Genomic DNA, 262,966 nt, shown 5'->3' with positions numbered 1-262,966 from the left:
TTTTTTTATCTACGGGGCAGTATATTTGGGGAGGGGGGTGGTTTTGATTGTTTTTTAAATTTTATACCTAATTTGTTTTGCAGAGTTTTGGTTTTGTTTCCGAACAATCAAAAAAAAAGAGTTCAAGTCAGCTAGCGTGTAGATGGTATTTACAAAGTCTGGATGGTCTAGACCAAAGTGTGTAACAAGGGTGCTTGCATGTTCTTTCATTCCATCATTGCTTCTTTTATGAAACTGACTTGTTCACTGTTAGTGAACTATGCAGACTGCTGTAGATAGACTGTATCCAAAGCAATGCTTTTTGTAATTAAACCCTTTCAGAACAGTATGTAGCAGGAAAGTCTTTTTTTTTTTCTTTCAAAAAACAGAAAAGTAGCAGCAGCAGCAACTTGCAACCTTTCCCCCCCCAAACTTCAATCCCTCGAGTACCAAATGTGCAGTGCCCATTGCTATTGTTAAGCAAGGCATTCTGACATCATGTAGAAATGAATAATCACTGCAACAGCCTTGTACAGAGATATGCCTTTGTAATATACATCACATCAGTTACTGGGTTGACCTTGAAATGCTCATTTTGTACTCAGTGGGTCTTTTGTTTTAATCCTCCCTCACCCCAATCTCCCTGCACCCCTCACTTGGAGGGGTACATAAACCTAAGTGTGCCTTTGCTTTCCACCCTTGATATACACTGGTACATGCAACAAATTCAGACTCTCATTTGTTGTAAAGTTGTAAAATATTGTGATGTCACTGACTTTCCTTCATCTCCACATCCCCCTAACATCTGATTCACAACTTAATGTATGTTGTAAAAAAAACAAAACAAAAAAAACAAACTAAAAACCCAGAAAGAACGGGGAAAAAAAGAAAAGGAAAGGAAAAAAGCTCTTGATTGCATAAGGTAATAAAACTAGACTGTTCTACCTTAGTCTGTGTGTCCTGTTCTTTTGTTTTGGTGATGATTTCTCTCCCCCCTTAAAGCTCTAACCTGAGACGTGATGCTGATTGTTTAAAGAAGCTTACAATAAGAGAGGGAATTGTAGGTTATTTTCTGCTCTTATGGAAGATGAACTTGACTTTAGCATGAGACACTGGTAATTAAAAATTGAATTACATATTTGCTCTCCCTCTATTCATATTCCGCATTTTCTTTTTATGGGCTTGTTCATCAAATATTTATGGCAGACTTGATAGTTTAAGAGATCAAAGCTGGGATTTTATCATGCGTGGTCCACCAAAAATAGATCATTATACAGATGGTACTTCAGTTCCTTTTTTATGTATTAGTAAATATGAGGGGGGTGGGTCACAAGTTTCGCATGGCAGGCATAAAACTATTAAATTTCCTGGGCATGATTTACAGGATGTTATCATATTCAATTTTAATTTTTCAAGAAAATACAACTAAACAGTTAAAGACTAAAGGAGTTTATTTATCCATTCCTGGATGTTATTAAAAATTACCTGCATACTCTATATTGTCTAACAGAATTCCATAAATGTGGACCACTTTAAAAAAAAAGCTATTAAACTTTCAAATAAACGTTATTTTAACAGTTTTATAATATGAGTTTAAAGCTAATGGAAGTGAGGGCTACACTGTAATAATCGATGTTAGTCATCGTGCAGGCCATGCGCACGCTTTCCTAAATAGCTCTTGGAATGTAACTGACTCCTGACCTGCAACACTGTCTAGATAGATCCCCATATACCCATCTGTCCCCATTACTAGCTCTCACATCTAGCACACGTCAGTTAATCCTCACAACATCCCAGTAAGGTAGGGAACTACCGTTGTTCTGGGCCAAGGTGTTCGAAGCACCGCAGGCCAGCAGAGGTACTCTGGAAAACGAGACCCACATTCAGACGCAGCTAAGCAGCGAGTTATTGGCTTTATTGAAGGTTAGTGACACACCCGCAACGGGGACTCCAAGCATTGCTGTCACGTAGGCGGAGAACCCAGCACACCGGAGCTTTGCCTGGGACGGAGTCCGACGCAGGGGTGACCAGCGAGCCATAATAAGCATTACACAGAAACAGCTCATGAATATATAATTAGGTACTTTCCTAAAGGAGCTTTTTGCTACCTGGCAAAGGGCCATGCAGGGCAGATGGAACCGGCCTAAAGCTGGTTATAGCTGGTTTCCCATGTCCTACAGTGACCGGACGGCCTCGAGAAAGCGGAAGTTCCCTAGCTAGGCCGTAACAAAGTCTTCTGCAGTCCCTTACAACCGTTAACCCCCCGCTCTCCCCCTCCCCACACACACACCCATTTTACATATGGGGCATGGGCCTATAGCTTAAAGATCTGATCCACTGTCCACTGAAATCAATGGGAACATTCTCATTGGCTTCAGTGGGTTTTGAATCATCCTTTAAATGACTTGCCCAAGTTCACACAGGAAGTCTGTGGCGGAGCCATGAACTCAAGTCTCTTGACCCTCTGTCTAGTGCCTCACCCACAAAACTATCCTTGCCTTTTTCTGTCAGACCTAGGGTTTTCCTGAACAGAATTTGCAAATCATACTGAATTTTAGATGGGGCATGGATGCACACTTACTGATGATAAAGGTGAGTCCACTACATTTGCATTTGCTCCAACCCTGACTCTGATTCCACCAGAGGTTGCTTTCCCTCACTGGGAGCTGAGGGCACTCAGCACCTCTCAAGAAGTGTTCAACATCTTGCATGATCAGCTCCTAGAAGTTTCATAAAAATCACAGAGCATAGAAATGGAAAAGGTCTATAAGGGAGGGTACAAAGTATCCATCTCCTGCTAATGCATGAATATTCTCTCGTGCTATGTTTTCTCCAGCCTGGTCTTAAATGTGCCAAATAATGGAGCATCTGCCAGTTCCCTTGAGAAATTAGTCAACAAGCTAAAAGATCTCACTATCAAGAACTTTTCCCTGATATTTAGTCTAAGGCTTCCCATTCATTCTATTATTCCTGGTTATTGTTCATATTAAATAATTCCTCCCCTTAGTGTTTTCCCATTCAGCTACAGCAGCTTTAAACTGTAATCACATTCTGTCCTACCCTCACTAGTTGCTGCTTAGCTAGGTTAGACATATTTAACTCTTTTCTCATCCTCAGTTGTTCCAGCCCCCAACCTACTCTGTTGTTTTCTCAACTGCCTCCAGTTGTGAATAGCTTTCCAGCAATGAGACAACACCCAAAACTGAACGCAAAATTCTAGGTAAGGTTGCATTACTGCATATAGGGAGGGACTGTTGTCTAGCTAGGTACTTATACTGTGCTCTTCCCAACACTACCTGTGTGCCCTTACTTCCTAGTTCCATGACATGGCACATTGGTATACACAATCCGAAATGGCATTTACCTTTCTTGCTGCTGTAACACATTCAAACTCATGTCTAATTTGCTGTCCACTGTCACTCTTAAGTCTCTTTCAACATTACTATTTTCCATGTTTCTACTTCCCATTTGACTAATCGCATTTGGATTGTTTTCTTCAGACATTAGCATGTATTCCACTTAAATAATTCTATGCTAGCCCTAGCCCCATTAGCCTTTGGAACAGAATGAGAGGAAGACTGAGCATTTTCTGTCCTGGTTTGCTTCAGAATACTGTTTCATACAGAACCTTTCTGCAAGTGAAAATTAGATTTAAGGGGATAAAAAGTGGAGGCCAGCTGGAAAGCCTTGTGCTGCCATGTAAGAATTCTTTTGCTGAGTTCTTAGACTGCTGAGTACCTGACAACAGAGAACACTTCAGACCCTGGTAGATCTAAGAGTAGGACTGAAGGACTTTTTTGGGAACCCCACCCAGCTGTTTTCAGCAGAAGGACGGTCATTGCAAACCACGGTCATGATGCAGAGGGTGCAAAAGCAGAGATCCTCTGTGGAGGACCCTTGGGGGATCTGTAAATAATCTGCCTGCATGACAAAGCATCTCTCTCTGGGATAAGGTGCAAGCCTCAAAGCCACTCTTCCTCCCAATCACCTTCTTCAAGGCAGTCTCTACAGAAGAATTAATAGTCTGTAGAGGCAGTCATCCATCCTGCTAATGTGCTGCAGTAATGGCCTAGTAGAGAAGAAATAAATGAGAAAGAAAAATGTGCATCATGAAATGAGGCATTTTTCATTTGCTGTTTTAAAAAAATTGAAGGTATCATTAAAAAAAATTAGTTATTGGGTACCATATTGCAGAAATTACTCGGATCTGGATGGGTCAGGAAAAAACAATGGCACTTTTGAGCAGTTTAATCAATTTAATGACACAGTATTCATTGTTAATACTGTTACTCATGATGACCTCATTTAGCATGTTGTTATGATGTGTGAAAGCTCATTGCAAATTAGCATTAATTTGCATAAATATTTTGCACAAAATGAAAGATACTCTGCTAAATGAATCCAAAAAGTGGATTTTGTAGATTAAATCCTTGTTCACTGGCTCCATTTAGGCAATTTTTACCTAGTGGTTAGCACTTACTGTGATGGGTTTCCCAGGGTGGAGCCTGGACCTGAGGTACTGCTGAGCCCTCTGTCTTACCAACCTGGGCTCCCTCTCACACTGTGATGCTGTGGCAAGCTGCAAACCCCTCCAGGTACTGCACTTGTACAGGCAGGGACACATCCAACTGAGTTACATTAATGCTTTTGTCAGCAACTCATGAACCAACAATAGAGAAGCTCCAGCCAATTCCCTACAGCTCCCCAGGACCCCGGAGCTGTACTGCCTTGCCCTGGTCAAAAGCCTGACCAGTGTAAGTTTATTACCCAGTCCACCCCTCCCTCAGTGTGGAGAGGACATGCACTGGCTCTTGTTCAGGAGTAGATTTCCCAAGTACTTCAAGCAAAACTCACTGTTTTAGGTAAAATATAAAACAGATTTATTAACTACAGAAAGATACATTTTAAAAGATTATAAGCAGTAAGTGTACAGCTCAAAGTTGGTCACCTAAGAAATAAAAGTAGAATCACAATCTGAGTTCTATAAACTAGAAAGGATTTGAATCAAGTAGTATCTCACCCTGGTGGTACAGTTCATACACAGGCTGGGATTCCTCTTTTCAGCGTGGGAGCACCTTCCCAGTTCAAAATCTTTGCTCTCCAGATGTGTTTTCAGGTGTTGAGTTGTGAGGGGAGTGAGGACAAATGATGATGTCACTTCCCCTCCTTTATAGGTTCTTCAGCTTCCTGGAAAGATCTTTTGCTATGATGTGAATCAAGCAGTGTCCATTGTCTGTGTGCTCCCTCTGAGAAGTCTTCATTATATACAGATTCTGTGATAGTCCTTGTTAGCGTGGAGTCCCCTTAATGGTCCATCAGTGATGTCTGACTTCTCCATTGTTGTACCTGAAAGGCTGCTGTGGATGTTTCCGACTTCACAACACATTTCAGTAACATGCACACAGAAAAACTTCATAACTGCACATACAATGATAGCCCATACAATTTAACAGGATATCAATGGTAAACAGGTCAAGACTTTTAAAATGATACCTCACAAGCCATACTTTGTACAAAACATATTATAATCATATCACCATGGCAAATATGGGGGTGCCAGGGTGTTGCTCTGGTGTAGAGAGAGTGTCACACTCACCTAAGCTGCTCCACTAAAATCAATGGAACTACTTTCATGAGCAAGTGCTTGTTAGAGAGCTTATTCCTTCACTCTCCCACTTCCCTGGTCCTTCTCGCATGAACAGAGAGCAACAATACCCGAAGTCCGAAGGTGCAAACAATTCGATGTTTATTGGGGTGAACTTCCAGCAAGCATAAATACAAGTTCCTTTTTCTTTATTTTCGAATCCCAACTTACTTCCTGTTTGCCCCTAATTTATATAGTAATATTCTTAGCTATACCTTAACCAATCATTCTACTGAAATTTAACTAACCAATCCTAACATATTGTAACATGATTAGCTAACCAATTATATCCCACCACAATAATTAAATTACACCCAGCAAAATTAATTATACAGCAGACAGAAACAATCACAGAACCAGACAGAGATTATACAGACAAACAATAGCAAAGTGGGAACTATAATGACAAAACAATACAGAAGTGAGGATTTCACATCCCAGCTATTGATAAGTGAGTTCTTGCCAGACAGGATGCTATCAAACTAAGTTTCCTTTTACATTTTCTAGGCACTTCCCTTTCTCTGGAGGTGATAGGAATACAATCCTGTCATGATAGTGCCTAACAGCCCAATAGCACCTTATTTCAGTGTGACTAGTTTGGAATGTGAGGATGTGACCGGTCGCTTCCCAGCTTCTGGCTGCCTCTGCTGCTTAGCCAAAGGCCTTAGCCTAAGAACAGGGCCTCAGACTGTCACAGTAAGAGAAGGACCTTACACTGGCAGACAGTGATTTTGATTCTTTCTTTTATACCTCTAACTAGCCAAGTGATAAGAATACACCTAAATTCTTAAAGTACAGGCCTTTACAGACAGGCCTGAATATCTATATCCTAACAGTGCTCACCATCGTGAGGGGTTGCACTACCAGATACAGTATGTTCAATTCGTACAAAGGAGCCTAACCTCACAACGCAGACGGAGAAAAAACATTTCTATCTGAGAAGATCCAGGCTTTGTACCATCTCGAACTCTAAAATCCATGAAACGTTAAAAGCCACATTCACTCCCGCTGTGGGCCTAGGTCCTCTAACACGAGCAAGTCCACCAGGGCTGTCATCTCTTCTCTATTGCCAAAAGGGAGCCAACACAGCTTGAAGTTGGGTGGTTCTGGCCAGGCAAAGGGCTTAGCTAAGCTGGCCTGGAAATGCAACCATTCAGTTTTTGTCTATACTCATATTTTTGTTCAACAAAGTGAACGAAATTCCAGTGCGCGGCCTAAATAGACCCTGAACTACAGAAGCCGCGCAGCACGGATGGTGCAAGCAGAGCAGCCACACCAAGGAGCTTCTGCACCACTGACAGCTTTACCATTGACTTCAGTGGACACAGGGTTAAGCACCTCCTGAGCTCAGAGTGTCAGAGAGGAACGTTGTGCCAGCTCCGGATAGCGTGGTGTGGAACTTAAAGGGCAGGTCAGAAGGAACAATGGCCACAATCGCTGGGTATCACCACATGCAAAGGAACAGTAGCTGCTATTTCATCTCTGTAGCCTGTCCGTGGGTTGGGGTGGATTCTACCCCCACAAATCCTGCTTTATTCACCCCACAAAACCCATTTACTCTGGCTTTTAGTAGGGAGGAGCAAATTTCACGCAGTGGGAACCAGATCAGTCTTCCTATAGTGTGCCAAAAGGCAAAATGCAATAGGAAACTGACTTGAAAAGCAGCAGATAAACAATAGCTATCTATCTACTAACACGTATTTCGCAGAAGTATGATACTCCTCCAACCAACAAGTGTCAAAAGAACAAACTGTGTTGTGTAACAATCATGTGCTTCATGCTGATGAGTAGGTCTGCTAATGAGTCTCTTAGGAGTTTTTCTTTTTCTTTTTTTAAAGAATGAAGTTAATTCTATTTCCCAAACAAAAACTAAGACCATCATCACATGCCTTGAACAGAAAAAGGACAATGTGTTAGACTTATCTATAGGAATAGAAACAGGTAAATAGTCATCCATCCTTCTGACTTTGTAATTTAAACAGTGTAAGTCTGTAGGGAAGGGCTATAATTGGAGTTAAAGTACGTGAGGTGAAAATTGCTAGGTGACAGTGCCATCTGCATCTCCTTTTAATTAGGCAAGTTTATTATCTGTATTTAAAACTTTCTGTTATTCAAGTCTTTGGCTTTTTCTAACGACCAGTTCTAAAGGGATTGTCACATGTCTAGGTAGGTGAGAGTACTGATCAGCAAAGGAGAGCTATCCTTCAAAATGGTCTGGCTAACAGTTAACTTGTCTGGGAGTAAGGACAGAAATATGCCTCACCAAGATCATTGTCACATCTGCTTCGTGTTTCATGGCAAACTCTATTCAGCATAACAGCACCACTGTTAATTCAGTTAGATCAGGGTTTTCCTTTGCTGGCCATGATGCATTTGGAAGTTCCACAACTGTGTGCATAATGTGGCTAGCAGTCCATTGCACAGAATAATAGCATCGTAAGTAATAGAATAATAAAATATTGTCAGAGATCATCAGAAATGTAGCTGAACTCTGGACTACAAGAAGAAAAAAAATCACAATGAGCGTGATGGGAAATTGTAACAATTATATATGACAGAATATGGGACTAGAACAGATCCATTAGGTCACATCTAAGCAAAGGCCAATCTATCTGCAGCAGTAAGTCATCAAATTGCTCAGAACTGACAGTCTATAAAATGGAAATTCTACAGCTGGCTTTAAACTAACTTTAAAATTAAAACAACAAAAAAATTAAAACTATGAACCTCAGAAATGTAGGATCCCCGGACCCTACATCCTTCAGGGTCAGAGAACCCTGCAAGCTCGTCACTATTCAGCATTACTGGTGAAATTCATGCCGGTGCAGCGAGCCTACAGATACCTGTGGACAATACCACTTTAAACCAGAAGGGACAGATCCTCGTCTGGTGTAAATTGTCATAGTTCCTTTGACTGCAAAGAAGCTGGGAAAATTTACACCAGCTGAGGATCTGACCGTTAATGCAAGCTTCCTGCACTGGAGGGAAGCTCATCCTGCTGTAATAGACGTCACAAACAACTCAAGTCAGAAGAATATTCTTTCGTTCCTACCTTCTGAACCCTTTATCGCAGATGGGAACCCATAAATCAGCACATGCATCGCTCCTTGAAATAAAAACAGTGAGTAAAACCCAATGTCTATGGAAATCTTGTTCAAGCTTCTTGAATGCTCAGCAAGAAATAAATGTGTATTTCTCTCTCAAACAATAGTCTAGCATGGACATGCTGATAAGAACCCCTAGAAATAATTTCATGGTTTTTTAATGCTGCCCTGGTGCACAGAAAAGACTTATCTATAAAAACAAAACAACAACAAAAAACAGACACACACAACAAAGATTTTATTTCAGAGACTCTTCAGAAATAATGGCATAATCTTATCAATTTTCAACAAATAGAATCTAGTGCATGTAAGCTTCTGATAAAGGTATCACCTTCACTCGTGCCACAAACTGCAGATTAAGCTTTTTCTAATGCTGTGTAAATTGCTTGTGAAGCAACCTTTTATGAGATGTGATGGTTCAAACAATTTTGCAAAGGGGACAAAGAATTTGTTTTACACTGAACTGGTTTCCTAGGAAACACTGAAAAATGTAATACAATATCTCTTTGCCGTAGTTCAAGGACCAGCATGTGTGTGTCTCTCTCACTCTCTGTTTTTGTTTGTTTGTTTGTTTGTTTTGGGGCTTTTGTAGTATATAATATCTGCCTATAACTTTCTCTTCAGACCTATAACTTTCTCTTCACAAGGACAGAACAAGTTTTGTAATACTGCAGCACTGAATCTGAAGGACATCCTTCTCCCTGATAAGCATGTGCCTGTTCTGAATAGAAAAGAAAAACTTTGAGCCACTCCAAGACTTCTTCATTTTTAGCAGTTTGGATCCACAATCAGGAAAGCCAGGGACTGAAAGCTCTTAGAGCAAAATTTCAGCCTTAGAATGATCCTCACGGCTGACCTTGGTTATTTTGCCATCTGTATGGGCTCAGTGCTACACCACAAGTCAATGGAAGGTAAGGGCTCTCTCTATAAGTAGGGTGTGCAAACAGCAAGTGCGAAAGATCAGGAGAGAGGGTGAGGGGTAATAGGAGCCTATATAAGAAAAAGCCCCAAATATGAGGACTGGCCCTATAAAATCAGGACATCTGGTCACCCTATCTATAAGTACTGACTGCCCGATGTCAATTAGAGACCTAGTCATGTACTGTAAGGAGATCAGAACATTGTTCTATATTCTGATCTGAGGGAAGAACTTTGCCCTTCTCCTATGTACAATTAATGAGACCCAAGAAAACATAAGTTATAATTCAGAAAAAGTCTGCTATGCCTCTAACCAAATAAGTACTTGACCGAGTCTATCTGAGTGCATGTTTCTTTTAAGATTATTATTAATGCATTTGAATAATTATATATTTTCAGTAGTTAACAGCAATACAGGAGTATTAGGTGCATTATCGAAATTAATGCTAAAAGACTTTAAATACATCAACATGTCTCTCACCATGCCAGGGCCCATATATGGGTTAAAGACCTAGAACTCGATTCACAGATATGCTCTGCCTCCTTAGTTTGACTCCACTGATGCTAAACCCCTGTAAATACAGGGTAAGTGGCCACTTAAACTGGTTTTATGGTTGCTTTACACTGCTGTGTTGGCACAAAGCAGCTGGAGTATACTGGTGATGCTATCCCCAGTAAACTGAAGGATATGAAAAATAACAATGCGGCATCCATTTTGTTAGTAAAAATGATGGCTGTCAATTAATTGCAGTTAACTCAAGCAATTAAAACAAAACAAATTGACTAGATTTAAAAAATAGTTCCGATTAATCACAGTTTTAATCACACCATTAAACAATAATAAAATACCAATTTAAATCTATTATAAATATTTTTGAATTTTTTTCTACATTTTCAAATATATTGATTTCAGTTATAACACAGTATACAAAGTGTACAGTGCTCATTTGATATTATTTTTATTACAAATGTTTGCACTGTAAAAAAAGGTAAACAAAAGAAATAGCATTTTTCAATTCACCTCATACAAGTACTGTAGTGCAATCTCTTTATCGTGAAAGTGTAATTTACAAACATAGAATTTTTTTTCACGTAAGTGCACTCAAAAAGAAAAGAATGTAAAACTTTAGAACATACAAGTCCGCTCAGTCCTACTTCTTGTGCAGCCAATCGCTAAGACAAAGAAGTTTGTTTATATTTACAGGAGATAATGCTTCCTGCTTCCTATTTACAAGGACACCTGAAAGTGAGAACAGGGGGTCACATGGCTCTGTTGCAGTCAATGTTGCAAAGTATTTTCATGCCAGATACGCGAAAAGTTCATATGCCCATTCATGTTTTGACTTGTAGATTGCACTCTCATCTTTTTTTTACAGTACAAATATTTGTAATCAAAAATAATAATATAGAGTGAGCACTGTACACTTTGTATTCTGTGTTATAACTGAAATCAATGTATTTGAAAATGTAGAAAAATATCCACAAATATTTATAATAAATTTAAATTGGTATTTTTATTGTTTAAATGTGCAATTAAAACTGTGATGAAACATGTCTATTTTTTAATCTTGCAATTAATTGTTATTATTTGTTTAATCGTTTGACAGCCCTAGTAAAAAATATTTCACATAACCTCAATTTGATTAATAGATTATAAGGCTAGTAGGGACCATTTGTTGTCTTCTAGTTTTACATCCTGTATAACACAGGCCACAGGACTTCCCTGAATTCCTGTTTGAACTAGTGTGTGTCTTTTAGAAAACCATCCAATCTTGATTTTTAAAGTTCCAGTGATGGAGTATCCACCACAACTCTGGGTAAATTATTCCAACTTGGCAAATCTGACAATCCATCATTTCTGATTTAGGGAGTCCTATGATGGTAGCAAGCTGTAAAGTTCATTATAATTAATATGAATCAGATGCATTCACTAGCGTGATACAAACCGAACATACAACTGCAAATGGAATTAAAATAATTAAAATAACCTGCTGGTATCAGAAAAAAACACAAAATTAAGTCCTCAAATCTTAGCCCTTATTTATATCTGTGCAAAACTCATTGAAAAGCCAAAAGACTATGGACCAAGTTTTGCTTTCACATGTAAATACTCTGGAGTAACTACTGAATTCCAGGGAGTGAACTGGAGTAAGCGCACAGTAAATGAGAGCAGCATTTGGCCCAAAGTGTCCAGTTAACCTGGAAGAAATGGAAAGAATTGCTGCTGGCAGCACAGTTAGGCTGCAATCCTGCAAAATATTTAAGAACATTTAATTTTAAGCATGACTTCAATTGACTTCAATAAGACTGATCCATTCTTAAAGTTAGGCAAAAACTTTGATGCTTTTCTGAACTGGGGCCATAATGAACAGAAATAGCAAAACTAAGAACAGTGCTGTCCTCTTTATAAACCATTTTACAGCAGATTGCTCAGTAACAGTAGTCATCGCTAAAGCAAACAAACATCAAGGAATTATCTGACAGCATTAAACATGCAGAAAACAACTCTGTGCCAAAGAAGGAAAACTACTTATCTCTAAAAAAGATTCAGGCACTCAATCCTGCAGCCTTTGCTCACATAAGTAGTCTCATTAATTTTATATGGGAATATTAATTACTGTACATTACAACTACCGGATAGAGAAATAGGGTTGGGCCCAAATGGCAAAATCCTACTTATCTTACAGGTAAAATTATGGATTTTTAAAATGGTCAGTGCTTCAAATCAACCTGTAATCAGAAAAACAAGTTGGGTCCTTTCTGGCTTAATGCATCAAAAATAACGATTCTGCGCCTGGAATTGGGTTAACGATGCTGATGATATGTGAATCTAGTTTGTTCTTCCTTTTCTGTATTAGTTCTGCTGTGCTAATAGGAACAAGACGTATTAGACATATTTAAATCATTAATGTCAGGAAATAAATACGCACAACAACCAAGTGCTACTATTACACAGTCATCTTTTCAGAGTAAAAACTTTGAGTTCCATAGTATTTAGTATATTTCACTGGATTCCAGGAAAATTAAACAGATCTGGTATTAATCATTCACATTTATATCCCCACAAACTCAGTCTTTATTGTAATTTTTATATCTAAATATCTTGGAACTATATTGAATTTGTATTTAGTTTTTTAAAAAGAACATTAAAAGTACATTGCTGATGGAAATAAAAATATGTCAACAATGTTAAATCTGATTTTAAGATGAGGAATTATCTTTAGATCTCTGTAATGATGAGGAGTTGGTAGAAATGCAGATCGGGAGAGTGACACCTGAGTTGCCGCTTGCACTGCTTTCTAAATTCAAATACGATCCATTTACATGTTTTATATTAGCATTTCCAGAAGCAGATCTTGACCATAAACACACTTTTTGCAGGATCTTCTCTACTATTCAAAACCAGAGTGCAAAATGCATTAGGTTGAATAACAGAGCACTAAGTAGTCTCTTGGGTATTTCCTTTTAAACAAACATGACATTTAACATAACTAATGCAACTCAATAGATTCTTCGTTCATCTTTATTTTTTTACCTTTCAATACAAATCAAGAATATACAGCAGTCTATCCAAGGATTAAACCACCAGATTTTAAAATGACGTGAGGGATGGCACACATCTTAATCCCTATGGTAAATGGTTTAAAAAAACATATTTAGAGTCTATGATTAATTTACATTTAGGTAAATATATGGCAAATAAGAGAAAGAATAAACAGTGACAGTTTATCAAATTAATGAGCAGGAGGTCCCCCAAACCACAACTATTTTACTATTACATCATAAATAATTTAAATCTGCAGGGTAGTGTGTTGTAAGTTCTCTACTATAGTTGGCATTCTACCATACCCATAAGAACCCTACCTCTCGCTGTAAGAACCCTACCCATAGGAACCCTAACCCTAGCTCCAAGTACCTAACCCATAGGAACCCTAACCCAAGGGTGGGGACCATTGCCCAAAGGAACCCTAACTCTAGCTTCAAATACCATACCCACAGGAACCATCAACCTAGCTCCAAGTACCCTACCCGTAGGAACCCGAAGACTAGGCTGGAAGCCCTACCCACAGGAACACCAATCCTAGCTCCCAGTACACTTCCCATAAGAACTCTAACCCTAGAGCTGGAAGTCTTCCTACAGGAACCCTAACTCTAGCTCTAAGTACCCTACCCATAGGAACTCTAACCATAGGAGAGAGAGCCCTTCCCAGAGGAAACCTAACCCTAGATCCAAGTGCCCTAACTGTAATAACCATAAACCTAACTCCAAGTACATTATCCATAAGAACCCTGTCCCTAGGCTGGAAGCCCTATCCACATGAACACCAACCCTAGCTCCAAGTACTCTACCCTAACCCAAGCTCCAAATACGCTACCCATGAGAACCTGAACTCTAGTTCCAAGTGCCCTAATCATATGAACCCTAACTGTAGCTCAGGGAGTCCTACCCATAGGAACCCTAAACCTAGCCCCGAGAGCCTACCCATAGGAACCCTGGTATCATCGGACTCAAGCGCTAGCAAGCTATGGGGCGGTGTGAGGCAGACTGCTACAGCTGAAGTGTCAAAGGAAGGCTGTGGTTAGCAGAGACATCAGGTTCAGATGACCTGCTGTCTCCTGCCAGAGACAATGTGATTGTGATGAGGTGGGTCCTGATGGTTTGGTCTTAAACTGCGTCTCCCAGATGTGCTTCTCTCTAGCTCCAAGCACACTACCCATACGAACCGTAACCATAGCTCAGGGCGCCCGATCCATAGAAACCCTAACCCTAGGTCCAGGTGCCCTACCCATAGGAACCCTAACGGTAGATTGGAGTCCCATACCTATAGGAACCCTAACCCTATCTCAGAGGACCCTGCCCACAGGAAACTTCATCCTACCTTTGAAAGACCTACCCATATGAACACTAATCCTAGATCTGCGAGCACTAACTACAGGACCACTAAACCTAGATCCAGGAGCACTAACTATAGGAACCATAACCCTATATCACAGAGCCATACACACAAGAACCCTAATCCTATCTCAGAGTGCCCTATCGATTAGAACACTCACCCTATCTTGGAGCACTCTACCCATAGAAACCCTAACCCTAGCTCCAAGTGCCCTACTTGTAGGAACCCTAACCCTATCTCCAAGTGCTCTACCCATAGCAAACCTAACCCTAGCTCTGGAAGCCCTATCCATAGACACCATAACTCTAGCTGCAAGTGCCCTGCCCACAGGAACCCTAAACCTAGGGCAGGGAGCTCTACCCACAGGAAACCTAACCCTAGCTCCAGAAGCTCTATTAAGAGGCACCCTAACTCTAGCTCCAAGTGCCCTGCCCACAGGAACCCTAACCCTAGGGCAAGGAGCCCTACCCATAGGAACCATAACCCCAGCTCCAAGTGTAGGGACAGGATTTTATAATTGTACTATAAGAATAGAGGTATTAATGTATGTCTTGATTTTATTTTACCAGCCACCTTTTTTGAATAGCAGAAAGGAATGACCCTTTGTGACATTGGTAGGAATGCATTTAACAGACTGCTAGTGTCTGTACTGATGTTAAGGCAGGAACAGACCAGAACAATTTTTATGACTGATTATGGTTACTTTTTTGTTTTAGGATAAATTATAATGTCTACTATGGTTTTTTATATGTATTACAAATTAGGCACTTTAGTTAAATATACATTTTTTTGTTTTAAGGGTTAGTGAGTAAAAGACAGGCTTGTGTATTGTGTTTATGTTAAATTAAAGGAACATTAAAGGCCTGAGCCACAATGTAAACTGTTTTGACCACAAGATTTATTTTGTTTGTTTGTTTGTTTTTTATAACAAAATAGCAAATAAAAGCTGTAGTAAAAAAATTAAAAAATTAAAAAAGACAGTGCTCCTCGGAAGCAACAGCAGGGGTAAGGTGCACAAAACAAAAAGAAGCAATGTTAGCCTTAAGATGGCTCTGTGTAATCAGACTGTCACTTTAATAAAGGTACGTGAAAACTCTGTAAGCACAAAAAGAAATAGTTACACCTTATGTAAAAATTAATATAAATAATGTTATAGAAGTTAAACTATGGTAGGAATGTGCATTTTCCCCAAAACATGTGCAGTGTATATGGTAAAAGAAATGTGCAAACATACCATGCTACTTAATTAAAATGCTATTAGGGCTCCAAAGGGAGCCACAGTAGGTTGGGTTTTCTTTTGCAGATTGCTGTGTGTTTTAAAAGCAGGAGTTAAAAGTAATGAGAACTCTGGTAAAAGTTAATTGTGTCCCCTTTAAGACAGAGGCTCTAAGCTGCTGATGGCGTTGAATCCAAAAGCAAGCCAGGAAGCAGTGTGTGTTAATGCAAATTACCTAACTGATAAACAAAGCAGCACAAAAAAGCTGCAGATAAAGGACATACCTGGTCAGCAAACAAATTGTCTAAATAAAAGGCAGAGTATAACAAAATACCTTTAATAAATTTAATGTTAATAAGTACCCCTGTAACAATGCATAGTTATGATTTTTTTAAAAATCCTTTAAGGTCACATGGTAATGATGCTTCTCAGCTATTACCTGTAAATAAACTTAAAGCTTAACACAGCAGGAAAAACATTATAAACTTGGTCTGCTGTATAGGAAGGGAAACTGAGGTACCCCCACCTCATGGATTTAATAACTAAACAGTGGGATAATTTCCCCATAACCCTTAAAAGGTAGAAGCCATTAAAACCTGGCCGGCCTATAGAACAAAACACAGGAAAGTGTGGGGGTATAATTTAACAGATTTCTCTGTTTTGCCCGCAATCAGCAAGGGTATTTGTATACACTATATATATATATATATATATTTATTTTTAAGCAATAATCTGCCACCCCAAAAGGGGTAGAAACATGTTCTTTTGTCTTTCAGAAAAATAAAAAAAAGCTAATACCAGCTAAAAAAGCAACCAAAATTCCATGAATCTACTGTCACAATAAAAATTGTGTTTTGTGTTCTATGTTTTGTCTTGTCAATGTTTTGGGTAATATCAGAAAACACTAAGGTTTAAATACACTTGCTAAAGCAAAGAAAAATATAACTGTTTGATACTTATCAGTACAAATAGATGCAGTATGTTTCTAGCATAGAAAGGCCAGACCTTTTAATTGGGGAAATTGTTAAAAATCACACACCAAAAGGCTCTGGAAGCAAAAATATGGAAAGTTAGCCCACTCCCCATATTGCACATGGGATCCTTCTGGCTACTCTGGACCTCGAGCCAGTGGGCTAGGGAGAGGGGGAAGCTATTGGACACCAAAGGCTGCACCGAGTGGGCTCCTCAAAGGTGGGTGTGCTTGTCCTTGCCTGCTGCTCCAGAGCTCTGTAGTAAAAACATTTCAGTAAAATCATGTATGTAAAATAAATAATAAGACCAAAGAACTGTATAATGGGCTATGTGTATGTGTTAATTCTTAAAAAAAGTGTTTTAAAAAAATTAAAGTGTTAGCAACCCACCAGTAAATAAATATAAATGTAATGTAAGTACTGTGTTTACCAATAATCAGCTTACTGTAAGCACTGATTTAGCTAAGTTCTTTATCAATCTTTAGCATTGAATGACAAAAAGTTGTCAATCACCTGTTAAAAGGTAAAAAGGCAACACAGTTCCTAAAAACAAACAAAGAGGCAATGTGGAAAACTAAAATATTCATATTATACATGCAAAACTAAAAACATCTTAAAAATTCCCACTGCCAAAAAAAAAAATAACAGCTTACCTTGGGTATAATGTTTTTACAGGCTGGTCTCCCACTTCCAAAGGTATATTGTCAATTATGCTTCATCCATTGTTAATTGTGTTGGTATTATCCTGCATTTGCTTAATTAAAATGTTATGTATGTGTTGCTAAATAAAAAAAATGTTTGTTAAATTACAACCACAAGCTCAAATTGCCTCTCAATATGTGGCTATAAAACAATTATATAAGATATGACCCACTCAAGAATTGTTCTTGAGGGGTCAAAGGGGGGAATATGCAGGGACAGGATTTTATAATCGTACTATAAGAACAGAGGTACTAATATAGGTCTTGATTTCATTTTACCAGCCACCCTTTTTGAATAGCAGAAAGCAATGACTCTCTCGGACACTGGTAGGAATGCATCTAACAGACTGCCAGTGTCTGTACTGATATTAAGGCAGGGACATACCAGAACAATCCTTATGACTTGGTCACTCTTTTGTTTTAGAATAAGTTATAATGTCTACTATGGTTTCCTATATGTATTACAAATTAGGCACTCTAGTTAAATATACATTTCTTTGTTTTAAGGTTTAGTGAGTAAAAGACAGGATCTTGTATCGTGTCTATGTTAATTAAATTAAAGGAATGTTAAAGGCCTGAGCCACAATGTAAACTGTTTTGACCATAAGATTTAGTGAAGTTTAATTTATAATGTATTCTGCTGAATATAAAATACTGCTGGCTTCTCTGTGAGAGATTGCTTGTGTGAATGAGGAATGCATGCATCAGGAAAAGAATAAAAGATAACGATGGGAAGCCCGACAATAACCATCAAATAATAACAGCAGAAAACCCCAAGATTAACACCACTTAAGGACTAATAATTACAGGATGACATTGCAAAGTGCATGGACTCAAATGGAAATTTACACCTATAAAGATGGGGTGTTTTGCCATGGAACTCTGGGTTCAGTCCTGCAAAACCTCGGAGAATCGGATTGCGACCAACAGAACCCAGCTCCTCACTCATGTTCAATCTAACTGGCTATTGGATTGACTTGAGCTACAACAAACTGGTAACTATAAAAACATCAACTTGCAAAACTGTCTGCATGATGTGTATATGTGTGTAACTAAAAAGCATGTGCTAACTGTTGTATTTTCAATAAATATGGCGTATTTGCCTTCTCTCTTATAAAAGATCCCGTGTGCTTTGTATATCATAATACAAGTGCCTTACCTATAGGAACCATAACCCTACCTCCTTGCACTCTCCCCATAGAAAGCCTAACCCTAGCTCCGTGCCCCATGCCCACGGGAAGCTCAACCCTAACTCTGAGTGCCCTGCCCATAGAAGCCCCAACCCTTGCTCCGGGAGCCCTACCCATAGAAACCCTAACCCTAGCTCCAAGTGCCCTACCCATAGGAACCCTAACCCTAGCTCCAAAAGCCCTACCTATAGGATCCCTAACCCTAGCTCCAAGTAGCCTAACAATAGGAACCCTAATCCAAGGGCGGGGAGCCCTAGTCATAGGAACCCTAACCCTAGCTCCAGAAACCCTACCCATAGGAACCCAAACCCTAGCTATGGGAGCACTAGGAGCTAGGGTTTGGGTTCCAGTGGTAGGGCTTTCAGCCCTAGAATTAGGGATCCTATGGGTAAGATGCCCACAGTGAGGGCTAGGGTTCATATGTATAGGGCACCTGGAGCTAGGATTAGGGTTCCTATGGATAGGGTGCCTGGAGGTAGGGTTGGGGTTCCTGTGGACAAGGCTCCTGGAGCAGGGGTTGGGGCTGCTATGGGCAGGGCTCCTGGAGATATGGTTGGGGTTCCTAAGGGCAGGACTCCCCAAGCTGGGTTTGGAGTCTTATGAGCAGAGTGCCCATAGCTAGGGTTAGGGTTCCTATATGTAGTGTGCTATGAGCTAGGGTTAGGATTCCTAGGGGTAGGGTGCTCGGAGTTAGGGTTAGAGTACCTATGGGTAAGACTCCTGGAGCTAGGGTTTACAGTTCCAATGGGTAGAGCTGTTGGAGCTAGGGCTAGGGTTCCTATGAGTAGAGTGCACCAAAATAGGGTGAGTGTTCCAGTGGGTAGGGCACTCTGAGATAGGATTAGGGTTCCTATGGGTAGAGAGCTCGCAACTTATAGGGTTCCTATAAGTAGGACACTGGGGGCTAGGGTTAGGGTGCCTATGTGTAGGGCTCCTGGAGCTCAGGTAAGGGTTTCTATGGGAGGGGAGCCCAGAGCTGGGGTTAGGGTTCCTATAGGTAGGGTGCTCCAAGCTAGAGTTATGGTTCCTATGGGTAGAGCTCTTGGGTTACGGTTCCTATGGGTAGGCGTTCCAAGTAAGGGTTAGGGTTCCCATGGGTAGGGGTCCCAGAGCTAGGGTTACATTTTGTATGGGTAGGGCACTTGGAGCTCGGGATAGGGTTGCTATGTATAGGACTTCGTGACCCAGGGTTATGGTTTCTAAGGGTAGAGTACTGAGATATACAGTTAGGGATGCAATGGGTACAAGTTCCAGATCCAGGATTAGGTTTCCAATAAGTAGTGTACTAGGAGCTAGGGTTTGGGTTTCTATGAGTAGGGTACTTGGAATTGGTTTAGGGTTCCTATGTTTAGGGTAACTGAAGGTAAACTCAGAGTTACAATGGGAACTTATGCAGCTAATTAAAGTTCTCTCCTATATTACAAGCACAACATTCACTGCCATAAAAATAAAAATAATTATAGACTCCACTCAGGCAAAACAGAGAAATCTGCAGATGGAGCTCAGACTATTTCCCCACCTGCTTGTGGACTTGACATACTGCAGTCAGAGAAATGCTGCAGCAGAGTTCCAAAAAGTGCAGCTTTCTCCCAATTCCACTCACATCCACTGGGACCAGGACTGGGCATGAGTCAGGTATAATTGGTCTTCAGTGAACTAAGTCTTTTATCACAGTCATCAGATCTAGTGATGATACGTTATTGTCTTGATTTAGCTTCTATTTATACATTAATCAAGGGGTTTATATTAATTTATTTTTAAGTATTGTGTGTTTCCATTAGTGTTCATCTCAGGGGTGGAGAAAGGCTATTAAATACAATTATTATTACTAGTGCCACCTCATTTCCAATTCTCTTCTGTACTTGCTTGCTTGCTCCCAGCTAAAGAGTTCAGGAAGAGGGTCCTTCACATTGGAACTTGTCAGATAAAGAGTCAGACAGCTGGTGGCAATATATTCATTTTGCACATTGCTTTCTTTTCTCGTTACTTTAGATTTAAGCAGCAGGTAGTACCTGGCTTAACTGTGTCCTGTTGACCCTGAGAGAGACAGCTCCTGAATACCAGAACATCATGGATAGTCTTAAGTAGGGTCAAAATATTTTCTTCACTCCCTTCATTCTAGCTTCTCTTTATCCCTCTATTGTAATCCCCTGTTCTTTCCCTTCCCATTCAGCAGACCTGCTATGCTAAAAAGGAGAAGAAGAAAAGCTGTAGCATGCTTGATTACAGCATATCCCAGCCCTCATCCAAGTCCACCCTACTTCCCTTGCTCATCCATGGTCAAGAACCTGAGCCTTGCACTACCTTCCCCAGTCAGAAGGGCAAGTGTACTGAAGGTAATTCCAAAGCATAGTCTTCTGCTCCACATCATTTTATTATTAATTCTTATTAATATTTCTACAGAGTCCAAATCTGCTCCATGCATTACAGGGAAAGAAAAGATGAGATTCCTCCCAAAGATGTTACTTGCCTAAATAACACAAGTAAAGCAGCAAGACAATAGGAGAAGGGGTAAGAGAAAGGAGAACATGAGGTTATATAGTAAGAATATGTATGTGTTCCTTTGCTTCCCTCGGTATGTGCAACCCATGCTTGCTCTCTGATGACCCTCTAGTTTTACTCTACATGTACAGATTTAAGAGTCTGCTACAACAGTATTGTGAAATTTAGCTCAGGCAGCAGACATTCATGCTTGTAGATTTAGAGGTGCTGGATTCAATCCCTGCTGGCGGCAACCCATCAAAAGGCATCATACTATATATACTTTGGCACTATATATAGATAGATATATATACACACACACACACACACCCTTTATATATCTATTACTTACAGAAGCTATGTTGAAAGGACATTAAAGTTGCAAAGTCTATCACTCAAAAGTTAAGAGAGGTCAGAATGAAAGTTGCCCATGCAACTTTAATTCAGCCCCCTTGTGCTTTATGATACAGTCCTTAATTACATGATAACATACTCTTTTCCCCACAAGATCCCTGCAACACTCAGTGCATCGGATGGATGACGTTCACTGGATGGGCAGCGATTTCATACTTTTTTACCCTCATCATTCAGTTTGTGGCTCCATTACTTATATAACACATATCATCCAAACCTTCCACTAAATAAGACATTTTGCAAGTGGGTTTCATGGTTATTAGTTGACAGCAGAGGAATGTTGTGACTCAGGAATCCTGGGTTCAATTCAAGATTCTGGAGAGGCGTGTGCTCTAGTCCTTACAGACTCCTGCCCCTAGCCAGATGCCATCTGCCCTGTCCTCTACTGTCCTTCCTGCTTTTATCCACCTCTGCTACTATCCTGGAACACACATCTGCCCTTGTCACTCCTGTCCCAGCCTGAGCACCATGCCTGACTCTGTTCCTGCCTTTTGCTCCTTACATTCCAACATTCTAGTCCAGCCGATTCCTCCTTCTTACCAACACTACCTGGGTGCCAGCAGGGAAAGCACTGGAAGCACATGAAAAAAGTCTCTGTGTTCCCAGACCAACCGTCTCCAGCTGTCAGGAAAAGCAATTTCAGAAAAAGGCCAGATAAGTTTCAGGCTGGAAAAATGCTCAGTGAGCTCTGTGGGTGGTGGAACATGTTCAGTGTGTATAGCACAGGGTTTTGTGGGCATGATGCACAAGGACTCCTTGGAGAATTTACCTCTACTGAGCATGTGCAAACAGTGATTTTCAGAAGATTATATTGCAGCCAAATTTGGGTGGATTTTCACAGGGACAGCCAAAGGCACCTCCCTGATAGCAAGGTGATCCTCCTGCCAGGTATCAAAATAAGGAAGCACTAGAGATTCTCAATGATGGAGTTGTACGAATTTTTTAAGTGGCAAATGAACCTGTTTCCTGACTTTGTTCACAGAAAAGCCCAATCCATTTTTGCTGAAACTTTCAAAAAAAATTGAGACTGAGGTAAATACCTGGCATAGGTAATTTCAGTCCCAACACAATAAAGTTTGTCTAAATTATAAGTACTTGTAAATAGGTTCTTATAATGGAAATGTTAAACAACCTTACCTATCGCTGTAGCTGTACAGACACGTTACCATCTTATCATAGAATATCAGGGTTGGAAGGGACCTCAGGAGCTCATCTAGTCCAACCCCCTGCTCAAAACAGGACCAATCCCCAACTAAATCATCCCAACCAGGGCTTTGTCAAGCCTGACCTTCCATCAATCCAAGTGATACAATCACAGTCAGAAAGCTACCATTCACCAATAGCTATTACAGAGTGGCATCTGACATACCCCAGTTTCCCCCTGTATTTAAAACAGGACATAACTGAAATGTCTCAATTGCCACTCTGCGGTAAACATTAGCAAACCATGCTTTTTTTAAATGATGAGGACTCCAAGCATTCTGATTTGCTGCTCTGTGTGTGTGGAATGATTTTTCCTCTTTCATTTCATGTCTGTGTTTTCAACCTTGCTAGTTAACACATGGTGAAAGATGTACAGAGATTGCTTTTATCCTTCTAGGAAGCAAAGAATGGTGTAAAGCAGCCTCAGGATTGTACAAATGGGCATTAGGATTTGCTTTTTAAATCATGAGTCCACACACATAGCAGGGTGGATTTTGCAGGGCAACATGATGAACTGCTATTGTAGCTGCCATCAGTTAAAGCACATTTTTATAGGGTACAAAGGCACTGAGTGAACGAATTTGACAGCTATGTGCTGCATACGCTGCTTTCCAGTGATCTTTGTAAGCATCAGCCTTCAACCTCATCCCTCTGTATTGGTTTATGTTATATTGAAGCATAAATCCGTACACTATATAGTTGGAACAAATGTTGGCTTCAATTAAAGAAGCCACTTTTTAAAATATATTTTAGACAATGGGCTCTTTAAAACAAATTGAAATTTCAGAGAGAACTGAGGATATAGTGGCTGTGATATTTGCAACTATCACTTGCTTTATATTTGAGGAATAAAGAGGTCACTGAAAATGCTACTTACTCGTAACATATAAAATAAAATATTTGCAGATTAAACTAATCACAAAAGTAAAGGTTCCATATTTCTGCCTTACAAAGAGATTAAAAAAACAACCTGTTGGCAGAACAGCCAACAGCATGGCAGAAACCAACTGTGTCTATGAGGTTTAGGGCCCTTAGCAACTTTCATGAATAGTGTAAATCTGTCAGGTATTTTGGTAAAGTACACAGTGTTTTTCCGTCCAAATCTGCAGGATGGTTTCTGGGAAGAGGTGTTGCCTTGCATAGAATGGGAGAGTGAAAATCAGGATTCTTGGGTTCTATTCCAGTCACTCTTTGGTGTTAGGCAAATTACTTTAGCTCTGTGTACCTCTGTTTCCTCATCTTAAAATGGGGAAATCTTAAAGTCTCTACCTAATAGAGTTGTTCTGAGGCTTAATTCATTAATGCTTGTGAAATACTTCAAGAGCCTTCAGTGGAAGGCATTATAGAAATACAAAGTAGCTTTATTATTAATAATAATGTATTCACATCTCTAAAGTGCTTTAAGAACTATGGATAAAAGTGCTATAGGAGTGCAAAGTATTAATTATTAACAATAGTTCTTTCAATTTTGTGTGTTTACTCGACCTTCATTTTATCCATTGATACCAGATCTTAATACAAGATGCATGGAAGGCCACGAACAAATTTGCATTGGCTTATTATTTTGTCTATCTTGTTCATGGAGGTGATTGTATGGAAAACCTCTATAGGAAAACATACCTAATTCTGCAAGCTGCAGTGTAGGAGCTTTTCAGCTCCTATGAAAACTCCAGTTCTTTAAGGAAAGTTGCAAACATCAAAGTCATCTGAAAGATCAAAAATGGGGGGGGAAGAGTTGATTTGCATAGTTAAAACACTTGCAGCTTCACTCCTTTGGAATGCCCTTGCACATAAATGGAAAGTGAGGAAATTAAAGATTAAAGTGGGCATTAGGTCACATAAAAAACCAGGCCAGACCAAACAATAAAGAGGGCTGTGGTGGGGTCCAGGCAAGTCTGTTGCTGCTGATGGGCATTTTAAATGTATATCAACAAGCTGTTAGTCTAAGATCTAAAAATTTGGTACAAACTAATTAATTCCATCATCTAGCTATGACAGGCCTGGCAATGACAGATCTAGAGAACACTTTAATGGAGTGTGATACATAAGCACAGATATACCAGACAATCAAACTTGTGGCATGTTTCTGGTACAATGATCAACAGGGAAGTTGTTAACAACGCTGGCAACTATGCTTCAAATTTAAGATAAACGGGAAAGGTTCGTACTTTTTAGTTCTATTCTTTCATGTTGTCTGCAGGTTTCCATAGGGGTTATTTCCAGACATTCTTCAGATTCATTTAAAAATAGCTTCTATCTATTCTGCCTGCAAAGATACCCTATTAATTATAAAATGATGCAGTGTTGTCTTGCTAACCCTGTCCACAAATGAGCATAATATATTTTGTGTCCACACCTCATTACAACATGCTAAGAGCAATGCCACAGAACAATATTCAAACGCTGACCTGACAGCAGACCTGACCATGGCTCTCATCGATTGTTATTGTTTGTATTACAGTAGCATCCACCAGGATCAGGACCCCAAAAGGGCGAGAGAGAGGAAACAGAAATGAAGTGACTTGCCAAGGTCTCACCTCAAGTCAATGGCCAAACTGAGAATTGAACCCACATCATCCAGTCTAGTGCCCTATCCGCTAGACCATGCTGCCATTCCACTTGTAACAGTTTAGTGATTTGACCTTGTTGCAGACCAGCACTGTCTGTTAATGCTAAGCCAACTTTGAATATTAACGTAGTTCATTGGTAACCAAAACCCACTGGTAGCTTTTAGCTACTAGTTAGACAACACTCCAAGGTTATCTTGCAAAAAGGAGGGTTAGACATTTTATTTTAAATGAAAGCTTTGAAACTGCAGAACCCAAGAACAAGCCAATGGAAATCTGTGGGAAGACTTTGGGAATTCATGACTTTTCTGCCACCCCATGTGCCTACTGTGCCAGGCCATGGCCTTTTAAAGATTGTCTGATTTACAGAAGGGATAGCTATTAACAAGAAACTCTCATTTAAAAGAGAAAATAGGGCCCTACTCTTCTCAGGGCATTCAGAAACAAACAAAAAAACAGAAGCACCATTGAACATGAACTCCCAGTTATTGATTCAGGCTATGGCAAGTCTACAGGTAGGAAATAGAGAGCAGCAGTAAAGATTCAGCTCCAAATCAGGTGTGGGGGAGCAGGAGAGAAGAGGAGCACTAAACCCAGTGAGTCAATGCTATCTCTCAGCCTCTACCCAGCAGGATTGCCTCAGCATCAGTTACAGCTCTGCTGCATGGTTGATATAGAAAAGAGGCAGCTGGAAATGCCAACACTAGGCAGATACAGCTCAGCAACTTAAGTAAGCAGTTGAACTTGGCTTCCAGGAAGATAGTGTTCTGATAATTTTCTAAAGATCTGTAGATACTGCTAATAATTCAATATACATTTTAAAATTTGCATTGCACATCCAATTGTGCTCCGTGTTGTTTGGTGCCCGTCACTTTCCCCTTACGCATGTAATGCACTTCTTTACACCTCTTGTTTAAGCTACACATAATAAATGTTCTATACTTATTGCCATCCATCTCCTGTAAAGCCCACAGCAGGATATGTTGAACTTACAAAACAGAACAATGAGCATCCAGCTAAAAGGGCTAAGAGAACATAAAAAGTTACTGTCGCAAGGGAGCAAAATTATTCATGTTATCCTCTTTCCAAAACAAACAACTCCCTCTCCCCCCCCCCAAAAAAAAGCCTACACAACAACAAACTAGAGGCATCAGTTAGAAGTGATTCTAGACAGCTTTAATGTACAGGTTAACCTTGGCCTTAGATTTTTCACATAAACATAAGTTAATAAACTACATTGTTACATGAACACTTTCTTTTTCTACATCAGTCACTTATGCCTTCTTCCGCAGAATATTAACATTACATGTCTCTGAAATGAGACAAGTGTGACATCCTTGAAGGAAGCACTAAGATATACTGCCAAACATCAGGCACACACTAAAACTTAGATCATTAAAAGAATCCATGAGGGGAACAGAATTCAAATAGGGTAGGGGAAGTGCTGTGTGAGTAGTGACAGTAAAGGAATCCAAAAGAATGAGTAATATGGGTCCCTATACCAGTTACTGTTAATGACAAACTTCTTCTTTGAAATCCTATTGCATCTATTGTGCATACCGAAGCAAACTGTCATTCTCAGCCCTTTCTCAAAAGAGAAAAAAATTGTTCTCACTTGTTTTCAAACTGACAGTATTTTAATTTATCATTAACATCTTGTAATTGTGTAAAACCATAATAAACTGGCAATAAACATGATTGTAGGGATCCATATGTTGGATTGCTCATTATACCCAACTAAATAATACCTAAAATATTTTAAAACTATGATGGATCACTTTTTCAGGCTTACCTACAAGACCACAGTCCGCTTTGTAATCCAGATTCAATCATTCTGCTTTCTCAAGTGCATTTCACACATAAAAAGGCTATTATTTGTCTTTTCTCTTTTCAAATGATTGTGTTGTTTATAACAGGAGGAACAAGGGGAATATTATTAATTAATTATATTTTTTAAAATTGAGATTGCAGTAACCCTTAAAGGCCACAGCCAGGATAGACTCCATAGTGCTAGGCAGGGTATAAATATGACAGCATTTAAAAGAAAAAAGTCGGATGATACACATACAATCAGCATATTGGGCCAATTACCTTGAGACCAGTTGGTGTTTGCCGGGGTAAAGATTAAATAAAAATCAAGTAAGGCTCACAGGAATTATTCCATTTTCTTGACAGATTGACAAATCCTTTCAGATCGTCTAGAAAAAAGGATCTGGAAGTAAACATAAAGGATTGAAAATTTCTTGAGATCGGACAGCAGAGGAAGATTTCTTTATACCTCTTATACTCTATGCAGAATTGCAGAGAGTGCTTGTCCTGCACTGCCTAACTTTTTTGTTCATTGGTTTGAGCCAACCTACCAAATGACTGTCTGATGACAGAGGCCATCAGGGGCCACCTGAACACCATGAATTAGTTCACTTTGGTATCCTGGCATGTTATGGAACCAGTTGTCCTTGACATTGGAAATCAGATTAATTTAGGGTTTGAGTGTTTGGAATTTTAAGGGTGAGGGGAAAATAACTGGAAGCTCCCAAGCACTAGCTGCTCTTCCCCCATTAAATAGTGGGTACGGATCAGGATAACCAGTGACATCATAGTGTCTCATAGAATAGCAAGAGTTCATGCTAAAATGATGCCTTTCACAGAATACAAGATCTGGAGACAGCAGTAAATGGGGATGCCAGTGCGCAGCAGGCAATTCGACTGATAAGCAAAGAACCCACAAGGTCATGTAAAAGGGTGCAAAGTCTCTTTAACCATGCAAAGCCTTTCTGGAAAAATTCCTATTACAGAAGCAACTATTCTCTGTTTAGAATAGCTATATCTGTACTTAATTATTCTGGAAGCAAGCTCTCTGCACTAGGGCAATGCTGTTAATGGATGTTGTACTCACTGTGCTTTTCCCTTTCGCCCTTACATTTCCAGGGATTGGGAAGAGAGACAGAGGACACAAGAATCTGCATCTGTACTCCCCGAAATGAAAACCTGGGGAGTATTCAATGCAAAAAGAATTAATTGTTGGCCTGCTTTCTTGTAAACTGATCTCTGATTTAGAGACAGACTTCTTCCCTGCCACACCCAGCCTGTACTAGAACAAAGGAATAAAGCAGTCACTGGAAGCAAGTACCTTTGTGTCTGGGGGGGAGTGGGGAAATATATCCAATCATTCCTGAGCTATAAACATTACAAAACCCCACAGTTCCGAATACCTCATCTTCTAAGATGACCCTCCTGTAGTTTCCACTGTAAGACTGCAAATCAGGTGAGGTAAATGAAGGGGAAACAACAATAACAGCTATAGATATGAAGTAAGCAAATACTTTATCTTGTTTTGAGGCAACCTCCATCCTACTGAAAAGACTAAACTGAGGATAGGCTGTTGAGGAAATGTCCAGAACACAAGCAGCTGCAGTGCTCAAAGCCAAATGCAACTAATTATCCCTGGCACAACTCAGCATTTCCGTGGCACTCCCATCCCATCAGAGACTGAAAGGACAATGGATCAAAGAGAATCCATTGGTTTTGCTGTAGTCAAACAAGTTATTGGGCTCAATGCAGGGGTGACTGGATTAAATTCTCAGGCTTGTGTTATATAGGACATCAGACCAGATGATCTAATGGTCTCTTCTGGGCTTAAAATCAATGCATCTCTGAGGCCTTCCACACACAATCTCAAAGATTATTTAGAAGATGGAGGACTAGGTGGCTCCAGACTAGAGCTGGAAGAAAACATTTGGTCTAAAAATATTTTTTCAATGAAAAATACCTTTTCAATAGGATTAGACATTTTTCAATTTTTTTTCCCAAAACATTTCAAAAACTTTTCTTTCATTTCAATGGGGAAATAACACTTTTTCTCAGTGGAAAAAAGATGGAAACATTTTTAAAAGGTGTTTTCTCTCTCCAAATGAAACTTTTCAAAATACTTGAAAAATCATCAAAAAACAAATTTTCACAAAAGTTTTTGAATAAAATTAAAAACTTTATTTCCTTCAGAATTTCAGTGAAACACCTTTTTTTGACCAGCTCTCTACTCCAGGCAAGTACCTTGAATGATTACATAACCCACATTTGTTAGACTAAAAGCTATGCAGTAAAGAGATGCTCATCTTTTTTGTAAACCAACTACCCCATTCAATATTAAAGACTACAGAAAAAATGCAAGTGTCTTGTCAAAAACAGCATGTGGCTGCCTTAATTTTTTCAAATGGATTTGACATAACCTCAAGTAGCCTGAATTCATACGCAAACCAAATGTGGTGTACGTATCCATAATCTAGATATTCTGATTCTTGCCTTTCTCCAGCCAGAATATGTAGGGTATAGATATAGACATACCTGCAAAACTTTGCTTAAGTGGAAGTGACAAAAAACTGTCTTCTACTAACTATTCTGACTTATTTCTCTTCCCTCTGCAATTAACACAGATTTGAAAATAAAGAAAGCCTAAATTTGTCTCAGAGGCATAAAATGGTTAAGTTGAAGGCATCTCCTCACTGCTTCAGCAGTAAGCTTGCAAATTCTCCCTCCCTATAGCACTTGAGTATTTCTACTCAATTTTTCCATGGTTGGGATGCAGTATTCATCTTTCAGGGAGATCTGTCCTCTGAAGAGATTGGGGAGAAGGATGTTAAATAGCAGACCTCTCTGAATGAGACGGTGATGTGCTGGTTAAAAAAGGAAGTCTTTGGGGAAAAAAGGTTTCTAGTCTAAGGTATATCAGGTTTTTTCTGCCTCCTCAAGGATGTCCTTCTCTTTCTCACTCGGCATCGAGATACCTTCACCGATTTCTGATATTATCCAACCACACAATGTAGAATGATGTGCTTTGACTGCTGGTAAGTCATGCAGCTTGGCAAGGGCTCAGTGACACCATGTGGTTCTGATTCTCTGTGGCCTAAAGGAAAAAGCTGCTAACTAGAAAAGATTCTTCTGGAGCATAGGATGCTTTATAAAGATTAAAGAATACATTTACATGCCTCATTGAGTCTCAGTCTCTCTTCAAATCTCATCTGAAAACATATCTTTTTTTTTTGTCTTCAGCTATGCCTCTTCATTTCCCACTCCCTCTGATATTATTATTTCACCCTGCAGCTGTATTATTCAACTGTAGAGAAATATGAGATGCCGTTTGAATGAAAGAAGCTATACACAATAAAGTCATATTGTATATATTACTCTAAGACATTATTTTAAAAATGATCATGTAATATGTGCATCAAATTGTACTGTATAGTTTCTTACTTGAAATTACTTTTAGTCCTTGTGGTCTTGGTCTCTGAAGCTACGGTAGAAGACATCGGGTTGAAGAGCATTTCTGGAGGTGGTACAAAAGGATGCAGTTAGGCCAGAGTACAATGAGCACTGAACTCCGACTTCAGGTAAGAATGGTAATGGGTAGTTTCTGGATTTTACAGTGTGAATACAACCACAGGGCAAGATTCTGCCACACTTGTTCCTACTGAGCAGTAGTTAACTCCCAACTATTCAAGCAGTAAGGTACCACTCAGTGTGACTAAGAGTGGCAGAATCAGGCCCACTGTGGCTATATCAAACAAATATTAAGGCGAACAAGCACATTTTTATCAGAGAAGAGCTGTGCAGTTTTGCACGTGCTCTACATTTTTCCTTGTATCACAATATGTATGCACTGAGTTCATGTTACACATGAACAGTAAATCTAAAATTTATAAGAAAGATATGATTAAAATACTCATATAAACATAACTGAACACTATGGGCCAGATTCTGGCACCCTTACAGTACTTTACTCCATGAGTAGCCCTTTGATTTCAAGTCTGTCCATCTTAGGTAATTCTATAACCTCCGTCACTAATATCTGGGTAGCTCACAATCTTCACAACAGAGTTGTGAGGCAGGGTGGTTCTATTATCCCCATTTTACCCAGATGGGCAACAGAGGCCTGGAGAGACTAAACTTGGTGCCTGAGGCCACACAGAAGGCTGGGGCAGAGCAGGAAATCCCAAATCCCAAGCTAGCAAGTAACCATGAGATGATCTGCCATGTCCACTCAAACACCCTCCAAAGTCTATGGGGCTATTCATGAAGTAGGGTATTATTCATCATGAGTAAAAGTGGCAGAAACTGGCCCTACATGATTACTACTACACAGGGGTCAGATCTTCAGTTGTTGTAAATCCACTGACTTCAGTGGAGCTATGTCAGTTTAAACAAGCTGAGGATCTGGGCCATATGTCTATAAAGTATCTATTCCATATGCTTCCCATAGCACTTGTAACAAAACACTTGGAAATGTATTGTAGGAAACAAATCCGCATTGGGAGCAAGTTCAATTAGATTACCCAAGAGTTCTGTCTGTCTTTGTGATGACTACTGTCTCTCATAAATGCAGTAATATATACCAGTAAGTCCTTTTTGCATACCTGTGCATTTCTCTGAAGAACAGAAATATTTTGCAATTAACTTTTATTGCCACTATTTCCATGTTATTCAGTTACATTAGGCATCTTAATTACTTATTTACAATGTGTTAGTGATGCCATGCCGTGTACTCGGCTTATTCAAGGACTGATGGCAGCGGGGCTTTCTTATACATTTGTTTTCTTTTCAGCATCTGTCTTCATTGGGCCTGTCCTACAAAACCCTTATTCAGCAAAGTTTTTAAGCATCTGGGTAACTTTAAGCACCTTGCTTAATTGGGGCCTAAATGAGGCTGTAACATTTGGTCACTTTCTGCACTAATCACCCTTTCTGTATTTTCCTGCCAAAGGTTTTCTCCTCTTGGAAGCAGAGGAAACAGTATGTGGTCTTTCATTGACCCCCGCTGGTGTGGCTATCCTAACAGCAGATATGAAAGCAACAGCAAGTCACCCAGCAGCACTATCATCAGCAGCAGAGAAAGATGCTGACATGGCTGTATTAACAGCAAGAGGTTGAGGGAGAATCTCCACAAGGAATCCTTATTTATGGTACAATGTTTATAAAGCAAACAGATTCTGGTGCCATCATGCCTTGGGACCACAATTGAACAGGACTGAACACTTGTTCATCTTACCCATCTGGAGTGACACCTGTACTTAGGACTTTCCCTGCGTTACTTAATACACTATACCCTTCATATTTCTTTCGGAACCAGTATTGTCAGTTTATACAATCAGATGAATAATTGTGTGTATACCTTGGCCTCATAGATTTAGCAAACATTGGGTTAGGTGATGCAAACCAAATATTGTATTAGGATATATTAATTTAAGGTCAAATGATCAGACTCTCTCTCTTACCAAAATACAGGCCTGTCCCGACTCCCACTTACTGCAATGGGAGTTTTGCCATTGATTTCAATGAGGACAGAATTGATCCCTAAGATCCTAGTCTTGCAAGTGGATCCACAGAGCAGGCCCTGTTTCTCATTGAGCTGCTCAGGTGTGTAGTGAACTGCATGGAAATTGGAGGAAGGAGCACAGATTGCCGAGGGAATCATTTAGAGAAGGCAAGAGCAGCTCAATTTCTATGTACATGGCTGCAGAATGACAGCTGCAGTTCTAGCATCTCTGTAAACCTCAGAATACTACCAGTTTAGTTTTACAAGCATGGAGACCACTCATGTTATTACCCAGCAAGGTAAGAGAGTGTGATTAAGAGGCAAACATAGCGGCACCTAGAAGCAGAGCAAACAGGTAGCATGGAGGGACTCAAACCAAGAGGAATGCTGGATTTCCAGACCAAAAAAACCCATTGCATAAGAATGGAAGTAGAAGCAAGGACTATATCTATAAACAGAGTTGAGCATGGGGGATAAAGATGTGAAAATGAAGGTAAAGCTTTTCCATTATTGCATTGGGTGTGTGGGAGAAGACAAGTAATGAGTGAGACTCTATTGTCAGGAATAAGACCCAAAATACTTCCACAGCTGCTAAAGGTATCTGATGACTACTGTGATCACAGACACACTGAGACACTAGCGAGATACTGGTTTTTACCTGGAACTGAGACGCAGAAAAGGAAATAGATACGTTACAGAATTGAGAACTCTGGCATCCATATGTAATTTTGTAGACATTACAGATTCCCTAATTAGAGACAGGACCATTTGTGGCTACATGACTCCAGTTTACAGAGAGACTGTTGACAGAAGCAGATCTAATCTGAGAGAAATGACTCCAAATATCAAGGGCATCTGGACTGTCCAGGGAAAGGAGCAAAACAACAACAACCTCTAGTGCAAAACAAATACATGGGCTCAACCTAAAGTAACCCAGGAAGTAGGACAGAAACAGGCCAACACAGAATGCAGAATGGAAAGCAACGGAAAAGGGAGAAAGAAAAATGCCCCCTGGGCAACTGGGCAAGGAGTCTGGGAGACAGAATCTCTTCATGTCCCAATGCTGCACCTACGACAGGAAGAAAAAAGCAGCCATACCTGCAGAGACTGAGAATGTACAGACTTACAAGGAAGAGGAGGAGAGCAGCAGTGTGACTTCAGCAGATCCAAAGACTCTCAATATATGAACACTATAGAAGAAGGCCTGCTAGCTATTCAAATGCCATATTTGTAACTATGATATTAGTTTCATGACCAATTTGATTTCAACTGGATTATAGAGTCAGCTGTCATGGTATCACAGCAACACTGATAAACAGCAATATTCAATTGAAGAAATGTGACCAGGTGCTGGTGACGTACAGTAAAACCATCCTGCGGCCAGTGGGCAAATGCAGGCTGCTGATCAGAAACCCACAAAACAAAAGACATTCTCACTAGGAGTTGATAATAGCAGACACACTGGAGTCCCACTCCCTGCTAGGAAGCAGGGCAGAGTAAACCATGGATTCGATCATAGCGCAGAACCAGCATATTTTCAATGTGGGAGAGGAGGAAGAACAGACACCTTGGCCCTGACCAGCATTCTAACAGAATATAAAGACATATTTTAAGCGATGGACACCTATAGGGCAAACCAAATGTAAAAACAGACCCCGCCCCCCCCAACATCTGTGACAATATTGAAACATGGGTACCCTTAGCCCTGGGGGAGCTGTTAAAGAAGGAACTGGCAAGCCTGCAAAGAAGAGGCATCATTACACAAGTGGAAACTAGCACAGAGTGGATCAGCAGACTCGTAATTGTGAGAAAACCTTTGGGTAAACTGAGGATATGCATTGATCCAAAACCACCGCACAGAGCATTGACAAGAAGTCGCTACCCTTTACCAATGGTTGAGGACATACTACATGATTTATCCAGAGAAAAACCGTTCACTGTTTGGGATGTCAAGAATGGATTTCGGCATGTTGAGCTTGATGAGCAATCCAGCCTCCTGGCAAACTCTGTGATAGGCGCCAATTCTGAGGGTGCTCCAGGGTTGGAGCATCCATGGAAAAAAAATTAATGGGTGCTTAGCACCCACCAGCAGCCAGCTCCTCCCGCTCCCCCCAGCGCCTCCTGCCCACCAGCAGCCCTACCAATCAACTCCTCCTTCTCCCTCCCAGCACCTTCTGCCCACCACAATCAGCTGTTCCATGGCAGGAGGCGCTGGGGGAGGGGGTGCTCTCGGGGGAGGGGTGGAAAGATGTGGGGCGGAGACTTGGGGGAAGGGAAGGGGTGGAGTGGAGTGGGGGCAGGAAGAGGAGGGGTGGGGGTGGGGTGGAAGCAGGGCCTGAGGTGGGGGGGGATTGAGCACTCCTAGAGCAAGGAGGAAGCCAGCGCCTGTGATCTGTGCCACACTTTTTGGCAGGTTCCACTGGATACAAATGCCTATAGGCATCAGCCTGGCTCCAAAGGTGTTCCAGTGTAAACCGAACCAGGTGCTCCCAAACAGACATTGACATTGTAGCTGATGACGTTCTAGTGTAGGGGTAGGAGAGATCAAGGAAGAGGCAATTCAGGGCCAGGATACCAAGCTGTGACAACTCCTAAACAGGAGCCAGCTATGGAATATTATTAGGCGGAATGCAACAAGCTGAAGCTGAGGAGAACTGAGGATCCCTACATCGGACATCTGACTTCTGAGAGATGTCGCATAGACCCTGAGAAATTGAGAGCCATTAAGGAAATGCCCAGACAAAACGATGTGAAGGGAATCCACAGTTGTATAAGGAAGAATGGCCAACTCTCTTTCCAGATTCTGAAAACACCAGTCAGAAGCCTGTGAACCCTTGCGACAGTTAGCTCTCAATGACACAGTATGGGAATGGTCAGAGACCCAAAAACAGGTATTTGGAAAAGAGTAAAGAAAATCATAAGTGAGGCACCAGACTTAAAATACTACAGCGTGATGCCTCAGGAAGAGGTCTCGGAGGAACATTCACGCAAAGCCAGCATCCCACAGCAATGGTTACTCGGGGTCTGACAGACACAGACAGGGGATAGGCACAGTCAGGGCTATTGGCTGTGCTCTTTGGAAAGGACGGATTCCATCAGTTCACCTCCGGGCAGGAGATGGATGTACAGTCAGATCACAAGCAATTACAAAGCATCATGAAGGAGTTGCTGCTGAGTGTACACAAGTGACTAAAATACCAGCGATTCGGATTCCTGTGCTACGATCTGAGGGAAAGGCTCAGGATCTGCTAAGGAAAATCACTATTGATGGCAGATACACTGAATAGTGCATATATTCCAGAGTATAACACAGATGGCTCTGTAGGACAGGAGACAGGCTCTGGGAGGGAGTTTGGGTGCCGGGTGCAGGCTCTGGGCTGGGGCAGGAGGTGGGAATGGAGGAGGGGGATGAGGGGTGCAAGCTCTGGGAGGGAGTTTGGGGGTGAGAGGAGGTGCAGGGGGTGGGGGTGCAGGAGGAAATTTGGGAGGCAAAAGGTGTGTGTAGGGAGGGGTGTGGGTGCAGGCTCTGGAAGTGGGTGCTTACCTGGGGCACCCCCTCTGGCAGCAGCTCCTAGGCAGGCAGGCCAGGAGGTCTCCACACGCTGCTGTCCCCAGGCACCGCCCCTGCAGCTTCCCATAGGCCGCAGGGGCGTTCAGGGCAGGGGCAGCGTGCAGCGGCACAGCCCCTCTCCCCTCCTGTACTGGCTGCCAGGACGTGCCGGCAGCCACGTGGAACAAGCACGCAGGAAGCCGCTCAGCCCCGCTGCACTGCCGAGTGGCGGCGGGAGCACCCAGGCTGTTTTGAATTGCCAGGTAGTGGCAGACGGGGCCAGGGGACACACAGAAGGGGCAGTCGGGAAACTTTTCTGGAGCCAGGCCCCCGGTCCAGGAATATTCCTGGTGCCCCGGCACCACGGTCCCATAGAACTTGTCACCCATGCATGGCAACCCCAGCAAACTCCCAGTCCTAGATGTTTCCCCCCAGAAATGCGTGTCTTGTACTGCCCTGCACTCTTCTTGACAATATAAGCTCATATAAAGTCCATCACTTATTAAAAGAAAATATGCACAAATCTTGTTCTCCCAAATGGATTTTCCCAAACACACTGGTTTAGATAAAACAACTAAACAAGTTTATTAACTACAAAAAGATAGATTTTAAGTGCCTACAAGTAATGAGGCATATGTTCGTCAGAATTAGTTACAAGAAAATAAAAGGTAAAACACAACTAACACAAAGGAAAGGTTTCTCTCTCTCTCTCCACATGTTCCAGCATTGGCTAAACCTCTTTCAGTCAGGATCTCTCCCCTTGTCCAATGTTGCTTCCTTTGTTCTTCAGGGGGCTGATGATGCCATGGGTAGAAAGCAAGAGAGAGATGATTTGGGGGCATCTGCCCTCTCCTCTTATAGCCCTTTATTGTGCACAAGAACCATCTCCAGCTGATGTTCAGGAGACAAAGTCTGTGTGGTCAGGAATCTTAAGCTACTACTTTGTCAAAATGTAGATTTTTTTTGCTCACACCCTCTCTCCTGCCTCTTAATCAGCTGATGGTCCATTTCATAGAATCATAGAATATCAGGGTTGGAAGGGACCTCAGGAGGTCATCTAGTCCAACCCCCCGCTCAAAGCAGGACCAATCCCCCATTTTTGCCCCAGATCCCTAAATGGCCCCCTCAAGGATTGAACTCACAGCCCTGGGTTTAGCAGGCCAATGCTCAAACCACTGAGCTATCCCTCCCCCCCTTGATCTAGTTAACACCAGACTGAGGCATTGTCTCTGGGGAACTTGTTTGTGACAGCCCTTGAGAACATGTTGGAACATGTTTTGGCAATATTATACTGTGGAATCTTATATCTTTACACATAATGTTGCTAAACATATTTTACCAGGACAATAATGGTCAGCAGATTATGAGTTTTCAAATGATACCTTACATCGGGGGTGGGCAAACTTTTTGGCCCGAGGGCCACATCAGGGTTGTGAAACTTTATGGAGGGCCAGGTAGGGAAGGCTGTCTCCCCCCAAACAGCCTAGACCCTGCCCCCTATCCGCCCCCTCCCATTTCCTGCCCCCTGACTGCCCTCCTCAGGACCCCCGACCTATCCAACTCCCCCTCCACATGCTCCTTGTCCCCTCACTGCCCCCTCCCAGGACCCCTGCCCCAAAACACCCCCCCAGGACCCCACCCCCTATCCAACCCCCCTGCTCCCTGTCCCCTGACTGCCCCGACCCTATCCACACCCCAGCCCCTAACCGCCCCCCAGGACTCCACCCTCTATTCAACCCCCCTACTCCCTGACCGCCCCCCCAAACCTCCACCCCATCCAACCACCCCCTGCTCCCTGTCCCTGACTGCCCCCGGGACCTCTTGCCCCTTATCCAATCCCTCTCCGCCCCCTTACCACGCCGCTCAGAGCCGCAGGAGCTCACAGCCATGCCGCTGCCCTGCCCAGCAGGAGCAGTGGGCCAGAGTGCCAGCGGCACACCATGCTGAGGCTGCGGAGGAGGGGAACAGCAGGGGAGGAGCCAGGGGCTAGCCTCCCCGGCCAGGAGCTCAGGGGCCGGGCAGGACAGTCCTGTGGGCTGGATGTGGCCCGCTGGCCATAGTTTGCCCACCTCTGCCTTACATAGTATGCTTGGTACAAAATTTAACATAGTCTTGTAGAAGTGGTGAACACAAGAGTGCAGACTGTCACACCTTCCCAGGCACTAGCCCAGCATGGGTCTGATGGCTTGGAGAACCATGAAGGGAGAGCCTGCTGCAGCCCAGCAGAGGAATGACAGACATAACACAGAAGTAGTTGACAGAACACCAAGATAAGCAGGCAGCCTATTAGAAAAAGAGCTAAGAAGCCAAGGCTACTACACAGGTGTGCCAGTCTGGGTCTAAACACAGAATAACCACACAAAGCGATAGCAAACAGTAACCGTCCAAGCTGCAGTGGGACATAGGACATATGAGGTAGCTACAGACTCAGGTCAGCGGTAGAAATGACACCAAAGAACAGTGGAGAAGCAGCAGACAGCCGGCATACCCAGACAGACAGGGCCAAGGAGCAGGAGGACATAGAAAGAGCTTCAACTATCAGCTGGCCAGATACGGGAAAGTCAGAAGAAATGAGGTACATGAGCAACGCAGAGGCCCACCCAATTGAATGAAGACAGCAACAAGGTGGAAGAAAGTCCCCCACAACAGCAATAACACAAACAAAAACTGGAAGGCCATGAGGCCTGACAAGCTGCAATGGCATGGTGGTAAACACTGGCCCTAATGCCGGCTATGTACTAGTAACCTCCGGCCCCAGCAAGTCAGCAAACGCTTGCACAAAAGGCAACAACAACAAAACTGTTAAAAGGAAAGATATAGCAACCTGCATGAAACTTGAAGGTTGTTGGCGAGAAGAGTTTGGAGGGCTATATGCACATAGCTAGAATGCTAGCTGCAGTTGTGTCATCTCTTTACATATTTTTCTGAATAAAAAGCCAGTTTAGTTTTACAAATATGAAATCCTTTAACATTATTTGCCTAGCACACAATACATGGAACACAGGGCACTGAGCTTTTTGTGATGTGTGTGTTAAGTTCTCTAAAACAACTATATGTGCTGAAGGGAAAAACGGGTAAAGCAAGGACTCTGAGGTTAACACCTACGCAGAGCTGGAGATGTGAAGACATTCTGGAAACATTAGTACTAAATTTAACATGAAACTACTATTATTTCATTATGCAGTTTTACACAGTGACAAGGTTTTGATTGGTGAAAGAACTAATTTGAGATTTATTAAAATCTTGTGTACACAGTAAAACCCTACCAAATTAAGACCTGCCAAAAGAATAACACATTAAAATGAGGAAACACCCACCCGCTTTGCAGCTAGGTATGCCAAGCTGCACGTAAGCATAAAGCAAAACCTTTTAAAATCCCATATACTGTAGATGCTGAAAATAAATCCATGCAAGTGAACATAATTGCATGCCCCAACAGTAAAATATAACTATCAGCTTAGTTATAAAAATAAATATCAATTGAGCTTTAATTTATACTGATGCCACAGAAAATTCTAATTTGACAAATGCCTGCTACAGGATTACAATGTACTTAAAAGGTCTCTAATTTAATATGCACTGGAGAGGTGTGGAAAATTCAGAGCAAACTGACATGTTCGATTTATTCTTCAAAGATCTCTGGAGCTCTGTCAACTTATCACAATTAATTCCAAAAGGAAAAAGAGCTTAATAGTGTTTGTGTGGTTGAAGAACTGGTTGATATCTCTGACTAGAGAATGTTTAAGATAAATGTTTGAGGTATTTTAGTTTCATTTCTTTATTGTGACAGAGCAGCAGAGCTCACCACCACAAGATGACTATTCTATGTTTTATTTTTTAAACCATCACCAAATTGAAGAAGCTATTACAAAGATTTTTCTCTTCCTCACTGTAAATTGTGGCAGCCTTAGGAAACCAGGAGTTTTTCCTCCAGGAGCTTTGGGCTTAGTTTCTCCACCACACCAGCAGGCTCAAACACTCAGATTCTGAACCACTCATGCTGCACAAAACACTCTTGGATTTTGAAAAATGTAGACAAAATATGTAGGTAGTAAGTAGCCTTCTCGTTTTATTATTCAGTGTCAGCCTTATCGCTACCAGAAATTGGGGCAGATCTCAGAAATCTTGGCCAGGTGGGAATCGGGGTTGGTAGCAATAGGGATATCCAAATAGAGGAACTGGCCCAAAGAAGTTGCACATATTTGTATTTTACAAATTGCCTGCATCCTTTGGGGTAGAAAACATACTGGATGTGTAACATAAAGCAGTCAGTAGCTTTAATTTGCCTGACTGGCACTCAGACAGGAAATCACTGCAGACCTCACTGACCTTGGCAATATTACAGGGATTTCTTTTTTAAACAGGAATGAACCGTTCCTGAACAATTTCTCCAATATATTCAATCTAAACAGGCCTTTCTTTCATATTAGCCGAGCAGGTCTTCTCTGCCCACTCGTTTTGCTTCAAGAGAAACTTCCCTTGCAATCTCTACATTGTGGTCATAGCAGAGAAAGTTTCTCAGTTCATTAATATTTGTTTGGGTTCATCTTAGAATAGCTTGGGGGGCAGAGATGAAGTATAGGAGCTTGATCTTGCCTTTGTTAACACTCCAGGATCACAAAGGCACCTGTGCAGAGGTTTGCTATTGATTTACCTTCATCCTCTCACACAAAAATCCATATTATAATTTTGTCATGCAGATGAAAAGGAGACTGTGCTCTTTGAGAAATCAAAGGTGGCAGGCTCTACCCAACTGAACTACACTGAGAAATTTCTAGCCCTCCACCTCTCCCATAAGTGCAAATTATTCCAATACATTATGCACTGTCGGGGCTGCTTCTTGATGACAGAACAACAAACAACATGATTCCAGATGGCTAGATGGTGTGATGGGCTAGCCCTCTGCGTGCCTGTGTCCACAGAGAGGCAAGACTGTTTTTTAAGCAATTATCTGCATTATAAGGCCTTGAGGAGGGGCCACTCCCCTAGGCGCCATTCCTGAGGCAAGCGTAATGAGTCCAGTTCTGCTTTAAAACTTTTATGTTGTTGTAACTACAATCAGAAATAGACCCAATGACTCTAGTAATGTTGCAGCAGCACAGACCACAGTGATTCCTGTCACACACTTCTACAAATGCACTCCCCACATCTCAGCCCACCTGTGAAAATTTGCACACGTTCCATTTACTGCCATTTACAGTTGGTATTACCACTATTCCAGATTTACGAGCACAAAGCAGTGGGTTAATCTTTCCTTTAGTTAAATGGATACCAGTAAATAAAATAAAAATAAATATGACTAAGTACTTAGGATGATAATTTTTGTTACTAGCTGTATTTGTTGCTAAGTAAGCTGATTTTAGTGCTCCAGAAAGAGCACTAGAACTGAATTCTCTCTGCTCAGAACAAGTACCACTGAGTTTGGCAGAACAATTTCCTCATCTTGTTTTTCCAGTATTTCCAAAATCATGCTTTCTAGGGACCACATGCAGAGGAAAAGAATCCAGCAATTCCCCCCTCAGCGCTCATTCAGTCTTTGGCCTCTCCTGAAATTGCCAAACATGATGATATTGTTTGGGATGTGGTCACCTGGGTCAACTTGGGTGTGAGCTAAGTCCACCAACTCATTTCATTTAAATGGTAATGATGGCTGGTCGCTACTGACCTAAGCTGAAATGAAACCAACGGCACATCGCTTGATACCATCCATTCACATTATCAGCCATAAAGATACCGTCAGTCTCTGCAGTTGCGAAATGTTTGGAACACATCGGAAAGCTGCCTTTTGTAATGATATTGTTCACCGATTTCTAAGACCCCTCAATCTATCCCCCAAAATCTGTTATGGAAACATCCTGACAACATCTCAGACTAAACATGAACCTGCATTTATCTATCCGACATCATCACAACATGAAACTAACTATGCTGCCAACAGGTCATGAATTTGTATGGTGTCAGTGTGATTCTACTAAGCCTCTGAATGTACAACTTTGTAGTTAAGAAGACACTTCACATAAAAGGAAACATTTACTATGGAAGGGAATTCTGAAATCAGCGAATGCAGGTTAAATTAGCGAGAGTCACAGAAAACGTATTGGGCCAAACGTATCCCTGTTATAACTCAGAATTACACCAGGAATGCCTACGGCCCCCTAGATAGAAATGGACCAAGAGCCAGGGTAGCTGAGAAAGGAGACAGAGACAAAACTAGGAAAATACACACACAAATGTGGACTAATCGAGAAAGAAGTTGAGCTATAGTCCAGACGTGCTTTTCAGAGTACCAAGAGCACTCCAGTGTAGTTCTAGTCCTCTCACAATGAAAAGTACTATCTAAAGAGAAAAAATAAATAACTATATAAAGGTTGTATTTCGTGCCAAAACCTTATCAGCAATGAGGTCTAATGTTCCAATGCGTACTTGTAAGTTTAAGATCAGCTTAACCTGATATGCAGATCACTTCACTGTAGAGTTATCTCACTAAATATTATCAGTGATTTGGGGGATTTATATTATTGCCTAAACCTATGTAAACACCATCTAGATCAAGGAATAATAATCTTAACCCTTTTTCTACCCGAAAGATTGTGTTGTATTTTTATATTGGATCAGAAAAATGCAAAGTTCCAGGGCGAAAAAGGCATTCAGTTTTCTTTTAATTCATAGACAATGATTTACTTATTACACATTTCTAAAGGGCTTAGTCCTGACAGGTCCAATGGGAGTGGCTAGTGCTTAGTACTTCTCAAGACTCAGACATTTTGTGTATTATATACACATAAGTAGTGACTATTTTGCAGTAAATAATTATGTTAACTAACATTATTACTATTCTTATTCAACTTTGAGGCAAGTCAGGGTAAATCATACTTGAAGATAAAACCAAATTCCTTCCTGGTATGATTCCATTGCAAAGAGGCAATCATGGAAGCCAAGGGATGACAGCAGACTTTTTTTAATCTATTCTTGTGATGTCAAACCAAAATGAGGATACAGGACTCCTGTATTTTCATTCCTGGGCTCCTGCACACTTCCAACTGTAATAAATTTGTGACACATCAGAATGCAGGTAAGAAACTGCACTCGATTTCCTGGCCCCAGTCACGTGACCTGGGTCAGGGTTACAAAGAACAATACCCATGTCACATGACAGGGAATTCCACATATTCCAGTGGCTACTCACTTTTTAATGTGGCCACACCTCTGCAGCATTCAGTGGGATGAACTTGAGCTATAATATTTTCAGACTCTCAGTTTTCCTAAATGTAAAAGGACATGAAGGCTTAAAAAACAACAAAATTCCAAAATTTGTCTGCAAGGTTCCAGAAGAAGAAAAACTTCTACAGCTGTTATTTAAACATGTAATTAGTGCTTTTAACTAAATGGGAGACAATCAGTAACAGAGCCATGAAGTTGTAACAATTTGAATGAGATAGATTTTTGAATTTTTTTTAAAAGTCTCTTGGAAGCAGTAGAATATATACTGAGACCCTTCATCACTGAGATCCAGGCTATAATATAATGAAGCACACAGGAAAGGAGAAGACGTGGGATGGTGCATGGTGTTTCATAAAAAAAAAAGTAGAGAAGGAGATCAGAGGGACATCTGTCCTCTGGGAAAACGGTAGCAGATCTACAAGCTCCTGGACCCTCTCTGCCTACAAGGTATCAACATAAAACTAAATTATATTTACAAAAATTAAGGAAATACTACCTAAAAACTTCAGACCAGATCCTTTGCACTGCTCTCTCTTTTATGTCATATGGCATAAATGGGTCGACAGTTGACCTCAATACATAGAACCTCCTTGCAGAGGGAAATCTCTGGGTGGTGTGAAGATGGCGTAGCCAGCTGTACACCACCAATTCCCCAGCACAGGCAGAATTATGGGGGAGCCTGTAAAGGGCACAGCAGAAGCATGCCATGTTCCAGTATATTGGGCCAGCAGGCTGCTCTAATTCATGCAAGGATCAGACTGGATCCTGGTTGCCCCCTCATCTCTTTGACTTTGTTTTTCTTCTTCAATATCATCCTCTCTCTCTCTCTCTCTCTCTCGTGTACACACCCTCCAATCCAACTGCACACAACCTCCAATCCAACTATTCCACCAACATGCTGGCAAGGAAGAAGGAACGATATACTGTTATTGTATATGTTTTGAAATACTTGGGAAATGCTAAGATAATATGGTGATGGAGTTCATATAAGATATAACTAGATGGAGAGACAGAAAGAGAGATTACTTTGAAATAGGTTTTTCTATGAAGTAAGCTCAAGGGTGTCCACAACTACAGAAATATTGAAACTTCTACAAGTATTGTTTTTCTTTCATAAATATGTGTATTAATTTTGATATATAAATACACAAGGCTCTCAAACATGCCCAGACAAGACATAAATATTTAAATACAGATAGATCTCATGAACACAGATGTAGATACCCAAGGACAGTCTATTCTCCCTGACATGGGTGTAAATCAGGAGTAACTCCACTGAAATCAATGGAACTACATTGGTGTAAAACTGACATGAGATCAGAATATGGCCCAGAAGTTTTGTTTAATTTTTTTAAATTTTCATCTATTTTTTTCTAGAAATAATTCTCTATCACCCCAGCATTTCCTAGAAAAAACACTGGCATTTTAAATGGAAAGCTTGAAGAATTTTACCATTAGGTATCAGGCTTTTCCTGTCATTCTCTGGACTTGCGGATGATTTTAGCATTCTCCTGGTATTACCTGCAGAAATACTTTGATAATACACTTTTGTGCTAGAAGACTGACAGTTCCCTGGAAATGCCTTCACCAGAAACATTTAGACACACAAAAAAATAAATATACAACAAAAAAGGAGGAAACATGATGTTCTAATTGATCTGCAGTGAGTGATCTCCCAGCAAAGACTGCAAGTTTTGAAGCTGCCTAAAGTCAAATATGGCACATCATATTGTAGACCTATCTTTGAAAGGAGTTGGGTGCTTTAATAGATCAAAAAAAATGTTATCAAGTAGCCCCAGGAAAAAAATGTAAAATCTCCATTGAGTATTCCACATTATGTATAAAATCTAGTTATAAAATAAAATATGTTTAAAAATACCCACTAGAGGCAACCTAAATAATTCAGATTTGGAAGGATGACAATTGCAGAATTTTAAAGAGATGTAAGAGGATGCTGGAAGGAGAGAGCCCTTTGGATGCTTGACTTTTTTAAAGAGGTATGGTACTGAAACTTGCAATAGGTCAGAAAGGTGCGTTAGTGGATTGGGCACTGGACTGGGACTCAGGAGACCTGGCTTCAAACCACAGCTCAGCTATGGTCTTCATGTGCGCGCTACAGCAAGTTAATTATCTAACCTGTGACTCAGTTCCCTACTCTCAGGGATGTTTTGGGGATACTAGTGTGTTGGGGCCCATGGAAGTACATAGACAGAGGATCACCACCTCTTTGGCTACCACCCCCAAGAAGGCTGGACTTGCTAATGGAGGCTTTGCAATTTGTTTGCAGGATGGTTCTGGATTTTGAAAAGAAAAATTGCATTTAAGATTAACTTGATACAAATGGTCAGTCTGGAGTGGGAAGGCAAAATAATTGGAGGAAAAAGCAGAAACCTCCAGGGATGGGGCAGAAGCAGCTGCTGCCCAGCAGTAGCAAAGTCAGTTTAATCCCAGTGGTGTCTTTTTAAAATCAAATTGGTCTCCTGGTAGTTGGTAGCTTGATCCCATTTAGTCCACATAAATATCAAACTATTTTGTTTCTAAACAGACAAGTGAAAACTATTATGCAAATCCTTCTTATTCTAATGCACCGGCAAATTATCAAATTACAGTGATAGGAGTCGATGCTAATTAATCAATGTGATAGTTCAATTTAAAACATAAAAATACCAAGCTGACAATAGTTTTTGGTCTCCTAGTCAACCAGACTCAATTATAGCGTATTCCCTTCCCGCAGAAAACCCCTCTGGAGGGAGAGGATGTACTCTACTGCTGGAGCAAGGGCAAGTGGTAGCAGTGACCTCGCTCCAACTGACTGAAAACCAGCTGTGTGAGCACCACATTTTTCTATTCTTCAAAGCCTGCTCCCAATTAGCATACTGAGCAGAGCAGGTCCCTCTTTGAGACTTCTGCCATGTCTGGGGATTCCTTATTGGGTCTGGGAGAGAAAAGCTGCACCATCATGGTGCCCTTGCTCTCATTTCCTGATGCAATTAAATTAGCTTGATGGACCATAGTAAGGCTAATGCAATGTCACAAACTAGCTCTCACAAAGAACACCATATCCAGCAGTTGCCTCAGAAAGGTATACAATGAGTATTCATATGCATGAATATAGGGACGGCCGTGCTGAATTAACAGAACGTAAGATCATATTCTATATTTCTAACAAGGAACTCCTTTCTGGATTCTAACACCATAGGTCAAAACTGGACAGTCTCTACATAAAAGAATAAATGGACACAAATCAGATGTCAAGAATTATAACATTCATAAACCAGTCAGAGAACACTTCAATATCTCTGGTCACGCGATTACAGACATGAAAGTTGCGATATTACAACAGAAAAACTTCAAAACCAGACTCCAGCGAGAGACTGTTGAATTGGAATTCATTTGCAAATTGGATACAATTAACTTAGGCTTGAACAGAGACTGGGAGTGGCTAAGTCATTATGCAAGGTAACCTATTTCCCCTTGTTTTTTCCTCCTCTTGCCCCCCCCCCCAGACGTTCTTGTTAAACCCTGGATTTGTGCTGGAAATGGCCCACCTTGATTATCATACACATTGTAAGGAGAGTGATCACTTTAGATAAGCTATTACCAGCAGGAGAGTGGGGTGGGAGGAGAGTAAACCTTTTGTAGTGGTAAACACCCATTTTTTCATGGTTTGTGTGTATAAAAAGATCTTCTGTACTTTCCGCAGTATGCATCCGATGAAGTGAGCTGTAGCTCACGAAAGCTTATGCTCAAATAAATTTGTTAGTCTCTAAGGTGCCACAAGTACTCCTTTTCTTTTTGCGTCTGTATTCTGAAACCTAACACCATAAGAAATGTCAAGTCCTATCATTTTACACCAGTGCGAAAATCCTAGCACCGTAAAACCTGGGCTTTTGAAGCTTTAAGGAAAAGTCTGTTGGCATTTGATCCTTTCCCCTTCTTTTCTGTGCAGCAGCAGAGACAGTAAAGACAACAACAAAAATCCACGGAAAATGCCTGATCATGATCAGTTAAAATACAGTGGAAGCAACACTAGGCTCGGATACAGCAATTTCTGTCGGACACAATTTTGCTTTTGATCTCTGAATGCAATTAACTGCCAGCTATACAGACATCTGTGGAGGAGGAAAAAAAAAATCATAAGCAACTTTGGAAGTGAGACGGTTGGCTCTTCAATTCTTTATTTAAAAATCATACTTGCTTTAACAGAAATATGCTACCTGTTTACACCTGGCTTCAGTTTGGCAACCAGGTGGAGCTGATGCCACTTTTTGTTTAGTTTGGATCACACTGCATGGGGACAGCAGCTCAACAAGGGTTGAAAAAGTTCATAATTTCTATTACATTTAAACCCACTACTTTTCTGCGTTGACCTTAAAGGGAAGCTGCTAGGATAAAATGAATATATTGTAATAACAAAAATGCTTATTTATGACACAAATTACATGACAAATTATTAAAAGAACATAATTGTAAAAAAGTCTAATTTACATGTATGGTCATCGTTCACTTTTGCACTTTACTTGGCTTGGATGATGAAACTACAGAAAACTGGCCAGTTTCCCACAGACTAGGACAATGTTATGATGTTTGGGTTCACAGAACTGCTGAGGAATGTTTATATTTCAATTTAAATGTTTAAAATTTTGTAATGAAAATATTTTTATTCATTTGGGCTACATTCTACCACTCTTAATCCCATTGAGTGGTACCTTATTCTGAGAGCAGTCTCATATTATCAATGGAATAATACAGAATACTAGCTTTTGCAGTAAATCTTTCTCAACAGGAGTATGTCAGGCAGAATCTGGCCCATAAAATTTTATGAAACCTTTTATTGTTAATATTATTTATTAGTAGTATTGTGGTAGCACTTTGGATTCCCAGTCATGGACTGAGACCCCACTGTTTGTTGTGTAAGGCAACATAGATGTTGGACTTATACTTTTTTGACAGAGTTCCTTTTAATTGAAAAGAGGCCATAAAAATATGAAATTCATATCTGCAGAAGAAAAGAGGAAACGTCAACACACACACAACCAAGGCTTCTTAACAGAATTCTGCAAAACAGAATTGTCATCCACCAATCAACTTTACTGACTAATGCTACACAGGGAAAGTGATGATAATATTTGTATCTTTAAAATGTACTCAAGTATTTTGCTAAGTTTATTATGAAAATTTCCAAATAGGAAGAATATTTTTAATTAAAAACTCTATGAACCAAATTTAAATGGTAATTGTTTTGAAAGCACCATGAACAAGAATAACATTATCAGAGATATGTACTAAATTTAACTGGTAATTTAGTCCACAACCACAGTATATAGCCACTAGCCACATAAAATATTTGTCCCTAAGATGAATGAAGTTAGGAATAGTACCTTTCTTTGTGTTAAACACTCATTCAATCCCGGAAGCTACTCAGTAACAGAAAGAGTTACCAAACACAATGTGACACCTCCCTAGTCAAGCACAGTTTCAGTAAAGCTTTCTTTTCTGCAAAGAGTGTAGAGAAGATTTATGTGATGTTGCTTATGCAAATTCATAACTAATGCATCAATATTTTGAGACAAAAACATTAAAAGATGGTGCAGTGTAAAAGAGAGATCACCCTTGCATCATGTTTTCTATGAAATAAGCAATAAAGGTATATTCCTAACATTTGCTTACAATTCTACCTTGAGCCTATAAAAATGAGAACTTGTAGATAAGGAGCTGTACTTGTACTCCACTGAAAATGAAGAGCTGTTGAAGCAATGGCAGTGAAAGGGGGAGATGGTTCATAAGTGTAATAATTAATCTCTAGCATTGTACAAGATCTGGATTGCATACTCAATTAAATACGCAAACGAGGAGAACAAAATCTAAACATAAAATCATGTCCTGACACTTTCCCAAAATCTCATTCCCTATTCCTTAAAAAGAGTTTTGAATTGTGTTTTAGGGTGATTTTTTTCATTAAAAAGCTGACATCTTTGGCAGAAATTTAATGGTCAGGGGGTGGGTCGAAAAGGAAGAGTTTTCGTTCCCCATCAGCCTGCTTCTCTTTTTTCTTCTATGCTTTACTTGGATCAGCGGGTAAAGGAAGGAATCCTAATGATAAGGAACACTCTTTCAGTCCCAGTGTGAAAGAATGTAACAGGGAAATTAATTGGGATTCTGCTTTTAGCTGAAATATATCACTGTATATTCATCAGCATTGGGCATGACAGCACATAGGGAACATCACTTATGTAGATGTGGTTTGTATAATAAAATATCAACCCGTGTCTGCAAAATAAAGTATTTCCTTGAAGGTTCATCTGTCAAACTTCTTTGGCACCCAGAGGTGGGGGGAGAGAATATAACAACACTGCAATAGCACCGCTTCATGTGGAAAGATAATAAAATTATGGCACATTGAATGGTGACAGACAGTTCGGATTCTTTTTAGCACTTCACTGAAGTATACTTCGAGAATCTTAATTATTTCCATTTTTCTTCTCTCTGGTTTTCCATCTATTATTTGAATAAATATCTATATTTTTGAATATTTTACTTATATATATGTTCATTCCTTACTCATCGTACTTCCATCTAGTTACTAAGTGACAAGGCATGCTGTTGCTATGTTTCCTTTCTATTAATTTGATGCTGTCATTCTCTGCACACTGCAGAAAGCCCCAAAGTAACCATTAGAGAAAATATTAGCTTTATTTCAAGCACCAGATTTTCCCCACTTTTTTGTTATCATGTGACCCTTATTACTATAACAAATTTGTGGTCCCCTAGGAACTTTATTGTTGCTATTATGCTGCAAGCCATGGCTTCTCAGAGTTTCATGGTGACAAAGGGAATGGAATACAGAACCACCTGTTCAGAAACTACAGCCCCCTGTCACTTGAGCTAAGGGAGACTCTTTTAGTTATTAGCTGTATAGGGACTATGAACTATAGTATAGCAGTTCTGACTCCATCCGGAAGAGGATGGTAGTACATGTGTACACACAGCTCAAGACCAGTTCATGAGAATATTTTAGAATTCAAGTATTTGGATGATTGAATCATAATCCTTAGTTTATAGTCGCCATCTCAGTTTATACTCACAAGCAGAGCTTAGATGAGACCATTTTGATAATTTAATCTGACCTCCTACATAACACACATCATAGAATTTCACACAGTAATTCCTGATCAAATCCATCTGGGCATTAGTATGCAACATTTACATCAATAATGCACTGTAACTTGCATACAGTATAAGACATTACAAAATATGGCTGCATATTCCTTAAAGTTTATTCTGAAACAATCATTGATTTCATTTAACTGTACAGATACACTCATACCTCTCTCGTATATATTAATCACACTCCATATTAATGACAAGCAACATTTTATTTTAAAGAAAAGAAACATGGTGAGTTATAGAACTGCAATTAGAATAGGGTGACCAGACAGCAAATGTGAAAAACCAAGATTGGGGGTGAGGGGTAATAGGAGCCTTTATAAGAGAAAGACCCAAAAATCGAGACTGTCCCTATAAAATTGGGACATCTGGTAACCCTAAGTTAGAAAAAGGCCAGATTCAGCAAATATGCACATTTGCTTGCACTCCTGCTGCAATTTAAACATTGATGATTTTTTTTAAAAGGTGCTTTAAGGGGTTAGCCCTTGTCAGACAAGATTTTGGTTCAAGCCAAAAGTTAGTTGATAAAAACTTCAGATCTTGCTTTCCTAAGCTCCCTCTCCTGTATTTTTGTAAGCTCTGGTAGCAATTGGTACCAGTACTTTGATAACTACATCTCCTTCTTTGCACCCCTCATCCTCTCCCCCCGTCATGAGCCACTGTGAGAGTTCTTTCGTGATCTAATTGCTCTAGCTTAGCATGGATAGCAATTAATTTTAACAGGAAAAATTGTGAGCCAAAATTCACTGGTACAGACATAGAGAATTTCCAGTGAGGAAACAACAAATTCGCCTTGCTTCCTTTGAAGTCCAATTCCTGGCATGTTTTTAAAATGAATATCCCTCCTGCTGCGTGGATAGTCAGTTTGAAATTTGAAATGAAGTGATGTCAAGCTGCTCTGTGGAAAATAAGTGGTAAATTTGCCTCAGCTTCCCTTCAAGAGGCATTTATTTTTGGTCTGAGTACTGTGCAGTTATTTTAAATAGACCAGTGAACCATCAGTAACAGTAAAGATTTTGTTTTTTCTATAGACATGACAGATAGACAGAAACTAATATTGCATCTTTAACTGTGCAGCCATGACAGATTCCTTTCAATTGTTTCTCAGGCTAAAGTACATTTCCCAGTATGGGGTTATTTACTCTCAGATGCATCCTCTGCTTTACTTACTCATCTCTGGGGGAAGACGCTGTACAGAGAGCACAACGGGCACTGCTCCAAATAAGGGTACTAATTATTGGCCATGGTAAAGCAGTCATTTTACAGAGTTTTTAGTGAAGGAGGAGAAGGGTAATGAGCTATTTCTCAGCTGGGATCTTTTGTTACTTTTTTTGTCCACGTGTTTGTGGCATACAGTTTGCATTTATCTATCAGGCCTTTTACACTTTGCTTATCGTGGCAGTATCTGAGCACCTAAAGAGGATGATTAAAGACAGAAGTAAAGAATGGTAGATGCAGGTGTGATAGAGACAGATCAAAATTATCTTCAAAAAGAAGTCATCAGCCTTTAGATAGATGCATTTGCATGTGACATAGTTAATAAAATCCCCTCCAGTGAATGTTACTCCACATTATAAAATGTGACAGTTCAAAATGCCATCATATTTGTCATCAGCATTAATGTTTATACTGGTTTAAAATATATGTATTTTAGATCAATGAAAGTAACTAATTTCAGTGTTTAGCTTCTATTTGTAGTTTAAAATAATTCTCTTTGGGTAACAGAAAATAAGTGATTTATAGTGCATCACGGATAAATTTCCAAGTATCTGGATAATCTTGGAGTTACCAGTTTTCAGAAAGGTTGACTATTCCCACATCTTTGATAGAGCCACCGGCTAGGACCATTGCCCCAACCAGCAAAGTGTATTCATAGGCAAAACACTCCAACTCCAGCTGGTTCTAGATTGAGGGTAAAGTCTCCATAACCACAGTGCAGTAGCTTAGAAAACCCATTGACGTCACTAGCAACTGGTGTAGTTGTGTGTGGAGCAGGGCTGATTGATCACAGTTTGGCTAGAACCTGAGCTTAGCCTACTATTTGATGTGGCAGGACTAATAACCCTACTATACACCATATGCTGCCACCCTAACCCACACTGAGTAGTACCTTACTTCTTGAGGAGGACCACTGAAATGAATTGAACTGTTCAAGGAGACAGGTACTAAACATGTGAAGGGATGGCAGAATCTGATAAAATGTGCTGTTTGTCTAAAGAGGATATAGTGTTTATAGTAACAAGAAACCAAGATAGCAGCATGTGCTAAGACTTTCATAGTAATAGCTACATTGGCTTCTTACATTACTGGATATATATTGTAGACAGAATGTATTGGAGTAAGGGACAGGGGCTGACTCCTGGATCTTGCCATATCCTTTATGACCCAGGTGTATGCCAGTTACTACTCACAAAGAGCATACAGCCCCTTTGTGTGGTCCCTATGGCACAAAGGGGTCACAAAGCTGCCCTAACTGGACAGATAAGCGTGTCCCTGGTGTGTACAAATTCCTATTTGATATAGAGCAGGTGTAGGACCTACCACCAGCATAGGGATTGTGTTGGGAGTGGGCCATGAAGGGGGAAGTATTGTATGAGAGAGTTGCTGTGCTCCAGTGATCTCTAGCTGACATAAAAGTCACCTGAAGGCCATTAACTGACCGCTATCAGTTCAAGTGCAAGGCTGGCATATAACCACATTTTTCCTCTCCTTCCCTGACAGCTTGTACACACACAAGGATTGAGCCCTAGATGCTTTGGATTAACAGGTGGTGAATGTGCTGTATCCGAAAAAACATTAAATAGCAGCCAGATTCCTTAGCAGATGTCTTCTTTTTGTTCTATCATTAACTATTCCATTAGTACTATAGCAAAAATCAAGGACATAACCAGACAGTTGTTAAACCTGGGGGAGGAAGTATGGGTCCTTTCCTCTAAATATTTAGCAGCTACTAGGTGGTGCGAAATTGAAGTGCAGCTCTACTCTGAAAATTGACTGCAGAAATGACACCTTCTCACATAACAACTCTGCTCCCTCTGTGTATTCAGTCACGGTTGCTGACTTTAATGACTAAAATACATTTTTACTGCTTTTACTTGTTAGCCCCGAGGAACCAACACAGCCCAGAGAACTGGATTCTATGCCTTCTTAGACACCAACAGAATTGCTTACTAACTTCCAAAGTTGAAAACAATGAATTTCACATGTGCCACTGAGGGCATAATTTGCATTGCAGAACCTTAAGTAACTGGGTGATAAAACAAGAAAATGAAAAGCCCAGCTTAACATTCAGATCCCAGGTAATCAATGAGACACAAGAAACATGGAACCTTACAATGCCATTTTTCCATACAGAGTACAACACACTGTAATGCTTTTATGAAGTTTAAAGATGGTTTATAATACTGATAACCCCAAAACTGGTACCAGGGTTTTGTGTGGCAGAGCATACTCTGTAATGTCCAAAACCGATTCTCAAATCATCCTCCACAAAGATTCTTGAACATGTGGACCCATGGTTGCTATATATGAAAAAAGTCCACAGTTCAATTGCACCGCTATAGAATCTTTCTATCTGCATGAGTGGTCAGGATATATATCATTTTCAGGACCACAGTTCCCCATATAGTGGCATTGGCTCAGCGACGATGCAGAGGGAAGAGTGCCTGCCACCTACTGAATCACGAACATCACTTTCCACAGTACCCAAGTTTTCTTTGGAGGTTTTTCATTCAAGTACTGACTCGACCAGTTCATGGTTAGCTTATGACATTTAACACAACGGCTCTAGGTGGGATGGCTATTGGGGTACTGAGCTCAGAGGGAGAATGAGAGAAGCTTGAATGCTTAACTAATAAGGATTGGGCAAAAGAGAGAAATTCCAGGAAAGTGAGCTATAACACCGTCACTATTGAGTGACTGGTTTGTTCAGTATAGATATTTAGATTCTACAGTATAATCACCAAAGAGCTTAAAGATCATCACTTTCTATTGGGCAAAGAAACACTGATGTGATGACAGAAACAATGAGACACATAGAGCATAGTATAGTTAATTACGAAGGCTGCAACTTTATTTTAAACTATTACACAACTGGAGTAACAACTACAAACTACCTAGCAGGGTTGTTCCTGTGTGGACCTCAACTGTCACTAATGGCCACAGGTATTATAAACTTGAGGATGGGTATGAAGACCGTGTCCTCTTGGAACCTCAGGTTGGCACTGGGCCCCTAACTTGAAGTCAGGTTCCCTACCCACTCCCTTCCTCTACACAGGAGAGATGAGATAAGGGGAGATATAAAATGCCTGAGACATAGACACACCTCCAGTCACCATGCACTGCTGTTGTGCTCAGGACCAAAGCCCAGGCAGCCCACCAAGTTACAGGGACCAGTTTTAACCTACCAATCACACTGGAACCTGGCAAAGTTGTAATATAATTAATGCCAATCAACATGGGTTTATGGAAACTAGATCCCTTCAAACTAATCTGATATATTTTTGGATTAGATTATAAATTTGGTTGATAACTGTGTTGATGTAATATACTTAGACTTCTCCAAGGCAATCAACTTGGTACCGCATGACATTTTGATTAACAAACTAAAAAGATGCAAAATTAACAGGGCACACATTAAATGCATTAAAAGCTGGGTAATGCTGGGACTCTAAATCTAATTGTAAACAGGAAATCATCATCGAATGGGTATGTTTCTAGTAAGGACCTATAGGGATTGATTCTTGGCCCTACACTATTTAACTTGTTTATCAGTGACCTGGAAGAAAACATAAAATCATCACTGATAAAGTTTGCAGATGATACAAAAATTGGGGGAGTGGTAAATAATGAATAGGACAGGAGACTGTTACAGAGCAATCTGGATTGCTTGGTAAAATGAGCACAAAATAACAATATGTGTTTTAATCTGGCCAAATATGAGTTTATACATCTGGGAACAAAGAATGTAGGCCATAATTACAATAAGGGGGAATCCTTATTCCTGTCCTGGGAATCACTGACTCTGGAAAACAATTGAGGATCGTGGTGGATTATCACCTGAACATGAGCTCCTGGTGCAGCACTGTGGCCAAGGCAGCTTATATGGATCTTTGGGTATAGAATAGAAGAATATCAGTAGGAGTAACGAGGTTATATTACTTCTGTATTTGTTACTGGTGTGACCGCTGCTGGAATATTGTGTCCAGTTCTGGCATCCAGAATACGAGAAGGATGTTGATAAATTGGAGAAGGTTCAGAGAAGAGCCATGAAAATGATTAAAGGATTAAAAAACATGCCTTATAGTGACTGAGCTACTTGAGTCAATCTATTTAGCTTAATAAAGAGAAAGTTAAAGGGTGACTTGATAACAGTCAGTACCTACTTGGGGAACAAACATTTAATAATGGGTTTTTCAATGTCGTGGAGAAAGGTATGACATGATCCAATGGCTGGAAGTTTAAACTAGACAAATTCAGGCTGGGAATAAGGTTTAAATTTTTAATAGTGAGAGTAATTACCCATTGGAATAACTTATTAAGGATTCTTATTAATAACTTATTAAGGATTAAGGTGGATTCTCAATCACTAACCATTTTTAAATCAAGATGGGTTGTTTTTCTAAAAGATCTGCTCTAGGAATTATTTTGGGGAAGTTCTATGGTCTGTGTTACACAGGAAGTCAGATTAGATTATCAGAATTGTCCCTAATGACCTTGGAATCTATGACTCTATGAAAGTTTTGATGGTTGTAATTGAACTAGAACTCTAGGATGCCAGATGGAAGATGGAAACAATTTTGCCCTATGGAAAGAATCCTTCCAGACTGCAACACTGGTAATGAACCTAGCCCCTGGCATCACCAAAGATCCAGCAAATTAGATTAAGGATGGGAAGGACTGGCTGAAAGGGCTACTTGCCTCAGCAGTATACAGTAGCAACCTCTCTCGTCCCCTGCTTCTCCAGGCAGTCCCATTACCACTCCCCAATGGCATTTGCGGTGGGAGAGACAGGCTCCAGTGCCTGGCTGCAGCATGTGACATCCTTCCTTCCCCCCGCCCCCAAAAACCCCGTGCCTGTACTGCAACACAAGGAAGGGGAGGAGGAGAGGAAATAGAAAGAAGCAGCCTCCCCCCAGCAAGTTGGGGGGTGGGAGAGGAGCACGTGGAGCACTGCCCTAATTGCTCCTGGTTGAGATTTTATTCCTCCCCACTACTCCCCAGTGGTGTCTCCACTACTCCTGGCTCCAGCTGCTAGTGAGATGAGCATTTTTTCCCTTGGTAGGATTCTTTGTTTCCCAGAGAGCTTAGATACTAGGCTGATGGAGGAGGGGGGTCATGTGTAGAGACAGTGCTCAAGACCCCACATCATGCTACCCTCTTTAAGCTTAAAATCAGCCAGCACCCTTCAAAGCCAGACACTGCTGCTCCTTAAGCAGGTGGAATGAACCACAGTTCAGCAATGTTAAACTACCTCCTTTCTCCAAAGCCTACATGACCCATCAACAGATTCCAGACCCAGCGGAAAAAAGGAGAAAGGGATTGAAAAGTAACCCTGTGTTTCACATGTGCTAATGCAAGTAACAAACTGTGCTAAGGCAGAAAAGCAATTATTGTATATGTTTCAGAATAAATGAGAAGCCATTGTGAATTATGAAACTCATGAGGGCTAGTGACTTTAAATCAGAGTTGTTCTTCCTTTTCAAGGCACCATTGATTCAATTACAAGCATTTAAATGAAAATTCCACAAGAACTCAGTTATTCACTGGAAAGGAGAGTATCACAAGCATGAAATTTCCCAGATGTTGATAAAAACCATCATTTTCCACAAGGAAAACATGATCCTTAGGACCAGTCCCTGTGTACTCAGCTTTATGCCACTCAGCTGTAAAAAGGAGATTTTAATGGCGATTTGGGCCAGATTCTCAGCCAGTATAAATCAATTTCAGTGGAATGATACTAAGGATCTGCCCCTTTAATTTTAGGGATTTTTTTCAATTGTCAGTTGCCAAAAAAGCAGCAAAAGGATTCTTGATGCATATCCACTTCTGTGACTAACTTTTCCAAAACTGTCCAAATTTTCCAGAGACTACCACTGTTACTTTATTGCTTAAGCAAGTTATACTTCTTTGGACAGGATTCCTATGTTGAATTTATACCTTCTTTTCATGTATCCTTAATAGAATCATAACTAGAGAGCTTTACATCCTGTGCATCTTGCCTTATGGCAAACTGTAAATGAAAGTGGCACAAAGAATAGGCCTCATGTCTCAACTCAGGGGAAAAATATGTGCCTGCCTACGTTAAAAAAAAAATAAAAAGCATTGTTAAGTCTGGAACAGGAAGAAAATATCTTTTAACATCTGATATGTACCGACTTATAAGAGTTGATCTATTCTCTTTGCCTAGTTCCTAAACTGGTAAATTATATAAAGAAAGCATCCAGATCAAAATCCCAAAGGGAAATCTTATCTTGTTTAAGACGTAATGAATTCATTCTTCAGAGACCATGAAGACTAGGAGTCTTTTAAGCTCTGTGATGTCAGCTGAATAATTACCTAACCAAATGTGTGTGTAGGTGAACTCCCTATGATTTAGTTTCTTTCCTGTTATGAAATATAAGGTTGCTAACCTCTTGAGCAAAACATAGTGAAGCCAGGGAACATCAGGTTTGTATAAACATGGTTTTCCACTTGTATCCTTCCTTTAAGTATTATTGATATTTGATAAAACAACTTAGAAATAATGCTGCTCTATAACACAGCTTTCTCTCCCAGTTGTATTTACAGACTAGTGGAGTGTTAAAAAAATAAAATGAAACACTTTGCCAATACATTATGTGCTAAATACACTATTTACGAAAAACCTTATGCTGAAGCAAACTGACATATTCTTTTAAAGTAAAGACATAGGCAGAAATTATTTGGGTCAAATTAAACAAGGGGATTTTTAAGAAGCAAATCAACTACATTTACTTTAATTTTGTAAACAATTTAAATTAGAGTGTTAGTTGAGTTGTAAAGTAATTATGTTCTTAGTTTGATTACTCAATGTTTTCAAGAATTTAAAATGTTTTAAATTTAGGAAATAAAATCTGGCAGTGTGCTCCAGTGGGTAGGGTTCTGGATTAATAATTAGTCCATTAACTTGCTCTGCAACCATGGACAAAGCCTATAATTTCACTTCTACCTCACTTCCTTCTGAAAATGTAGGTAAACTGCAAAATGGAGTTCATTGTGCTTACCCACTTTCATAAAGTGCTTTGAGATTTTCTGATAAAGTGATCTGTAAAAGTGATTATTTTATTATTATTAATTATTATTATTATTATATGAACATTGAAATTCCAGTCATTGATTTCAAAAATAGCAGGTGGGACTGTCTCCTTGATTTCAAGAGAGTTAAAATGACCAACCAAGACACTTGGATTTGAACTATCAGAAATGATCTTCCATGGCCAAAGGAGCAATAGACAGAAGCACTACAAAGGTGGTATTCTCAGATCCAATGGAAAAGATGAGACACAAGTAGCTTATGTGGCCAATCAGCATATAGTCTAAGCATATAAGTTTGATCCAATGCCAACTGAAATCTATGGAATGACACCCACTGACTCCAGTGGGCATTGGATTGGGACTTGTAAGAGGACGCAATAAGGCCGAGTGAAATTGCAGATATAGTTCCTTCTAGGCTGTCTGTCAAAAAGTTCCAGATTTCACAACCTAGGCTATTCTTTCTCCTTGACTTGAAAGCATTCCTAGTCTAAGACTATAAGGATTCATGACAAACACATCTGTGTGAAAAGGAGTACTTGTGGCACCTTGGAGACTAACCAATTTATTTGAGCATAAGCTTTCGTGAGCTACAGCTCACTTCATCGGATGCATACAGCAGGAGAGTGGGATGGGGGGAGAGAAAACCTTTTGTAGTGGTAAACACCCATTTTTTCATGGTTTGTGTGTATAAAAAGATCTTCTGTACTTTCCACAGTATGCATCCGATGAAGTGAGCTGTAGCTCACGAAAGCTTATGCTCACATAAATTTGTTAGTCTCTAAGGTGCCACAAGTACTCCTTTTATTTTTGCGAATACAGACTAACATGGCTGTTACTCTGACATCTGTATGAAGTTGGGGAAATCAGTGCTGGAGGAGGAGGAGGGTCTGTGAACAAATAGAGAGACTCAACAAAAAGCAACAGGAGCACGTAGGAACATTTGCAGGATCCCACAAACACCCGCCACATTTTTATGTACTGCGTGTATTTTAGATGAGTGGTAAGATAAGCATTTAGATAAGATGTTAGGAAAGTTTCTTAACAGTATATGTAATGTGATAACAGACTGCCTACTATGGCAATTGAGGCTGTATCATTACATGTTCAAAAATGGGCCTGATAGACATCTAGAGGGATCTGGGTGGGTGGTGGAAAATTGTGTGTGATGCAACAGGTGGAACTGAATAATATGAGCTTTTCTTCCTACCCCTTTCATTTGTGAATTGTGATGTCTCTTTAGTTACCTTAAACAAGGAGTGGGCAAACTTTTTGGCCTGAGGGCCACATCAGGATTCCGAAATTGTATGGAGGGCCGAGTATGGAAGGTTGTGCCTCCCCAAACAGCCTGGCCCCCGCCCCCTATCCGCACCTCCCCCCACTTCCTGCCCCCTGACTGCCCCCTCAGAATCCCCAACCCAACCAATCCCCTCTGCTCCTTGTCTCCTGACTCCCCCCTCCCAGGACCCCCACCCCTAACTGCCTCCCCCAAAACCCCACCTCCCTGCTCCCTGACTGCCCCGACCCCTATCCACACCCCCGTCCCCTGACAGGCCCCTCCAGGACTCCCATGCCTATCTAACCCCCACTTTTACTGGTCCTCTGACTCCCCTCCCCCCCCGCCCCAAACCTCTACCTCATCCAACATCTCCCTGTCCCCTGACTGCCCTAGGGGACCCCCCTGCCCCTTATCCAACCCCCCCGCTCCCCACCCCCTTACCATGCCACTCAGAGCAGCAGGACTGGCAACCGCGCCGCCCAACTGGAATCAGCCACGCCGCCATACTGCCGGGCACGAGCCCACAGCCTTGCCACCCATAGCGCTGGTGGCACGGCGAGCTGAGGCTGCGGGGGAGGGAGGACAGCAGAGGAGGGGCCGGGGGCTAGCCTCCCCGGCCAGGAGGTCAAGGGGCGGGCAGGGTGGTTCTGCAAGCCGGATGTGGCCCGCGGGCCATAGTTTGCCCACCTCTGCCTTAAATTATAGTCTAGATATCTCCCTTCCTTGTGTTCTGCCTTCCCCTTTTCTCCCTCTTTTCACTGCTCCACATTCTCCCAATGCATTTTCTCTCTTTTTTATTCTACTCTACATTCCAGATGGCAGCAAAATAAAACTGCCCAAAACTGTGATCCCTGACGCTGCTGTAAACATTGCTTAATAGTTTACTGTTCTAATTCAGCTTTACTTCATTGCCGCAAATCACCAAAAGGACAAATTTAACAAACTAGAATTGCAAACCATCAAGGCGCTGTCTGCTAGAACTTCATAGGTCAGGATTCTAGTCAACTTCACTGCTGCTCTTCCAAAATAAATATGGGAGGCACTGATACAAAATTATTGTGTCACATTTGTTCATTTTCTTGTCTGGTGCTGCCTGTTGTGTATTAACATGAGGCCTGATATCTATAATTTTAGAAAGCACCAAAGTTTCCTGTCATTCTCACTGCAGAAGAGAGAAAAGAACAGCACACACTTCAGCATTCTTAATATGCTAGATCTGTCGACAGGATCCAAGGAAGACTTTAAACATTTTTTTTTATAGTAAATCAAGAAGTTTTGTCAAAATTCTGACTAGGCCCCAGTTCAGGAAGGTATTTAAGCATTTGCCTAATTTTAAATATATGAGTAATCCCACTCAAGTCAGTTGGGCTATTCACATACGTATATTTAGGCACTTGTTTTAACTACTTTGCTGAAAGTGGCCCTAAAAGCTTATTGATTTTCTAAACCTTCTTCTTAAGACTGCTTACTCTCTACAACAATTATACTAACGTATAATTAACAACTGTCCCCCCAGTACTTACATGATGCAGAAGCACAATTAAAAAGTACAGGAAGAAACAAAGATAGAACAAATGGAGAAAAATAAATGCTACCAGGGCCTAGATTCTGACAGTCTCACATTGAAGGACACCTTATAGCGTGAGTAGCCCTACTGACTTCATTTGTGAAATAAGCAGTGGTGAGCTGGAGTCAGTTCGCACCGGTTCACGCAAATCGGGTGTTAACTTTTGAAGCCGGTTTAGAACTGGTTGTTAAAGGAGTGGGCAAACTCCGGCCTGCGAGCCACATCTGGCCCATGGAACGGTCCTGTCCAGCCCGTCTGAGCTCTCGGCGAGGGAGACTCCCCCGAGAATCCCTTTTTAATTTTTACTCACCCAGCGGTGCTCCGGGTCTTCGGTGGCACTTCAGCGGCAGGTCCTTCACTCGCTCTGGGTCTTCGGCGGCGGGTCCTTCAGTGCTGCCAAAGACCCGGAGTAACTGAAGGACCCGCCGCTGAAGTGCCACCAAAGACCCGGAGCGACTGAAAGAACCAGTTCTTCAGCTTTTGGCAGCTCATCACTGGGAATAAGGTACTATTTTGGTGGAAGTAGGGATATCAGAATTTGGCCCTTAATGAGCAAAGAAAACACAACGAAGAAGGCAAAGAAAAAAACAAAGCACTAAGCAGACAAAGAACATTTGGCACAACCCATGCTCCAGAGTCCACCTGCAACATATTTAGAAGGGACCTATAGAAAAATAGCTTGGCTAATTTGCTGGGTTTCTTGTAACCTTGTCAACCTGAGAACACATTCCCTGTATTGAACTTTATGCAGCCTTTGTGCATGGTACACTAAGAGGAGCAACTCAGTACAGCAAAAATAACAGCCAAATAAATAAACATGCTTAATGGTTTAGTGTACGGGGGAAAACATTTCACCTATGTCTATTTTGAAGTGGTGCATTTTTGACTCCTCATATTCGTGACAGAACAGTTCAGTGGAAATATATCATTCTCTTCTATCCCTGCTGGACATTTTGCAGTGAATGCATGAGCATCATCTACTGCAACACCGGATACCAAGAATCCCAGTCACAAAGAAAGCCAACACTAGAAAGAGAAAAGAATTTAGGGTTCAATAGCATTTTATATAGGGATTTACAACCCCCTAGAGTAGAGAATAAAACTTGTGTTTCCTCAGATATTCTGTGCTTATAAATTTCTTTAGATCTTACCATTAGCCTCATCTGTGACCCTGTGCAACCAATTAACAGCAGAGTGTTAACGCCTAGGCCGACAAGGCCTAGGGCTAGGGCGGCAAATTTATAATAGCAGTCAGAGGCTGCTTCCCCCGGTGCCGGTTCATGCCCTCCGACCCCGGCCCCGCCCCAACTCCACCCCTTCCCCAGCCCCCATTCCCCGCCCCCTCCCTGCCCCTATTGGTCCCCTTCCCAGCCCTGCCTCCTCTCCTGAGCGCGCCGTGTTCCCCCCTTCCCCCCTCCTTCGCAAAACTGTTTCGCTCACAAGCACTCGCAGGGAGCGGGAAGAAACAGGACCCGGCGGCGCACTCAGGGGAGGAGGCGGAGGCACAGGCAGAGCGGAGGTGAGCTGGGGGGGGGCAGCAATTATTTCTGGGCCTAGGGGCGGCAAAATCATTAATCCGCCACTGCCAATTAATACACTGGTGAAAAATCAAGAGTAACTACACTGAAGTCAATGTAAAAGCATTCTGAGATCAGAATTAGGTCCTTGGTTTTCAATCAGTTGTATAGTATTATATGGTGCTTATGGCTTTGTGAAGAGGACTGCTGTCTTCAAGCACCACAATAAATTCAATTGTGAAGGGATGGGCTAGCCCCTGAGGCCCCATGCTGGAGGCATTGCGGCTCTGCTGCAACCCACCCCAGAAAAGGGCAGTGGAGAGGATCTTCCAAACTCCCTATAGCGGTTGCATGGGACACAGCCACTGAGGAAAGAGGCTGCAGGGAGCAGCCAATCAGGTCCCAGCAGTCTTGTATAAAAGGACCTGCAGGGCTAGAGTGAGTTCAGTCTGCTGGCAGGGACCAGGTGAACAAGAGGTGTTACTGGTTGGGTGCAGAGGCGAAAGCGGCTGGATAGATCAGTTGCTGGCAGATACAGGGGAAGCCTGAGAATAGCTCCTGCTGGGACTCAACTAAGACAGGGTATGGGGAAGTGGCCCATGGAAACACAGAGCAGCAATTACTAAAGGGACGCAGCATGAGGCTGCTATACTTAAAAGAAGCAGGGTGGTACCTGGTTCCCACAATGGCTGGTGCTGGTAGGGGAAGTGTCTACATGCTAAGGAAGGGAATTAGAACTGTGACACCCCAGGGAAGAGGGCCGCACTTCTGGGACTCACTCAGCGGGGAGCTGTGGTTAGCAAACTGAGTTCAAGAAGAGTGGCTCAGCAGGAAGGCTGGGGTCACTGAGGACTCAAGTACAGAGAGTCACCAGGGAAGAAGCCTTCGGGGTGCTGCTCAATACCAGAATAGGAACTTTGCAATCTAGATGGACTGGTTAATGACTGAGTCCAGGGAGGACTACAGAAAGATACACCAACTGACAAGCGTAATGGCTGACTGGGGCACTGTGAGTGAAGAAAAAACTGCAGGCACACATGCACCCAACCTGGGGGTGCTCGCGTGAAGTGAGTGCACCCGGTTATACCAATACACTCAATTCATCGTAGATATTGGGCAAATTAATCCCTATAGTATCTCCCCTGACTTCAGAGGAAACGCACCAAGCAGAAATCTGGCTTATTAAATTGGATTTGAACTCAAGTCAGCGAGGGGAAGAGGATAATCTTTTAGGAGTATCCATTAATGTATCTAGTGAAATATATAGTATTCCAGTTTTTTCCCATCTGATTTTATAAATGATTTGAATAATAGAAACAAATCTAAAAGCTGGGTCTTATAAATTGTTCATCTGAATACAAAAGATGTGGATCAGCAGAAAAGCATATGAAAGTTTGGCTTCAGCCTCCCTTTTGTTTTTTCCACCATAATTTTTTTTTCCAGTTAAGAATGATGCTTAATGTAGTCCAGAATCTGATTTGGAAAGAAACAGGATGGAATGAATCTGCCATCTGGTAATTCTGGTATCGCCAGGCCAATTTGAGTCCAATAAAGAACTCTAACCACAAAGCAACTTTAAGATCTTTATGTTCTATGAGCGAAAAAACAGTTAAAATAGAATCAAAAGTGTTTTTATAGAACAGTGTGTACGTATAGCATCAAAATGAACATAGAAGTGTAGTTAATTCAAACAAAAGAGTAACATCCTTCTTGGTTAAACTCTCAGTCTGCACTGCAAGTTTGAAGGGCATGTCCATGGGAGCTAGAATAGTTCTTCTAAAACTACTGATTTATAAACTAATAAACTTGAATAAATGACAATCAAATCTGCAAATTAGCTTATTAGGATAAACCCAAACGTCTTTTAACATTACCATCCATCCAGGAGTAATGCTAAACAAGCTGTGCCATTTCCCTTCATGGCCAAGGTAGTTCTACTCCATCTTACTACTGGCATAAGCAAAAGAGATGAATGCTCTTTCTCCCGTGGGTGTCAGGTTCAGACTGCTGGACAAAGCTGAATGATGGAACATGTACAGATGATGCATGTCACTAATAAAAGTTATTGCAAGAATCAGCCCCATTGTTTGACTGAATTCAACATAATTTACAAGACATATGCTTCTGCATTACTTCACTCAAGTTCAACACCCACCTCAGAGGAATACTGGCTATAGACAGAGTAGAGTTAAGAGTCAAGTAAGAATGGGAAGAAATTAAGCTACTATTCTCCTATTAAAGATAAGCATAAATACATTAGAGAACAAACTATAAAGAGCTTGGGCTAAATGTACAGTGACTAACTAGAAACAGCAACATGGAATCCTTTATTTCCAAAAGCTACATCCCTAAATCTTGGAGGTTTACCTTATAATGCTTTATAGAAGTATGAATATTAAAATAGATAACTGACTTTCAGATTCCCTCTGTAAAAGAGCTTGCTCTGTTTGCCCAGGAGGCTGAAACTGAACTAGTAGTGTGTGCTTTGATCACATCTGGTGGAGATTTGCAGGCTTCAGATATGCAGCTTTTTAAGTCAACTAGTTAGTGTGGTTTTAAACATTTTCTTAACCTTGTATCTAGTGTGGAGATGTACAAACAGAGCTTGTGAAAGTCTGAAATCTAGTTCTTTTTAGGTAAATTATTAATGCTCTCCGCAGGGCCTTCTGACACTAAATCTATGCCATAGCTTTTCTTTGCTATGTTTAGGTTCTGGACAGAATTATACCATTATGACTTGATCTATGAAAAACAGAATTCACCTTGAGAGTGAACTCTGAAGCAGTTCTTCATACTACACTATCCTGATGAATGCTGAAGAACTGAATTTCAATGGTCACAGCTCTTACTTTTGATATTTTCCTTCACGAAGTTCTAACTTGACTGAAATGAAATATAAGGAATTCTTTCATCATTTATGTTGTAATAGCACCCAGAGGCCCATAACTGGATGTGGACTTCATTGAACCAGGCACTGTACAAATGATCCCTGCCCACAAAAATATAGTTTGAGAAGACAAGTGCCATATGAAAGGTGTAAGGAAACAGATACAATCAAGCAAAAAAATACACACTAGAAATTATTTTTGGGAAGTTCTGTGGCCTGCGTTACACAGGAGGTCAGACTAGATTATCACAATGGTTCCGTCTGGCCTTGGAATCTATGAAGCATATACAATTTTTATATACACTTGTATTTTTATTATTTTAAATAGACAGAGTGCAGCAGGATTAGAAATTTTACCATTACATTGCTTAGTGGACAGAGAACCGTGGCCACGGGGAGCTGCGGGGGGCCATGCCTATGGATGGTCAGCATCAGCAAAATATCTCGTGGCCTGCAATCAGATTACCCTGATGGGTCACATGCGGCCCATGGGCCACAGGTTGTCCATCACTGGTGTAGATCCTATAAGATGGTCCTCCAAGAGTTAAGTAAATTGATGGTCAACAGGACTATTGTTACATAGAAAGAGTAGGTATAAATACAGGTTAAAGGGGAGGGTTGTTGCAAAGGTGGTGTAAAACTCAGCTTTGCATTCCTTCAAACATATTGATTCCTTGGGAATGGCCAGTCTCCAAACTTAGGTTACAGCAGGGCTGCTAAAGGGCCCAAAGAACTGAAAGCTGAGCTGGGGATAAGACATAGCAAAAGGCTTTCCTGACTCTGCCTCCTTTCCTTTAGCCATGCCCCCTCTGGTAAAAGTGAAGTGATGGTGGTGTAGGAGCCTTTACGCTGCCTATATGCCATTGCAGGATCCCACTACACCAGCTGATCCTCCCAAGGCTGGCTACACTTTGCTTTATAGCAGAATCCATTGAGAGGATGGCTAACATCAGCCACACTGCATCCCAAGATCTGACCCAAAGAGCATATATGATGGTGAGAAGTGGTATAAAGCTTTTTATCAGCATGAGCTTTGGGCAATTGCATTATTCACAAATGGAGAAGCCCTGAATGACTTATGTTGGTTATCCCAAGCAAATGTTACTCCATACTATCCTGAATTCTGTGTGTCACAGAGTCCACTCACCGTTAGGGCACCTCCTTCTGGCTACTCTGGGGATTAGCTCCTTCCATGGGCTGAGCGCTCCTCTAGCAGTCTCTCCACCCGTCATCCTCTCTCGCGCTGCAGCCCCTCTTGCTCCAGGAGCAGCAGCTTCCTCTTCAAGGCATGGACCTCCAGCCAGGTCACTATGGTCTTCTGCTCCTGGAGTATCAAAGTCTTTCGAGGAAAACTGCCCAAGGAAGTTCACTTTTCATGGCCTGGTCTGTACCACTTCACCATTGGCTGGTAGGGGAACCGGGCCTACTCTCTACTCCAGGTTCCCGCTCATTGGTCCTCTTTTCAGCAGCCAAGGTCTGCACTATCTCATGCCTTGCTGCTTTTCCCCAGAGCTTTTCCTCCCAATTTGCCAGCTCAAGTTCCCTCATTCCAGGGAGTAACTGTAGGGTACTTGCCTCTATACCTCCAAATACACCTTCCTTTCCCAGGAAGGGTCTGCAGCCCTCAGCCTCTCTCAGTTCCTGGACTTTACACAGCCCCTCCAGTTTCTGTCCAGCTGAGCCTCATCTAATTAATACTTGCTCCCTGGCTTCTCATCCTTCAGGTGCAGCCTGGGAAGTTAATTGCCCCCCCCCCCCCAGCCACCTTAATCCCTTCAGGCCTTGTGTGGGGTGGATATGCTATATATTTTACAGGAAAAAAACCCTAATTTGGAAATGTTCTAGAGTATTTTAAAAAAGTATTGATGTTTTGTTTTTCCGATGACTGAAAAGCCAGGCTAATTTTGAATGATGATTTCAACTAGCCTCAGTGAGAGAAAATTACTAACAAAATTTGTAAACCTCTAAAAGTAATCTAAAACGGCTTTACTATCCAGGATAATGTTGCAGTTTTAAGGTCCAATATCTTTCAATCTACCATGGCTAAAACAAATTACTTACACTCTTACAAGCAGGGGATTCCAGTCTATCAAGATTATTAGACTTTGTTCAGCACTGTTGTTGTATATTCCATCACCTTACAATCACTTCATCTGTCAATTTAATGGTATAAGGTTTCTGTTTTTAACACTGATGTTTCAACAAATATATGTCCACCACATCATTGTCTGAATATCCCTTCCCTATGAAGCTCTGCCTTTCAGCATTTAAGCCCCCCTTGTTAGGCTAATTGTATCTGACTAGCATAATGATCACTAGAGAAATAGATCCTTTTATATTGCTAAGTTCAATGAAACAACTGGGGATTTCAGTCTCAACTAGTTCACATACTGTACCAACAGTCTTCATGGTAATTTTGTAGCGATTACTCTCATATTGCAGATCTACTTTTTTTTAAGAGTCAGAGAAATTAATGGCATTGAAGGAAAGGCTCTGTAGCAAGTAGCAAGTGTATTTGGGGCTATTGCTGTTCGATTTCATGCTCTACTATAGAAATGAAGCAGTTCATGTGTGTGCAAATGCAAACAGGTTTATTTTGCTAATAGAGATTATCCACTCGGAAACCTGTTGATTTATCTGCTAAACCAGATAGTGAAGTGGTCATTTACTTAAATGGCTCCACAGAACAAAGAGCAAGCATTGCTCAATGTACTAGTCTCTGTCTGAAAGCAATAAAGTTAGCGGGTGTACTGTTTTATTGCTTTAAGACTGAGAATGGTGCTGTGAATAGAGAATAGAATTGTTCCACTTTGCCTATGTTGTGGCAAAGGCATTTGAAAGGCATTTTGATATATTAATATAGCTACTCTGAGGGCACCCAACTCTAGGAAACATTTTTTTCCTTCTGCTGCTATCCTCTGATAAGGGTTTTTCCTTGATCTGATAGGGGACCTGAGTGTCTCATCCATTTGAATTGATATAATACCTTCACTTTGGATCCTGACAATGTCAATAAAAAAGATCCCTAAAGAATTTAGTTTTCTGTCCAACCAATTGTTTTTCTGTTGCCATTTTAGAGATTACCAAACACCTGCTGACACAGGAAGTCTCTTCTTGGTGCTATCTGCACCTAGTTGTCCACCAGATAACTTTACAGTGTTTGCAGGGGTAAATTTGGTCCAAATAAAAATCTCTATTCCAAGGGGAAAAAAACAGTTAAAACTAGAACTAAGGTTGTACAGACTTGACTTAAAGGGGTGGGGAACCTTACTTGAACACGCAAAATTAAAAAAAATAAAAAAGACCAAAAAACCCCAGAACCAAGAACATCTGAACACTAGGATATGAAAAACTGAGATCTGCATCCAAAGTACATCCAGACCCTCCTTCACATGAGTAAGTTATTTACTTTATAGTAATTGGAGGTTCTTTGAGGTGTGTGGTCCCTGTCTATATTCCACTGCGGGTGAGCATGTGCTCATGCACCCTGACTTTGAGAAATTTTTCAAGCAGGACACATTAATTCACATGTGCACCCTTGTTCCCCTCATGCCTCAACCTGAGAATATAAAGGAAGGAGTGGACCAAGTGCCCCTCTAGTTCCTTCTCTACTGTGAATCTAGGAATGAGCTGAAGCAGAGGGGAAGGAGAGTGGGTAATGAAATACAGATAGGGACCACATATCTTGAAGAACCTCCAGTTACTATAAGGTAAGTAACTTATTCCTCTTCTTTGAGTGCTGGTCCCTAAGTGTATTCCACTGTGGGTAACTGATGAGCAGTACTAAGTAGGCAAGGCTGAAGGTGGCAGAGCTGTTCCAAAGGATGCGTCAGCGGTGGAGTCCTGGACTACAGCATAATGTCTGGTGAACATGCAGTTGAAATGTCACATAGCTGCTGAGAAAATGTCAAGTGGAGATACTTTCTGAAGAGATGCTACATGGCTTGCACTCATGTAGAATGAGCCCTTATCTCATGAATAGGGCCCTACCAAATTCACAGCCATGAAAAATGTCATGGACTGTGAAATCTGGTCTCACGGGGGAGACTAGTGTTTCTCAAATTGAGGGACCTGACCCAAATGGGAGTTGCAGGGGGGGTTGCAAGGTTATTTTAGCGGGGTTGCGGTATTGCCACCCTTACTTCCGCGCTGCCTGGGCGGCCGGAGAGCAGCAGCAGTTGGCCGGATGCCCAGCTCTGAAGGCAGCCCCCTGCCTGCAGCAGCACAGAAGTAAGAGTGGCAATACCGTACCATGCCACTCTTACTTCTGTGTTGCTGCCTTCAGAGCCGGGCAGCCAGAGAGTGGTGGCTGCTGACTGAGGGCCCAGCTCTGAAGGCAGCAGTGCAGAAGTAAGGGTGGCAGTACCATACTATACCACCCTTACTTCTGCGCTGCTGCTGGCGGCAGCTCTGCCTTCAGAGCTGGGCTCCCGGCCAGCAGCCGCCGCTCTCCGGCTGCCCAGCTCTGAAGGCAGCGCCGCCCCCGGCAGCAGCAGTGCGCAGAAGTAAGGGTGGCAGTAGTGCAACCCTCCCTACAATAACCTTGCGACTCTCACGACTCCTTTTTGGTCAGGACCCCTGCAATTACAAAAACACCATGACATTTCAGATTTCCAATAGCTGAAATCATGACATTTATGATTTTTAAAATCCTATGGCCGTGAAACTGACCAAAATGGACCGTGAATTTGGTAGGGCCCTACACATGAAGGGGAAGATGATGTGACAGCTGGTAGCAGAGTATGATACAACAGAGATCCATTGAGAGAGCTTCTGGGAAGATATACCTTGATCTTGGAGTCATTTTGCTATGGCAAGAAACTGTCTAGGTGATTTTTTTAATTGTTTTTGTCCTTTGTAGGTAAAGGACCAAGGCTCATTACACATCGAGGGAATAAACTCTTCTCTCTGCCTCAGATGCATGTGGTTTCAGAAAAAAACCCAGGTAACTGGATTGACTGGTTTAAGTGGAACTCTGAAAGTACCTTGAGGTGAACGTCAGATGTAGTCATAATGAGACTTTGTCCTTATGGAATATAGTTAAGGGTACGATTCTGTCATGCAGGTCACAGATTCCCCATCAGAGCAGTGGCAGGGCTGGAGCAGCTGCAAGCCCTGGCAGCACTCCATTTGTCCCCCATTTCTAGTAAAAGGGGCTTCCGTGACTTTTTGTTCATTGCCTGAGAGCTGACCATGACTTTTACTAAAAATAACCATAACAAAATCTTAGCCTTAAATATAGTGTACAGTGGATCTGACATTAGGGCTCACCTACCCTGGCTAAGGTGATGATCACAAGGATCACCACTTTCACTGATAGGTGATCTATGGGTCACACGGCTAGCAGTTCAAAGGGAGGCTTAGTGACTGCTGAAAGTACAAGGTTCAAGTTCCAGTGAGGGGCAGGTTTCTTAACTGTCAGGAAGATTCTGATTAGGCCTTTCAAGAATCTGTTCGTCGATGCATGAGTGAAAATTGAGTAACCATCTGATGGTGGGTGGCAAGCACTGATGGCTGCCAGGTGGACTCTCATAGAGCTGAAGGAGAGCCCAGTTGTTTTGAGAGCAATAAGATAGTCCAAAATAAGGGGACTATCTGCTGATACAGGAGATACTTGTTTCAAGTATGTCCAGATGGAAAAATGCTTCCACTTGGCTGAATAGCATTTCCTAGGGGACTTTTTTATGGTTTTATTAATATGGTTTGTATGGCTTCAAAGAAGGAATGTTCTAGGGTTGACACCCATCCAAAAACTAAGCCATGAGATGGAGTGCTTCGGAGTTGGGTGTTTGATCCTGTCCTTCTCCTGGATCAAGATATCAGGAAAGGACTGGATGCCGATCTGAGGATGAGGTAACATCAGGAGGAGATTTGGGAACCAAAACTGTCTGGGCCAAGTGGGGGCAATGAGGATGACTCATGCCAGCCTGTTGAATTTTCCATAGGATTTGAGGTAGGAGCATTAAGTAATGACAGTATAGCTCAGATGTCCTGACCCGAGGAGAAAGAGAGCATCACCCTGAGCACATAGACGTAGTGCTCCACTGGAACCATACATGTTGCATTTGCTGTTTGTTTGAGAGGCGAACTGATCCCAGGTGGGAATACACCATTGAAGAAAGATACTGTTCTCTATCAAATTGTGCAGATTCCACTCGTGATATATGGCGAAATGCCTGCTGAGGGTGTCTGCCAACACATTCTGCATTCCCGGAAGGTAAGCTGCTGACAGGATGATTCAACTCCTGATACACCAATTCCATAGGGTGACTGCTTTTATGTACAGGAACGGCTCTCACCCCTTTTTTGGTTTATGTAAAAGATAGTTATATTGTGTGACCATTATGAAGACATAATGGAACCTGATAATTGCAGAAAGGAATTGCGAGCTTCTCTGACTGCCTGAACTTCCAGAAGATTGATGTGCAGCCTGGCTTCTGGGCATCCAAGTGCCAGGTGCTGTATGGCTGTGTATATGCTCCCGAAGCCCAGGAAGGAGGCATGTGCCTTGTCCAGTGAGGGGGACAGGAAGGGAATGCCCATGCATACTTAGTGGAGATATTCCACCACATTAGCAATTACATTACTCTGGAAGGAATTGTTACTGTGGTATTCATGCTGTGTTTGGTTGGCAAACACACTTTTTGCAGCCACCCCTGTAGGCAACGTACGTGGAGCCTGGTGAATGGAGTAATATACGTGCATGAAGCCATGTGTCCCAGAATGGAAAGACAAGTTTCTGGCTGATGCTTGAGGATTGCACTTAGCCTGGTCTATCAAGTTGGTCATGGCCTGAAACCTATCCACTGGTAGAAAAGTTCTTGCCGTGACTGAGTCCAAGGTCGGCCCTATGAAATCTGTGGTCTTTGTCAGAGTGAGGATAGACTTTTCCACGTTTACACTGATCCTAGAGAGGATAGGAGCTGAAGCATTAATGAGGTCAACACGTTGGCCTCTCAACATATCCTGGCAACTAGAAGGTGCTACTACCAGAAGACTTTGGTACAGTTCCAAGGGCTCTGGCAAGGCTGAATGGAAGCACCCTATATAGGAAGTGGTCAGGGCCCACCATGAATCTGAGAAAGTGCCTGTGGATGGGGTGAATGCCCACATGGAAATATGCATACTTTATATCCAGAGCTGCAAACCAAATGTCCTTTTCCAAGGATGGGATTATGGATGCCAATGTGACCATGTGAAATTTCAGTTTGTGAATAAAGCGGTTGAGATTGTGCAGACTGAGAATGGGTCTCCAACTCCCCTTCTTTTGGGGGTACAAGGAAGTATGTTGCATAAAAGCCTTTTTCCTGATGTTGGAGAGGTATCTGCTCTATTGTTCCTCGCTGGAGAAAGGACTCCACTTCCTGCCTGAAAAAGCCCCTGTGAGAATGGTCTCTGAAGAGGGTCATTGGAGGAGGAAGGGAAGTAAACTCTATCTCATAGCTAGATTGGATGATGTCCAATACTCACTTGTCCACTGTAACAGCACTCCAGTTGTGGAAGAAGAGTGCTAAACAAAAGATTCACAGAAGGATATGTCGTGGCATCATTGATAGATTGCGGATAATGATAATGACTTCTTTGCATCTGAAGCTCTTTGGATGAAAAACACTATATTAGAATCATAGAATCAGAATATCAGGGTTGGAAGGGACCCCTGAAGGTCATCTAGTCCAACCCCCTGCTCGAAGCAGGACCAATTCCCAGTTAAATCATCCCAGCCAGGGCTTTGTCAAGCCTGACCTTAAAAACCTCTAAGGAAGGAGATTCTACCAACACATTCCAGTGTTTCACCACCTTCTTAGTGAAAAAGTTTTTCCTAATATCCAATCTAAACCTCCCCCACTGCAACTTGAGACCATTACTCCTCGTTCTGTCATCTGCTACCATTGAGAACAGTCTAGAGCCATCCTCTTTGGAACCCCCTTTCAGGTAGTTGAAAGCAGCTATCAAATCCCCCCTCATTCTTCTCTTCTGCAGGCTAAACAATCCCAGCTCCCTCAGCCTCTCCTCATAAGTCATGTGTTCTAGACCCCTAATCATTTTTGTTGCCCTTCGCTGGACTCTCTCCAATTTATCCACATCCTTCTTGTAGTGTGGGGCCCAAAACTGGACACAGTACTCCAGATGAGGCCTCACCAATGTCGAATAGAGGGGAACGATCACGTCCCTCGATCTGCTCGCTATGCCCCTACTTATACATCCCAAAATGCCATTGGCCTTCTTGGCAACAAGGGCACACTGCTGACTCATATCCAGCTTCTCGTCCACTGTCACCCCTAGGTCCTTTTCCGCAGAACTGCTGCCTAGCCATTCGGTCCCTAGTCTGTAGCGGTGCATTGGATTCTTCCGTCCTAAGTGCAGGACCCTGCACTTATCCTTATTGAACCTCATCAGATTTCTTTTAGCCCAATCCTCCAATTTGTCTAGGTCCTTCTGTATCCTATCCCTCCCCTCCAGCGTATCTACCACTCCTCCCAGTTTAGTATCATCCGCAAATTTGCTGAGAGTGCAATCCACACCATCCTCCAGATCATTTATGAAGATATTGAACAAAACCAGCCCCAGGACCGACCCTTTGGGCACTCCACTTGATACCGGCTGCCAACTAGACATGGAGCCATTGATCACTACCTGTTGAGCCCGACAATCTAGCCAGCTTTCTACCCACCTTATAGTGCATTCATCCAGCCCATACTTCCTTAACTTGCTGACAAGAATACTATTAGATCTATATAGTAGTATTACTGTAAATTAATGGCAAGTTTAGCCAGTAGACTACAAAAGTGATGTACTACGGCTTGCTGATTTCTTACTGCTCCAACTGTTTTGCATTCTGACAGTTAACACGATAATGTACATGAAGTAAAAAGCTTCAAAACAATGGCAAACAGAGCTCAAGACTCAACATGGTTGAAAGTCTTTGTATTACAAAAACATAAACAACAGAATATCAAGAGACTAATGGTCCAACATTCAGAGGTGCAGAGCACCCACAAATCCCTGGAGAAAATCAAGCCATTCAAAATGTTAATTATAACTTTTTTTTGTTTAAAATATTAAACAATTCTCTGGATAACAAACCCAAGTTTGCATTAGAAAAGGTTATTTAGCAGCTTTATATACTACTATCAGTAGCTTGGCAGTAGTCTCAGTATAAATATTCTGGTTCAATTTTGTACATTTATTATAACATGGAATAGTTTGCACCATATGACTCAACACATTTTGTACCCTTATAATTTGCTGCTGAGGGAAACTGTATCAATATCGCATACTCAGCAACTAGAATTTATGTGTATCTTTGTTCTGATCATGAACCATACCTTAGCAGGAAATTAAAATTTATCATGTAATAAGACCAAATTCATGCTTACAAAAATATCAATAAAAATCCTGTTATAAAAAAATGTCTCTTCAGAGGATTTAACTTGACCGTGTTGCATTAATCGCTTCTGAAGTATAGAAATGACTCAATTATTTTTCAGTATATGCAAACCTTGTGTTTACTTTTTCAGTTCCACAAGAAAGTCTGGGTCAGCACCACTGGCTATCATAAATCCCCATATTGCTGTGAGGTAAACATTTTATTCTCTTTATTTAATCCAACATCACCCATTAACTATTTACTTATTATGATAATCTGGTTAAATTAAGGGGAGCTTTTAAGCACTATGTTTTCAACATTATATTTGTCTAGACAACTTTGCTCATATTAATCCTTAAAAAGAGGAAGAATGAGTTTATAAAATAGTACCATGTTACTTGGGGTAACCCAGACCCATTACTTTTCAGCCAGATAACTGAGAATTACTGTAAACCAATATGTAGATAAATGGACCACATTCACTGCTAACAAACAAAAAGAAAAAAATTCTTATGTGATCAAGGAACCAGTAACAAATTGGTTTCTTAATAGATGTGGTCTTCTAATATAGGTGGAGCAGAAATGTTACTATTTTTGTGGATACTTTGGCAATGTTCTCACAAGCTAGGTTTCCAAATAAGGTCAGTCTCTTGAACAGGTTTCACTGTATTATTGTTTCCTTGTCTTGTTAGTTTATTTATTCTTTCCTTTTTCTAGGCCTGCATGTAAGATCAGGCAGGAATGACTCTGGGCAACATAGGTATGAATAATGCATGTGTAGACATCTGAATCCATTTAGAAAATAATTTTTCCTTGGCTTGTGACCTTTCTTGAGCCCTTCGAAATAAATAAATACTTACCAACACAGAACCCCCGTTTCATTAATATACAATAAACATTTAAGGAAACTTTGGACATCAATTTTCAGTATTATTAGCAGAAAAAGAACAAAAGGCAGCATAATCTCCTGATCCTGATGAAAACTAATGGGACAAGTGAGTCCAAAGAAGGAAGCATAACAAAATGTTAAACTTTTTCATTCTGTGAACCTTCACATGAAGAATGGGAAGATTTATCTATGCTTACTTGACAATAAGGTCCAAAGACACCTTACAATGGGTATGCCAGCCAGCTTGCACGCCGAACCAGACATATGGGGAAATGCCCCAACTTCTGAAGTTCCCTTCAGTGAGATAACCTCTAGAGACAGGTTGATTCAGATCTACTTTTCTAAACTGTAGTTTGTATTAAGAGAAGAAGCCAATTTCTACAATTACAGAGCATGGTAAATTCCATAGAAAAGACAATAAACCCAAATCCTTGCATGTTAATTTCCATCCCTATTCTGGATGATCCATTTTCTCTAGTGTGGGTCAGATCTGCAGACCTTATTACCTGAATAAAGGACATTCTCAGGTAAACACAGAAAATTTAACCTATTCTTCATGCTAAAGTCAACAGATCTGTTATGATGGGATTTTTATGGGAGCATATGGGATTCCACCTCCAGGGTGGAATCGTTCTTTAAATGTGGACATCCAAAATGGGATAGATTATATAAAATATCTTATCAGTCTTCCCCTGGGCACTAAGGTGTGGCAAAGACTTCTGTCAAAATGGCATTAGCTAAGATTGAATGATCAATATGCAGAATTTGGTGAATCTATGTATTGATAGCCTACCAAATCTCAATACAGGAAACATGACTCCCTGCCTTGAGATAGCCATCAGTTCCAAGGACTGGATTTTGATACTTAACCCAGGAAGGAATATTTCTTGAATTTATTAGGGAATGAATGTTATGACAGTTGTAAAGCCTACCTGTCTGAATTAAAAGTACAATATGGATTGTATTAAGGAAGCTTGCAACTTCAAATAAAGTACTCATCTGATTGGAGATAGCAGCCAGGAGGTCTACTCTAATGGACAGGAAGTGTAATAACACCCCTGCAAGCATTCAATCTGGGTATTAGTGTAGGGAGCAGAATGAGATTCCAAGGTCATGCTCCATGACCTACAGGGCTGGATTAAAGCTGATCACATAAGGAATAATTTAGTGCTTCCTTTTTTTTGGACATGCTGAAGGCATTTATAACACAGACACCTGATCTCTTTGCTTGGAGACTCATACATTCACATTAAGGCCCTCTTGGAGGAACTCAAGGCTATGTTTCACTGGTTTAACATTGCAATTAAACTGTGGACTTTGCACCAGCCAGTAGAATCCAGGTGCTGGAAATGGCCCAACTCGATTATCATACACATTGTAAGGAGAGTGATCACTTTAGATAAGCTATTACCGGCAGGAGAGTGGGGTGGGGGAGAGAGAAAACCTTTTGTAGTGGTAAACACCCATTTTTTCATGGTTTGTGTGTATAAAAAGATCTTCTGTACTTTCCACAGTATGCATCCGATGAAGTGAGCTGTAGCTCACAAAAGCTTATGCTCACATAAATTGGTTAGTCTCTAAGGTGCCACAAGTACTCCTTTTCTTTTTGCAAATACAGACTAACACGGTTGTTACTCTGAAACTTGGATATATGTTTCATATATGTTCTGGATCACTGAAACATTCCTATGTATGAGATCAGAGTTTCCAACAGGTTCCAATAAGAATGGGATTTTTGGTTCTGTGACACTTGTTTTGCATTTTCATTTTCTTTTACTATTTTTCTGGGATGAGATAATATTTTCATTTTCTGATAATATTTTTCTTGCATCTGATAGTATTCATCCTCAGTTCTGGCCTTCCTTGGCATTACCAGTCTGTGTTTATCATGAATCCAAGGTACTCCTGGAACTGTATCACTCTGTATGTTTCCTTCAGCTTTCTCTGCATACAGAACCCTGAACAGAAAAATGGTCTGGGAAGAGCTGAGATGAATTTCCTTCTTCTCTAAAGCAATATTATTGTTACCATGATAGTGATCAAAATAGGGGCAAATGGATGGGATTTTTTTTTTCAAATGTCAGAACAGTCTGAGGATGGTAAAATGGGAATGCTTTGAAGACAAGCCTCTTTCAGGAACTTATTTAGGTGCTTCAGACAGGGCCCTGCTCCATTTGTCCCCAGTTCTCTGAGGCTAGAAATAGGATGGGGAGCATGTTGTAGAAGCTCTGATCTGTTGGGAATGGGAGAAAGCTGTTCTTCTATTTCACAGCTCCATAGGGAACCCCCTATGGACAATGGCACGTGGCCTTATTTGATCACAGCTACAGGTAGCCCTTTTAGTTCCAAATTCAAAGTGCCTGGCACCAATCAGGGTCTAATTCCAGATCGGGCTGGTTGGGAAACCCACAGATAGCTCTGAGGCAACAAAAGGCAGCTACTGATCCTGCACTTATTCTAGCTAGCACTTGTATGGACGTATTGTCTCCTGTTGTATTTCACAGACTGCTTCAGCTTGCCCCATAACCTGTATTGCTTTCTATACAATCTGGCAGAAGCCAGGAATGTAAGTCAACTTTTCTGATGACTGAATAGTGTCAGTTGTCCATAAAGTTTCCCACTGTATCACTAAGATAGCTGGGAACTGATTTGTCTGAGCATCGGATCCCAAAGACCAAAGCCCCATATACGTGCATGAAACAGATTTGAATACTATTCCTTTATTTCACTCTCTCCCAGGGAGAAGCCATTAGGCCGTATGATTTTCAGACTGCGAAGGACCATACTTGCAATATTGCTCATCCATGTTAGTATTGCTTGTGAAAGCATGCAGGGACACTGAGGATGTCATATAACAACTCATATTGGATTGCGTGTTTATTTTTTTGGTCTGATGCCATCTGCGAGTTTTCATGTCCAGAGGAGGGCACTGAGACTATGCCTGCCTGGAGTTGCCCGTGTGAGAAGGCTACTCTTTCAGGTAAAAATGTCCCCTAGTTATAAATGCTGAGGCCCTTATTACCAGGCAAAAAAATAGTTGTTTATCTTCGGTAGTGATACGACGTTAAATTTTGACTGGTGCACACTGAGAACTTATTGGCCTTATAGAACGGAGACTGGCAGGAAGGGAAAGTAGAAAAAAAATGGCAAGCCAAGAGGCTCCTTGCAGCCTGCTGGAGTCAAAACTGATTATGAGGCAAATGGAAGTGCTAGCAAACAATGCACTCAGTTGCAGCAGAGACATTAATTTTGTTTTAAGATTCAGTTAGATACAACTGAGGATATTATGTCAGATTAAGACAGGTCAATCTACCAATTTAATTTTGGTGTTTTATGTCAATCTTGAAGTTCAACAGTTTTGCTTTCTGCTCCATGAAAAACAATATTGATTCAATATGCTTCAAGTGTACAATCTTTTTCTTTATTGCGCCTGCCCAGTGGGATCACTGCATTGATGGTATCACACTATACTGCAAGTGTGATGGTATGTTATTAGCAATTAAAATATTCCTTCAGTAGATATGTTTGACCAAAGACACTGGGCCTATTGGTTGTAATCTCTTTGATGCCCTTTACTCACTCTTTCTTCTGTGTAGGCTGCCGTCCTCAAAACCTTTCCTCTAATCTTACAGCCACTGAAGAGCTCACTTCTCTAGTTTGAAATTTTGGAACTGACAACATCCTTCCTAAAAACAAAGTGAGTTGTTGATCTGTTATATAATATATGCCACAAATTAGGCATAAGGGGACCCAAATCCCAGATATTCAAAGTATGTTTTTGGTGATACTTAAAACTCATGTCATCCCCAAACTGAGATCTCAAGAGAACTCCTACCAAATGCTGCACTGGGTGTTAACCAGGCCCACTGGAGGATTTGGAAGTGAAAGTGCAAAGCCTTGTTCACAGAGTCGTTTAGCTGAAAAAAGGCATGATAACATCTTAAATTTCTATTTCTTTTCACCTCCTATTAGCCCACCTTTCCTATTATTAAGATAAAGTATTGAGAGCGCATATTTGTTTTCTGCAGTGACAGGCAAGAAGACTACATCTAGCCCTCTAACAGGATCAAGTGCTCCTGGACTTGAGTTCATCCCACAATAATGTGAAAATATTATTAACTTGGATTATGAATATCTTTACTTACATTAATAAAAACAGATAATATTAGGAAGGATCAATGAATGGCTTTCAGGAATCTGGTCACATGACTAGTTCAGTGTTCTTGATAATCTACTCTCAGTACTTCATCCTTCCTTTTTATACTCAGTGATTATTATTACTTCTTATCTGTACTACTGCAGTGCCTAGGAGCCCTAGTTAATCTCAATGTCAAGAGCAAACATTCAAAGCAGTGACATCATCAAGAACAAAAAGAAACCAAAAACAAATATAAATGCAATTAAATCAAATTAAATGACCCAAAATAAGACAGCCCACTTTTTTCATTTTTTATTTATGTATTTTGGCTAATTTGCAATCAACATTAGCCACTGTATGTGAGGGGAGGGAAGGTAGGAATTCAAAAGGATGGAGACAATTCTGTCTATTTTTTTTACTACTTCTACTAATGTTACTCCTTAAGTTTTATAATTCTTATAACAACTTTGATACAGATTTTATTCCTGCCCCTCACTAGCATGTGAATTGCCATCAGCCATGTAATGAATCAAACAAACAACACAGGTAATAAAGCATAAAAGAACTATAAACCAGCAGTATGATATTACATTTTTTCCTCAAGTAACACTGTTCTTAACAAATTCTGTTGGTTCAGAAAACAAGAGAAAGTCAATTAGAAGCTCAGAACTTTTAACAATGATCTCCCTTGGCTAATGTTACTGGTCTAAGAGGAGATAAGCCATATAATTTACAGGAAGCAACCCATTGAATTCATCAGCGAACACAGCTTCGCAATCTATCTTCAATTCAAAATAATGAGGTGGCAGGAGTGCGATGGAGAAACAAGTCTTCAAAAACATCACGTAAGGGAATCCAGCTGTGCTTGTATAGTCTCCAGCTATTTAAAGGAACAACAACAACAACAAAAGAATTCACATAAAATGTTGTGTAGAAACATGCAAACAGACAAGAAATAACTGCATCTGCAACTATGGATATTAAATCTATTCACATGGCAATACAAAATTCCTACTCATGAATATTTGTTTTTACATGAAGCTATTAGAATTCATTGCTGCAGTTTAAATATTCAAATTTTAAAGAAACAGTTGTCTAAGTACTTCCTTTTTTGCATGCACAGCTGTTTTACTGTGAATTTCCAATGCGTAATAACAAAGTAAAAAAATAAGAGTTTATTTTGACTGGATTATGAGCATAGCATTTTGGGCTGAAGACAACACACACTCGAAGACACTCCTTCCAGATTGCTCCTCACTGTCAGTCCTCAGCGCCTCTTCTATATTTAATAGCAAGATACATTTAAGAATCTGTATGAACCACTGTATGAAATTTATTCTAACATTGACTGCAATCACGACTTTTGAAAATGTTTTATATGCAAACTAACAAATTCAATGGTTTAATAAAATTATTTCCATTTTTGTTCTAGTTTCATCAGATTGTATTCATATAGGCAAATGATTCCTGCTGAGGAGCACAAGGTGTTTACAAAGAAAGTTAAGTGGAAGCATCTCTGTAATACAGGGAAACAGCGGTGCAGGAGTATTTAACATGAGATTTATCAGTGTGAAATAGAAGTTATTAAATTATATTAGGAAATGGTAACTGTAAAAGCTAGACCTTGTTATAGAACTCAAACAGCTCCTGATGACTGAATTCCACAAACACTTTCTCCAGGTTCTATGAAGAAAAAAGAAAAAGGAGGGAATTAGTGTGTTCAGTGAATTTCTCTTTTATTTTTTTACTCTTCATTTATAACAGAATGTTAATTTGTCATTGACTTTTGGGTTCAAGTTTAGGTGGAATGTACAATACCTGCACCAGCAACTCTAATTGTTTCCAGAGATCACAATGTCCCTAATAAATACACATTCCATTTTAGCAAAGAACTTAGGCCTACAATTACCTCTGTTCTTCTGGAGGTGATTCCACAAACCACAATAAAATATATGCTAGGAAGAGAATGATTTCATTATCTATTTTTTTTAAATCGCAGATAAAATAGAAGTTTATATTTCACTTTTCTCAGCAGTCCATTTGAGACCTAGTAAATGCCGTTATGCAGAGACACTGGAGGCAGTATATTTGATTGAACTTACACATCCATTAATGCAATACACCAGCACAGAGCTAATACCTCCATCATTAATCTAACAGTTATGATCTTAACATGCTGAGATTGCTATCGTCATTTACGCACAGTCTCAGCCAAAGTTAACAACACAAAAGCTTCAAAGTAGTGCTTAAAACCCAAAATAACCCAATTGATAGAAACTACTGTGGATAAAACAGATGGCAGATAATAGCCCTCTGCACGCATATGCTTATGTGGGTTGGGAAGGGGGTTAAATAAAAAATTCTATCCTGCTTTACTTGCTTACACAAAACAGGTAATTTAATGCTTGTCACTGATTTCAGTTATATTACTGATCTGGCAAATGTGTTCCCACTTCATATAATGTTATTTTGGTGTTTCAAAGAAAAACGGCAGGAGACTGTATGAAGAAATAACAAATTTGACTGCACAGTATTATTAACTATTTGCATTACCGCTGCATCCACGGGTACTAATCAGGATTAGACTCCCAATGTGCTAAGGGATGTACAACCATGAAGTAAGAGTAAGAAGTTGCTGCCCTGAAGCGTTTACATCTAGATTTAAACATGGGGGGAGGGTGTGTGTGCGTGCTTGCACTTCTTAAAAAAAACAGAGATATTAATGCATCTCAATACATCACTAAGTTTCTCCTGCTACCACTGTTTACATTGAAGAGAGCCATAATAAAGAGGGAAATATAAAAAGGAGGAAAAATGAGTTCATTTGTCTTTCCACAGGCTCTATAGCTTTTTATGTTTCTGTTATTTTTCCACATCTATTTTTCTTAGTTTACCGTGTCACTTTATTATTTTCTTGTCACTGAATCTATAATCATTACTCCATATATTATATGTCAGTGTTTGACTTTCCAGGACTTGTACATTTCTTCATGATAACAACGGCATTTTCAAAAAAGCCTCCAAAGGCTCTGTATACAAACTGTGTCTACGGTCTTGTCAATACACAAAATTTGCACCAATTCAACAAAATTAAGTTTAGAAACTGATCTAGTTAAAATGGTGCCAACTCCTTGTGTGTACTCTCTTTAATTTGTTTACAAGTGCCTTATAACAGTGTATCTTAAGTTAGTAAGGAAATTTTGCATTTACCAAGGACTATGAGGCCAGATTTTGTTCTGAATTACAATGGTGTCAATCTGGAATTGACTCAATTTACACTGGCCCAATTATGTCCCAGAAGTAGCTGGAGAACTGAGTACTCAAGGTAAGTAATGCCTAATAAGAAAAGGAGTACTTGTGGCACCTTAGAGACTAACAAATTTATTTGAGCATAAGCTTTCGTGAGCTACAGCTCACTTCATCTCACGAAAACTTATGCTCAGATAAATTTGTTAATCTCTAAGGTGCCACAAGTACTCCTTTTCTTTTTGCGAATACAGATTAACATGGCTGCTACTCTGAAACCTGTCATAATGCCTAATAGTTACTCCTAAAATGAGATATTAAAAGCCATAGAATTACTGGGGCCAGCCTGTTGCTCAAATGCTGTCTCCTCTTCTCCATAGAGAGGGCTTCTTTCCAACAATTTCAGGAAGGTTACAAAGACCCAGAAATGGACCAGTAATTTGTATGAGAGACAAGTCTTCCGCCTGTGAGAGGGAACAAGGCAATTCTGGGAACGGGATGGTGAATCAAAAAATCAAAGAAACAGTGGTTCTTTTTGCCATGATTCCAGCTGATCCTCTCTCCAGAGAACATAATACATTGACAGGAAAGTAAAAGTGTTTGTAAGAAATTCTATCAGCTAAGAAACCAAAAGAAAGCAAACAAGTGGTTTCTGCAGAAGAGAAAAAGAAAAGAAACCCCACACAGTACGAAATGGATCCGTCATTCAAGACTTCAGGTTTGGCATTTGCAGTTTCAGTGCTTTAAAAAAAAAAGAATGTAACATAGAAACTCTGAAAAGTAAAGGAGCAAAGTAAAAGAAAGATATTATATTACTTACAGTTTATTAGTCATATTAAATACAGTTTGGGTCAGCTTGTGTAAGTATCAATGAAGATTTGGCAACTTCCGCTACTGCTCATAAATAACCAAGTTATGGGCAGCTTCACACACAAAAGTTACACTGAAAATATTTTCTTTCAGTGGACGAGGAGCTGGATATGAGTCAAAAGTGTGCCCTTGTTGCCAAAAAGGCCAATGGCATTTTGGGATGTATAAATAGGGGCATTGCCAGCAGATCAAGGGACGTGATCGTTCCCCTCTATTCGACATTGGTGAGGCCTCATCTGGAGTAGTGTGTCCAGTTTTGGGCCCCACACTACGAGAAGGATGTGGAAAAACTGGAGAGACTCCAGCGGAGGGCAACAAAAATGATTAGGGGACTGGAACATATGACTTATGAGGAGAGGGTGAGGGAACTGGGATTGTTTAGTCTACAGAAGAGAAGAATGAGGGGGGATTTGATAGCTGCTTTCAACTACCTGAAAGGGGGTTCCAAAGAGGATGGATCTAGACTGTTCTCAGTGGTAGCTGATGACAGAACAAGGAGTAATGGTCTCCAGTTGCAGTGGGGGAGGTTTAGGTTGGATATTAGAAAAAACTTTTTCACTAGGAGGGTGGTGAAACACTGGAATGCGTTACCTAGGGAGGTGGTGGAATCTCCTTCCTTAGATATTTTTAAGGTCAGGCTTGACAAAGCCCTGGCTGGGATGATTTAGTTGGGGATTGGTCCTGCTTTGAGCAGGGGGTTGGACTAGATGACCTCCTGAGGTCCCTTCCAACCCTGATATTCTATGATTCTATGAATCTTCCTTACTTCTGCACTGCTGTTGGCAGTGGCGCTCCCTTCTGAGCTGGGCGCCTGGCCATCAGCCACCCTCTCCGGCCACCCAGTTCTGAAGGCAGCGCAGCCATCAGCAGCAGTGCAAAAGGAAGGGTGCCAATACCTGACTAAATATTATGAAATGAGTGAATTAACATAGTTAGCCACCTAATATTACTGAATATATATTTAACTGGTTAATTTTAACCCTAATGCTATTTTGCCTTTCTTCATACATCTCCATGAAATCTAGTTTCATCCTCACTTTCCTCCCATGCCAATAATGTACCAGTTTGAGAACTACTGGACAATTTAAATAAGTCTAATAGATTAGGACTGATTCCCCCACTTTAATTTCCCCATTATTCTCTACTCTCATTTTTATAGCAACTAAATTCTCCCCAGTTTCTGACATGGGTTTTTTTGCACTGGTTTTGTTACAGAATAAAATTCTATTATTGGGAACATAATTCATCTTTATCAGTTCACAACATATGCTGGCTGGTGCTCATCAGTTCTGAAAGTGACCAACTACCTATTACTGCACCGTGTCACTCAACTCATAAAATCATTCACAAAAAAATTAACAGGTGAATGGGCAATGTTATATCCCTACCTGTACAGCAATCACCACATAATTCATACCAGGCTGCAAAAGAGCAGGGCCATGTAGAGCACATTACCTACTCTATCTCACTATTAAAATGGTCTTTCAAAGCCTCCCTGAGCTGTAGAGCTCCACTTTGAGCTCTGCTAACAGCCCTTGTATCTGGCTGTTCAAATTTAGCAGACATCTGCTTCATCTCTGACCTCCACTCCAGTAGAAATGTTTCCCCCTTTGCTTCACAGATATTATGTAGGACACAGCAGGCAGCTATAACCATTAGGATAGTTCTCATTGAGGTCCAATCTTGTGAGTAAACAATTCCAGCATCCCTTCAAATGACCAAAGGCGCATTCAGCTGTCATTCTGCACCTGCTGAGCCAGTAGCTGAAGCATTCCTTATCCTCTTAAGGTGGCTGATGTACGGCTTCATGAGCCAGGGAGCAAGGAGTAGGCTGGATCACCCAGGATCACTACTGGCATTTCAGCATTGCCAATGGTAATCTGCGGGTTGGGAAAGAAATTCTCTGCTTGCAACTTTCTTAACAGTTCTATGTTCTTAAAGATGTGAGCGTCACGCACATCCCCTGACTAGCCCACACTGATGTCCGTGAAGTGTCCCCAGAGATCTACCGGTATTTGCATAACCTTAGAAAAGCAGCCCTTTCTGTTGATGTACTCTGAGGTAAGGTGGTCTGGTGCCAAAAGAGGGGTATGTGCATCATCTATCGCTCCCCTGCAGCTCAGGAACCTCATTACTGCAAATCCATCCACTACATCCTGCACGTCGATGAGAGTCCACAGGTGATTAATGCTCTTGTGCACTTGCATGACAGTGGTCCCCACAGTAATTTCCCAACTCCAAACTGATTCCCAACTAGCCATCAGCAATCTGGTGTTGCACATTTCCACAGTGAGATCACCACTTTTTTCTCCTGTGTCAGTACGGCTCTCATTTGGTGTGCCTCTGCTGGAGGACTGGGGTGAGCTTGGCACACAGATCCAGGAATATGGCCTTGCACACCTGACAGTTCTGCAGCCACTGCTCATCATTCCAAACCTACATTACGATGCAATCCCACCAGTCAGTGCTTGTCTCTCAGGCCCAGAAGACGCACTCCACCAACTGTAGCTGCTCAGTGAACACCACCAATAATCTTGAATTGGTTCTCGCTATGTCTCATAGCGATCTGTCCTCCAAGGAATCATGTTCCCTGTGGCTCTTCTTGCAGCTCTGCAAATACTATAGGATTATGCACCCAATGATTGCAATGCTAATGACATGGAGCTGTGCAGGCTCCATGCTTCTGCTGGAGATAGTGGACAGCAAGGAGGGCCACGCGGATTTGTGGGTATGAAAATTATGGGATACAGATGACATTACAGGATGGAGACAGTTGCGAACTGGGAAGTTGACTCCATCCTCCCAGTCACCTCTGTGCAATTTGTTTCGGCTCTATCACGCACTGCCAAAACTTCCCAAAAGACAGTGCACTGGATGGTAACGAGTTGCACACTGGGATAACTGCTCATGGTGCACTGCACTGTGCATTGATACAAGCACTCCCACTGAGTATGCACATCAACAACACAAGGAGCCAAGTATGCACAAACAACATATTAACTGCAGGAGCTGTATGCCAGTGTTACTTCAGTCGACACAAGTTTCTTGTGTAGATATGGCTTTGGCCAATTAATGCTAAGTACTTCAAAGCAAACAGATGGAGAGACAGGTTGGCTTATATTTATAAATCACTGATGACAATAATGCTTTATGTATGTAGTGTAGATGTAGCTGTGTTGGTCCCAGGATATTAGAGAGACAAGGTGGGTGAGATAATATCTTTATTGCTTCAGGTGGTCCAATAAAAATATATTACCTCACCCACACTGTCACTCTAATATACTGGGGCCAACACAGCTACAACAATGGGGGAATATATCAAATTTTGCCATCTGAAATGGAAGCTCCACAACATGAAGAAAAAGGAAGCGTAACGTAAGAGCAACATCATCTTCCTGAGCAACTGCAAGAAACAAATCATCCTCCTCATAGGTCTCACCATCTATAACCTTCTGATCAGTGCATACAACTCCAAATATGATGAACAGCTCTGCAGAAGAACTTAAAAACAAACAAACAAACGCTAAGGAACCACTTACTGCCCCTCATATACTCCAGAAGGGAACACCTCAAACAAAATAATCATCACATGCACCCACACACTGGAAGAAAAAAAAAAATCAGGAAACTTACTTAGAAATCATGCAAGAAATCCAAACCAACAACAGAAACTAGTCCAATAAAAATACTACCTCACCCACCATGTCTCTGTAATAATGCTGTGTAGCTTTTAATTCATGTAAAACATTCAGTATATTCAGTGCAATTTGCTAAGAGCAACTAAGTAGAGCCAACACAAACCCAATATATTCTTCACAGTCCCAGATTTTAATGCTACCTTGAGCCAATTTGAAATTATGCATATTTAATATATGATTTTTTCCACAGCTACTTTTCAAGCTCCAGTTTACTCCTAATAAGTTCTATTAAAATCTTTAATACATTGAAAGGGTTAGGATAACCAAATCAAGAAATTTAGGGCCAAATTCAGATGCAATTTTAAATAAGTCAACATTGGTGCTCAGTAATCTTCACCTCCCTTTGGACCTCTCAGCATATGTGTTGCACCAACTCAGAGTTGGACCACTACTTTGGACTCACACCCTCTTAACATATAGCTTATGCCCCTCACCCTTTTCATATTGTCAATGAAATTGGCCCACTGAGTCTAGGTGAGTTTAAGTTCATGCACCTCATATTCTGGGAGTACACAGAAGAGAACTGCAGCATAGCAAGAAAAGCAGGAGGGCATACGGATGTGTAAGTTAAAGTAGACCAATCTCTAAGAGGGTAAGTGACACCCACTAAGACTCACTTATATTCAGACATCAGAAAGTGGGTGGAAGTAGGTTAAACGGAGTGAACTGAGCATAATGGAGTCCAAATTGAATGCAAAAGTTTATAATTAACCCAACCTTACACCTCACCACAAAATCTGATAGTTACTCTTCAGTCTTTTCCCAATCTTGTATGTCCTTGTGATACCAAATAACCATTTTCTTAGAAAAATCCATAACTTTCATTGCCCAAGCCACTTGTATTAATACTGTACCCAGACTCTTAAGGTCCTAATATGTGATCATTTTAAAACAGAATCTGGAAAGTGAAATGGGAAGAACATTTTTCAGTCTAAAATAACTCATTTCTCTCATATCTATTTTTATGTTTAGTTTGTAAGTATATAAAATTCCTGTGTTTTAAGGTATGTTCCCATTTGGGCAATTTTATCGTTAATGAAGTAGAATTCTCTATAGTCTTTAAAAAGATGTCAGAGTCAGCTGAAACACAATGGTGTTTTTGTTCCACTCTGCAATGCACTAGTAGGGCTTTCTATCCACCTGTAAGAGTTGCTTTCTCTTTAACATGTCTACTTTGAAACGATGACTTCTGTGTTTATGAAGAGTTCGATTTTTGATAGCTTTTATTTTGAAAATTAAAAATTGAATAGATGCTCAGCTATCATAGTGACAAACGGTATGAATATCTACAGACTGATGAAGTTAACAGGGCACTACGGGCAGGATAGGTCACTCTTCACATTGCGATAAGTATTCTGATGTAAAATCCTAGTGCAGACAAGGCACTGTAGGCTTTATTTCAATGTAGCTAGCTGAGGTAAACCCCAGGTGAGGGACACAGTGTTGTCCTCAAATAGTTATACCGAGGTACAAATTATCTGTCCCTTGTCTTCACTAGGAATTTGCCTTGAGAGAACTATCTCAAAGTAAAAACACACCTTTTTGCAGTGGAGATATAGCCTAGATTAGAAGATGAAGAAATCAAGCGTTTTCAGGTTTGTGAAAAAATACATCTATTGTAATCTACATGAATTTTGTAAAAAAAGTGTTGAACAACAAACAAATAAGCTGTTCAATGAATTACTAACTGTATGAGTTAATACATGAAATATTTTGAACTGAAACAGCTTTAGTAGCAGGTAAAGTGTCTTGCTGCATGCCTTTCCCTCCCCCTGCCAGCTGCTGGAAAGAAGTCCACCGAAGGCTTACTGTGATAGTCAAGTAGGGCTTCTTTCCATGCCAGCTCCCTAGCCCATCCTTCATGTTCTTCCCTTTTTTGAACAATATGTACTGTACAAATTGGTTATTGAGTCCCTGCCAGTTGCAATACAGCATTCACTAAATGTAATATGAAGTGTGCGCGTGTGCAGAGATGTCACTATAATTTCAAGCCTCAACAGAGGACAGCTTAGCTGTGGCTGCCAAATGTAATATATAAGAGAGGTCTTCGAAAATCATTAGTATCACTTTCTCATATTACTTTTCACCATTTCATCGTACTCCACTGATTAAGCTAAGGAACTGTGACAGGGTGTATCAGGCCCTTTGAGGCCCCCTGCTGGAGACCTTGCAGTCCTGCCACACCCCACTCCGGTTCCCCACACTTAAAACACCTTACCCCGGGACATCAGTCTTCTTGGCCCCAGGCTGTCTTATCAGTCCTTTTCACCACCATTGGCGCCTCTGGCATCTGAGCGCACACATCCTTTGTGACCCAAACCTCCCCAGGTGTCTCAGTGCTCTGCACATGCCAGTAATCCCCCTTATCTTTGTTACTCCAGGAGCAAACTGAACTTGCATGCCCCCCTTGTCCACAATACCTGCATCCGCTTAGCGGGCTTCTCTGACCCCTTTCCCTTTGGCATCCGCAACAGCCAGGTTTATTTGGATGCTGTTGTGGCTGCTGGGCTCCCTGCCAAGTCTGAGAGTGATGATGCTGGAGTTATTGTTGCTGCTGCAGCTGAAGTACCTCCAAGAGTACATCCTGCTGTTGTTGGGGAGCCACCTGGGCCTCTTGTTGCCCTTGTGCTAGTATCCACTGGGTTTCAGCCCAGCTGTGCTTATTAACTCCTCCATTGTCCCCTTGTTTTCAGGGGCTGGTCCGAAAAGATCCAACTTCTGGTACCAAGTTGTGGCAGGGGCCACTCGTCTCTCGTGAGGACCTCTGGTCAGTCAGGTGTGAACCTACTTCTCTCTTGCTCCCACCCCCCCGTCGGCTATTAACCTCGTCAGGTGGATTTTCAGCGGCACAGCCTTCTGGCCAAGTCACATACAGTCTATATGCATGAACGCAAAAATCCCACCCAGGGTAAAAGGCCTGTTCCTGTGTCCTTGGTAATGTCGTCAACCCTGTCTCTGAGCTCAGTTCTTAAAAGTCCACCAGGGCCTACCAGTGATGAGCTGCCAAAAGCTGAAGAACCGGTTCCTTCAGTTGCTTCGGGTCTTCGGCAGCACTGAAGGACCGCGCCACTGGGTGAATAAAAATTAAAAAGGGATTCTCAGGGGAGCCTCCCCAGCCAAGAGTTCAGGCGGGCCGGACAGGACAGTCCCGTGGGCTGGAGTTTGCCTACCCCTTTAACAACCAGTTCTAAACCAGCTTCAAAATTTAACAACTAGTTAGTGTGAACCAGTACGAATCGGCTCCAGCTCACCACTAGGCCTATCACAGTGCCCTTGTCAGTATCTGTATCTGCAGCCCTGTCTCTGGGCTCAGTTCTCAGCCCCTTCTGGGCTCTCTCTAAGTCCATTCCTGCCCTGTGATAGAGCAGTGCCCACAGGGCTTCTTCCCTGGAAATTCTTTATCCTCAGTGGTTCTCACTGACCCAGCCCTCCAGGCAGGTCACCTCTCACATTCAGTCCCCTTCCAGGGGTAACAAAGTTCAACAAATTGTTGGCCCTCTAGTGTCTTCAGCCAAGTCTTTGAGCCCTTTAAATTCTATCCCCTTTCTTGAGCTTTTAAACAATACCTGTCCCCTTCTTGGGACTTGGCCACTCTGCCAGCGGGGGAACCAGGGCCCGGCCCACTACTCCAGGTCCCAACCCAGAGACCCTATAAATAACAGCCCCGTGTGCTTCCTTTAACTCCATTGCTGCTATTCCCTGGGCTACTTCCCACATCAGCCCTGAGATAAGGGTGAAGAGGAAAGGGCTAAGTTCTCTGTCTGTTCCCTGCCTGAGCAGGGTCTCTCCCAGGCCTCCTCACCTGGAGAGTCTCACAGCCTTCCTATCCTTCTTTATCCTTCTGGTCCCAGCCAGCAACTGATCTGCTCAGGCCCTGTGGCTCCTTTTAACTAAGCCTTTGGGCTCGGATTGTCTGCTTCACTGCAGCCTTTCAAGGCAGGCCCAGAGGCAGGCCTTCACTACTCCTTTTCCTGGGGCAGGACCACGAGGCCTCCAGGAGCCTGGTACACCATCTCGCAGGAACCAATAATAATTCTCCTGCATTATCCGTTAATTTATTCTGCAAATTATATCTTATTCCTATTGCTGCAGTAAATTCTCTTAAGGCTCATCTACCTGGTTACAGATTTAAAACAGCTGTATTCCTCTTCCTGGCAAAATGTACTGTATCACATACAGCTAAAGGGTCCCCGGGGAGGGATGCACACCTTTATCACTCCAAACTGCTCACACTCCATGTAGACGAAGACAATAAGAATGTAAACGTCTCTTCTTCCTTCTTCAATCAGGATCTCTCTACTTCAGCCACTAAAGCATTTTATTCATAGATAAAAATTAACTTTTTATGTTCTTTCAGACTATGGCAGTACATATTTTGCACAATAATTAAGTTATTTGCAATGCACAGGGAAAAGGCCGTTACGAATGTAAGTGTATGTTTAATTTCTTTCCATCATGTGCTGTCATGCCAGTCTTCAAAAATCAAGGAAATCAATATGTATACCCAAATGAGTGTTAATTTCACAATTCAGTTACAATTTACACTTCGGATTACTACAGCTAATTGGAATTCCTCTTCCTGTAAAACATGGGGAAACTACATACTTTACTTATCTTTCTGAAGCAGAGATTCACTAAAGCTGGCATAGGGATGTTAAATTACATCTGTGCACTGGAAAGGAAAAGCTGTTATCATACTGGCTAGAAGAGGGCAGTTTTAAAACCTGTCTACAGTAGTTTCCTAGGAATTGTGCTGCTGAAAGATGCCAAGGGGATTCTCTGAAACATGGCTTTCATGGTCATAGCCTCTCCCCAACTAACACTGTATATTTTTTAGGCTTTGATGGCCCCCTACATTTTCTTGAGTTTTGGCAACTTTCTGTCATCTTACTCCAGTCAGTTTTCTGTTCCTGGTGCCTTTGAGTCTAGGACTGGCAGAAGCCAGCATAAATGCCAGGGTGAATTTAGCCTAATATCTGGAATCTGAAAATTCATAGCACATTAAGCTATTAATTATTAAACGACAAATATTACAGCTTGCAGAAGTGTCATGAAAGACAGAGATGTGGAGGTTCATTTCCCAAGAACCATAAAACAGGATGGCAGAGATATGATGTCGATCCAGTGGCCAAAACTCCCTATCAAAGGGAGTGTAAGGGGCTCCGCTGGTTCTTCAGCTACCTAGTAGGGAGAATTCTGCTCCTACAGAATCTCACAAAGAATCTCTCTGAAAAGCCGGCTTAGAGCTGACCTGGTTAACAATGTATTACAAATACTTTCGTTGCTGGTGTGTACAAATCAGATATGAGCCTGACCCCATCCCTGAACTTTGAGGAAGCTCAGATCATGATCCAAACATTGTGGCTGCAAATCTATCTGACTGCACTAAAAGTCAAACTTTTAGGAAGGAAATCTGGATCTGATCAGAACGTGGTGGGTTGGGTCTCTTTCTAGCACATCTGCTTTGGCAGTAGTTTTATATGGGACAGCCATCCAAATAAATGGAACATCAGGACATGTCTGAAAACTACAGCAGACTTAGATGAATGGAGAAAGTTTAGATCTTTTGTGGCATTAATATTAAGAGTCCCTCAGGTTCAACAAGATATTGATATTGTGTATTACATCACAGCACAGAGGCCAGCTTTCTTTGCAACCAGAAGAGCTTGAAAGATATTTTTAGTAATAGATTAGATTTTGCAGACTACAATAATATCCGTGGGGAAATTGTCTATTCTTGCAGCTTTGACAAGCTGTAAAGTGGCATAATTGTATAATTTTATTGGGTATCCTGTACAGTGTATGGTAACATATACAAGCTGCAAGTTATTTACCTTTTTGTATTTTTATTGTTTCTTTATGAAAACAATAAAAATATTAACCATAAAAATGGCAACAGTGACATGACATGGTGATCATTTAAAAACTAGTTATTTTGTTTAGCAAAACTATACTTGAGCATAAGGTATCCTTCTGGCTACTTTGAAATACCTGGAGTTGAAATAGGAAGTTTTAAAGACAATTGGAACAACTAGAGCTGAGCACTGGAGAACTACAAAGAATCGGGAAGAAGACTCTTCACCCCTCAGTATGCCAAGTGACAAAGGAGGCTATTCTGCAGATTTATGCCAGCCTGGTAACTAGAGAAATATTTGCAGATTTAGGTCTCATTTCTACAAGCTCTGTTGTGTGCAAGCAGAGCCCTGAAGTCAATGGAGCTTTGTACCGGGCACAAGAATCCACCTGCACAGGATGTTTGCAGGATTGGGGCCCGAGGGTCCATATTTAATGGAGGGAAAGGATCAGAGGATTCATGTTGTGCTGTTCTTGCCACCTTCTGTGCATTTCTATACATCCTCTGGAATGTGCGTCTGCACTGCCTCATGTAGGCGGCACACATTCTCTCTATGTGGCTTCCCTATGTATTTCCCCCTCCCTTTGTGTAGCGAAATTATGCTTGGGCTTGTGCCAGAAAAGTGAGTAGGATTTTCCCCATGGCAGAATGAATTTGGAAAGCTTGGAAAAGAAGGGATGGGACCAAAAAACCCACTTCAGTTTCATGGATGTTTCTGCCTACTCATTGAGTGACACGGTCAAAAGCCCATTCAGCAGAAACCAACTGGAAATATTTAGAGAAATAAACGTTTGGTATCTTTATTTGTAACAAAGCAGCATATTACTGTAGTATATTCTTGTAAATACCAGATATCCTGCGAAGCCTAATATAAGGACCTAACATCTCATGTCCATGGACATTTTATAATTGATTAATATGATATAGGTTCAGTCCCATAATACTTGAACTAGACAGAGTGAGGAAATATGGAAAATATTCCAAGTGTTGTATTGTTTTCTCACACAAAGAAAAAATAATCACACAGTTCATGGGGAATCTTACTATTAACACAGAAGATAAATAAAGATACGTAGCTAATATCTACCTGGGAGAGAAAAAAATTTTTTTGGCTAATGCAGGCAATTTGGGAAATTAACTTTTAAAAATGACATTACATAGTCAATCTTGTCCCTGTCCTTATAGGAAGATTAACATTTTCAAATGAAAAAAGTTTAAGAAACATATTTATATGTCAGGCTTGTATTTTTAATGGAAAAATAAGGGTTTATGAGGTCATTTTGCAAAAATCTATTTCATCTTTATGGGAGAGGAGGAAATGTGGTACCAGCTTTATGGAATTACGAGGCTGCTCAGCTTCACTTTGTTACATCTTGGATATAGGGAGATACTAAATTGCTTCTCTGCCTGAAGTGGCTCAACCAATATTGAATCCATGTAATTTGTTTAACGTTTTGTCTACACTGATTATTAAAAAAGTGTAATGAATAAGTCAGTCGCTAATATTACTTCTGTAACCTGGCAAGAAGTTAGAAACTTAAAAAAAAACCAATATAACAAATGTCCCCATTATGGATTCAATAATAATTCTAGGTTTCTAGAGATTTTTAAAGGTCCTTTTTTATTTATGGGAGAAGAGAAGTAAAGGTATTAATGTACTTTTCCATTCAAAAGGAAAATATAAAATTATACCAAGTATATTTAAATGTTTACTTTTAAAACATTATTTAAGTGCTATAATTGGAAAGGAATTAATAGAATTTAGACATTTGGAAGGGAAACATTAATACTAAGAAAGGGTATGAAATACATATATAGGTTGTTTTTATTTACAGGTCATGTAGCACTAAAAGAGTGACAGATGAGTTGAACATAGAATTAGATTTGGATTATTCTACAGATGACAAGAATACAATATTTTGGCAGGTTAGAACTGTGTCAGTTAATACCAAAAATGGTTTTATACAACTTCCAACAATGAATCTATTTAACGCCAAAATTATTACATTTTTTCCCATTTCAAGTAAACAATATATAATGTAAAGTGATGGGATAGAAGAAGGAACAGAAGGGGAAGTTATCAGAATGTTGGTAATATTACGAATTTCTATCCTGAAATGACTAACTGTACACATAACATGCTGCATGTGCAGTGCCTATTTTTATGTATATTATGGTTGTTTTTTACTTTTTTGTCCTTGTTAAACAAACATTAGAAGAAACTTTGTTACTGGTTAATAGACAATAAGGTAAAGAATGAAAGAGCGTATGACTGGCTTCAGAATGGTTAGCAGGACTGAAGTCAAGCTTTCCTTTAGGAAGATACAGTTATCATGAATCAAATTTTCTGAAAGGACATTTGTGTCTACTTCTGCAGGATTCTATTGTGTCACCCCTTTTGTTCAATTAGCACATACATCTTCTAGGTAAGATAGTGAGACGTTTTGGCCTGAAGCATCACCAATCCACAAAATGACACTTAGATCTACATTTCCTTTTTAATGAGATGAGATTCTGCGGTTCTGTGTTTTCCAGTGCCTGACAGAAGTAGGGAAATAAATGACATCAAACTGATTAAATTCAATTCAGACAAGATAGATTAGGAACCAGAGATTGAAAGCATTGCCTGAACATCTGTAATTTTACCTCCTCATTTATCATGCCACTTTCTTCTACTGCAAAGACATTGTCAAGGCAAGTCATCCTGGTATTGTGCCACTCAGAGATCAGCCCTATATCATCAAATTGTCCCCATCCCCGACCCTCATCTTCTCCCCACCTCCAGCAACAACATAGCAAATGTAGATAACCTGGAGCAGTATCATGATCAGAATTCTGATACATTATAATTGATATAATGTATCATTAGTCAATGTAAGACTCCCCAGTTTACTGGACCATTTCTGTTCTTTAATAGATCAAAACTTTATGACTCCATAGCAGATTGCTCAACTGACTTAATTGGGAATGGGAACGTTCATTCCCTCTGAAACACCTGGCATTGGTCACTGTCAGAAGACAGGATACTGGGCTAAATGGACCTTTGGTCTGATCCAGCATGGCCGTTCTTATGACCACTGTTCCCTCTAAGCTGTGTGCGTACATACAGATCCTAAACCCTGCGCACAGTGCGAAACACCATGCACACAAAAATTTGCATAGAAGCACAACAATTTGCACAGAAGAAATTTTTTGCGCACACGGCCTGTCAAAAATTAGAGGGAACATTGCTTATGACAAATAAAAAGATTGTTATTGAACAGGTAACACTGCAAATTCACACTAGGATCTAAAACCTATGCTTAGTAGAGTGAGGAGGAAAACCATTTTTCCTATCCTGCAAAATTTTTCAGTATTTCAAAATTTTTCTCATTCTGTATTAGTATGAAATGGAGACCCTTTGAAATTTTCCATGAAAAACAAGAGAGACACCCACCCCAAAATGGCCCAGTGAGAACGGCAGAGCAGGGACTGGGTCTCCCAGATAAGTGCCCTGACGAATGGGCTACAGAGTCAGTCTCTCTTCCTCCCTCCTGGTTTTGACCAGAAATTCCATCCTGGACTTGAGAAACCTGTCCTGAGGAAAACTGGTATTTTCCCCTGAAAAAAGCATAGCTTTTTGACAATTCAATGTATTTCAACAAAAAAAGTTTAATTGGAAAATTTCCAACCAGCTCTAATGCTGAGCTTTCACTGGCTCACATATCACCAACAGTTTTATGATATTGGAACTTAATTTTTTGCACATGCACAAGTCAGAAATATTCCAGCTCATTCGCCTATAGCCACACGAGCTCTGAGTTTTAGAAGGGTGAAAATTTACAAGAAGATGGGACTGAGTACCCACAAGCAAAAGATCTGTTGGATAAGAAGATGCCATTTCTAGTCACTTATGACTATAACGACATTTCGGAGCACCAGTCATCATGACCGCATGGCACACACTTGAAAGTGAAGTTATGCTGCTGGATTTAGTTTCATCTTAGTGTACTGACCTGCTTTAAAGTGTTTATAGATTAACTGAAAGAACTGTTTACAGACTGGTATATGATAATGTTACCAGGCAAACAACTGACTGAAGAGCTGGAGACAAAAACTGAAACTGATCTGCAAATCACTTTGCTGAAAGCCATTACATACCAAGAGGCTCCTTGGAACATTTCACCTCCCCGAAGCAATACCATGCAGAAAGGGTATTTTGACATTAACAATATTTACTAGAAAACGTAGGTAAAATGTGGAAATGCAGCATCATAGCATCTCCTTAACACTTTCCTTTATACTGCTGCACATTTTACTGAAAATATCTAGAGAGAGAAAAAGTGCTAGTGGTCCATGATGTAAAGTTACAGTATTTAACAATATGTTATTGTTAATCTGCCAAAGTCAATGAAACTTTTAAAGGAGAGAATAATCCTGTATTTGTCTGTGTGCCTCAGGTTCATGGTTGCCCAACGCATTTACCTCTCCAGTGAACACCTACAGAGCAGACAATGTTAAGCATTTTTTAAAATGAAAAATGACCACAGAGTAAATCCTACCACCTTCACTATAACCAGTAAGGGCCTAAGATGGCAGCACAATTGGGGTGGTTCCACTGCATGGAGGGTAAGAGGAGTCGACGTTCAGTTAGCCTGCACCCACATTGTGCCATGGAGTGAACAGGGATATTATGGAAGATGATAGGGCTGATAAGATGATTGATCCACAACTATCAATATCCACTAGGCATTCATCCTGGACCTGACAGAGGAACACAAAAGGAGAAGAGGCTGAGTAGTGCCTGAAGAACAGTTCTGCCATTGTCCCACAACCTAGGAGCTGGGAAAGATGTGCATTCCTTCCCTACTGACCCCTGTCAAATTCACACTGCACAGCTCAGTTATTTGGTCTGTGACCTGTGATAGAGTTTTGGCCCTGTGTAAATTATGTCTTTGGTAATGCAGGTAATATGAGTTGGGAGTCTCAGTCCAGTTCCAGTAAAGAGGTATAAACAATATCAAAGGCACAATCAAAGTTAGCATATTTTGGTAGTCTACATGTAAAGATCAAGATATGAATCAGCACAGAGAATGAACTACCCTCTCACTCCTAGAGATAATCATTCCAGAGTCCTGGACAGAGATAGGAGTACTGCTGTTCCATTCACTGTGCCTGTTCTGTTAATATTGTGCAAAGTCCTTTAGACCTATCGATCCATAAACTACCATAAGGTAAAATCCTCCATAGCCACATGCTCCCACCACAACATGGGAGTGGGGGATACTAAGCACAGTAGAACTGCAGTGGTTCTACTTTACAGGAAAGAGAGGTTGCAGGCACACCTTAGAGTACGCTCGGAGCAGCTCTCCCCACAGTAACACGAGGGTGGGAATGTGGGCAAGACAGAAAGTAGGGTGTAGCCAGTAAACATAGTGGAGAGGGAGACAGTCTGTGGCTATGAAATAGAAGGGGAAAAGATTTTCTCCCACAACCCCAGAGAGAATCCCTATGTAAAGCCAGGTTACTCAGGCTCTGTGCATGGCGCAAAGCCTTGGGCCCAAGTGCTACATTAATCAAGTATACATGAGGAAAAAAGTTGAGATTTAAAAAAAAAGAATACTTTTGGAATGGTAAAAGCCATTCTGCTCTCTGAGTCAGATAATTCCATTGAATGCCTTCCACTAAAAGACTTGTAGGAATGCATAGTTTTCTCAAAATGTCAGATTTTCTTCCAAATACAGCTACATTTCAGCCAACTACAATGAATTTGTACTTATTTGTACATTCTGAGTGATTTCATTTGTTTGTTTTTCTATAGGTCAGCCTATTTATCCAATTTCAGAAACTAATGTCCTCTATACTCTTATGATGTGCTTGGAAAACCTAATATCCATAGTAAAAACCCTTGTAAAATGTTGTGGTGAAATACCTGGGGCACATTTGCAGCATCCATTATTTAAGCTACTGTATCCTGGCCTTTTAAACTCTTGTTTAAATTGAAGTTGTTTTTTAGACATTCTTATAGGAAACAGGTATTTCAAATAAACAAACTGCTCTTTAAATGGCTAGTAAGTGGTTTGTTTTTTATAACAAAAAAACCCTCCTGGGTAGATACCATTCATGCCAGAGTTTAGCTCAGAGCAAGTTTATTATGGCCAAGCTTTTAGTCCCTGGAGGGGGGAAAAAAAGGGTTTATAATGCAAGTGTTGACAGCATCTTAGTTGCAGTAGAATAAAAGGTCCATGGCAATAAATGAAATGGTAGTTTATAAAAAAAGATGCAGTTGAGCTGACACACTGAAGAATTCACCAAATACTTATTACCTCTGAGAATAGGCTGGCTTTATAGTATATTACAGTGTAATACTTTCTTAACCACTTCCCAGCCACAGTTGATATATTCCATTTTTCCCCCTTGAAACACAAAATGTATTCCAATGTTTTCTTGTTGCTTTTTAATTTCCTTTTTAGCCACAATAATAAAGGTAAAATTTTAAAAACTTCTGTTGCTGAAAAATCTGAAGAGAATTTAAAAGTATTAACTTGTCCTGGATGAGCAGATAATGCCTTCACTGCGTTTTATATTATTTTAGTTTATAAAGAGTAGAGTCGGTTTGTGAAAAGGCAGGGAGGGGCACTAACCACTAGGCTATTAGGATAATTTGTTTTAACCAAAGATGGATATAAGAGAGCCCATGCATGTGAGCTTGTTTAAGTTTTTATATATTATATCAGAGCTAGTTTTATACTCCCATAGAAAGAAAGTGTGAATCTCACTGAAGACAAATTTTCTTACACTTTCACACATTCCTCCCCTCAAAAAACCAAGTAACATTTACAGAATGTAAATGGTATTACAAAAAATTGAAGCCTGAAATCTCATTTGAAAAGGTATTCATTTTTCAAAAATCCAATTAACAAGAAGGTTTTAAACAAATCCATCTGTCCATTCCAACAGACAATTAATTTCTTTGCCCAGATTAGCAATTCCTCTTCATGGACACAGAAGGACTGACACTTAATTCACTCTGTACCATCCTGCTATGGGCAAGACGTAGAGGAGTTCTTTTGTAAACCCTATTAAAATGTATGAGAATTTTTTTTATTTTGGAAAATTTAATTTTTTTTAATTCATAACCCTTAAGTGTCATGGCACTTTATAAACCAACATGCATTCCAAACAAAATAGGTCAGTACCAGACAGCATACATTAATAGTAATCAGGCTATTAGCATGGAATCAGAATGCAGGTCTGAACATGCTTGCAAAGCTAGCTGATTGACAATCTGAATGTTCTTTACATGCCAAACTCCTGCCTTCAGACTTTTCCACACTAACTGTTGGTATATCTTTACATAGTGTGTCATGATAAAGCAAATAAATGACATTACTCTACACACACACACTCTTTTTTGTCATTGACGAGGAGGGAGAATTTCTGGCAGTCAAACAAACAAAGATGAGAAGGGCAGGGAGTCCATAAAATGTTGAAATGCCAGCTGGAATTACTTGCATCTTAGAAGATTTTAAAGACATTTTAAAACAAACATATTTTGCAAAAAATGTATGCTTGCTTTGTACAACTCTGGAACCCTATGGGAGAACAACCTGTCAATGGCAAGTCTGTTACAATAACAACAAAATCAAAGGGTTCCAAACACTTATGTATTTCTAATTAAACACACATGGAAAACACAGAGCTGCCAGAAAGGGTTGTAAAGAGGTTATGCTGGACCCTGCTGCTGACACAGAAAGCCTCCAGAGTTGAAGAGCCTCTCCATTCACCTCCTTTTTGAGGTGAAGAGCAGCTGGAGCTGCCAGAAAGGATTGTCTTTGACATTTCAGTAATCAGTAACTTCAGCACCATCTGACTCAGTTTGCTTTTGTTTTCATAAACATAGGGTTGCCACCTGTCCAGATTTCCCCAGGATCATCCCTTTTCTGAGGTAGGTTTCAGAGGGTAGCCGTGTTAGTCTGTAGCAGCAAAAACAATGAGGAGTACTTGTGGCACCTTAGAGACTAACAAATTTATCTGGGCATAAGCTTTCGTGGGCTAAAACCCACTTCATCAGATGCATGAAGATGCATCAGATGCAAACCACTTCATGCATCTGATGAAGTGGGTTTTAGCCCACGAAAGCTTATGCCCAAATAAATGTGTTAGTCTCTAAGGTGCCAAAAGTACTCCTCATTGTTTTTGCTGAGGTAGCCATCACAGAAATATGTAAGGGTGCTCAGTACACACAGCCAGTTGTCCAGTTTTGTGGGCACAGGATCATCCCGGATGTCCCAGGTTTTTGTACTTCTGAGGTGGCAACCATATATAAACATGCCCTCTGACACTGGACCAGAATTTACTGTGAACAGAAAAAGCACATTAGGTCAGTCATGGTGGTGCTGACTGTCTGGGACACCTAGGTGAGGAGTTATACTTTGAGGAAAACACTAAAACAAAATATAATTAATAAGAAATATACCTTGCATATTTTGTATATTTGATGCTTATTATTTGCTTTGTCTTTTTAGATTGCAACCTTCTCAGGATGAGTTCCTATCTTTCTATGTGCTTGTACGGAACCTAGCACAATGGTACGCAAAAACTGACTGGGTAGGACCACAGTACAAACGAATACATCACAAGTGATAAGAGCTTTCAGCAGTATGAAATTTGGTTTCTATTCCCATCTGATGGGCTACCCCAGAGCCAGGAATCCCAGGCTGCTGAGATGCTTGGAACTCTCTAGGCTTCCAGGTTCCTGTCTGCCAGTCAACCCACCAGGTAGCCTGCCACAGAGCTGAGAGCCAGGAAGCCCAGGCTCCCTTGTTAGCCCATCAGGTGGGCTGCTGAAGAGCAGAGTGAGCGAGCAGAGAAAAAACCAAGTAAGCTTCCATCGGAATCCTATATGGTTTCTATCAGAATTTTGTTAAAATTGACATGGTCCTGCGGAATGTTTTGATTTTGACAAATAGGTAAATTCTGACAAAATGAAAAGGAGTACTTGTGGCACCTTAGAGACTAACCAATTTATTTGAGCATAAGCTTTTGTGAGCTATAGCTCACTTCATCGGATGCATTCAGTGGAAAATACAGTGGGGAGATTTATATACATAGAGAACATGAAACAATGGGAGGAGAGTAATCACTTAAGATGAGCTAATACCAGCAGGAGAGCGGGGACAGAATGCCACTAGCCATTACCTTCAGCCCCCAACTAAAACCTCTCCAACGCATCATCAAGGATCTACAACCTATCCTGAAGGACAACCCGTCACTCTCAGAGATCTTGGGAGACAGGCCAGTCCTTGCTTACAGACAGCCCCCCGACCTGAAGCAAATACTCACTGTGACGAAGTGGGACGGTTCTTAATGTTTCCTCTGAATAGTGTGGGGGTGCCTCAGTTTCCCCTAGGCAGTTCTTAAGTATCTAGGTGGTGGGGTAAGGGTGTATGATCATTGCAGAGCCCTAGAGGGCCGGTGTGTGCAGGAGTCTGGACACAGAGAATGGCCGACACCCTGTTTCCTGGCAACTGATGGCCTGGGCCCTTCCCTTTTGCGAGGTGAGAGCTAAAGGGTTGGAGAACAAAGGAATCAGGTGACCACCTGGCCCGGGAAAGGAACAAAGCCCAGAGGAGGAGGGGCTGGAGGGAGTTTCAGTTTGGGGCTGGCTGGGACAGGGAGTGAAGTGCAGACGTGGTTGTCTGGCTCACTGCCCCCCAAAATGGACCCAGCTGAGGGGTCCCGTTCTCTGCACCTGCAAGCTCTGTTTTAGACCATGTTCCTGTCGTCTAATAAACCTTCTGTTTTACTGGCTGGCTGAGAGTCCCGTCTGACTGCGGAGTTGGGGTGCAGGACCCTCTGGCTTCCCCAGGAGCCCCACCTGAGTGGACTCACTGGGGGGAAGCGCACGGAGGGGCAGAGGATGCTGAATGCTCCGAGGTCAGACCCAGGAAGGTGGGAGCTGTGTGAGCTGTGTGTCCTGAAGACAGGCTGCTCACAGAAAGGCGACTACCCCAGAGTCCTGACTGGCTTCATGGGGAGCAGTTCCAGAGCATCGCCCAGGGACTCCGTGACACTCACCAGCAACCACATACCACACAACAGAACCACTAACCCAGGAACCTATCCTTGCAACAAAGCCCGTTGCCAACTGTGTCCACATATCTATTCAGGGGACACCATCATAGGGCCTAATCACATCAGCCACACTATCAGAGGCTTGCTCACCTGCACATCTACCAATGTTATATATGCCATCATGTGCCAGCAATGCCCCTCTGCCATGTACATTGGTCAAACTGGACAGTCTCTATGTAAAAGAATAAATGGACACAAATCAGACATCAAGAACTATAACGTTCATAAACCAATCAGAGAACACTTCAATCTCTCTGGTCACTCGATAATAGACCTAAAAGTCGCAATATTACAACAAAAAGACTTCAAAAACAGACTCCAATGAGAGACTACTGAATTGGAATTAATTTGCAAACCGGATACAATTAACTTAGACTTGAATAGAGACTGGGAGTGGATGGGTCATTACACAGAGTAAAACTATTTCCCCATGTTTATTTCTCCCCTCCCCCCCGCGCCCCACTGTTCTCAGAGGTTCTTGTCAACTACTGGAAATGGCCCACCTTGATTATCACTACAAAAGGTTTTCTTTCCCTTCCCCCGCCTCCTCCCGCCCCGCGCTCTCCTGCTGGTATTAGCTCATCTTAAGTGATCACTCTCCTTACAGTGTGTATAAAAACACCCATTGTTTCATGTTCTCTGTGTATATAAATCTCCCCACTGTATTTTCCACTGAATGCATCCGATGAAGTGAGCTGTAGCTCACGAAAGGTTATGCTCAAATAAATTTGTTAGTCTCTAAGGTGCCACAAGTACTCCTTTTCTTTTTGCGAATAGCGACTAACATGGCTGCTACTCTGAAATCTGACAAAATTGTTTGCCACAATTTTTCTGACCAGCTCGGATAATAATGCAAAAACTGAGGACCAGCAAAGCAGGAAAAGAACATATAAAAACAAAACCAATTATGGTCAAGTGAAATGAAAACATGTCTTCCTCAATTGTGTGACTCATATGGGTATAGTCAGTGCACTTGTGACAGAGGTCCTTGGTGCCTAAACTTCAAATTGCCTTCAATTCTATCATGCCAGTAAGAATTTCCCTTTGAAGCATAGTAGAGGTAGATTTCTGTGCTAGAAAACTACCTGCCTTCTTTCTCTCAGAATCTGACAGTGCTCATGTTTATGGTATATTCAGTATTCCTGACTGGTTATAGGTTGGATAGCTGCTGCAGCTCCTGACTGCTTCCTATCTGCAAAGAGATGCAGGGATACTGAATCCATATAATCCTTCCCCTTATGTTCACTCAACCCTCAGTTCAGATCTATTTGGAGCCAGGATGGAGACCTGCCTCCATGGCACACACAAGGGACAACAACAACAACAGCATTGGTGACAGATTCCACTCCCCCATCCTTCACTAAGCTCAGTGCCCAAGATCATCTAATTAGGGAGGTTGGGGTGGGGAAGGGAATTTCATCCTGGAGTAAAATCAGAGCTATGAAAAACATTAATAACAAAACCAAAAATGAAGTCCTCAGTGACATTTGGTAATGTTCATGAACTTGGCCTAAGAGATTAAGGAAAATCGGGGGCGTTTTGAATGAGCATGCCTTCTTTTACAGACTAGTATCCTTCTAGTCTGGGCCCAGCAATCACTCACACCCCTGTGGTTACTGTCCTTTGTTCCAGTTTCTTTCAGGTATCCTGTGGGGGTGGAGAGGCTCTCTCTTGAGCCAGCTGAAAACAAAATTGAGGAGTCTCCCAGGGGCTTAAATGGACTTTCTCTTGTGGATGGAGACTCCCTCCTCTCTCCTATTCAGAATCCAGCTCCAAGATGGATTTTTGGAGTCACACGGGCAAGTCACAAGGCCATGCATGACTGAGTTGCTTACCAGCCAGGCCACATTCCCGGGAAAGCTCAGACATGGATTGGCATCTCCAAGTTCATTGTTAGCTTAAGTGTTTCTTGACTGGGCACTTACTGAGAATAGTCTTTTCTCAGGAAGCTGACCAACTGCTTCACTGAGGCCACTTAAAATTAAACAAGTACATAGCCAATATTCATAACTTCGAATACAAAAATGATACATGCATACAAATAGGATGAATATATCCAGTAGATCATAACCTTTGCAGATATATGTTATATGGCATATCTAGCATAAAACATATTCCAGTTGTGTCATATTTACTTTCATAAGTATATTTCCATAAAGCATATGGGGTGCAACGTCACACCCACTGCAAACTGAAACACTTAGTCCTATACAGATGAACTTAATGTCTTATCTGTAGCATTTTTGTTCAAGCTTGTTGTCTCCACTTATCTGTTTATATTTAAGTATTCCAACTGTTTTGTATTTAGAGTGAGTTGGTATCATTGTTTCAGTTCCTGGGCATTTCCTCTACTGAAACAGGGTGGTCGGTTTTCAGAAGGCATCAACAAAGACCCCATTTTAAAAAATTAAAACCACAACACATCAAACACACTTAATTGCGTGTCTGTTACTGAACTAGTAAAATAATATGGTTGGGAATATTTTCTTTGTTGTTATTGAAGTCTTTAGTTTATTTAGTCAAGGTTAAACACTCTCTCCCCGTTGTTGGATTTAGGGATATAGGAATAGGCAGAGAAAAACACAGTCATTGTGGAACAAAGAACTAGGACAGGAAAAAAAGATGAATAGACAAAGTTTTCTTGAAGATACATTTATTTATCCAGACCTGCCATGTTCAAGATATTTAATATGAAGAGGACAAAAAGATTAAGTAGGAGGAGTATATTATACCAAGGAGCTTGTTTCTTCGAAGTTCATGTCTCTTTCTTTTGAGGACAGAATTAATTTCAGCTGGAGAAAATTTAACATAGAAATCTAAACAGATTTGTAAAATGTCTTTGTAACTTTCTTCCATTTCTCTGTGATTCTGAAATTGTTGATCTCCTGGGTATTTGTGTAATACCTTAGTTTTGATAAAAGCTACTTACTGGCATACCGGGTTACTTTAAAACTTGGTGTGATTTTAATACAGTCATGTTACTAATCCCAATAAGTTTTTTTTCTGCCTGAAACTGCCAAACAGTTCCAGTGTCAGGTTCAGAGGAAGATGTTAGAACACTATTAAAAGGGTTATACTGAACTTTATTTGCTCTGACTTAGAACAGATATATTTTACAATGTAATAGTAAGGAATTTTCTCTATCCTAATTCCCAGTTACCACTCAAACCATCTTGCCTGCTAGCGCAGCTTCTCTCCACCTTCTCTTCTGCATCTCTTTACTGCTGAAATCAATTTCCCCTCTATATGTAAGAGTAATAATTTGAAAGAGAATTTTACTTCCTTTCATAAAGTAGCGAACACTTGGTTGAGCAACAGGTGAATCTGGATTAGGGGAAAGACATGTTTAAAAATATTTTCCCTATGGTATGAATATCATTAATCATTATTATCATTAATATATAATAATTAAAATCACCAACTAGTTCTGTATAAGACAAGGAAATCCAGTCCCTGCCTTTAGGTGTTTGTAACCTAAATAAGTTAGCACTGGTGGCTAAACCAGAGAAAAAACATTTTTTTTGCAATATTTACAGAAGGAAAATATTTTGGTTCTTTTCATGCTGATTTTTCATGAAGAAAGGAAGTTTTCATAGTCAAAATGTGTTTTCCCCACTGAAAAATTACAACATTTCATTGCTTGCATTTGAAAATCTCAAAGCACTTTAAAAGCAATAAATTAACTGAGCCTATCAACAACTGGTGAGATATGTTAGTGTTATTCTACCCATTTAGTAAAATGGAGCACAAAAGAGTTTATGTATCCAATCCTGTTCCCAGTGAAGTTAAGGTGAATTTTCTAATTAAATAAAATGGCAGAAGGAATTGGCCTAATTGACATGGCTAGGGATCAGAGTTTCAGACAGTGACAGACCAGGTAATAGAATTTACTCAAAGTTCCCTGTGCTAGCCTTCTCTATGCAAAATCCCAATGCAAGAATGGAGGCCCAAAGAAAATGTTTTTTGGGGTTTTTTTAAATGTACTGGTTTTGTCCCCAATTTCCTAGTAATTTAGTAGGGTGCCCTGTAGCATCTTTCCAGCCAGGGGTCTCCTTGGAGCCTGCTACAAGCAGCTACAATAGACTTTATTGAAACAAATGTTTCAAAATATGCTTCAGAAGGTTTATACATCTCTAGTTAATAGTACACTACATTAATGTCCAAAGGGTTAGAATCCGGACAAGCCTGGTAATGACTGAAAATGGCTGCCATCTGTTCAATGGCTTATGTTAAATGAGTGGGTGATTTCAGTCTATTTCCAAACTGTCAGGTATACACACCTGAAAAACAACACTATAACAAATGGCACTCTCTGTTGGTAGTCTCAGTTATGACCAAGGACTGAACTGGAATGGAGGCTGAAAAAACCTTCTTGTCCCAAAACTGAGTATCTCAGAATAGTCTTCTGTAAATGTAGAATTGTAATCTAAATAGATCCTGTCCATCTCACATTTTAAAGCAGGTTTTTTAAAACAAAACTTTTTTTTTTAATACCTGCGGAATGCTGAGAAAAAAATGGAATAGCAGTTGAAATAAGTTTCTAGTATTGCTTAAAGGTAGATGTTGACTTATCATAATAATTTAGTCTTGGCTAATCATTACAATGTCAGTATATTGCTAAGTGTCAGGAAGAGAGTTATATCCTCTCACCTAGGCATTTAAATGAAGGGGGGAGAAGAAAAAAAAAAGGCAACCTGAGGTACAATGCTTTCCCTTGTGAGTTTTCCTCTATCAACCCTGAAAGTACAGATTCTGTAAGATAGAGCGATTTTCTCTGTTCTAAAAGACAGTGATTTTAACATGGTATTAATAAGTCCAAAGTAATAAGTATTTATAAAAAGTAGGGTGCTATAGATTATCTGCTATTACTGACAACCAGTTTGTGATCAAATTTACTTCACTGCTATGCATAGTGGTTTTGCCCGCCCTCCCCCCCCTTTTTCACAAGACCTTACCATTTGCCAGATTTTTAGCTCAGTGCAATTTAAGGACAATTGGATAGTCTATTTACATTTCATACTCTTAGTTTGAATTTAATGGCAGGCTCAGAAAAAAAAAACAGTATTTAACCACACACACTAATTATGTAAACCCAGATTTACTCTTCCACTGCACCTCTTTCCCTCTCCTAAGAGATATGATGCATATTATTTAAAACATCCAGAAATGTTAATCTAATTAAGAACAGAGAAGTTTTCTTTGTCTTTAATACAGTGCTTACAGCTTGCAGTATGTGACTGTGTTGATAGCAACTGAGTTGTAATGTTAATAAAGCAGGTCCACAAAACTTTTTTGTAATGAGTTTTTGTGGAAATTAATATTGTCACAGGCAATACTCATATTATGTCCCATATGTGAATAAACAGAAATACCATGATAATGTTCCATTTGTGGTCTTTCCATCATCAATATGCTGATAATATTCTAAGAAAGTGCAGTCTCATGAGATCTTGTGTCACAAAATAATGTCTGATATTTAAGTCTGATTTTTGCTCAACAGTAGCAGACTGTGTGGCTGGGAGAGAAAGGAGAAGAAAGAGCATGGAATATAGACACTACACAGAGAAAAAGAGTTAAAGGATATAAAAATCTATATAGAATGGGAAATCAATACATGATACTGAGCTTTCAGAGTCAAAAATTATACTTATCCAATTACTAAATTTAGAAAAAAAATCTGTATATTAATATTGGCCTTCCTGATTGTGCCTATCTGCACTGTTTTAAAATTCTATCAAATGGCTGCATAGTATTAGCTAGAGACCTTATTGTATCCCATTAGATTCAACTGCAGCAACTCTAGTTATAGGTTGCAGAGACATGAATGGAATAGTTGCCAATGTGAAGAAAAATTTCTAGAAAAGAGAGACCTTCATAAACCTATTAATAAACAAAACAAAGACTTTGCTGAACATACTCATGGCTTAGACCCTGTGTACGCAAGTAGTTTAATATTAGGTAACTCGTTCTGAAAATTTACTGGCATTTGTTTAGTGCAGAACTGCCTGAAGTTGGACGGTTTATGATATTATAGCTTTCTGCAGAGTTCAAGCATAATACTTTTTTCTGAGACTTCATCCCAATAAAAGCACTGAACATACAGCAATTGGTACTGATAGCAGACCATCTCTTTCTAGGAAAATTTAGCACTCTCTGCAAAGTAGAAGTATGTGGTCTTACTGCTGCACTGCATTCTGCTGCAGAATTCCATTGTAATAACTATTTAAAATATTTTATCTAGTTTATCTCCAGATCCCATATACACAGAGGGAGACATATAACCTTTGTACAGCTATTGTGTAAAGCAGAAGTTGTGCAGAGAACCCTAGCATGAGCCCTTTGCACTTAGGTGCATTCTACCCATATTGGATAAAGGCCTGATCCTGCAAAATATTGACCACACTATATGTAATACTATCTGATTGGTATAAACTTGTACGTGTAGCTTACATATTCAAGATGCACTGTGTATAACAACAGGATGAAAGATATAAAGGTCTAAATTATCACATGTGATTAGTGATCTGCAGTGCCCAACTTCATAGATTCCAAGGCCAAAAGTGACTATTGTGGTTGTACAGTCTGATCTCTTGTATAACAGGCCACAGAACTTCCCGAAAATAATTCCTAGAGCAGATTTTTTAGAAAACATTCAATCTTCATTTTAAAATTGTAAACAATGGAAAATCCACCATGAGCCTTGTACGTTGTTCCAATGGTTAATTACTCTGACCATTGAAAATGTATGCCTTATTTCCGGTCTGAATTTGTCTAGCTTCAACTTCCAGCCATTGGATTGTGTTATATGTTTCTCTGCTAGATTGACGGGCCCATTATTAAATATTTGTTCCCCATGTATGTACTTCTAGCCTATAACCAAGTCACCCTTTAACCTTCTCTTTGGTCAGATAGATTTTGAGTTCTGTGTCTATCACTATAGGGCGTGTTTTCTAATCCTTTAAGCATTCTCATGGCTCTTCTCTGAACCCTCTCCAATTTATCAGCATTCTTCTTGAATTGTGGGCACCAGAACTGGACACAGTATTCCAGCAGCAGTCACACCAATGCCAGATATAGAGGTAAAATAACTTCTCTACTTCTCCTCAAGATTCCCCTGTTCATGTACCCCAGAATCACATTAGCTCTGTCAAGGTTCCTCCTCCACTCTGAACTCTAGGGTACAGATGTGGGGACCTGCATGAAAAACCTCCTAAGCTTATCTTTACCAGCTTAGGTCAAAACTTTCCAAAGGTACAAAATATTACACCCGTTGTCCTTGGACTGGCCGCTACCACCACCAAACTAATACTGGTTACTGGGGAAGAGCTGTTTGGACGCGTCCTTCCCCCCAAAATACTTCCCAAAACCTTGCACCCCACTTCCTGGACAAGGTTTGGTAAAAAGCCTCACCAATTTGCCTAGGTGACTACAGACCCAGACCCTTGGATCTTAAGAACAATGAACAATCCTCCCAACACTTGCACCCCCCCTTTCCTGGGAAATGTTGGAATAAAAGCCTCACCAATTTGCATAGGTGACCACAGACCCAAACCCTTGGATCTGAGAACAATGAAAAAGCATTCAGTTTTTTGCAAGAAGACTTTTAATAAAAAATAGAGGTAAATAGAAATAAAGAAATCCCCCCTGTAAAATCAGGATGGTAGATATCTTACAGGGTAATTAGATTCAAAAACATAGAGAACCCCTCTAGGCAAAACCTTAAGTTACAAAAAAGATACACAGACAGAAATAGTTATTCTATTCAGCACAATTCTTTTCTCAGACATTTAAAGAAATCTTAATCTAACACATACCTAGCTAGATTACTTACTAAAAGTTCTAAGGCTCCATTCCTGGTCTATCCCTGGCAGAAACCAGCATACAGACAGACCCAGACCCTTTGTTTCTCTCCCTCCTCCCAGCTTTTGAAAGTATCTTGTCTCCTCATTGGTCATTTTGGTCAGGTGCCAGTGAGGTTACCTTTAGCTTCTTAACCCTTTACAGGTGAGAGGAGCTTTCCCCTGGCCAGGAGGGATTTCAAAGGGGTTTACCCTTAGAATCATAGAATCATAGAATATCAGGGTTGGAAGGGACCCCTGAAGGTCATCTAGTCCAATCCCCTGCTCAAAGCAGGACCAATTCCCAGTTAAATCATCCCAGCCAGGGCTTTGTCAAGCCTGACCTTAAAAACCTCTAAGGAAGGAGATTCTACCACCTCCCTAGGTAACGCATTCCAGTGTTTCACCACCCTCTTAGTGAAAAAGTTTTTCCTAATATCCAATCTAAACCTTCCCCACTGCAACTTGAGACCATTACTCCTCGTTCTGTCATCTGCTACCATTGAGAACAGTCTAGAGCCATCCTCTTTGGAACCCCCTTTCAGGTAGTTGAAAGCAGCTATCAAATCCCCCCTCATTCTTCTCTTCTGCAGGCTAAACAATCCCAGCTCCCTCAGCCTCTCCTCATAACTCATGTGTTCCAGTCCCCTAATCATTTTTGTTGCCCTTCGCTGGACTCTCTCCAATTTATCCACATCCTTCTTGAAGTGTGGGGCCCAAAACTGGACACAGTACTCCAGATGAGGCCTCACCCTTCCCTTTATATTTATGACAAGCTCTTTTGGCCAAAGCATCAGACTCATGTTCAGCTGATTAACCACCATGACCCCAAAATCTTTTTTCAGAGCCATTGCTTCCCAGTACCAAACCTCCCACCCTATAAGCATGGCCTGCCTTCTTTGTTCCTAGATGTATACATTTACATTTAGGCATATTACAATACATATTGTTTGTGTGCACCCAATTTACCAAGTGATCGAATCACTCTGAATTAGTGACCTGTCCTATTCATTAGTAACCACTTCCATAATTTTTTGTCATCTACAAACTGTATCAGTGATTTGAGACACTTTAAATTAGCCTGGTTTTCTGAAGATGCCTTGTTCAGCATTTTCTAAAAATCAGATTCCTTTAGGGTATCTCAAGTTGGCAGCCAAAGGCAGAAGAACTCAAAGTCCCTAGTTACTTTTGAAACTTAGGCCATGATACCATCGTACAGCAATATCTACAAGAGTGCCACACAAGTTACATTTCTCCAACACTGTAGACATAATTAACATAACCAAGAACTTTGTTTAGGGACAGTGAAGGTCACAAAGTCACAACGTATCAACACTAAAAACAAGATCAGAACTTAAAGAAAGAGTTTCCTACATTCCCTTGTGTTTTCTCATTGCCTACAATGCTATCAATAACACTCTCATGTTGCTCTTCTCTGCACTTTCTCCAATTTGTCCACATTTTTCCTAAAATGTGGCACCCAGAACTGCCAATCTTATCTGGACTGTATTGTCTCTCTACTTTAGAGTATGTCTCCCTTTAGGTATAGTACAAACACACTGACAGCACTCAGTAAAAAAACAATACTTTTTAGGTCATTCAGAAATGGTAGTTAATCTCTTAATTGATTAAGTAATTTTAGAGGGATATCAAAGCTAATTCTGATTTCTAAAAAAACAAATGGATTTTAAAAGCTAGCATGTGATGACGTCCAGTTGCAGGTTAGAAGAGAGAAGGAAGGGAGTAATAAACAAATCAGTGACAGTGCTTTTTGTAGATTTCCTGTGGGAAATACATTTGCATGGTCATGTCCTGATGTCTGAGTGCAAGGATGTGGCAAAATTCACATTATAATTAAATATATCAAGAAGGATGTACACTATGTAAAAATGTAACACAATAAAAACATTCAGATAATTAAGATTTACTTTTCTGTTCCTGGTGCACTGTTCACATAAAGAGTATAATCAAATATTAACCTAATAAGGCAACACACGAAGCTAAGCCTAGCAGTTTAATGAAGCCACAGCATAGGATTCAGCCAAAAATGTTTTTAAAAGGAATGAAAAAGAGGGAGATTGTTCTAACCACAATGGCTTAGAGCCCTTTTGAATATGACATACCAAGTCCTCAGCCATCACCAAAAGACAGTGAAATTTGCAAGAGAAGATGAAATGTCTAATTATTCAGCTTTGACTAAAATTGATTACAAAAGATATAAAGTAGAAACAGAGTTCAATTCTGAGAACATGGATTCTCTAATAATGTGGAAGAGAAAGCACCCCTGCAGTAAATTCTTATTTTTCACACAGGACTTCAAAATTATCAACATATGACCACAATTTAAAGCTGCATGAACTCTTGAGGAGGTCTCAAAATAACCAAACAATAATTACCTCCTGCTTTGATATTGCAGTTCTACTGAAAGGTTTACAAAATATAATAGATGATAAAGCTGGTATTAGTAAGCTTGTACATTGACTGGACATTTAAAGAAGTGTGAGGTACAGTATCCAAAAATTAATTCCAACTCTGCTAGGCCCTTATTCACTGTTTGCATACATTTATTTAAAACTCAAATATGTATTACATACTGCAGTGAATTACACAGTATTATAACCAAACATTTACAGAAATGTGGGAGACCAGAGGATACGATCCTGCTTTCCTCACTTCCAGTCCCCAGGTTTTACCACTATACCGTCCTTCCCGCTTTGAATGTAGAATCTACTTTACAGCAGCTCAATAAATACTCACATTAGGATCTAAGGATCCCAAGCTTAGTTTTCAACGCTGATGGAATCTTCAAAAGGGGGATTAGTAAACTTTCATTCGACCTTTACAAACCCATGGTTGATTATCTTTGGGACAAGCAGTTAATATCTGAAAGAGAATTCAAAGTAGCCACTGACAAAAATTCAATCAAGAGTGGAAAATGATAGTGGTTAGATTGTGACTAGCCCTGCACCTCTATATTTTTAAATATCCATTTTAAATATGTCTCTAATGACACCACCTATGATTAAAAGCACAAGCACAAATAATGCTTTAGACCTGAACTATCCACCACCATAGAAGAATAGGTCTTGGGGGCACACCATGACCCAAACTGAAAAGAGGTACAAGTCAAGTTGCTTGATGACATAAGTAAAAATTTTGGAGTCCAATATAAATTTGGATTACAATTTGAATAGACTAGGGGGAAAATGCACAAACTGACAACTTCCAAGTTCCTACTCTCCAAAAGGAAGAGTCATAAAACTTCTTACAAGGTTTTAACCCCTCTCACAGGAATGCAACACTAACTCTAGATTCTTTTCTGAATATTTTGCTTCAAAGTTTACTTTTAATTACCTCAGCTATTACGGACCACACCAGAATATCATGGATACATAAACTCAACAATGGTGGCTTTTTGCCCCTCCACTTCCTTTTCCCCCTAACCTACCCATACAATTAGGGATGGGCTGGAGGGGCGGGGACGACGACTTCCATGGCTGACATGGTCACCCATCTGCAGAACTGGGCAGAATGGGGAGGAAGCTGAAAAATTCCACTCTGGTATTCCAGAAATGGAATTTTTTCAATCTTTCCCTCCCATGACAAATTTTGACTTTTTGATCTTTCATCCCAATTCAGGGTGATTTTTTTTCCTCAAAAATTTGAAATGTTTCATGGGAGGGAAAGACTGTTTTCTGCTCCACTTACAAAGATGAACCCCCCAAAAAACAAGGAACAACATACTTGCTAATATGTCTCTAGTGACACTTCTTGTTTCTCCACTAACAGCAACACACTGGCGTTACTCCTAGCAAAATCAAACTGCAATGTAACTTTTTAAGCGCATGGATAGCTGCATCTCTCTCTCAACACTTTAGCTGTCTGCTCCTCCTACAGCTAACATCTTTGCTTTTCCTGGGTTCTACAACTACTCTCAGTGGTGCACTTCTGCACCTTAATTGCCTTCCCATGGAATCAACATAGGCCTCAAAACCTAATCTCACAGATTACTTTCATGGCAACCTCTAGGCCAAAGAATATTAGCAAATCACTCAATCTATAAACCCACTGTCTCATATTGAGTCATATAATTGGGATGACAAACTCATATTCCCAAACTACTGACAGGCCCTTCCAGGAGCTCATCCAAGTGATTCTCTCCTGCATTCAACATAAATGGATACATCCCCCCAAAACTCATCGTCTCCTGCCATCTGTGTCACCCAATATTTGAACTGCTATGGGTCATACTCTCTCACTTTGGCTGATGACTAGGATCTCTCAGGAAGTGGAAGCAGACTCCTACACTAGTCAGCTGCTTTGGTTGGGCAATGTCAGGGCAGGATAATGCATTCTGAAACCCTCTTGCCCCTCCATTACAGTCACGCTAGGTGTGGTACAGCTAAACACTATTTGTATTTTCGTAGAATCTAGTCATGAATCACGACCCCAGTGTGCTAGGCACTGCACAAAAACAGAACAAAAAGAGGGTTCCTGACTCAAAGAGCTTATTAAGTGGAAAAAATAAAAACATTAAGGGAACAAGACCTGAACCAGCTTTTCCCACACCACAGTAAGATCCTCAGTCCAGGACTTTGCTTTCCTCCATGCTTTCCCTGTTATGCCTGAACAAGGACTAGCTCCAATCACAGTCCTTGCACTTCCCAATGCAGGGGAGATGTAATCTAGAGGCTTTTGCTGCAAAGGCAATATAAACACCCTAACATGAGTTAAGATGAATAGTTATTTTATTCATTTCAATAGGGAAATATTAAGTGGATGAAAGTATGGTAAAGTGTGAAATATTAAGTGGACAAAAGTATGGTAAAGTGTTCCCTCCTTCCAATTTTCTTTGTGCTAAAATCCATTCAGCATGACAGATTTAGAGATTTTCCTCTTTCTACCTGGATCTGAAATCCTATCTATGCAACATTCTAAGTTCACAGTTTCATTATTGTGACATCACCAAAGAGAACCTACTGTTCAATCAAAACGTGGCTTTGAACAATCAGTTTTCAGATCAGAACCACATTCACACTGTTGTTAACACACATTTGAAGCAGCAAAATGCAAATGGACTTATGTAATAAGGTATATGTCAAGAGACAATGTAAATAGAAATTCTGAACCATTCTGCATAAAATATTTAGCAACAGTTCTGGATTAAAAAATAACAATAAATGAACATGACCTATTAAACAAATGACTCATTTAGATATCCTATTTCATAGGACAGTTCATAAACAGAAAAAAGCATTAATGGTACAAGCATTACATCCTATGGTAACAACAGTATACTGTAAATGGCTACAAACACTAGTAAAATCCTTATCTGAGCACAACCAGTAAATCAGCAAAGGTGTAGTGGCTTCTTAAGTAAAATAAGCTTTGAAATGAAGTAAAGATACACAGTGCTGAAATGGATGAAGCTGAAGAGGTGTCCATTAATGGTGCATTTAAATAAGCCATTTAGCAGAAATCTGCACTCATCTGTAAATAATGCATCAGATTTAGGAAAGCAGCCTCAAAAGTGTGAGTTGCCTAAAAGCTAAACTGAATATTTTGGTAGTGGTAAAACCCAAAGGTCCAAATCTGACTTTAATCTCTCCCCACCATTCAGTCCACATACCTCAAGTCCATAACACTAGATCAGTGCATAGGGGTATTTCTCTCTTTTGAGCAAAACAGAAATAGTACAAGTGGTAAAGTATAATGTAGACTTCATACAGTATTCTGCCATATATACAATCTCCACCAGTGACCAATGCACACTACATATTAGAATTCAGAGCAAACAGACAGCAGCTCCCATAATGCAGCCTTCACATACTGAACCCGCAGAACTCTTGAGGGCTGAAACCTATGTGTCTTCTCTGCTGCTACCAATTTACACTCTTGGGAAACTGGAATAGGGCACATTTGGGAATCTTCAATTGCCAAGATGAGAAGAATCAATCCTAATCCCACTCAAAGGGGGGAAAAAAATCCTTTTCCAGCAGTACTGAAATAGAATTTTTCAGTTTCCTGGCTGCCTGCCTTTAAGGCTCTTCTCAATTTCATGTAGTGAAAGAGAAATTGACAAAAATGCCTTCCAGGAGGGCAGCAGGGGAACCATTATTTATATTTTTCCAATGGAAAATGGAATTTTTTTTTTTTTTTTGGCAAAATTGCAGTTTTCCCACAGAAAATTTTGATTTTTCCCAATAGGGCATTTTCCATGGGAAAATCATTCCTATGAAAAATTCCGAACTACCTCTATTTATAATACTAATTGTGCCTTGAGAGTCCACCAATATATAGGGCTGGGATACAGTAAAACGAGAAGTGGACAACGAAATAGGTTAAAGATACCAAGTTAAAGAACACTAAACACTGCCCTTAACACGTCTGAATGATTTCACGTGACCACAGTACAACATAAGATCTTGTGAGGAATGTACCACATCCTATAAGGAACATGTCTTATACTGTTGAGAACAAATAGTCTGGGATTTCCCTTTCATTATTTTGAAAAAAACAACTATTTATTAAAGAGAAATAAAGCAAATGGAGAAGAAACCAGTAGTCCAGATAATGAAAAAAAATTGGCTCACATGCGGCCAAAACTGTTCAGAACAGTTTGTCTTGTGAAACTTGATCCTTGTAATAGTGCTGAAGTTGGTGAGACTCAGGCAGTGCTTGTACTCGAAAGAATCAATGATAGCTGTCCCCATTTTTCAGATCAACTGCAGCCTAACCGGTATAACGCTTTGTCTGGTCAGAAAGGAAACAGGGCAAGACAGTCTCAGTAAAAGCGTCTGAGCTAATCCCAAGGCAAGACAGAAACAGTCTGAAAACAGTTCATGCTCAAATGGTTTACATGTGGCTTGCGCCTGGCCAGACAAGCGTAATAATTTTAAAAGTATGTGTTTAAAATTATGTTCTCAAGCATATCCACATTATTAGAATCAAAGAATATTTTCAGGCACCATTTTTAAAAACCTGGTTTAAATAAATTCTAATACTATTTATATGTCAGTTTAGAATGGACAACATAACAAGGGAGAATGTTCAAAACACCAGAATCATCTCATGTCACAGTGTCTCTCCACTGCTGGTATTAAAATGCTGTATTTAAAAAAAGAGTGTGAAGACCAAAAAAGGAAATAGAAATTAATACAATCTGAAGTATTGGGTACATAGATCATGAGTTAATTCCATTAAAAATGTGAACAGAATTGTGTCAAAATGAAGTATAACACTGAATGCAGACTTCCTTCGTCATCCTTGTTAAGTGAATTAAACTCTCTTTCATATTTTCACTTGAGGCTTGAGCATCAATTAAAAGTGTCTAAACCAGGTCAGAAAAAAAATTTCTGCGGCTGTTTCATATTTCTTTTTCTGAAATTTCTCAGGTGAAGGGAGGACATTAAAGGAAAAAAACATATCTATTAAACAAAATTTTCAGAATTTCATTAGCTGAGAAACCGTGTATATTTCTTAAAAGTAAACATAATAAAGAAGATTATTTCTGGGTCAGAGGACAGATATTCCAGCACACAGTTGAAGAAAGGATATTTAAAATTCACCATTAGATCAATTCTTGTAAATAGGTCTGACTAAGAATACTGGAACAAAGAGATAATAGCAATATCATGGCTCTATTCTCATATTATAACCTAGCAAAATAATGTAGATAAAGTAACAGATTATGAAAAGTTTGCCCTTCACAGTTTTCTCAGAAGAGGGTTCAATCATGTAAGAAAAAGAAAACAGAGAAAGTATGTTTCAACCTCAGGGAAGTATGCAGAGCATGAATTAGGCTATTTCTACACTAGAGACCTTACAACGGCACAGCTGTACCAATGCAGCTATGCTGCAGTAAGATCTCTTGTGTAGCTGCTCTGAGCAATCCCGTCGACACAGTGCTGTGCACACTACCACTTATGCTGGTGAAATTTATGTCACTCAGAGGTGTGTTTTTTCACACCCGAGCGACATAAGTGGTAATGTAGACATGGCCTAAGTGTCCAAACTTCACCCCTTTCCTGGGGTTTGGCTTTACTGATCACTGACAAATCCTAACAGAAACCTCAACCTAAATTTTCTTCCTGAGGTTGGTTCCCCTTAGGCCAGGGGTTTCCAAACTTGGTTCGTGGCTTGTTCAGGGAACAGCGAACTGCAGCCACTGGGAGCTGCGAGCTCAGATAAACAAAGTGTCTCACGGCCTGCCAGGGGCTTACCCTGAACAAGCTGCAAACCAAGTTTGGGAACCCCTGGCTTAGGCTATGTCTACACTGGCACTTTCATTGCTAAAACTTTTGTTGCTCAGGCATGTGAAAAAACACCCCTCTGAACAAGGAAAGTTTTAGCGACAATGTGGACAGCGCTTTGTCTGGGGGGATCCATGCTCCCAGAGACGAAGCTACCACCCCTCTTTGGGGGTGGTTTTATTTCGTCACCAGGAGAGTTCTCTCCCGGTGATAAAGAGCAGCCACACAGCACACCTTACAACAGCGTGGCTGCAGGTGTTACTGAAGACAAATTATTTCTCCAGATATTGAGCCTAATGTGTATTAAATGCTCCATCACTTTGTTAACACAGAGTCAAGGTTTTCCAGTAGTGTCTCGTGCTCTTCCAGAATGTGGAGACTAGCAAAACTTCCTGGTTTTCAGAGACTTAAATGAAGAGTTAAGGCTCGCACCACCTCAGCAACACAACACTCTGCCCCAAGGGAGCTGGCAATAGTGACTGGAAATGATTCAGTAATGAAAGTACAAAGATTAAACTCTCAACCGAAGTGGTGGATTCTCCAACTCTTGATGTCTTCAAATCCAACTGCATGCTTTTCTGGAAGATGTTTAAGTCAAAAATAAGTCATTAGGTTCAATAAAGGAGTAACCGGATGGATAACAGAGGCCAGAGAGGTTAGACTAGATGATCTAAATGGTCTCTTCTCACCTTAAAAGTTATGAATCTATAATAAGCAGATATGAGGAAGGACTATGAGAACTTGCTTTTAGTGCTATGTGCTCGTGATATGTTCCACAGATCTCAATTCCAGAATTTATCTGCATGCACTCTGGCTGCATTCACTGTGCCAGGTATACCTGCATTGAACAGTGACAGGATTACTTGGAGTAGCTTGGCAGAGTTGTGAATGTGATATGAAAAGTATTGCATGTGTACCTTGAGGGATCAAGTATGGCTCATTTTCAGCACTGAATTTTGTAGATTGTTTCAACGGAAGAGCATAAGTGTGCCTTCTTGCCATGGGGACTGACGGCATACATAACAGTAATCTCTTGGATTTAGGGTACGTGTACACAGCAATGGGGAAGGTGTTTCCCAGCACAGCTGGACAGACACATGCTAGCTCTGTTAGATCTAGAAGGCTAAAAATATCAGTATGGCCACCACGGCCTGGGTATGGCTTGGGCTAGCTGCCCAAGTACAAACCCACCCAATACCATGGGCTGGCACCCAAGCCACAGTAGCCACACTGCTATTTTTAACATGCTAGCTTGGGCAGTGCTGGCACATCTGTCTGTTTGCACCGGTAAGCACCCTCCCAGCTGTTGTGTAGGTGTACCTGTGTAAGGAAGGTCAGCCAAAAAAGTGAGTGGTTCTGGTTGAAAATGGGATGTAGATAGGATGCTGTCTTATTCAGGGCATCATAAAGAATCCACAGGTCAAAGATAAATGAGTGTGTTGTATTGTGGGGGGGGGGGGTAGTGATTGGTTATTTTTTGCAAGTCTAGGGTGGTTGGTGTGGAGCAGGCTCAGTGTTTGAGTGTAAGCCTCGAAGTGGTACAAAGTTTGAGTGGTAGCTATACCTGAACTAAAGCAGAGTTTTGCTCACATTAGGGGGGCTCTCTATCAGGAATCCCTGATCAAGTGAACCTGCAACTTACTTGCCTTTGATCATACTTAGTTCCATTGTGCAGGAAACATGAGTGCACAATTCAGTTTTTTATCTTCTCCCTATCTAGTCATTGCTAACTTCTTTGATAATACTTCTAAAGTAAAATCAGAGTGCGCGTGCATATTATAGGGCACTCTACAATATCACTCTTAACCCAGAAATGTTGGTTTTAGGCAAAATTTTCAACAGGAACAGAATGCAGGCAGAGAGCAAGGAATACTCACAAGGCACATGCCAAGGACACTATGCAGAGCAATAGTATAGTTAGAAATAATTATAGGGCCCTCTAAATTAGCTGTGCTATTCAAGGCTACTTTCCTACCAGTGTAAAACCTTTATCCCACTGATGGAAAAATAGCAGCTTGCCCAACAATCACTCTCACATAGTTGAGTGTACTTTGATATACAGGAACGGCAGAGTTATGAACACCTCAGGAATGGAGGTTGTTTGTAACTCTGAACCGTTCGTAACTCTGAACAAAACATTTTGGTTGTTCTTTCAAAAGTTTACAACTGAACATTGACTTAATACAGTTTTAAAACTTTACTTTGCAGAAGAAAATGCTGCTTTTATCCATCTTAATTTGAATGAAACTAGGACAGAAACAAGAAAAGGAGTACTTGTGGAACCTTAGAGACTAACAAATTTATGTGAGCATAAGCTTTCATGAGCTCACTTCATCGGATGCATGCAGTGGAAAATACAGTGGGGAGATTTATATACACAGAGAACATGAAATAATGGGTGTTTTTATACACACCGTAAGGAGAGTGATCAGGTAAGGTGAGCTATTACCAGTAGGAGAGCGGGGGGGGGGGGAGAGATGGGGGAGAGGAGGGAACCTTTTGTAGTGATAATCAAGGTGGGCCATTTCAAGCAATTAACAAGAATGTCTGAGGAACAGTGTGTGTGGGGGGAGAAATAAACATGGGGAAATAGTTTTACTTTGTGTAATGACACATCCACTCCCAGTCTTTATTCAAGCCTAAGTTAATTGTATCCAGTTTGCAAATTAATTCCAATTCAGCAGTCGCTCGTTGGAGTCTGTTTTTGAAGTTTTTTTGGTGAAGAATTGCAACTTTTAGGTCTGTAATCGAGTGACCAAAGAGACTGAAGTGTTCTCCGACTGGTTTTTGAATGTTATAATTCTTGATGTCTGATTTGTGTCCATTTATTCTTTTACGTAGAGACTGTCCAGTTTGACCAATGTACATGGCAGAGGGGCATTGCTGGCACATGATGGCATATATCACATTGGTAGATGTGCATGCAGGTGAACGAGCCTCTGACAGTGTGGCTGATGTGATTAGGCCCTATGATGGTGTCCCCTGAATAGATATGTGGACACAGTTGGCAACAGGCTTTGTTGCAAGGATAGGTTCCTGGGTTAGTGGTTTTGTTGTGTGGTGTGTGGTTGCTGGTGAGTATTTGCTTCAGGTCGGGGGGCTGTCTGTAAGCAAGGACTGGCCTGTTCCCTTACCTTGTCATATTTTTTTAAAATACTGTATTGTATTTGCTTTATTATTATTATTTTGTCTCTGCTGCTACCTGATTATGGTTCAAAATGAGGTGCGTGGTTGACTGGTCAGTTTGTAACTCTGGTGTTCGTAACTGTGAGGTTCTTCTGTAGTTCCATTTCAAAGCGAGGTAAATCAAAGTGCACTAGAGAACTTTCGGTGCAAGGTAGCAGGATCCACATGGACACTTTGCGCACAGCAGGCTAGTGTGGGGTGGATTTGCATTCCATCTTGCTGGGAACTAAATGTATGTGTAGACAAACCCTTAGAATAGTTGATCTTTAGACAGAAAGTGATGCTCAACCTTACCTATAGCCGAGCTGGTGTTCTCCTATATGAATTATTGCAATGTGGTATAGACAAGTAGATTAGATCACTTGAAGACAAATACAAGAAATACATTCTTTGTTTCATAATTCACATTACTGTTAGGTCTCATCACATCTGACTTTGCACCTATCATATGATCAACCCACTTAGGGTTGAGGGAGAGAGATTAAAGATTTTTTGCTGCTGCTTTACCTCCAGAATGGAGAGTACTTACATTCTAATAATACCAGCAGAAACAATGTGACTCACACCAAATGGCAGAATGAGTCGCAAACAATTTATTGCATCAAGCTAATCTTGCTCAATTTTAACAAATAATCCAACTAAGGTTAAAAACCAAAAGACAAAAAAAATCTAAAACTAACTCAGCTACTGTGTGAGGATATTATATTCTTCCTGTTTTGTATGGATTTATAATGTTTGGAAATCAATATGACTCAAGTAATAAACAAGTACTGAAAATAGTAACACCCAATGGCTCAGCAGGATGCAGCATCCTTGAACTTTCTATAGAGCCTCACATGAAAGGATTTTTCCTGTAAAATTTGGCACTTCTGTACAAACTACTACTTTAGTACTGTTTCCATAAAATATTTATACTTACCATTATAAAATGACATTGGGAAATCCTGCACTCCAGTTGGTCTATACAAGCAATACTGCCCTGGCAATTAAAACTACAGGAAGGGACTTAATTTTTGTTTACTGAATCATATTTTTTAGCGAATGTCACTGAGCTTCCACCAGTTATATAGTACCTATTTATTAGTGAAAAACACAGATTGGTCTAAAGATGTATTACAATGCATTTTTTTAAAATGTAATTACATTCTCCACTTCCCTTTAACTTTCATACAATTTTAGGAGATTTTCTACTCCAGTCATGTTTCTCTTCCACCTTACTGCTTCTCTTATTCTCCAGATCTATCTCAATATATAACATCTATCTCCAACCCACCTTTCTTTACTGTCCTACCTGCAATCCTCTGAAACCTCTACCATCTCTCAATGTCCTGTGATCTTTAGAAGGCTTAGCCCAGTCCCTTACTTCACTGACACTCATGGTAAGGGCTTGGGAGCTGCAGTGTGAGCAGAGGTTAGTGACTAGTCACTGGGGGTCCCCCCCAAATATGCAGAGGCAGGAACTGTCTTGCATGCATGATATTCTGCTCCTCCACACTGCTCTACCAGCCCTGCCATATTTCTAGTCAGTACTGCTCCAGCAGGTTTCCTGCTGCAATTAGTGAAGTCCTTTTTCAGCTGGTCAGTAAAAGCCACAGAGTGAACTCCACTTTATGCTGAACAAAGCAGGCATTAACGCATGCATTTTCCACACTGAAATTTCCATGCTAGGCAGGAGATGCTCCTGTTAAGAGTGTCTGGCTCTCTCTTCCACTTTTATTTTGTCCCCTGAAACCCACCTGGAGCTCCTCTCTCACAGAGCATCTGTGGAGGGACATCCATGGGCTCCAGAAGAGGATTGAACCATACACATCATTCCTTCTACCCAGGTAGATTCCCCTACACTGGTATAAAGAGTGGATGATCTGCAACCATTCTCCTTTTTTGCCTCCAGAATCAACAGGACGTATTTTTCAGCAATATATTTTAGTGAACTTTATCCACTGCTCTGGTTCTGGTTCCTATGATATTACAAAACACAGCTGTGTAAGGGAATCCACCAGATTCTCAATTCAGCTTTACACTTAATTTAAATAAAATGAAACTTCTCACTATGGGCACTGGGTGGCCTAAGCTTGCTGAGAAGCAGAAGCAGCTAGTGTCAGAGGTCAGGGGCACCTAACATCAGCCATCAGAAACAAAAGTAGCTTAATCAAATGATGCTTTATTTGTAGTCACTTAGCCAGATTCTCAGCTGTCATAAAATGTTTTAGCTCCATTGACTTCAATGAAGTTATGATGATTTACATTTGACCGTTAATTGTTTTAACCTCATTTATAGTTTTCTAATGCCTTCTTAATGGGTGAAGCTACTTTAAGTGGTATCAGAATACTTTTTATTACAAATATTTTCACCATTTTCTTTCCTTTTAAATAACTGTCCTACATTTGTGTCCCGCTTTTTCCCCCCAGTAAGAGAAGGCACATGTCCTGAGACCGTGCTACTGTATAGCAGCTGCAGCACTCTCAGGATTAACAAACAGACCCCAACCATGGCAATATCTCACCATGTCACAGTTCCTGGTGTGTGTGTATGCTGATCACTGAACTAGAATTCTTGTAACACTACTGTTTGACATTTTCACCTGTGCAGTACTGCCAACACCACTGACTGTACATGTTTTCTTAACACAGAAAATAGCCTCCTTTGTCTGTTCTTCAAGGAAATAGCTTTAGTCATATCTTATTAATAGTTCTGTTTTCATTAGACTGGTCTTCTGATATATTTTAAGTGGATCTTTTACATTCTAATCTGTTTATAATTCTAAAACAAATTCATCTGTATCACTCATTCATTCATAAGTTTCAGTGGGAAAATCAGTGTCTTGTGGATCTTATGAGCCAACACACTCCCACAGCTTAAAGGGCAGGAGGTTTGTTGTGTATAAAAACTTAACTTTAAGGTAAACTTTGAAGGCACAGGGTGTACTATTAGTGTTTTCTAGAAGATTTCTCTGAAATATGCCATAAGTGCTATGCAAGGGTTCTATAGACATAATTTCTGTTTCAGCAATGCCATTATGAAGAAGCCACAACAACCCTTGACAATGTATCACTGTGTAACAATACAGTTAGTAAATCGCTTTTGTCATTTACAAATACAGATCTTTTTAACATTGTCAATTGTTTAGACGAACAATTTGGCTGATCTTAAATTGCTCTGAAGTTTATGAATTTAGCTATTCAAATCTCTCTCAGGTATAAAAATAATACTATAGTAAGTACCAACATATGGCATGAAGAAACAAATTTTTTAAAAAAATAAATACATAATTCTTCCCTAGAAGTGATCAATGAGTTACTTAACTCTTGGGTGTTTAATGAAGGGACTACAGAAGACTAAAATTGTTTAACAGTAAACTTAAATTCTCAGACAAATTTCCAGTCAAAAGCAGAACACTGTACCTTTTGTTCCAGATGGCCCTGATTCAACAAAACATTCAGACACATGCTTAACTTTAAACATGTGAATAGTCCCCACTGAAGTCAATGAGACTACTCTCATGCTTAAAATTAAGCTCGTTCTTAACCACAGCACAAGTATATAAAAACATTTTTATTGCATTTTTTGATTAACAGACTTTTTGCATTCATCATGCCAATGTGTGCAGAAAAATTACTAAAATTGTTAACCAAATGTATAACCATGAAAAAACTTTAGTTGTAAACATACTAATTTATTGTTATCATTGATTAATTACAATAGGGTTTTTTTTTAATAAAAACGTTTAAATTTTCCATCACTACCCTAAAACATGAACTGGAAGAAACTATAATTTCATTATCTGATTTGTCAACTAGTAAGCCTGAATGCTAAGTTAGAGTTGCAATAACCTCAGTGGGAGTTGTTGGACTGCACCTTTAAAAAGCAAATTCTGACTTTAGCTGGTGATGAGAAAAAACACACACAGTATTGCTTTTTTGTGGTCGAGGGGGAAAATTAGAGGTTTGCTCACATCCAGAAGCAAAATAAAACTTAGTTTTTCCATGCATCTCTCTTTAAAACCAGGCTTCAGAGCACTTACACATGGCATTGAACAATGTTCCTGAAATTTATGAACTATTTTAAGTCTAGTGAATCAGTGCATGTAAGCTACATATCCAGTATCTGTATATCATCCAATTCTCCCCCACTGGGAATTATGCCATTTACACAGAAAAGCTGGACTAGTTCCTATACATCCGCTATTGAATAAGCTACTGTAAACTTTGAGAACTAAAAAAAATAAGAGTTTCAACAAAATGGCAAAGCTTCACAAGAACGAAACCACAGGAGTAGCAGCTGTCATAATAAAACTGAACATGAAATCCCTTAGCGGTCTGTTTCCGAGGAGAATTACAAGCTTTCAAGTGTCCAATGTTTGGATAGTAATCTCATGGATCCTATTACACACTTCCAATTACTCCCTTTCCTTTACTTTGTCTGAAAGTTTCACTATTTATTTTATTTATTTGCATACATTTGGCCATGTAGTAGCTGGTAACAAAATAATCGGTAACCAGTAAATGGAAGATGGAAGTTAAATTTGTTGTACATCATTTGTACACATCATATATGATGAGCACTGTATGCTATTCTATATTACAATCAAAGGAGGACAAATAAATATTATGAGATATATCAATTACTGATAAATGGATAACACTATTATACCTTTTCTTTCAGCGTGTCTCTCTGGCTAAATTAATGTAGAATGCTGAATTTCTAATCAAAATTACTGGTTTCAGAGCTACGCTCAAGCCTCCAAAAGATCTCTCCTATGATGAAGTTCCATATGAGGTGTTCCTTACAACTTTAAGACACTGCAATATACCACATTTGTATTTCAGAACAAAAATAAAATGGCCAAAATTTCACTCTTTTGCTAGCATTAGTGATGTGATGCAATCCTTTTCTCTTGTTTTCCAAATTGACTGTTGGCATGTATATATATATATAAAAAAAGTAACTATAGAACTGTAACATTACTAGCAATAAAATCATAACAAGTCTCAAAGTTTGATAATGTGGTTTACTGTTTTAGATGTTGGCACACAGGAAACCAGTCATCTCAACGAGTAATGAATTACAGTTTGAATTCCAAAAATTAAAATACATATAAATATATGTGTATGTACAATCACAGACATTGCCCCCTCCTTTAAGAAACTCCCTCCTAAAATATAAATAAATTATATGAGGGAGTTTCTTAAAGGAGGGGGCAATGTCTGAGTGTGTACACACACACGCACACACACAATGGAGCGGAAAAACAACCAGGTGGCCAACCCACAATTCTTTGTGTGTGTTTCATCTACCGCTTCACACTAGGAGGCTTTCATGGCCCCAAATGAATGAGCATGAATGTTCAAGGGAAAAAACAGCTTTTCCCTTTTATAGTTTCTGAAAACTACCAGTTTAGCCATGTAATAACTAAAGACTTACCAGCCTTTTTAAAATTTATGATAAATAAGTTAGAGCCCAACAGAGTTAGAGATTTTCTGAATTGGGTACTGTATTCAATGTTGATTTTTAGAGCTTTCCTCCCATCAAGAGTATATCAGAGGTGAGTGAGACGTTTGTTTGGTTTCCTTAAATTTATTTATTTTAAAAGGTGTTTTTGCACAAAAAAGGATCTTGTAACCAAATTATTTTTGGACTAAAGACTGCATTAGCTCTTAGAACATCTTTGCCTTCATGAGAAGCTCAGTACTGCTGTTCCTCAGTAAAACACTCCAAAACCTCCAAAAACACTCCTTTCCAAAGTGATTGCAACCAAAATGACAATCTTTAAAGATAGAAAATCTAACGGCACTTCTGACAAGAGATCAAAAGAATGCTTAACCAGGGTGTTTACAACAAGATTTAGATCCCTAGAGGGACTTCTCCTCATTTGTGAAGAGCTGAGAAGCACAGCTATAAGAAATCATATGTCTGGACAAGAGGGCAATCCAAAACCTGCTTGCTATCTCTAGCGAGCTGGAAATAGTTACCACTTGGATATTACAGTTTGAGGTTTTAGGCCTGTATTAAGACTTTACTGTAAGAACTCCAAAAAAGGACAGGCTTTGCACTTGTCTTGAATGGATCCATCCGTACTAATGCCTTACATATTGGCATGGCCCTGAATATGTCCTTTTTGTGGAATACTTGCTCAAAGTTAAAGGTACAACAAACACATCTGAATAACTTATTTTAATTGGTACTTCTTCAGGATTCTGTAGTTATATTATTTACTCTGGTCCTGGGTGTGGATTGTGGTCCTTGAGAAAAGAGTCTTCTTGTAAAGGTGGCATAACCAACTAGTGCTACCTGAATTGGGTTCAAGAAACAGGATTTCTTTGGACAACGAGGGGCCTACTTTTGCCCTTTTTTTAAAAAAAAAAAGATGTCCTGGAGAACATTATGAACAGAAAAAGACAGTCATGCTTTTTGCCAGGGAAGAACGTAGCCATGATCATGCCCTGACTATTAATTTCTTTATCTGGAATACGACTTCAGTATCTTTGTGGATCTTGGATGCAAAAGGTCTGTTAAAGAGCAGCAACACAGGGTCTGTTTCCCCATTTGAAGACCTTGAGAGGTGTGTACTCCTCTCTCCTGGATTTATCCTTTGCCTGCTTAACCAGCTGGTATGGTGTTTATAATCTATTTACATGTAGTGCTTGAGAATACAGATTTCTCTTTCTCTCTCTCCCCCCTTCCCTTTCCTATCCCTTCTCCCTTCACCCAAGAAAAGAGAAGTTTAAATGCTAATAACAGGATTGATGATCTGGTACCTTCTCTTGATGAAAAAAAGATGTTGTTAGATGTAAGTACATCTTGGCTGATCAGAATTGGGATTAAAAGTCTTAGGGCATAACTGATTACTCTGAGTTTGATCCAACTGATACTGTTCTGGACGTCTGTTCCTCCATTAACCTTGGATGAAACTGTTCCCTGAATTAGCTTCCCTGCACTTGAAGGTGACATCAATTTGCTCCATCAACCCTCTTCAATTTTTATATACTCTGGCCCTCTAAGTACCCCTTTGCAACACGACAAGGAAGGACACAGATGATGGGTCCTGTGGACTCAAGAAATCAGGAAGCTTCTAGAGTGGATTCATATGGAACCTCACTCAATAGTATATTGGTGTAATGGACCAACTGTCACAGGTTGACTGTCCTCTTTAAGGAGAGACAGAGCCAGCCCTACCTGTATCAAAATTGATTTGCTGCCTCCCAGCCTGAGGTGGCAAGATTAAGAAGGGTTAGGTGATAGTTTAATGGACAGCTGGGCCTTATAAAAAGGCTGAGAGAGATAGGTAACCACGGGGAGTGGGCAGGCTTCTGTGGAAGGCCCTGAGCCAGGGTCTGCAGAAAGCAGTGTATTCCAAGGGAAACATGGGGACTCAGTTCTCTATAACAGAGTGGAGAGACTTAAAGGGAGAGCAGAAGGTAGGCTCAGGGGAGGCTCAAGTGGGGTAAAAAGTGCTGATTCCCAGAATTCTTCCCTGGAGTCCCTCTCACAGTCTCAGCCCCTCTGGGCAACCTTTCACTCTCTCTGCTCTGGGATAGAGTGCTGACTCCCAGGCTATTTTCCTAGAGTCCTCTTTACCCTACTTCAGGGCTTTCCACCCTATTATAGTATTAAAGTCTGGTCTTTTGTTATCCCAAAAGGGAATTGAGCCACATGAATCTGCGAGAGACACAAAACCTGGGTGAGGGGAAACTGAGGTTGGGAGAGCCTGCAGTGCCAAGATCAGCCAGCCGGGGCGCTATCGTGCAGCCCACTCTGCAACACCATTGTTCTAATCTGAGACATCAGAGCGCTCATAGCTGTGCCTGAATAACAAATTATATTGTGCCTTTCAGCCACCAGCTTCTGAATCCTCTCTTGATAGAAATACTTCTGTGGAGGTTGATAGCTATGATAACTCTTGTAAATAATATCAAATGTGTGGAATCATTTGGCTCCTGGTAGTGTTGACAAATCCATGTTATTTCAGAATACAACCTGGGCTGTTATGTGGCCTTTTGCAGGGAGGGTACTCTGTAGAACAGGTCATTTTAGAGTGAGTATACATGAATTCTTTTCTGTCCAAGGAAAACAATGTGTTAACTAGTATGTTGAGAAGCACTCAGAAAGGCAGGTGGGCCAAAAAGTAAGTCAACATACTACAAATGTTTTCTGTTGCATGCGAAGATGAGATGTCTCCTATGGGAGGTTCATGTTATGATGTGCAGATAGATATTCTTCAAATTGATTGACAGAGGGGGGAAAATAATTTTCCTTTAGAAATGGTTGCTAAAGTGGAATTTAGGGTTTCCATCCTGAACCATGGCTTCCAGAGGATTCAATTTAAGAAGCTGAGGTTAGGCACCCTCTGTCTTTGGAATGATTTGTGCTCTAAAAAGAAGATGGAGTAAATTTCTAAGCCTTCTTGTTGCCTGGGAGATCAATTACTGCAGTTTTAAGATGATATATTGCAGTCTTCATACTCTGAAGTTTCAGCTGATTGGAAGAAGAATAGGACATCATTAACCTTGGTTTAGGGGTTACATTTAACCCTAGGGATCTCTCTGCCTCAGATTCATTTAGGCTGGATCTCTCTGCCTCAGATTCATTTTTCTAATGTAGTAGTGATCCCACACTTCAACATCTTCTGCCACTTGTCCTCTATTCAAGGAACTACACTATGTAGTCAGACTGTAGTCATGTGTGCTTGAAGAATGAAGAAGGTTTTTCTGCAGTATCCCTTCTGTCTCTCATGTCCCTTGGTGTGTTTAATCATCTAACGGATGTCCCTCATATAATTAAAAAGAAAAGTGGTTCTACAGAACCACTAACCCAGGAACCTATCCTTGCAACAAAGCCCGTTGCCAACTGTGTCCACATATCTATTCAGGGGACACCATCATAGGGCCTAATCACATCAGCCACACTATCAGAGGCTCGTTCACCTGCACATCTACCAATGTGATATATGCCATCATGTGCCAGCAATGCCCCTCTACCATGTACATTGGTCAAACTGGACAGTCTCTACGTAAAAGAATAAATGGACACAAATCAGACATCAAGAATTATAACATTCATAAACCAATCAGAGAACACTTCTGTCAAGGTTCCTCCCCCACTCTGAACTCTAGGGTACAGATGTGGGGACCTGCATGAAAAACCTCCTAAGCTTATCTTTACCAGCTTAGGTCAAAACTTCCCCAAGGTAACAAATATTACCCCCGTTATCCTTGGAATGGCCGCTACCACCACCAAACTAATACTGGTTACTGGGGAAGAGCTGTTTGGACGCGTCCTTCCCCCCAAAATACTTCCCAAAACCTTGCACCCCACTTCCTGGACAAGGTTTGGTAAAAAGCCTCACCAATTTGCCTAGGTGACTACAGACCCAGACCCTTGGATCTTAAGAACAATGAAAAAGCATTCAGTGTTTTACAAGAAGACTTTTAATAAAAAATAGAAGTAAATAGAAATAAAGAAATCCCCCCTGTAAAATCAGGATGGTATATATCTTACAGGGTAATTAGATTCAAAAACATAGAGAACCCCTCTAGGCAAAACCTTAAGTTACAAAAAAGATACACAGACAGAAATAGTTATTCTATTCAGCACAATTCTTTTCTCAGCCATTTAAAGAAATCATAATCTAACACATACCTAGCTAGATTACTTACTAACAGTTCTAAGACTCCATTCCTGTTCTGTCCCCGGCCAAGACGACTACAGACAGACCCACAAACCCTTTGTTTCTCTCCCTCCTCCCAGCTTTTGAAAGTATCTTGTCTCCTCATTGGTCATTTTGGTCAGGTGCCAGCGAGGTTACCTTTAGCTTCTTAACCCTTTACAGGTGAGAGGAGCTTTCCCCTGGCCAGGAGGGATTTCAAAGGGGTTTACCCTTCCCTTTATATTTATGACACGCCCCCCAAATCTCAGCTAGGGTGAAACACTGGCTGGGATTTCTTCCTGGAGCTCTAGGAAAACAGAGTTAATAAGACACATGCATCTCTAAATATACTACCAAGTACATAAAGACTAACAATATTTTCCACATCTCAAGGACGATTTTAACCAGTTGATTCTGGGAAACTTTCACGGGAGAGTGCATCAGCCACTTTGTTAGAAGCTCCTGAGATGTGTTGGATGTCGAAATCAAAATCTTGGAGAGCTAAACTCCACCGAAGAAGTTTTCTGTTAGTTTCTTTGACGGTGTGAAGCCACTTTAGTGCAGCATGGTCGGTTTGCAGGTGGAAACGCCGTCCCCAAACATATGGGCGTAGCTTTTCCAGAGCGTAGACAATGGCATAACATTCTTTTTCAGTGACTGACCAGTTGCTTTCCCTCTCAGACAGTTTTTTGCTGAGAAACACTACAGGGTGGAATTCTTGATCAGGTCCTTTCTGCATTAAAACTGCTCCCACACCACGCTCGGATGCATCTGTGGTTACTAGGAACGGTTTGTCAAAGTCTGGGGCCCTTAGTACAGGGTCAGACATGAGTGTCGCTTTAAGCTTGTTAAAGGCCTTCTGACACTTTCCGGTCCACTGAACAGCATTTGGCTGTTTCTTTTTGGTTAGGTCTGTCAGTGGGGCAGCGATTTGGCTGTAGTGCGGTACAAATCGTCTGTAATAACCGGCCAAGCCTAAGAAGGATTGAACCTGTTTCTTTGACTTTGGGACAGGCCACTTTTGGATAGCATCCACTTTGGCCTGTAGGGGGCTGATAGTTCCTTGACCCACCTGGTGTCCAAGGTAAGTCACTCTGTTTAGGCCTATTTGACACTTCTTAGCCTTAACAGTTAGTCCTGCCTCCCTTATGCGCTCAAGGACTTTTTGTAGATGTTCCAGGTGGTCTGCCCAGGAATCCGAAAATATGGCCACATCGTCAAGGTAGGCGACTGCATATTCTCCTAATCCCGCTAGGAGCCCATCTACAAGTCTTTGGAAAGTGGCGGGTGCATTTCGCAGCCCGAAAGGGAGTACATTAAATTCATACAGCCCGAGATGTGTGATGAAGGCTGACCTTTCCTTGGCAGATTCATCTAGCGGTACCTGCCAGTACCCCTTGGTTAAGTCCAAGGTAGAGATGAACTGGTCCCGTCCCAGTTTCTCTAATAGTTCATCTGTGCGTGGCATGGGATAGTTGTCTGGGCGAGTTACAGCATTTAGCTTACGGTAGTCCACGCAAAAACGTATTTCCCCATCTGGTTTGGGAACTAGAACCACTGGAGATGCCCATGCACTTTCAGAGGGGCGGATTACACCCATCTGTAACATATCCTGGATCTCCCGTTCTATAGCAGTTTTAGCTTGAGGAGACACCCGGTAAGGTTGGACCCTAATTGGGTGAGCATTACCTGTGTCAATGGAGTGGTATGCCCGTTCAGTCAGTCCTGGGGTGGCTGAGAACGTTGGCGCGTAGCTAGTGCACAGCTCCTGGATCTGCTGTCGCTGCATACGCCCAAGGGTCATGGAGAGGTTCACCTCTTCCACACCACCAGCACATTTCCCTTCGTAGTAGACACCTTCAGGCCACTCAGCGTCGTCTCCTCCCTGGGCTGTAAACTGACAAACCTTTAATTCTCTGGAATAAAAGGGCTTTAGAGAATTAATATGATACACCTTAGGCTTTCGGTTGGAGGTGGGGAATGCTATGAGATAATTAACAGCTCCCAGGCGCTCCTGGACCACGAATGGCCCTTCCCACGATGCTTCCATTTTATGGGCCTGGAGTGCCTTTAAGACCATGACCTGGTCTCCTACTTTGAAGGAACGCTCTCTGGCATGTTTATCATACCAGGCTTTTTGCTCTTTTTGAGCATCCTGTAAGTTTTCTCTAGCAAGGGCTAAAGAGGTTCGGAGGGTGTTTTGTAGGTTGGTTACAAAGTCCAGAATGTTAGTTCCTGGAGAAGGTGTAAATCCCTCCCATTGCTGCTTCACCAACTGCAATGGCCCCTTAACCTCACGGCCATATACAAGTTCAAATGGGGAAAACCCTAAACTGGGATGTGGTACAGCTCTGTAGGCAAAGAGCAACTGCAGCAATACTAGGTCCCAATCATTGGAGTGCTCATTTACGAATTTACGTATCATGGCCCCCAAAGTTCCATTAAACTTCTCCACCATGCCATTTGTTTGATGATGGTAAGGAGTGGCAACCAAATGATTTACCCCATGAGCTTCCCAAAGGTTTTTCATAGTTCCTGCCAGGAAATTAGTCCCTGCATCTGTGAGGATGTCGGAGGGCCAACCTACCCTGGCAAAAATGTCTGCTAGTGCCTGGCACACACTTTTAGCCCTGGTGTTGCTTAGAGCTACTGCTTCCGGCCATCGGGTGGCAAAATCCATGAAAGTCAGTATGTACTGCTTTCCTCTGGGTGTCTTTTTCGGAAAAGGACCCAGAATATCCACAGCTACTCGCTGAAATGGAACTTCAATGATGGGGAGTGGCTGGAGAGGAGCTTTGACCTGGTCTTGGGGTTTTCCCACTCTTTGGCACACCTCACAAGACTGGACATAGGTAGAAACATCCTTGCCCATTCCCTCCCAGTGGAATGACCCCCCCAAACGGTCTTTGGTCCTGTTCACCCCAGCATGGCCACTAGGGTGATCATGGGCTAAGCTCAAGAGCTTGGCCTGGTATTTAGTTGGAACTACCAACTGTCTCTGAGGATGCCAGTCTTCCTGGTGTCCCCCAGAAAGAGTTTCCTTGTATAAAAGTCCTCTTTCTACAACAAACCTGGATCGATTAGAAGAGCTGAGAGGCGGTGGGTTGCTCCGTGCCGCCGTCCAAGCTCTCTGGAGGCTTTCATCTGCTTCCTGTTCGGTCTGGAACTGTTCCCTTGATGCTGGAGACATCAGTTCCTCATGGGATTGTGGACCTAGGCTTGGTCCCTCTGGAAGCGATATAGGGGATGGAGCTGTTTCTGTTGACGGTGAACCGCTCTCCGCTGGTGCACTATGTTGGGATTCAGGCTCCGGCTGAGCCTCTTGTGTAGGGTTATCGGCTGCTGCCAGTTCAGGTTCGGTGGGGCCCTCTGGTGTTGAGGTTGCAAGTACTGGATTCAGTGCTGACACGGGGTCTGGTGTTGGTTGTTTGGCTGGTTCCGGTTCTGGGACTGGTTCCGTCTGGGTCTCTGGGACTGGATCCACTACTGCTGTTGCAGACATTGGCCTGGGGTCCAGGTCCATCACCTCTGACTGGGTCCTGATAGAAGTTTCCGGAACAGAGCTAGGCCTCACGGCTTGTTTAGCCTGGTTGCGGGTGACCATTCCCACCCTCTTGGCCTGCTTCACATGATTGGCCAAGTCTTCCCCCAACAGCATGGGGATGGGATAATCATCATAGACTGCAAAAGTCCACATTCCTGACCAGCCCTTGTACTGGACAGGCAACTTGGCTGTAGGCAAATTGAAAGAGTTGGACTTGAAGGGTTGAATCGTCACTTGGATCTCTGGGTTGATTAAATTGGGGTCCACTAAGGAAGCATGGATAGCTGACACTTGTGCTCCGGTGTCCCTCCACGCGGTGACCTTCTTCCCACCCACACTCACAGTTTCCCTCCGCTCCAAGGGTATCTGGGAGGTATCTGGGCCTGTGGACCTCTGGTGTGATTCCGGTGCAATGAACTGTAATCTGTTGGGGTTCTTGGGGCAGTTGGCCTTTACATGCCCCAGCTCGTTACACTTAAAACATCGTCCAGCTGACGGGTCACTGGGGCGAGGAGGGTTGCTGGAGAACGGGGTGGTGGGACGATAAGGGGTCTGGAGGGTTCTTTGGGAGGTAGGTGGGGCTTTGGGCGGCCCCCGGTAATAGGGTGTGGTCTGGGGTGGTCCCTTCTGGTCTCCGCTCCAACTGCGACCAGTTTTCTTCTTCTCTGCCACCTCCACCCATCTGGCTCCAATCTCTCCTGCCTCAATTACAGTTTTGGGTTTCCCATCTAGGATGTATCTTTCTATTTCCTCAGGAACACCCTCTAAGAATTGTTCCATTTGCATTAGGAAGGGCAAATTTACTGGAGATTCAACACTTGCTCCTGATATCCAGGCATCCCAATGTTTTACAATGTGGTAGGCATGTCGGGTAAATGACATGTCTGGTTTCCACCTTAGGGCTCTGAACCTCCGACGAGACTGCTCGGGTGTTATCCCCATTCTGACTCTCGCCTTGGATTTAAACAGTTCATACTTGTTCATGTGTTCTTTAGGCATTTCAGCTGCCACCTCAGCTAAGGGTCCACTGAGCTGCGGCCTCAGCTCTACCATGTATTGGTCAGTAGAGATGTTGTACCCAAGGCAGGCCCTTTCGAAGTTTTCTAGAGAAGGCCTCAGTATCATCACCTGCCTTGTAGGTGGGGAACTTTCTGGGATGGGAAGTGGTACCTGGAGAAGGATTGCTAGGGTTTGTTGGTATAGTCTGCTGGGCCTTTATCCTCTCCATCTCCTCCACATGCTTCCTCTCTTTTTCCTTCTCCTCCTCCGTCAGCCGCATGAGTTCTATCTGTCTTTCATGTTCCCTTTGTTTTTCCTCAGCCTGAAATTTGGCTAATTCCAGCTGTAGTCGAGCTGAGGATTTGCCCATTCTAACCTCTCTGTTTTTAACTAACTTTACACCCGAGGTTTAGAAATAAACAAACAAAACTTGGCTGTAAAATTTTGCTGTGCTGGAATAGAATACCTATTCTCTGATAGTGATTGTCAGCCTACAGAAAAAGACAATTCCCTTGTCTCTGCTCTGGGCCCAAATTAAAGCAAAAAACCTCCAACTACTTGGAAAACTGCTTACCCAGCCCAAAGAAAAAAAAAAATTTCTTTTCAAACCTGTGCTCCTTGTAAAACAAAAAAAAAAAAATCAAAATCCTAAAAAAAAACCCTGCCACTTTTGTCTCCAGGCAAATGGGTAGAGCACACACCCCCTATTTACTTTTAGGAAGAAAAGAAAAAAAAAAAACCTCTGGGTTGGAAGACTGTGAATTTCCCTGCAGGAGTTAAGTACCCTGCCTCCAGGCAAGAAAACCTGCAATTCACAAGATAATCCCCTTTTGTCTCTGCTTGGCCACAAAGCAGAGAGAAACCAAGCTGCTTTCAGTTTCAAAGCTGCCTTCTGGACTTCCTAAAAATTCCTTTTTAAAATCTGTATTTCTAGTTCAAAAAATCTCAACTGGATCTCAAAATGATTTCAGGTTAATCCCACCACTGTGCCACCATGTCAAGGTTCCTCCCCCACTCTGAACTCTAGGGTACAGATGTGGGGACCTGCATGAAAAACCTCCTAAGCTTATCTTTACCAGCTTAGGTCAAAACTTCCCCAAGGTAACAAATATTACCCCCGTTATCCTTGGAATGGCCGCTACCACCACCAAACTAATACTGGTTACTGGGGAAGAGCTGTTTGGACGCGTCCTTCCCCCCAAAATACTTCCCAAAACCTTGCACCCCACTTCCTGGACAAGGTTTGGTAAAAAGCCTCACCAATTTGCCTAGGTGACTACAGACCCAGACCCTTGGATCTTAAGAACAATGAAAAAGCATTCAGTGTTTTACAAGAAGACTTTTAATAAAAAATAGAAGTAAATAGAAATAAAGAAATCCCCCCTGTAAAATCAGGATGGTATATATCTTACAGGGTAATTAGATTCAAAAACATAGAGAACCCCTCTAGGCAAAACCTTAAGTTACAAAAAAGATACACAGACAGAAATAGTTATTCTATTCAGCACAATTCTTTTCTCAGCCATTTAAAGAAATCATAATCTAACACATACCTAGCTAGATTACTTACTAACAGTTCTAAGACTCCATTCCTGTTCTGTCCCCGGCCAAGACGACTACAGACAGACCCACAAACCCTTTGTTTCTCTCCCTCCTCCCAGCTTTTGAAAGTATCTTGTCTCCTCATTGGTCATTTTGGTCAGGTGCCAGCGAGGTTACCTTTAGCTTCTTAACCCTTTACAGGTGAGAGGAGCTTTCCCCTGGCCAGGAGGGATTTCAAAGGGGTTTACCCTTCCCTTTATATTTATGACAACTTCAATCTCTCTGGTCACTCAATTACACACCTAAAAGTCGCAATATTACAACAAAAATTTCAAAAACAGACTCCAACGAGCGACTGCTGAATTGGAATTAATTTGCAAACTGGATACAATTAACTTAGGCTTGAATAGAGACTGGGAGTGGATGGGTCATTACACAAAGTAAAACTATTTCCCCATCTTTATTCCCTCTCCCCACACACACATACACACTGTTCCTCAGACATTCTTGTTAATTGCTGGAAATGGCCCACCTTGTTTATCACTACAAAAGATTTTCTCCCCCCTTCCACCCGCCCACCCCCGCACTCCTGTTGGTAATAGCTCATCTTAAGTGATCACTCTCCTTACAGTGTGTATGATAACACCCATTTTTTCATGTTCTGCGTGACCTTCACTAACAAGGTCACCTCCCAGACTGCTGTGCTGGGCATCACAAAATGGGGAAGAGATGGCCAGCCCGCGCTGGAGATAGAGGTGATTAGGGACTATTTAGAAAAGCTGGACGTGCACAAGTCCATGGGGCCGGACGAGTTGCATCCGAGAGTGCTGAAGGAATTGGCGGCTGTGATTGCAGAGCCATTGGCCATTATCTTTGAAAACTCGTGGCGAACCGGGGAAGTCCCGGATGACTGGAAAAAGGCTAATGTAGTGCCAATCTTTAAAAAAGGGAAGGAGGAGGATCCTGGGAACTACAGGCCAGTCAGCCTCACCTCAGTCCCTGGAAAAATCATGGAGCAGGTCCTCAAAGAATCAATCCTGAAGCACTTGCATGAGAGGAAAGTGATCAGGAACAGCCAGCATGGATTCACCAAGGGAAGGTCATGCCTGACTAATCTAATCGCCTTTTATGATGAGATTACTGGTTCTGTGGATGAAGGGAATGCAGTGGATGTATTGTTTCTTGACTTCAGCAAAGCTTTTGACACGGTCTCCCACAGTATTCTTGTCAGCAAGTTACGGAAGTATGGGCTGGATGAATGCACTATAAGGTGGGTAGAAAGCTGGCTAGATTGTCGGGCTCAACGGGTAGTGATCAATGGCTCCATGTCTAGTTGGCAGCCGGTATCAAATGGAGTGCCCCAAAGGTCGGTCCTGGGGCCGGTTTTGTTCAATATCTTCATAAATGATCTGGAGGATGGTGTGGATTGCACTCTCAGCAAATTTGCGGATGATACTAAACTGGGAGGAGTGGTAGATATGCTGGAGGGGAGGGATAGGATACAGAAGGACCTAGACAAATTGGAGGATTGGGCCAAAAGAAATCTGATGAGGTTCAATAAGGATAAGTGCAGGGTCCTGCACTTAGGACGGAAGAACCCAATGCACAGCTACAGACTAGGGACCGAATGGCTAGGCAGCAGTTCTGCGGAAAAGGACCTAGGGGTGACAGTGGACGAGAAGCTGGATATGAGTCAGCACTGTGCCCTTGTTGCCAAGAAGGCCAATGGCATTTTGGGATGTATAAGTAGGGGCATAGCGAGCAGATCGAGGGACGTGATCGTTCCCCTCTATTCGACATTGGTGAGGCCTCATCTGGAGTACTGTGTCCAGTTTTGGGCCCCACACTACAAGAAGGATGTGGATAAATTGGAGAGAGTCCAGCGAAGGGCAACAAAAATGATTAGGGGTCTGGAACACATGACTTATGAGGAGAGGCTGAGGGAGCTGGGATTGTTTAGCCTGCAGAAGAGAAGAATGAGGGGGGATTTGATAGCTGCTTTTAACTACCTGAAAGGGGGTTCCAAAGAGGATGGCTCTAGACTGTTCTCAATGGTAGCAGATGACAGAACGAGGAGTAATGGTCTCAAGTTGCAGTGGGGGAGGTTTAGATTGGATATTAGGAAAAACTTTTTCACTAAGAGGGTGGTGAAACACTGGAATGCGTTACCTAGGGAGGTGGTAGAATCTCCTTCCTTAGAGGTTTTTAAGGTCAGGCTTGACAAAGCCCTGGCTGGGATGATTTAACTGGGAATTGGTCCTGCTTCGAGCAGGGGGTTGGACTAGATGACCTTCTGGGGTCCCTTCCAACCCTGATATTCTATGATTCTATATAAATCTCCTCACTGTGTTTTCCACTGAAGGCATCTGATGAAGTGAGCTGTAGCTCACGAAAGCTTATGCTCAAATAAACTGGTTAGTCTCTAAGGTGCCACAAGTCCTCCTTTTCTTTTTGCGAATACAGACTAACACGGGGGCTACTCAGAAACTCCTCATATAATTGTTATTTGGATCAAAGAGTGCCAAGACCCACAATAGAGTCTATATTTCCATTTGAGCTAAAAAGCCTCCTTAGATTTTTTTTTTTTAAATTAACGAACTGAAAGGAGGTTTCCAGGGCAGCACAACCTACTACGTCACCAAAAAGCCTGCCCCCTTGGATATTTAGTGGTAAATAGTACCTGCTTTGCCTGCAAATTAGCTTTCCAGGGCCTTAGGTGGAGCTAGTGTTGTGACACAGAGTTTATATATATTATAATTATTATTAAACTCTGTCATGACACCACCATGTATATATATAATCATTGCTCTTACTGTAAATCTTAGACTGTTAAGGGTTGAGGAAACAAAACATTTCCCATGACAGCCACTGCTAATAAAAATCTCTCTTCAAAAAAGACAGCCAGTCCAGGAGATTTTTCTGATCTTGAATGGTACAGAAGGCAATAGGGAGCATGACCATGCATATGTGGCTCTAGCACAAGACATGAAAGCAGCAATGCACTACATGTTAAACAAAGACTTTTGGGGAATATAAACCAGGAAGAATTTACTCCTTTTTCAGGTACACTCCCAAGTGAAATTTCTCTCTGGAGAGAGTCAAGGAGTTCTTCTTGGTGTTTACCACCAGCATCTTTCTAATGCACATGGTTTCAAACATCTGAAAGAGAGAAAATCTTTGCTGCATTTTTACTATGTCCTGCTCAAAGCCTGTATCCTAGAGCAACCCTTCCTCGGAAGGGTTGAGTCAGAGGACAAATACCTTAGACTTTTTGTACTTTTCTTTTCCTTTTTAATCTTTTTGGATTTTTGGGCTCATTTTGCAGGAGTCATTCCCTGGCTGCAGTCTTTTGTGGCTTGCTTTATGCAGCACTGTGAGCCCTCTGAATATGCCTCCCGCACTGTCCTCCCCTTTGGGGTCCATCTCCCTTTGACTGGGTTATGTGGTTTCGTTGTCAGAGCTCCCTAAATCAATTTGGGGGAAAAGGGGAGCCAAGTATGAGCCCTGCTTCTCTCCCAGGGCAATTTAGGATCCATTTTAGTACTTTGGGGGTGAGTGTTGGATCATATTAAAGAAGTTCTGTATTAAAATCACAAATGACTTTGATTCCCCACAGTTTAAATTCCAGGGTATTACTAATTAAGAGGTATCTTGGTTTTTGGTACTGTTTCTCTCCCTCTATGTGTGAAACTTGCAAGCTGCTAATTGCGTTAGTACAGTCTAAGACAGAGTCTGTTCTCAAAGCAATTCACAGAGAGAGAGACTCAAAGCAATACTCTGTAACAACAGAAACAGCACCCAGAGACTCCCTGCCCTTTTGTTGTATTAACAATTGTGATTAAAATAGAGATAGATGATGTATGTGGATAGATGCTTGGTGTGGATAATAACTGAATGATCAGGGAGGTGCCAGCCTAAGAATCCAGTGTCCATCGGCTGAAGAAGGCGTCAAGTGGAAATAACCAGAGGACCCCCAGAGGGCAGACTGGAATCCACCCAACAGCCTCAAGAATGGGAGAACCAAAGAACAAGATAACATCTAGCAGCACGGAGCTGTCAGGAATGTGCCATCTGCTGACTGATTCAGCAACAGCATGATGAAGCAATTCCCATAGATTGGCATAGGAAGAAACTCCTATAAAAATGGACTCTAGAAAGTGAGAACTTTGGGGGTGTGATTCTGCAAATCAACTTCCAGAAGGATCAGATGAGCATCTGACAAGGCCCTGATCCCTCCTCATGTCCAGGCCACCTGGTCAGTGGCTTGGCATGAGCAACTCTAAGGCTGGTAACTTATGATAACAACCTTGCAGAACCTGTGTGTGTGTTTGTATGAATGAATGTGTGAATAAATATGAGATTGAATGGAATGTTATAGCTTATAATAACTGCTTACTATGATTCTTTCTGTATTCACAATAAATGTGGTATTTTGCCTTTTTCCCTTTAATAAGATCCTGCTGGTTTTTAATTTATTGGTATAACATGAGGGGACACACACATGCCCTGGTGCCCCTTAAGGCTTTGTCTTTCTGGTTCTGTTCTGTCCCAGGACTTATCCCTTGGGCTGTCTGGCTGAAGTGCTCCTCATCTTTGGAGTCTCTTCCTGTTCTGTTTTGTAGTTCCTGCTTGAGCTTTTCCATGTTGGAGTCGCAGCTCCGTGGGGCCCACAACATACCAGCCTGACTTAGCCTGTACCAACATGCTCACTGAGGATAGGAAGGACATAATTTGCCCTCTAAAGAGCCGGTGAAAGCTGCCTCCCTGCCTGGTGTTTGCAAGACAGCTCTGCCCTGCCAGAGAGGTGACAGAGAAATCTGGAAGAGAGGCACTGCAGTGCTGGCTCTGGGTGACTGAGACCACTCCAGTGCTCAACACCTAAGCCAAGATGGGGGAGAGAAGAAAGACTAAAGAAAAATCACTCACCAATGCTCAAAAAAAAAACAGACAACAAAAAAATGCTGGCAAAGAAAAGTCGGGAGCAAAGTAAACCATTACTTGACTGCTGCCATTGCGGCAGAAGATCGAGCAGCAAGCCAGAGAGGGGGACATGGCTAGCATGGGCTGTGCTATAGATATGAACTACCTCCAGAAACTGCAGACAGGAGGGGAAATGCCCATACATATCACCATTGTGGGAGATGCTGAGCTGCAGAAAAAAATGTATTATGGTGAACTTCCCTACACCCCTTGTTACTTGTTTTACTGGGAAAACTGAACTTTAGAAATTCCTCTCTATGCAGGAGTGACCCCTGCAATCAGAATCTGTAGCATCCTTCCCTGATGCCTTTCCCAATTTCTCAGATTTTGATGGGAGAACGTGGTCAGGGAAGAAGGGATGGAGAAAGAAGAGAGAAATCAATCTCTGAAGACTCGGATACTGAGGGTACCCTAACCTTACAGGTCACCCCCCCATCTTTGTAGGGCACAGGGAGAGTGCCCTCCTATTTTTGAGACAAGATATTACTGAAGAGGGAATCTGAAAGAAAATTTGCACCTGCAGAATGTGCAGGGTCCTGTTGGCCCAGCAGATTGGGCATGGCCAGCCTACAATATATGAGCAAGATATGGTTAGCCCACGCATTTTTGCACTCTTTCCTGCCTGCTTCTCTATTCCTCTGGTTGCCGATGAGGTGTCCCTGTCAGAGAAGCCCACATGGACATGCTGTACTGTAAGCTGCAAAAGCCCGTTACCTCAGTATCAGAAGTGGTATTTCCAGCAAGCTTGTCGCCGAGCTCCTGAGATTAAATAAGAGCTCAGTAATGCTTAGATTCCCATAAGATGACTATTAAGAATAAGGAGGATCCCTTTCTGGTGCTTTTCATAGAATCATAGAATATAAGGGTTGAAAGGGACCTCAGGAGGTCATCTAGTCCAACCCCCTGCTCAAAGCAGGACCAATCCCCAATTTTTGCCCCAGATCCCTAAATGGCCCCCTCAAGGATTGAACTGACAACCCTGGGTTTAGCAGGCCAATGCTCAAACCACTGAGCTATCCCTCCCCATTTGTTTGTTTTCTCATTGTGCTAAGCAGAAGCTCTGGTAAATCCTTCTTGCAGCTGCTGGAGGCAGATGGATCTTCTCAGGTATGACTACTCCCAGTCTGCCAGGACCGACAGGTCTGGTTCTGCCTCCTAGGAGCTGCAAGTAAGGGTAAGACCCATTGTAATGGATCTGTGTTCTTTCCCTGTGAAGAAGAATGACTGGATTAATTTAAATTATAGGTGAAAGTTTTCCCCATATTACATCCCACTTGATATACCATAATTTCAGGCCACACTCTTATCACAAGAAGTACCAGTTGGTAAAAAACAGAAAATATACCGTCACAAGAATGCAATTTTTTAAAAGGTAGATACAATTTTCAATAATAAAACTTTCCTCTCCACACAAAAATCCAACAGGCAGCACTACCACAAGGTATACAACCCTCTCTCACTTTTTCCTCACTGAGATAAATTCAGAAACATCCAACATATAATCCACATCTGATTTCAACTCCAAGAGGCAGCAGTCATGCAGTTCGATTTATAATTACAGAAAGATATAATGCATAGTGAAGGTAGTACAAAGGTATTTCTTCTCGCAAAGGCATACGTCAGTCCTACCCCTTCTGAGGTGTTAAGGTCCAAAGGATATTAGGAACCAAAACAACCGCAACTGACACCATCCAACAAACCCCTATGCAGGGCTTATCTACAAGCAGTCTGTGCTTCCACTGATTCATCCCCAGGGTTTGGTCATCCCTTAGCAGGGGTTATCCAGCTAGCAAGCTACTTCAGTCTCTAGGCAGCAACCAGACTTCTCTCTGATTAAGAGCAGCAGAGCTCTGCTTCTTTGTTCAGCTGAAGCCCTGGACTGGGCTTCTTTCAACTCCCCTCTCCATGCCTGACATTTGCTGCAGGTGTAGTGGCTTGGAGCCATCTGGATCCCCAGGCTCTCCTTAATCCTCTCTTTGCTGGCGTGGGGCCTATCTGCCTCATTAATGCCCTTGTTGCCAGGGTGGGACCTATCTGCCGCACCACAGTGATTAAATAAATGCTCTTTCCAAAATCTATAAATCTGTGTGTCTGACAAAACTCTACGCATGTTTCACTGTCAGTAATTGTATTTTAGATGTCTTTACAAAGTAAAATGTACTTGTGAAGTCACAGAAAACAAATTACCTCAAAGTAGTGGTTTGGAGTACCCAAGAAAGGCGGAGCACTGCAAATGCCAAGGTTCAGAGTGCAGCAGTACAGATAATAGTATGAGACAGGGTAAGTTACCCATAACATATTTATGCCGTTTTATATATGCAGCCAGGAACCTCAAATCCTACTTTATACTTGTGACTCAAACAATCCTAAATGCAGTCTTGGTTCTCCAAAAACAAATGGTGTTATGAACACTCAAACAGTGAAACTGTGGAGTGAAGGGGAGAAGAGTTACACTAGCATTTTATCACAAATGTGCAGAGATATAATTTTAGAGAAAGATCTTGCTTCATCTGTACACTTCGGTTTAGTTATTTAAGATTCTATAAAAGTTATTAAAATGAATAGTCATGCAAGAAATGAAATGAAAAGCAAATATATATATTGGGAGGTGTTTATTAAGAACTGATTTTATTCTCGGGAAATATTTTACTCCGTGTACCCCCAAATCTAGTCATGGTACAAACTGCAAACTACTGTACAGAATGACTTCATGCAGAATTTATGGATTGCCATTTAACCCCTCTCATTTTAATAACATTATTTTCACAGTAAATAAACTGCTTAGAGAAATTGAGACAAAAAATTAATAAAAGACAAAATTCTAATTGAAGTGTAGGGGTAAAAAATTTTAAAGGATCTAAATGCATTAGGAGTGTAGGTACCATTTTCAAAAATTAGTTAAGCACCTAAGACTCTTAAGTGCCTATGTCTCCTTTGAAAATGTGATTTAGGCACTTTAGACATTTTTTCTGAGGTTATTGGCAAAAAAATATTGCCCAATGGGTATAAAAGTGATTTGCAGAAAAACAACACTCAGCTGCAGGATGATAGCATTACTGTCCACTGGAGGTCACTCTGTCAACCCAATGGATTATAGTTTTTCCTGTAAAATGAATGAAAAATCTAGTCAATTCTGCCCGTAAGAGTGTTCTACACATTTTTTTTCAAAGCTCTTCCTTATGATGTATAAAGAGAGTTGAAATGGTGGGGCTTTTATTTTTATTTTTTTTATTTATTTATTTTACACTGCTTGGTTTTGTTTATTTTGTTTTTTATAGTGAAATATTAGGAATGTCAATTCTATTCTTGCTTGTATTTTTTGTGGAGGATGTGCCGATCTTGGAGGATGTCCATTGTTAGCCCACACAACGTATTTTAAGGGGTGAGGGTGCAATAAAGTAGCTACAATAGTGCAAAGTGCTGCAGTCATGTCAAGGTCCACAAGGTTATGGGGCCAACTAGACAGAGTGGCTCAACACACTCACACAAATTTGGTTCTAGTGCATCTCTGTTGGATGGAAGGGCAGCTGGGTCAAATTTGAGTGGCAGCGAAACAGTATATGCAGGGTCACAGTGCCACTCAGGTTTGCCCAGCTGCCCCTCTGTCATGATAGAGGGGCGGTTGGGCTGAACCTAAGGAGTGTTGCAACCCCATGTGCCAGGTCGCAACATCACTCATTACTCAGATTTGGCCGACACTATGTGAGGGCAGGGCAGGTGATGGATGGAGCTGAGTTGCTGTGCAAAACTACTGGCTGGAACTGCATAGCTCAAGTGGTGCCAGGGAGTGGTCAGGAAACAAAGCTGGGTGATGAGTTGTTGCTGGGCTATGGGTGAGCAGGAAGTGCTGGGGATCTACGGGTCAGGGGTTGGGAGCACATAGGATATGTTATGGTGCAGTGCAGTGAGCTGTTGGAGGAATGAGAGGTGCTGGGAGACAGTGGGGTAGGTTCGGGGGCTCAGATTTCAGAATCAGGAAGGGGGCCCCAACCTATTCTTGCACTAGGGACTTCTGGGACCTTCTTATGCCACTCCAAAAGTGCTGAGTTTTAACAATAACATCCTGTTAGTCACTGAAATAAAAAGGTATAAACAAACATACATCAAAAACAGACCAGGATTTCCAAAATGGGTGTCTAAAGTTAGGCTCTTAAATCCATATTTAAATGAAGAGATAAATAAGTGGCCTGATTTTTGAAAGTGTTGATCACCCAATAGCTCTCACTGAAGTCATCCAATGATGTAGAGTCAATACAGTGAAACATATTGAATACAATGTAAAAAAGCCTTATTATCTGTCATAACACCTGAACATACTATTTTAAACAAGGCACATTCATTGATACAAAATTATTATGAAAAAATGCTTACCATGCTTCTGAATATGCATTTCACAAAAACACAATCAGAGTTATGTTATATTAACTGACAAGCAAATGGTCACAGAGAGGCATGGCGTATAACAGGCAATGCTATAATAAGCCCAAGAGACAAAACATAAAAATTTACCAGATCTTCACTCACATTCAAACAAGGACTTCTACTCCTAAGAAGAAGAAGACATGCATCCGACGAAGTGGGTATTCACCCACGAAAACTTATGCTCCAATAAGTCTGTTAGTCTATAAGGTGCCACAGGACTCTTTGCTACTCCTAAGAAGTCATTCATTAAAAAAGAACCATGCCTTTATCTGTAGGTTTCACTGAAGCTTAGAATTTAAAAAAATAAATCAAACAATGGCCTATTAAACCATCTTCTGTAAGGTTACTTCCACTTACATTAGCCATTCATGGCACCTTTTAATTTAAGCCTTCCATGAATTCTGTACCATTTTATCCAACTTACTATTTACACTTTAAAAAAATTAGGTGCATCTTAAAAGATTCATTAAATATGAGATCTTTTCTTACTACTGTCTGTATTTATAAAGGTGACAATCACTGCAATAGCGGGGCTCTAGTTTATGTGAGTGGACATTTAACTAAATCAACCTGAACTACTTGGAATTTGTAATAAATATATTGTTCTCTTGGCAAAAAAGCACAATTTATTTGTATTTAAACATGAAGATTGAGGCTTTTACAAACCATGAAAAAGACTTATGAGTCATGGATTGTATATTCCAGTGAATCTACACAGTTTTCTTCACTATTTATCATTACTTGTATTAAGCAGCATCCACAATGGGTTCTCATCCACAGAAGAGCACAGTCCCTGTTCCAAAGATCTTACAGTCTAAGCTAACAAGCAACATACCAATAATGGAAGAAAGAGATACATTACATGTCTATAATTTTCATATACACCTTAACATACACAGCCTTTATTATAGGCAGGGCTGAGAATGTCTGGGCAAGGAGATTGGGACTGGGAATCCAGCGTGATGGGCCTCGCACTTGGCAGGCAAGTAGACTGGAACTGGGTTAAGAATCCTGAGAAATGAAGACTGGTTCTAGGTAGTTAAGGAGACTAGGCCAGAGAGAAGAAGCCGGGGGTGGGGAGAAGCGAGCAGCCTGGGACAAGGAGAGGATAGGGCAGAACAGACAGTGACCACTATAGCACACTCCCCTCCAGAGCCTGGGATAGAACCCAAATTCCCCGAGTCTCATCATTCCCATGCTGCCAGCAAATATTTGTGAAACCAAAAGGCAAAGTATCCATAGAAGATGACAACCTGTGACTGCTATCAATTATCCATTAGCTCAAGTGGCAGAGATCTGTACAGTGGATCTAAAATTTCCAAACCCTGCTGATGATCCATGTGGGTATCAATATGATACTGTATAATGGGAAAAAAAATCATTTTGCTTTTTTAAAAATATAGGAAACTAGACACACACACACCCCTATGTTTAAAGAGCAATATTAAGGTTTCAAAGTCAAGAACTCAAAAGTAAGAAAATGACAGAATTAAGGTTGCCCGTGTATATCATAATGCATACTGTCTTTAATTACATGATCGCATACTGTTTTTTCCACAGGACCCCTATGGCTTGCAGCGGACAGAATGGACTTGCTCTGGGGATGAATCACTGTTTGTAGTGAAGGAGACTCTGGTATAACCCATGCTTTATTTGTTGCAGAAATTGGAAAGGGTGAACGAGGCAAGAGATTGCAGGAAGAGAAATGATGGTCTCAGGGTTAAGGCAGTTGAGTGTTGCCCTGAGAAATGGATTGTATATCTCTGCCTCTGCCACAGAGTTTGTATGTGGTGGGCTCTTAAATTCAATTTTTCACAGGGAGTCACTAATTTTGAATTCCTCATTTTCTTGGGGCCTGAACTGAGTCACTGGTGTCTGATGTGCAGACATGCTGAGTGCTCACAACTGCAACTGAAATCAATCAATGAGAGCTGTGCTTTGAATGTATAAAGTGCTATATAGTGGTATGTACTTTGAAAAATCAGGTCCTAGATATCTCAAATTGGGCACCCAAAAGGAGTGGAAATTTCTGATCTTCATCTCCCTGTGCCTAAGTTCCCCATCTCTCTCTTTCTCGTGTATGTGTAGTGTGTGTATATATATTTAAAAATATTAAAGAAAACTTCTTATACCTATAGGAAAACAAATTATAATTTTGTTACCTATAAAAACTTTTAAAGCACATTTATGCATATGTGCATCTTTCAAATGACATACAGCGGACCCTTACTAGAGCGCGCACCACTATAGCGTGGATTCGCATATAGCGCGGTCGCGGCGATGGATCCCAAATTTAAATATTTAACTTGGGATCTATGGTATCGTGGCCCCCGCTATAACACGGTCCCTGCATTAACGCAGTACCGCACATGGATCCCGAACCCTACGTTCTAGCGAGGGTTTGGTGTATTACCTTCTCTCCTCCCTTATTACCATTTATAGAAAGAACTAGTTTGGCTGAAATTACCATGGTGATAAAGTATATTAAGTTTGATATGTAATTTTGCCCAGATATGATTTCTGGCTCCCAATGATATGCAAGCACCAATGCTGTTGGGTGAAAAAAACCAATTCTTTCTTCTTGTGTTTTTGAGAGAAGAGATATCCAACACTGGACAAAAACCCTTCATTTCTACATTGAAAAGCAGTAATAGTAGGGAAGGCTCTGCATCACCAGCCTATTGAAATATGTGCCAACATGCTCTGATGTGCATCATAATGCGATACAAAATGTCACAAATGAGGCTACAAAATACAGGACAAATTAGTTTACACGCATTAATATAAATATGACAAATCTCTTTCACCTTTAAACCTGTCACATCCTTATTTGATAATATAGTATCCCTGAGCCTAAATTTTCCAGACATGTTTAGACTCTCAAGTTATTTCTCTAGAGCCGTATTTAACCACAACAAAAATCTGTTGTTGCATTAAAAAAACAAGACAGTTTTATCAAGTCTATTTCATTCAGGGTAAAAAAAATGATTATTAAAAAAACGATAGCCATGGAAGCTGTTTTAAAGAAGAGACATATGTGGACGTTATATAAAGATACCCATTTTATGCATAAAGTATACAGATAAATAGTAAAAGACTTTTAAGCCTTAAAGAAACATCTTCTGTATTTTCCACAGTATGCATCCGATGAAGTGAGCTGTAGCTCACGAAAGCTTATGCTCAAATAAATTGGTTAGTCTCTAAGGTGCCACAAGTACTCGTTTTCTTTTTTTAAAGGAATCACAACAAATCTTTTAAGCCTACTTTTAACACATTTTAAAAAAAGACCGTTTAAAGAAAAATGTAACAGCTAGTATATGTGAAATAAAAAAGATAAAGTTACTTCATAAAGTGATCAATTAAAAAAATACCACTGACTATTGTCTCGCTATGCATAACTAAACGGTCCCATTTCCCAAAAAATAATTTTAAAACATATAGTTTCAAAATGGGCTAACTAAAACAAAGCCTTAAAATCCCCCTGAAGTCAAACATGGAACTATTTTCAGGTATACTAAGCAATGAACCCAATTAAAGTCATTAACTGTATCTATTCTTGTGACAAAAGAATGAAATTACATCACTCCCAGTAGCACCAACCAGATGCAGACAGTAATCCATGACTAATTTTACAGTATACTGTGGGATTAGTAAAGAACACATAACTAGATTCATTTGAATAATTTAGTGAGCAGATTTTGCAAGCAAGATGTTCATTTAGGAATATTTAACAATGTCTATAAGTAGTGAAGCGTCTAAAAATCTACTGTACTAATGAATGCTTGAACCATACAGTCAGTTCAAAATTCATGTGTAAATGTAACTACAGCACATCAGCAGTAACTAAATATGAAATGCAATGCAGACTCTTTTCCCTTTAAATCCTTCTCTGCTCTATTGAGTGTTTGTCTTCTCAATACTGGATTAAATTTAGCGACTATTAAACTTGGATGAATTTAAACACACACACAAACACAAAGTCATGATCCAACCATGAAGCTTACATTCTTAACACTTAAAAGACTAGATTCAAACAATTTTAACAGCAATTTACATTCTTAAATATCCTGTAAAAAGAGAAAATATTAAATGTCATCTGTACACCAAATGAGACACACAGATGTGCTGATCCGGAGTGCAAAAACAAAAAAAAGACAGGCATTACACTGTTTAATGCCGTTTCCTTCTACTAGATTTTATGTCTACAGTTATTATGGTCAATCTTAAATATTGTGCTCTGATGCCAAGATGGATTAGACAGGAATATAATTAATTCAATTTTCCTTATCGCTGTACAAATGATAGTGAGTTAGTTTTTCAAATGGAATTTTTATCTTGTAGAAAAATTACACATTGGGCCCGAGTCTTCTTTCATTTATAACAGTGCAAATCAAAACTAAATCCAATAAGGCCTGATCTACACTAAAAACTTAGATTGACATTGCTCAGAAGGATAAAAAATTCTCCGCCTTGAATGCCCCAGCTATGCCAAATTTTTCACCTGCAACTGACGTAATTGTGCTGACATAACACCTGTGGTCAATGGAGGAATATTTCCGTGGAGCTAACTACCATCACTAAGGGAGGCAGAGTTCCTACAGTGATGGAAAAATTCCTTCCATTGCTGTAGTCTGCATCAATACCATGGGGTTACAGCAGGATAGCTGCATCTATGCTGCTGTAGCCCCCCGAAGTGCAGACAAGACCTCAGTCAATGGAGTTCCACCCATGCGAAACTCACGTGAGAGGAAAAATGGATCTTTAAGTTTGGGTAATCACATGTCCTAGTTTACCATGTTGTCACTGTTTGGAATTACTGCCGCAGTGCCCTAATCAGCTCCATAAAACCAATTCTGTCCCTATTTCAGTAGAACCATCTAGAAAGATGTTCAGCTACCTCTGTCTAAAAGGCCACTTTGATGTCTCCTGCTCTATTCTTTTCTTGCCTCCGGCCTTGGCACCCTTTCCTGTAAGGTGCCAGGTTTCTGCAACTTCTAGTAAAACCAATGGGAGTTCAGAATACGCAACACCTTGTGGGACTGGACCCTTACCACTGAAGTCAGGCCCACCAGCCTGATATTTCACCCATCAGCCTCATTTTCCTTTTCCTCTGCTTTGATGCGGTTGCACTCCTGAGAGGAAATCTGAAGCACAAGATGAAATGGTATCCCGTCCGGACAAGAGGGGATCAGGAAGTGGATCAGAAAGAACGTGGGTTGGTGAACAAAAGGTTAGATGAGGATAGGTGCAGCTGCTGTGGCCAACTATGGCAAAAAAGTAGGAGGAGAAAAGGGCGCTGAAGTTGCAGGGGGGAGAGAGCCAGAAGAGGTTATAAGGCTGGGGTAGAAAATGTAATATGTCCTCATCTGGTATATGGTGTGTCCCCCACCCAAACAAACAAATGTGATCTCTTCATTCAGCCTCTAATGATAAATCTAGTTTAAAAATCACCAACAACTAAACAATAAGCATCAAACTGTACATAGGCACTTTACATAGGATAAGGATAAGATTTTCTTTAACTTTTTCAGAGTCAGTTTTAGGTGCACTGGTACTCTAGCAGAAGATTTTTTCTCATTTCTTACCAAAATGAAGAAATGTTGATATTTGATTTTAAGTAACAGATAGAATAAATCACATCTCATATCACATCTTCAAGAGGTATCCCTAAAATGCAGGTACATTAATAAATCAAATAAGAATGTATCAACCTTCAAGTGGTTTCCCTTCCTTACTCTCTTTTCTATTTTTCCCCTTCTTCCATCTTTCTTAGATTTTGTCTCCTATATTTGGTCTATCTCCTTTCTCTCTCTCATTTTCCTTATTCCTTTATGTTATTTTCTTCTCTCTTCCCACATCTCTCTCCATTCTCATCCCATCTATTTCCCTCTTCCCTTGGGTCTCATTTCTTTTCCTCTTTTTCGGTATTTAGCATATTTTACATTCCTCCTATTTGTTCTCTATGGCACACTCCTTGTTCCCTCACACCCATTTCCCTCCCTAAATTTATTCTTTTTTCCCTCCTCCAAATATCACACACAGACCCATTAAATGGTAGATGTATTCCAAGACCTTCTACCCTCCACCTCCAGAGATGAACTCCTGGGAGTTCAAACTGGTCAGTCTATTTGTTTAGCCAAATGCCTCTTGAGATGGGCTCATGAGGTTTCTTCATGCCCTTCACCTTCTAGAGACAATTTCTACTCCTTTGTTCCTGGATCTTTCCCACATGCAAATCACGCTGTTCCCACCTCCTCCCACCCCCCCGCACACAGACACACTTTCATTTATCCATGGGTCTTCTCCTTTCATTCATTGCCTGGTCTGTGATTAGCCTGAAATGTCTTTTTATAAGGTCTCAGGTTGTGGGAGGGGGAGAAGAGAGAAGGACGACAGCAGCTGTTGCTGCTGCATTCTCCCAGAAGGCAGTACACACAACTTCTGTTCTCTACTGCAGGTGAGTGGTGGCTACTGGCTGCTAACATCCCATGAGAGCATTAGGAGTTTTCTTTTATTTCATCTCTCTTTGGAGCAGAGTGACCCAGATTTTTAAAGGGAAATTAGGCATTGCTGCGCCCATCATTGTCCCAGCTAAATGATTTAGGAGCCTAAGCCTCCTTTTTCAAAAGGAATTTAGGCACTTAGGAACCTAAACCCCATTGACTCCATTGGATTTTGTTTCCTAAGTGTGTAAATTCCTTTTGAAAATGAGGCTTAGGTGTTGCAGCACTGAGCACAGCAATGCCTAAATCCTTGTGAAAATCTGTGACAGTGTCTTTTGTTGGCCAGACACAGCAAAATTGAAATTTGCTTCATGAACATCAAAACAAGGAAAAAAGGTCAAATAAAGCCTTTACAGGATTGTTTTGGCACTCTCCATAGCATTGTATCCTAGGCCTAGGTGACTTCCTAAGGCACCTATGCCTAATGCCACTACTAGATTTCTCTTTTCTTTTCCAGCTCAAAATCAGGGTGCAAGGTTGCTAGAAAAACAGCACAACAATACTGATCAATTTTCAGTGCTTCCTGATCTCCAACCCTGTACAAAAGACAGCATAGACATGACACTTCTGCTATGGGAACTAGAATATCATTTTGTCCTCTACCTTTGGTTTCTAACACCACAGTGCTCACCACTGAAAACGACAGTAACATACATCGACTTGAATATGCCACTTTGAGGCCTATTAAGGCCCATTGTCTATAAAAGTTTATTGAAATAAATATTTCCAGTCTAATTCATATTACAATTCTGCATGTTCCTATTAAATGAAATTTCAGGTTGAGTAGATTTCCAAATTAATCTATTAAAATTCAATTCAAATGGCTAAAACTAACTTGTCCTAAGATATGGTTGAGTTGTCTCACTCCCTTCCGCACTTGGCAGTATTTTCATGAAAGCAGGGTTAGTAGTGGAAGTTAAATTGAGCTTGAATGCCCCAGAAGAGCATTTGGCGTCATCACAGTGCCTTCCCTATTGTGTGCTGAGCCCAACATCCCATGAGAGAATTAGGAGTTCAGCTCTCTTTGGATTGTGTTTTATACTCACTGACTAGTGCACTGAGGTATCACAGTTTAGTCCTGGTGAATGGAGAAGATTCACAGCACAGTGCTGTAATGCTCAGCTTCTTAAAGACCTTCCAACACCAGGAAAAACACTCTGCTTGGAGAGAGCTTTTTGCTTTTCTATATTTTCTGCCCTAGTTTTTCGTGGGGAAATAGCATACAAATTTAATTCCTGCCCCATATGGTTTTATATTTATTTGATATTATACGAATATAAAGTCACTCTCAGATATGTTATTGAAAAGTGTTATGAACATGTATATTGTAACATTTACAATTTTAAACATTTTTTTAATAACAAAATATTTATCAGAAATTTTCTGCTCCCAGATATTCATCTAAAGAAAGAATGTTCCTTTTGCTACATCATGTCCTTTCCAGAGCAACCAATTATGAGGTCACAAAAAATAGCAATTACATTAACTGAAGAAAACACATCAGGGATAAATGAACCATTAGGGACATCCATGAAAACAGGATGTTTGTCTTCAATATTAAGAGCAGGAGAGGAGAAATAAAAGAAAATAAAAATTATATCTGAAGAATTGTTTCCTATACTGAATGGTTTTCAAAAGCGATCCATGAGATATTAACATGCCTCTAAGGAAAAGGAAAGAATACCACAGGCAAGCAGATTGTAGACACCTTTTTACTCCTGGAAGGAAAAGCAGAATACATGAGGTGAACTTGCAATTGGGACGGAAAGAAACGGCTCCACCACAAAACCGTATTTCTTCTCCTTTTACTTCAATACTGTACCATCATAAGCAGTGTCTAGTTGGGACCAGATCCCCCACACTTCTTGCCCAAGCAAAATCCCTATTGACTTCAGTGGAAGTATTCACTGAAAAAGGAATACAATACTAGACACTGTTAGCATAATAGCACTACTGTCAGTTAACAGCTGTGGAACAACCAAAAGCGGGAAAGAGATTCTTCCGCAGGGTACAGGAATTATCACTAACAAACAGATATTCACTACATTACCTCACACTTTCTGCAAGAGTCCTGTTGGTCTCCTTATTACCACTGGATCAGAAGACAGGCACGTCCATTTACAATTAATCTGACATCTTCACCCCATCTTTTCAGACCAAGAGCTGGATGTGGTTATTTATGGATACGTGACCTCCATGCTTGATTACTGTAATTCATCTAATCCAGGAATGAATCCATACATCTTGAAAAAAGTCCAATTCATATAAATTGCTGCAGCCCACCTACTCAGCCACCCCAGGTCACAATGAGCTCACCATCTCAGTACTCCACTGCCTGCACTGGCTTTTTGTTGTATTCAGAGCACTATTCAAAGTCTCTGTTCTACTATTCAAAACTTTCTATGGGACTGATCCAAAAGAGCACCACTCCATTCACAACCACCACCACTCTGTGATTATACACAGTTATGCTTCATCATAATAGTGAAATTGTCAACCAATAAGAGAAGGCTCAAAAGTGCAGGGGATGGAACTTTCGCCTGAGCTGAACAAAGATTGCAGAACTCACTACTAGAAAAGATAAGAATGACAATGGATCTCAACTATATTCAGAACTAGAGGCAAGCACCAGTCCCTCAACTTAGCTTTCCCTCTAAGTATCACAAACATGTAACTATACCTCCAACAAGCTAGGAAGGTAGAATGAGATTGCTATTCCTACTTTTATATAGATGGGAGGCACTCTGCTACTACAGTGATGAAGGCTAGCAAGAAAGACAGAGAGGATCTATGTTTAACAACCATGCTAGTTAAAGAAGCAACGCATGACTGAGGAGAATTCTCAGCAGATTGGAGCATATGTCTCTCTTGTAAGGAAAACACATTTCAATCCTCCATTCCGTTAGGATATACTTCAGTCCCAAAGCTATCTTGTTGGAAGAATATCATTGGTTTCGGTTTTAAATGCTTTTGAGTTTTGTTCTCATTTCAAGAAAAACCATTATGTCCTTCTGACATAAATTTAACCAAAAAAACCCCACAACCTTTATTCTTTTTCTCCCACAGCATGTAAAACCTGACTGAACCTAACTGAATTCTAACAATCTCTAAATACATATAAAAATCAAATACATTTAAAAATCGAATTGCAAGTTTTCAGTCATTTGCTTAAATCTTTAAAAAGCACAGCTAGATTTTTTCTTCACAACGGTAACTTATAAAGGAGCACATTTTTAATTAGAGAAGTTCAGGAGCCAGATTCACATGCATCTTTATTAGCCAACCAGAACTCCTCATGACACTGGAGGAATTCATCCTGAAGGAAGAGTTTCCAAAGCCACCTTCCTTTGGGGATCCTGTTAGGTCATGCAGCTTTACTTGATGACCAGGGCTGCTGAAGGGATGCACTAAATAAAACCACATCTTGTCCACATCCCATTTTCAGCCAGCAACACACACTTTTTCAGCTGCCCTTCCCTCAATGGGTATCTGTACACAGCAGCTAGAAGGAAGTGTGCAGGAAGTGCAGTGCAGGAAGACAGACATGCGCTAGCTCTGCTCAAGCTAGCATGCTAAAAATAGTAGTATGGCTGCAGCAGCACAGGCAGACCAAGCTAGCTGCCCCAATACAATCCCATTCAATTATTTGCGTGCATACGTACTTGGGCAGCTAGCTCATCCCACTGTGGTTATATTGCTATTTTAGCAGACTAGCTCAAGCAGAGCTAATGCATGTCTGTCTACTCGTGTTGGGAAGAACAATCCCAGCTGCTGTGTAGACATACCATATGTTCCACTGCCTCTTTCCCTTCCTCCTAAGGTACAGGAGAGGTGGTGATCACTGTCCCTGGGGCTTCCCCACCCTGAGGAACTGCCCACCTCAGGGTCCTCAGACAGCATTTACAACACTGACATTAGCCAGCATCATCACTAGAAGAATTTGACCGTGGAGCTCTAACAGTAATTCTCTCAGATTCTCCTTGGGGGGGAGGGGTGGGAGGGTAGAATCCTTTCAATTTGTACAATTCATCTCCTTGTGAAGAGATCAAATGAAGGCTTAACATATATTACACTGCTCCACATAATTAATCAGTCTTCAAATGCTCACTCTTTTCCCCTGTCCCTACCATATAATCCCAAAGAAAGTTGGTAATAAACTAACAGCTGTTTCCTGCTGCATTCTGAAACAAACTAAAGCAACTAATCCAGCATTTTTATCATAATATATCATATAAATTCCACCCAAAAGCACCAATATTTTACTTATATACAGGCCATAATAATCACGGAAAAAGCTGCAGATCACTAACACTTTATTAAATACTGCTTATTAAACAAAAACTCCAATACACCAATTAGGTTGAAAATTTTAATTATCAAAAGTCAGGAAACTCAAAAACTAAGATTCCCACTGAAATGTAAATTTAGCTAAATTATACATGTATAATATAGTAATTTTGATTAATTTTAAATTTATGCTTTAATATTTTGTTTTCCTCATCGAACCATCCTGTATTTTTGTTATTTTTATAATGAAAAAAATGCCCATTTGATTTCCTGTGCTCTTATTTCAGCACGTAAGCACTGAAACAATCATTGGCATGGAACTAGTCTCACAGTGAATTAATTAAATTAAGTGCTATATTTGAATGTCTAATCATGATTTAAAAAAAAATGCAACACTTAAATAACAAGTCCTGAAAAAAAAGAGAGAAAGAGGTACATCTCAAATGCTCAGCTCTCTCAGTTTTACTGATTATTTGACATCAAAAACCAGAGATTATGCTCTAGAAAGGGAATTGGAAGAAATATAATCTAATTTTATTACCCTATGAAGCTGTGCAGAGCAGGGCCCCTTGACAGTAAGACCTACTCACTAGGCTTGTTTATGGAATTCTGGACCAGTTGTAGATCAAAATATGGAAGATCCTGTTTTTCACAGCTTCTATACTATATGGTAGTAAAGTGAAGTTCTATTTCTTGTAATTGCTGTGATGATTAATCCCTTGTAAGAATGGGCTCTTACAACATGTTAATTTCATGTCTAATCACTGAAAAATTCAACTGTAGTTATTTCTAGTGTGCACACCTCCAAATACACACACATTTATACGTACATATAAATAGAATGGTTAATTTTGCACACATATACTATCTGCTAAAGGAAATAAAAAATACGCAATACACACAGTATGTCATTTTAAAAGGCTTTGAATTTTCTTCCCTTTTTTTTTTTTTTTTTTTGATTTTACCAAAACACATTTTCTCATTGACTGCTAGCGAATATGGCAAATTTGCAATATTTAAGAGAAGCCAGCACTGATGTCCCACAAGTGCAGCCACTACCATCAGATATTGTGATGACACAAGGGGGCAGTGAACATACCAAATGGTTGTTTCCTACACAAAAGTTGTTTCCTGTGATGTAGCCCTACAGAATGTAGGAAGCTCATCAGCCAGTAAACCCAGAACACTCTTCAAAAAGTCACTGTTAGAGGCACAAGCCCCTTCAAACATGCAATATGAGGCTACACAAGGGAGCATGGCTCCCCACCTCAATTCCTTTTTACCACTCAATAAGGAGATATGACTAATCTGGATTTATCAAATGATGAATGGCTAGAATGCTGTGCTACCTTATTTCTGAACTATCCAGTTCATTTAATCATAGAATCTAAATTTATTTTATCCTCTTCCATTGTTGTATTGGTGTATTAACACAGTTAGGACTGGAGTATGTGACGTTTTTCCCTTCAAGTCAGTACTGAACTAATGACTAGGCTTTGTATTTGGGAATGATGTACTGCTGGAGGTGTCATCTTTCAAATGAGAAGAGAAACACAGAGGTCCTAACCATTCGTATTTATGAAAGATCCCATGGCATTTTTCACAAGTATTCTGGCCAAATTCTGACTTGGGTAATTACAGTCTGTGTACTTAAATTCCCTGGTTATTCACTTGTAATTAAATTCATTCAAATGCTGGTAAATCAAACCTTGCCCTCTGCACCATTTGCATCTTAGCTGGTCCAGCAAAAAGGGCTTTAGTAAGGTGAATTTCACACTTCTTGAATAAAATTTGTACCCGGTTACAATTAATATTCATTTCAGGAGTGGATGAAGTGTGTGTGTACAGCATAAATAAAGGCACATTAAATGAATATGAGAGACAGAGAGAGAAAAATACCTCACTGTAAATCCCTTTGGGATCCTTCAGGATGAAAGGCACTATATAAATGCAAGGTGATTGCATAGTAAAGAACTATGTGAAAGTAAAAGTGAAAGCATCTTCCTGAAAAATGGTTTTATAGTTGCTATTCTAGGAATAGGAACAATTGCAACTATATGCATGGATTGTGTTGATTAGAGTCATTCTTTATGTAATAGCCACATGTGATGCTACAATTATATTGAGAGGCATTGTTTTGGATTCCACAGGTACACAACTCTCCATATACAATTTACACGTTTGATGTCTATAACAGTGATCTCACACTTTTTCACCTAGTGATTTCACCTTTTCTCCTACCATAAAAAGTGAAATTCTATTCTTTGCTTGAACATGTCTTCAGTTTCCCTTTAAAAGTTGGAGGGAATAATCTCTTTAGTCCTTGTAATGTTTTAACTAATTCACAAAATCATTATTCTTACAAAAAATCCGCTAATTATTGGGTTTATTTGATAAAAGTGGCATCATGAGGGGTTTTGTGACAGCAACTGAGAATTTACAAAAAAAATCAACGGCAATTTCAAGTAATTTTATTTCTAAACATAATTTTAAAATTTTTATAGAAACCTTTAGATGACAGCATTGATTTTCTTTTTACTGAAAGACTTTGTTTGCCAGAGTTGGGCTGGGGAGGAAGGATATCATATAAGTTTGACAAAATGACAGTATACTGTCCTTGTGTTTTATGAATATAGAAAGATTAACTAAATAACTAAAAAAGTTAATCTAATCCTAATTTTCTAAATTCAATGTGACATTATTAGAAAATATTAAACATATTAGGGTAACTGTTTCTTCAATTCCAATGTCAACAGGTTTTTAGGCAGATACTATAGACAGCAAAAAACTACTGATATGAGGAAATAAATCCAAAGTTGATAATTTACAAAGGAAGAGATGCCACAAGGCTAACGGTAGAATTTTCAAAGGCACCTAAAAAAACTATGATATCTGTGTTTTTAAATCACTTAAGTGCTTTAGAAAATCCTACCTATGGGAACAAAGTAAAATTATTAAAATACAGCATAAACTGGTTCAGAGCCCTGTAGAACTAAATCCAGGAGCACATACAGGGACCAGGTTAACATTCTTGAATTGTAGAGCACCCTCTGTCTGCTCCACTCTCGAAAAGTTTGTGTATGTGACTCAATTTCATAGTGTTGTGGGAGTTTTACATTACAAATATAAGGTGGCTTCACAGGGACATACTACGTTTAGTAACAACCCAAACTGTAACCATCTGATTCCTGGATGGCTTATGAGAAGTGAATTAGTCTCAGTCCAGTTTCCAGTGGGCAGGTGTCCACATCGAGATGGCCATCACAACTGGCAACCTTGTTAGTAGTTCCAGCAGACTCAGGGGTTGAACAGACATTGAGATTGAATTACGCTCTCCCCACTAGGTGGTCCCTCGATGACAAGTTTGAAGCACATTGGGAGTGAGTTGTGAGGTAACCTGTACTGCTGATTAGTACCCAGAATGTCCCTTTAGCTGTGGATACAATAGAGAAAGGACTTCAGTCTTCAGGACTATTTCACTTAAAAACAAAAGCATTGTTCTCAACCCCTAAACTTTCCAAAATTTAAATGGAGACATTCTGTAAAAATTGGATAAGTTAATTTTGAAGGCCCTGAAATTTGACCAGTAACTGAGAGACTTTTTTCCCTAAGAATTCATTAGTGTGACTACTCAAAGTTTCCCACAAAATTGGTAAGAAAGCTAAAGTGTTGCAATAAACAGAGCATCAATAGGAAACCAAACTAGAATAAAATGTAAAGTAAAGTAGTGGCACTAGAAAATACAATACAATTACTTGAGAGTTATTCTGAAGAGAAGATTTTGTTTAATAATAGCCGAGAAAAAGTCTGTTTGCCAGGAAAGTAGAGAGATTGTAGAAGTCAAAAGGTACAATATTACGAATGCTGCCAAAAAAGTAAGAAGAAGGCACCAAGTTTTATCTTGATTGTTGAATTTATAAAACTAAAAAAAGCATTGACAAAACTGTATGAAACTCTTCCATTTCCATTCTGCAGATGCTGTGAAAATTTAAAGCAGAGCAAACGCTTAGATGGCAAGGAAACAAACCTGCCTTTTAAAACAGATTGCTGAAACTAATCAAGTCAAGATACAGTAGAAGATGCTACAACAGAGGAAACTAGATGAACCAAGAGCTATGTTTTTACTGAGTACAGTGTGGAAGAACAATTTTTCACATAGCAACCAATACTTAAAGCCTTTTAGAAAAACTGTTAAAGTAATTGGAAGAATTAAGTAGGCCACGGCTGCATATGCTTGTGGCAGCCACAGAGGTAAGAAGCTAAAGCGTGTTGATAAAACTATCTGAAAGGGAGTTTTCTTCATGTTCTGCTTTTTCTACAGTAGGTGATTTTTTTCCACATGTTGAAGGCTTGCACTGTGATAATAAGCAATTTTTAATTAGGTTGAACAGATTTTAAAACAGGAACATTTTATCCTTCTTTAAATTACTATATTGAGAGATGGAGGTATAGTATAGTACAGTATTATCATTTGCATCACAATAGCTCAAAGGGCTCCAGTGAATTCTGGGCCCCTTTGAACTTGGTATTATACAAACACACAGGCAGAGACAGTCCCTGCCCAGAACAGTTTGCAAACCTAGGCCCCAATTCTGCAATATACAATGTGCAAACGGACTGAAGCCTCTGCAGCAGGGCCCAACTGAAGTCAGTAGAGCTCTGCATAAATGCAGCAATCTGCCTAGACTTCCTGCAAAGACTCAGGGCTTGTCTGCACTAACACTTAAGTCGATGTAACTTACGTTGCTCAGGGGTGTGAAAAAACACCCCCGAGTGACATAAGTTATATTGACTTGAAGTGGTGGAGTAATTACACCGACAGGAGTGTGCTCTCTTGTTGAAATAGTATGTCTTCACCAGATGTGTTACATCGGATGCAGCTGAGCCAATGTGGCATGGTAGTGCAGACAAGCCCTTAACTTCAAACATGTGTAGTCCTGCTGACGTTAAACATATCATATGCTAAGTCTTTGCAAGACTGAGGCCTAATAAAGACAAAATCAGAGTACTAACAAACACTACGAAGGAAAGGGATGAGGATAGCTAATATGTTTCTTGGGTTAGAATGGAGAGCTATGTATACTCTTGTGGGAGGGTGATTTTTTAATACCTCTTTCTGCTTTTTAAAACGTTAATACTTCTGGGATTTTTTTCATTATTATTAATTTGACATTGGAAGTTTGATTTGTCCATTTTAAAAGTAATGTGTTTCTTTTTAAATGATAGCACTATCCTAATGCAACATATTTTTATGCATGGAATATTTACACCATATTTTATTTGAAGCTGGAAATTAAAGTAAATTAATGATTATGTAATTTCATGGCAGGTCTGTATGAAACAGTTTCAGGCTGTCAGTGATGCCCAAACTATATTTTAATAAGTATCTTCCCCAGTTTTCAAACATCATAGACGTGAAAACTTTACTTCACTTCTCGTACACACAGGTATTTCTAAAAACCTGTCTCTACAGGTACTGTAGATGGCTCCAGGACGAGAACGCCAGATCTGAGCTTTACTATCTTTGGATAAGGTGAACTGGACTCTGGACCAGATTTCATAGTTCATACCCATTAGATCCTGTATCTTAACGCAAAAGCGTTTTATTAGTCTCTGGCATAGCACGGTTTCTTAGTGATCTCTTCAGCGTTTACCAATCTGGACCTCAATTAGGCAGACACTTGAGACATCCAAGCAGATTCTCCCATTTTGGTCTAATAGCCAGAGCAAGTCTTGTCATTTTTTACTGACAGTTAATGAGGGGTATCTGAGGCCCAATCCAGCAAATCTCTTAAGCATATGCTTAATTATAACCATGAGCTGTCTGAAGCCAATGGGAATATTCATGCATATAAAATTAAATAAGTACAGTATTGCCAACCCCAAACATTTAAAAACCATGAATCAGACCTGCAAAAAATTATGACACTACTTGTAGTGCCCCCACTGGCTTAAAAAAAATCATGATTTTTATAAATTAATAAAATTTGGTTCTTTTTATTTGTATTCTGGTTTCTGAGCCTTTATAGGGCACTTACATATTCTAAAGCTTTTCTCCACTGCCATATGGGCTAGACACTTTTTTTTTTTGGTGGTGCGGGGGAACGACAGCTGAGAGGCTTCTAGAAAAAACACAAAATGTGAAACTTGCAGTAAAATTGCAAAAGTCGGCAACACTGTTCTTGACTGCTGTGCTGGATCAGGGTCTTAATGAACTACTGTCTTTACTTTGCAACTGGTTGGCCCCTTTTCAAATTCTCTGAGGTGAACTCAGCTAGATTTTTCCCTCAACTTGTCTTTCCTTTGGAGGTGCAGGAAGCAATGCAGGCTTGGTTCCCCTGTGAATCTCAAATAGGATACAAGGCTCAAGCTTTTCCCCATAGGGCAATGCAATACAAAGCATCTCTCAGGCCCAAAGCAAAGTAGAGGTCTCTTTCATTTTTTAATTAATAGTATTGATATATTTATGTGCTAAAATTTAATATTCTTAAATTTTGCCATGTAAAACTTACTTAAATCTAGTAAGAAGACTAAAGTATTTATTCAGCTGAGCATAATGAATTTAAAGCTGAGACTTTTCAAGTTAATCCACAGTTATATGTAAACACAGTCTATTTGCTGGGTTTTTAAACTTTGTTTCACTTTTTTTTCTTCTTCCAAACAATACTCAAGTAAGTTTTATTGCCTTTAATAAAATCAATAACTGTGAAGAATCCACTTGTGCATTTGGTCCCTTTATCTTGAAATTCCTTGCTTCTTTAGGTTCAGGTAATTACAACGAAGGAACTTCTAAAGTGCACACTATGGGCACATTTAACATTTATGACGAGGGAAAATGATAGCGGGGTTAGTGTCTTATTACCTTAAATGATGGTGTTCAATAATGAATGGTGTTCTACAATGCAGCTTTAGTGCTAGATCTATTGACTGCCACCACATTGTTAATAAGGTATTAGTTTACATACTTCCTAGAACAAAAATTTAAAAACCCCAGTGGTAATTAAAGACAACCTCTGATTTAGAAACCCGGTAATGGGACAATAGAAGTCCTATTTTTAACATTTTCAGTTTGGTATTTCTAGACTATTAGGAACTTGTAATGACTCTTATTAAAGGAGCACAGTCAACCTGGTTCATCAAGCACACACACAAAATCATTTGCTTAAGTTGGTTTCCCTTGCAGATGTGAAGGCAAGGATAACTGATTTTTTAGAAAATTTGATCTTATCTAACAGGAGACGAACAAAAAAATCAAAATTCTGATTTCTTTTAAAGGAATTACATAGAAGTGCCATACTTCACAGAATCAAAGACTTCACATTTTTGGGTAATTACGTTATCAGTGAATCAACTTGCAGCAAACTCTTAGGTGACATTTTAATGTAAGAATCTTGATGGAACCTACCCAGACAAAGAGCCTGACGTGTTTTATAGCCTGAGTTCTTACCACATCTTCTGTAGCATATACTAAAGTTCCTTTGGCTACACCAGATAGACTTGCTAGCCCTGACAGATACAAAAGCATAGCTAAATGTTCCACATGCAGAAAAGGTTGTCCCAAAGATGAGGGCACAATCAATTTTTCATCATCTGAATAACTTCTGTTTTGCATATCCCCACCTCAACTTTTCTTTCTAGAATCACAATTCAAGTTTCCTGTTCTTTTCTTTTGGCAGTCCTAAAGAATATGATCCTCCTCCTTAATGGTCAACGCTCACCTTTGCTTAGAAGCCTGCATAAGGTTCTCTTAACCGATTAAGGTCCACAGCAGTCTTGTGTAGTAGGCCCATTGAACCAACAATCATGTAGGGGAGGATCTCTGTACCCTGTGCATGGCATGAAGGGGAACTCCTATTGGCTTCCAGTTAATGGAAGTACACCTCTACCCTGATATAATGCGGTCCTCAGTAGCCAAAAAATCCTACCGCGTTACAGGTGAAACTGCGTTATATCGAATTTGCTTTGGCCTTGAGCATTTCCGTTATTAATAGTCACTTCCTGCCCCCTCAGAAGCCCCGACCCATCCAACCCCCCCACCTCTCTGTCCCCTGACTGCCCCCCCAGACTCCTATTCCCCTATCCACACCCCCACCCCCAGTCAAGCCCTCCCGGACTCCCACGCCCTATCCAACGCCTCCGTCCCCTGACCGCTCCGCCCCCAGAACCTCCGAACCATCCAACCCTTCCTGTCCCCTGACCACCCCCCAAGATTCTCTGCCCCTTATCCAACCACTCAGCCCCGGCCCAGCACCCTTAAGATGCTGCTCAGAGCCGCATGTCAGAGCCAAACATGCTGACGCGCTGATCCACTGGACCGCGCAGCCCCGCCTCGCCCCCCAGAGCGCTGCTTTACCGCGTTATATCCGAATTTGTGTTATATCGGGTCGCGTTATATCGGGGGCGAGGTGTACCTTCTCATAGATCTCAGGTGAATTTCATTCCTATCCCTGCTAAGCCGTCTGCACAAAGCCCAGTTATTTTGGGGTTGCATGGGAAGAAGCATTTGAAGTGATTTGAGAGTCCCAGATAACTTTTATACATCCAGAAGGGAGAAAACAATCTCAGAAGACAAAACATTAAGCTTGCAAAATAGAGCTCATTTTATAAAGAAGTCATAATTAAGTCTGACAAACCAAATGCCATTCAACAAACCACCATCAAAACCTGAACAAATAACTAGTTCAAGTCAAAAATATAAAAAAGCAAGCCAAATACTGAATATCCGTAAGAATGGAATTCATAATTATTTTCTCAATAGAATCAGATTTACTATCTCATCATGTTTTGCTTAACCTCAAGGACAGAATAATGTAAATTGTTTAGCCTCAAAGTCATAAGAGAGTATATTTGTGTAAATTCCATACCAGAATAAAGCTTTTCTGGGATATTTCCAGCACACCAGGAGGTTCCAGGGATATTTCACAAAGGATTTGTTTTTTAAATGTAAGTTTATAAAATTCATTGTGTACCCACCACCTCTGCCAGCATGTTTAAGGTGGGCATTCAATACGTAAATCTGGAATTAATTCAATCTTCACTTTTGTTCTACAGTGGGTGCAAGATTAATAAAAAAGCATGAGCCTAGGGCCCCTGAATCAATTTTACTAAAATACCTACGCAAGGAACTGCTAGGAAATGTTCCCCCTTTATTTTTTAAAAGAGCATATTTTCCCTCTAACAATACAACAAGATACCAGATTTGGTAAACTACACAGCAGACACTTTTTTTGTGCGCTGGCCTTGGATGTTTATGTGCGCACTGCAGGGCTCCAACATGGCAGCAACCATTGGAAAGCCAAAGTTTCATCTAGCAACGTACTCATCTAATAATTTCAAGAAGTTCAAAGAAATTCTGTCCACCAGAAAGTTTGGAAACACTCATTAAGGTACCAACATCAACCTGAGTATCATTCAATTTTCAACCAGGTGCCACAGACCACTACCCTCAATCATTATCCCAAGGAAGACTCTACATGCCAGCATGTAAATTGAGACTTCCACCTATTAGGTGGGGCTGGAGACCTAGCTTTCCTCCATCCTCTTGGTATGGACCTGATCCAAAGTCCACTTAAGTCAATGGAAATCTTTTCATTGAGTTTAATGGTCTTTGAATCAGGCCATTATGATTTGCACTAGACCTGCCGCTTTCCATTTCTCTGGTTTTGGTTTACATAAGATTTTTTTTTAAGTTTCACTGAATTTCCTTATCTTAAAACTTAAAAAAAATAACTATGATGTTCCAGTCACGCTATTATAAATTGAAAGATTGCTTAGAAGTATAATCCAACTGGTATAGTTTGTTTATTTGGGGAGGTGGGGGGGTAGAGAATATTTTTTAATGTTTGCCAAATATTCATGAAAACAGAGACACACTGGGGAAAACATGGACTTCATAACTGAAAGAAAACAATTTATATTGTAAATCATTTTGGTGGGGGTGGGGGAGTAGCAGGGTGTCAAACTAGCATTCTCTTAGTCTTAATCCATAAAAGCAGCAGATACAGGTCAGCCTATTATTAAAGAATTATTGTTCGACAGACAATATAGTACTGCTGTTTGGAGAATGAAGCACTAGGCACCACAAAGTGTTACTAAGAACAAGCTATTGCCAATACAGAAAGTGGAGACAGCTATCACATAGTGTGTTCTTGTGGTTGAAGAATGGTGGAAAAGTTTCTTTTATTCTATTGAAACGATATTAAAATAATTCATTGCAACAAGGCCAGTTTAACCTTTTTTCTTCCTTCACTTCACTCATTCAAAAAATTCAATTGTTTTGAATTGATTTTCCTGGAGTTATTCTTCAGTCCAATTGGAGCAAGGAGGATGTCCCTTCCTTCACTCAAGCTCTTTGTTTTATTATACATATTGGTTTATAGATTTAAAGGTTTTAGTCAATATGGGGTTCGGACTGAATAGATAATTGTCATGACCTGTCCCTCTGTGTGGCTTAATGAAGTAAAAAAAAATTAAAATCTGCAGCAGTTTGGCAGCCTCACAGCCTGTGAAGGTTCATTAAATAAGAGATGGCATGTTTTATCATTCACCTTCGACTACCAAATTCACAAGGCTAACAGAAGGTTTACCATGGGAGGTAGAGAGAGATCAGACAATATCCTAAATTCACCCTTCCAGTAAAACAGCATGTGGTTGCTACAATTACTATGTGAGCTCATCAGAAACGTAGTTCTAGGTGAATTTGTTCTTTAACCTTTTATGCTACCATCTCAAGGAAAAACAGGTGGTATGCTGTTTGTGCCCAGAACCAGTAAAACAAAACACCAATTGGGAAACAGTAGCATGAAAAAATATTTGATGTAGTCTTTGTCTCTAAGTTGCAGCATTTGATTAAGGAAATGCTTTACATGTGTTCTTTGGTATTGCATTTCAGTTGATTTTAACACATTCTGTAATTGTAGCTGAAAAGGAGAGGCCATAGTGAAAGGGTAAACAAGAGACAACTGTTTTATTTTGAGTCAGTGGTGCTTGGAATTTATTCTGCTCAATGTCTGAGAGGAAAGTACAGTTATCTTTGGGTATGTCCAGTGTGTAAATAAATCCTATTCTTGCCTAGCTGTGTTTCATTGTCTTTTGATAATGAAAATCAGAAAGGACTTTTGTACACAGAAAACTTACAAATCCATCAGACTTGAAAGTTTAATCCAATGGTCTGTTATGTTTTTCATAGTTTTCCTTAAGCATTTAGGCAAATTTTCAGAAGTACTGATTAAAACAAGCATTTGCACCCTCATTTTACAATAACAACATTTTAAAATTTATAAATTTGTCCTCCAAGGTAGAGGAAAGGTGGAGTTTCACAAGGTAGCACTATGTCAGGTCTAAAAATATTTTAGGACAGTTGCAGACTCCTGTAGGATAGTCCATCATATAAACCAACTCTGGACCATTTGCGTCGCCATCACAATCCTACAGAAAAATCAAACTAAATTTTTGACATTATATCCATTTCCATTATCAAACACTGATGTCACAATCACGGGATGACCACGTCACATTGAAATATAAATAAAGCAGCTGAGCTGTGAGGATAAAAGCATGATTAAAAAATATCAAATATCTACAACAGCAAGAGGAAAACAAAATTTTTGGTTAACAATACTAAGGTTCTCTATCTGTTCCTGTTGACCATTTGCATATGAAAATCTTTCTTTAAAGTAATTTCAGAGGATAGAAGAGGGCATGAGACGTTTATGACTATGTCAAGGATGTGCATATCATTAACTTGCTTTAATAAAATGGCCCAAAGTAGGTGTGGTTAAACACTGGAAATGAATCAGGCCATTTATGATATAAATGTTATTAGCTAAAAAAAAAAAAAAAAAAAAAATCAGCAGCCTTTTGGTGGCAATGAACAGGAACAGGATAATGTTGCCTTCTGAAGAAAGCTGCCAAAAGGCATATAAAAACCTGATTGTACTGAGCATGTTAAGGGTAAGAGTCCATTTTGGGTCCTTGGCAAATGTATAAACTACTAAAACTGAGGATATAAAAATAAAGCTACTGCAGGAAGCTACCTACTAGGTAGGATTTATTTAGCAAATACTTCTATAGCCTACCTTCAGCCTTTCATGGTCTGTGTGTATAAAAATATCCTCACTGAATTTTCCATTTTTATGCATCCGATGAAGTGAGCTGTAGCTCACGAAAGCCTATGCTCAAATAAATTGGTTAGTCTCTAGGGTGCCACAAGTACTCCTTTTCTTTCTATAGCCTAGATATCCTGATTCACTCTTTTGAAGTAATTTACAATAATAAGTGAGACATTTCCAGATTTATGAAACAGATATTTAGTGTTAAATGAGATACTTGAAAGGCAGGAGTATTATTCTTTGTAAAATATAGACGGTGAATTATGTCTACTTGTTTGTCTGCATTACAGCAAAATCATGTTTTGTTGATTATATCAACCTTTAGCATACAAGATCTATGATAATTCATTCCTGAAATGTATTCTGTTTGGGCACACTTAAATCAGTTTTCACTGTAACCTCATTTTAAAATAATAAATGAATGGACAAATGCAAATCTGTATATGGTTTCATTTATACTGTTTTTTAAGCTCCTGTGCACCATAGATAATATCATAACCCAAATGCCACTTGCCCGCCCACCAGTTTGTTGTATGTGCCTTTTGTGTCAGAATAAGTATTGCCGTATGCCTTCCATTCAGATCATTTTTCATTACAGTCTGTGGTTTCAACATTTTAGGTTTATTTGCCTTCTTTTTATATCCACATCCTCTCATTTTTTGTAATCACTCAGCCTGCCCATTAAAAAGCCTACAAGTTATGACATACTTAAAAGTAAAACATTAACAAAGAACAAAAGTTCAATATAGAAATATATAACTGATTTAAGCCAGTATGAAAAAAATGAAAGACATCACGGTAGATTTCTGGCTGTGAGTGAACGGTGAAGTTTCAGACTTACGTTAGCAGGAGGAATACTGTACAATACCACAAAACAAAATCAATAAAAATTGTAGCTCCAACTATGTCACCTATTCCAACATCAGTATGAAGGCCAAAAAATGTTAACATTGTTAGGTGGAAAATTAGAAGAGGAATGAACGTTTTGCCACTTATTGCTCCTCTCCCCTCTCCCTTATAAAAAGGCAATAACCAAACAAAATAAATATTCACATGCACATTAAAATAGTACAATATTTGCTTATAACAGACTGTATCATTATTCCAATTATTCCAGAATTAAGATATTTTGTGTAATGGTCTAGTGGGCAGGGCTTGGCTCTAATTCCTAGGTCCACCACTTGCTTTCTGCATCACCTTAAGCAAGTCAATTCACTCCCAGGTGAATCAGTTTCTCTATCTGTAAAGCAGGTAAAATATACTTCTCTCCCTTTGTAAAGCACTTTGCAATCTACAGATGAAACATCTGTATATGAACTTAGAATGGTTATTAGTCCAACAAATTTATCTGTAAAAAGGTTACTTTCACCTACTAAATCAGAGCTCCTTCCTTTTGTATACATTGTTTGTTCTGATAAACTCATCTTGTCTTTGAGATCAGATAAAAACAAAAGGTTCTTTTGAGGTCTCTGCTTCAGGACAATACTACTACCACAATATGATAAGGAAAAGGAAGATTTTCAGATTTTTCCAAAGGCTTAATCAGAATGTGAGTGTGTGTGAAATGAACCTGACTCCCTTTAAAAAAAAAAAGAGTACTGGAATCAGGAAGGGGACACTCCACAGCATGATTTTTTTAAATAAAAAAAGCATACTTTTGAAGCTAAATGATCTACAAATGAGGAAGAATTTAAGTGTTACTATTACAGTTATATTCTGCAATGATCATAATGCAGTTAGTTATACCATTGTTGTTGGTAAGGATGCAGTTTTGCATGAAACTGGGCAGTGCTTAGCACTGGAAGAATGCAGTTGTGTAAAACACCACTTTGTTAGCAAAGCTCAGTTGCCAGGTGTGGTTTTCTAGTAAATGGTTAATACAGATTTCAATTTTTTAAACATTTATAAAATGTTATTTTATCTCCCAGATATTTTCTTTTTATTCCTCAAACATATTAAGAACTTAATAAGATTCCAGTCCAATACTGTATCTCTATTTGGATTTTTATAAGATCTTCATATTCTGAACATTTTAAAAACAGGCACACAATACTTTCTCCAACTGCCACCTTCTTCCTCGTCAGCCAAATTAGCCAGCAACAGCTTCAAGAAGCAATGCTGCACGACTCCCAGAAGTGCAGCCATCCTACTACTTCAGCTTGTCCTGGCAGTCAATTCTACTCTATATAGATTCTTATTGCACTCTTGTAACCATACTCTCTGAATGCCTCACCTCCCAACCCTCCCCTGGCCACCAGCTGTACCTCTTTCAACATCTCCAACCTTCCCAACAACTGCAGCCGCTCCTCCCCATCTCACTCCTTAGCTAGATCGCAGAGATTCCCTGATCTCTCAGTCTCTCCTCTGCCCCTAAAACGCTTCCACTTCTTTTCCTTCCCTCCTTTATCCCCCCGAGCTTCTACTTCCCCATTTAGTGCCCTTATGGTTCCCCTCCCTCCACTGTCGCCCCGATTCTACCTCCCAGCTACTGCTGCATTTCTCCCTTGCAGAGCCCCTCTGCTTCTCCCTCCATTCCACACTCATGGTCTCTCCACCCACCTAGTGGTATGAGGAAAGAAACTGCATGTAGTGGATGGGGAGACACTATGTGAGAGAGATGGAGGGGAGGAGGAGACAAACAGAGCGCACTCTTGGCAGAGAGGGTCCTTAAAAAGCGTGGTGTGCTGCCTTCTTAAGAGTGGCAGAGGTGCAGAGAGTCCAGGCAAACTGCAGTGTTGTCCAGTACCGTTTACATAAATAGAACTGCAGTTCTCCTCCATGAAGTATAAGCACTACATTGAGACTAATAGCTAAGGAAAGCATTACAAAATTACAGAACATTTTCAGTAACAGACTAGAGTATTAATATGATTGTGGTATGAAAGTCAAAGACAAGAATTGCAGCTTTGACACTGTAATAAATAGTTTCGGGTAGCAGTTTGCAATTGTGGTGGGGAAGTGCACTTCTTCAATAAAGCAAAATGGATTTTGGCTGCAGGGAATTTATACTTTGTACCCTTGTTCAAATATTAGCTATTTGAAGCAACAAGTCAGAGAAATTCTCTCCTCTACTGATTTCATTTCTTCTTAGGGGAAATTTATAACATTTTCCTATTATCACAAACACAGATATTGCTCCTGGGGGAACTGTGCATCACTGCACATGCACAGAATTCATGGCCCCCGCAGATTCCTTTGTTTCCCTGCAGAAAAATGACTTCTGACAGGGAAGCAAAGGGATGCCACAAGAGCGGTCAAGAGCCCCTCCCTGGCAGCGCAGGCAGGTTGATTTCAGCACCCAGAGCAGCTGGTAGAGATGTAAATCACCACTGGGGGCAGGAGCTAGGCCATCATCCATGAAAGAGAGACACGTTCTCCCTCTTGCTTGCTACTGTGGCATACTCAGCATGGAGAAGCAGGGTTTCGGGGTGTTTCTGAGGAGACAGACATGGGGCAGGCTCTGGCCCCTCAGGCAGAGCAGAATGTAGCAGCCTGCCTGCCTAGTGAATTGTTCCCATTGTCTTTGTGAATTCCCCCAGGAGTGTAAAACAGGTGTAAAAGTTTTAAGGCTCCTTTACATTGCCAGAGTGGTGTAAAGGACAGTATGGCCTTATGAATGCTTATGGCGCTTTTGTGATTAGTCTACATTTTTGGACTGAAGAATTTTCATATCAAAATGTGCTCCATGAACAGTTTACTACTGACCTTTCTGGAGATGGTCAATAGCCAATATAATCTGTGAGTTTGATTCCCCAGTCTTCACTTGCTCTTCAGTTGCCTATGATGTAATACTGAGCATATGGCTGCATATATTTGTTGACTAATAACTAGAAGAAAAGGATCAATACTAGCTATATTACTATTAGACAGAGAGGGTCTGGGTATTTCCTCCAGTGCTTCCCACTCCTATTCTCCATATCTTGTATTATAGTTTAAATTAATTACCAAAATAATCAAAATATTGGGTTATTTTGACAAATATGCAGAATTTTGTATAATTTTAAAATGTTGTGCACAGAATTTTCAATTTTTGCTGCCAAATTTTTAATAGTTTGGTGCAGAATTTCCTCAGGAGTAAGATATTGCACATTCCTTTCAGTCACTGTAAAAAATTAAATTCAGCACGTAAAATAAGAAAACTTTTCAAAGAGATGCACTATTCATTGATTTCAATATACAGCATCTATCTTCTTTGGTTTACCCAAATGTCGAACTTTGTGAACCAATAAAATGGAGAAGGGATAGATTAGTGAATAGTAGAAGAAGCTGAATTATATATATAAAAAAGTCTCTTTGGAATTCTATTCTGTTCACTAGGCCTGATTCTCATTTGACTTACATGTGTATAAATCAGGAGTATCTCTATTAAAGTTAATGGCATTACCAACTATGAAACTGGTAAAGGATCAGAACCCAGGCCCATTGTAATACTCATCTACACAGTAAATCCATGCAAATATAAGACGACCAAAAACTCTAATTTATGTGCACTTGCTATTTTAACAACCGGTGTAAAAGTGGAATTCCACAAAACGAATATGCCATGACCAGTGATATTATTGACATCTGGTCCTTTGTACTGCTCATTAAAATTACCTGGCTTTAGTGCTTTTACTTGTACATCTCTCTCAAATAGTTTCTTATTATTTTGTAGGCATCACATAATGAATATAATTCCAGGTTACACAAAGTATTGTAATTCTTTTTAATATCCTACATAGGTCTATATCCTGCAAAGTGCTGAACAACTTGTTATTTTACGTTACCTTGTGGAGGTACTAAGTGTCTTTAACCAGAGTTGTTTAGTTCCACATCGTGCTTCCAGTGCTGTACTTTTTTTTTTTTTTTTTTTTTGGCGTCTAATGTTAGCAGTAATACTGATGATTACTCACTAATGCCCCTGAAGAAAAAAGTGTGCCAAACTGGCTAAATTTGCTTAAATGTGCAGTGTTTGTGGAAAGTGCTGTACTAAATTAAGATTCTAGCAGAAAATATAAGTGCAATTCTGTCTAAAAATTGTTCTTTTCTGTCTTTAATTTCTATGATTTTATAGTTGCCTTCCTCTTTCCTTTCTTAAAGGATGTTGGAATTTCCTTGTGCCCTAAGGTGGTGTAGTGTTTAAAAAAAAAAATCAGAATAAACCACATACACATGATTTGTACTTAAGCTATTAAGTTTTTTTTCCGCCCCAGGTTTCTGGGGTGTAATCTAACTAACCCTAGAATCTTTTCATAATTTAAAGCACATACATTTTACTTTAATCTGGAAACTACCCCTGGTCTAACCCTTTGCGAACACTTAGAACTCATTTAAAAACTTTTCAGCTACAAAACCATGTATCCTGTTCCTCTGCAAATTTCCTTTCACTAGTACTTAGTGATGCTGTTCCTTTTCTCCACATCAGTCTGTAACATTTCTGTATTTAATGTTGTATTGTTTTTGTTCTACCTGGACAATCTTCCTTTCAATCTCTGTTTTGGCTGACAAGCAGTTTTATTCCCCTTTCAGCTTTCTTTCATAACTTTCTTTATCCCTTTTTCATTTTGCATCATTACACATGCTTCACACAACTTTTTATTCCTATGACTTCCTTAGTTAGCCACATTGTTTTTCTTACCTTCTATTAATATTTTTAAGTGTTACACTAATTCCCCCAGCTTGGGCTAGGTTTTCTTCTGTAGTCTTTCATTCCTTTCTCAGTGAGTATCACACATTCTGTATTCCTGTTGACCTTTTTAAACTCACCCTTAGTTTTTCAGTTTTCCTGTTATATTTGGTGATTTCATCTTTTCCTTTATTAATATACATAATATTTACACCAGAAAATGGTTCATATAGCAATTTCAATTGCTTACTTCCTCCCCCCTCCCCATTTTTTCTTTTGAGGATCCAGGGTGATTTAAATCAGACAAGTTATTTCTTCTATTCTAGTTTAGTCCTTTTAAATATGGTGTCCCAGAAGCTGGCTCTATGTACCACATCTATAAATCACAATTTCCTTGAATGTTCCCTTTGATGATGTCCCACAGTCTATGATTGGGTCATCAGTTCCCTCTATTACTTAAGATTTGTTATATATTTTATTCCTCCTCCTTCATCACGTGCTTTTGTGGACCATAATTCCCCCCCAAAATAAGATATAATATAAATAGATTTTTAAAATAGCTACACTACTATGAGATTGATTCTTCAATCTGCGTATCTATGTGTCTGAACTGTACTGTGTGTCTGATCAAGAGTGAGAGCTTGTTGGGACAGGTTTCAGAGTAACAGCCATGTTAGTCTGTATTCGCAAAAAGAAAAGGAGTACTTGTGGCACCTTAGAGACTAACCATATTCATTTATGTTTCTGTAAGGTTAAGTGTGCTGATGACATTCAGTAAATAATCATAATAGGCTGAAGCTGAACCTAATCAAATATCTCATAAACACATCATAAAAAATTGCAGACAAATCTCCTGCTTTCAAAACTTTAAGGAATTCCTAAAACATTTAATTCTCAACTTATTCTCTCTCCCTCCTGTAGACTCCATTAACAAGAGATTTATACTTTATTGATTGTAAGGGGCACTTTTCTCTCCGCCTCTGAACACTCATTTTATGTTCATAACCTTACTATAATCCATATGAATTTATTATTAGCTGATGACATCAATTCTTCTAAAGGGCCCAGATGTTTATACAGGAGATCCCTGCTTTTTCTTATGTTCTCTTAAGACCAATATGCTTCTCTTGAGACTTTCACTAGAATCTACAGAGAAAAGAGAGCTGCAATCCTTGAAAGCATGAATGCAGTACTTTATAAAAAGTAACTGGCATCTTTTAGATTAGCAGTCTAGATTTAAATACATGCCTGAAGAACAGTAAGTGGTGGGGTTCCCCCGCCCAAGATATCTGTTAATGTAGTCATTGACTGATTTATTGTTTTTGTGGTTTATCTTGAATTGCAGTTTTGTCTCATTACAGAAGTCTCTCTGTGACATTTCAACCCTTTGACAAATTCTTGTTTTTTTTATATAGATAGATATGTAGATATATAGCTATATACATTTAATAAATATATTAAAAACAAGAATTTGTCAAACGGTAAAAATATATAGTCCCTGTATTTATTTATATCTATATATATAAAGGGTACGTCAAAGGGTTGAAATATATATATTCTTTCACAGACAAAAACTTAGAAGTTGATTGACATTAAGATTGATACTATGTATCAGTGACTTAAGGGTAAAAATTCTTTAAAATGCTGTAGTTAGTTTAACAAAAACACACACACTATTAAAAAAAACACATGAAATTCAATCCCATATAACTCTACACAAGTACAGCCTGCTTCATCGCCCCAATTACTCCCTTTGGCACTGGCCTCCATTCTGCTTGAACATTCCATGTACCTTTCTCCACTGACTCCCAAGCTCCATGCAATCAGCAACCATGATAATGGCATTTTAAGAGAAACAGGTTACTGTACTTACTAGTCACATGTGTACCCCTCACTAGAATTTTTTCATGGTTATTTTTATTGGGTTAAAGTTAGGGTTTTACTAATCTTCAGATAATCACAGAAACTTGTTAGAAAACTCCTACTGATCATCTGGTCCATCCCTTCACCAGTGCATGATTGCTCCCCAACTTATATTTTCTAATACTCTGTCCACTCCACTTTTTCAAGTTTTACAACTTAACATTGACAGCATCTCATTAAACCCTATAAATCAGGAAAGACAAGCATTCAGGTTGCCAGTACAACCTTTATTCTGCTCCCTTGTGTGTATGCATTATGATTATAGGATAAAATTATCAGAAGTACCTAAGTGACTTAGTAGTGTCACTCCCAATTATTTTCAAAGTGCCTAAGTCACTTTTGAAAACTGAGTTTAGGCTGCTAAGCCACTTAGCCAATTTAGAAAATTTTACCCACTCTTTAATTATGTGATCTCATATTATTCTCCCCACAGTAACCTGTCTTATTTAGTAATAGGATAAACGGTGCTCAGGTAAAGAGACAGATGTTCACTATTTCTTTTTACCCCCATCATTCAATGTGAGAACCCTGCCTTATTTGCTGCACACACTCCAAACACTACACTGACTATTGAATTATTCATTTCTTCATGATCTTTTCTAAGGAACTCAGCTCTGCAGTACTTGAGTGACTGTCAACTATTAATGAATTTATCTCCCCTGTGAGATAAGGGCATCATCATCCCCATTTGTGAAATGGAAAAAAGACAGAGACTTGTTTGGGCCACACATTAAATCAGTGACAGTCAGTGTTAGAACTCAGGACCTTCTAACTCTTAGCCGCATGCTCATTCCTGTAAACCACACTGCATTACTGTCAGAGGTGTGGAGCATTCACAGCTCTCATTTACGGCAACTGTGAGCAGTCAGCTTTTCAGAATATCAGACCTCAGGAGTCTCACAATTAGTGGCCACCTGCCATAATTTTGGTTTAAGTGCCCTGATCAGCAACACAAAGCAGAGACAGGGACAGAACTGAGTTCTCCTATGTAGTATTCGACTGCCACAGGCCAGTTCTTTGAAATCCCTTGCTTTCTTCTCTACACACCTTGTAACTTCTACAGCAAATGAGACCACGGTCCTACAAAGAGTATTATTCAATACACTTGATTTATTCTTTTAACACCATCCATTGCATGCATTGAATAAGGTGGGGTACCCTGGCAAAATATGTAATCATGTGCTTAAAGAATGTATCATAATTCATACACTCAGTGGGATATAATTAAGGCTTCAGGGGTAATAAATTCTGTTATTTCCTCACTTCCTACTACTTGTCCTTGCAATCTAAATATTCTTTTAATAAAGGATATTATATGGAAAAAAAAACTAAGAGAAATAGTACAAAAATTCTATCATGTGCAACTATAACAAGCCCCCATCATGCAACATCAGCAGGATTTGAACCCTAAACATTTAGCAATGCAGCACAGCTTGAGTTACAGGATTAACTACACTAGCTGGCAGCAGCAGAAGGACATTATCCCATTTGAGAGGAGTATGAGCTGCTGAAGCCATACTGGTTGGGGGAGCGCAGCCCAGCTCTACATGAGATGGCATGCTCCCACCTTATGAGGTATCCCTGGGGTGGAAGGGAAGGTGGGCAGCTGGTTCAATGTGCTGGATCCAGGAGGTTGTCAGGAGGAACCCAGCCCAGCCCTCTCCCTCCCGGAGCTACATGATCTGCTCCAGCAGCAACCATGCTATGTGCTTCCCAGGGTTCCCAGTGCAATGCCATCTGCTGCTGCTTTAGAAAAAACAAGGGCCTTAGAGCAGAATGTGCATATTGATTTATTTTGGCATACTGCCAAAATATTGCCAACAAAGTGACTAGCAAAAAGGAAATGATGATATTTAACAGTTTAAATTTCAGCTAAACTTGAATGGAATTTTATGGGTCAAAAACAAGGTATTTCTTTAGCCCAAGGATTTTCCCCCTGCCAAATTTTGAACAACTTCCGCATATAATGCAGAGGTTAGAACTGTTCCCCAAAAACAGTCACAAGAATCTTTTATAGTGGAAAGTATTTGGGCAAATAAATATAAGTATCACTACCAGCTCTCCCTAGGATTAACCTAGGAGTAACTGTAAAGTTTAGACACATAAAAAAAATCAGAGATGGCCTGGGGGGCAACCATATATAACTATATTTTGAATTATTTCAGGCTGCTGGAAATTTCTTTACTTTTTTTCCACAGAACCAAACCCAAAAGTAAACTATTCTTCCTACCTATGAAGTAGTATGAAGACAACAATGTTACATTGATTCGGTAACGAAAGATTAATTTAAAACTGTTCCAGATCTCTTGATGGAACAATAGATTACTGGATATTTTTCAAGGAGTAATAATAACCTGCAGCCATTGTAGCAATACCCCATTTACAAGGTGTTTTGAAGGATTTAAACAAATCCATGCCACAGCTATATATCATTCTTGAATTGTGGAGCATTTACAACATTTTTATAGTTCACAAGATGTATGAAATTAGTACTAGATTTTTTTTCTCAGTTGCAATGCTCTCTCTCCAAGTTCATAAGTTAACTCATGTTTGGTCCTTTATTCCCCCCCCCCCTTTTTTTTTTTTAAGATGCACTAAAAGCTAAAGGTAAAGAACTGAAGTTCAGAAAATACTGGAAAAGCCTTAGTGCTCAAAGCAATAATAAAAAATACCAAGGGACAATTTTTGAAGCTGCATTGGCAATAAAAAAAGCCAGTAATAGTCTTTCATGTTTTCATATATTTGCAGCATTCTAAAAATAGTCCTATTAAACAAAAAATGTGAACTACTTATAACACATTCAAACTGCTGTTTTGTGTTGGCATGGAAGCTTTTTTAATCTTATATTTTACCGAAAAAAAATTCAAAATGAGACCAGAATGTGTCTTGATTAAAGATCTAAATGTTTCATTGTAATACTTTAGCCCAGGGATCGGCAACCTTTGGTACGCAGCCCATCAGGGTAAGCCCTGGCAGGCCAGGCCGATTTGTTTACCTGCTGTGTCCGCAGATTCAGCTGATCACAGCTCCCACTGGCTGCGGTTAGCTGTTCCAGGCCAATGGGGGCTGCAGGAAGGGTGGCCAGCACATCCCTTGGCCCGCACCACTTCCTGCAGCCCCCATTGGCCTGGGACGGTGAACCGCAGCCAGGGGGAGCTGCGATCAGCCGAACCTGTGGACACTGCAGGTAAACAAACAGCCCGGCCTGCCAGGGGCTTACCCTGCAGGCCGTGTGCCAAAGGTTGCCGATCCCTGCTTTAGCCAGAGAAAGTCCACCTCTTCTAAAGGGCTAAAAACCAAGGGTAATGTCATGATAAGTGTCTACTGCAGATCACCTGACAATAAAGAGAGATGGATCAAACTTTTTTTAAACAACTAAAAAAATCATCCAAAACACAGAATTTGCTAGTAATGGGAGACTTCAACTACCCAGAAATATGTTGGTAAAATAATACAGCAGGGCACAGACTATCCAACACATTCTTGGAATGAATCAGGGACAACTTTTTATTATAGCTGGCAGAAAAAGTGACTAGGGGAGAGGCTATTCTAAATTTCATTCTGACGAACAGGGAGGAACTAGCTGAGAATATGAAGATGGAAGTGATCAGGACATGACACAGTTCATAATTCTAAGAAAAGGCAGGAGGGGAAACAGCAGAATAAAGACAATGGACTTCAAGAAGGCAGGCTTTAGCAAACGAACTCAGGTAAGATCCCTTGGGAAGCAAGTCTAAGGGAAATAAAGTTCAGGAGAATTGGTAGTTTTTTAAAGAAACATTATTAAGCGCACAAGAGCAAACTATCCCAATGCGTAGGAAAGAAAGGCAGTGGTAAGAGTGTGGATTAACCAGGAGATCGTCAATGAACTGAAACTCAAAAGAGTTGTACAAAAAGTGGAAACTAGGTCAAATTACAAAGGATGAATACACAACAAAACAACACAAACATATAGGCACAAAATTAAGAATGCCAAGGCAAAAAAGATTAAATTAGCTAGGGACATAAAGGGTAACAACATTTTACAATGTGGACAGGGTAGGCCCATTACTCAATGAGAAGAGAAAGACAATAATAAAAAATGCAGCAATGGCCGAAGTGTTAAATGCCTTTTTTGTTTCAGTTTTAAACAAAAAAGAACGCAGTGACTGGACAACTAACATAGTGAACGTCAGTGTAAATGAGTAGGATCTAAGGTTAAAATAGGAGAACAACAAGTTAAGAATTATTTAGACAAGTTAAATGACTTCATGTCTGGAGGGCCTGACAAAATACGTCCCTAGAATACGTAAGGAGCTGGCTGAAGAGATCTCTGAGCCATTAGCAATTATCTTTGAGTGCTCATGGAGGATGGGAGAGATCCCAGAGGACAGGAAAAGGGTAAATATAGTACGTATCTATAAAAAGGGGAATAAGCACAATTCAGGAAACTAGAGACCAAACAGCTTAACTTTGGTATTTGGAAAGATAATGATGCAAATAATTAATTTGTAAGCACCTAAAAGAAAATAAGGTGGTAAGTAACAGTCAATATAGATTTATCAAGAACAAATCACGTCAAACCAACCTCATATCCTCCTTTGACAGGTTAACAAACCTTGCGGATGGGGGGAAGCAGACGATGTGGTGTATCTTGACGTTAGTAAGGCTTTTGATATTATCGCACATGACCTTCTCATAAACAAATTACAGAAACATAGCCTAAATGAACGTGCTAGAACATAGGTGCACAACTGGTTAGAAAAGAGTACTCAGTAGTTATCAATGGTTCACAATCAAGCTGGAAGGACACATCAAGTGGGGTTCTGCAACGATCTGTCCTGGGTCCAGTTCTATTCAATATCTTCATAAATGACAGGATAATGGCATACAGTACACACTTATAAAGTTTGCAGATGATACCAAGCTGGGAGAGATTGCAATAGCTTTGGAGAACAGAATTAGAATTCAAAATGATCTTGACAAACTGGAGAAATAGTCTGAACTAAATAGGATGGTATTCAATAAGGACAAATGAAAGTACTACCCTGAGGAAGGAATAATCAATTGCACAAATACAAAATGGGAAATGACTGATGAGGAAGGAGTACTGCAAAAAAGGATATAGAGGTTACAGTGGATCACAAACTAAATATGAATCGACAATCTAATACTGTTGCAAAAAAAGCAAACATCATTCTGGGATGTATTAGCAGGACAGTCATAAGCAAGACACGAGAAGTAAATCTTCCACTGAACTCAGCACTGATAAGGCCTCAACTGGTGTCCAGTTCTGAGCACTACACTTCAGAAAAGATGAGGACAAATCAGAGAAAGCCCAGGGGAGAGCAACAAAAAATGATAAAAGGTCTAGAAAACATGACCTATGAGGAAAGATTGGGAAAAAATGGGTTTATTTAATCTGAAGAAGAGAATACTGAGAGGGGGACATGAAAAGAGTCTTCAACTATATAATAAATTGTTATAAAGAGAAGGATGACAAATTATTCTCCTTAACCACTGAGAGCAGGACAAGTAGTAATGGGCTTAAATTGGAGCAAGGAAGATTTAGGTTAGACATTATGAAAAACTTCCTAACTGTAAGGGTCGTTAAGCACTGGAACAAATTACCTATGGAAGCTGTGCAAATCTCCGTCACTGGAGGCTTTTACGAACAGATTAGACCAACACCTGTTAGGGATGGTCTAGATAACATTCAGTCCTGCATCAATGCAGGGAACTGGACAAGTTGACCTACTGAGGTCCCTTTCAGTCCTACATGTCTATGATAATATGATTCTCCACACACTGGCAGAAATATTTTGTCTTTACACCTTATAGAAACCAAGATGCAAAATTTATGTATGATTGGTTTTTGTTTTTTTAATGAAAACCATTCCATTTTTCCTCCCACAGATATCTTTGAAGTATATGCTGTAGGTGTTTGGTTCACTCTGATTGCTTGCCTCAAGCTGACATTTGTCAAGGTCTCCTCTTCAAAGAGCACTAAAGCAACAAGTGTTCTTTGTCCCAGACATCTTATATTAAAATTAACAGCATTTTAAGTAAATGATGACTCCAAGTTCTTTATAACTCCCTCAAGACTACAGTAGTTTACACTGTGGCTTAAAAAAATGCTAAAGTGAATTTTAAAATAACCCTACTAGCGCCTACCAGAGTTTTATAGCTTCAAGATTGTGCTACACTTGAACTCACAAGAGTTTGAGGAATTTTTCAGAATGACTCCCAAGCTCTGACAGAGTTAGCTGTCAGGCTGAAAGAGACCCAATGGGTAATCCTGCATAACTATTATCTTCCTATATATTAATTTCAATTTTTTCCCCCAGCTTACAATTTAAATATCTCTAGTGGAAAAGTCTCAACTGTATAGAACATTGTATTGCCTTTTATTTGCTGTTAGTTGCCCTTACTGACTTCTTCCTGGTTTAGTTTCATGCACTTCTATTCCTTGTTATGATGTTCTCAATCAAAAACCACTACGCAGCTTAAATGAATTTGTCTTGCTAGAGTACCTTTGGCAAAACCAATGCATTCCAGCGGAGCCAATACATTCTGGGGCTATTCTAACTTATGGCAGCCTCCGTACAGCTGCCAATGGGCAGCTTCAAAACCCAGCACAGCTCCAAAATCCAGAATAGCTGTAGCGCAAAGAGCTACAGCCACTTTCCCTCCCATGGAATACTTGTATGCCATGGGTTCCAGGTTGGGAAAGCACAGGACCATTTATGTTGACCCTACACTGCTCCTGCACCAAGGGAATATCCATGGGGACCAAAACAGCCTCTTTAAGGCCCCTGTACATCACCAGAGTAGCTCTCATGGACCAGAATCTGGCCCTTAACAATTGTGTATCTGTCCACTCCCATCATTCTCATCTTTTTTCCTCCTTTTAAAATTCTGTTTTAGCACAGTTTGTCTTGCCTTCCCCTCCCCTCCCCTTCACTCACTCCATGCTTTTTTTCTTTTTGCTCTGTTGGGGGGGGGGAGCAGAGGGAGGAAAGAGAAACAATATAACATTGCTACCTCTTTTTAAACATGGCTGCAGCCATTCATGAATTTCATGGCATTTCTTGCAGCTGCTGACTGGGAGTTCTCTAACAAATCTTCATCAGACACCACTGAAGAACCCCACACTAACCCACATACCCCTAAGCAAAGAACCATTTGGAGACCTGCATTTACAAAGCCATTCTTGTACTACTTTTATTATACTTAGTGCACTGCACTGTGTTTTGTTCCTTTAGGAAAAGGCAACAGCAACCTCAACAAAACAGCACTGTGCTGCAATTTATTTTTCATCTCAGCTCATTTGCATGCTTCCTTCTCACACTGGAGAGCAATAGCTTTAACTCTTTGACTACAAAGTCATATTCTGAAGATGGCAGGAGTCCTGAAATAAGTTTCTCAGAGGTCAGAAAAAGAAACTGTTTTGGTAGCTTCCTCCTACATAAACACAACAATATAGGAGACTGTTTCCATTAAATGGCTTTTGTTCTTATATTGTTTCTGTATTACTCTTGTAGTAACAAAAGATTTCAGAGTGTATTCTTAGTAACACTATCTGTCTCATTAGGCAAAAGAGAAAAAATGCATTTTTTCTTTTACTTGAAGTCTCTTTCTATTAGTGTCTTGGCAGGCCATTCTTAGAAAGATGTATATCTTATTTCACTAGTAGTGATTTTACACAATCATACTACTTCTGCAAGGTTTGCTCAGGGGCTGTACACTATGCTACACTGGTGGTGTTCTTTGCACTGTAAGAGAGATCATTTTTCATGTATTTTACCACTGGAAAAGGTTGTTTGTCATTGCTGCTGTTGAACTTAGCTAAGTGCTAATGAAAGCCAAGTGGCACAAACTTCAATGCCACTATAACTGCAGATTACAAGTCCTTGACTGCTATAAATCACAGGAAACAGGATGGATGAAAACTGCTGGGCTTGCAACTGATTGAAGTGATCACCTATACCACCTTCTTCCTCAAGCATGAATGTAAAGGGTGCCACAGCATTGTTACCATTGACACCTGCTCAGTGTAAAATGCACACAATATTGATAAGGCAACAAGTACCATATACTCCGTACCTCAAGCAGGACAGATGTTAGCAAGATGAGAGACAACATTTCATTTGTAATCTTTCAAGAATATGTATTAGTTCTTCAGGAAACCTGGTTTCGTGAGTCTGAAAAGTTCCATGTGGATAAAAACTCAAAAGTTCTCATCAGGAGAAACTGCCAAGAAAACAAGTCTTGTGATTTTGTAAAATGGCCAGAAAAAATACAGAGCAGTCAGAATTCTTTTGAGGATTCAGAAACATACAATTACCCTGCATGCTGTTTTAGGTTTGAATTTTTTAATCTCTGGGAAGATTACCCTTTCACTTATAATTCTGCATTGAAATGACAGTGATTTGTCCAAAGCACATAAAGAAAAGAAGAATTAGTGACAAAGGAATAGCACAAATTGACATTTCACAAAATTAATGATAAACTGCAGGTTATGTGGGCATTCTAGATTAATTATTCTAACCAGTCTTAATGCACTTTGGCTCATACATAATATCCAATTAGTCTATAATAGCACTGGTAATATAGATCAATGACTTGTACTTTAGGCTCACAACAGAAACATAGCGAGGTTAAAAATAGCATTCCTTGCTAAGCTCCCCAATTTTCAATTGTTAATATCTTTCTAAAAATAATACTTTGGGGGTTGAAACTTCACGTTTGGTCTTACCTTAAAGGTGAATTCTTTCAAGAAGTCTGAACAAAAAAAATCTATTCAGCTATTTCTGAGGAAGTCAAGTGAGAAAGAACACTTGTTCTGCTCTAATTCCTCAAACAGTTGATTTTAGAAATTTCTTAGCATGTGGCTAATCATCACTCAGGCATAGTTGCTTTGCTAAATTTGAAAGAATGAGTAAAATTTAAAATAAAAGAAAATTTGATGGCAAACACTCCCCAATTTTCTATAACATGTTTGAAATTTACCATCCTCTCATTGATGTGGACATGGAAACAATGACACGCATAGCCGTAGTATGGTTAAATGGAGAAATCAAACTTTGAGATTATTAACCAACAATTATTATTGTTTTCATTACAATTATTATTAACCTTCCCCCTCAAACCATTCTGAATGACTGGTGCATTGTGGAATTCAACTGGGCACCAATGGCTCCAGTTTCTACATATATGAGGGTGGGTATGAGGGCAATGTACCCTCTACACCCTCAGGCCTACCTAGGGACCCATCTAGAAGCCAGAATTCCAACCCGTTCCCCTCCTCCACACAGGAGATAAGAAATGTGAGATGAGGGGAGCCACACTAGATGAGACATGAGGGCATATCCCCTCACCAAGTAATGTGCTTGGGGCTAATGCCCAAGCAGCTCACTGGGTTACAGGGATCTCATCTCAGATCCTTTTTGAACCCACCAATGTTGTGACAAATGTAATTTAAATCCCAAAACTGGAACTCAAAGATGTCAGATGGAAGGTGAAAAAACCCACACTGCAGTTTGCCAATTTTTCCATATGGGAAAAAAATCCCTTCCAGACCTCCAAACAAAAGACTGATGAGATCAGCCTAGTCCCCAGTGTCACAGGAGTCTGGAATACTAGGTAAGGTGGGAAAAAAGTAGGGCTGGAACAGAGAGCCCAAAATGGCTACTTGGCTTAACAGCAAATGGTAGCCATCCCATCCTACCCCTCTTACTCCAGAAGGCGAAAATCAAGTAGCTGCCCCAGTGTCCCAGGCCAATGGCAGCAGGAGTGAATGGGATGAGCTCCAATGCCCAGAGGCAGTATGAAATGGCCTGCAACCCTTCCACACAGTACAGAGAAAGAGGGGAAGGTAAAGGAAAGATGCATACACATACACCCATGCTGCACTTCATCGGGAGAGGGAGCCACAGAAGGGTGTGTTGCACTGCCCTATCTGCTCCTGACTGAGATCCCCCAAGGAGAGGGGTGTCTCCATAGGTCCTGGCCCCAATCAGCAAGTTGTGGAAACTATCCTAGATTCTACATCCCATTAATACACTTAAGACCCTCCCAACTTCTCTTTCCATGTGAAGAGATTACTTATTGAATTAAATGAATATTATGTCATGTACCCTAGGTGAGTAAAGGCACTGGAGAATTTCTAGGGGGAGGAGACCAATACAGGCACTACATTCCAGAACTGATTGGTAAACTAGGAGTTCAAAGGAGAGCAACAAAGTTGATTACTTTGCTGTAAGAGTTAATTTAAGAGGACATATTGAATGGACTAAATATGTATAATTTGGTAAAATAACAGTTGAGGAAAAGTGACTTACTCCTTATGATGAGTGACTTTCAAGCTAAAATAGGATGTGACAACCAAGAAATGGAAAAAATCAATGATGAAGCATGGGTTGGGAATCATTAACCAAAATGACGAGAGACTCATTGGACTGTACTTGGTAGCCAATCTACTTCTTCCAAGCCCTCGATTCCCTCACAAAGATGTACATAAAAAAACATGGCATTTGCCAGATGGCAAAATGAAAAACTACATTAACTACATCTGCATTAGCCTGAGATTCAGGTTATCTGTCCAAGAGGCAAGGGCATATCAAACAGCAAATATCAGCAGAAAGCACAATCTTTTCATTGCTACCTGAAACTAAAATTGAGAAAGATCTTTAAACAGAAAGTGGTAAAGAATAGCACCAGTACAAAACTGGATACAAAAGAGTACTGCAAGAAATTACAACCTGAACTAAGGAACAGGTTTGAGGCAGTGCCAAAGGCAAAGGAAAGCGAGACACACACACTGGGACTGAAGAAAAATGGGCAGTGTTCGTTGGCCTGGGCACGTGATTCAAGCTGCAGCAGTCACAGTTGGATATCAACATAAAGCAAGAATTGGGTAAGTCAAAAGATGTGGCAGAAAAGGACAGAAAGGACTGAAAGGAAAACTCCTGAATGCTAAGACCAACAACATACTGGAAAAAGCAAAGGAGAAGTACAAGAAAGCAGAACAGGCAATGAAAAGCAATGCAAGGAAAAAGAAACAGAGATATATTGAAGACCTAGCAACTGAAGCTGCTGCTATGCTAGGAAACCACAGAGCCATTTACAATGTGACTAAAATCCAGTCTGTACATTCCAAAACAGGAAATAGGCCAATAAAAAGCAATGATGGAAAAATGCTTACAACTGGGGTAGAACAGAACAGATGGGCAGAGCATTTCAAAGTCATCCTCAACAGACCCAGACCCATTTCAGATGAAACATGTGAACCTGATCAACTTGACATTAACATCTGTCCAATAGAGGTGTCAGAAGTACAGGCTGCAATCAAGTAACTGTAAAACAATAAAGGGACAGGAGAGGACCAAATCACAGCAGAAATGCTGAACACACGTGACATCAGCATCCTCACAAAACAGACAGAGTTGTTCTTTGAAGTTTGGGAAAACATCCCTCTGGACCAGTGGGAACATGGAATTATCGTCAGAAAACCCAAAAAGGGTGATCTTACTGACATTAATAACTGGAGAGAAGTTGTATTACTTTCTGTTGTAGAGAAAGCCTTCCACAGTGAGACACTACACCAAAAAAAAGAGACAGTGGATGCAAAGCTTAGAGAAGAACAGGCTGGACTCAGGCCCAAGAGATCTCGTGTAGATCAGATATTCACATTAAGGACCACTATAGAAGAATGTATATAATGGCAACCTCCCCTCACCATCAATTGTATTGATTTTTCAAAAGGCATTTGGCAGTCTGCACAGACATACATTATGGAATATTCTTCAACTCTATGGAATCCCAGTTAAAGTCATGAACATCATCCAGGTCATGCACAGAGATGCAAAGTGCTCCATACACTCCAGAGTAGCTCAATACAGACACTGACATGAAACATGGCTGCATTTTATCTCCGCTTTTGTTTGGCATGCTACAGACCGGATAATGAAGAAGTGTATTAGCAACGCAAACACTGGCATAGCATGAGATGATGGCAAATGCCAAGAAGATCTCGACTTTGCTGATGATAACATGCTACTTAACAACACACCTGAAAAGTTACAAAGAAAGACAGAAAACATGGCAAAAACAGTAGGCCAAGCAGGGTTCAAAATTAGGTATGCTAAAACAAACATCCTTGAAGCCCAGATGTCAAGCAGTATTACATTAGAAGGAAAAATATCAAGAAAATAGAACAATTCACCTACCTGGGCAGCACACATTGGCCAACAGAGACCTCAAGAAGGAAGGGACATCAAGGATAGGAAAGGCATCCACGGCATTTACTAAACTTAACATATAAATGACTGAACCCCTGGAAGATTACATATGCACAGTCAACATTGGGGGGGGCGAACAATCTCAAATCTTCGGTTCGCTGATGACATTGATGGCCTGGCAGGCAGCAAAAATGAACTTGCCAACCTTGTGAAATGATTGGATGAAACCTCCACAAAAAATGGCATGGAAATCAGTGCAAAGAAAACCAAGCTGATGACAAACAAACGTGATGGGATCAGCTCACATATCACTGTCAGTGGACAAGAGCTGGAGACAGTTTACTACCCTAATGCTGTATTAACATTTTTTCCTACTAAATATGAAAATACTGTTTCAGAGAAAATGCTGAGTACACAGTGAAAGTGCACTTCAAAATTTGCTGTGCAGCATTCCAAAGATGAGATGACCAAGCTAGTGAAAAGGCTGGTGACCACTTAGATACACCAGTTCAGTCAAAGTATTTTGCTATTAAAAACTGAATGGCTATTTCCCCATGTTTCCATCAGAGTATACAATGATTTCATAAGGTAAAACATGAAAGTACAAATATTTTATGAGATAAAAAGTCATTCTCCAATCAGGCTGCTTCTTTACATTTTCTAATTACATTTAGAAGATAGAATGCTGTCAATATGGTGCCATGAAATAGAAAGAAATGCCCCCAAAATTTACTTTGGCTTTTTCAGAATGTTATCTGTAGTGCTCAAATGTTAGTGTTGACCTAGCATTTTCTTCAAACAATATAAAGATAGTGAACCCACCACACTTATATTTGTTCCCTGCCTCTCCTAATTTTATTTTGAGATCTTAAAACTAAGAAAATCTAATTTGGGCTTGTTTAAAAATGTGCAAAAAAACCTGATTAATACTTTCTTCTCTACGCACAAAGAACCCAGCTATTCCATCAATTTCACAGGTGCAGCTCCCATTCACATCACTCTAGTCTACTAGTAGTGAGAGACCTAACATTTTGTACTCACCAGTTTTGAGGTCAATTGCAGTTAAAGATCACGTTATTAAAGGTAGAACGGAGCCCTACAATATTATAACAGCTTCTCCCTAAGCCCTTTCCTAAAATCTTGAGGGAAACCTTTGAGTTTCACAAGGACTGAACAAGTTTTTATCAGAGTATTATTAAAATACCTTTGCCTTCTTCACTCCTCTCTTTTGGCCAACTTTTGTACAATGTCAGACAAATTCTACAAATTCTTTTCTAAGATGGTATTTATTTTACATTCTTGTCTCCTACTTAGTATCCAGTATTCCAAACTGCAACAGATTTCAGAAACAGTTATTACAGACAGACACACAATATAATGGTATAAAAACACAAACTTTTAATGGAGTTTTGTACTTTATCATGTCCATCTCAATTTGCGGATAACACACACAATTTTAACCCTTTCAGAAATCTCCCAGCATGCAGGTGACTGTGTCCAAAGTGGTACAGTTCAGATTTTGTCATGTCAGACAACACAACTAAATTTTCATGGAAATGGATAACACTCAACTTCAACATTTATTAAACCTCAACAGTACAAAAAAACAAATCTGAACAACTAGGTCCACCACAATAGTTGGCTTCTGTCCAACTAAGTCTTGCTGGTACTCTCTTAAATATTAAGAAAAAAAAATATCCAAGCAATATGACCCACTTTAAGGATAGTGTCCAAAAAGGTAGCTGATGTGCAAGAGGCAGTTATAAGCCAACAGTTATTCAGGCCAAGCTGACATGGCGAGTGAGGACATGGCTATGCTGCATTTAATGGAATATTTTTAATGATGGTTAACAATGTTTTCAGCCAATTTTCCTGCATGAATCTTTTCTACTTTACTTGAATACTTACGCAAAAGAAACCAAATGTACTATATTTTATAATTCATTAATGAGAGTCATGTTGGACTCCTACTGTACACTGCAGTTGAAGACTTAAAAAAAACCCAGACATCATGAAGTGAGGGTCACATCAGGGTCTGAATCTACTTAAAAAGTAAGTTCACTGGTAGCTATAGGGTCCTGCAGTAGCTTTACACAGAAACATCAACTTGAGAGGCAGAGTTCTTTTTAAATAGCACAATGACATGCACAAAACACCCTCAACCATTCATACTTACCAGTGAAAAGAAAAGCTACATTTCTTATACATCTTACCCTCTCCCATGTAATTGGTTAGCAAACTATCTGCCTTTTAAAAGAAACTGAATCACCAGGAGTGCCACAGTTCCCAGACAATAACTCTAAGGTGCTAGATACAGATCACAGACAAGGCCAAAAAAAAAAAAATAGTGAATATACTTTTCTACAGACTCTACCCACAGGCTATGATCTGTCCATGAGATGCCAAACTGAGAGGAGACAGTTCTGCTTGGGCTTGCTTTACAAGTAGCCCACTAGATTGCTGCAGAAGAGTCCAGTGAAGTGAGCTGTAGCTCACGAAAGCTTATGCTCAAATAATTTGTTAGTCTCTAAGGTGCCACTAGTACTCCTTTTCTTTTCATGTATGCTAAGCTTCCCTGGGTCTCAGAAAGCTATAGTACTGTTTCTTCCCTGGCACCTCTGGCATATTTCCAGGATCCTGACTCTCTGTCTGCTACCTCTTCATGGAAATGGAGCCCCACAATCCTTCTACCTTATGCTCCCAGGACCTGTGTTGACCCACAAGATACCCCAGTATCTTAAACACACACACTATCAGAATCCCACCTTCTAGGTTACATTTTAATCCTCTCGGGGGTTGAATGGTTGGTGTAGCACATAATAAACACATGTGCTTTAAGTCTAACACATTATTGCTCTTTACTTAAGTACAAGAAATACAGAGTACAGATCACAAAGAAAATAAACATCCTAATCACAATACCACTCTTTAGCTCACCCTTCCCCTGGGAGACCATCTGTGCTCAGGTAGGCAGGGTCCTCCTCCCCAGCTCTTTGTGTTTGTTTACATTTCTTTTCCCTCATAATAAAAATTTTGTTAGTTCTGTTTAGGTGGGGAGACAGCCCAGAATCCAGCAGAGCCTATCAAAGAGCTGTTGATGAACACCATTAAGGGTTGGTATTTGACTCATCAGCACAACTCAAAGCCAAAAGGCAGAAAATACTCTCTGCAGATCCTGATTGTATTTCCTGACCACCCTGCAGAAGCTGCAGAAGCAGAACCTAGTAGCAGACCAGGGAAGAAGGTATAGAAGATTTTTTTTAAAAAAACTTGCAGGCAGCCAGAAAGCAAGAAAGTTGTGCAAAGACCAGCTGGAGTGTAAGAGTCTCAGTACAGAAGTCAGACTAGGGTCTGAGAGTCAACTTCCCCAGCCCCTTCCACACTTCCAATTCTGTGAATTTTTAGTAGACTTAATCTCCTCTTTGTCAGCTCTCCCACAACTGACTTTGTGCCTTCTTCCACTCTATGGGGCTCCATACACATGGGGAGCTCTTCGAGTTCAAAGTAGGCCATTACCCTGTTCTCCTGGAAGTCCCTCCTTGAAACTTATTTCTACTGTGACATCTACAAGAAGCTAGTGAACTAATTATAGAGGTGGATCACTAGTTTGGGATAGTTGACATTTATCATTAAAAAGTGAGAGTGAGAGTGAGAGACTGTTTTTATCCCTCCCCTTTCATAAGTTGCTTATCTTCTTAGACTAACTGGGGACTGGGACTGTGTTTTCACATACATTTTGAACAGCACCTAGCACCTTGTGAGTGCTACAGAATACAAACAAACAGGAATAAAAACTCACTATGAATGTTCCTCTTCCTGTCCTTGTTTCTAACACTTGTTTCTGCCATAGAGACAGGGTAGAAAGCTGCAAGACAAAGCTCTGACTGCTCCGAACCAAACCTGCAGTGGTTACTACTGGAGTAATGAGAAGCTCAACAGCTGGATCTCAAGCAGCTGCCTTTCCCCACAATACAGGTTCTAGATGAGACTCTGTTACCTATGCCATGATACCATGGCATCATGTCCTAACAAGGGGACTGGGTGGAAGAAAATATGGCCACTGCTGACTTCTTAGGTTGAAGGAAGAAAGTATTTCATCGTCATATCCCACTCCAGATCCACTATAAAGAATGGCAACTGGAAGCAGCACTACATCACAACAGCCTACACAAAAGTGTGAAGCGCTTCCAATCACTACAGGTGCACCTAATTGGAACTAGATCTGGGAATTAGCTCTTTCCCTGTTGGGTGCCACCTTCCTTTGCTTGCTTGCTTGTGCTGTAGCCCCTGTCTCTCTGTTGCCAGGACTCAGTGCTCCCTCTTCATGACTCAGCCCTCCAGCCAGGTCACTATAAAGTCCTTCCCTTCCAGGGTAACAAAGTTCCATGGAACTAGCTGTCTGAATGCCATTTCAGGTAGTCTTCCATTTCAACTTCAGGTCCTGTGCCACTTTCCCCAGCAGCTGGTGGGGAACCCAGGCCTGCCTCCTGTTCCAGGTTCCAGCCCAGGGACCCTATGGCTAGCAACCTAGGTCAGCTCAGTTTTAGACCCTGTTGCTATTTCCCTGGGTTCCTTCCTATTCCACCTCCTTGACTATCTGTCGGTTTACCATCAGAGCTTCCTCGGTTCCCCACGGCTACTTTACTCCTCTGTGCCTCTTGTAAGACTCTGGTCCATGACAGGACCGGACCCCAGGGCTTACTTTCCCCCAGATCTCCTACTTGTCCATGGACAACTCCCTTTTCCTCTAGGCAGTGACTGCAGACCTCCTCCCTGCAGCCCCTTTCATGCTCTCACTTCCTGGCTTTATACTCCTATACCAGCTCCTCCCCACCACTGGATTTCATCTGCTTTTAGGCCTTATCAATCCTTGGTTCCCTGCTCCAGGTGCGGCATCTATGATTAGTTAGCCCCTCCTGGCCCACATTAACTCACTCAGGGCTTGTGTGGGGTGGACACTCCATCATGGAAAGCAATCACATCACCCCTTAGTAAGACGGACAATCACAAGTGAGGATCTAGAATGTGCCACACTTTACAGAAAGGAAGTTGTGTTCCTGTAGATAAAATATGAATGAATCAGCTCTTAAAGATTTAACGCAACTGCAAGCCAGAATCTACTAGGGAAGAAATTCATATTTTATTTTTAGAATTATGAATAATAAAAATATTTTTGAAAGAAAGACACTTTAAAAATCCAAATCCCAAAGGGCCCATCTCCATTAAAACCAGGCAGAGAGATAACAGATTAATGGACCCTACAACGAACAGTATGAGTGAATCCCTTTAAAGTGAGAACGGCAGACACCAAGAAGTTATACAAGTCTTACAGTTATTACAAATCACGCTTACACCATGTCACAGAATAATTGTCATGTATCTCTCAATTCGAGGATGATCTACCACAAATTTACATATGAGTCCTGAGATGATTCAGGAGTCCGATCCTGGAACTGCAGCTCCGTCGGCAATAGGTACAGACATGTTGTGGTAGGCCAGTTGCCTGCTGGGAGAAAGTTCTTTCTTCGATTGTCATGTATATGCATATGGCAGTATCAAATTCCGCTGCTTTAAAATGTTCAAAGTCATCTCTTTCATTGTGAACATGAAACTGACATTATGACACCTGCAACAGTTTACCTCACTAAGACCCTACTCCAATACTCACTCAAGCCAAAGCAAAGTCTCCCATTGACTTCAGTGGTGCAGGATCAGGATTTAAGAGACTAGCAGAGTTTGCAAAAAATGCAATTTTTTTTTTAATTAGTGCATGTTAACTTGTAGGTATGCTCTAGATACTCATCGAAGATATGTATGATCTAAAATACTACTTAGTATTTATTTAGTGCTTTTTACTGAAGAATCACTTTACAAAAATGTATAAAAATCTCCATTTTACAGATGGGAAAATTGAGTCAAAGAGGTTAAGCAAATTATTAGCACAGTCAAGAAGACAATCCCAGTCTCCTGATTTCCAGTCTTCTGGACTAACTACTAGATCAAACTGGCCTCTTCACAACATCTGTTATCTTATGTGGATATATATAATGGTCTAAAGGTTCCAGTTACCTGAGAAATCTACTCTCCTACTATATATCTCATCATGGTAGCTAATATCAGATTAGAGAGAACAGGACATGTGTGTCGCTCCTACTGTTAGTTCTTGAGCAGTACTCTATAAGACTGGCAGTGGACTATTTTCAGTTGAAGATTGTCACGTAGCAAAGCTGCTCCCTTCGATGGGTCATCAGAGATAGAGCTGATGGACTTCAAGGCACAATAACCTGGGTCTTGCAAATGGGATTTTATGGAATTACAGTATAATATATATAGTAAGTTGCTCAAAGCTAACCATGAAAATGATAGCTTAACTAATAAACTCTAGGATCAGTTGAACTGTGAGTGTATATTTATACATGGGCGTGTACAGATATTATATATATATATATATATATATATACACACACACATGAATGATATGAGCAAGTCATTTAACATCTTTATGGCTCAGTTACCCCCTCTGTTAAATAAATTACACACACACACACACACACACACACACACACACACACACTTTTGTAATTGCACGTAGTTGCTGAGATATTTGTCAATACAAAAAACATTCAGTTATCATCCAATAGAAGGAATTAATATCAATATTCCATGAACTTCTGAAAGCTCTCAAAAATGGATACTCTCATAAAAAAACAACCTTCCACACAAACTTCCTCGTGGCTGGACTTTACTAAAACTAGACAAGCCATTTACAACACACACTTTGCTTCTCTACAAAAGAAAAAGGACACTAAACTTTCTAAACTACTACGTGCTATTACATGCCACAAGGGGCCACAGCAATGGTTCCCTCAACCCACCCAGCAATACTGTTAACCTATCCAACTATACTCTCAGCCCAGCAGAAGCAGCTGTCCTATCTTGGGGCCTCTCCTTCTGCCCCTCCACCCCCACGAACATGATACAGTTCTGTGGTGACCTAGAATCCTATTTTCGACGTCTCCGACTCAAGGAATATTTCCAACATACCTCTGAACAACATACTAATCCACAGAGACCTCCCTACCAACACTACAAAAAGAAGGATTCTAGGTGGACTCCTCCTGAAGGTCGAAACAGCAGACTGGACTTCTACATAGAGTGCTTCCGCCGACGTGCATGGGCTGAAATTGTGGAAAAGCAGCATCACTTGCCCCATAACCTCAGCCGTGCGGAACGCAATGCCATCCACAGCCTCAGAAACAACTCTGACATCATAATCAAAAAGGCTGACAAAGGAGGTGCTGTCGTCATCATGAATAGGTCGGAATATGAACAAGAGGCTGCTCGGCAGCTCTCCAACACCACTTTCTACAAGCCATTACCCTCTGATCCCACTGAGAGTTACCAAAAGAAACTACAGCAATTGCTCAAGAAACTCCCTGAAAAAGCACAAGATCAAATCCGCACAGACACACCCCTGGAACCCCGACCTGGGATATTCTATCTACTACCCAAGATCCATAAATCTGGAAATCCTGGGCGCCCCATCATCTCAGGCATTGGCACTCTGACAGCAGGATTTGTCTGGCTATGTAGACTCCCTCCTCAGGCCCTACGCTACCAGCACTCCCAGCTACCTTCGAGACACCACTGACTTCCTGAGGAAACTACAATCCATCGGTGATCTTCCTGATAACACCATCCTGGCCACTATGGATGTAGAAGCCCTCTACACCAACATTCCACACAAAGATGGACTACAAGCCGTCAAGAACACTATCCCCGACAATGTCACGGCTAACCTGGTGGCTGAACTTTGTGACTTTGTCCTTACCCATAACTATTTTACATTTGGGGACAATGTATACCTTCAGATTAGCGGCACTGCTATGGGTATCCGCATGGCCCCACAGTATGCCAACATTTTTATGGCTGACTTAGAACAACGCTTCCTCAGCTCTCGTCCCCTAACGCCCCTACTCTACTTGCGCTATATTGATGACATCTTCATCATCTGGACCCATGGAAAAGAAGCCCTTGAGGAATTCCACCATGATTTCAACAATTTCCATCCCACCATCAACCTCAGCCTGCTCCAGTCCACACAAGAGATCCACTTCCTGGACACTACAGTGCTAATAAACGATGGTCACATAAACACCACCCTCTACCGGAAACCTACTGACCGCTATTCCTACCTACATGCCTCCAGCTTTCACCCTGACCACACCATACGATCCATCGTCTACAGCCAAGCTCTGCGATACAACCGCATTTGCTCCAACCCCTCAGACAGAGACAAACACCTACAAGATCTCTATCAAGCATTCTTACAACTACAGTACCCACCTGCGGAAGTGAAGAAACAGATTGATAGAGCCAGAAGAGTTCCCAGAAGTCACCTACTACAGGACAGGCCTAACAAAGAAAATAACAGAACGCCACTAGCCGTCACCTTCAGCTCCCAACTAAAACTCCTCCAACTCATTATCAAGGATCTACAACCTATCCTGAAGGATGACCCAACACTCTCACAAATCTTGGGAGACAGGCCAGTCCTTGCCTACAGACAGCCCCCCAACCTGAAGCAAATACTCACCAGCAACCACATACCACACAACAGAACCACTAACCCAGGAACCTATCCTTGCAACAAAGCCCGTTGCCAACTGTGTCCACATATCTATTCAGGGGACACCATCACAGGGCCTAATCACATCAGCCACACTATCAGAGGCTCGTTCACCTGCACATCCACCAAAGTGATATATGCCATCATGTGCCAGCAATGCTCCTCTGCCATGTACATTGGTCAAACTGGACAGTCTCTACGTAAAAGAATAAATGGACACAAATCAGATGTCAAGAACTATAACATTCATAAACCAGTCGGAGAACACTTCAATCTCTCTGGTCACGCGATTAAAGACATGAAAGTTGCGATATTACAACAAAAAAACTTCAAATCCAGACTCCAGCGAGAAACTGTTGAATTGGAATTCATTTGCAAATTGGATACAATTAACTTAGGCTTGAATAGAGACTGGGAGTGGCTAAGTCATTATGCAAGGTAACCTATTTCCCCTTGTTTTTTCCTACCCCCCACCCCCTTCCTCAGACGTTCTTGTTAAACCCTGGATTTGTGCTGGAAATGGCCCACCTTGATTATCATACACATTGTAAGGAGAGTGATCACTTTAGATAAGCTATTACCAGCAGGAGAGTGGGGTGGGTGGAGGTATTTTTTCCATGCTTTGTGTGTATAAAAGATCTTCTACACTTTCCACAGTATGCATCCGATGAAGTGAGCTGTAGCTCACTAAAGCTTATGCTCAAATAAATTGGTTAGTCTCTAAGGTGCCACAAGTACTCCTTTTCTTTTTGCTAATACAGACTAACAAGGCTGTTACTCTGAAACTGACTAACGTAATCTAAGTAATTCAACTATTTTTCCAATTACTGAAATTAACAGTGGAAAAATTATGTACAGTGCTCAATTCACCTCTGTACTACAGAGGCAAAACTATAACACGTTTTCTAAGGAAAACGAGCATTTATCTTCCTATCTAGGAGGGAAAGGGCCAGGGTAGAGTGCATGGGTAGGGTGCAGGCTGTGGGGGGCAGTTTACCTTTGCATTCTGTTTGCTCCTGATGAGAACTCCTCCAACATCTGAAAGTAAGGTGTTTCTGTTTTAATTGCCTTCTTTTTGAAGGAGCTAGAAGCACAATTTACTCTTCTTAGTGTGGTTAGATGTTTGGCTGCATGTGTGTGTTCCCTCTGTGTGCCGCCCCAGCCCTGCGCAGACAGCTGGCACAGGAGACCTCGAGCAAACCACCCAATGACCACAAGATCCATTGAGGGACAAAGGCACCCAGCCAGGTTTCTTGTTGACGAAGCACAGTACTAGTATTCCACAGACTTTACCGGACTGCTCATACATGTATGCCCATAACAATGGACCAGCTCAGACGGCAGGACTTCCCGTTCCTCCCTAGGCCAGACAAAAATATTCCCTCTGAGATACATTTTTATACCCTGATACAAACAAGTTAGTACTGCCCCTCTGACATAGTTACTGTAGTTACTTCCCCTGACGTGGCTAGTTATTACTTATTCTTGAACATATTGGTTTGATTAAAACATCTTCATTCGTACTGTTATCCTGACCTTATCTTTTAGGAGTGGGTCAGTGTGTTCCTGTTATCCTTGGGGAATGTTTTTGTACCATCCTTGATATCGGGATGTTTTGGTACCACTTGATATTGGCATGTGTTTGCATGAGCACTCTGTGACTAGCACTCCTTAAGAATGTGTATTTTTGCAATATTAGCCCTGTTCTTGCCAAATTTTGTGAGCAGGTTCTGCCTCATACCAGGCCTCTAATACAAGGGCTTATGTTTCAGGCTCTCGTCCTACTACACCTATTAAGGGCTTTTTGAGAAAACAATATCCAGATAAGCCCTGATCCCTGAGAACTGTGGAAGCAACAGGCTCTTAAGAGGAATGGGACGTTACCTCAGCCTTAGATTTGTTCAGCCCTGCCTCCTGAACCCCACTTGCTTTACTCTCTGAAGGGGAAAGAAGAGCCATCCTTGCTTCAAAGGCTATCACCACTGGCTACTGTTTCAAACTGTTAAGCCCAAGCTACAGACAAAAACCCCTTCAGAGGAAGAATGAAAAGGGAAACTTGATAAAGTTTCGTACATTTTTCCTTAAAGATCCATAGTGCACTGGATGGCAGGTCACTTCTGCCTAGGTGGCATGCAGACCAGAAACTACATTTTCAGCTGAAGTCAGCAGATAGCAGAGCTCAATGAGAAGGAAAGCACTATTTCTCTTGGTCTGCTCTGCCTTGCTGTTAAAGATGGAAGGAAATGCCCAGAATGGTGAACCTAATGAACAAAAAAAGCATACTTTGTGAAGGTAAGAGAAGTAGACAGGATCTGAGCTTGTCAAAGTCCATACACTCACAGAAACTCTGTTAAAATCAGGGATGGGGGGAGCAATTGGGCGGTCAGTAAAAAAGAGTCTGCTCCAAATACTAATTTTAGACCTTTATAGATCTAAAATAGTTCCTGTGTGATGATGCATTGCATTTCTGCCAAGTACAGTAAGACTGCTTTATTGATTTTAAAGAAATTATTGAAGAAAATCTGTTCAAAATATTTCTAATGCTATCATCTTTCCTTTAGAAAGGTCAATGGTGTTATTAAAGTTGTCTGATAAAAATGACATAAGCATGAACATAAACCTATTATGGTAAAATTATATTTTAATAAGATCTGTCAGGAAAAAATTGGGTATTTACAAAAAATTGGCATCTTGTTAATTTTGTTTCGTATTATATTGGCAACTCTGACAGGATCACCTGTGACAAGTTTTGGGAAGTAACAGGATACCTGAAAACTGCAATATACTCAGAGATATTATCACATGAACACTACAAATAGCAATTCTAGTAGGAAAAAAAAATATGAGCAAAAAGAAAGAAGCCCAATGTGGCCACATGAAGAAATACTTAAAGAACCAAAGGTTAAAAAGAAGTTGTATGTGAAATGGAGAAGGGGGGGAAAGCAACAAGAAAAAGGGAGAAAAGAAGTCAGTGGAATAAGATTTCATTTAGATAACTACAAGGTAATATATTTGGAGAAAATAATACTAAGCAGAATACAAAATGGGAGAATGGTAGATAGGAAATGAGGATTTTCAGGTATAATTCAGGCAATATATATGTCCAATCTCACAATAAATCATATGTGTCCTTTTCTTCCATTTTGTGTTGTCTGCTCCTAACGGAATGGTGTGGCAGGAATGGCCAGTGGCACTAAAGAAGCCATGATCCCTGGAGAGTAAAGAGGGGGACAGATCAACCAGGCCTCTAAACCCTTCCAGGAGCTCAAACACACTCATCCCTCTTTGGGAAGCGCTGGGTACAAACAGTAAGGCGATATCCTGAAGATCTCTTAAACTTTTCTATGAGCTTCACAACACAAGTGTCTGAGATGGCCCCAGGGGATACAGAGGATAATCTTGAGCTATTATAGAGATTAGGCCGAGATGGTTTATGGAGATTTGTCATCTGCAATTTAGGCACAACTGATGCCATAGTCTGAAAGTATAATAATACTGTATCACCTCATTTTCTACATACATAAATTATTATGAAAATGCATTTGTCTAGATTATTTATTTTTACACCTCAGGGCTTTTTCTTTTAATTACTTCTTTGTTTGCAAACTAGTATCATACCTGGCAGCACAGATATCGGAATAAGAATTATTAACTTGTATTCCTTCCACTGGTTAACTGGCTCTTCAACCATAAAGACATTAATATCCATTAGGTCCTAGATAAATTATCAGTTTTCTACAATTTCTGAAAAAAGTCAGAATGGTAACTATTTACAGTAGGGAAAAAGTAGCAACATTTTAAAAACCAATAAAATATTCCCAAACAAATTTCTTTCAGTGCCTCTTTAACAAGAAAAAAATTATTAAAATTACACAAGACATTTTTAACAGCACTATGATTAAGAAATGTTATAGTAAACCTATGTAAGAAATCCTTTTTAGATCCTTGTTTAAGATTTAGAAATATAATTTAACATTTTCAATCCTCAAAATGTATCAGCAGGTCTCACTTTGACTCCAAGTTAAAATTTCCTTTCCATAAATAAAGCACCATCTGTAATCAGACTCCAATCCAATTTACCATAAGCTAAATGATGTTTTTGTTGTCAAGGTGATTTCATACCAGCTCCCCAGGAAAAGACAGACGAAACAAAAGGACTGAGGATAAGTGAACAATGAATCTTGTAGCAAATGAGAATACAAATTTACCAAAATTCAGATAATCCTAGTTTAATTTTAGAGTTTTAGACAGCATATTTCCTTGGCAATTAAGATACTACAACTAATAATACAAATAGAATATTTCCTTCGGGGTTTTTTTCTGGTATAATACTTTAAGTATTATAACTCTGAAAGTTATTTTATACCTGCCAAAAATTATTCCATGGAATACTAATCTGAGGTATTGTGTACCCTTCAACACAGATTACCTTTGAACTACTTTAAATCATAGCTATGGAACAATACCATAGAAACATCCAAGGGTTTAAAATTATTTCTCCAGAGAGGAAAATCAAGTACCAATTTTGAATGTTAGATTCTGACAAAGGAGCTTATGTTTGAGTGATCTTTAATTTAGTTAGCTGTAGTAAACCTAAATGAATGTGCTTATACTAGTACAATTAGCAAAAATGAAAATAAAGACAAATTTCATTTACTTTGCTCTGCATATTTTTGATTAATAGGCATTAATTTTGTAAACTGGTGCAACAGAACTCTATTGTTATATACAGATTAGAAATGTAAACATTTAGCATTTCCCACAACTACTGACTTCACAATTGATTTTGAATTTTATTTCAAAAAACAGTCAAGTGCCAGAGAAGTGTAATGAAGTAAAAGAGCACTACTGCCCCCTAATGAGCTAATCTAGAAAGAAATTTCTGTAAATCATTTCCATCTCTCTCCTTCATGGAGCAACAACAGGCCATTACTTTCAAGCATGGAGGATAAATAGCATATATAAACAATTAGCCATTTTGACATAGTAACTGGCATGCATATCAAAATTCTGTGTAAGAGGCTGCAATTACCTCTATGTATAAGTTTAGGGAGAAAATGAGAAAAGCTGTAGAACATTTAGGATGCTGAGATAAGTACTTAGCATTTTCATATACAGAACTCTGATGATGAAAAGTACTTTACAAACATTAACTAATTAAGCCTCAACACTTTTATGAATCACGTAGATGAGTGCCTTTCTGTCTTAAAACTTATCCTATGTGATCAATAAGCCACAAGCCAGTTGCGGTTATTCTTCAGGTCAAGTCAGATTTCTAAATTTCAGTATCCAAAACACTACAGCATTTGTATGTTTTTGTTGTTGCACCATTCCATCTACTAAGCACCAATTTCAGAGTTGTTATTAAAGGTGTGTAGAAACTGCAAGAAAATCTAATTCCATCTGATTGCATCAATAAAAAGAAACAAAGAATCAACAGAAAGAGTTTAGGAACTGGAGTTGTGTTTATAAAGGAAACGTGTGCCGGTGGGTTGAACAAAATAAACTGTCTTTTGAATTAAAAAAAAGCCACATGATCTATTGGTAAATACTAATATGTCACTATGTGGCCAGGCTGGGTGGGAAAAAACCACTTTTGAGGTATATGGATTGAGGTTTCAACAGCTACATCATACAGGCAGACTGGTTCCACAGGAATCTAATGTCAACCCAACCCAATGGGTAAGGATTTTGTCTTTATATTTTTATAGCTGGAAACTGATGCAAAGGAATTGAGTGACTTGTCTAACGCCAAATATATGAAAGCCAGAATTGGAGCCTGAATTCTCTATTTTAAACCCTGAAAATACTGTATACAGATTACAAAACAAGCCAAAATGAATCCACTAAACACAAGGGAAAAAACTTTCAGCTGGGCCTCTACTCAACTGCTGTGTGTTCATGCATATAATTGCGTGCACGCACACACACATATATATACTTGGTCCTACACGTCACAGGTGGAAATACTGGGCACAACACTGCAAAGATATGAACATCTACATACACACTTTTAACAGTCTTAACTATTAGCCAATACATGTATGTTAGGGGTAAGGCACGCTATATTAATAACGTATTATACCCAGCATATGGGCAGATATGTTAACCAAATTATATTAGGTCTTTCCTACAGTTCTGTTCACTTTGCTCACTTATGTCAAGTAATATAAATTCCACAATACTCTGCAAAACTAAATGTAGCTTTTGGCATTAGTGAATAAAATACCTCTCAAAGGCAAGAGCCATTGGTTCTGTGTCCTAACACAGGGCAGAAGGTATCCTGGGGTGGAATATAGTATCCACAACAAAGATAAGAAAACGTACACCATGGTACCAGAAAAACAAGTGTAGCCCTTTTGGGGTTTAGAGAGCATAGCCCTTTTAAATCTTTGTACTAAGGGGGGGGACTGCTAATTGTTCCAGGAAGAGGGAGTGCTTTTTTTTTTTTAATTAATTATTATTTTTGCTTGCTTGTTTGTTTTTGAGGGGGAGGTGTAAGGAGAGAGCAGGAGAGCAACAGGATGTGTGTCTGGGGCTCCAGACAGAAGGGCAGCAGCAAGCAGGACCTCCCAGAGTGAAAAAGCCGAGAACCTACCCGAAGCCTGGGAGGGACAGAGCGGCCAACGGGGGACATCCCAGGACAGGAACCAGGAGGAGTACTGTGGTAGGGAGGAATCTCCCAAGGAGGACAAACTGGAGCTGGACACAGTATCACTGCTGCCCAGAGTGGTATGAAGCTCCGATTACTGAGGCTTGTGAGTTTACATTGCGAATAAGGAAGGAGGCTGTACCTAGTTAAGTTGGGAGGTTGACAATAGCAGGGTTCAAAAAAGAACTAGATAAATTCATGGAGAATAGGTCCATCAATGGCTATTAGCTAGGATGGGCAGGGATGGTGTCCCTAGCCTCTGTTTGCCAGAAGCTTGGAATGGGTGACAAGGAATGGATCTAGGGTTGCAAGGTGTCCAGTTTTCGACCAGAACACCTCGTTGAAAAGGGACCCTGGCAGCTCCAGTCAGCACTGCTGACTGGGCCGTTAAAAGTCCAGTTGGCAGCACAGCGGGGCTAAGGCAGGCTCCCTGGCTGCTGTGGCTTTGCGTGGCTCCTGGAAGCAGCGGCATGTCCTCTGGCTCCTACGTGTAGGGGCAGCCAGGGGCTCTGCATGCTGTCCCCTCCCCAAGTGCCAGCTCCACAGCTCCCATTGGCTGGGAACTGCAGCCAATGGGAGCTGCGGGGGCAGCACCTGCAAACGGGGCAATGCATAGAGATTCCTGGCCGTGCCTCCACATAAGAGCCAGAGGGGGGACGTGCTGCTACTTCCAGGAGCTGCTTGAGGTAAGCGCCGCTCAGAGCCTGCACCCCTGACACCCTCCCGTGCCCCAACCCCTTACCCCAGCCCTGATCCCCCTCCCGCCCTCCAAACCCCTTGGTCCCAGCCTGGAGCAACCCTGCAGCTGATAACATTAGCTACAAAACGTTTTAGGACAAAAAGTGAAAAAGAATACATACAATATCCAGTTTCTTCTGGAAGAGTTTAAACAAGAAGAATATAATTATGCAGGTCTGAATTTAGCCAGGACATAGCCTTATCACCCTATTCTTGTGATAAGGGCTACGGGGTCTTTAATAACTACAAACATGATCCTGGTTTTACATCTCAACCAAAAATCAGCATATCCAACAGTACAGCGCTCCACTAAAATAAAGCATATGCATTGGTTCTGCACCTCTTCAAAAAGATCTTCACTTGATTCACTAATACAAGTACCTGCAGCACCTGCGTTTCTCTTAGTGATATCCCATCTAAGCCCTGGTCTACACTAGGACTTTAGGTCGAATTTAGCAACGTTAAATCGATTTAAACCTGCACCCGTCCACACAGTGAAGCCCTTTATTTCGACTTAAAGGGCTCTTAAAATCGATTTCCTTACTCAACCCCTGACAAGTGGATTAGCGCTTAAATCGACGTTCCCGGCTCGAATTTGGGGTACTGTGGACACAATTCGATGGTATTGGCCTCCGGGAGCTATCCCAGAGTGCTCCATTCTGACCGCTCTGGACAGCACTCTCAACTCAGATGCACTGGCCAGGTAGACAGGAAAAGAACCGCAAACTTTTGAATCTCATTTCCTGTTTGGCCAGCGTGGCAAGCTGCAGGTGACCATGCAGAGCTCATCAGCACAGGTGACCATGATGGAGTCCCAGAATCGCAAAAGAGCTCCAGCATGGACCGAACGGGAGGTACGGGATCTGATCGCTGTTTGGGGAGAGGAATCCGTGCTATCAGAACTCCGTTCCAGTTTTCGAAATGCCAAAACCTTTGTCAAAATCTCCCAGGGCATGAAGGACAGAGGCCATAACAGGGACCCGAAGCAGTGCCGCGTGAAACTGAAGGAGCTGAGGCAAGCCTACCAGAAAACCAGAGAGGCGAACAGCCGCTCTGGGTCAGAGCCCCAAACATGCCGCTTCTATGATGAGCTGCATGCCATTTTAGGGGGTTCAGCCACCACTACCCCAGCCGTGTTGTTTGACTCCTTCAATGGAGATGGAGGCAATACGGAAGCAGGTTTTGGGGACGAAGAAGATGAGGAGGAGGAGGAGGTTGTAGATAGCTCACAGCAAGCAAGCGGAGAAACCGGTTTTCCCGACAGCCAGGAACTGTTTCTCACCCTAGACCTGGAGCCAGTACCCCCCGAACCCACCCAAGGCTGCCTCCTGGACCCAGCAGGCGGAGAAGGGACCTCTGGTGAGTGTACCTTTTAAAATGCTATACATGGTTTAAAAGCAAGCATGTGAAAGGATTACTTTGCCCTGGCATTTGCGGTTCTCCTAGATGTAGTCCTAAAGCCTTTGCAAAAGGTTTCTGGGGAGGGCAGCCTTATTTCGTCCTTCATGGTAGGACACTTTACCACTCCAGGCCAGTAACACGTACTCGGGAATCACTGTAGAACAAAGCATTGCAGTGTATGTTTGCTGGCATTCAACCAAAATCCGTTCTTTATCTCTCTGTGTTATCCTCAGGAGAGTGAGATATAATTCATGGTCACCTGGTTGAAATAGAGTGCTTTTCTTCAGGGACACTCAGAGGTGCCCGTTCCTGCTGGGCTGTTTGCCTGTGGCTGAACAGAAATGTTCCCCGCTGTTAGCCACAGGGAGGGGGGAAGGTTGAGGGGGTAGTCACGCGGTGGGAGGAGGCAAAATGCGACCTTGTAACGAAAGCACATGTGCTATGTATGTAATGTTAACAGCAAGGTTTACCCTGAAAGAGTGTAGCGACTGTTTTATAAAATGTGTCTTTTTAAATACCGCTGTCCCTTTTTTTTTCTCCACCAGCTGCATGTGTTTCAATGATCACAGGATCTTCTCCTTCCCAGAGGCTAGTGAAGCTTAGAAAGAAAAAAAAACGCACTCGAGATGAAATGTTCTCCGAGCTCATGCTGTCCTCCCACACTGACAGAGCACAGACGAATGCGTGGAGGCAAATAATGTCAGAGTGCAGGAAAGCACAAAATGACCGGGAGGAGAGGTGGAGGGCTGAAGAGAGTAAGTGGCGGGCTGAAGAGAGTAAGTGGCGGGCTGAAGAGAGTAAGTGGCGGGCTGAAGAGAGTAAGTGGCGGGCTGAAGACAGGGCTGAAGCTCAAATGTGGCGGCAGCATGATGAGAGGAGGCAGGATTCAATCCTGAGGCTGCTGCAGGACCAAACCAGAATGCTCCAGTGTATGGTTGAGCTGCAGCAAAGGCAGCTGGAGCACAGAATGCCACTGCTGCCCCTCTGTAACCAACCGCCCTCCTCCCCAAGTTCCATAGCCTCCACACCCAGACGCCCAAGAACGCGGTGGGGGGGCCTCCGGCCAACCAGCCACTCCACCACAGAGGATTGCCCAAAAAAAAGAAGGCTGTCATTCAATAAATTTTAAAGTTGTAAACTTTTAAAGTGCTGTGCTTAAAGTGCTGTGTGGCATTTTCCTTCCCTCCTCCACCACCCCTCCTGGGATACCTTGGTAGTCATCTCCCTATTTGTGTGATGAATGAATAACGAATGCATGACTGTGAAGCAGCAATGACTTTATTGCCTCTGCAAGCGGTGATTAAAGGGAGGAGGGGAGGGTGGTTAGTTTACAGGGAAGTAGAGTGAACCAAGGGGCGGGGGGTTTCATCAAGGAGAAACAAACAGAACTTTCACACCGTAGCCTGGCCAGTCATGAAACTGGTTTTCAAAGCTTCTCTGATGCGTACCGCACCCTCCTGTGCTCTTCTAACCGCCCTGGTGTCTGGCTGCGCGTAACCAGCAGCTAGGCGATTTGCCTCAGCCTCCCACCCCGCCATAAACGTCTCCCCCTTACTCTCACAGATATTGTGGAGCACACAGCAAGCAGTAATAACAGTGGGAATATTGGTTTCGCTGAGGTCTAAGCGAGTCAGTAAACTGCGCCAGCGCGCCTTTAAACGTCCAAATGCACATTCTACCACCGTTCTGCACTTGCTCAGCCTGTAGTTGAACAGCTCCTGACTACTGTCCAGGCTGCCTGTGTACGGCTTCATGAGCCATGGCATTAAGGGGTAGGCTGGGTCCCCAAGGATACATATAGGCATTTCAACATCCCCAACCGTTATTTTCTGGTCTGGGAAGAAAGTCCGTTCCTGCAGCTTTTGAAACAGACCAGAGTTCCTGAAGATGCGAGCGTCATGGACCTTTCCCGGCCATCCCACGTTGATGTTGGTGAAACGTCCCTTGTGATCCACCAGAGCTTGCAGCACTATCGAAAAGTACCCCTTGCGGTTTATGTACTCGGCGGCTTGGTGCTCCGGTGCCAAGATAGGGATATGGGTTCCGTCTATAGCCCCACCACAGTTAGGGAATCCCATTGCAGCAAAGCCATCCACTATGACCTGCACATTTCCAGGGTCACTACCCTTGATATCAGCAGATCTTTGATTGCGTGAGCTACTTGCATCACAGCAGCCCCCACAGTAGATTTGCCCACTCCAAATTGATTCCCAACTGACCGGTAGCTGTCTGGCGTTGCAAGCTTCCACAGGGCTATCGCCACTCGCTTCTCAACTGTGAGGGCTGCTCTCATCCTGGTATTCATGCGCTTCAGGGCAGGGGAAAGCAAGTCACAAAGTTCCATGAAAGTGCCCTTACGCATGCGAAAGTTTCGCAGCCACTGGGAATCGTCCCAGACCTGCAACACTAGGCGGTCCCACCAGTCTGTGCTTGTTTCCCGAGCCCAGAATCGGCGTTCCACAGCATGAACCTGCCCCATTAGCACCATGATGCATGCATTGGCAGGGCCCATGCTTTCAGAGAAATCTGTGTCCATGTCCTGATCACTCACGGGACCGCGCTGACGTCGCCTCCTCGCCCGGTATCGCGTTGCCATGTTCTGGTGCTGCATATACTGCTGGATAATGCGTGTGGTGGTTGATGTGCTCCTAATTGCCAAAATGAGCTCAGCGGCCTCCATGCTTGCCTTGGTATGGCGTCCGCACAGAAAAAAGGCGCGGAACGATTGTCTGCCGTTGCTCTGACGGAGGGAGGGGCGACTGACGACACGGCTTACAGGGTTGGCTTCAGGGAGCTAAAATCAACAAAGGGTGTGCCTGTACATCAAGGAGTATTTCAGGCAGGACTGCACGGAGGGTTCCAATAAGAAATGGTGCACCTAAGTTATCGTTGTTATTGGAACAAGGAGGTTAGCCTGGCCTCTGATTGATACATGGCTAGATTTACCTCGCTGCACCTTCTCTGTAAGTGACTGCAGTGTGATCTAGAAGAATGAGTCCCCTAGACAGGGGAGGGGGGGAAGCAAATCTGGTCTATTTCTTGTTTTGATCCACTCCATCTATCTTTTACATCTTTGGCTGGCAGCAGACGGTGCAGAAGGACTGCATGCCATCCACATCTCATGGCTGCTCGGCAGAAGATGGTACAGTACGACTGCTAGCAGTCCGTATCGCCTGCCCGCTCACCATAAGATGGTTCAATAGGACTGACTGCAGGACTAAAGAGAATGACCTGCTCAAGTCACTCCAAATTTAGTCCCTGCGCCCATGTCTGCCCAGGCGCTCCTGATCGACCTCACAGAGGCGACCAGGAGCACCTCAGACATGACGATGACGGCTACCAGTCGTACTGTACCGTCTGCTGCCACAAGGCAAGGGGTTGCTGCTCCTGTGTAGCAATGCCGTACCGCGTCTGCCAGCACCCAGGAGACATAGGGTGACGGTTACCTGAGCGGGCTCCATGCTTGCCGTGGTATGGCGTCTGCACAGGTAACTCAGGAAAAAAGGCACAAAATGATTGTCTGCCCTTGCTTTCACGGGGGGAGGGAGGGAACGGGGGCCTGACGATATGTACCCAGAACCACCCACGACAATGTTTTAGCCCCATCAGGCATTGGGATATCAACCCAGAATTCCAATGGGCAGCGGAGACTGCGGGAACTGTGGGATAGCTACCCACAGTGCAACGCTCCGGAAGTCGACGCTTGCCTCGGTACTGTGGAAGCGCTCCGCCGAGTTAATGCACTTAATGCACTTAGAGCTTTTTCTGTGGGGACACACACACTCGAATATATAAAAGCGATTTCTAAAAAAACGACTTCTATAAATTCGACCTAATTTCGTAGTGTAGACATACCCTAAGTAATGACCAAGCCTGACCCCATGTGACTTTAATATAGGATAAACCACAGCTCAAGGTGGCATGGTTGGATGCATTAGGATCCATTTTGTCTCTCTGCCATAATGTACAAAATCTTAATAAATTCACTTTTTTTTAAAAGGGTTACTTACTCTTATCATCAAAACTACAACAAAACTTCAAGAGAAACTATTTATTAAGAGGGAATATTCCTTTATAGCAGCATGTGCATGTTTTTCTAGTGTTTTCTTTTAGTCATTTTTTGTAGCTGCATTTTACATATGTTGCTCATTACAACTTGTATACAAAATGCTATCTGTTTTCTGTATTAAGATTTTTAAAATTCACCCTCAGGCAATCTACTGTTTTTTCTAACAACAAAAAACTCTGTTACAGGCACCAGTTTAAGGCACCAAAAAGACCAAGGGCCTAAGTCTCCTTATTTACTCCAGTGTCAGTCAGGAGTAACTCTATTCAATCATTCTGGGGTACAAAATATATTGGAAGGACAGAACAGGTCATTGGGGGGGAAAGGGGTGGAGTGGCACTATATGTGAAAGAAAATGTAGAATCAAATGAAATAAAAATCTTAAATGAATCATGTTCCACAGAATACCTATGGATAGTAATTCCATGTTCTAATAAGAAAATAACAGTAGGGATCTATTATAGACCACCTGACCAGGACAGTGATAGTGACGATAAAATGCTAAGGGAGATTAGAGAGGCCATCAAAATAAAGAACTCAATAATAGTGGGGGATTTCAATTATCCCCATATTGACTGGATACAGGTCACCTCAGGATGAAATGCAGAGACAAAATTTCTCGATACTTTAAATGACTGCTTCTTGGAGCAGCTGGTTTAGGAACCCACAAGGGGAGAGGCAACTCTCTATCTAGTCCTGAGTGGAGCACAGGATCTGGTCCAAGAGATAACTATAACAGGACTGCTTGGAAATAGTGACCATAATATAATAACATTTAACATTCCTGTGGTGGGAAGAACACTTCAACAGCCCAACACTGTGGCATTTAATTTCAGAAAGGGGAACTATGCAAAAATGAGGCAGTTAGTTAAACAGAAATTAAAAGGTACAGTGACTAGAGTGAAAAATTCCTGCAAGCTGCATGGACACTTTTCAAAGACACCATAATAGAGGCTCAATTTAAATGTATATCCCAAATTAAAAAACACAGTAAAAGAACTAAAAAAGAGCCACCGTGGCTTAGCAACCACGTAAAAGAAGCAGTGAGAGATAAAAAGGCATCTTTCAAAAGTGGAAGTCAAATCCTAGTGAGGTAAATAGGAAGGAGCACAAACTGCCAAATTAAATTTAAAAATGTAATAAGAAAAGCCAAAAAGGAGTTTGAAGAACAGCGAGCCAAAAACTCAAAAGGTAATAACAAAATGTTTTTTAAGTACATCAGAAGCCTGCTAAATAACCAGTGGGGCCCCTGGACAATCGAGATACAAAAGGAGCACTTAAAGACAATAAAGTCATCACAGAGAAACTAAATGAATTCTTTGCTTCAGTCTTCATGGCTGAGGATGTTAGGGAGATTCCCAAACCTAAGCTGTTTCTTGTAAGTGACAAATCTGAGGAATTGTCACAGATTGAAGTATCATTAGAGGAGGTTTTGGAATTAATTGAGAAACTTAACAGTAACAAGTCACCGGGACCAGATGGCATTCACCCAAGAGTTCTGAAAGAACTCAAATGTGAAATTGTGGAACCATTAACTATAGTTTGTAACCTGTCCTTTAAATCAGCTACTGTACCCAATGACTGGAAGATAGCTAAGGTAACGCCAATATTTAAGAAGGGCTCTAGAGGTGATCCTGGCAATTACAGACTGGTAAGTCTAACATCAGTAATGGGGCAAATTAGTTGAAACAATAGTAAAGTATACAATTGTCAGACACATAGACGAACATAAATTGTTGCGCAAAAGTCAACATGGTTTCTGTAAAGGGAGATCATGTCTTACTAATCTATTAGAGTTCTTTGAGGGGGTCAACAAATATGTGGACAAAGGGGATCCAGTGGATATAGTGTACTTAGATTTCCAGAAAGCCTTTGACAAGGTCCCTCACCAAAAGCTCTTATGTAAATTAAGTTGTCATGGGATAAGAGGGAAGATCCTTTCATGAATTGAGAACTGGTTAAAAGACAGGGAACAAAGGGTAGGAATAAATGGTAAATTTTCAGAATGGAGAGGGGTAACTAGTTGCGTTCCCCAAGGGTCAGTCCTAGGACCAATCCTATTCAACCTACTCCTAAATGATCTGGAGAAAGGGGTAAACTGTGAAGTTGCAAAGTTTGCAGATGATACTAAACTGCTCAAGATAGTTAAGACCAAAGCAGACTGTGAAGAACTTCAAAAAGATCTCGCCAAACTAAGTGATTGGGCAACAAAATGGCAAATGAAGTTTAATGTGAATAAATGTAAAGTAATGCACATTGGAAAAAATAACCCCAACTATACGTACATTATGATGGGGGCTAATTTAACGACAACTAATCAGGAGAAAGATCTTGGAGTCACCGTGGACAGTTCTCTGAAGACATCCATGCAGTGTGCAGCGGCAGTCAAAAAAGCAAATAGGATGTTAGGAATCATTAAAAAAGGGATAGAGAATAAGACAGAGAATATCTTATTGCCCTCATATAAATCCATGGTACGCCCACATCTTGAATACTGTGTACAGATGTGGTCCCCTCATCTCAAAAAAGATATACTGGCATTAGAAAAGGTTCAGAAAAGGGCAACTAAAATGATTAGGGGTTTGGAATGGGTCCCATGAGAGGAGAGACTAAATAGGCTAGGACTTTTCAGCTTGGAAAAAAGGAGACTAAGGGGGGATATGATAGAGGTATATAAAATCATGAGTGGTGTGGAGAAAGTGAATAAGGAAAAGTTATTTACTTGTTCCCATAATATAAGAACTAGGGGCCACCAAATGAAATTAATGGGTAGCAGGTTTAAAACAAATAAAAGGAAGTTCTTCTTCACTCGGCGCATAGTCAACCCATGGAACATCTTGTCTGGGGAGGTTGCGAAGGCTAGGACTATAACAGGGTTTAAAAGAGAACTGGATAAATTCATGGAGGTTAAGTCCATTAATAGCTATTAGCCAGGATGGGTAAGCAATGGTGTCCCTAGCCTCTGTTTGTCAGAGGGTGGAGATGGATGGCAGGAGAGAGATCGCTAGATCATTACCTGTTAGGTTCATTCCTTTTGGGGCACCTGGCATTGGTCACTGTCAGTAGACAGGATACTGGGCTGGATGGACCTTTGGTCTGACCCAGTATGGCCATTCTTATGTTCTTAAATTAGTGGAGTTATTGTGGATTAATGTAGGTCTGAGGTCAGATTAATGTAGGTCTGAGGTCAGAATCAGGTCCCTAGAATTAAATTTTTCCTCCTTTTTTTAAAATCTGCTTTTTCACTGACACAGATTAAAGTAGAGACCACAAAAGTTGGGGAGAGGTTACTTTCCACTGGCAAGGTGAGATAATCCTATCCTAAAGTATGCTAAACCAGTAGATCTTACTATTCAAACATAAACAAAACATTATTTGTATTACTTTGGGATTTTGTAAATTTACTTTCCCTATTAGTCAGACTTTGCCTATATTAAGGTTTACCCACCACTGTGGATAAGTCAATGCAATTGGATCAATTCAAACCAGTAGCAAAATATACAACATAAATGTAAAAAGTGGCTTCCATTGACGTAGCATGTCCATTTCAAACTGAAGTAAGATCCACCAACACAACCCAAGGTTTACATTGGTGCAGCATGTTTACATCAGTGGCTGTCTCAGTGTAGCTAAACCAATGGCTAAAAACCACATGGTAGATAAGGCTGTACGATTAAAAATGTAAAGACCCTGGCTCTCCACTGTCATTTACACCTGTATAGTGGTCTTAGAACACATGCATAATGATTTGATAAAATCTCAGCCCTACTTTGACAAAGTATAAAATAGAAGGCAGTGGAAAACCATATGCAAAATATCTAAGCATTATCAATCATGAGGTACATTATATACAATAACCATACCCCATAGCACAAAGAACTGCTTATATGGCATTCAGTCCCAAAACCTACTTAATGCAAATAACAATACGCCAATTTTTTATTAATTCCAGTTGCTTAAATTAAATTACCTTTAAAAAAATAAATGTAAACACTGCTGTGATATTAATGACCATCAGTAGAGCTAGTTATAGTCTTAGAACCTTAAAATAATAATACTTACAAAAATTCCTAAATTCACTCTGCCAGGCAGTGGCTTTCCTACCTTTGAATCTTCATTGCTCATTCCAAGTTCTAATACAGCTTGAGGAGATTTCAGTTTAGCTTGGGTGGACTGAGCCATCTGAAGGTTAAGCTGCCATCCAATTGTCTCAAGCTATAAAACACAAGTTCAAATTAGAATCAGTTGCTGCAGAAGCAATAAGGAGGTAAGCTTTCAACATTTCTCAGTAGTCTGTGTCAATGAACATGGATGGCCAGGCTCTACATAGGCATTAGGGTTCCTATGCAAAGCACATTCTGCAAATTCTCCCTCAACTATATAATGTGGCTTGTTTTAAATTAATCTGCAAAAACACCCTTTAAATATTGTTTATTCTATGGTAATTGTGACAGCCTTGAGGGTAAAGGTCTGATATGTTCAAGTAAATCAATGTATTCCTAAAATTAAAGAGGACAGTGACTTACAGTGATTTCCACACTCTTGGGAAGCAATTTATAAATCAAATCTAAAAAATAAATGATTTTCAAAAGTGTTGACCCCCTGAGGTTCCCATTTACATTCTGTTTTATACTTAAATTTCCTTTCCAAAAATAGAATCTTAATGGCAAATGTGGTTTGCTTTGGAAAGTGACTAAATAAAAATGGCAAATTCTTAATCAGCAGGTCCACACCCTGGGTGCATTCCATCATGCCTGCCAATATTTATGACAAAAATTATTCTGTGTTGCTTTCCACTCCTGTTAACATTGCAGAACCAAAACAGCTAATAGTGTGACCTGCAAAGTCTGTTCCTTCTTCAGTAACAAACAAAATGCACATAAAAGGAAACCACACACAAAATACACTCTATATCACTTTTAAGTCAAGGACCTAAAGTGATTTACAAACATTAGCAAATTATGCATCACAATATCCCATTGTAAGGGAGATATTACTACATAAGCCACAGAACTAGGGGGCTTTCAGGAACCAATTTCTCTGGCTATAGGAGAAGAGAAGAAAACTGAAGGGCAGTTACCCGCTGAGAGGTTTAATTAGCATAATTATCACCTGCTTCAAGTTAGTCTTATAAAGTTTTTTAACTCTATTTGGAATTTCTTTATGTTTTGTTCATAGAAATGCATTTTAAATTGGTTATGGAACTAAATATATTAAATGACATAAATCTTAGTTAATGCAGAGTTAAGGTTGTCCAGTGATAGCTTCTGCCCTTCCAGAATGTCAAATTCAGCAAAACTAAAACTTCTGAAAACAGGAAATACAGAATTAAGGTAAACGCCCACACAACCTTAGCTCTGCCCCCAGAGCCTCCAGTAGCCACTGGGAATGGTCTCCATATAGTCCAGATACATTCACATTTACGTGTAACTGTATTGGATAGGAGAGGAATAAGTTGGAGCTCCTAAGAAGAACTGTGATTGTGTACAGTAAGTGAAGTTACCGTCCATCAATTAAAGTGAAAAAGCACAGTGGGAATGTGTGTGTTATAGGCACTATGGGACATTGCTCAAAGAGGGCAGCATTAAGGTTGCATAGGAGTTACCTTAACTCTGTATTTCCTAATTTCCAAAAGTTTGAGTTTTGCTGAATTTGATATTCTGGAAAGGCATGAGCTGTCACTCAGCAACCTTAACGCTGCATTAACCAAGTTTTTTGCCATTTAATTTCCTAGCTTTTTAAAAAAGAAAGAGAAATGTTTGTTGGTAGGAGCTAATAGTCATTTCGATAGTTCTATTTCTCACCTAGGTTTGCAGCTGATATACTACTGTGGCTAGGTAATAATGAAAAGACCCAGCTTTTATACAGGGCTTTTCATCTTAGAATCATAGAATATCAGGGTTGGAAGGGACCCCTGAAGGTCATCTAGTCCAACCCCCTGCTCAAAGCAGGACCAATTCCCAGTTAAATCATCCCAGCCAGGGCTTTGTCAAGCCTGACCTTAAAAACCTCTAAGGAAGGAGATTCTACCACCTCCCTAGGTAACGCATTCCAGTGTTTCACCACCCTCTTAGTGAAAAAGTTTTTCCTAATATCCAATCTAAACCTTCCCCACTGCAACTTGAGACCATTACTCCTCGTTCTGTCATCTGCTACCATTGAGAACAGTCTAGAGCCATCCTCTTTGGAACCCCCTTTCAGGTAGTTGAAAGCAGCTATCAAATCCCCCCTCATTCTTCTCTTCTGCAGGCTAAACAATCCCAGCTCCCTCAGCCTCTCCTCATAACTCATGTGTTCCAGTCCCCTAATCATTTTTGTTGCCCTTCGCTGGACTCTCTCCAATTTATCCACATCCTTCTTGAAGTGTGGGGCCCAAAACTGGACACAGTACTCCAGATGAGGCCTCACCAATGTCGAATAGAGGGGAACGATCACGTCCCTCGATCTGCTCGCTATGCCCCTACTTATACATCCCAAAATGCCATTGGCCTTCTTGGCAACAAGGGCACACTGCTGACTCATAGCCAGCTTCTCGTCCACTGTCACCCCTAGGTCCTTTTCCGCAGAACTGCTGCCTAGCCATTCGGTCCCTAGTCTGTAGCTGTGCATTGGGTTCTTCCGTCCTAAGTGCAGGACCCTGCACTTATCCTTATTGAACCTCATCAGATTTCTTTTGGCCCAATCCTCCAATTTGTCTAGGTCTTTCTGTATCCTATCCCTCCCCTCCAGCGTATCTACCACTCCTCCCAGTTTAGTATCATCCGCAAATTTGCTGAGAGTGCAATCCACACCATCCTCCAGATCATTTATGAAGATATTGAACAAAACCGGCCCCAGGACCGACCCTTGGGGTACTCCACTTGATACCGGCTGCCAACTAGATATGGAGCCATTGATCACTACCCGTTGAGCCCGACAATCTAGCCAGCTTTCTACCCACCTTGTAGTGCATTCATCCAGCCCATACTTCCTTAACTTGCTGACAAGAATACTGTGGGAGACCGTGTCAAAAGCTTTGCTAAAGTCAAGAAACAATACATCCACTGCTTTCCCTTCATCCACAGAACCAGTAATCTCATCATAAAAGGCAATTAGATTAGTCAGGCATGACCTTCCCTTGGTGAATCCATGCTGGCTGTTCCTGATCACTTTCCTCTCATGCAAGTGCTTCAGGATTGATTCTTTGAGGACCTGCTCCATGATTTTTCCAGGGACTGAAGTGAGGCTGACTGGCCTGTAGTTCCCAGGATCCTCCTTCTTCCCTTTTTTAAAGATTGGCACTACATTAGCCTTTTTCCAGTCATCCGGGACTTCCCCGGTTCGCCACGAGTTTTCAAAGATAATGGCCAATGGCTCTGCAATCACAGCCGCCAATTCCTTCAGCACTCTCGGATGCAACTCGTCCGGCCCCATGGACTTGTGCACGTCCAGCTTTTCTAAATAGTCCCTAACCACCTCTATCTCCACAGAGGGCTGGCCATCTCTTCCCCATTTTGTGATGCCCAGCGCAGCAGTCTGGGAGCTGACCTTGTTAGTGAAAACAGAGGCAAAAAAAGCATTGAGTACATTAGCTTTTTCCACATCCTCTGTCACTAGGTTGCCTCCCTCATTCAGTAAGGGGCCCACACATTCCTTGGCTTTCTTCTTGTTGCCAACATACCTGAAGAAACCCTTCTTGTTACTCTTGACATCTCTGGCTAGCTGCAGCTCCAGGTGCGATTTGGCCCTCCTGATAACATTCCTACATGCCCGAGCAATATTTTTATACTCTTCCCCGGTCGTATGTCCAACCTTCCACTTCTTGTAAGCTTCTTTTTTATGTTTAAGATCCGCTAGGATTTCACCATTAAGCCAAGCTGGTCGCCTGCCATATTTACTATTCTTTCGACTCATCGGGATGGTTTGTCCCTTGAAGTATCAAGTAAAATCTTGAAGTATTTTACTTCATCATCCCCATTTTAAAGACGGGAAACTAAGGCACAGAGAAGGGAAGTCATTTGCCTAAGGTCACCTGGCAGGCCACTGGCAGAGCTAGGAATAATCCCAATACAGTAGTGATTTTAGTAGACCACATGGTTGCTATGCGACTCCTGAGTTTTCCTAACGTCTCCTGCACATTTTGTTACAGTGGAATGGGGATAGTGGTTATGCTTTGACATGCTTGCAATGTGTATTTGCTAACAGGGCTGTTGAGAGAACTCTCATCCATGGTCTAGGCCCCAAAACCTTGACAGTTTTACTACAGGATTGTTTCAGTAACTTTAAGAGTGTGAGAGACGACTGGTGGCTGCATGCTACCTTGGTTAAGTAGCCTCAGCTGCACATTGAGCTGGACTCCTCACTCCCACTACCTGCCCCCAGATGGAACAACATTAAGGGAGTCCAACATTTTCGTTTAAATTTTTTAGAACTGTAAGTGTCAATAGGGTTTTGGGGGGGGGAGGGGGCTTGAGCCAAATGTTTGTTTTATTTTGAAAGGGACCTCTAGCGGTAAACTAAACATCATGTTGTGTTAGAAATGCAGATTTATGGTTTTTACTTCACTCCTAATTCACACTTATTCTGGAATATTGCAGACATCTTAGAACACACACAATAAATACTGCAACACAATAGTCTAAACAATGCAATAAAAGCCCTAACTTTATTTATATTGGTTTACTTTAAAATTACTTTGTTTTTGGTAAGATTCATGGGGGGGGGTATTTTAATATAGCTGTTTGAGAACAATATTTGATTAATATACTCTATGCTATCTGAAGCTTCAAATGGTTTGCCTATTTATTTTCTTGAAAGGGAGATAGAACATATATTTTGCCGTGGCTTTGCTTATTTGGAAGATGTTCAAAATTCTGAAATAGTAACTAACCTTTTGTGAGTGGTAACAAGGTTTCTGTACAATATTTATTTCCGAAATACTTTATTTCACAGTACTTGCCAACAATTAAGTGGTACAACTTTTAGGATTATTTTTCCAAAGGATAAAAAGACATTTCAATTTTTTTCATTTCTAATATAATATTTACTATAATGACCCAAAAAGGTTTGAACGATTTTCCAGTATCCACAATCTATTGTGGAGTTTTAATGTAATCTCAGAGGTAATTCCTTGGATTTAAAAAAAAAAAATAGTCCTCTTAATTTATGAAAATAAATACATGCGTTCAGTTACTGTAGACTTTTGGCATCTTTTCACAGTTCCTCATCAGCATACTTTATACATTTATATATATAATACACACATTTATAGATATTCTACACACACACATTTATATGAAGAAAAGCTAGCTCCTCTCTCTCTAATTTGAAGATAAATATGGTGGACGTGTTATTTTGCTACATAATGTCTTACTGGTAGCACTAACATTTATCTAGTTTTAGCTCAACATTTTTATTTTAAAAAAATCACATTTTCAGGTGTCTGTAAACTAAGGAGGTATAACTAGAAGATGGGGGCGGGAGGAGGCAGTCAATATCACTAATACAAGTTAGTATTTATGGAACATCTGCCAGGGAAGGAGCAAGAAAGGACTGTGAAGGATGCTCAACTTGAGAGTGGTGGAACACTGGATGTCCATGACAAAGACACACTCAGGGTTGCAGCTGAGAGTGTGGAGAGCAGGGTCAGATGTGCCAATCAGAAACTGAGCTGGAGATGAAATCAGGGTAAATTCTTGGTAAGAAATGCAATTTGAGAGGAAGAGAAGGGGCGTTACGGCCGAAGAAAGAACTGGGTATGTGAGCAGACACTCAAAGCGGGCAGTGAAACATCTTATTTCACTTCCCCATATTGCTATGACAGTCTGTACCCCTCTGTTCACCCTTTCTACAAGACTATGTTAAATTCTATTCAAAGCATATTGTGTAAGATATATGAAAACTCATGATTTGCTGATCATTAGTATCCTGGTAAAATATGTGTGGCAACATTTGTATGTAAGGATATAAAATTCCACTGAATAATGTTAGCAAGACATGTTCCAATGTATTCTGGAGGGTAGTCACAAACAAGTCCCCCAGAAACAAAACGCTAGCCAACCCCTCAGCCAGGGTCAACAAGATCAAATGGACCATCACCTAATTAAGTGGCCATTCTTCGGCAGGAGAGAGAGGGTGGGCAAAAAGCTACAGTTTGTCAAAGCAGCAGATTAAACTCTGTCTCCTGAACATCACCTGGAGATGATTTTTGCACAAGAGAATCATCTCTCCCTCCTTGCTGTCTACCCAGCTGCAACACCTGAAGAACAAAAGAAGCAGCATTGTACTGGGGAAGGAGGGGGGAAATCCTGATTGAAAGAGGTTCAGGCAGCAGGACCACTGGAATATGTGGTGAGTGAGAGAGACCTTTGCTTTGTATTCACTTAGCTTGTTAAGTTAGGTGTTAGTTGTGTTTTACCTTTTATCTCCTTGTAACCAATTCTGACATACATACCTACCTCATTACATGTAAGCACTTAAAATCTATCTTTCCATAAATAATAATTTTGTTTTGTTGTTTAGACTGAAGTGTTTGGGAAACCAGATTTGTGCATATTATTTTCCATTAATAAATGACAGACTTTATATGAGCTTGTAACGTACAGGAGGGTGCTGGGCAGTACAAGATGCACATTTCTGGGGGAAAGTCTGAGACTGGGAGTTTGCTGATGTTGCCCTGTAATGTGATCATGAGTGGCTGGCTATAGCATTCATATAGTATAACTGGGAGTGATTTACAAACTAGAGGCTGTGTGTGAGCAGACCACAGGAGTGGTTGCCCTCATAGTAAAGCAAGGTAAAAAGCTCCCAGATTGGATAATTGAGGGGACATAGCCCAGACTGTACCCTCGGTAGTCACAATTTTCAACTCCAAGAGGTCAAAAAAATTGAGGCAAAATTCTGGGACCTGAGACAGGCTTAAAAATCATGCGATTTGAAAATAAAAATGTTGGAGTGAGGAGTGTGGCCTTCTCATTTATGTATCAGGGGTAGCCGTGTTAGTCTGTATCCACATAAACAACAATGAGTCTGGTGGCACCTTAAAGACTAACAGATTTATTTGAGCATAAGCTTTTGTGGGTAAAAATCCCACTTCTTCAGATGCATCTTCTGCATCTGAAGAAGTGGGATTTTTACCCACAAAAGCTTATGCTCAAATAAATCTGTTAGTAACATGTATCTGAAGAAGTCGAATTTTTACCAATGAAAGCTTATGCTCAAATAAATCCGTTAGTCTTTAAGGTGCCACCGGACTCCTTGTTGTCTTCTCATTTATGAGCTTTTAGAGTCCATTCTGGTCACATGTTCAAGCTTTTCTCCATCACCATGAAGACTAAAAATTTACTTAAAAAAAAAAAAACTACAACATGAAATCTGGGTTTATCACCAAATCACCTGTCTCCAAGAGCTAGGGATTACATATTATGAGTAGGGCCTTACTAAATTCACAGCAATGAAAAACACATCACGAACCATGAAATCTAGTGCGTCTCCCGCCCATCCCCCGCAAGAAATCTGGTCATTTGTGTCCTTTTACCCTATACTATACAGATTTCACAGGGGAGACCAGCATTTCTCAAATTGGGGTCCTGACCAAAAGGGAGCTGCGAGGGGCGGAGGTATTTCAGGGGATCACAGTATTGCCACCCTCACTTCTGTGTTGACTTCAGAGCTGTGCAGCATACCATACCATGCTACCCTTACTTCTGTGCTGCTGCCGGCAGTAGTTCTGCCTTCTGAGCTGGGCTCCCAGCCAGCAGCCGCCATTCTCCAGCTGCTCAGCTCTGACGGCAGTGCCACCACAATCAGCAGCGCAGAAGTAAGAGTAGCAGTATCGCAACCCCACTATAATAACCTTGTGACCCCCACACACACACACACACCTCCTTTTGGGTTAGGACCCCTACAATTAGACCATCATGAAATTTCAGAATTAAATAGCTAAAATCATAACATTTACCATTTTTAAAATCATATGACAGTGAAATTGACCAAAATGGACCGTGAATTTGGTAGGGCTTCAATGATGAGTCTTGTGATAAAATCAAGCTGAGGTCAAGCAGAAAGTTTATACATTTCTGCAGCATGAACAGGATGCTGAAGTATCAGCTAAACCACCCACTGTTTCTCCTCCACGGATTTTCCACACTTTAGCACATATCTGCAGAGTAGAGGGTGCCAGCAGCATTTACCCCAGAGAAAGTAGTGGAGATAGTAGTGACAATAAATAAGCAGTACTGCTTAAACTGTAACAAAGGCTGCACATTTTAAGAGTGGCTGAAATCAACATTATCAGAATTTCTACAAAAGAAGAAGCTTAGATAATTATGTGACAACCGATCAGCTAAAGCTTTAGTATCAACATATTATGAATACCTTGATTATTACATTCAGATCCTTGTGATGTTTTTGAAAAAATGTACTACATTTAAAATTACTAGCTTTTCACTAAAATATAATACAAATTGCATCTCCCATTTGTGCAAGATTCCCTGATGTTCGGCATTTAAAATTACTAGCTTTTCACAAAAGGTAATACAAATTACACCTTTCATTTGTGCATGATTACAAACTATAAACTATGTAATAACTGTTAAAATAAAGACAGGTTTCAGAGTAGCAGCCGTGTTAGTCTGTATTTGCAAAAAGAAAAGGAGGACTTGTGGCACCTTAGAGACTAACCAATTTATTAGAGCATAAGCTTTCGTGAGCTACAGGTCTGAGGAAGTGAGCTGTAGCTCACGAAAGCTTATGCTCTAATAAATTGGTTAGTCTCTAAGGTGCCACAAGTCCTCCTTTTCTTTTTGTTAAAATAAATTTATTAAAATATCTAATAAATTGAAGATTTTGATATTATCTGATTCGGATTAGAATACATATATGCAAGCACAATTAAACCATATTAAGCCTATAACGCTGCTTTATATTCATAGAAAACCTAGACTCAGAAATGGTGTTGAATACCTTGTCATATACATCATTAGATCTCTGCACAAACAAACACTACTCCTGTTTACATATAAAAGGATTTGAATGCTGACTGGCTTTGTCCTGGTGTGACAAAGTAGAAAAATAATTTACATTTATCTCAGATAAATACATTGCAAATTCATCCTAATTACAAAATCAGAAAAGCATAGCCTTCTGGTCAGAATACTTGTGAGCAGGCAGCAGTAGTGCTAAATTGAGAGTGAGTGTTCTATAATTTTCTGTACCTGGAACAGTTTAAGAAGGTAACCTTTAGATCACACAAACTCTACCACGCTTAAAGCATACACGCATATATACTCCCAACAAAGTCCAGAGGATTACTTACACATGGATCTGGCTCATATTAAATCAGTATAAGTTTTTTGACAAGTTAGCTATCTAGTGGGAGTAGGACAGAATGGTACTTAAATTTAGCATGGAATGTAATACTGGTTGGTCAGAAACTTAAAGTAAACTAAGTTTGTGACAAAGGACAAAACCATAGGCATCTTTTGTAGCCTCCTTTGAAACAGCTAGATTACACAGTACTACTGCAACTACTGAGAAGAAAAGTGTATATCAAGAAAATTAAGGTACGGTATTAAATCTCTTATTGATCTAGCTCAGGGGTTGGCAACCTGCAGCACACGAGCCAATTTTTACCGGCATGCCGCTGCCAGCCGGGGTCCCGGCCGCCCGCCCCGCTCAGCCCACTGCCTGCCTGGGTGAATGGAACCCTAGACTGGCAGCAGGCCAAGCGGGGCCAGCGGCCGGGACCCCAGCTGGCAGGAGCCAACGGACGGAACCCCAGACTGGCGGCGGGCTGAGCCACTCAGCCCACCGCCGGTCTGGAGTTCCGGCCACCGGCCCCGCTCAGCCCACTGACTGTCTGGAGTTCCGGCCGCTGGCCCAGCTCAGCCCACTGCCAGCCTGAGTGAACGGAATCCCCGGCCGGCAGTGGACTGAGTGGGGCCGGGACCCTGGATGGCAGGAATGGGTGGAACCCCAGACCAGCAGCGGGTGAGCCGCTACCGATCTGGGGTTCTGTCCGCCACCCAGCTCAGCCCCCTGACAGTCTGGGGTTCTGGCTGCCGGCCCCTTGCCAGCCAGCATCCCAGCCATCTTCCCTGCCCAGCCTGTTACTGGCCTGGGATACCAGCCCCAGGCCCCACTCACCCTGCTGCTGGTCTGGGGTTCCAGCTGGGGTCCAGGCCTCCAGCCCTGCTCAGCCTTCCTGCCGGCTTAGGGTACCAGCAGCCAGCCCAGGGCTCTACTCCTGGCCTGAGCCCAGCGTTCTGCAGCCCTTATCAAAAATTACACTACAATTAGCTTTAAAACTTGAAAACTTAAAAACTTTGTATATTACAGTAATCGTTAAAAATGTATAATGTTAATAAATATATAGGTTTGATGAAAGAAAGTAGTTGTACTTATGTGCCTGTGCTTAATTTGTGTTTTTGATGATTTACCTTCTAAAAAAATCTTGCATGTCTCGCACCCCCAGAAAGGGCATCTCACAGCCCCAGGGGGTGCGTGCACCCCAGGTTAAGAACCACTACACTAAACTGATAAGATCTGCATTTTAATTTAATTTTAAATGAAGCTTCTTAAACATTTTAAAAACCTTGCTTACTTTACATACAACAATAGTTTAGTTATATAATATAGACTTATAGAGAGAGATCTTCTAAAAATGTTAAAATGCATTACCGGCACGCGAAACCTTAAATTAGAGTGAATAAATGAAGACTCGGCACACCACTTCTGAAAGGTTGCCGACTCCTGATCTAGTTTATAATGAGCCCATCAATCGGGTCAAATCAGCTTCCAATGATACAGTCACTGATTTTAAGCATGACTGAAAATAAATATTAATATCCATTTTATAAATTTAAATCTTGGCACAGATCTGAGGCTACCTTCTAACAGTAGTGACCTTTCTGGTATTAGCAATGTCTACTCAAGCCACTAAGATGGACTTTCATGCTTTCAGTTTCAGCCAGTTACTTACTAGGCTGTTAGTAAAGAAATCATTGATTCACATTTGTATAGAAGATATGTAAAATCCAAAGCTCGTTAACTATTGATGCAACTGCCATTTTAAGTCAATTACTCACATTTATAATTACTTTTCTCTACAGCTAGTTTAACAATTTGAAGATGTGCTGCAGCAGTGTGTCTCTGACTCTTCATTAGGGACATATTTTGCCTTTCCCCTAGTGAGTATACAAGGCATAACTGGGAGCATAAATAGTGTGATTCCAAGGCACATGGTAGGCAACATATGGGTCATCCCTACTAAAGGGTCCATACCTACTGTGTCTGGAAGCAATGTTCCACTGGGAGAGTCCTGTGTTCCAGAATGGAGGAGGTTTGTGGGAGGGACACATAAGGGCAGATCTGGAGAACATGCAATTACAGGTATGCGTACGCTGCAATTAGAGGTGTGATTGCAGCATGTGTACACACATACAAGCAAGCTCTGATCCAGCAATGGAGCTCTGGCAGCAAAGACTTCAGTACGGGTTAGCCACCCTGAGCAAATACCCAGAGGCCCAGATGAAGTCCATGCTGCCACAGCTTCACTACTATTGGTACTCAAACTGGCCAGATTAAGGCTAGTTTGGGTGTGCCTACATGTGCTGCAATCACATACCTTGACTGCAGTGCAGACAAACCTATGTGGCTCCATCAGCTATTTTCCCCACCCATGTACTACCTTGAAGCTGCAGCAGTGATTTGAGTACATCCTGGAGGACAAGGGAATGGAAGATACTTCCCTACGTGACTCTTTTTAGCATCAAGCTTAACACAGGCTATGCACTGAATCCAGGATTTGGCTTATTATATTTATTATAATTATTATATAGCAGTTGGTAAGGTTTTAGAGCATGTTGGCTAGGTCAAGTTCTTGGAATCTAATTAGACTCCTACCTTCTTAGTTGGACCACAAGCTGGAAACATTTCATAGATCAAGAAAGTCCAGGCCGGTGAGAAAACAGGTTATTGTTACTATTATCTATGTTTGATGATAGAAATTATGCATACTTCAGTACCTCTGTGGTGATACTGCAGAGGCTGAAGGTATTAGGTAATAAGCGGCAGGACAGTACTTTCTTGTAAACTCAGGAGCTAAAGTAACTTTGCAAAGATCACAATCAAATTACATTGGCCAAGTCTCCATGAGTAAAAACAACAACTTTAGTTTAACCATACAGTATAAATGTGTTTCTACTTTGGCATCAGCATATTAATAATCCCTTTTTCCTCAATCATAGACTTGAAAAATAGCCTTTGCTTAAATCAATCTATTAATTTTAAAGTTCCTAGGGCCAAAAAACTAACAATAGAAGGTATTACGCACAATGGCATATGGCTAAGATGCTATATTAATAAACTAAACTATATAAGGTATAAATTTTAGAGTACTCAAAAGTGTGCTAGACACATCACAACACAGATGAGTTGCACCAAAATGTGTGCAATATTGTTTCACATATGCCACAGTGACAGGGCAACCAACAATAGGGTGAACATGTGGAGGAAGTCAAGGGTTACAGCAATAACATCACACAAAGCAGCAGGGACATGTGTACAGTATAGTTGAACACATTTTTGTATAGCTTTTAGAAACTATGCATTTGAAATAAATGTCAAAAATGTCTTGGTTGATTCACTTCTTGGTGGTGTCATGGAAGAAGTGAGTATTAAAAAGCTATGTGAACACCAGGCAGAATAGTATCTGACAACTAAACTGATCTAACTAAGCAGCCGTAAACTGCAACAGAGCTGAGGCAGAATCAGGGAGCCTCAACTATCTCCTGGACAGTAGCCCTCTAAAGAAACCAGTGTAGTAAGCTGCATGCAGCAGAGACTAACACAGAGTTGTCTAGCACTATCTGCACTGCCCATTCAGTGGGACAACTCTGCACACTCTTTCCTACAGACTATTGAATGAATTTGTTCCCGATTAACTTAGAAAAGGCTTAGTCCTCCCAATGGCTACAAGCGCTGACAAAAAAAATCCCAATCCTTTAAAGCAGGGTTTTCAAAAATGAAATGAGAAACATTCAGTTTCTTGGCTTAAAAAAAGTTAGTTTTTGTTTTAGCTATGTTTCTTTAAAGGAACATACCAGTATATCCATTTTACTCAACCCAAGTGTATGACAGTTCAAAGATAAGCATTTCTCACAAAAAAATCTGAAATAAAAACTGTTTGTTTTCTAAATTGCTATTATTGATTTATATTTTATTAGGCTGGTGTGGGAAGATGGGTCATTGCTGGAAAACTGCAGGCAGGAAACAGGATTTAGAACCAGGAGACGGCAGTTATGTGGCACACGCCAAGATATTGTAACTTCTTTTAGCAGGTCTCATTAAAATAAAAGTCTTCCTTCTATAGACTAAAAGAGAACCTGCAGTTTAATAACCTCTTTAGTTTACTTGAGAGGATATCATGCCACTTTACCAATCCTAGGGGATATGCAGCGGCTGCCTATTGTATAAAAGATAGGTTTTAAAACCTTCTTATATGTTTCATGAGATTCTCTATTGAGTGCTATAAACACCTCTTTTCCTGGTCAGTTTTCCTCTTGATCATTACACAGTGAAATGACAAATGCCTTTGAGCTAGACCTTAAAAATATATGTTCAAGAAAAAAAAAGACAAGGAATTTATATGCAGATTTATAAAGCAACTGAAAAAAAAGACAGCTGGTAAGCCTCAACAGTAATGATTATACACGTGCATGCACGTACACAGGCAGATAAAAACCACATGAATAAAAATGGTGAATAAATAAAATGAGAAACTGACTGAGAAAAAGAAAGGCTAGTGATGGTTACAGAAAAAGCTATTATAGTATTTGTTTGTGCCAGAAAGAAGAGACAGAACAGCAACTATTCATGACTTTAAAGGAGAAAGTTATTTAGGAGGAACAATAAACTGATTGTCCTGACTCAAAAAAAATTAAAAAAAATAAAACCCAACCCAGGTTATTTATAAGTTAACTAATATGTAAAAGTGTTATTTGCTCAATCCCAAATACAACACAACCTGTGTCACCTAATTCCTAACTGTTTATAGACCAATTTAAAAAAAAAAATTCTTATGTTACAATCTTGGCTAAGCTCCCCATTTGGAGAGTCACCAGACTGCTGTATTAGACCTAACCTTGGATCCCTTATATTTTTAAACTTACTGAGACGGACACTGGCTTGGTGTCTAGTCTTTCAGGCACAACTCCCAGAGCACAGACTCCTGTGCCAGTACTCTTTCACATGTTGTGAAACCCCACAGCAGCAGCAGCTACACTTCTATTTCTAGTGCTCCAACTTAGTCAACCTGGTTCAGGGATGTCTGCCTAAACTGAAAAAATCACACCTTCTGCTCCAGTGTAGACACAGCCTATGAGTCTGGTTGTTTCCTCCTCCATGTTGCCTGGGTGCCAGCTATGGGGACACTGAGAGTCTACAGGAGAGTCTCTTCCCCGCCCCGCCACTCTCAGTTCTGTTGCCCAAAGTAATAGCAGACCATCAGGGCCAGGAGGAGCAATTGCAGGAAGAGTCCTTCTCAGGCTCTGCAGCCCCCAGGAGGAGCATGCTCACTCTGGGGGGATGGAACATCTGCAATTCAGTTGGTATGTAGGAGTTAGGAGGGCATGGAGCGTAATCAATGTAGCTGAAATCTTCAGAAGAGATAGCTGCCCAAACTCTGGGAAACCTCTATTGAGCATATAAAAACAGATTTTTCAGGGGCTTATAACTTGGCCAAAATTGGGCAAATTTTCGCTAGGATGGCAAAAGTACACCCCGGCACAAAGGCCACCCCTCTCCCAAATTTCAAGTTCCTGCTCATGGAAGAACTAGAGCTTCTCAGCGAAACAGATAATTTTTTTTTCTAATATGGACAGAACAACATATTTTCCCCTAAACTCATTCCCAGAAACAGCTACGCTGTTTTAATTAAAACTTCAGTGGGGGCTGAAAACAAAGCAGACCCACAGCATGAAAAATTTCAACCCAAACAGTTTAAGTTTGGCAAAGTTTTTCTCAACTGAAAACATGGTCTATCTTAACTACAGGCATCACTATCTGTGCCATCTATTATAAAAAAAAAAGTTTACACAATTTAGGACTAAAGAGGAGAATGCAAATCCAAGAGTTTTTAATTAAGTGGATTGTTTGGGTAATTGAAGAAATTCCCTGTCAAGCACCTGGACACTGTTGAATCTAATTAAGCTATATCCAGTGCCGAGTGTATGAGTTTTTCATTTTTAAAAGCAATCCATAAACAGATTGTATAAAAAAGATTCATGAATATGAACAAACCCAAAAGCGGAAAAAAAACCCATGTTAAACGAAAGCATAGTTAAGTAACGCAACGGCAGTACATCTATCAAGAGAACACTATCTAGGAAGATGGGGAGAACATAACAAAGAAGGCAGATGGTAGTGACTAGGAGATTTAATTTTCAGAAACATGCAAGGTGAATGGGGATGTGTAGCAGACACATAAACCCTTATGTTTTATTCCCTCTGGAGGAGACACTATCATAACTGGACAAACTCTTGGCAGAAGCTGAACTGGAGCCAATTATTCTGATGTATATGTAAGAAACAATGACAGTCAGCAATGGAACAGAGGTCTTAAAATTAAGGTAAGAAGTCATTTAGAAAGTATCCACAAATTTTTTAAAAAATATATAGCAGTGTCAGTACTTCATGTACTGACTGACCCAGAGTAATCTTGAAAAACTTACTTTTCCTCATTATCATATTGCAAGACATTGCAATGCCAATCCATTGATGATGAATGATCAGCTACCACTAGGTGAGATATTGCAGCAAGCAGTCTGCTGAGGTGACAACCAGTATCAGAGTATGCTGGAAACTGAAGCCTATCTAGAGGAGTGAGGTAACTCCAAAATTACTATTAAAAATATTACAGTTTTGTAATGTTTCCAACACTTATACTATACATAACACAAGATTAAAGAGAAAACTTTACCACACCATGCAAAGTTTTAAAATCATTGGGCTTACCAAACCAACTTTACAGACAGTGGTGGTGGTCTCATCACAGATACAAAGCATCCAGAACTATCTAGCCTGAGCTAACTATCCACACCAATCTACAGTTTTTAGACCTATAGAAAGAAAACTGCATGTCTAATGTCCCATCAGCATGGAAGCATGTCCTCTGGAATGGTGGCCAAAGCATGAGGGGGCATATGAATGCTTAGCATATCTGACACATAAATACCTTGCAATGATGACTACAAAAGTGCCATGCAAATACCTGTTCTCACTTTCTGGTGACATTGTAAATAAGAAGTGGGCAGCATTATCTCCTGTAAATGTAAACAAACTTGTTTGTCTTAGCGATTAGCTGAACAAGAAGCAGGACTAAACGGACTTGTAGGCTTTGAAGTTTTACATTGTTTTGTTTTTGAGTGCAGTTACGTAACAAAAAAATCTACATCTTTAAGTTGCGCTTTCACAATAAAGAGATTGCATTACGATACTTGTATGAGGTGACTTGAAAAATACTATTTCTTTTGTTTATCATTTTTACAGTGCAAATATTTGTAATCAAAAATAATATACACTTTGATTTCAATTACAATATAGAATATATATGAAAATGTACAAAAGCATCCAAAATATTTAATAAATTTCAATTGGTATTCTATTGTTTAACAGTGCGATTAAAAGCGATTGTTTTTTTGAGTTAATCACATGAGTTAAATGCAATTAATCGTAAGCCCTAATATATATGCATACACATATATGCAAACACTCTGAAGTTAGGAAATTCCAGAATTTGGGTTGCCCGTGGGGAAGAGATTTCTGATAGTTAGATGGCTCTTTAAGGTAATGAAAAAAGACATAGTGAGATCCGATGGTCGGAAGCTGAAGTTAGACAAATTTAGACTAGAAATATGACACACATTTTTAACATTGACAGTAATAAAGAATTGGAATGACTTAATCTAGGGATTCTTTGTCACTTTAAGCTTAAATAAAGTTTGGACATCATTTTAAAGGATATGCTATTGACAAAATAGAAATTACTGGTTAAGGATCCATGTCCTGTGTTGTGTAAGAAATCAGATGTAATGATCCTAATACTCCTTTCTAGCTTTAAAATCTATTAATTTTGCAAGGTGGAGCACACAAAGAAGTTCTGATATTTTAAGTGCAAAACTTCATAGTCCCTTTTCTCCTGTAACTTTTTAACTCGGATGAAGGAGTTAAAGGAAGAGAAACTTCAGAAAAACACCCACTGTCATGGGGCAGCTGCCCCTCACTGATAGCTAAGGGGTTAAAGCCACCCTGGGGAGGCTGCGCAGGAGGCAGCCAATAAGGAAAAGGCTTATAGTGCCAGCCAATCACTTTATTGGAACATCCAATCAGGGCCAGGCTGGCCCATATAAGAAGGGGCTGCTGAGCAGAGGAGGCGGCAGTCACTCCCTGAAAGGTGAGGGAGGAGGACTGGCTGCTTAGAATGCTGGACAGAGCAGTGCTGGGCAGGGTCAGTAGAGTAGGAGAAAGCTCCAGGCTGACAGCTGCCAGACTACAGCCCTGATACAAGGGTGAAGAAGATGCTAGGGCTGCAGGAAAGTGGCCAAGGGAAGGAGACAGCGGAGTTGGAGGAGGGGCAGTACGTGGCTATCAGATATAGGGTCCCTGAGTCGAGACTCAGAGTAGCGGGTGGGCCAGGTTCCCCCCACTTGCCACCTAAGGCAGTGGCTGGTGAATGGAATGCAGTTTGCCACTGAGATGAGCGGCTAGAATCGGGACTGCAGTTTGCCACTGAGGCAAGTGATTGGAGTAAAGTGAGAAAGGCCAAAAGCCATGTAGAGTTGGACCTTGCAAAGGGAATTAAAACCAACAGTAAAAGGTTCTATAGCCATATAAATAAGAAAAAAACAAAGAAAGAAAGAAGTGAGACCACTAAACACTGAGGAGGTTAAGGATAATCTAGGCATGGCCCAATATCTAAACAAATACTTTGCCTCAGTCTTTAATGAGGAGCTTAGGGATAATGGTAGGATGACAAATGGGAAGGAGGATATGGAGGTAGATATTACCACATCCGAGGTAGAAGCCAGCACACACAGAGAGCTAGAGGAGAGCGCGCGTGCTTATCCACCCTAAGACAACCAGTAGCCTGGTGGTCAGGGAAAACCTCTGGGATGTGGGAGATGCAGGTTCAAGTCCCTGGTCTAAATCAGGTAGACTAATGAACTGAATCTCTCACAGCCCATCTGTGTGTCCTACCATGAGGCTATTCTGGGGAGGGTCTCTCTCTGGTTTTAACCAAAAATTCAATCCTGAACATAAGAAACTTTTCCTGATGCTTCCCCCTCCCACCCCCCAAAAAAGGTCAGTTTTGACAAATCACCATTTTCCAGGAAAAAAAATTTTGCTGAAAAATTCCCAACACAGCTCTATACCTCATGTCCTCTAACCCTCCCACCTAGACTCGCCCAGCCATATTCAAAACTTATTTTACTATAAGTCTTGTAAATACTCAAGTTCAGCTTATTAAGGCCAAAAATAAATGTGTACAAAAAGGATAAATTTGCATGTGGTATATCAAACATCAATATCTGAACCAATAAAGACAGGTTTCAGAGTAGCAGCCGTGTTAGTCTGTATTTGCAAAAAGAAAAGGAGTACTTGTGGCACCTTAGAGACTAACAAATTTATTTGAGCATAAGCTTTCGTGAGCTACAGCTCACTTCAACGGATGCATTCAGTGGAAAATACAGTGGGGAGATAGCTGTAGCTCACGAAAGCTTATACGCAAATAAATTTGTTAGTCTCTAAGGTGCCACAAGTACTCCTTTTCTTTGAACCAATAAAGTTTGTGAATTACTGCTCCCCCCACACACACACACAAGCTCCCTGTGTGCTACCGTCCCATCCCCCTCTATTTCAAAGGCACCCTGACGCCCTCCCCCTACCTCCTCTCCCATGCCAGGGGCTCTGTGTCCCCCCTGCCACCCATTCCCAGGGGTTGTGTGTCTCCTTTTTCTCCTCCTTCCAAAATACCTTTCTTACCCCCAGAATGGAAGGGACAGCAGCCAGCTGGTGCCCCCTTCTCCTCCTTTCCCCCCATCATGGAGCAGACTTTGGGGAGGCATCTGTAGGAGGGTGGAAAGAATGAAACCTACTTCACTCTCTTCTCCTTCTGGTTCACCCTGCTGGCTGAGCATCTGCCCCACAGCTGTTAGGCAGATTCCAGCACAAAGAGCAAGGAACAACTTTTTAAGTGCAAATGGCTTTTCCTGTGCTTACCAAAATCAATAGGCAGTTCTGCCTATTGATGCTTAGAACGTTCCCTGAAACTTTAGCAGTTGATTAGATGCAGCGTTTAAAAGGATTACATCCAGACACACAGAAAAATGACATCAAGGTGAGTGCAATGTCCTGCTTTGCTCGGCCAAAAAGGATCTTAAAAAGTGACCTGCAAATATATAGTGTAAATTCCAGCATCTTTAGATCGGTATGAGCTGAAACATCCCCAAAACTAAAAGAAAAATAAAAGCATGGCCAACATTTCCATAGGGTGTCTCAAGTTAGGCAGCTAAATAAACGTGGCCAGATTTTCAGAGGAGCACCCTATTGACTGGAAGTCAATGGGAATTGCTGGTACTCGGCATCTATTAACATCTGATCCCTTAATCAGGATCTGGGCATCCAAGTTTGAAATTTGTGGCATAAGCTTTTGTGTGAGAAAGTGCTGAATGCACCTCTTTGGGCTTGTCTACACTGACACACAGTTTGGCCTATCCGGTGTGAATAGCAGCATGCACCAGTACTGTGTTATAACTCCCCCATGTGGAAACTGCAGGCACTAACTAAAAGAAAGAGGACTATACTAATGCAAACTAGGTGTCTTTTAGTTTGCACCCACAGAATCCACCCCGGGGAGTTACACTGCAGCACTTTGGTGCACGCTGCTATTTACATCCTCATAGTCCAAACTCCAGGGTAGTGCAGTCATCGCATCAGTCTGACTATTAGAGAAACTTAGAATGCATTGGTAAAGTTACTGGAATTTGGTACTTCACCTTTGCTAGGACCACTCTAATATTGTGCATGTCTCTCATTAAAAGAGCAGCATCTGATTAGATTAAAACACTAATATACTGGAAAGTGACAAAAAAGGGTACATCTTAACAATAATGGAGCTTCATATGGGAAACAGAAGTTGATGAATGTTATAGGACAAGTTTTCAAAGAGGCTTTGTCATTTTTTTTTGCACACAAAGATGATTAATGTACAAATGGCCAACTTCATCTGCAGGTATAGGGCAGCACAAATATTTTGCATACGTGGGCTAAGCTTTTTAAAGGAGCCTACGGAAGCTAGTTGCTGAGCTTCCATTAAATGTCTATCAATTTGGTCACATTAGACTCCTTTAAAAATCCCACAAATATATTCTATCATTTGCACGCATAAGTGACAACATGTGAAAACTGCACATGCAAACAGATACCACATGTTGAATACTTGGCCACATAAATACAGTATACGTATGCAAATACATACACACACAAGAACAACTAAAGGAGTATTTAAACAGTTCCAACTATTTTGAAAAATGTTACCTCAAAGATCTTCCACGTTTTATATACATATATGAGGATAGTGTTGTCAAAGAGAATTTTTAGATGGATTTTACATCTCTACTTTCTATGTAGATGCTATTCCAGTCTCAGTGAAAACATCTCTTTAATTGTTTCAAAGGATGTTCAGGACTCCAATATATTTGATTTTCTGTCAATAGGGGTGGATGAAAATATTACAGTGAGGTTACTCCTAGAACTAAAACAACATATTCCAAATATGAACACAAAGTATATTTTTCCAATATTGCCAAAGGTACACAAAAAACCCATTTTGTGAAAATAAAAACTAAGTGATGACACCAAATAATCTTTTATAACTTTGATGATGGTTAAATATTTCTGGACTTTAAGACTGAGTATACAATGGTTACCAAAATGCAGTACTATGCAATTACTTTAAGAATACGTCAATAAACATTGAAAGGTTAGATGAAAGAATTTACACAGATATGCTGAACACATGGGAAACCAATAATATAGAGAAACCATAAATAAAGTCTTGCAGGCTTATCCTATTTTGATTTTAAAATGATTTCTATTTGGAGCTGATTAGACAGCTGAGAAGATAGTGACTAGTTCTGCATTTCTAAGTTCTTAGTAAGGGAAACCTCCCATTAACTTCAGGGGGAGATTTTTCCTGAGTAAGATCTGCATGACTGAGTCCTTAAAAGATTTCTGAAGCAAGCAGCCAAAATAAATTCATAACACTATCCCTATATTCAACTTAGAGAGTGACATCTGGTTCCTTACATTCCTATGCTCAGCTCTCAAGTTTGAGTAAAGTATCATATAACATCCGGACAACCCACAAGTTGCCCCACAGAAAAATGGTAATTTAAACATGTCTAGGCACACAGGTTAAACCTATATTTGTTTTGGTAAACAACTAAGGTGAGTGCAACATTCCATTATTGCACTAGAAGATTGTTCTACTGGAAGATTATTATGAACCATATTCAGAGTTTGCTTATATTCGGAGGCTTGAGTCTAATACACTGGGCACAATGTGGTTCCACTACATGAGATGAAGACAAAGACATGAAGAATCTCCAGAAAGGGACTCAAGATGAAATATCTGATGCAAGTCTCCAAAGGCAAACACAAAGGAGGGAAGCAAAGGCATATAATGCACAAACATGCTTAGCACATACAGAGCAAGATTCAGGATGACCACAACCCCAAAAACAGTGAAGGGCCAAAAGGTCACGTCTGGTAAATTCACGTATGTCCAACAGTAGCCAACAGCAAGCCAGTTCCCAGTATGTAGTTGCATGCTGTGGATGAAGAGAACTCACGGTCATGCTGTTCCACTGCATATTTTAAGACCAACAAAGCCTTTTCATTCTGGCTTTATTCTCTTTGTTAGATCACACTTCATTTTTACATGCAGTTTGTGTATTCTAAGAAAAGTATTTTGGTAACTCACTCATTTGCTGTTAAAGTCAGAGTGACACTACTCTAGACTCTTAACTAACTTCTGGCATTTCAGTGCACGAAACCTGAACATCTAGGTGTTTGTAAAAATATCTTTTCAAAAGAAGGGAAACCCCATGTGCAAATCTAGTATTTGTGTTCTCTATCAATTATTTCCCTCACTGGATATCTGAGTGCACAAATATTTGATTTGAACATACAGTCACAGTAACTGCATGCCTTAATGAAGTACACAACTGTGCACAAGCCTGAGCTTCTGCCTTTTAGAAAATTAGGCCCTTAATACAGCTCTAAGTTTCTCAGATCTCTTCCATGCCCCAATTCTTTTGTCCCAAAATCAGGATTTAACTGTGGCAGGAATTTTAAAATTTGTGACCATAAACAAATACATTCATTTCCTGTCAGTGTATTAAATATTGTTTATCTATTAGTTTTGTGTACTATATATTGTTTACTTCTATACCATAAAAACACAATAAAATTATTAAATAATCAACTGTTATCCTCAGACAGACAAAGCACAAAAGCAAAACTAGTTTTCTCTAATGCTGTCCAACCATTTTACAGTACTAATCATGGCATCTTGTAATATAAGGGCCAATCCCACAGGCAAAATGTTTACTATTGTAAAAGTTCTTTTAAAGTCAATGGGAGTATGAATTACACCTGATCAAAATCATTTGTAGGTTCAGGCCCTAACATACAGATAGCGGAACAATAAGTAACACACACAGCACTTAAAAAGCTCACTTTTTTAATAGGAGGGAAGAAGCAAACATGTTTAAAGCTAATGTCCTATACTCTACTTAAATTACACAATATGTAAGGACCCATGTATTGTGCATTTTATCTACTGTCACATGTCATTCATTCATTGCTTCATATACATTTTTACAGGATGCAGACAACCAGATTCTTGGTTGGTGAGCTGCATTATCTTCAATGGAGTTATACTACTTTACAACAGTTTACAACATACTTTGTGTAATTTAAGTAGAGTACAGGATTTTAAAGTGTCAAACCTATGACATACTTTATATATAAAATTTCCTTATTGTTTTTTTAATTTCTTGGCTGGTCAATAGAATTTGTCCTTACAGAACAAAAAAAGGAATATTATAATATTCGTGTCCTAATAATTTTTGTTTTAACTACTAGTTCCACTTAAAATTAGAACAATTGCTACCTTTTGAGGGGCCAAAATCCTCTGCCTGAACTTTTCAATTGTATCTTGACCTGCAGCAGTCCACGCACTGACAAATGCTTCTGCTTTGTCTAGATCAAGGTGAATGCTCTCCAGCTGCTGTTGCAGAATAGCTGGTTTCAGGTTATGATAGACTGCCTGTATAGCAGAAAAAAAGAGTTAAATCCATTTTGGTACATGCAACTATAGTACTTTATTTAGAAAAGCACTTTTCTAAATCGGGATGCTCTTTTTCTCTATAGAGGTCTAAATGGTTCATTTTTTCAGCCTAAAATAAAGTACTCTATTAATGCAAAACAAAAATGTGTTACATGATTACTATGAGCCTGGGAGCCCCTCAATGCCAGTTGACAAAGAACTCACCATACTGTATCTGACACCAGGCCTGACCCACTCATTACATCCTACACACTGTTGTCATAATATTATCTAAAAGGTGTCATGTAAGGTGTCTTATGTAAACTGATGACATGCAGGTACCAAAAATCATTGTGTGGTATATATACATGTTGTGTACAAAGTTGTGTGTATGCTGTATTTGGGAGGCAGTGCATAAATCCAGCTTGTCCTAGACAAAGGAATGTGTATTTACCTGTCTGACTGGCTTGCTTCCAGGCAGAGGACAACAGAAGTATATTTACATTAAAGTGTATATTTACAAATATACATTACAAAATGTATATTTACATTTACAATAAAGCCATCAAGCTAACAAGCAGAGGAGAAGACGGTGTAGTAATCACATATGGGGGACAGAATCTGCACCCCAGGAAGCCTTCCTGGCTCTTGAGGCAGAGAAAACGGACACTGGAAAAATATAAGGAGAGCAAAAAGCCATTGGAGTTATCTACCACTTTGGGGACATAAGGTACAGCACCCTCTGAGCCTGTGAAAATTGGATCGCCTACTCCAGAAGCTAAGGATGTTGGTAACTTGAAGTAAAAAAGAAAACTGCTTAGGCAAAGATTGTAACTTGTTAAAATTAAGTTTTAGTCACTAGAAAACAAGTTTTATTGTGCTTGTAACCAGACCTGTCTCTTTTTCTGTTGTTTAGCATCACTTAAAATTCTGTTCTCTGTTAATAAACTTATTCTTGTTTTACTACAAAACCATCTCATTGCTGTGTATTAAAGTGAAGTGTGAGTCTAAGCTAACCTAACCAGGTGATGCGTTCTGTTTCTTTGGAGACAGAAAACTTAATTGCTATGAGTGTTCAGTGAGAGGGAATGGACACTGCAGGGAGACATCTCTGGGGGAATTCAGGTTCACTGATTGTTACCTGCAAGGCAAGGTTTGGCCTGGCAGAGTCTTGAAGAGTTTGCTGGCTAGGCAGACAGGCTGGTGTGCCAGGCAGCTGACACACAGCTTGGCAGTAGCAAAGCTCTCACTCCTTCTGGGCAGAGGGATAACACAGTAGACCTCAGTTCCGGTTGTCTTGAGTGGAATGTCACAATTACATTTTTTCAAAACTATTATTTTCCACAAGTAGGTATTATTATGCAAAGCAAAAGTTACAATGGCCAACATATCTTTCCATCCATTAAAAATAAGTGTTCTATTCTTTATGGCCTACTATATCACCTTGGCACGTCTTCATAGAAGAAAAAGAAAGTGAAGCCACAAACCATTTTTAACATTTTCTGTCTTTCTTTCCCAAACTGACCTTTTCTTAAGATTTTATTATTTTTTATAAGAGTAAAGTACAATTCAGCACAGAAGCATTTTGACTGAGTTTATTTACTGACAAAAATATTCACATTTTCTAGAAGAACAATATTAAAAATTTAGATTAGAGATGTAATTTAGCCAAAATGTATGCAAAACAACACTGAACCAAACTGCAGGCCCAAGCCTGCATATTTTTACTCATAAAAGTAGTCCCATTTAAATGGGATTACTCGTGTGAATAAAGACTGCTTACATAAGTACATAAGAACAAAAGAATGGCCATACTGGGTCAGATCAAAGGTTCATCTAGCCCAGTATTCTGTCTTCTGACAGTGGCCAATGCCAAGTGGCATAGAGGGAATGAACAGAACAGGTTATCATCAAGTGATCTGTTCCCTGTCACCTATTCCCAGCTTCTGGCAAACAGAGGGTAGGGACACCATCCCTGCCCATCCTGGCTAATAGCCATTGATGGATCTATCCTCCATGAACTTATCTAGTTCTTTTTTGAACCCTGTTATAGTCTTGGCCTTCACAACATCCTCCGGCAAGGAGTTCCACAGGTTCACTGTGCGTTGTATGAAAAAATACTGTATTTTGTTTGTTTTAAACCTGCTGCCTATTAATTTCATTTGGTGACCCCTAGTTCTTGTGTTATGAGAAGTAGTAAATAACACTTCCTTATTTACTTTCTCCACACCAATCATGATTTTATAGACCTCTATCATATCTCCCATTAGTCGTCTCTTTTCCAAAGTCCCAGTCTTTTTAATCTCTCCTCATACGGAAGCTGTACCATACCCCTAATGATTTTTGTTGCCTTTTCTGAACCTTTTCCAATTCCAAGTGACTTATTTCTATTTAGTTTATCAATTTGTTCCAAAACCTCCTCTAATGACACCTGAATATGGGACAGCTCCTCAGATTTTTCACCTAAAAAGAATGGTTCAGGTTTGGGAATCTCCCTCACATCCTCAGCCGTGAAGACCAATGCAAAGAATTCATTTAGTTTCTCCACAATGGCCTTATCATCCTTGAGTGCTCCTTTAGCATCTGGATCATCCAGTGGCCCCTGTCAAGGTTCCTCCCCCACTCTGAACTCTAGGGTACAGATGTGGGGACCTGCATGCAAACCTCCTAAGCTTACTTTTACCAGTTTAGGTTAAAACTTCCCCAAGGTACAAATTAATTTTATCCTTTGCCCTTGGAATATCCACTGCCACCACCAAACTCTAACTGGGTTTACTGGGAAACGTAGTTTGGACACATCTTTCCCCCCAAAATCCTCCCAACCCTTGCACCCCACTTCCTGGGAAAGGTTTGGTAAAAATCCTCACCAATTTGCATAGGTGACCACAGACCCAAACCCTTGGATCTGAGAACAATGAAAAAGCATTCCGTTTTCTTACAAGAAGACTTTTAATAGAAATAGAAGTAAAGAAATCACTTCTGTAAAATCAGGATGGCAGATACCTTACAGGGTAACTAGATTCAAAACATAGAGAATCCCTCTAGGCAAAACCTTAAGTGACAAAAAAGACACACAGACAGAAATAGTCATTCTATTCAGCACAATTCTTTTCTCAGCCATTTAAAGAAATCATAATCTAACACATACCAAGCTAGATTACTTACTAAAGTTCCAAGACTCCATTCCTAGTCTATCCCCGGCAAAAGCAGCATATAGACAGAGACCCTTTGTTTCTCTCCCTCCTCCCAGCTTTTGAAAGTATCTTGTCTCCTCATTGGTCACTTTGGTCAGGTGCCAGCGAGGTTACCTTTAGCTTCTTAATCCTTTACAGGTGAGAGGATTTTTCCTCTGGCCAGGAGGGATTTTAAAGGGCTTTACCCTTCCCTTTATATTTATGACAGCCCCACTGGTTGTTTAACAGGCTTCTTACTTCGGACGTACGTAAAAAAATGTTTGCTATTACTTTTTGAGTCCTTGGCTAGCTAGTCTTAAAATTCTTTTTTGGTCTTCCTAATTATATTTTTACACTTCATTTGCCAGAGTTTATGCTCCTTTCTATTTTCCTCACTTGGATTTAACTTCTACTTTTTAAGTAGAGGCTTACATGATTGATATCTTAAATAATAAAGCTATTGCTTTGTATTACTTTGTACAATATTATGAAATATTTATCTAAAACATCATCAGGGAGGAAATGTTTCTCACAGTTTTGCAAGTGTTGTTGTTTAAATATCGTATGCACCATTGCAAAGTATGTCAATGTATTTAGTGGCTTAGATTTTTTGCCACCCACAACAGCAAATGTTGCTGGCGCTGCCACAAGCAGCTGAGTTTCCAAAAAAAAAATAAAATAAAATAAAAAAATAGCTATAAGTGATGTGGCATGCCCCAGGAAGTTGGGGCCCAGGGCCCCTAAGGCTGGCTCTGGTACTTAATGACAGATTCTGATACTCTTGATACATAGCACCTTACTCCATGAGTTCTCCCATTGACTTCAACAGAAACGGGTTTGTATCTGTGAAGTTTGATTCTGCTCAGTGTGAGAGAGAGGATCACAAGCTGGTGCTCAGAGACATGTAGATAAGCACAGGATACAGACTGAGGGCAAGCTTCTACCCCCCTTTACTCACATTAAGTAGAACCTTGCTCCTCAAGTACAACCCTGACCTCAATGAGACTACTTGCCAAGTAAGGGACTATGGAACATTAGTAAAGGAGGTAGACTCAAACCTTGAATAAATAAATAAATAGCATGACTGTGATATCTGTTTTCAGGAAGTGTCTATTTTAACTTGCTCTGTATAATAATTTTTCTACCAAACAAGCATTATGTTTCAAATATTTAACAATTCATACTGATGAAAATGGTACCTGTTCCAAAATAAATGATATAGTTTCAAGAACTAAATGAAGATCTTGCTTCTCCACTGAAAACGCAGCTTGAAGTTTTTCTTCCTCCTCTTCACTGAAACTGCTCTCAGCCTGAAGTACAAAAATGGGTTTATTCCTGGTATTCCATCTGCCATCCAGAAATCATTATCCAGAAGGCAAGTTTAGTTAAAACATTAAAGAGTCAGGGGTTTTGTTTGTTTGTTTTTAAATGGGAGAGGAAAAAGAAACGTTGTCAGAGGAAAAAATATATCAGGATACCAAGGGCCTGACCAAAACCCCACTGACTTCAGTGAGCCTCTCCATTGCTTTTAATGGCCTTATGATCAGGCCTTTATGAAATATGCATACAAGTGCACACTTCTTCTCTCTGTATATAAAAAACATGTTTGAAATTACTATGTAAAAAACTCATCTTTTGACCACATTTGATAATATGCATTATGTGGAAAAAGTTACATATTTATACTTGACAATACAAACCCGTGACAACAGTGTAATGCACACTGGCTAGACTAGAAATAAAAGCACCAAAGAGAAGGCAAAGTTGTAGTGCATATATATATATGCTTCTCTTGGTTTACTATTGACAGTCCTCTGGTCTGAACACAGTCTATTTTCTTCTAAAAGACACAATAATAAAAGTCTATTTGGGGAAATTTAGAAAACCACATACAAAAAGTCAAAAATCTACAACATGTCGTATTAAAAGATCATTGAATGGAAAATCTTACTGAACTAATGTACTGAATGTTTAAACATAATGCAAATATTGTCATCTTTTAAAACAAAATATTCTATGTTCTAGACTTCAAACAACACAGTCAGGCCAATTAGCAATGCTGTAAGTGCACAGCTACTCAAAACAAGCAATTGGGCTATCAGACCAAAGATGATGTAATTACAAGGAGACCTAGATGGTCAAAACATTTGAATCTCTAACAAGAATGCAAAAATGAAATTGTTAGTTTAATCTTTGTATGCAGTGTTGTTGTAGCCACACTGGTCCCAGGATATTATAGAGACAAGGTGGGTGAGATAATACCTTGCATTGAACCAACTTCTGTCGGTGAGATAGACAAGCTTTCAAGTTTACACAGAACTCTTCTTCAGTCCTGAACAAGAGCTCTGTGTAAGCTTGTCTCTGTTTAATTTTTAGCTTTTAGAAGGAAATATGCAACTTTAAGTATCTTTGCTAATATAAGGAAGTTTATTTAAAATTTCCAACAATTCCACGCTCCCTACAGTTAGATAACTCATGGCTCATGAAACTGGTAATATAATACAGAGTCATCAAGCCAACTCAGTCATGCAAATCCAGTGCAGAACAATAGTCACCAAAAATTATTATGCTATATAATGGTCATTTAGTAGTTTAGATGACATTAAGTTAATGGCTCTTTCCACCTGCTAGTGGGCAAATATCTTCATTCATTCATAAATAAATCACAGTTACTATTACCAGACCCTTGTTAGTAATTTCAGCAGAAAAATCAATAATTGAATCAAAGCAATGAAACAACCCTCACATTCCTGGTCCCACTAGAGCACAGTTAGAACAATAAAGGTAAATTTGTATTTTTTTTTCAGCCATGCTGTACCTGTCCTATGTCTAGACTTCAATTTCCAATGCTATCAATTTGGCACCTTCTATCATTCTAAATTCTTTTTAAAAAATAAATACAAGTTTGCATCTATCAAACATTGATACAATGACTACGGGAAGTTGGAAACAAATGAACAAATATGTACCCATGCCTCTGGAGGGCAAGACCAAGTTTCCATTACTATTGTTCTCACTATTATATATTGTGCTTTTCTGTTCTCTTACAACAAAAATTAATAAAAGACTTGCATCTAATCCAATTAATCTAGCTACTAGTCTTCCTTTTTCATTGTATATAGGGCACAAATGCAGATTGTGCATAGGCTTGATTCTATTCAATCTGACCCATCTAGATTCATCCATTCCTAGCATGCACACAGAGGCACATTTTTTGACTAAATATTGTACAAAACCTAACTTAGGATCAAGAGAAATATTTCATAAAGCCAAAAGAAAACTTCCAGCAAAAACAGTGTTTGTTTAGACTTAAACATTTCCTCTAGTTTTCCACTGGAGCACTTTTCTGATTCATTGGTGCCAGAAAGTCAATCTAACATCAGATATAAACAAAAGTGACTACTACTTTTCATTCTATTTTCATTGCCCAAACTGCAAAAAATGAAATACGGGCAGCCAGCATAAATTATTTATGGTGAATTAATTAATTATAGGTTTTATTCTCACTTCTAACTCCGCAAGGGTATAAGAGGGGAGAGCCAGCTCCATCCTTCCATACTATTTGCCACTCAGAACAAGATATACTTCTCTGGAGAAAGAAGGGTGTACTTTTTCTGTAATTTGAAATGATGTGTATGTTAAACATGCAAGACAAAACCTAAAGATTTAAGAAAACAGTATCTTATGACAGGATTTTAAAAAGCATAAAATACACAGTAACTGGTATGACATATTCATTATAGAGTTTAAAAATGTATTAAAAGGTGAGAGCTGAGAAGTTATTGTCATACTATACAAACCTTTAGATGAAGCTTTTGAAGGATGCGGGAGAGCAATCGAGGAAATTTGCCTGTGTCTATCATGTTAATGAGCAACACTGCTTTTTTTATGCTAAATTAAATGAAAGAGATCAGGTAAGTTTCCTAACATAAACATATTGCCTTTAAACAATGTAGTGCAAATATTTTTGTTTTCCAGTGTTTCACAAACCAAGCACACTAGCGCTACTGGCTTCTAATCTAAATGTTTGATACTTTAAACACAAATTATAAAAATTATAAAAATTCAAGGTGAGAGTAAGGATGAAAATAGATATAGTCCCACCCTCCAATTAAACCAAGTGGAGCTGACACCCTGGGTGCCTCAGCCCAGCCCACTGTATCATACTGACATGTTTCAGAGTAACAGCCCTGTTAGTCTGAATTCGCAAAAAGAAAAGGAGTATTTGTGGCACCTTAGAGACTAACCAATTTATTTGAGCATAAGCTTTCGTGAGCTACAGCTCACTTCATCGGATTCATACTGTCACAGTATGCATCCGATGAAGTGAGCTGTAGCTCACGAAAGCTTATGCTCAAATATACTGACATGGTCACACTGCCCCATTAGTGGGGAAACCCACATGTTAGAAACCTCCAGAGGCGCAGTACTGACCCACTGGGGACACAGGCCCAGTGCCCCCGGCGCGATGCGGAGTTGGGCGGGGGGGTCCCAGCCCGGGTGCCCCCGGCGCGATGCGGAGTTCGGCGGGGGGGGTCCCAGCCCGGGTGCCCCCGGCGCGATGCGGAGTTGGGCGGGGGGGGTCCCAGCCCGGGTGCCCCCGGCGCGATGCGGAGTTGGGCGGGGGGGGTCCCAGCCCGGGTGCCCCCGGCGCGATGCGGAGTTGGGCGGGGGGGTCCCAGCCCGGGTGCCCCCGGCGCGATGCGGAGTTGGGCGGGGGGGTCCCAGCCCGGGTGCCCCCGGCGCGATGCGGAGTTGGGCGGGGGGGTCCCAGCCCGGGTGCCCCCGGCGCGATGCGGAGTTGGGCGGGGGGGTCCCAGCCCGGGTGCCCCCGGCGCGATGCGGAGTTGGGCGGGGGGGGTCCCAGCCCGGGTGTCAGGCTGGGGCGAGCCGGTGACGCAGGCGCTCCCGGCTCCACCCACCCCGCCGGGCCTGGGCTCCGCAGGCGCCGCTCTGCCGGGCAGTCCGTACCTGCCGCTCTCGGGGATGATGGGCGCTGCCATCCTGGCCGCCGCTGCCTGGTTCCGCCGCCAGCTCCCGGCAAGAGAGGGGGTAGGCGGGGCGGACGGGAGCCCGGCAGGCTCAGCCGGCCCCGCCCCCAGTGCCGGGCGGTGCTATGGGCGGCCCTTGCTGGCCGGCCCCCTCGCTCGCCGCCCGGCGGCCCCACCTGTCTGCCCCTAGGGGCGCTGGGCCTGGCGGCGGTTTCTCCAGGCCGCCGGCTCTCGGGTGGAAGCGCGGGAGCGAGTGGGCACGGAGCAGGGCCCTGGCCCCGGCGTGGGGAGAACGGGGCCTGCAGCTGGTTTGCCCGCCGAGGGGCCCGCGCTGGGGTCTCCTCCTCCAACAGGCGGGTCTGGGAGCTCAGCGTCCTGCGCGCGTGGTGGGTGCTGGATTTAGGAGTCCGCACCGAAAGCTGGCAGTCCGGCGTCGCAGAGCCAGTGCGATGTGTGAGGGAACAGCTGTTACAGAACCTGAGAGCAGAAGGAACCGACCCGGGAGGTTTAAAAATCCGACGGAAATCTGGTATTTGTACAGCTCCACGCTGTTCTCAAGTCTTGACACCAGCCCCGCCACTGAAGGGGAAACTGACTGTCAGCCAGAGGGAACAGAGTAACAGCCGTGTTAGTCTGTATCCGCAAAAAGAAAAGGAGGACTTGTGGCACCTTAGAGACTAACCAATTTATCTGAGCATGAGCTTTCGTGAGCTACAGCTCACTTCATCGGATGCATCCAATGAAGTGGAAAGCTTATGCTCAAATAAATTGGTTAGTCTCTAAGGTGCCACAAGTCCTCCTTTTCTTTTAACCAGAGGGAAATTGACTCCAGAGGTTTTCATTGTCCAGTCTGGGGAAAATGAAAACACAGCCCTACATTTTAAAAGGCAATTGCATTCTAAAAATTCTTTACATTGATATCATCTAAGGCCTTGTTTAGATTAAGATTTAAAGGTGTGTTGCTAGAACATGTTAGTTGACACGTTCTAATTAAACACACTTGAAAAGGCTAGACCCCCTCTTGACTTTATCTCAACCAGTTTCATGTTCAGCACACGCTATCTTGTCTATGCTTAAGTTTTCAAATGTGTTAAACTAAAACATTTTAACACACCTTTTTATTCTAGTCTAGATACAATCAAATTCACTACCCCCATGTGGGTGTGAGGCAGTGTCTGTCGTCATACTTAATTTTTTTTTTAAGTGCTCCCCAGAAGGCAACTTTGAGGACATAAGAGGAGAGAAAGAGAAGATCATTCTCTTCTCCGTTGGGAACGACAATCCTGTCCCAACTTCATCTCTTCACTGTTCACATCTGAAGCATGCTCAACTCTTGATATTTGAGGCTGGTGTGGAACTTTCTGTGTGATGGCTGCTCAGGCCCTCCAACTCCCATTGATCACATCAGTTCCACACCATTTTCAGACAGCACCTTTCTCCAGAGCTCAAGGCAGTAGGGAGATCAGCGTCAATGAATCTAGTACTTTCCCCCCTACGATCTCCATTGCATCACCCCTCCCAACAGGAGCAATTTCAATACCTTTCATTAGATACAAGCCCTGTAGCACTGCTTAACACAGGGGAGGGCAAACTATGGTCCGTGGGCCGGCTCTGTCCCGTTGGGGCTTACAATCCAGCCCGTGGGATTGGTTGTGCAGGGCTAAGGCAGGCTCCCTGGCCCCACGTCGCTCCCAGAAGTGGCCAGCACCATATCCCTAAGGCCCCTGGGGTGGGTAGAGGATCCCATGCGCCGCCCTCGCCTGCAGGCACCACCCACTTCAGCTCCCATTGGCCAGGAAGAGGCACCATGGCCAATGGGAACTTCGGCAGTGGTACCCACAGGTGAGGGCAGCGTGCAGCAAAGCTGCCTTCCCCACCCCACCAAGCCACTGCCAGACATGCTGGCCACTTCTAGGAGCAGCGTGGGGCCAGGGCAGCAGGGAGCCTGCTTTAGCTCTGCTGCCACCCCAGAGCCTGCTCCCTGCACTCAAAACCCTAACCCCCTGCCCTGAGCCCCCTCCTGCACTCTGCATCCCCTCCTGCACCCCAACCCCTTGCCCTGAGTCCCTTCCTGCACACCACACCCCCTCCCACACCCCTTGCCCCAGCCCTACATTCATGGCCCTGCATACAATTTCCCCACCCCTGACCTAACTACCATTTTACCCCCCACCCAGAAGCACACATGCAACCATTGAAGCAATACTTCCCAACACACTAGCACTAAATGGATGTATTTTTATTTTAGATTTATAAAATAGGCATTTGTAAAGCCTGGGTGCGTTTATTATAATAAAGAAATGAAAAAGCTGGAAAGAACAGGTAAATGTGGTTGAAAGGTTTGTGAGATATTACCAGAAAGGACTTGCCAGCAGATTGCTGAGACAGTGATTTCAGAAAGAAGACTGAAGTTGTTTGGATATGCTGTATGGATGTCAAGAAACTGTACTACTAGACAAGCCCCTGATTGGACGCCCCTTGTGGGAGGCAGAAAAGAGGAGGACAACACATGACACATAAGAAAACAATTGAGAAAGATACTGCTGTCATGGAAACAGACTATAACAGAGCAAAGAACATTGCATTAGACAAATGGAGGTGGAAAGACTGGGTTGCCTTGTGTCAGAAGGCACAAGAGCATCTAATATATAATAACAAAGGATTATGGAACGGGGGTCATGGCAAGAAACTATGGCAGGTGCTGGAATCAGATGGAGAGAGGTTGAGAATCCTTGATCGAAGGAATTATTAATAATGTATGTAAAGAAACGTGTTAAACATATAGAGTGAAATCCTAGTCATGTTGAAGTAAACAGGAATTTTGTCATTGACTTCAGTGGGGCCAGGATTTTATCCATTATTTTTTAAAGGATAGTGGTTATTTAAGTAAATCCTTTGTTCAGAACAGAATTCAGTATATACTGCACCCCAGAAAAAAAAGTCTGAGTAAAACCACTGACTTTACTCCAACAGAGGAATTGAATTCTAAAGTGGAGGTCTCCAGAGTGAGGGAATAACAGAATTCCCACCAAATATATTAGCAGGATTTAAATCCACAATCTCTTTTATGAAAGTCAACTATTTTTTCAAGCTATCCTATAAAAGATAATTAAATACAAATGTTGCGTTTATTTTTACACATTTTCATGCAACCACCAGAAGACATACAACCCATGAATAGAGTAAAAGCAAATTAAAGTTGGCCAAAAAGTTAAGATTTCACACTAGGGTAAAAGAATTTTAACAGTGTATAGCCTGATGCTTGGGAAGCTCTACATGCCTGGAGAATCTCTCAAAAATCAGCCCTTTAAAAGGACTAGGTAGACTGGAAATCAGATAATTTTTTTAAAAAGGATTTCAATCTAGTTCAGGTATTGCATATGCCCCACAATATCCCGGCCAGTTCTGGGTTTACAGTTATATTTTCCTATGTTTAAAATGTTTTTATCTCACCTACTACTGTATGAAAGACCAACAGAAATAACAAAGGAAACTGATTAGAAGGAGTAAGCGGTGAAACTGTACACAAAGGGCTGTCAAATGCACAAAGTAAAACTGAAAAGAGAAAAAAAATCTATTTTTCCTCATGTCTTTCATTTATATTCATTTTAGGTGTTTCTTGTAACAATAATAGGTTAAAAAGTTCAGACATAAGTGGAATTTTTTAAATGTACAGTGTCCTTTGAATATGGGGGTTGAAAAACATGATAAAAAATTGCACCCCTATTCAAGTGATTTATTCATGCAGTGTGATTAACAGATCTTTTCAAAACGGTCCAAAGGTATGTTCCACCATTTAATAGTATATCAATACCATAAATTGCCCAGCTTTGTTGCTCTAGACATACTGCTGTAGACCTTGAAGTGAATGGGCTGTGGTGAGGTGCTTTAATCCATCTACAGAAATCTTTTGCAGGATCAGGGTCCTAAGCATTATGGCTGAGATTTTAGGGAATTTAGCTGAATTTAACTAATGAACACTGGGCTTCTAAATCCCTTGAACAGCTTTTTAAATCTCAGTCTCCATGACCATCTATGCCTTACCCTTCTCAGGTGTAGAATCATATATTCTGTTCTATTGTAGGCTGTGATGCACAAGTACCAATAGACCCTTAAATACTGTTTTCATATCATTTGCACAGAAATGTTTTACAGCCTGTTCTCATCACTCAACTTTTCAGTTAGGATTCATGCAGGAATTTCCTTTGTGATTTTTTATTTTTAAAATACTCCTACAGGAGACAGAGGAAATATGAATAACTAAAGAATGCTTTGAAAATGTCCATATTCATCCCTATTTCCAACTCCAAAGTATATTTTGGATCTGCCCCTCCCACAATTTGTTCTTCTCATTGTCATTCTGTACTCCCTCACTCCTTCTCTTTTCCTACCCCCTCATTTATGTTTCATCACTTGCCCTCTTCTGGCATTTGTCCTTATTTCTGAAGCACAGTCTTGTATCCCTATCTTGAACACACTATGTGTCTCTATAGTTCCGAATGTACACCCATGAATTTATTGAACTAGTTAAAAATTGTTTTCAGTATGCTGTTTGTACAATGCACCTGGCCCTAAAAGTTGACTGTGTAATCATCCTGCTACTAAATAAAAATAATGTTTCACATGAACTTTCTCTTACTGCAACTATTTATGTAGCAAATGGTTTATGCAAAAGCATCTAGCAAACTATAGTTGTGAAGCAAGAGATGGGACTGAAAATAACTACTAGGATTACTATGTCGTTATGGAACACATCCAGCCTTATATATTTGGAGTTCAAAATCTAACTGAAAAAAAAAACCCTCTAGTAAAATATATTTTAAATATATGCTCATTTTGGTTGTGTACATCATAAACAAGCATTGCCATTGTTGGTTTCTGTTGATGAAATATATATTAGGTATATTTTTATGGGCTAGATTCTACTACCCTTATGCTGAGTTATACCTTTCTCTTTGAATAGTTCCACTCAACTCAATGAGACTACTTACAGAGTAAGATACTACGCACTCAACATGTACAAGGGTGCTAGAACGTGGCCTTAGGTAAATAATCACTGTGGATTTCTAGGACTACGTTGTGCATCTTTTACTCATGCAGGTGCGCACTTACTCACATGAGTAGTCAGTGCTTCACAATGTAAGGGTTACATAATCTAACTTCTATAATCAAGAGCAGTATCTGCAGACAATAATTTGTTCATAATGTGAACCTACATGTAAGACATGATCTTATGAGGGACCAAGGTCCATACACTCCCACTTGAATAGAGATGGAGGGAGCTCAGTACCATACAGGATCTGGCCCTAAGAGAACAATAAAATTACTGGTTTCAGAGTAGCAGCCGTGTTAGTCTGTATTCGCAAAAAGAAAAGGAGTACTAGTGGCACCTTAGAGACTAACCAATTTATTTGAGCATAAGCTTTCGTGAGCTACAGCGCACTTCATCGGATGCGTTCAGTGGAAAGTACAGTGAGGAGATTTATATACACACAGAACATGAAAAAATGGGTGTTACCATACACACTGTAAGGAGAGTGATCACTTAAGATTGTAATGGATTTTTACCTTCAGTCCTTTTGGTACGATGTCCATCTGTTTGCATTTGGAAAGGAAGATGATGTCTGTCTGTATCTGTACGAGTTTTTTCATGAGGTTAATAGATTTCCACTCCATAGGCACTGCATTTAGCCGTATGGAGTGGAAATCTATCAACATCATGAAAAAACTCGTACAGATACAGACAGACATCATCTTCCTTTCCAAATGCAAACAGATGGACATCGTACCAAAAGGACTGAAGGTAAAAAATCCATTACAATCTTAAGTGATCACTCTCCTTACAGAGTGTATGATAACACCCATTTTTTCGTGTTCTGTGTGTATATAAATCTCCTCACTGTATTTTCCACTGAACGCTTCCGATGAAGTGAGCTGTAGCTCACGAAAGCTTATGCTCAAATAAATTGGTTAGTCTCTAAGGTGCCACTAGTACTCCTTTTTTTTTTTTTAAATAAAATTACTTTTATGGATCGAAAGAAAGGGAAAAAGCCTTTGCATGTTTCATGCCAAGATCAAAATCAGAGTTGATGAAGTGCCACTATTACATTGTAACAAATGTACAAAGGGTGCTGTTATTCCAAATTCCACACATCTGCTTTCCAAGTGGAATGAGATCAGATATGCTAAATACTAAAGATTATGTCTAATGTGCCAAAGTGAGACTCTACAGACTAAGCATTGTCTTTGTTACAAGATAAGAAATTTAACAGAACTAGGATATTATGATTCTGGTGAAACTATTTATCTGGGGAATGTCTCAAATTCTACTGGTTTGGGGCTAGAGTCCTTAATCTGGTTTGGAAATAGTGCTTGAGCTCAATTTTGCTTTGTTAGAGGGTGTTAAAGGGATCAAGAGAGTTGCCTGAAAAAGGCTTCAAAGCAATTTTTTTTTACTGCAGAGTCTGGTGAACATTAACTATAGAGTTCGTTCCTCAACAAATGCTGACGTGTATAAGTTCAATAACAGGACGGATTAATTTTCCTCTAAATGATGGAGTGGATCTGACTGGCTTCTAGCCAATACACAGAAGTTTATTTTAAACCAGAAGGAATGGGTTAGTGGTCTAAGCATAGGATTGAAATATCTAGACTCTCTGGAGCCACAGATTTGAATTCTCTCAAAGCCGACAATCCTTCATCCTTCTTAAGCATTATAAATAAATTAAGTACCATATAATTTACTGGGTGAGGATCTTTTGGACAAGACTGTAAAATTAGGCTCCATGTGGACAAGATCATATGACACTTTTCATATAAATAGGGGGGTCTCCATCACCTGCTGTTTTACAGAATGCCATAGACCATTTGGCTGCTACCCTCCACTCCAGAGGTACTGGTGTATGTACAAACTGTAATTTAAAGTACTTTTGGATCCTTTGGGTGGAAGGAATTACATTGTAAATGTAAATACAATAATAATAAATAATTATAATAAATAATAATACTAAGCTCCAATAAATAACTTTTTACCCAGAGATCTGAAAGTGTTTAACAAAGAAAGATAAATATGAATAGCTCAATTTTATAGATGGGAAAACTGAAGCACAGAGAGGTGAAGAGACTTGCCCAACGTCATATATTGTGTCAGTGGTGTTTTTACATGAGCTATCATGTGCCAGATCTTCAGCTGGTGTAAGCCATAGCTCCATTGATTATAGTGGAGTTACAATGATCTATGCTACAGATCTGGACATGTGATTAAATAGCAGTTATCTTCAATTGCTAACTATCCTCTACTAAATCTGATGGAGTACAATGAAAATATGCAGCTGAGACCCAAACAGAAACTGAATCACACAGTGGCTCTATTTTATTCTCCCAGTTGTCAAGAACATAAAGGGTAGAATTTGCTTAGCTGGTCTTTGTGGTCATATAGAATCTAGACAACAATGACCAAGCAAATGAGAATTTAGGGGAGAAAAGTTTGTGATGTGGCTGAAAAAATTCAGGAACCAAGAGTTTGCTAGTTCAGACACATGCAGTGGACAAATGAAGAGGACCTGATGAAGACAGCATGGCAGGAAGGGATGGTAGTAAGGAGAACCTACGGAAAGCCAAGGAAGCAATGGACGGCTGGGAAGCAATGGACAGCTGGTTGGATTGCATCAAAAAAGATGGTAAGCAGAAGGACCTTAGTACTGTCTCAGACACACAAAGATGGTGGATGCTTGCATGATGACCCAACCGCAGGTGATGGGATAAGAAGATTGTGTGATGGTATCTTATCTTAATCAGTCGATATTTTTAATGTATCTGGGTTTTCATCTTATTTTAGCCATAGCGAGAACTCTGAGGCAGTAGAACTGTCAGAAAAGAAGCTGTGTGTGTATGGAATAGATATGCTAAGTATAATGACCCTGTTTAACTTCTATAATTTGAAGTGTGTCAGTGAAAGAGAGAGACAGAAAGTGTGTATGTGTGGACAGACCTTGTGGGGTGGTCCAGAGGTCTCCTCCCCCCTGTATTTTTTTAAATTAGCCTTCTAGAACAAAGTTATTCCAAAGAGCAAAATATTTGCTCTTCAAAAGTATTTTTATAAGGCAAAAAATGATTTTGTACTATTATGAGAGGGGGTGGTTTTGTAGGAGGCAGGAAAATCATCCAAACCTTCCCTTTAAGTTGCTGGCAGATTTTAACTAAAGATCACGTGCAAGTCCCCTCTAACATAGTACTGAATATTTGACATTTAACTACACAAAGCCCAATAGGCAAGTGCCTAGGTTTTGTTTCACTTTTGCTACTACTTGTTTCTTATCTGTCGCTGAGTTTCATTATCAATAAATAACATATGCTTGACGTTGTGTGGTTTGGTTTTCTGCAGCTGCGCTTATGTGAATTAAACTTGTGCACTGACTGCTGCTCATTCTGCATACAGGAAACAGTAGAGGGAACATTGTTTGGAAACAGGAAGAACCATCTTCAAATTGTGTCGTAGTTCCCTATGTACCATGATATTATTTTTATTGCCCTTTTCCTCCCTCCCCCTTCCTTTTTATTTCTTACAACCGCTTGTTGCATATTCAGATTAGACTGCAGCTCTTCAGAGCAGGAGCTGTCTTTCGCTCAGTGTTTGTATATGCCCAGCAGAATGGAGTCAAAAGCCATTTTAGGATTTCAAAGTGCTACTAGAAGACAAATAATGGGCCTGTAAATGGATTTCTTTGTAGATATACATTATTCTGGTTTTTAATCACTTGCTTCAGGGATTTATTTATGAAGGTTAATCTGTGTCTAGCTGAATCTGTCCAAGAGAATGTTCATTTTCTTCCGTGGCTTTGGGGCAGCATTGCCATGTAGACTACCCCAGGGCTGAAAATCCCAGGTTTCCAGGGTCCCCCGCTCAGGGGCAACCCAGCCACAGGGACTAATAGCAGCAGTGAAACTACCATAAATCACGTCAATTAGGGCTGTCAAGTGATTTAAAAAATTAATCGTGATTAATCACACGATTAATTGTACCGTTAAACAATAATAAATGGTATTCTATTTAAATATTTTAGGTGTTTTCTACATTTTCAAATATATTTATTTCAATTACAACACAAAATGCAAAGTGTACAGTGCTCACTTTATATTTATTTTTGATTACAAGTATTTTCACTGTGAAAAAACAAAAGAAATAATATTTTTCAATTCACCTAATTCAAGTGCTGTAGTGCAATCTCTTTATTCTACATTTGTAAATTCAATTTCATGATACTGTACAAAAAAATATTGCATTCAAAAATAAAATAATATAAAATTTTAGGGCCTGCTGTTCTGCTATACAAAGCACAGGGGATCTTTATAGGGGGGAAGGCAGCACGTTGCATTTATTGAGAATACAACAGTTAGCATATGCTTTTCAGTCACACACACACATACACATCACGCACACAGTCCTGCCAGTTGATGCTTTTATAGTTCCTAGTCTGTTGTAGCTCGAGTCAATCTAATGGCCAGTTAGACTGAACACAAATTAGGAGCTGGGCTCTGTCGGTCGCAATCCGATGCTCCGAGGTTTTGCCAGGACTGAACCCAGAGTTTTATGGCAAAACACCCCAGCTTTATACTTGTAAATTCCCATTTGAGTCCATGCATTTTGCAATGTCATCCTGTAATTATTAGTCCTTAAGTGGTGGTAATCTTGGGGTTTTCCGCTGTTATCATTTGACGGTTATTGTCGGGCTTCTCATCGTTATCTCCTATTTGTTTGTCTTGCCTTCAAGGGTTGTTGCCTCACCTCTGAGGCAGTCAATGCTGCTAACATGTTTAGCATAGGATACAATGGATGTTTTTTGATTGTCTCCTGATGTTTCTAAGTCTTTTACTTTTTTTTGACCACCTGGACATTTGTGATGGCTTTCACATCTTACCTTTTCGTGATGGATGCATTCCTCATTCACACAAACAATCTCTCACAGAGAAGACAGCAGTATTTTATATTCAGCAGAATACATTGTAAATTAAACTTCACTAAATCTTGTGGTCAAAACAGTTTACATTGTGGCTCAGGCCTTTAACATTCCTTTAATCTAATTAACACGGACACAATATAAGATCCTGTCTTTTACTCACTAAACCTTAAACCAAAGAAATGTCTAGAGGGAAGTTTATAATGCATATAGGAAACAAGATCCCAGTCTCAGATGGTCATTACACAAAGTAAAACTATTTCCCCATGCTTATTTTTGCCCCCTACTATTACTCACACCTTCTTGTCAACTGTTGGAAATGGGCCATCCTGATTATCACTACAAACAGTGGTCTTTTTCCTCCTGCTGATAATAACTCACCTTAATTAATCACTCTCATTAGTGTGTGTATGGCAACACCCATTTTTCCATGTTCTCTGTGTATATATATATATATCTTCCTAGTGTATTCTCCACTGCGTGCATCCGATGAAGTGGGTTTTAGCCCATGAAAGCTTATGCTCAAATAATTGTTAGTCTCTAAGGTGCCACAAGTACTCCTGGTTCTTTTTGCTGATACAAACTAACATGGCTATCACTCTGAAATCTATCATTCCTTTCTGTTATTCAAAAAGGGTGGCTGGCAGAATTAATTCAAAGTTTACATCAATTTTTATAGTACAATTATAAAATCCTGTCCCTACACTGCAAGTCCACTCAGTCCTACTTCTTGTTCAGGCAATTGCTCAAACAAGTTTGTTTACATTTGCAAGAGATAATGCTGCCCAGTGCTTGTTTACAATGTCACCTGAAAGTGAGGGAGATCTGTGACTCCAATCACCCCAAGAGCGGTGCTCCTTCCTTCCTCTATCTTCAGAGGAGAGGGTCAGCAAGGGGAAGGAATCTCTTACTGACTCCGTAGTCAAGGAGTTGGAGGAGTGAGACTTTCTTGCCACCAAATGAGCCCTGGAGCACTGGGTGGTTCCCCAGCTTACCAGATCAATCACTGAGATGGTCTGGTCAGGTTAGGTGGTCTTCTCTTCTTTGGGAACCAAACAGGTCTTTGTAGATCTCTCTAAGCCCTGGTCTACACTGGGGGAATCGATTGAAGTTATGCAACTTCAGCTACATAAGTAACGTAGCTGAAGTCGACGTACTTAGATCGACTTCACTGTATTTTCCACTTTATGCATCCGATGAAGTGAGCTGTAGCTCACGAAAGCTTATGCTCAAATAAATTGGTTAGTCGCTCAGGTGCACAAGTACTCCTTTTCTTTTTGCGACTTACCATAGCGTCTTCACTGCGGTGAGTCGACTGCTGCCGCTTCCCCGTTCACTCTGCCTGTGCCTCTCATGGCGCTGGAGTACAGGAGTCGACAGGAGAGCACTTGGGTGTCGATTTATCGCATCCAGACTAGATGCGATAAATCAATCCCCGCCTGCCGATCCGGCAGGTAGTGAAAACATACCCTAAGAGAAAGAGCTTCGGGTGGGATTCCCTCATTTTGGGGGGCCTTTTCCAAAAGGCACAACATATAGAGCACTTGTGCAGTACATATGCTTCACCAAGGCAGAAGATGAAGAGTGTCCATCACGGATGAGAATAGCTGCCTCACAGGAAGGACATGATTTGAATACTGGAGATTTCGAATCTGCCACATCCCAAGGTGTCCAGTGCCGGATCACCTTCTAGACATGAAGCCTTCTTTCTACTTTTCTTTTTTGCAACAGGCTTAGAAGTAGAAATTTAACTGTACTGACCTAGATAGTGTTCTATGCTGAGAACACTAACTACAACTAACTAACAAATAAACAAGGAAAGAATCACACAGTGAGCAGAGTCACGGACACTACAGGGGTTCTGTCTCACAGACATGAACAGTAAGAAGGAACTGGAGGGCAGTTGTGGCTGTACTGCCATTTATGCCCTCAGCTATGGGGCACCAGACGACATGCAGGATGCAAGTGCAGCCCCAATAGACACTGCTACCTGCCCGCATGCAGTGCATGCACACCAGGAGAAGCAGAATACAAGCGGAATCACTCAAAGAAGAATGGATTTGTCATACGTTGTATAGGTGCATATGTGAAAAAATTAATGAGGAAAAAAATCAAAGCAATGTGATCCTGTTTTCCAGAGTAAGGATGTTGTCTGACCACAGCATTCCTGATACCTGTAATTTTAAAAAGTAAAGACTTAGGAAGACCTTGTTAGCTGCCTCAGCAAAGTTGCCAAGGATTAAGGAGAATGAAATATATACTTGTCCCTAATGGTGAGGATTAAGGCATATTGGTGAGGCAGAGAAAGGCGCATGAGCACCACCAACAGGTACTTTAGCCAAGTCAATACAGCCCCTTTCACAAAACCAAAATTCAGTTTTATTAAAGGTTAAAAAATAAAAAAGAATGAAAAGAAAAACATTGCTCAGTTACAAAAGCTAGCAGAAAAACATCATTCAGGGACAAAAAATGGTAACATGCTGATCACTTCACCAGCTTCAGTCTCAATTCTCTCATAAACCCATTTTCTATTACAGCGACATTCTGGTCCACATTTGTTCGAATTGCACTTAGGGCACGGATAGAAGCAACCCAGGCAGTTCTTCTCCAGGCAGTCACACAAATCCATGTTATTACAAAGCAGCCTGCCATGTTTGTCATACTTCTTCATAGTTCTGTTAGAGAAAAACAGTGACCTTCAGAGAATATTTCAAACACGCTCAATGACTGAAGTAAGCTAATGAGGAAAAATCTACATAGGAGCAAGTACTTTCTTCTGAACACTCTTGCAACATAGCGAAATGCCAATATAAGATTCTGATAGTAATAGACAGTTATTAAATGTTAAGTAATGTGTGCCACAAAAATAAGTCAAACTTCTATTAAACTAAATAGAGAAAGTCTATTTACTCTGCTAAATATTCACATTTTAAACAAGGTCTATGAAAATATTTGTTTTTTAATTTTCTGTATATTGAGTAAACATCTCAATTTCAAAAGACATATAATAAATCAAAGATACTGTCTTACTTGTGTTTATAAAAAAAATCTTGGTTCATCTTTGCCATACGCTCTTTCTTCTGCTGCTCTCTAGTTTCAGGGTTGAAGTCGGCTACCTGAGGTCCTGGGTTTTGAAACGCTAAGCATTTTAGTTGCCGCTCTATTTGCTGCTATGAATGAACAAACAAAGGAAAGATTATAAACACCAAAGCTAACCAGAATTTTTTTATTTACTGCCATATATGTTTGCTAGTTTTAATCTTCTTAATAAAAATATAAAAGGACACAGTGATTGGCATGTAAGGCAAAAACCTGACCTACTGTAGCATAGTCCCATTTAAAAACCGTTCACCCATCTATTAATTTTTTAACCAATTATGCCCAAGGCCCATTCTGTCAACTAACAGAGGAGGGCATAGCCAATTTTATGCAGGTGTGAATGCAGAGAAAGAAGGTGGGTAAGCATGACATGACAGCTCAAGCTGCAATGTCCACACTGCTATTTTTAGTGTGCTGGATCAAACCTCACTAGTGCAGGTCTGTCTGCCAGACCTGGGAGGTTCTCTCCCAGCTGCAGTGTAGACATACCCAGAGAGCTCAGGTTGTAGTACCTCACCACAAAGATTATATTGGTTGTTTTTCTCTTGGTTTTTGAAAAATTATCACCGTGGACAGAAACACTCCCTTCCTGTAAAGGCCTAGCTAGAGTGAATTCAAGAACAGGAAAGAGGGAGCTTAGCACTTGTGTTGTTCACTTTCTGTCAGAGAGATTGGACCACATCAAAAATGCCATCTAAGAAAGCAGACATTGCATTTTCTAAAATATTTTGCAGTTAGATACTGTTGCCATTGTGTGTTTTCCTTTGAATCAGAACGAGTTTCAAAACAGAAATTCTAACAGAAACAGAGTTGCTGAAAGATTGTTTGATTTCTGCCTCTCAGTAATACACCCTTTCAAACTTTCATAGCTCATTCACAATGCTGTTTGGAGCCTTTCTGCCCTGTCCCTTGTTTATATCTATGTTGCCTGATCCCTACCAATTACCCATAAGATCTTTCTGACTGGTCTAGGCCCTCATCTATGTTATATTAGCTCTTCTCCAAATTCTCCCCTGTGAACCTAATTTTGCATTCTTCAAGTTACAGTTTCTCGGACAGTTCTTACAATATGAATATATATCTCAACATCTGAAAAAAAACCCTTTAATAAAGATATTGCATCATTTGCAATTATTCTGAAAATAATTATTAATGTTGCAATAATTAGGAAAGCATTATTGCAACATTAAACAATAAAATGAAGGTCCACTAAAGTACACAATGTGCCTTTAAGGTAGTAATTCAGTAGCCTACAATGTAAAAGAAAATACTGTCACTGTTCTAATCTGAGCTGGATCATTCTTTCTGTTCCCTTACCCGCCTCTGTTCCCTCAGCTCTCCATGGCCTATCTCTCCAAGAAGAATCTGGGGGCAAGGAGAAGGTATGGAAGATCATTAGGGCAGGAAAGAACAACTCGCAGGACTGAAGTGTATGAAGAAAGGAGAAGAGTGGAGGAACCAAAGCAAACAATTCATAGAGATTGACAGTACTTTAGCAGGGTTATTTTATTGTATTTTTGCTGGAAATCTGGATTTACAATCGGATTAAACTGTTTTGGGGGGTTAAGAATGGGCCTTATTCTCCAATGTCCTACAACTTGGTTTGTCA

General features: G+C 40.6%; 2 protein-coding genes across 7 annotated transcripts in view; both read right to left on the bottom strand.

Annotated features, from left to right (window-relative positions):
• Positions 1-80,739: 80,739 nt before the first annotated feature.
• Positions 80,740-248,671, bottom strand: COMMD10 (COMM domain containing 10). 6 transcript variants are annotated; one of them, XM_084629398.1, is made up of 7 exons: positions 248,283-248,649; positions 247,112-247,202; positions 244,511-244,621; positions 239,983-240,138; positions 216,831-216,983; positions 82,066-82,125; positions 80,740-81,322 (listed from the first exon to the last, which is right to left on the bottom strand). In XM_084629398.1, the coding sequence occupies exons 1-7, from the start codon at positions 248,312-248,314 to the stop codon at positions 81,284-81,286; spliced, it is 642 nt and encodes a 213-aa protein (XP_084485524.1). In that variant the 5' UTR covers positions 248,315-248,649; the 3' UTR covers positions 80,740-81,283. The 6 variants fall into 6 exon arrangements, with proteins under 6 accessions (XP_084485524.1, XP_084485525.1, XP_084485529.1 ...); XM_084629399.1 differs by having other exon boundaries at positions 216,873-216,983; positions 248,283-248,638; XM_084629403.1 differs by lacking the exon at positions 239,983-240,138 and having other exon boundaries at positions 248,283-248,671.
• A 12,017-nt stretch (positions 248,672-260,688) lies between these two features.
• ARL14EPL (ARF like GTPase 14 effector protein like) overlaps positions 260,689-262,966 on the bottom strand; it is a 10,724-nt gene continuing 8,446 nt past the window's right edge. The window contains exons 3-4 of the mRNA XM_084629587.1: positions 261,289-261,428; positions 260,689-260,933 (exon numbers count right to left, since the gene is read on the bottom strand). Of these exons, the coding sequence (XP_084485713.1) occupies positions 260,711-260,933; positions 261,289-261,428 (363 nt within the window). The 3' untranslated portion in view covers positions 260,689-260,710. The remainder of the gene's footprint in view (positions 260,934-261,288; positions 261,429-262,966) is intronic.

The sequence above is a fragment of the Lepidochelys olivacea genome, assembly GCF_965140295.1.
Source record: "Lepidochelys olivacea isolate rLepOli2 genome assembly, chromosome: 5".
NCBI lineage: Eukaryota > Metazoa > Chordata > Testudines > Cheloniidae > Lepidochelys > Lepidochelys olivacea.
Note: the sequence above shows the minus strand (reverse complement) of the source record. Positions and strands in the feature narration are given on the sequence as shown.

Bases quoted from the DNA above. Each gene is read 5' to 3' on its own strand.
- COMMD10 (XM_084629398.1), bottom strand. From the start codon at position 248,314: ATGGCAGCGCCCATCATCCCCGAGAGCGGCAG. The intron at 247,203-248,282 runs GTACGGACTGCC...CATTTAATTTAG, and splicing joins ATCATCCCCGAGAGCGGCAG to CATAAAAAAAGCAGTGTTGC. The intron at 244,622-247,111 runs GTTTGTATAGTA...TTTGTACTTCAG, and splicing joins TTCAAAAGCTTCATCTAAAG to GCTGAGAGCAGTTTCAGTGA.